Raw genomic sequence first — 288,358 nt, forward strand, 5'->3', positions numbered from 1 at the left:
GGCACTTGGGGTGAGGGGGTATTGACGCTTAAAAGCCTAAAGGGGTGGGTTCTGTGTGAGTTTTTTTTTTTTCATCTTCTCCAGCAACAACCAGGTAGTTCCTCTACAGCAAAGGTGGGAACCCCAACAACGAGACCACCCTGCACCTGCTGTGTGTGGGGGCCCAGACCACGCTGTCCCACCAGGAAGAGCAGCGCCAGGCCGACTGCCTGCGTCAAGCTGGACTGTGGGGAGTAGGAGCGGGTGGATGCCAACGCCACGGACAATAAGATGAGCACGACCCTGCCAGGGCCGGATCTAGGCATGGGCAGGGGTGGGCAGAGCCCACCCAAATGTCTGTCTTGCCCACCCAATCAGAATTTAGGCAAAGTCTGCCCCAACCAATCAAAAAATAACACCAGAAAATTGCAGTATTCTATGTTTTTATTGGCTGAAAGCAACTGCACTCCACACTCACGACTCGCCTTCAGTAACGACACGAGTGATGACATTAAACACAGCAGTATTTGCACGCAATGCAGAGACTGTTGGTGCCTGTAAGGAAGTCTGTTAGCAGCCACTGTTGTTTCACAAACTCCATCTTCCCCAATTACATTGTGACACCAGTAACTGTTAAACAAGTGACTGTTAAAAAATGTATTTGTCATTGAATTATTCATTCAAGGGATTTGTTCAAAAACACTGATTTATCCATTAACGAAACCAGTGAAGTCTTTATGAGAGAGTCATTGAATCATTCATTCAAACTGATTAAAAAAACAATAATTCAAATTAATGAAATATTCTTAAATAGACTGCAACAATTAACATTTTGTCAGAAACTCTAGTAAATTACATGTTTTGTTTAGTTGTCTATTCAGAATAATGAGAGAATCATGATCTATATATAAAAAAAAAAAAAAAATCTCAATTTATCCCCACAATTGCCCACCCAGGATATTTGCCAGCCCACCCTTCCATAGCTGTCAAGAACCGGGCCTGGGCCCTGCACTATACCAAGAAGCAGCATCATCCTGGAGGCATATGGTTTTCTCCAGGGACCCCAAGGCAGAGAACATTGAGGCCCTGGGCAGGAGAGAGGTACTGGCGCCCAGGGACGAGGGTGCGGAGGGGGGCTTGCTGAACACCCTGCTGGGCTAGTTTCTTGTTTTAGGGGTGGTAGAGGAAAGGTTTAAAGAGCCGCGGCACACACAGGATGGAGAATCTGCTGAGAACAGAGAAGAGGAAGAAGTCGATTGGCCGGCTGATCTGGTGATGAGACGTGGTGCTGTCCGTCTGTCTTGGGGTTTGACGAGCAGTTTGTTCAGCACCAGCATGATGGCAGTCAGTCTGAGGGCTCTTGTCCTTAACTGAACTGAGGGAAGAGGATCGGGAGAGAAGCTCACATCTACTGTGAGCTCGACGGATTGATTTATTCGATTACTGATTGCTAAATTAATTGATTTATTTATTGCTTTTGTAATGTTCTTGTTTTGTTTTTTTGTACATAATATTCTTACTCTTCCACTTCAAACCAAAAGTTACGTTTGTCACATAATAGTGTGTTGTCTGAACAGCCTTGCGGATTTTCACTTCTTATTTGTGTGCGTGTGTTTGTGCATCTGTGTGTCTGTGAGTGTGTGTGTCTGTGTTGGTTTCTTTATTTGTGTGTGTGACTGTGTGTCTGTGTCTCTTTTTTTGTGCCTGTGTCTTGTGTGTGTATCTACCTGTCTGCGTGTGTGCATGTCTCTGTGTCTCTGTGTGTGTCTCTGTTTCTTTGAGTCTGTGTCTGTGTGTGTCTACAGCGATATGAGGGCCTGACACCACGCAGACTGAGGAACATGCTGATCGAGGAGACGGCCGATATGCTGCAGGTGCCCCTCTTCACTGCAGAGGCCCTGCTCCGCACTCACGGTACCAGCAACTGCGCAGCACAGCAGACTGATCGCACTTACACCCACACTGGTGTGTGAGCGTCGGTCTGTGCTATCCAAGAGGGGACTTGTGTCATTGGTTACTATCCAACTGGGGACTCTGTTTGTAAAGTTTAGTTTCTCCACAGGGCATTAAGGACCCCATAAGTTGTAGCACCAATGATTACATATCATACACAAACAAACCAAAAAATATTGAATTATACATTTCATTTAGTAGTTGGCAGTAAAACTACTGACTTATAACTCCAGTTACTCTCACACAGGTGTGTGAGCATCGGTCTGTGCTATCCAAGCAGGGACTCGTGTTATTGGTTACTATCCAACTGGGGACACAGGAGTGTGAGTGTCGTTCTGCACCATATAAGTGGAGACCTGTGTCGTTCTGCACCCCCCAAATGGGGACTCTATGATGACTATTAATAGAAGAGATGATAAACCTGATAAACCTTGACAACACGAGTCAGTCTAATGGTGAGAGCTGCTGTACAGCAGGTTCCTCTAGCAGACTGGCGTATTGTACCTCCACTGCTCCATCACGGACACTAGTGTGAGAACAGCCTGCTCTGAAAGCCACAGAGAGGATACTGTGTGTTACCAGCTATTACACACACACAGCTGTTCTCTATTCAATGATGATGATTTACACAGAAATTCAATTTGACTGATTAGGTGAGGTGGGGGACAAAATAACAAGAAAAAAATGAATATTTGTTTGAATTAAACTATGTGATATATAAAAAGCAAACTAAACAACACAGTAATAAAATGGTAAAAGAAGTAGATTAGTATTAATGTAATATTATTTTTTTCGGTACCAAAAGTTAGCTAACAAATCTATTTCAGCTCTATATAAAAATATATGTAGTTGATTTCCAACATACCCCAGTGTATCACAATTTCAGTATACTGTAGTGTTTACTTTTGTATTCATTTCAAATGAATACATCACAAAACATAAGTCACTACTCATTTGAAACATTACTCAAATGTATATACCGATAGGTTGCGAATGCAACCCCGGTTATCTGAAAAAGGAAGCACTGCCCAAGGGTGAGGGGTTTCTGCACACTTCTGTAGGAACCCGATCAAAATGTCACTATCAAAGCTGCCATTGGCCCCTGCGCTCGTCACTCAGAAAAAGTCCCTTCCCACATCCTGTTCTATAAAATGTAATGTCAGCGCAGGTTCGTCCTCTTTTGCCAGGAGCCAGGACTCCTGCGTGACCTAGCAACCCTTGGGCAGTGCTTCCTTTTTCAGATAACGGGGGTTGCATTCGCTACCCATTGTTATCTTTCAAGTCGGAAGCACTGCCCAAGGGGGAGGGGTTACTGTCTCCTGTAAAACGGACACACGATGGGTGTACGGACAGGGCGTGTAACTCGCTCACGCGTTTTGCAGAGGTGATTGCCAGCAAAAATGCAGTCTTAAGTGACACCAGCTTCAGCTCAGCTGAGTTCAGTGGCTCAAATGGGGCTTGGGAAAGTGCGTCCAGCACTGCATCAAGACACCATGCGGGCAGTGAATGTGTTTGAGGAGGCCATAGCCATCGAGCTCCCTTTGAAAACTGCACAGCCAGGAAATGAGACCCAGGAGGCTCGCCATCAATCCGGACATGACATGCGGAGATGGCTGCCAGATACACTTTGAGCATGGACGGGGACTTGCCCTGGTCCAACAGCTCCTGTAGAAATTGCAATATGACCCCGATAGGGCAATTAATTGGGTCTTGACCACCGTCTTGGCACCAGGTGCTAAACGTCTGCCAGCGGTAGGAATACTGCAACCTCGTAGAGGAAGCTCTCGCCAAATGAATAGCGTCTGCTACCACATCTGACAGACCCCAGACAATCAGTCGTTCCCACTCAGGGGCCAGGCCCAGAGCTAGAGGAGGCCAGCTGGGGTGCCATGACTACTCAGTAGTAGACTGGCCCCAGGGGCCAATTTGTGAGGGCTCCACCACCAACGGAGTGCCTTATAGCATGCTGGAGTGACTGTGACTCGGTGTGCGTAATCGCACTCGAATCACCGCTGCAGTGTCCTCAATTGGAGGAGGCTGAGGGGGAGGGTTTGTGATGCTACCGCTAGGAGGCCCAGCAGCCTCTGGCAAGGGGACACCCTGATGCGAGCTCTCAGTCAGAAGAGAGAGAGACACACATGTATAGAGACAACTCTTTCTGGCGCCAGTGCCTAATTGAAGACATGGAGCCCCTGGTACTTGGAAAAAGTGTGCCATGTGGGGCGCCTGCCTGCCGGTTCGAAGATCAGCAGGGGGTCGGGATTGCTGCCTGGGAGCCTAGGTCAAGAGACATTGAGTTTCTGAAGGCTGCCTGCGAGGCTGGGCCGAGGGTGTAAGCAGGTAGACCCTGGCTCGCTTCATGGACTGTTCCCTCTCCTGGGGAGTGCGCGTCAGCATCTCCTCCCTGGAGGGGCCAAAAGTAAAGCCCGGCGAAATGGGCCCGTCTAGGAGACGGGTCCTGTTCATGACAGGCACTCGTCTTGCCTGTGACAGCCAGAGCTGGCGGTGTGCCGCCACAATAGCTGCCAAAGAGCGTCCAGTTGCCCTTCTGCCATGACGCATCATACTGACCAGCAGGTCAGCCGCCACCGCTATCTCTCTGATAGGGGGCGTGGCCTGTGATGCAGTGACTGGGTCTGGGGCCTCAGCCAGCTGGGCCAGGTAAAGGGCCATCAGGCTTTTGCTTGGGCTCCAGCCTCGTAGGCCCTCCAGAGCAGGGTCTACATCACGCAACATTGCCTGTCAGGACAGTCCAAGTCACATGACTCCGTGGACAGCAGGGTAAAGGAGACCAGCGCAGCGAAGGTGGAGTTCACTCAGGGGAAGTCCACCAGGCCCGCTTCAGCCGCACCCTGGGTTCTAGCTCGCACCACAGGCACGTCAGGGAGGGGGGGCATGGCTGCCGTGGGGGGAGCAGCTGCAGTGGCAGGTGCGGTCGCGGCAACTAGCGCAGCAGCGGAAGCAGGCGGATCCTCAAATTGGAAGCTGTAGGCATTCAAGGTAATCTAAGTAGATGGATTATGAACTGGTTGATGCATAGAAAACAGAGTGTGTCGATTAGAGGAGTTGCTTCTAACTGTAGTGAGGTTGTTAGTGGAGTTCCACAGGGATTAGTTCTAGGGCCTTTGGTTTTTCTAATCTATATTAATAATCTGGACTCTGGGATTGTTAACTTGTCAAATTTGCAGATGATACTAAAATAGGTGGCTCAGCAGATACAATTTTGACAGCACAGGTTATTCAAAGGGATAATATTCAGTTGTGGGCTGACACCTGGCAGATGATATTCAATGTGGACAAGTGCAAGGTATTACATGCAGATAATAAAAATGTCCACTATACACTGATCAGCCATAACATTATGACCACTTGCCTAATATTGTGTAGGTCTCCCTTTTCCCAAAACAGCTCTGACCCGTCGAGGCATGGACTCCACTAGACCTCTGAAGGTGTGCTGTGGTATCTGGCACCAAGACGTTAGCAGCAGATCCAGGCCACCTTCTTCCATTGCTCTGTGGTCCAGTTCTGATGCTCACGTGCCCATTGTAGGCGCTTTCGGCAGTGGACAGGGGTCAGCATGGACACCCTGACTGGTCTGTGGCTATGCAGCCCCATACGCAACAAACTTCGATGCACTGTGTGTTCTGACACCTTTCTATCAGAACCAGCATGAACTTTTTCAGCAATTTGAGCTACAGTAGCTCGTCTGTTGGATCGGACTACACGGGCCAGCCTTCGCTCCCCACGTGCATCAATGAGCCTTGGCTGCCCATGACCCTGTCGCCGGTTCACCGCTTTTCCTTCCTTGGACCACTTTTGATAGATACTGACCACTGCAGACCGGGAACACCCCACAAGAGCTGCAGTTTTGGAGATGCTCTGACCGTTGTCTAGCCATCACAATTTGGCCCTTGTCAAAGTCGCTCAGATCCTTACGCTTGGCCATTTTTCCTGCTTCTAACACATCAACTTTGAGGACAAAATGTTGACTTGCTGCCTAATATATCCCACCCACTGACAGGTGCCATGATAACGAGATTATCAGTGTTATTCACTTCACCTGTCAGTGGTCATTATGTTATGGCTGATCGGTGTATATGGCACCACATACACACTGTTAAGAGCAGTCTTAGTTTTTGTTTTGGATTTAGTAGACATCTTGAATCGTGTAGAGAATTGCACTCCCACAGTTCAGTTTTTATATTTACATTTTATTCTGTAGGTTAAACAGAGAAGATTTTGTTTATTTTTTAAATTAAGCCATCTCTGTCAAAAACTTCTTGACATTGTCACCCTCTGGCAGGATGTCCTTCCAGACCAATTTGGCATCTTTCCACAGGGCATCGGCTTTCTCATGGCTCTGAAGGAGGAAGTTGTATACAGACAAGTAGGTTAGGAATACAATATGTTTTATGCATCATAATTGTAATTTTCAAAAAATGCTTCTACAGACTCACCATTCCTTTGCAAAGTAAGGACACAATCTTCACCAGTAAGATGCCAGCTTTGCCCAAGGGTTTGTCGGCCACCACTGTCCAACTGCAAGAGTATGTGTAGTGTAAGCCAGCCGTTACCCTTTGTAGTACTGCTCAGTGGGCAGGGTGCCAGCCTTGAGCAGCTAGTAGAGCATCAGGCCCATGCGTTCCCGTGCAATGGTGCTGCGCTCCAATGAAGACTCGATGCCGTTCCGCACGAATACAAAGAGCAGCGGCTCAGAGTTCAGCTCCTGGACACACTGCAGGGCTTCCTGTGGGTGTGAGGACGAGAAGATGGGGATACATTCACAAAAAATGCTGCAACTGGAAGTGACATTTCTAAATTGTGCTAAGCCTTTAACCTGGCTTCACATTTGTAGTATTCATTCTATTGAAGTTACACTCATGACTTTTAGGCAGATTCATTGAACTTTCCTCAGCTCTGTTGCTGTATATTTCTGATGGAGGTTTTCAGCAGAAGCAAGATCCACAGAACATATATATATATATAAACATTAAACCTGTAACAGAAGTCTGAAGTTATGGCCTCTGAGCCCCCTGTTGTGTGCAGCAGTGGAACATCCCCTTACCTTCATGTCATTGATGTGGAGATACTCCTCAATGATGGCCTTTGACTTCTTGTCCATGCCATCCTCGCTCAGGGTGGCTTTAGCAGTGGCAGGAGGAGGGGTGGACACTGCCTCCCGTGTCACTATGAACACACAACATCCTTCATTCACACAAACTCAACAGCTCCACTGAAACAGGTTTGTCGGGTCTCACTTAGAATCAATGCGTTATTGTTGCAGTTTTGCCTTGCAATACCTTTACATTTGCTCCCATCTCCGTCCCTCCGCAAGTAGCAGTCTCCAAGACCTTGTCTCTATCACTGCGTACCCGTGTACCACTCTGAAAACTATCCATCCCCCACTCTCTACCTCTTCGCTTCTTAAGACTCTCAGCCACTGCATAGCCCCTCTCCATACCCATATCCTCTCTCCAGTCTGTCAGCCAGCACATACCTGTCTCTTTGCTCCCAGCTTTCTCCCGACTGCCCTGGTCTCTGTCATCAGTCATGCTGGCGACTCTGGGCAGGGGGCCTGCTGGGCAGTGGCCCCTCTTGTGGCCATGGTCCTCCGTCTCCTTGCTATAGCCCCTCTTGGTGACGGGGGCCTGTTCTGGTCACTCCTGACCAGGCCTCTCTTATCCCCAGATTTTCTCCTCTCAAAACAATTGCACTGGCCACATTCTTGGCGCTCCAGACATTCGAAGCGGTAACGACGGTAACAAGCATGTAGGTCAGACTGCTTGCCTATTGACAACCTAAATGAGCAATATCTGTAAAGAGGTGGTCTCTGTTCTGGAACGTTTGTAGAATTCTTTGGACACAGTGAGTCAGTGAGTGAAGCATAGGTCAAGCTCAGCTCAGTCCACATTATAAATGTGAATTAATCTATGGTGGACAAGTAGGGTAAGAATTCCACAGCAGAAACTTGACCCTGGGCTGACAATGGGGATGAAAATACACCCCAGCTTTTAGACCAGGACCCAGCTGCCTCCGCTGCCCCCCTGCGGGATCTCACCTCTGCGGGACTCTCCGTGCATCACTGTCAACGGAGGAAGGCGTGGCGGAGGACGACTGCCGCAGGACGGAGCATCTGTTCACTTTCTGAAAAAGTGGGAATTTGTTTTTTCGGGTTTGTTTTGCTTTCAAAAACACACTAAACCAGGGTCACATGGGATCGGTGGATTTCTGCAGGTCTGTGAACTACAGAAAATCTGCGCTTCTTTTGATGTTGACATAACATCCTCCACCTTAGCAACTAGTGTGAATGGTCACATGACATTTCCGGTTACAAGCGCTGAGGTCGACAACACCTGAAATTAGCTGACTATTCGACTCTTTGGTGCTCGCCCTAGTAACAATATCTGCATCAATCTTCACTGTGCATTCTTTATTTTCCTTCTGTACTCTGTGCTGAGAGCTGACCTTCTCTGGACTGGAATTTCTGGTCTCCAGGTTTGAGAGCCTCGGGGTCAATGTTCTCGGCATCCAGCTTCTTCTTAGTCTCCTCGGTTGCGGGGTGCTGGAGCGCCTCGCTTTCACAAGAAGGGGTAGCCTTCACCTGCTCCCGAGAGAGGGGGCAAGAGCAGGAAATTAACAGATGAACTGTACTCCAGTTTGGGGTCATTAATCGAGACGTCCTGAGAGGCTTCTGACACCCACATGACAGCACCGAACCCTGACCAGATGCTTTGCTGTTTTGACAGACATCCAGTAAAACTCACTTAAATAACCATTAACATTACCAGCAGTAGGTCATGAGTCATTAAGGTATTGTTTACCTTAAATGAAGCCACCCACAGCCTTGAGACAAGGGCAATGGAGAACACTGGATTCCCAGCCTATGGGGTACATATTAAGGACGCCCCTCCTTGCACAATTCAACCATCGTCTTGCACAAATCACAGTTCCAAATACTGAGGGGTGAAATGGGCATGTGTGAAAAAAACGTACTCTCTTCTGGATGGTAGGATATGTCTTGTTAATGGCCTCAATGCCCTCTGCTGTGATATCAAACAGCTGGTCCAGCTGCAAGGAAACAAAATCTATTTTGTATTCACCCATCTACATAAAGTCAGCTGAACTGAAGAAAACACTAAAAGCAGTTGACAGGTAAAGAGCTAGACATACATAAACAAAAACAGACAGCAAACTTTTCTAGCCAATATGAATATAAACAGATATTAAAATAAATTGTACTTTTGCAATTTTCACATCTTTGCTGTTATATGAAATCATTTATATACACTCAAACACACAGAAATGGACGACGTCAGCACAGATCAACCCAGGTCACTATCAAAACTTAAAGGCACATTTGTTTCGTTTGCACCAGTCGTTAATTCTGATGTTAATTTTAGTTTTATAGACATTCCTTGTATGAATGTTTGGAATTTGAAAAGAATATTAAGTTAGCAATCTCAGCGATCTCAGGATTTCCAATCTCCTGGCCTGCAGGATATTAATCTAAGAAAAGAAATTAAAGGATATTTTCTCAGTGGGTTTCCAGTACGATTTATTTACTAGCAGATGCTCTTTCCAACAAAATATACATATTTCACAACAGATATTACCATGAGAACAAACAATACAAAGTATAATTCCTAATGGAAGTCAATGTAATTGCTTCATTTTGACAGAAAACATTACAAAATGTCTAAAAGGTCAGCAGGAAGACACTTGAACCGGACTACTGCAAAGCAGCACACTGACTTGTTATGGGCAGTGAGTAAAGAATCATAAATCAGATAATGGCAGGTGTTTAATTTTTAAAACTTGTATTTGAAGCTTCTACCACAAAATGCATTTTGCATGGCAATTGACAGGGCACAGTGTTGGCTATGGGAGTACTCTACTCTACAGATAGCTCTCATATTCTCATAGGATTTGCTATTTTGCCAGAAGAAAATTGAACCACAGTATAACAGGAGTGCTAGTTCAATAAAACTGCACATTTCAAGCAAACACCAGAGCCCAGAAAAAGAGAATGTTCAAAGACGTAAACATATTTTAGGCTTAGGCTTTAGGAGACAATACTTCCAATGAAAAGAACAGATTGGGTTTGGTTTGCATGAGGAATATGTTGTCTATGTCAGCTGCATCCCAGCTCCCAGGCACTGGGGCTCACCTGATAGCCATAACAAAGTGCAGCTCGTCTGAGCCCCTTCTCGGCCTTGTAGCGATGAGCGCCTTGTTTGGTGAGGCCTGGGCGGGCTCCTGCAGTGCCGCCTTCTTGACACTTAATTGCTCATAGGTGTCCTTGGTGATTTTTAACTGAAATAGGTCCCTGTGAAACAGCACAGAGGTGGACATGTCATGAGGCAGACGGACACAGTCATTTGGTTATACACTCACCTAAAGGATTATTAGGAACACCATACTAATACTGTGTTTGACCCCCTTTCGCCTTCAGAACTGCCTTAATTCTACGTGGCATTGATTCAACAAGGTGCTGAAAGCATTCTTTAGAAATGTTGGCCCATATTGATAGGATAGCATCTTGCAGTTGATGGAGATTTGTGGGATGCACATCCAGGGCACGAAGCTCCCGTTCCACCACATCCCAAAGATGCTCTATTGGGTTGAGATCTGGTGACTGTGGGGGCCAGTTTAGTACAGTGAACTCATTGTCATGTTCAAGAAACCAATTTGAAATGATTCGACCTTTGTGACATGGTGCATTATCCTGCTGGAAGTAGCCATCAGAGGATGGGTACATGGTGGTCATAAAGGGATGGACATGGTCAGAAACAATGCTCAGGTAGGCCGTGGCATTTAAACAATGCCCAATTGGCACTAAGGGGCCTAAAGTGTGCCAAGAAAACATCCCCCACACCATTACACCACCACCACCAGCCTGCACAGTGGTAACAAGGCATGATGGATCCATGTTCTCATTCTGTTTACGCCAAATTCTGACTCTACCATCTGAATGTCTCAACAGAAATCGAGACTCATCAGACCAGGCAACATTTTTCCAGTCTTCAACTGTCCAATTTTGGTGAGCTTGTGCAAATTGTAGCCTCTTTTTCCTATTTGTAGTGGAGATGAGTGGTACCCGGTGGGGTCTTCTGCTGTTGTAGCCCATCCGCCTCAAGGTTGTACGTGTTGTGGCTTCACAAATGCTTTGCTGCATACCTCGGTTGTAACGAGTGGTTATTTCAGTCAAAGTTGCTCTTCTATCAGCTTGAATCAGTCGGCCCATTCTCCTCTGACCTCTAGCATCAACAAGGCATTTTCGCCCACAGGACTGCCGCATACTGGATGTTTTTCCCTTTTCACACCATTCTTTGTAAACCCTAGAAATGGTTGTGCGTGAAAATCCCAGTAACTGAGCAGATTGTGAAATACTCAGACCGGCCCGTCTGGCACCAACAACCATGCCACGCTCAAAATTGCTTAAATCACCTTTCTTTCCCATTCAGACATTCAGTTTGGAGTTCAGGAGATTGTCTTGACCAGGACCACACCCCTAAATGCATTGAAGCAACTGCCATGTGATTGGTTGGTTAGATAATTGCATTAATGAGAAATTGAACAGGTGTTCCTAATAATCCTTTAGGTGAGTGTATATTGCAAATAGAAATATGAATTGTTGTTGTTTTTAGTCTCTGTGTGGGAGTATTGTGAAGTGGATCTACACACTCATCACACTATTGTTATGCCCATGTTTACAAAAATAAAAATAAACACATCAGTGAAATTATTAACAACAAAGAAAGTTTAAAGATCATAAATATAAACAAACTTACACTTTGAAGAATGTCTCCAGCTGTGCCTTGAGACATTCTTCCAGCTCCACAATTGCTTTCATTGTATTGAATAGTAATACACTTAGCTATTCACTCTTGGGAAATAATTTGGTCACAAGACACAAATTGCGTGTTTGGCTCCTTCTCACACTTCACACTATTCCATAAAATAAACTATATACAAAGCGAACTGATTCGCGTCACGGCAACTGTTACGTATGCAAAAGTCTAGTGATGTCATAAGAACCAGATAGCCAAAGAAACAAAATGGCGTCGTGTCAACTGTTAGCATTGCACCGATTTTGATTTTATCGGTTTGGAAATGTGAACCGATTTAGAGAACAGTGCCCAGGTCACACTTATACCGGTGTTGAAACGCATTCAGTGCCCCTGGGATTCATCACTCACCATGCAAACCCTGCTATTTATCTGCCACCGGGAGCGAGTTCAGTGCTTAAATACAGCACCAGCAACAACACATTCAGACATTGTTTCTTGAGATGTATTAGGACAGTCTTACTATATCGTGCTTGTCAAACTGTATAAACATACGTAGTTAACGTTGCATTCATCCGCACAGAAGTTATTTTCTCTTACTGTAAAATATCTATATTTTGTGTAGGTCGCCCTGGGTAAGGGTGTCTGCTAAGAAAATGAATTAAAAAGAGAAAGAAAACGAAACGCAACGGATTCATGTAGGTCATTCAATCTTGTATGGGTGCGTGTATTTTTCACAGACGGCAAACCCATTGAGACAAGCTCGTTTATATCAATGTATTATTACTATACAATACCACGTGTAAATGAATCCAGACATTTTATAATGAATCTACATAAATGCAGTACAATCTTCTAAATGTCCAATGACTTCATTAACTCATCAATTCATAAATTAATTCATCAATTCATGAATCAATTCATTATTATAATATTATAATTATATATTTTTTTAATAATTACATAAGTAATAATAACTTCTCCACTGTGTGGAATCGGACCCACTACACCAGCACACACAGTGAAAACCTCCTGACACAGACAACTGTCCTAATTAGGTGTAGTCCATATGACTGAATTATTGGAATTCATTTCAAATAAATGTATAAATTGAGAAAACAATGTGTGTATGGGGTTACAGCACTATATTGCATATGCTTTTTGCACATTAACTTAGGCGACTTTAAAGCACTTACGACGGTCGAAACGGAATGATTGTCAGCACAACTCGTCCCTCCCCGCAGCCGCGCAGCTCCGCCCACAATCACAGCGTCATCGCTCAGCCCGCCCCCTGCGTGCGATTGGTGCCTCCAGAAGGACAAAACCCGCCCCCTCGGGTGATTGACAAGCATTTAAAAAGTTCGTTTGCCAAATGAAATTGACAGATCACTTGGCAAACAGCGTAATAAATTAATGAATTGATGAATTAATGTATTAATTAATGTATGTATTAAAGATTTAATTTTGACCTTTATAATGCTCCATACTCGGGTGTGCACTGCATTTAGCAACGGGGCGCGTTTTTTTAAAGCCACTGGAAAATGTGGCCCCCCTGGCCACGAAGCCCGAGCTCAACAATGTGCCGACTTTCACTGCCGCCGTATTAAAAAATTGAATTGTTTTTATGTAAATGTAAAATACTAAATACAATAAAATAGTATTTCACTGCCGCCGTGTCTCTCTCACCGGCTACTCAACCACTTTTCTTTCATATTTATTGGATGAACAAATAATTCAATTTAATTAAAGGCATCGCAACAGAAACTCAGCCCTTCTTTTCAATGCTTCATGGACATTTGATCTGCATGGTTTATCACACACAACCAACATAGCAAACACTGAGCAACACAACCTGCCACTCAGTAGCAGCGCTACCCTACAGTGGCCCTGAAGTGCAAAACACAAAAGCAAAAAGAAACACGCAATTGCAAAAAGAAGCACGCAATTGCAAGAAGAAAAACACAAAAACAAAAAGAAAAACGCAATTGCAAATTGCAAATTGGTCTGATTGACTACTTGCCTTTAGAAGGGGGACGTACATCACACAACCTGTTTTGTTTGACATCACAGTTTTTTACAATCACTTTGGCACTAATTTCAGAACCTTGATGTAATTTTTCAAAACTCTAGACACAAAACTCACAACCGATGATCAAAATGTACATTTTTCAAAACTCTAACACTTTTTCCAATTGCTTGGATACAATACACATAAATACACATAGTAACAGGTAACAGTTTCAGAGTTGTTACCATTGTTACTGTGAATGTTGTTCCTGTTGTTATCGTTATGACACTGTTGTTGTGGGTATTATGACCGTTATTATTTTTATGCATTCATTATGACCCACCTGACAGACACTTGCTTTATCTGCTGTTTTGTGTTGTTGTCACCCCATCAGGCAGAGAAGAAGCACATGATCCTTCAGGAACATGATCGCTTTAAGAAGCACTACAAACGCTACATGACCCACAAGCACACCTACGAGGTGAGCGAGATGTGGCTCCAGAGGGGCCCCTGCTTCCCTGCTTAAAATACCCCCTACCCCCATGCACAATGTAACAGGACAGCAGCTGCAGTCAATGTGACTCAGGTTTCTCCTGTCACCCCCCTCTCCGCAGCTGGAGCAGCGATTTCTGAAAACCGCCAAAAAGAAGGTGGAGCAGCTGAGCTGGGCGCTGAGCGGACGTGAATGAGACTCGTGAACCCCCACTGTACTTTGCCTAGTGACAGAGCTTGTGAATTCACACTGGATGCGGACATGCTTGAACTGTGTTCTGTGTCCACAGGGGAGGACGGCCCCCCCAACACCACCTTCATCAAAGATGCCACGCAGGAGCTCCTCAGGAGCATCCTCATCTGCTCTAGTTTGGAGTCCCAGGAGTGGGCTGGGCTGAGCTCTGAGGTTGTCTCTCATTGATCAGCCACTGGATATGCTACAGCGCAGAGATGGATTGCCTGGTTATGTGGCGGACGGTTGACTGGCATGATTGAGAAATACAGCCCTTGCACAAAGACAGGCTGGTGAGTCATGGACTTCTATAGCCTCTTACTGGAGCTACAATACACATCAATCTGAGAGACATCTGGCAGAACAGGCACAAACTAGGCATTAAACAACACAAGGCCTCAATTGGCAAAGAACTGGTTGACATTTCCACTGCGAGAATCAAATGCTATGGATTTGATCATATTGCTGAGCGTGTACAATGTATAATCGCGCCTATTGATCCATAAGCCAAGCACAATTCTGATCTTCATAATTTTTTTTGTTCTTTTAAAGCATCACATTTAATGGTCTTCTACAGTTGGCTGAAAAATGAAAAATGGCAGAAGGGTCAATATCACTAAAGTGTTATTTTTCTGTCCTCAATATGAATCATTCTCAATGTTATGTAAAATATGCTCTAGTTCAAATTTCAAATGGATCCTTATGTGTGTTTCCCTTCCTAGTAATAGACGCATAATGACAGATTTCCAAGTAAATTTGGAGGAAGGCAATTTTGCAAAGTGCTGCTCAATCAACTTCAACAAGAATAATTAGGAATACAATTATACATTTGTCAAAATAGTTTCTAATTTCATTAAATGTTATCTTATGTACAGTTTTTTAATGGTAAATTCTGATTTTTTTTTATAAGACATCCTTATCCTTATGTACATCCTCAAAGTCACTGTCCACCCTGTTACATTGTGGTTACGGGCACTTTAAGAAAATATCACTTTTCTGCAATTAAATCACAAATGGGAAATTATGTCCTTGGAGGGAAAACAACTGTGGTAAACCTGGTATCTAGATTTCATACTGTAATGAGCACTGCTTTTCTGGCTCTCGTTGTTTCACCACGCTGTGCAGAAATAACGAAGGAGGCGCAGGACGCAAACAAACAAGAACTTTATTTGTGAACAGGCTTTTCAGGCTGGAAAAGGACTTTGCTGACTGAATGATTCACTCAAACTCTACTATACTCCCTAGTCTCAATCTCCTTCTCCCACTGCTCCGTGGAAACCGAGGCATCCCTATTTATTAGTTTGTACCCCGTGACTGGCTCCCAAAATCATGGCACAGGACCACTGACCCCCGGAAGTAACTAAACACCACCGTTACATAAGCATAACAGGAACATACCCCCTGAACACATACATACATACCCCACATGACTCCCCCCACCCCCTCCAGTCCCAGATCACAACAAATATGATTACATTTTCATCATTATATGTTGGTGATTTGATGTGGGAAAGCATAATGTTAACCCTGTTATGCAAAAATACAAAAGATGATAATTTAATTTCATAATTTCAAAACATAATTGGTCAAGCAATGCAAAATTCCTTTTCAAGTGGCAGCCATTCTCCTAGCTTCATTGCGAACACTGGGAGCATAGTTGCTTATTTTAGCTCAAAAAGTCCACCTTGTTAACCAAGTACACATAATAGGGTGGACATGCACTCAACAGGGACAAATGGATATCTTACAGTAATATGACCAAAAATGAATATTTAGGGCTCTGTACTCTGGAGCAGAGAGCTGTGGGTTCAATCCCAGGTGGGGGCACTGCTGTTGTACCCTTGAGCAAGGTACTTTAAAGGTAAATGCCCAGCTATATAAATGGGTAAATGTAAAAATAAAATGTGATATCTTGTAACAATTGTAAGTCATCCTGAATAAGAGTGTCTGCTAAGAAATCTAATAATAATAATAATCTTTCTCCAGTTACTCCTTTCTCATTCACCCATAGTAGCCAAGTCAGCTATGACATCAAACAGCACAGACATTCTCTGTATCTCCCTCCCTCTCTCTCACCTGATTGGCAGGACAGCAATGACATCACAGTGACCAGCATTGATATGCTCAGTCAGTCAGTCAGTAAGTCAGGCTGGCTGGCAGGCTGGTTTGCAGGCTGGGAGGCAGGTATCTGATTTTTAACCCAAGAATTCAAGAGGGTTTGCAGCAACACCCCTCCTCAGAAACAGATGAGTAACAATATAAACTGAATGGAAATGTACTCTGTTAATGATGGGTAAAATAAGAGAAAATAAATCCTGTATATCAAGAATATAATTCTATATTTCCTTCTGTCTCCACTTATTTGTCACCCATAGTAGCCAAGTCAGCTATGACATCACAGAGCACATGCATTCTCTGTCTCTCCATCCTTCTCTATACCTCCCCTGATTGGCAGAACAGCGATGACATCACAGTGACCAGCATTGATATGCTCAGTCAGTCAGGCTGGCTGGCAGGCAGGGAGGCATGTCTGTCCTGCATTTTTCCACACAAGAATTAAAGAGGGTTCGCAGCAACACCCCTCCTTAGAATTAGACGAGTAACAATATAAACTGAATGGAAATGTACACTGTTAATGATGGCAATGAGTACATATATACTGTACATGCATATGTACATACAAACATACATACATACAAACATACATTCAAAAACAAAAAATGAAATCCGTATATCGGTAAAATAATTTCATATTTCCTTCTGTGTCTCCACATACTCCTCTCTGTCATAAATCAATATTGGCCATGTCAGCTATGACATCACAGAGCACAGGCATTCTCTGTCTCTCCCTCCTTTTCTCTCACTCCCTCGCCTGATTCGCAGAACAGCAATCACATTACAGTGACCAGCAATACTATGCTCAGTCAATCAGTCAGAAAATCAGGCTGGCTGGCAGGCAGGGAGGCAAGTCTGTCCTGCATTTTTCAACACAAGAATGAAAGAGGGTTCGCAGCAACACTCCTCCTCAGAATTAGACGAGTAACAACAAACTGAATGGAAATGTACTCTGTTAATAATGGGAATGAATACATATATACATCAATACATACATACATACATACATACATACATACATACATACATACATACATGTTTACACAGAGAAAAATAAATTCTGAATATCAGTAATATAATTCTTTATTTCCATCTCTCTCTGCAATCAATCCTCACTCTCATTCACCCAATGTAGCTGAGTCAGCTATGACATCACAGAGCACAGGCATTCTCTGTATCTCCCTCCCTCTCTCTCACCTAATTGGCAGATCAGCTATGACATCACAGTGATCAGCATTGATATGCTCATTCAGTCAGTCAGTCAGGCTGGCTGGCAGGCAGGGAGGCAGGTCTGTGCTGCATTCTTCAACCCAAGAATTCAAGAGGGTTCGCAGCAACACCCCTCCTCAGAAACAGATGAGTAACATTATAAACTGAATGGAAATGTACTCTGTTAATGATGGGTAAAATAAGAGAAAATAAATCCTGTATATCAACAATATAATTCTATATTTCCTTCTGTGTCTCCACTTATTTGTCACCCATAGTAGCCAAGTCAGCTATGACATCACAGAGCACATGCATTCTCTGTCTCTCCATCCTTCTCTATACCTCCCCTGATTGGCAGAACAGCGATGACATCACAGTGACCAGCATTGATATGCTCAGTCAGTCAGTCAGTCAGGCTGGCTGGCTGGCTGGCAGGCAGGTCTGTGTTGCATTTTTCAACCCAAGAATTAAAGAGGCTTCGCACCAACACCCCTCCTCAGAAATAGACAAGTAACAATATAAACTGAATGGAAATGTACTCTGTTAATGATGGGAATGAATACCTATATACATCAATACATACATACATACAAACATATATTCAAAAAGAGAAAATGAATCCCGTATATCAGTAATATCATTTTATATTTCCCTCTGTGTCTCCACTTACTCCTCTCTCTCATTAACCCATAGTAGCCAAGTCAGCTATGACATCAGAGAGCACAGGCATTCTCTGTCTCTCCCTCCTTCTCTATCTCTCCCCTGATTGGCAGATCAGCGATGACATCACAGTTACCATTGTGAGAAACTGTAACACGAGGAGCAACAGTCAACAGCTGCGAGATGCAAGGCTTAAACAAGGGCATATCGGCTTTTTGAGGCGCAGAGCCAGAGCGTTAAAACGTAGTGTGTGGCACGTGGCAACTGAGTGAAATAAGGCTGAAGCAGCTGTATTGCAGCTTCTGGAGGCAGCGGATATAGCTTCCATACAGAGCACAATACAGGCTATATGAACCTGTTCTCATTTTATTTGTTGTCTTAAATACACTACATAAAAAAAACACAAATAAATACACAAATATATAAATAAAGGCTCCTTCAAGACATCACGTGTTTAAAATGTAGCCTATCCATTTTCCTCTCTGTGGGATCAAATGAAGCGACAAAATGCAGTACTGTATACGGAAATGAGAGAATAAGGCTAAAGCAAGTGAATAGTGGCTTTTGGAAGAGTGGAGCCCATGGGCTAAAGCATGCCATTTGCACACCTGGAAGCTGTGAAACATAAGGCTTAAACAAGGGTAAATCGGCTTCTGGAGACGCTGAGCTGGCGGGCTAAAGCATGCCGTGTGCGGCACCTGGAAGCTGCAAGATGTAAGGCTGAAGCAAGCGAATGCCAGCTTCTGGGGGGCCGGGAATGCATAGGATAAAGCAGCGCTTTCATTTTCTTCTACTAGGCGCTTCGATGCATGTAGAATTGCGAGGATTGGGTGGAGAATTTGAGCTAAACCTAACATTTAAAGGCTGCTTCATGAACTGGCCCCCAAATTAATTTGTGCAATATATTACAGATTCATTATCACTGCCATCGGTATTAACTTTCTCATACTGTCCCTATATAACTGATTCTTCTACATGAAGGCTTCTGAATCATGGTGATGGACTCCCTTTATGGGGAAAAGTTGCTTGTTCTGCCTCCAAGCACATCCTCTGCAAACTGTTAAAGTAGAGTTTTATAATCATAAAGTAGTACAAGTTATGTGGATAGTTTATTTATATTACATCAAGAAAGTGGCTGTATCTGAATAGTAATTGAAAAAAATGATTGACAGGGGAGTCACCAAATTTTCCAGTGGCTTTGAAAATGGTGACCCCTTACATATTGCAAGCAAATACACACCAGAATCACAGAAGTGGTTGTGTATGCAGGTTGGAGGAGGACACACTAGCAATCAAAGTTTGGGCATTTTTGGAGAACTCCTGCCTGATTTACAGGGGCGTCACCAAAGTTTCCAGTGGCTGTAAAAAACTGTGCCCCTTGGAAAAAATGGTAACCACTTCCCTAGTGACAGTAAATACACAATGGAGTCACAAAAGTGGTTGAGTGTGCATTCAGGTGGCAAATAATTGACCATTATAATCTCCTTTAAAGTTAAAAGTTTCTGTTATTGCTTCACCTGTGTGTGTGATCATTGTGAAAAGCTGTCAGAAATTAAATTACTGCATACGTTTACAAGTGGTATTACTTGTGTAGTAATAAAAAATGAATATAAATGAGTGTCTCAATGCGTTTGTTGTGGGCTGTGAAAATAACATGTACATCGTACAAGACATAATTTAATTACCTACATGAATCCATTGCCTTATGTTCTCTCTTTTAATTAGCATACAACAACAACAAAACTAAAATGTATGTTGACAAAATATATATATATATATATATCTGTTGGGAGCTGCAGGTTACCGACCCTGGTCCAGCACAAAATAAAGTCCGTGCCGCGACTGCAGCCGAAGAAAGAAATGGGGAGCCAGGGCAGTGAAGAAGACATACACTATAGTGTATGCATCTCAGTATATAATGTATGCATTTCAGTATGTAGTGTATGCGCATCTCAGTATGTAGTGCAGGGATGGTGAATCTTTTTTGAATGGAGTGCCCAAAGTCTGGTTTGTATACTTTGCTAAGTGCCAAAGGGTGCCAATAATAAATTAGGGATATAAAAGTTCATACAGAGGATGAACAGCATTTTTATTAACCAAAATATATGTACATTTCTTGTTGTAATGAAGTTATTAAGCAATACAGAAAAATCTAAAAACTATGGACATATAGAACCATCCCACCCACCCACCTGAATCCACTGCCAACCTCCCCCCACCTTGAACCCAGCCCCTTATCCCTCTGTAGTCTGGAGAGCAAGTGCAGCTCCAGTCTGCTGCAGAGTATGAAGCTGAATGAAGCGAGGCACATATTCTTCCCCAAAAATCTTATAAATATGCAGGTTCCATTTCTGCTCACAGATTATTGTCAATTTACAAATATAAAAAGCAAAAGTAATAGCACTTCACTACCTCGATCGTTTTTGGAACATGTCCCTTTTTATTTTGGACAATGAGAATCTTTAATCCTCATTCAAATGAAATGCATACATTTTAAATGTATATAGTGGAACACCATGCCAAAGCATGTCACAACATTAAAGAATTAAAGTACATCATACAATCCATACATCATTTCAATGTTTGCAGTATTGATACAGTGCAGTACAATTTATGAATCACATTTCGTCACGCATTCAGTTTGAGGATTATAATGCTAAAGCAGATTTAAACAAAGTCCCACAGATTCCCTCATTGCCCTGCTGTTACACACAAGCAGTAACCATTCCATACTGTTTTGTGTTTTGTTTGCACTTGCACTCAATCATTACCAATGTGCCTTGTTTTTCTTTTCAACGTATATTTACTTAATATCTACTGCTTTTACATTTTGTAAAATAACTAAAACTGGAAGATTAATATACATTGTGTGGCACTTATGTTTTAAGACAAAAACAATGCAGTTATATCTACAGTGAATATGAATGTGCACAAATGTACTCTACAAATCAAAGGCATCATTTATTTATTTTTGAGAATTTAGCTTTCTCTTGCCAACTGTGTTATGTTTTTCAACATTTCAACATGGCCATTTCTCCTTTTGATACAGCAGATGCGCTAAACAACATGCTTTCCCCCCTCGTGTCCCACAAACACATCCATAGCGGACACAATGAATCAACAGCACAGACTCACCGTTTGTCCTCTTCCTCCTGCTCCCACAGCGCCGCACCGCAGCATCAACCCTCATCATAACACTAACATCTCGTCCGGATCTGCGCAGCTCCACCAATGGGAGAGGAGGAGTCTGCAGTTCTGCGCATATCTGCGAAAATCTGTGCACAGGACCCCGAAAACATGAATATTCAGAGAACAACGTGAGGGCTGCTCAATGACAATCCGTTGTGTTTTTTAGTCCCGTTTTGTAGTGTTATGACTCTTAAGCTTATTGTGCAGAAACATAGACTAAGTAACCATGAATACATACATGAAAATATATAGAGAATTCATAATTCATGGCCGGTTTATTGTTATTCTTCTTGTATTGTTTTGAGAGTTTTGCTGCCTTATATACGTGTTTTGGGTTATTACTGTGAATTAGCTCCGTGGTGTCTTACGACTTGAATGAATAGGGTACACAGCAGTCCATGTTGTCAGCCAGCCAGGCAATCATACAGACTGACAACGCAACAGAAGAAAATGCCCATTCATAATGAGTGCGTGAGAATGCTGCCAATTAACGGCTGAGGCAGCTGATTGGCTGGGTGATGGAGGATCGCTGATTGGCTGGGTGAATGGAGCACCGTTGTTTGCAAAGACCTTTCCATAATCAGAATAAGTACATCAGTATATAAACCTACTAGAGGTAGCAAGCCCTTATTGACTTTCTGGCAGTTTGCTGTTCATAATGTTGTGGAGTGAAGGAAAGCAAGTGTGGGTTTTGCTGGCAACATGGGTCTTCTGTGGGTTGTTAAATGCTCAGCTAGAGAGTGAAGATCTGTTTGAAACTGAGGATGACTTGCATGGCAGAGTGAAGAGAATCCCAGGACCTGATGACGATGGGTTACTCTGGGATGAATACACTCCTCTGGATCTTCACCGATCTCATGGAGATGATGTTAAAATTGATAATTTTCCTCCACAGTCAGGTGTAGATGGTGATGAAAGTAACATGGCTTGGCATGACTTGGCACACGACCATGAGGAAGCATGGGAGTCTCTACAAGATCCTGTAGCAGTGTCTAACTGGGGTAACATGGTGAACAGAAATGTTGCCCCTAATGCCTTCTACATCAATGAGGATGCTGATCTTGATCCTGATGGTTCTAATCCTATAAAAGTGGCTAATGTTCTTAGTCAAGCTGATGGTTACTGGGGTAAAGACTCTGACCTTCGAGTGGGTCTAAAGGATGTGATTCAAAATGGTGATTTGGAGGGGGCTGACTCTGAGGATGTAGGTTCAGATTGGCTTGATCCGTCCACTTTACCAAGAGATGGTGTGGCGAGCATTCTGCTGCTCAGGGAGACTGAGGCTGTTGCTCCTCATGTTGCAGTTTCTCACCATGGTAAGCTCTCCAGTAAAGGCACTTCCAGGTGAAGCAAAGAAAATATAATGTGAAATGGGGCTTCAATGGAGGAGGCCAGGTATTGTTAGAGGGGTATTGATTCAATGTGCCCAAAATTTAAGAACCACATTTACATGTGGGGTTATGATGTCTGAAAATGGCCAATGCATATAATTGGCTATGGGAATGCATGTATAACCGTTCTCCTGTACCACAAGCCATCCACTTTTGTAGAATTTAAATGTATGGCTGAACTTTTGAAGGGCCATAACATGTTATGGGCCAGTACTGTTCAATTGTATTGCATCTATATACATTATGTAAAACCCTGTATTGCAAATGTATTGATGTTTGTCATGATCTGGGTGTTCAGAATTGTGAAGGCCCAGTCATGCCCTGGGCTTTCGGCATAACACCCCAAAGGTATAGCTTTTAAATAGTGCAAACTTGCAGTTCAAAGTACGTGTGATCGTGTCAACTAATGTATATAAACTGACCGTTGGTTAACATTTGCCATGTATGGTAGCTGACATTTAGTAGATGTAACATGATTATAGGCCAATGGTGCCTGGAATGACAGATGGCATTATAAAGTGGACCAAATAAGATCTGCAGTGTTCTGTCCCCCAGATAATGAGATGAATGATGCCTCCTTGGAGGATGAGGAGGCTGGCTCTGACCTGCATTTAAATGAGCAAGGTAGGATTGGCAGAGTTCTTGTTCTCCTGGACTGCTTAGGCATTTGCCCCCTGTCTGTACCTCTACCCTGGCTTTGCTGTGACTAACCCTGCTCATGATGTAGGGAAGCCCTTGTCCTACAACAGGACCTAGTTTGTAGTATTGGTGCGGATGTCTTTGTGGGTCTAGAATCAGATGTGACAGCCCTAGCACTTTTTGCAGATATGCCCTTATGCAGTGCATTGGTTTAACTAACTCATTGAAGCCCATCTTATTCAGTGCTGATGGCCTAGTGATGATAGTACTATGGAAGGTGGACTGGTTAGTGGGACATGGTGATACATTTTTTTGATAACCCACTTTTTATTGTATAGAGAACTCGCAAATGCAACCGTGGAGAAAAATTGAATTATTTCTTGTATGGAGAACCTTAAAGGAATGCAGTAGAACAGTCCCCTTGCAGTATTTAATAGAATTAATTTTCAAATACTTGAGTAGAGACTATACTTCATGACATTGGACCAAATAATGAAAGTATGAGCCCCCAGCTTTCCTTGCCACCAGGATTAGTAGTTTGGCTGCTAATCTGCTGCTTGGCTACAATATGAAGCAATAAGTGTAGTGCAGCTTCTGTATGTAAACTGGAACCTTGTTGGATTATACATGGCTTTTGTAGTGGAGCATCTTCTCTGCCTTTCTTCAAGGGCTAAGCTTAGGCATGGTTAAGTTAAACCACATGGTGTGGGATTAATGGACAAAGTGCTGAACTCCATGTCTCAGGTGATGAGGCCAATGCTGGTGTCCTCCCAGATGCTGAAGGTTCAGACTCTGAGCCTGAGGGAGAGAACATGACTCAAGTTCCAGAGCCAAGTGTTGCTTGTGGGAATGGCAGCATGTTGATCCAGTTCTCCTTGCAGCGTTACACTCGGATCTTCCTGCAGAAAGGTGACATTCAGTGACTGAGATCAAATGTAACTTGATTGAACCAGGTCTGCATAATTATTACTTTAAATGCTTGGGAGGGGAGATGCTGCTTACTAGTGTTGCATGTTACTTGGTGTAGGCTAAGGAGCCTTTAAGCTTCTTCCTGTCCTAGTGTAATTCCATTGTGTACCCCATTGCAGCTGGAAGGAGACTACTCCCAGTTCTGAAGCTCCCCAGGTCTTGTAAGCACACAGTGAGGCGAAGCAACAGCAGCCTGGTGCTGATTGCATCCTTCGAGGGCTGTTATGTATGGAATTTGGTAAGTCCCACTGCTTTCTGAATGCTGGAATGTTGCAACATTTCAACTAAACTACTTGGACTTGGACCCCCTTTCCCTGACGGTTCTGCTTTCCAATGATACCTGCTTTCCCCCTGATGTTCTCATGGACTCCAATGGGCATGCATGACCCTAAGGCCATGCGATGCCTTGTGAGATTGGTTGCTGGTCACCCTTTAAGTCTTACCATGATAACACTTGACCCTGTTGGCTTCTAATCCTTGAACAGCAGAAAGACAATGAACTCCATGAAGCGCTGACCCTCCAATACTATGACCGGGTCCTGAAGAGGCCATTTGTGGTCACAGTGTCATGCCCAGTGACCACCACTCCAACGGCAGTCCCTCCCAAAGGCCTGTCCATCTCCTGCAGTGATGTGTGCATGACTGTGCAGCTACCTGCTGGTCCCCTATCGGCTGTGAAAATCTTGGGTGAGAGCTGGGTTTGTACTTCAGCAGTGGGAGGATTACCAACCCTATCAACTTTGTATGCATGCAGTTCACCATGAGTCCATCTACTAAAGCTTGAGTTGAAGGGTGAATAACCCTGAGCAAAATGATGTCTCTTTAGACTTGGTCAAATTCAAAATGCTCATTAGTTCACTCATTTGAGCAGGTGTTCTAAATTCCTTCCGTCTCTATAGACTCCTCCAAAACCTTGGTCCCTGTACTCCAGACCCCCAAGTTCTGTGGCTATGCCTTGGTGAAGAAGGATGGCAAGAACATGCTTACCATCCCATACACTGCCTGTGATGTAAAGCTTGTGGTAAGCACTGCATTTAAGTGCAACTTGGCACTTGACCTGCCTTGGGTCTTGACTTGACTAGCACCAAGAAAATTGGTGCGTCAGGTTTAGGGTGTGACTTCAGTGGTGCATGATCTCGATGTCTTTGCTTCTAGGAATACTTATCGAAGGTTTACACTTTAATACCAGAAATGCTATTGAGTTTTCAAATTGGATCCAAATCGGATCCAAAATGAGTTTGATCTACCTTCCTCAATGGATTTTAAAGGCTGCCTCCTGCTTATACCCACATCCTTGGCTTTAATGTAGCTCCCTACTCTCCTTGCAGGAGAAGAGGTACATTATCCAGGTGGTTTATGTGACTAGTGGGGGAGAACGAGCAGAGATCCAGGTATCATGCCCTTATAAACGACTTGTGCCAAAGCAAGGTAAGTCCTTATCACTGATCCAAAAGGATAATTAATGCAAGGATCTGGATGGGGGGGGGCTTGTACCTCTTGGCACTGATTCCTTCAGAAATGTTTGCTTAATTGGATGCTCTCTGTACTCTGCAGGATGCCAGATCCCCAAGAGACAGCAGGTATCTTGTGGTCCCAAGAGAATAGGCTCCAAAGCCTGCCGTGCCAAGGGTTGCTGTGTAGACTTGGACACTGCCCACTGCTACTATCCTCTGGAAGGTAGGTTTGTCATGCCATTTTAGCTTTCTTGCTAAAATTACTTTATCAAGCCATTTGATTGACCTCGTAGTTCAGGGGTTTTGGCTGGATAAAACTAAAAGAATTGGTCCGAGCAGGCAGATTGCAAAGTGCAACTGGTTCAGATTTTATCATTTTGAGTGACGTGTACATTCTACATGCCACTGATGGTATAAATGAGTACCACAATATTGATGTGGTTGATGTAGCAATTGACCTAAAGTGCATGGGTGAAATCTAGAAGTGTTGGTATAATCTGATTATATAAAACTATGCAAATGGAAAGGTGTAGTTGTGTCTAGGCTAAAACAAACTTGTCCACTATTACATGGACTGAACTGGAAATGGGTTTACAGTAACTAATCGTCAACTGCAGAGTAATTACAATTTTAAAATGTGAAACCCATCAAATGAATGGCCTTGGCAGGTCTACAGCTAAGCTGCGAGCAAGGCTGACCTTTTGGAAGGTAAAGGCCTGGCTAAATGGAATTCATTAGTGTTGCCGGCAAGCTACTTTGACCCATTTGACCGTTGGAATGTCTGTAATTCAGTAGATATGCATTTAAAAATCATGGTCTTCTCTGCACTTCCCCTCTCCCAGAATGCACTGCTGACAGGCACTTTGTCTTTGTGGTCCATCGTACCATCACTGTGAACCCTGCCTCCTTGGTGATTGCTGGCAACAAGTCCTGCACCCCAGTCATCTGCACCGCAGACTTCGCAGTCTTCAAGTTCCCTGTGACTGGCTGTGGAACCCATGCATTTGTGAGTAATGCTACTGGGGTCTTCTGTGGTTTAAAATATTCAACTTTAATCTGAGCTAGCTTGTTTGAATGCAGTGTAATCTCTGGAATGTTTTAGCCAGTTGAAACGAGTCCAAATTGATCATGTAATTGAAGTTAAACTAAAATGCCAAATGCCCTAGAAGCAATTAAAATGGCAGGGGCTGGATAAGAGGCTGTTGTACTCCACGTAGGTCTAGCAAGGAGCTATTCAATAAAATGCTTGTCATCCATTTGAGGATTTGTGTTGCTGGCAATTACCTTGTGTTCTTAGGTGGTTGGGGAGACTACCATCTACCTGGCTGAAGTAATTGCCTTGGCCAGACTCAATAGCCTGAACTATGGAGTCATTACTAGGGACAGTCCCTTCAGGTAAGAATACTGGGTATGCCATCTGTCTCTTCCTTGTGGACAAGCAGGTGTGCTCTACATGCCATGAATCCAAAGCCTAATGTCCCTGTACTAACTGAGGCAGACCTCCCTGTTGAGCTCTACAGTAGCCTTGTGTGAAAGCCCTCTTGTACAGCTGCAGCCTTTTCTGTATGCAGGCTACTGGTGGAGTGTCGCTATGCAGAGGGGAACTTGGCCAGCACTGGATACCTGGTGAAAAACCCTTCCCTTCCCAATGCAATTCTGTCCCATGGAGTGTTTGGGGTGCGACTCAGGATTGCCACGGGTGAGCATGAGCTTCTTAATACTAGATGGCAAGGATACCAAGTTAACTTGGTACGGATAACCCCTTTTCTTGGTTGTACATTGTTCCTCCTTGTCAAAGCTTTTTTCAAACTGCTGTCTTCCCCAGATGACACCTACAGCCGGTTTTACCCTCAGTACCACCGGCCCCTGCGGCTCTTGCTGGGCAGGCCTGTCTTCTTGGAGGTGCAGCTGCTGAATGTCCCTGACCCCAGCCTGGTGCTGCTGGTGCACTACTGTGTTGCCTACCCCCGCTCTGCACAGGCTGTCTGGGTGTTGGTCTATGAAGGGTGAGTTCTAGAACAGGGATTGACCCTAGAACTGTTAATGCATTCCTGTAATGACTAAATTGGATGTAGCTTCCCTAGTGGTACCAAGATCTTTCACAGAAGAGGGGCTTGCATGCTCTAACCAGGACACACAGCATGCATGACTGCTACAGCAGTTCTTTGGATGGCAACCTAACCATGCTATCAATGCTTCAATGGCCTTTTATTGCACATCTGAAGCATTGCTCTTTGTAACCAATAAATTATTGAATTTTCTTTTTTCCCCCCAGCTGCCCCAACCCTCTGGACTATGGTCACACCTCCACCCTGCATGTCAACCACAAGCAGCAACTGCCCAAACACCACCGTCGCTTTGAGATCCGCACCTTCCAGTTCATGGACCATGTGACTCACCGCTACCTCAATGAGGAGGTGAGGGGCCATGTGTGCTGACTTGCTTCCTACACAGTCCTCACACATTAAACCTCAGTATTCTTGCAACATAAATGGAAGGCTGCTGGTCAGGTTTGTGCAGGAGAACCCAAATCGAACCGGTTTAAAGGGTCACCCTTCAAGCCGCACTGGATTTCTCTACTCTTTGAATAGTCATTGCACCCAAGCCTGAAATAGTCCTTGGCTGTTAAGGATTTGACTCTACTTCATTGCCTTGGGTAATTGATGGAAAGGTACCATATCAAGCTAATTAGATTTGGGGTTCACAAAACCTATGCTTGGCCACTGCAGTTGTAGGTTGTAAATGAGCACGGACTCTTGATAGACTGAGGACTTGTATTGCAGAATGTATTTATGGGATGTTTGCAACTCCTGGATGAATGGAGTGTCCAAACTGAATAAGTAAGACTTCTGCCCCTCTGTAGATCTACTTCATGTGCTCCACGGAAGTCTGCTCCCCATCAGCCAAGAAGTGTGTGGAAGGATGCTTTGATGGGCGCAGTAAGTGATGGACCTGTGCAAAGGACTGCACTTCCCTTTATTCTAGTGAACATGGTTAAAGGCTTGGTGTATTGAGGTTATTGGTTTTTGGAGTCTGGAAGAGATCCACTTCAAATCGTGCAACTGGTGTGCTTACCAATTCCACCGGGACTTGATCCCAGCTTGGTATTGAGGGGGAACATCCTTTTTAATGCAAGAATTGCCAGCTGAGGTGGGTGGATTCCCTTACCAGGAATTGTGCCCAAGATGTCCCTCCTGTATTCCAGAGCTCCCAGTAGTTGAGGACCCCAATGTTGACAAGCGCTGTACAAGGAAGCCTTGCCCAGGAAAGGCCAAGAGATCTGCAGGACTCCCAGCACTGTGACTCCAGTAAGTATGCACTGGAGCACTCCTGCAAATTTAGGGCAGACCATGCGTCAATGCAAACCAGCATTGCATCCTTCCCCTTTCTCTGCACAGTGGGTTTCAATCCTGTTGCCAAATGCACCTGGATTTGAGGGCAGATGGTGAACAGGTTTTGCTTGGATTTCTGCAATAGCCTGTTCTAGCATGTGTTCTCCCCTCAGGGCTGCAGTGGAACCTATTGCTGTCCTGGTCTTGGCATGACCTCCAGCTTCCTGATGACCAGCAATGCAACTGGATGTGATTTGCTGTAAAGCATTTTTTTTTTTTTTTTAATAAATGGTAAATCTGACTTTGAATTTGAGTGAGTTTGAATTGCAGTTTCCATAATTGTGCAATGTGCTTGTTAATCAAATAGACCTGGAATCTCCAATGCCTGTGCTGGAAAGTAAAAGCCTTTCTGGTTGAAAAGGACAATTTCAAAGTTAGCCTTCTGAACTGGGGACATTGAATTGGCAGAGGTTTGTGCACTGATGCTGAAGTCTAATTTGCCTGATGGCCAAATATTACAAGAGCTTGTCATGTGTTTCCTGTAACAAATTTACTATATAAAATGTAAGCCTACCTTTTGGCAGATGTAATCTTGCCATTCCTTTAATAACATACATTTAATGTAATTGTTTTAGGGACATCCCCAGAGGAAGTACGTCTTGGTCTGAGGAAGTCATGGGGTTAAAGGGGAACTTGTTACAGTTCCTAACAGGATTGTGTGTGTGTGTGTGTGTGTGTGTGTGTGTGTGTGTGTGTGGCTCCCTTCTATCATTTTAGTAACTTGAAAGGTTCACCATCTGAACCATGTCTGCTATACATACTCCAAACTGCTTAGTTAAAAAAAAGTGCCTGTAAGGAGATGGTACTGTTTATCCCTTGATCTAATATTTAACTGTCCTCTTAGTGTCTGTGATTGAATTAACAAATTTCCATTTTTTTTTTCTATATCATAACCACATGGAGGACTCTGGAAACCCTGTACCACTCCAGCAATATAAGATCAATGTGGATAGTAAAGATCTAGCCACCAGCCTGAGTTTCTCTAAAGGGCTGAATGATTGATTCTGATTGTGTTGAACATTACAAGGTCAATCTGGATGGTTGGTACTCCTTTCATCCTCTAATGCTGTGACAATTTATGTAGATTATGCCCACAGAGGTCTTGTTCCTAATATGAAGTAATTGGGGAGGGGGAGGGAAGAAATGTGCACTTCTGAAGATAATGCTGTCATTTAAAATGTCTTTCAAAGATGTCTGATGAAAGGGAGTGGCAGAATACAGGTGAAATTGTTTTAAGACAAGACAACCTGCTGGTTTCAGAGAAACTGTCCCTTTTTGTATCTCATGATTTAAATTTGAGCATGATGCAAGTTGTGATTCAGGTTTTTTTTTTTTTTTTTGGAGTTTGAAGTGCAAAGTGTGTAGTCCTGATGTTTTCTTGCAAATCCATTATTTCCATTGACCAGTTAAATCATGTTATTTGCCATATGCTTTGACAATACAATTACCACATTCTTTATCAAAACATTACCAGTGTGAAATGCACTTCAGTTTTCAATAAGTTCAGGTGCTGAATGAAACCTGTCATACATTCAAAAGATTATATGATGGAAATGGCATTAATGGATTTGATTATAATTGTGTCCTAGGTTGGGAAGCTGTGAATGACAAATTGAATAGTATTTTGTTGGCTTCTGTAATGTTGAAGTGATCATGTTTAGCCCAATAAGCTCCCATATGTCTTTAATTTCTAGTGATGCTTATGCATCTTTGCAAGGTGAGCACAGTGATTCTGGTTAGCTCACAAGGTTTAAAGATGTGCAGTTGCACAATGGCACTTCTGTGGGCTCTGCAAGTCTCCACTGTGGGTGCTGGTGGTGTGAAATGGACCATTGAAGTTCCCAATCCTTTTTTGTTGAAACATTTACTAGGCTTGACCAATGCAAAGTAAATTAACTTAAGTTTGGCACCTGTAGGTGTGTAAACACTCGAATCCAGATTAAACATTTAGCATAAAATTGACAATTGATCTTTAATTCAGGAAATCTGATTAGTCATGATTGGGTTTGCTAAGTATTGCCTCTTATTTTACCATGCAATCAAGGAGTAGTGGCCATAATATGAATTTAATCTAGCAAGAGGAAGCCTATAACATGCAATTACCTAGTTCTTTATTCTGCAGAAAAATCTGAGATTTGACATGTCAACCAATGTGAAATGATACTCAAAACAATTTAGTGTAGTCTGTGCATGTCTTTTCATAGGACAGAAGTGATTTTTTTTTTTTCTCCCCCCTTTGGTTGGGGTTGTAATGTTCCCTAGCCTTTTCTATTGATTGTTTTTCTTATAAATATTTATTTTTAGTTTTGACATATTTGCAACAACAGCAAAGGGAACCATATATTTCTGATGTGTAGTGTCCATGGTGGGGCTGCCAAGATACTGTGATCTGGAAATAGTTGGGGCCTCAGTAAATAGACAGGTACAGGGAGATATATGGTGAAATAAGTGCAGGTTTATTTACAGGGCCAAACAAAACCCTAACTCCTTATTGAGTCTGACTACAGTGAAAACAGGCCCTGCTCTAACCATACAGATAATCAAAAAGACAGAAACGGACAATACACCAACCAAGTCCAAATCACAATCCAAAAGCGTAGTCGAAAGTTCATTAGCCAGTTTGTTCTCTCCACAACAAAGGTTTCCAACTTCCTGCTTTTAGGCAGGAAGCTGGCAAATCAGAAGCATCATTTGTGTTAGGTGCTTCCTTGGCATGAATTCGCCTTCCAGGGCTTCTGTGAGGTGTAGTGTTGGCCTGGCACTATATTACATGAATATTGTGTGTGTGTGAGAGAAAATATGGTGAAAAATATCAGAATAAGAGGAACTAAAGGTCTAGAAGAAGCACAAATCAGTACCAGGGCTGCTGGTCCAGCATTCATCCTCCCTGCTCTTGGAGTCTGTCAGAGAGGGGTCAGCAGCGGAGAAGAGACACTCTCTTTCTTCTCCTCTTAGTGTTTTGTGTTCAAGAACTTCAAACAATAAACAAAATAAATCAATATATTGCATATTTCTATGATCTGTTATGCTTATAGTGTTTTTTGTTGGGATCATGTAGATCATGTGAAAGCATATGATATGATATACTTAGATTGTCAAAAAGGTTTTGATAAGGTTCCACACCAAAGACTGATCCTCAAATTGGAAGCTGTAGGTATTCAGGGTAATGTAAGTCGATAGATTATGAACTGGTTGATGTCTAGGAAACAGAGGGTGTCGATTAGAGGAGTCGCTTCTAACTGGAGTGAGGTTGTTAGTGGAGTTCCACAGGGATCAGTACTAGGGCCTTTGCTTTGTCTAATCTATATTAATGATCTGGACTCTGGGATAGTTAGCAAACTTGTCAAATTTGCCGATGATACTAAAATAGGTGGCTCAGCAGATACAATCTCGGCAGCACAGGCTATTCAAAAGGGACTTTGAATATTCAGTTGTGGGCCGACACCTGGCAGATGAAATTCAATATGGGCAAGTGCAAGGTATTACATGCAGGTAACACAAATATCCACTATAATTACACTATGGGAGGAATAGAATTAGATGAAGTAACACATGAGAAAGACCTAGGAGTCTATGTGGACTCCTCACTTTCTCCATCCAAACAATGTGGGGAAGCAATAAAAAAGGCTAACAGAATGTTAGGGTATATTGTCAATAGTGTAGAATTGAGAACAAGATATCGCTGCTCTAGAGGCAGTTCAGAGGAAAGCAATCAGACTTATTCCAGGTCTGAAGGGAATGTCCTACTCAGAGAGACTGAGGGACTGAACCTTTTCACACTGGAACAGAGGAGACTACACGGGGACTTGATCGAAGTCTTCAAAATCATGAAGGGCATCGACCACATTAAACCAGAGGAGCTTTTCCAGATCAGCAGGGACACAAATGGAAATTGGGCTACAAGGCATTCAAAACAATCTGGAACAAACTCCCCAGCAATGTAGTAGATGCTGAAAATTTGGGAACATTTAAAAATAGACTGGATAGGATCCTTGGATCACTTAGTTATTAATGGACACCAAACGAGCATGATGGGTCAAATGGCCTCCTCTCGTTTGTAAACTTTCTTATGTTCTAATTCTTTCTCTGTCTTTAAAATGGTTGATTTTTGTAAACAATACAACATACACCAATCAGCCATAACATTATGACCACTGACAGGTGAAGTGAATAACACTGATAATCTCGTTATCATGGCACCTGTCAGTGGGTGGGATATATTAGGCAGCAAGTGAACATTTTGTCCTCAAAGTTGATGTGCTAGAAGCAGGAAAAATGGGCAAACGTAAGGATCTGAGCGACTTTGACAAGGGCCAAATTGTGATGGCTAGATGACTGGGTCAGAGCATCTCCAAAACTGCAGCTCTTGTGGGGTGTTCCCGGTCTGCAGTGGTCAGTATCTATCAAAAGTGGTCCAAGGAAGGAAAAGCGGTGAACCGGCGACAGGGTCATGGGCGGCCAAGGCTCATTGATGCACGTGGGGAGCGAAGGCTGGCCCGTGTAGTCCGATCCAACAGACGAGCTACTGTAGCTCAAATTGCTGAAAAAGTGAATTCTGGTTCTGATAGAAAGGTGTCAGAACACACAGTGCATCGCAGTTTGTTGCGTATGGGGCTGCGTAGCCGCAGACCAGTCAGGGTGCCCTGATGGCATTGGCCTCTTTCAGCAGGATAATGCACCCTGCCACAAAGCAAAAATGGTTCAGGAATGGTTTGAGGAACACAACAACAAGTTCAAGGTGTTGACATGGCCTCCAAATTCCCCAGATCTCAATCCAATTGAGCACCTGTGGGATGTGCTGGACAAACAAGTCCAATCCATGGAGGCCCCACCTCGCAACTTACAGGACTTAAAGGATCTGCTGCTAACGTCTTGGTGCCAGATACCACAGCACACCTTCAGAGGTCTAGTGGCGTCCATGCCTCGATGGGTCGGAGCTGTTTTGGCAGCAAAAGGGGGACCTACACAATTTTAGGCAGGTGGTCATAATGTTATGGCTGATCGGTGTACAATGGCAACTTAAGTGAAGTAACTGAATCGCAGACTACTAGCTAACATAAGTAATGTAGCATCTCTCCAGTGTTACATCCAGTAGGCCAAGCGACCGCCTTTATCGTCTCAGCACCAGAACGCTGAACTACCAGCCATCGCCACGGTCCAGTCAAAATTGGGCTTGCGAAACTATTCAACAATACAACACTCTGAACCAGACGCTAACAAAACATGATCATGTAATTATCAATGATAGTGCAGCAGTGCATCCTGTGAGAGCGACACTTCTAGAGGACTAGTGCTTGACAGATATTGGGAAAATCTGATCTGCAGCTGCTTTTTCAGTTAACCCCAACTAGAGAGATGTATCCCATTCCTACGTATCAAGCCATCTCAGTGACATATCCTTCAGATGATATTCATTAATGAAACGCACACATCCAATGAAAAGCTGAGGTATAAACTAACGCTTTCACTTACAGAGTGATGCACACCTCAAGACAGCATGTGTCCAGAGATGAGTGACAAAACCAAGCCAGTGAGAAATGGAAATGAGGTGCCAAGCTTTACTAAGGGACTTTGGCCCAGACTAGCAAAAGGGAAATTATGGAAAATCTTTTCATAGCCAGGGGGTAAAGCAAAGATCCTTCATACTTGTACAAAAAGGGAGTCATTCAGGTTTTACATTAGACAGCAAATAAAATTACACTCCATTTAACATGCAGTGCTTTCTGCAACACAAATCCTTCAGTACTGTCACCACAGCACATCCACTTAATATGCTAAAAGACTCATTTATGAATGAGACTATTCTCAGCAGGTTTATGTCTTGTTAGGATCTTTACATAAATGCTATTCATAGATGTCCAGTATTTCAACAGCTAAATCACTTTTCCTTTAACTTCTAATTCATTCTTCAATGTGAAGGTAACATCATATACTTAAAACTGAGTTTCGCCAAGCGGAAATGTATATCTGTCTCAAACATATGCTTATTTCTGATTTATAGCAAATGTGGTGGTGTTAGTGACTGTGATTGAGAAGATATGGTGTAGTTTAATAGAAATTAAACCATCTTAAATACTGGTGCCTGGTCACTGCCCTGCTAGAACCAGAGCAAGGAATAACAGGGTCACAGTTAAAGCTTGAAAAGACAAATGACAGATTTGTTCATTCATATAACTGAATAACAGCATGTAGGGGAACCCAGCAGTACATTTCTTAGAACCCCACTACTTTAATCAAATATTATGTCTGCAGAAGAGAGGTGTCCACAGATCTGTAGGAGAAACCATTTGTTCCATTGATCAAAAAAACACAGAAACGGGCTGCATCAAATTAATTGGCCAGATCCATTACATGCACCTAACTTTGACATCTGATACTCTAGTTATGATCGTGCAACAGGAGCACTACTGGCCAGTGTGTCTCATCTCTGAGGCAGTGACCGTGGTTTGTATGGCAGGTGGGGGGTGTCTACAGAGTCTGTCAACACAACTGAGATATTCTGTAGTAAAGACACCAACTGATCCTTCCACATGGTTGGATCCAGAGGAATGCCGTAGAAAGAAGGTGTATTGAAAGTTTGTTGTGTTGTTGTTTTAAAGTGCAGACTTAAAAATATACTTAGAGCACCTGGGAGCAATATCGAGAGAAGCATAATACACTGTGGTCTTAGTGCTGCAGGACGGGTTGGGTGGGTTATAAACAGTAAGATGTACAGAATCCCCTAAGGCATTATGGGAAGCAACATTTTGAACTTTTGTTCTTCATGGCTACAATATCCTTGCTATTGCTATTGAAAATCAGATAGTTATAAAAACAAGGGAGATCTATTGAATATAAAGCCAAAACTAAGTTTTTGGTTTGTTTATTTTTGCATGATATGGAAGTCTTTGACATAAATGTCATCAATCAAAGCACCATTTTTTCTATTTCTCAAATATTATTTTGTATACTAATGATGTTCCCATAATTTGAAGACAAATGTAATGAACTGCATGCCAATGACTGTATTCTAGCACCTGTGACACGGTAAAGCAGCTCCCTCTGGTGAGGAAACTGCAGATATCAACTGATGCTGGTGCAGAAGCACTTCAGAGAGAATGATGCCTGTCACACATCATACGTTATCAGAAAAGCAGCTCACTGGTATATGCAGGGTCCAAACACGGTCCCCAAGTTCTGCACTGACATCTTATTGGTCTCGCTGTGAGACGCCACTCGGAGCCGGAAGTGGACTAGGTGCCGGAGCAGACGCTGATGCTCTGCAGGAGGACTGTCCAGCTCAGTCTTCAGGCAACTGTTCAGATCATCCTCATCTTTACATCCTAGAAATGTATCAAAGTGAAGAACATAGAACACTGTTTAACTGCCAATGGCTGTAGATATTTAAAAAGGCTTTGTGTAAAAAATACAAACACAGCACAAATGTGAAAGTTGCCATTGTTTGTTTCCATATAGATTCATGAAACACATGACACTCAATACCTGAGTGGTCGGGATGAGAACCTTAGGAAGATCTCTCAGGAAAAGCTTCAGCACTGAAGATACGACAGGGACGTCCTCCTCTGTCTCCAGGTCCACTGTCAAGCCTGGCATTCAGGAGCTTCACTTTGGTGATTGATCCACCTACACTGAACAGGTCTTCCTCCTGCGGGCCTGGGGAACACAGACAGACCTGGTTATCCAGAATGCACAAAGATCCAAAGGGCTGCACTCTAGGCAGATATGTTTTGTGCAGTAAAACAACCAGTGCACATATAACAACTTTTTAAACAAATCTATTTTAGTCTAAAACAGCACAAATATGCATTTTGCCCATTGTGAACGTACATATAGGATCTTGCCTTGAACACACATACCATGCCGGCATTGTATTGATAACTAGTGGGATGCCATCTGGTGAGAGTTGTTTGAACACCGGCTCAGCTCTGATCCTCAGAAAAATCACCTCCATTGTTCTTCACTGAGGCTGTGAGAGGAGTCCCCCTTTTTCTTCAACAGTTCACAGACTCCTTCTTGAAAAGGGGAATCTATTGATTTTTACTTCCCCAACATATTTCAGTTCGCAGTCATGACTCTACAGGTTCTGTATCGGTCCATCATCAGCTGAAAGACATGTCCAGTCACTGTGCTCTCTGACCGGGAAACCAGTGGAAAATAAATATCACTATCACAATTATATACTATCTTCATACTTCATTCAAATGATCTCAATGCATCTACAAACAGCTACGTGATTGAAATAAAATATTGAAATTATTGTTCATTGTTATTAATCACATGCGTAACACCACCAGCATCTCACCCGTCACATGTATTGAATGGTTTAGTCTACAGGTTATCAACGAAAATTAACTACCGAGAGGCTGCAGAGACCACAAGTGACACTTAAAATTACTGATGCCCCCTTTTAGAGGGAAAGTAGACACAATTAGCACCATGTTATTCATTACAACAGGGATTCCCAAAACCGGTCCTGACCTATCCCCTGTCCTGCTGGGTTTTGGTCCAACCAAGCTCTTAATTACTTAATTGAACCACATATTGCAGTTAGTTCAATTAATTATTCAATTAAGAGCTCAGCTGCAACAAAAACGAGCAGGACATAGGGTACTCCAGGACAGGTTTGAAAACCACTGCATCACACAAAGCTATACAATATAAAATATTTTCTTTTAGTTAAACGAGTGTACTGTACAAACATTATGGTAGGGAATGTGTAATCAACAATTTAACTGCCCAGGTAGTTGAAAATGAGATTATAGGAGGTTTAAAATGATGCACTAACTTTAATGTGAGACAGGTTTTACAGCTGATAAGCTCAACTATGTTGATTACTAAAAATATTGTACCCACAGATCATGTCAGAGTCTGAAAAGAAGTGTTCAATTCCTCCAGTTATCATTTAATTAGACCAGTGCTTTTCAAACCGGTCCTGGAGTACCCCCTGCCCTGCTGTTTTTTGTGCTGAGGTCTTAATTGCTTAATTGAATCCTTAATTGACCTAACAAAGCAATATACCATTCAATTAAGTAATTAAGACCTAGGTTGGAACAAAAAACTCCAGGACCGGTTTGAAAACCCCTGAATTAGACCAATTATAGAGCCAGGAGCTGAGCTGGAACAAAAACCAGAAGCCCTCCAGTACTATGTACTGTGGAACAAATGAAAAACCAGTTAAAGCTCAACTTGCTAGACTAAAATTTCCAGTTAAAAATGCAATTTGATAGTGTGTGTGGAAAAAACAAAACTATGTCAATTTAATCGTATTATGTATAAGGCTAAAATCAGAAAAATTGAATACATTAGCAGAATAGTATATAGAATATATAGAATAGTAAAGGCCCCTTTACTCATTGAGCAATAATGCGGTTTAATTCGTTTACATATCAACATAAATATATACAAATATACATACCCATTTTCCAATTTAAAAAAGGAAATTAAGCAAATTACATTTAAAAAACTACAGAAAAATAACAAATAAATGCTTTGCCATTTTTAACCAGCTGAATTTTAAAAAAAAATCAACAAAACGTAACAGGTGGTGCAGCCCTACAAAAGTAATAAACATAAGGATCTTACTCCACAATAGAATCTGCACCATTTTTCCCCAACAACTTTTTCTGATTTCTTAGGGTCAGACCAACACGCACAGGATCACACATTGTCTTGGTGCTTCAGACACAATGCAGTGGCATGGTGCTTGGTGAGAAAAAGCATCTTATGACCAGCCAAGGCATAACTGGTCCAGTCCAGTTTGACAGAGCACATAATCAATACATGGGTTTCTTGGCTCCCTCTCTTGCCAGTCGGTCAGCTTCCTCATTCCCTGTATATCCAGCATGGCCTGGAATGTGCATCTGATGACAACATAAAAAAGTAAGGCTGTGGTATTCTGATACTGCACTTCAAACTCTGACTTGGAAGGGAAACATTATGCAAAGTGTTTTGGACCATAAGGATGTTCTACAATGATCAAATGCAATCAGAACAATAATGATATATATGTATTGTATACCAGATATACCATTTACAATAAGTACTTTTTAAAATAATTACTGTTTTAACTGAATGGCAATATTTCTATTGTGCATTTAGATCAAATGGGTGATTCCAGTGCTTGGGGACTGCAATATCTGTTAGCTTTAACCCTCAGTTTCTTCATTGAAAATTCTGTACTTTTACCATTCACATTGTAACAAATACAGCTATTATATTCTGTAGGATTCAACATACTAAAAACTGTGTGAACACCAATCTTAACCATTAACACATTTCCTTTCTCGAGAGAAAAGTCACCTACGCACAGAAACTACATTGTTATTAGGCACAGTCTGGTCATTTTACAGAGCTGTTGGTGGTTAGATTTTCATTGCAAGCAGAATTCAAAAAGCGTCCTTACCCACACTATCTCCATGCCTTCGATCATTGTTTCTAGCTTTTGAAAATCCTCCTTGTTAACAACTTGGCCACCGGATTTAAGCTTCCATCCCTTAGCCTTCCAGTTCTTCACCCACTTTGTAATGCCTTAGCAAAGGAGTAACAAATTAGAACATACCCAATTATACCTTATAATTGAGAGAGGTTTGGAATTATTTAATATACCTCCCTTTCACTCGTGTTTAATTGACCTAGTTCTAACTGACACTGAGCAAAAACTACAAACATAAATACAATGTACACATTTACCATGTTAGTATGCACTTTCATTCCCCCTAGTGTTGGAAACCCCCTCCCCTCCCTTATCATATGTACATACTTGTCAAATAACATACTTAAATTAGTAAATACAATTATGCAGAAAATAGAGAGATGTGAAACCACAGGCTAAATGATACTGACAGCCCATACAGGAATGATCAGCTCAGTTAGAAATCCACAGGTGATTCAATAGCACATACCATTAATTGTAAACATGCTGTCTGTGTAGATCACAATTTTCTGGATTTTCATGTCTTTGGCCTGTTCCAGGGCTTTACAGGCAGCCTAGATCAATTAAAATGTATATATAAGAAATATCAAACAGACTGGAATTAATGCTAACTTATTTATCAAATGGAGTTAATGGCCATAGTAAACTCCTGAATTCTTAAACAGCAACAATATATAAATGATCTTATCCAAAATTATTTGGTTGTCGTGGTTATTGCTTTTGATATTTTTTTTTCCTATCAGCTTTAAGTTCTTCAGTACACAATATGGAGTTTAAAGTTTGGGAGGAGAACAACCCCTAGTCTGGCATCTACCTTGCTCCAAGTACAACCAATCAGATACTCCCTCACATACACACATAATTATAAATACCACGTAACAAGCTTCCTTTACTCTGTATCAGTAGCTCACTAAAAAGAGCGAGTCTACGAGTCTCTGGACTCTACTGGAGGGATGAACACCATTCTTCCAAAAGATATTCCCTCATTTGGGGTTTTGATGATGGTGGTGGAGAGCGCTGTCTAATACATTGGTCCAGAATCTCCCATAGGTGTTCAATTGGGTTGAGATCTGGTGACTGCGAAGGCCATAGCATATGATTTACATCATCCTGGAAGAGACCTCTCCCATCAAGATAGAAATGTTTCACCATAGGATAAAGGTGATCACTCAGAATAATTATGTAATGATTTGCAGTGACCCTTCCCTCTAAGGGCACAAGTGGACCCAAACCATGCCAGGAAAATGCCCCCCACAGCATAACCCTCACTGTAGGGGTCCAGCAGTCAGGCCTGTACCGTTCTCTTGGTGTCGTCACACATGCACTCGCCCCCTTGTCCAGAATATGGTGAAGGATGACTCATCTGACCACATCTCTGTAGACCAGTGCCTATGTTTTTCGACTTTTTACCGAGTCTTTCCCATAGATCTAAATGCAGATGTAACTTTAGTCACTGTTCCTATTGAAACACTAGCCAGTTGAGCGTCTTTGTGACTGAAGCTCCTGCCGTTCGTGCCAAAATAATGCCCCTCTTTCAAAGTCACATAGATCCTTTCTTCTTGCCATCTTGGTCCAAAATCAAGGTCAACTGGTCCTGCTCAGCATTTGTATACATGCCACAGAGCAAGACAGGATGTTAATTGCTTAATTGTATCATGCAGTACACCTGTTTGTAGGCATCTGCATTCGTTATGTTCCTCCACATATTTATTCAGGTTTTTTCTTTAATTTGTCACCCCAAATAGGTGACGTATAGACGGGTGGAATACCCAAAGCCTCTGTGAAAAATCCACCCAGCCTCTCCACTTCTAATTATAATAAAATAATGTACATTTCTTAAACACAAGGCACAGCACTCAGAAAAAAGCAGATAAGACAAACAAATAATCATTGGAGATATTACTTGCCCATATTTCTGCTCTCTGGTTTGTCTGCCTCCCATGCAAACGGTCACCTACATTCCTGTATGAGAGAAAAGAAAATACACTAAATTAAAAGTTCAGTTTAAAATACAGTTGCTGTAAATACACGGGTAGATAATGGCAGCAGGTGTGATTTTCACATTAGCAGAGTGCTACATGCTGAGATTAACTGATTTTCTTTTGTAAATCTACAGTTCACAAATCTACTAAAACTATCAACTCTGTATCAAACAGTTTGCATATTTTTTTCACTGTAAGGAATATAGCTTATATTCATTTTATTTTTATTATTAAAATCAATATATGCCAGTGTGTTAAATGATAATATTACAGGTGCCCGAGAATAAATGCTCCACGAACATTGGATGCTGCGGTCCCCAGTAAACGCCAATCCCAGCCCGAGCTCCTGACTGTCCATTGTTCGAACAGCAGCCATCAGTATAGACCACCACAGCATCACCTGGATATGAAGAAAACCAAAATGGTGATGCTTGAGAGCAGGGGGCATCGATGTCCATTCTTTAGCAGGCATGCCGTCAGCTTTCCTAACAACCCACTCAAAAGTTAGAAATTATAGTATGTCAGTATCCAAAATAAATCAAATGTAATTATGCCATGCTGTACTTAGACAACAATAAAGTACTTTGAAAGTAAAAATTGTATGGTAAAAACTTAGAATCCGTACGAATGAAGTATTTCTAATGATATAATGTTAGATATGATTAGTCAACTAAATGGCATTTCTTTACCCATGTATGTTAGACCTTCTTTGACATCTGTGGCTGGATAAGCACGCTGTAATTCCTCCTCTGCATGTTTGAAGCGTTTTGAAGAAGCAGTCTCTTCTTCCTCGCACAGCCTCTTAATGGCACTGGTCTTCGCTAAGGCCGTTCCGACTGCAGTGCTGGTGTCTGCTGCTACACCGCTAGTGCATGCTGCAAAACAAAACAAACATTAGACAAATAAACAACAACAACAACAACAACAATGATGATTGTATCACCTAACAACAATTCACTGACCACCATAAACACACAACTCCCAAAATTAGTAGTGAAATTCAGATAACAGATCTGCAGATTTTCGGGTTTTATACCTGTTACTGAGGCTGTAGCTACCTCTTCGGTTTTGCTGCTGACAAAGGCCAAAGCCTCCTCCTCTGATGCAAACTTCTTAAAAACGGCAGAGGGGAATTTGTCAACTTGGCTCTTGCATTCATTCCTGCATATTAAAAAAACACAACATTTTTAAAAATATATACATCACCACCAGCATCAACCCATATCGATCCACTGCTTGATGAAGGCCTCTCTGTTTCCACTTGCTTCAAAATATGTACAGCTTCTGTTTTCCATGTCACACCTGCAAAATTTTGCATTTCATCTACATTTGAAACACACATGATCTTGAGATTATACCTGCACACACATACATGTCTGTTTAGGCCTATGTAGTGAAGCTGCTCTCTGCTCTGACAAAGCACTGAAAAGGTACAAAACACCAGCAATGCACAGCCCAGGTTTCCAGGACTATGGATCATGGAAATAAAACAATGCCAAATCAAAGAACAAACATTATAGAAAGTTGGAAATGCCCCTATAAAACTATTTATTTTCCAGTGAGTCTTATGCACTAACATTGTACGATTATAGTATAGCACTATAGCTACAAAAAGTAGCTCATATAAATGTATCGGACTTTGTGGACCTACCAGGAATTATAAACACCGGGTTTCTTTCCTTGTCTGACAGCGTAGAAAAACTTTCCTTTAACCATCTCTCCAGTCCAAAGGCACAGCGCTCTGCGTGAAATATTGTAAATCCCTGTCAATTTTAACATCACCTACACTTTCTCACAAAGATAACTAGTTTATATAACTGTGCATCATGTGTTTATCTAATGACACTTAAAAAACACTTCAAATTAGGATCTAAACATCAATATAAAATGTGGACACTGACAGTGACAGTGACTGCAATCACGACTTCCTGTGAACTCAGACGCTCCTCCGGGTCACAGCGCCGCCCCTCGCCATCGCACGCTTTAATGTGTGAAGCAGCGGCTGCGCGGAGAGGCGCCTCCTGCCGGTGGGAGGACAGCAGGACAGGAGACACCGGACACGTGTTCAGCAGATGGAGCCGCATCCGGCCTGGAGCTACAGCTCGCTCCCCTGTGGGGCGGTTACACTCGGCTCCTGGGGGCTTCACTGTTCACCGATGTCCAACTGATAGGGAATCGTGCACATATACGTAATGGCCTGTGATTGTGTCTGAAAGGGGCTTTGATCCAGTGCAAACGAGCATAAGTAGCAGCAGAAATGCATTAACCATCGTTTATTTGAAAGTAGAAAATATCATGGTTATTATATCAAACATAAATAAGCTGATGTATCCATATCATTCTGTCGTGTCTTCGATCGACAAGTACAGCAACCGAACAGAGTCGTATCTGACTGAACCTTCACGCCATGGACGCGCTGAAGAGCCATGAGCCCCGGATGTGCTTAACAGGAAGTGCACAGCGACCCCCCGCTCCCATGATCCTTCACTCCGACGCGCTTTTACCCGCTTCTCGCGAGACTTCGGTCTCTTCCTAGGCCGTCATTGACTCAGGTTGGTTGTGACATTTATTCCAGAGATGTTATTTTGAGCGAAAAAGATCCGAAATATGGCTTAAATCGTCTACTTCAGTTCTGTTTTCAACAAAATAGTAAGGGATGCGTTAGATTTACACATGTGTGGCAATGGATGGCTCTTGGTGGGTGTTAAATAAAGAGAGTTATGGTTTGTCTGCAGGGAAGTATCTGGATGAAGGATACTGGGTAGCTGGAGCCTCAGGCCCATGTGCAAGTGTGTGAGCTGTGTAGCGGCGGTGCTTTCTTCTGTACTCCGACATTGTGGCTCTGGACTCATGTATTGCCATTTTAACATAAAACGGTTTTGCTTAATTTGGTATTTGTCTTTAACTCATTGTTAGTTGGCTGCAGCCTGTTACAATGAGCCGGTAGAGAGAGAGAGCTGATGTGCATTTTATATCATTCTGTATTTGGCTACGGAGTTGTTATAGTTTTATATAAACGTACACACACATACGTAATTTCCAACGAGGCATTTTAGCATACTTATTAAATTGTTTAATGTTTTTTTATATATATATATATATATATATAATATATATATATATATATATATATATATATATATATATATATATATATATATATATATATATATATATATATATATATATATATATATATATATATATATATATATATATATATATATATAATATACTAATGTACTCTTCTCTTTACAGAGATAGGCCATGTTCAGTACCAGCGCGAAAATCGTGAAGCCCAATGGCGAGAAGCCGGACGAGTTTGAGTCCGGCATTTCCCAGGTATGAAGGGGCTTCATCTTGTCGCCGTTTTATTTACACGTGTAAATTGATATTTCTGTTGAACACATTTGTCTGTTTTACATCTGTGGCGCTCAACTCAGGGCCTGGAGGACACCTACCCTGCTGCTCTCGATAACTTAATTTAACGCTTAATTGAAGTAATCACATTTGACTCTTTAAAGTGTGAATGATTAAAATGTGGTTCCTTATAACATGCTACACTTAAAACCCTAATGTTTAAAATCTAAAAGGCTCTGATTTAGGACATTACTTCAATTAAGTCCTTGAGCTCGTTTGGGACATGCCAGCAGGCAGGGGCTCCTCCAGGGTTGGGATCCACTGGTTTCACAGCTTTAATGCATCCTGTCATGCAGGAGTTGTGATGGTTTTAACTCTTGATGTGCTGTATTGCAGGCTCTTCTGGAGTTGGAGATGAACTCTGACTTGAAGGCTCAGCTGAGGGAGCTCAATATCACTGCTGCTAAGGTATGTGGTCTGATGCAGAACAGCCACTTCATATGCCATGCAAGTTTAGTTTGGGGGTTTACTTTTGTGCAGTTGATGTCTACCCCTTATTTGGAGGCAGTAAGGTCTGGTAAGCTGATATAATTGTAAAGCACCTCTAGAATGCAAGAACACATTAAGATGGGATGTTTAAAAAGCTGATGACCCTGCCAGGTTGATGATGTGGTATGGCAGTGGGGTAACCATATTTGTGTATCAATGTCAATAGGATTCATAGTCATAATGAAGATGTTGCAGTAAATCTGAATCCCAACGTGGATATCCTGTGAGGTTGCTCTCACGTGGCTCTGTCCGTGTGGCGTATGGGAGCGTAGCACTGCGGTGCTGTGACGTACAGTCCCGTTCCACGACGTTGGAGAGCAAGCGTGTCCCCGGCCTTTGGGCTGGTGTGGACAGCGTCCTGTATATTCCTACATCTTCCCATAGTCTTTAGACCATTACTGGGGAGGTAAACCATGCAGTGCACACTTCTAAAACAGCAAAAGTAGCTTGAAGTGTTCCTTCCACATGTGTATTCAAATCTAGCATTGTGATTGTCTAGAGTGTCTTTCAAGTTCAAAGATCTGTGTGAAAGGAGTGCTCTTTTTTCTTCCTTTTTAATAGTCTTGGATTAATTTCTGTTTGCGGTTCAGGAAATTGAAGTTGGTGGTGGCAGAAAAGCAATCATCATCTTCGTGCCTGTGCCCCAGCTGAAATCCTTCCAGAAGATCCAGGTGCGGCTTGTTCGGGAGCTGGAGAAGAAGTTCAGTGGCAAACATGTGGTCTTCATTGCGCAGGTATCACCAGCTGGTTCTGTTAATTGCACACAACGTTGGCTCTGCTCACCTGCAGGCCCAGCTGTGTCTCTGGGTTTTTATAGGACCTGTAAAACTGATTTTTACCTTCATCCTTGATGGATTGCATGGCACAAACATTTTTCCTTTGAATTAATACTAGTTTTATGGTTCTAAGAAAAGTCATGGTCAAGAACCCAACGTGGATATCCTGTGAGGTTGCTCTCATGTGGCTCTGTCCGTGTGGCGTATGGGAGCGTAGCACTGCGGTGCTGTGACGTACAGTCCCGTTCCACGACGTTGGAGAGCAAGCGTGTCCCCGGCCTTCAGGCTGGTGTGGACCGCGTCCTGTATATTCCTACATCTTCCCAGAGTCCTTGGGCAGTTACTGGGGAGGTAAACCATGCAGTGCACAACTTCCATGTATTCAGCCCATAGCATGGTCTAAAACCATGACGTTTTGAACAAACCATTGATATTTAGTTTTGTGTGGCTGTATTAATGTAGATTTACATCCCCGGTGGTAGTTATACTAAGCAGTGTATTTGCAGGAATGATTTATGCCTGCCAAAATAGTTCTGTAGGTTTTAGTTCTTGTAAACTGTCTAAAAGTCAGTTGGTTTTTTTTTTTAACAGAGGAGAATTCTGCCTAAACCAACAAGGAAAAGCCGCACCAAGAACAAGCAGAAGCGTCCCAGAAGGTATGTTCATAAAGACTGATTACAGCTGATACCTGTGCTGTATTTTAAGGTATTTATAATAGCTCCTTTTCAGGAATGCGAATGTACAGCTTTTGTGTGCAAATATTTTCTAATGTAAATATCCATCTTGGACGCAGAATGTTCACAGTGAAACACAAATGTAAAACTTACGAAGAACCCAACGTGGATATCCTGTGAGGTTGCTCTCACGTGGCTCTGTCCGTGTGGCGTATGGGAGCGTAGCACTGCGGTGCTGTGACGTACAGTCCCGTTCCACGACGTTGGAGAGCAAGCGTGTCCCCGGCCTTTGGGCTGGTGTGGACCGCGTCCTGTATATTCCTACATCTTCCCAGAGTCCTTGGGCAGTTACTGGGGAGGTAAACCATGCAGTGCACATATTTTGTTCTTAGATGGGTAAAAACAATTTACCATTTTAAAACCAGTTTATTTGTGGTGAATTTTTTTTTTTTAATTGGAGGTTTAGTAACTTCCAAGTTCCTTTCAAAGAGATTGCTCTTTAACTGCATCTTGTTTGTAGTGAAGTCTACACTTGCACTAAACAGCATTGTCATTCTCAGCCAATCTGAAATGTAGCCTATTATCTGTACATCAATCAAGTGTTCAGTGCAGTACATTTCAGGATTGAAGAGCAGTAATTATTTGAAATGCAGCTTCATTGGTTGCTTTGTTTCAGCCGCACACTGACCGCTGTGCACGATGCCATCCTTGAAGACCTGGTCTTCCCAAGTGAGATTGTTGGCAAGAGGATCCGTGTGAAACTGGACAGCAGTCGGCTCATCAAGGTGCACCTAGACAAGGCCCAGCAAAACAATGTTGAACACAAAGTAAGTTCATTTCGGGGAGCTTTTTAACATTAGACCTGTAATCCCCCACCTCCTCCCAACGTGGATATCCTGTGAGGTTGCTCTCGCGTGGCTCTGTCCGTGTGGCGTATGGGAGCGTAGCACTGCGGTGCTGTGACGTACAGTCCCGTTCCACGACGTTGGAGAGCAACCGTGTCCCCGGCCTTCGGGCTGGTGTGGACCGCGTCCTGTATATTCCTACATCTTCCCAGAGTCCTTGGGCAGTTACTGGGGAGGTAAACCATGCAGTGCACATTTAGACTTGTCAGGTGTTGTGAAGTTTATGCGTTAACTAATGGACTAAACCATGTAGGTCTAGCATGGGAAATTTCATTTCTCACAAGGCATCCTGATATTTTGTACATATTTTTTGTTCATTGGTGAACTTCTATGCAGAACTGTTATAGTTTTAACTTGGAGGCTGAGGGGGCAATTGGTAAAATCAGATTGCTAAATATTTACTAAGATAAGTTATGACTTGTAATTGACAGAAATGTATCTTTTGAATTTCTCATTTTAGGTTGAGACCTTCTCTGGTGTCTACAAGAAGCTCACTGGCAAAGATGTTGTATTTGAGTTCCCAGAATTCCAACTGTAAAATGACTAAATAAATTTGTTTACCGTCATTTTATTTTTCAAGAGTGGTATTTTGAATGTCTGTTTCTATATTGTATCTTAAAGTAAATTTGAATGAAATCTTTGGTTGTAAGCATGGTTAGGTTTTAAACTACTCCTGTAGCTTTACATGCCTCCCTTACAATTGAATGACTAAGTATACAGTAGCATAGGTGATCTGTATCAAAGAAACCTTTGAAACAACCATTCCTTCTCATTTATAAACTCAAGAACCCAACGTGGATATCCTGTGAGGTTGCTCTCACGTGGCTCTGTCCGTGTGGCGTATGGGAGCGTAGCACTGCGGTGCTGTGACGTACAGTCCCGTTCCACGACGTTGGAGAGCAAGCGTGTCCCCGGCCTTTGGGCTGGTGTGGACAGCGTCCTGTATATTCCTACATCTTCCCAGAGTCTTTAGACCATTACTGGGGAGGTAAACCATGCAGTGCACATTCATGATTTGTTTTTAAATTGCATTCCATTTCCCATCATTAAGATGAGCAGTTACTGACCTAACCAAAGTTTGTATGAAATTAAACTTTTTAACACTCCTTTTAAGAAGCCTGAAAATTAGTTCTGCGTCATATGTTATGATGATGTTTGTTAGCGTTTGATTTGAGATGTTCTGAACATTTCCGGTCTATGTGAAGAATTGAAGATGAGAGTTCCAGTGGAAAAACCCAAGACTAATACTTTAGATGCTTATGCCCATGTAAACTGGTACCATTAGAGTACAGGTAGTTGCAACAACGATGGTTCTTTTAAAGCTGAAGATGTATGCCTATATTGATGACTGACCTTTAGGGATGGTAAGGTGGTAAATAGTGGTTTCTCCATGGGCACCATACAATATGCAGTCTATTACCATTCTATAGTCTTTATAATGTACTGATTTCAATTGCATGATGGCCATAACGTATATTCTGGTTACTTGACACTCATTTGGGCATTGTTTTTTAACAACTTTCACTAATGTATAATCTCATTTGTATGTCTTATCTGAAGAAACCATGCATTTCCCCCTTAATCTTTATAGATTGTTTTATAAAAAAATCCTGCCATGCCATTGATTGTTGATCAGTATTTGGGAGTAAAAAGAATGAATCCAGCCAAAGCACCATTTTTTTTTTTTTTTTACTATAAAGAATATTCTAAAAATCACTCAAGTAAAACTTGATTTTAAATTTCTTTTGAAGCCAGAAATGGGTTTTTCAATTAAGGTAGGTAGTGGTTTTCTTGCATCTTTTGATGGTTTTACATCACGTTAGAAGCCGCCGCCCCCCCCCCCCCCACACTTTTTTTTTTTTTTTTTGAATCTGTGTAGGTTTACTTCCTTCCTGGATTTTTAAATGGTCCTGTCACAAGCTCCTTGTAGACTGAATTATTAAAAACTCCATTAAATGCCCATATTATATGCGTGAGGTCATGTTTAACGGGTAAATTTCCTTGTATTTAATTGAATAAAGTGTTTTACTTGAAAATGCAGAAAGTGGTATATTGTAATTTTTTCTAAATATTTTTTTTTCTTTCTGTGATGCAGAGAACTGGTGACTTAACAGATTTTATTAGTGAAAGATCAGTAACTGGTTATTTAGTTTTATCCATTGCACATTTCAAACTGATTCAATGCGAATTGGGGATCCTGAGTAATTGTGTACACGTACATAGATATATTTTTTAAAGTGAGTTAGTGAGCTTTTTATATGCATGTAACATAAAGATCTATACACATGCAATTTGTGTAGAAAAACATTTATCACAAACTGGTACCTGCCACATAAAAACCTTGGTACCTTTGTCACCGTAGTATCTTCAGACTAAATAGTTTTTGAGTCTCACCTCATGAAAATGCTAAGGTGTCAAAACATGAAATCATGCATTTGAGTAAAGATGAGTTCATGCAATGTTTTCAAATTTCTTAAGCTTCCTAATGTAAGGCTTAATGTTTTTGTTTGAACTTTACTGGTTCAGAATTAGTGCTTTCCCTCTAGTGGGCATTTATTGTATTTATGCTATAGAAAGTAAACCTGGATTATAATGGATGTTTCAGACTTCAGTTCTAAATTGTATGTGGCAAATTTAACTTCAGTTGAGTTATTTTCACAAATTAGTTCTCAAGCTAATTTTCCTACCAAGTTTTATTATAGACACTTAAATCTATCGTGTAGTTACTAGTTTAATGCTTACTTGTGTCTTGAGTAAATAGATAATTTAATTGATTTAATTGATAACCAGTTGTGAGTATGTTGGGTTATGTAATGTATATAAGAGAGATTAATAATACTGCAAAATAAAATGTAAGCTGCCAGTGGTGGAGTGTTTAAGGAAGAAGGCAAGACCAGAATGATGACTAAATGATTCAAGCACCAGGTTAACTTTTTTTTTTCCCACAATGTGCTTTTGAGATCTTTGTAATATTTAAAAATTGCTTTGAAACAAGTATATTCATTCTAATGATTAATTCCAGCATTAAACAATCTGCAAATCCAGAATAACAGTCCAAGAATAACAAAAACTAATTGAAAGCATTTTTAATATTCAACAATTTGGGGCATGGGTTGCAAGGAAGTTTGTATACTGTATACATTTTCATTCAATTATTTGTCTCTTAACTCTATGCCTAATGAATAGAAGTCTGCTATAAATAATAGCACACGTTCCCACGCAATTATCTCTGACCAGCACAGCTGCCATTTCTCATTCAGGGAATTGTTTACTGATAATGTTTCTGACTGGCCTCTTAGCTTGGTGGGCCGTTGAAGAAAACTTAATCCCCCGGACAAAGGAATAGTTGTCAGGTTTCTGTAAACACAGCTATGAAGTTCATTTGTGTATTGCTTCAGGATCCAAAGGGTACTCCTTGCTGTTGTGTTGTACTAAAGCATTCTGACGGTAAGTGACACTTATTTCTGTGTCTCATTAATTATTTGAAGTTATTAATGTAAACAAATGCATGGTACTGCTTTGAATTTACTAACAGCATAGGACTATCAGTTAAGTTTCTTAAGCCTTCAGTGATCTGCAGATGGGTGAGAGATTTCCACCACAAATTTGTTTTAAGGGTAATTTGCAATCTGATTATGTAATACTTTTATGTGGTCATGTTTAAAAATAGCTTTATTTTATTAGCATATTTTTTATAGCTGTTAGGTGGTATGAAAGAAATACGTTTATGGAGGCTACATTTGGACTTATTTAGTCTTTATTGTGGATAAAATTGAAGACTTCTCTGAAAGTTAAAGTTAATAATTAGGTATAATTCCTGATGAATGTAGTAAGTACAGTAGAACTTTTGTGTAGTTTTCTTTAAAACCAGCTGATGATATATATAATTAAAATTTAATATTTTTGGAACAGTGTGCATTGCATATAATTCATTTTCTACTTCAGTTCCACAAGTTGTAGCACTAGCTGTTAATGAAGCTAAATGAGAGAGCTGTCTGAAATATTTTCTATAGGACCCGTAGTTCTAATTCAATTGTGATGACATCCCCATACAAATCTATTAGCACTAGCACTTGCCAATGTGTACATTTATATCATTAGATTAATGGGCATTGGAGATGTGATTTTATGTCAGTCAGTTTTGGTAATAAATAGTGGGGCAAGGTGTACATTTATTTATAATTGGTGTCTTTTGTAAAGGACGGGGTGCATAGGTTTTGGACAGCCAGTCCACAGAATGCAATTAACTGTTCAGTCAGCAGCAATCTATACAGTTTGTGTAGGTGGAATCAGTTTAATACATACAGTTTTATTGTTTAAAATAACTGGATCATATAATAGTATTAATTCAAATTAATGATGTGAATAGTTTTGACTCAAACCATATGTATAGAAAGAAAGCCGTTTCAAACCTACTAGTTTCTGTCTTATTCCTTTTTCTCAATAAGGGAAAACATACTGGTATACTAGTATGTAAAAAGTTAAAATTACTTCAGTTCCTCGAGGAATGGATGCAGTGTGCCAAATCAGCATTGACTAAATGATGCTTTTCATTGATTCATTGCTATCATTTATCTTGCAATGCATTGTGCAGCTGTTTGGGTACCTTATCCATCACCTCGAGGTCACCGTTGAAGCTGACAGTAACAACAATATATCATTGCTTGCCTTCATGCAGAAAGAGTGGAACTGTCTAAAACTGTTAAGACATTACCCCAAATTCCTGTAATATGTGTATTTTGGAATATATTCTTTACATCTAGTCCTTACAAAATATGAGGCTACTTCTTTGAGCAAATGTATTGATTATACATTGACATATTGTGTACTCTGCAGTAAACAGTGCCATAATGTTGCGAAGATACTAGCTAATGGAAAGACAAAAATAAATTTAAAAAATACCTGGTACCTTTCTATTTGGGGAAAGCCAGTGCAGTTCTTTTCTGTTTAGGGTTACATGTAATACATACAAATATTTTTCTATATAAAAAATATTACTCAAAAAGCAGATTCATAATGGGCAGTCTGATTCAATAGGAAATTGCTTAGGGATTCCTGAGACTTGATTAAGTGTTGCTGAGAAAGCTGTTACACTACCTGAACATGTTGGTTCTTTAACACAGGAGTCAGTGGCCTCTAAGCCTTCATGATGAGAGGAGATCTGCTGTTACTTGACGGCCTCATTAGCGTGCTGTGTCTTGCTCTGCTGAGCTCTGCTCATTCTCAACACATCGCCGACGAGCCCTGCTCCGTGCAGATCCTCGTGCCAGGCCTCAAAGGTATCGATGAAATCCAGCCTGCATTCTAATACAAGTGTAAGCCATGGGATCACTACTTGTGAATGCCAAGGAAACAGATCAAGTGTCGATGATGGGAAGATCTAGTCCAGACCATTGCTTGGCATGTTTTCTTGTAAGCCAGGGATGTCCAGCCTGTGTCTGTGTAAGATAGTTTGTGTACCAACTAAGCTCTCAATTATATAGGCTTAAGAGAACCTGTATTTGAAGCTTTTGCTTGACTTTTTACACTGTACACTGTAAAATTACTGTCGAAAATCTGCAACTGAAGACCTTAGAAGTGAAAAATGCATTTTGCTTTTTATAATGTATTTTGTAATCCCATGATTAATTGAACTATGTACAATGTATTTTCTTATAACTGAAACAAAAGTGACGTACTTATAAACATGATACAAATACAACATACATGCACCATTTCAAAACATTGCTTCCATTCTTTATAAACTGTATAATGTATAGTGTGGATTGAAGTGCTTCCTCACAGCCCAGTCCTGACATTTAATTGTCTTTAATAAATTAAAAGTACACAAATTCATAGTCAATTGTAAGGTGTTTTTGTGTATAGAAAAAAATGGTTTATACACAGACTCTTATAGCTATACTGACTGTATTGAACTTATCCTTTTGTTTTCAATCTGGGAAATTGCTCTATGCTTAACCAAAATAAAATGTATCGACTGATGGCTTGATACATCGCTTCATTCTAAACTCAGACGCTCCCATCTTTTACAGGAGACGCAGGAGAAAAGGGGGAGAAGGGAGCGCCAGGGAGGCCGGGAAGAGCAGGACCTCCTGGAGATATTGGTACTTTTGCAAAAAATATTCTTGTGTGTTATGTTACCGATTAGAACTGAATGCATCTGTGCAGATACAGGAATATTGCCTCTGTAAATCATGTCCAGAGTAAAAAGCAATACCGGATTATTCACTTCACAAGCAATGGTGGTGAGAGCAATGTTGCACACAGTTCTGAGTCATGATATTAAAAGAATACATAAACAATTATTCACTCCTTGTCCTGTGGAGCTGTGCGGTCTTCCCATCATTTAATTAAATCAATGATGTCATTAACTTTAATAGGAGAGGGCATCAGTTGTGGTTTAAACCAGAAATAAAGGTTTGAAACTTGCTTATTTTCCCCCACCCCCCGTTTGAACTGCTTATCTGACATAGAAACAAACAAACAAAGTGATTGAATGTCTGACCTTAGGCCAGCGCATTATGGGATGCTCACTTGTTAGGAGTTCCAGAAGTATGGAGTGTTTACTCCAAGATAGCCGGGTCACACAGCAGAGAGGAAACCAGAGGGACCTTGAGAAACTATTAATGAAGTGTATGGCTTGTGTTTATAACACTGGTGGAACAATAGACATGTGTTGAACTCAATGATAGCCTTCTGTGGGAGACGCAGAATGAGATAATTTGATGGTCCGGCACTTCTGACCAACCCTATGTCAATTAGAAGCACATAAGTTAAGTTAAGTACCTTTCCGTCTATGTGAATTATTTTTCCCTTTGCAGCTCAGTTTTGTCTTGTTTGACTTGGACCCTATTTAATTGCTTCACGTGCAATATACAGTACTGTGCAAAAGTTTTAGGCAGGTGTGAAAAATGCTGTAAAGTAATGCTTTCAAAATAGACATGTTAATAGATTATATTTATCAATTAACTAAATGCAAAGTGAACAGAAGAAAAATCTAAATCAAATCAATATTTGGTGTGACCAGGGATTTTGTAGGCATATAGTCAGGTGTATGATTAAACAATTATACCAAACAGGTGCTAATGATCATCAATTCAATATGTAGGTTGAAACACAATCATGAACTGAAACAGAAACAGCTGTGTAGGAGGAATAAAACTGGGTGAGGACCAGCCAGACTCAGCTAACAAGGTGAGGCTGCTGAAGACAGTTTACTGTCAAAAGTCAAACGCCATGGCAAGACTGAGCACAGCAACAACACACAAGGTAGTTATACTGCATCAGCAAGGTCTCTCCCAGGCAGACTTTTCAAGGCAGACAGGGGTTTCCATATGTGCTGTCCAAGCTCCTTTGAAGAAGCACAAAGAAACGGGCAACGTTGAGGACCGTAGACGTAGTGGTCGGCCAAGGAAACTTACTGCAGCAGATGAAAGACACATCATGCTGACTTCCCTGATGTCCAGCAGTGCCATGAGCTCAGAATGGGCAGAAAACAGTGGGACCCTGGTACACCCATCTACTGTCCGGAGAAGTCTGGTCTGAATTGGCCTTCATGGAAGACTTGCGGCCAAAAAGCCATACCTCCGACGTGGAAACAAGGCCAAGCGACTCAACTATGCATGAAAACGCAGGAACTGGGGTGCAGAACAATGGCAGCAGGTGCTCTGAACTGATGAGTCAAAATGTGAAATATTTGTCTGAAGCAGAAGGCAGTTTGTTCGCTGAAGGGCTGCAGAGTGGTACACAAATGAGTGTCTGCAGGCAACAGTGAAGCATGGTGGAGGTTCCTTGCAAGTTTGGGGCTGCATTTCTGCAAATGGAGTTGGGGATTTGGTCAGAATTAATGTTCTCCTCATTGCTGAGAAGTGCAGGCAGATACTTATCCATCATGCAATACCATCAGGGAGGCATCTGATTGGCCCCAAATTTATTCTGCAGCATGACAACCACCCCAAACATACAGCGACATTCATTAAGAACTATCTTCAGCGTAAAGAAGAACAAGGAGTCCTGGAAGTGATGGTGGGATTACATGAAGAGAGAGAAGCAACTGAGGCTGCCTAAATCCACAGAAGAACTGTGGTTAGTTGTCCAAGATGTTTGTTCCAACCTACCTGCTGAGTTCCTTCAAAAACTGTGTGCAAGTGTACCTAGAAGAATTGATGCTGTTTTGAAGGCAAAGGGTGGTCACACCAAATATGGATTTGATGTAGATTTTTCTTCTGTTTGCATTCTCACTTTGCATTTAGTTAATTGATAAATATAATCTATTAACATGTCTATTTTTGAAAGCATTCTTACTTTACAGCATTTTTTCACACCTGCCTACACAGTACTATAGTATACTATATATATATATATATATATATATATATATATATATATATATATATATATATATATATATATATATATATATATATATATATATATATATATATATATATATATATATAATGTGTGTATTTGCCCATTTTTTTATTTATATTTCTCTAGGAAATGTATTTTGTACCACTCAATTGTACAGACTCTTTCTATGAGAGAAGTTATATGCAAAAGCTATTTGCAAAGTTAGATTTGTAGCAGGAATTTAATTAATATAAATATGACATTACATTATTTGTCATTTAGCAGACGCTCTTATCCAGGGTGACTTACATTTGTACCCATTTATACAGCTGGGCATTTTACTGGAGCAATCTAAGTGAAGTACCTTGCTCAAGGGTACAACAGCACTGCCCCACCCAGGACCCCTACCAGTTATGAGTCCAGAGCCCTAACCACTACTCCACAGTGCTGCCTAAAATAAATAACTGATGTTCTCAATCAATAATACTTAAATGTAAAATTATCTGTACAGCATTTGTGGTATAGTGTGTTTTGCCATGTTGTCATCAGGACCCAGGTTGAATAGCTGCCCATGACTCAGAACAGCAGCCTCTTAAATAAATAAGTAGTCCATACTTAATACTGCCAACACCTTAAAGTTCTCCAATTCCTCTGCAATCCAGAGGGCCTGGGGATAGCATTATACTGGCATCTAGTGGAGAAGAATACAAATATCACTTTCACTACACAACATGGCAAACAATTCTATTAGTCACCTGTTGTAAAATCTATTTATTTAATTTCAAAGCAATTTATAGTAATATTAATAGTATACACATTGAATTAGAGGTCTTATATTTCTTTGTACATTTTGTTACTACAGGAAATCCTGGGCTTAAGGGACAGAAAGGTCTAATGGGACGTCATGGGAAAGTGGGCCCCATTGGTTTGAAAGGTAAAGTAAAAGAAAGAAATAGATACTGATTTATAATAATAATATAATAACTAACAAAAGTCTAACCTAACAAAAGTGTTATTCCTAAATCTCAGGTAATTGGCATGTGTGTCTTCAGCAATGTAATCATATTGCAATGTGCTGTTCCTGTTTCATTCACCAGGTGATAAAGGAGATATGGGACATGCTGGACCACAAGGACCTAATGGAGACCCAGGTATTGTATTTGTGTCTAATACTTTTTCTCATTTACTTGTATCTTGCTTGTGTATTTTCATCAGAAGATGTGCAGTTGCTTATTTAACCTGTCACCTATACACAGTTGAAACAGCTTTCTGCCCTGAAAGAGATGAAGACTCAGAGTTCTGTATTTTATTATATTGTTATTGTGTTATGAAGTGTTATCTGAAGATTTTGCTAGTAGGTGAAAGAACGGTTTGGGGTAAATAGTTTATTTTTGTCAGTGTTTTACCCTGTTAACCCTACTGATTTTAATTTTGAATATGCAAACAGGCCTACCCTGTGAATGTGCTCCACTCAGGAAGATGATTGGTGAAATGGATATCCTTGTTTCCCATTTAACAAATGAATTAAAATTCATAAAAAATGGTAAGTTGCTAAGACTACTGGTACCTATGTAACTACTTTTTTGCAGTAACATTGTTGACTGTAGGTAACAATACTGGCCTGTGTTTATCATTTAAAACTAATGAAAAGCTATCTTCGTAAGAATATTTTCCCCCAAGCAAGCGTGCTATTTAGATATAAAGATATTCCTTTCAAAAGTCTAAGGAAATGAGAGAGAACTCATTTTCGACAAATTATTTAAAAAAAATATTGATATCATGTGAGGTAATGAGAATATGAATGATTGCCTGAGTTTATGGAACTGCAGCACAGGCTGTTAAATTAAATAGAGATGCATGTGTAACTCAGATTGGGTTCAATTAGCTAAGTGTGATGCCCTTACATTAAGCTGACTGCACATCTCTGAGGTTTGTGATGTTTGTGTGTTTTAGAATGACAGGTTCCAGGAAATCCATTTCATCACATTCAAAATGTCCAAAATCTAACTTGTGGGAAATATTTTGACCGTTTTTATTTTATTTTTGCTGGATACATCTTGACTTACTTGTGTGAATCAATTATTCAGATTTAAAGTAGACCTTGTCATCTTAATCTGGTGAGATAAGGAAATAAGCAACTCCAAAACCCAGAATAGAACATGCAGGAACAGTAGGAGTTGAGTGCTTCCCACTATTCCTAGAAATTAACCCGGATAAAATTATCCAAACATCTTTAACATCATTTATTTATTTTATTTTCTTAAAATGTGCAAAAAAACGGACATACAAAAGTAAAGTGTGATTATAGAAATACAAGTGCTCACTTTCCAGCACTGCCCTCCCCCGCAGCTGTTGCTGGCGTGAAGGAGATGGACAGCAAAATCTACCTGTTGGTCAAGGAGGAGAAGCGCTACTTGGATGCAGAGGTCTACTGCCAAGGGAGAGGAGGACACTTGGCCATGCCCAAGGATGAGGCTGCCAATGGGGTCATTGCCTCCTACATCAGCCAGGCTGGCCTCAACAGGGTGTTTATTGGCATTAATGACCTGGATAGGGAGGGCCACTTTGCCTATGTGGATAGATCCCCCATGACCACCTTCAACAAATGGCGAGGAGGGGAGCCCAACAACGCATATGAAGAAGAGGATTGTGCTGAGATGGTGGCCTCAGGTGGCTGGAATGACGTGGCCTGCCACATCACAATGTATTTCGTTTGTGAATTTGACAAGGACAGCGTATAGACAGAGTAAGGGGTGATTGCCCTCATTTAGAGGACTTCTGCTACCATTCTTTCTGACTCGGACCAGAGGACAGTTTGGGCCACTATATTGCGAAGGACACTAAAACAAGAGAAAAAAGTGCATTCTTATTGGAACTCCATGTGTTTGCGATTTATCATTAGAGAATCTGTGTATCACTGATAAACACTCATTATTATATTATATTTTGTGACATAATTAAAATCATTTGAGTACTTTATTAAAAGGAAACATGATTTGAGAGGTAATTTTTAGTTTAGTTTTGTGTTTTATTGAAAGAGACCAAATGACATTCACTCTCAGAATAATTATGGGTCTATAGTTATGTCTTGCTGCAAATATTCACTCATTGGTGCAGATGTGCAGAGGTTTACACTTCAATATGTGCACTAGTGCATTAAACACTTTCACGAGCAACAGCACACTGCAGTTTGTATTAAGGAAGAAGTATGTTATAATCCCAGATTTAGTTCATTTTCTTACATGTACATGATAATGTGAACCGAATTTAACTTATTTATATGCTATTGCAATCAATGGCATAGATTTAGCTAGGCACGTAGAGACATGTCCCTACCAATGTCAAGGGAACGTTGAATTGTCCCTACCAATAATTGTGATATTTTTTGTATTATTATTTTATTACTTTTTATGTATAAGTTTATTTAAACAGTGGGGGCGGGGGCCGATATTAAAATGCATGCCAGTGGGGCGTGTGTCCTTGGGGGCTCGCTATTGTATTGTTTCACAGCTGCGTCATGATGTGTGTGTGTGTGTGTACGTGCGAGCATGTTTTGTATGGAGGGGAATCCGTGCCAAAATTCAAATATAAATATATATATAACAGGAAATAAATAAATAAAAAAATAAAATACAAAATAAATAAATACAGTTAAAGGGGAAATCTCTCTCTCTCTCTCTCTCTCTCTCTCTCTCTCTCTCTATATATATATATATATATATATATAATCGTATTTTAGTTTTATTTATTTCCCATTTAATGAATGTATTATTTTATTTATTTCGTTATGTATATCGTATTTTATGTATTCTTTTTATTTATTTATATATCAAATAAATAAACTCAACACCTAACATCTGGACACCGCGCTCGCAGCGCTGCTCTTCACTACTGCGCCACCGGAGGCGGTATGTATAATGTGTAATCTGCTTTACATACCCTGTGCACACAAACAAGTGTCCTGATTAAATGCAAAGGTTCAGTCACATACAAGTAGTCTCAGATAGAGTCATAAAATAAGATCATAACACTGGTGGTCTATGGCTCTATAATGTGAATGCACTGTGCAGAGCGCATGACGGGCGCCAGATCCACGTCCTGACCCGCCTGCGACAATACAAGGATGAAAAGGAAATTTAAAAAAAGGAAATAACCAAATCAATAACGAAATAAATAAATAACGGAATAGATCAATAAATATAACTACAGTTAAAAAGGAAATAAATCTATATGTGTATATATATATAAATATATTTATATATATATATATATATATATATATATATATATATATATATATATATATATATATATATATATACATACACTCACCTAAAGGATTATTAGGAACACCATACTAATACTGTGTTTGACCCCCTTTCACCTTCAGAACTGCCTTAATTCTACGTGGCATTGATTCAACAAGGTGCTGAAAGCATTATTTAGAAATGTTGGCCCATATTGATAGGATAGCATTTTGCAGTTGATGGAGATTTGTGGGATGCACATCCAGGGCACGAAGCTCCCGTTCCACCACATCCCAAAGATGCTCTATTGGGTTGAGATCTGGTGACTGTGGGGGCCAGTTTAGTACAGTGAACTCATTGTCATGTTCAAGAAACCAATTTGAAATGATTCAACCTTTGTGACATGGTGCATTATCCTGCTGGAAGTAGCCATCAGAGGATGGGTACATGGTGGTCATAAAGGGACGGACATGGTCAGAAACAATGCTCAGGTAGGCCGTGGCATTTAAACGATGCCCAATTGGCACTAAGGGGCCTAAAGTGTGCCAAGAAAACATCCCCCACACCATTACACCACCACCACCAGCCTGCACAGTGGTAACAAGGCATGATGGATCCATGTTCTCATTCTGTTTACGCCAAATTCTGACTCTACCATCTGAATGTCTCAACAGAAATCGAGACTCATCAGACCAGGCAACATTTTTCCAGTCTTCAACTGTCCAATTTTGGTGAGCTTGTGCAAATTGTAGCCTCTTTTTCCTATTTGTAGTGGAGATGAGTGGTACCCGGTGGGGTCTTCTGCTGTTGTAGCCCATCCGCCTCAAGGTTGTACGTGTTGTGGCTTCACAAATGCTTTGCTGCATACCACGGTTGTAACGAGTGGTTATTTCAGTCAAAGTTGCTCTTCTATCAGCTTGAATCAGTCGGCCCATTCTCCTCTGACCTCTAGCATCAACAAGGCATTTTCGCTCACAGGACTGCCGCATACTGGATGTTTTTCCCTTTTCACACCATTCTTTGTAAACCCTAGAAATGGTTGTGCGTGAAAATCCCAGTAACTGAGCAGATTGTGAAATACTCAGACCGGCCCGTCTGGCACCAACAACCATGCCACACTCAAAATTGCTTAAATCACCTTTCTTTCCCATTCAGACATTCAGTTTGGAGTTCAGGAGATTGTCTTGACCAGGACCACACCCCTAAATGCATTGAAGCAACTGCCATGTGATTGGTTGGTTAGATAATTGCATTAATGAGAACTTGAACAGGTGTTCCTAATAATCCTTTAGGTGAGTGTATATATATATATATATATATATATATATATATATATATACTTCGTATTTTATTTATTTATTTCCTATTTTATTTATGCATTATTTTATTTATTTACTATTTGATGTATTAATTTCCTATTATTTTTATTCATCTGTATTTTAATTTTGGCACAGATTACCCTCCATTGTTTTGATGTATGCCGTGAATTCACTGTCACAATTCGAGAACTCCGCAGCTCCTGCAGTACCGTATACACATGCGCAGTTCTGTCTGCGCGCGCGACACACGTTTGCAATTGTTTTTTCTCACGCACATCAAAATCACGACCCCGCTAGCACCCATGACTACACCCCCCAAAATATTGCGTCACCACCATTGTTCAAACCAAACCTATGCCCTTGATTGCAATACTGATTGATTGATTGATACACCAGAAAAATAAAAATGTTTGTTTCTGGGAAGTACATCTAACACATTAAATCATGTTAACATATATTTAAAGAAATTGAGAGTGTACTGCACATGTGCAAACTGTGCATGTCAGTTTTGGCAAGTTATTTTGTTTAAATGCATACATGAGGGAGATTCTGAATAAGTTGATTTGTGTTTGTCGTGATTTAAAAAATGGGTTATCCCATTTATGCTATGCAAGAACATTTTCAGATAATCATATTCTAAAAAAGCACTTGATCTTATAAACATAAACTCATAGATTATTACCCAATTCTATCATATATGCAACTTTAAACTTTTTAACTTTAAAACTAAAATCGAAAACTTATCAAATAATAGCGGATGTCAAACTCTGGCATGCATGCTCTTTACACTATAGCAACACGTCAGGATCAATCCACGAGTTTAGGAATTTCGCTAGTACCCCTTTAAGGTTGAAGACACTTTCATCACCGTACATGACCTCTCTGACACCGTTTGCTTGACAGTGAACTTTACTCTTCATATTCACAAGATTAGCTGCAGTGATCACAGACTGGAGATACAGTCCTGTGGAAGGGAACAGGTAACAGTATCTTTATTTTTGTCCATTTATATACTGCATGTAAACAAATATAATTGTTTTTGGAATTTGCTAAAACGTGTATAAATGGGATATTCTGTAAGAGTCAAAAGTTATATCATTTCCAATGGATTTTTAAATTAAATCACTTTTGACTCAAATGTTAGTTTAAATAATAGATATAAAAAACCTAAGCTTTTTAATTATTGATTTAAGTTATTGGTTTAATTAAAAGCAATGTAAAGTTTTGCTTCTTACAAAATCTGTAACCATAACTGATTTCTAAAGTTAAAATCCAATCAGTTCTGTTAGTTTAACTGTTATGCTTATATAGGAATAATATCAATTGATATATATATATTTACATATTTTCTTATGTTTGTACTACATATCCAATCTGGAATAATAAGTACAAATACACAAACAAACATGTTTTCTAAATGTTGAAACAAAAACCTGTTAATTGATCAACTATTTCATTTTATTTTGCATATGAGGAACTTTTCAGCTCTTGTGTTTGAAAGAGACTGACTCTTGAATTTCTCAACCACTGGGGCATATCCAGTACCTGCAGATATTTGGTGGTTAGGTGGGAAAGCTGGTGAGGGGCCACTTGGTGTTGTTGCCAGAAAGCTTAATATTGAAGCATTAAAGACAAGAAATGTATCTTTTAACAAAAAACAAACTGTATGTCCTTCATTGGTTTGTTTGATTTGTCATATTGTGGCGCTCTACTGTTAATGATCAACTCATACAAAAAAAACTCTCCTTGTGTAACATCACGCTTAGGGAGGATAGCAGAGCAACCTCCTGTCTCTCCCTATGCACAGTAGAAGTGTGACAGTGCAAGCTGAATTCTCAAGTTAACATTTTATTTTAGCTTTCAATCTGTCTATTCTTTTTTTCTCACTTTTTCCAAAATCACAATTCAGTAGGCAGAATGGCAACTCGGACCCCTGCAAACAAAGCCACTGATCAGCCGCAGTTTCTACATTTAAATAATCTAGCTTGTGAGGCAGCGGGAGGAAAGGTAAGAGAAAATATGTTGAACTTAAAAATGTGCACTACTGTAATGGAAGGTTTATAATGTATTCAATTATTTTTCCAATAAACAATTGTCACTGTTGTTTAACCCAACATTTGTAACATTTACCAGTATTGTGTTTTAGCTAAAGCAGGTATGATGTTTTTATCATAATTTTTTCTACTTTATTAAATATCAAAGTGTGCCTTGTTGGCATGGCAGAGTTCCAATTTAGTTAAGTAGATAAGTAAAATACATGTATAAAACTGATGTAATGGATTAATGTAAAAGTGTAATATTACCAGTGCCTCTATATGATCATATATTATTAAGATTATTAAGCTTTGTTTTTCAGGTTCTTTTTGCTACAGATGAATGGTTTGCATCTGCACAAAACCTTTTAAAGGTAAAAAATACAGAGGTATATGGCTAATTTTGCCAGAGAAGGCCAAGAAAGTGTGCTTTCTGTTGTGTTGAAAGTAACAGCAGGAGTTTAATTGTTTAATTTGAGAACTGTATGTACATCTGAAGCTTAAGTCTCCACAGATATCTATGTTTTGATTATTTCTCTCTTACTTCACTCCTACCATGCACCAAGTACACCAAGTGCTTTCTTCATTGCAATCTACTGTTTGGTTTAGTTATTATGTTTGTTTTTTGCAGTGTCTTTTGCATAGTTATGAATGGTTGTTTTTCATTCAATACAGAGAGAGCCAGTGGAGTTTAAAGTGGATGCTTTCACACAGTTTGGTAAATTGATGGATGGCTGGGAGACAAGGAGAAAGAGAATTCCTGGTACTAAGAACGCTACTGAAACAGGCTTGAAAACTATACAAGAGGCATAACTGTTTTTTGCAATGCTCAGATGAGCTTCTTATTGGTCTATTTAATTATTTTAATTTCCTCCTCAAGATTGTTGTAAAATAATTGTATTAGCAGTCTTTACAGAGGGACACAACTAACAGGATTACAAACACTGTTATAATTAAAAGTAAATGTAAGTAGAAATATACAATAATATACTGCATGCAAATAAAGATAAATATGATGTAGATAAATAAATTATATGATTCTATGATTAATTTAGTGTGACAAATGCCTTAATATCAATGTAGTCTCCCAATGTCTTGACTCTATTAAATCAACTGGAAACTACAGTTTCCAGACTGAATCAGTGATCAACAAACCCTGGAAAAATATCCTTGATATATACTTGATTATTCACCAAATACTTTTGTTTCAAATGGACTGGTCTTGATGAATTCAACTACAACTGTATGCAACCTATGTCAGCAAACAGTGTAGAGTTCCTTTGATTCTTATTACAGCTTTTTAGTCCCTATCCTGTGAAATGCTTCAACTTTTACTGAGGCCAGCAGGTTTGATTGATGGTTTCCTTGCAGCCATGTCATCCACTAATTGCTCGAATCTAATTCTTCTAATAGATTTTGCATAGGTTTTTTAGGGCCCATGATAGCAATAGCCAACTGAGACTTTTAAACTGTATTTCTGACTTACCTGTGTGCATCTGCTAATCAGGTCAGGTCCCACTGTTTTCTTGTGCCAAGACTATTGCACTTTATATCAATATCATATTCGATCTTCTTAGCTAAGGTATATAGAGGTAATCTGTTTACATAACATGAAGATGTAATATTGATTGATCATTCCCTAGTTATTTGAGAAGTCTGTGCTATAGCACCAGTTGTATGTGTTTGTAGATTGCTTTAATACATGGTAGTTTGATTCCCCTGTGATGTTTTCTTTGTCACGTAGGTCACGACTGGTGCATAGTTCAACTGGGTGTCCCTGGAATCGTTCAGGGATTTGATATCGACACATCCTATTTTACAGGAAACTATGCCCCATCTGTCTCCATTCAGGCAGCTTCTTTGAATCAAGGTAGGGGCATAAGCCAGCCTCACTTTGTCTAGAAGCCCTGGAAGAGTTAACATAAAAAATATTCCTATTTAGTTTATTTCAATCCCCCATTAATAAAAACATCTGTATAAAATAAAACAAAACTAGTCAAAATTAAACTCCATTAGAAATGTGCCAAATATCTACATTTACATATGCCAGCAGAGGCCTGTTCTCTTTCTGACCACTGCCATCTTGTTTGTCTGACTAGATGAGATTCCAGCTTTCAAACCTCAAGGGGATCGGACAGGAACAGCTGCTTCAGAAGAAGAGTTTAAAGCTGCTGCAAAGGTAAATCAAATTAATTTCACAATGTGTTTGATTATTTATGTTTTACCTGAGGGAGATAATACCTATTGAAATACAGCAAAACCTTTCATGTATACAGTGAAATAACAGACTGGGATTTAACATAAAACATTGGTTTCCATTCCACCCGAGAGCATTAAAAACTAAAGGATTAAACTAATATATAATCATACAATAAAAAAAGCTTAACAGTTTCGAATTCATACCAGAAATGTGAAAGTCCAATAGGTATTCAAGATTATTGTAGTCTGTCACATCTTATAAAAATAATACGGCATGATTTATTCATATATATTTTTTGTAAATTGTCACCTGGCAGTTGGGAAGTTATTATTTTGATAATTTTGATACAATAAAGAAATCATTTCCCCCCTGGACCATAGTGTACTTTATTCTAAATATACAGAATTATTCACACTCTTCAATTAAAACAATGTTATTCAATTCATTATTCAGCTAAATAAATATTGTTCTTTAAACCACTCTCATTGATCAATTTCATTGCATCAGAGTTTGTTAAACACTGACTGTGCAGTGATACTTTGAAGTAAACTTTAGACTACCACTTCAAATAAATCAATGCAGTTCCGGTCCAGAGTTTACTCACACTGATGTAATAATTATTTTATTGGTTTTATTATTGTGCTCTCATAATATAGTTCATATTACATACATAATACATGATATAGTAATTGACAGCAAGTAAACAGGAAATTATTGCACAGTAACAAGTGTAGGTCTTGAGCACACAAAAGCTTTAAAACATCTGTATAATATCATCAAGGTTCTTTTTCTGAAATATTACTTATCAGAATAAGTTGGAAAATCCGCAATCGTCTGTGTCCTTATCCTTTTATAGCTACACTCTGAATGCTGGGAGGAGCTGGTTCCAGTTTCACAGCTGAAGCCTGGCTATGTTGACACTTGTCATAATTACTTTTCTGTAAACACCCAACAGAGGTTCACTCATATTAGACTCAACATGTATCCAGGTAATGCTACAACATTTCGTTTAGTGGTCATAGTATTAATTAATTAATTAATTAATTAATTAATTAAGTTGAAGCATGTTTTCTATAGAATAGCTCCAATCGGAATCCAGACTAAGAATAAAGGGCGTATAAACCAATTTAATTAATTTGATTTGGCTGAAAAGACCAGGGTCCGGATTAAATCAAAACTTTGACCCACTCGCTAATAGCAAACTACAAACCTGTACATCATTAGAAGAAAGTGGCATCTCACTAAACATTTAGCTGCAACTAAGTACAGTACTGCAGTTTTAGATTAGCGGGTGGGTCAAAGTTTTGATTTAATCCCGGCCCAGTTTTGAGCTGAGTGAAGTGTAAGGTTAATATTTGAATGAGGAAGAGATTTGTTTTTCTTCAAACCCAATACTAGAAAACTGAACCAGAAACACCAACAATATATTTATTTTTTATCAAAAGCATCCTTTGTAATAACCAGTTTCAGGGATAATAAAAGTTGAGTAAGCCTTTTTGTTTACTTTGTAAAATTAATGGCTCAATCATATTTCATGTGTTATATAATTGTGTTTATTGTTTTAGATGGAGGAATTGCACGCCTAAAAGTATATGGCATTGGACAGAGAGATTGGTCTGTAGTATCCTATAATGATCACGTGGACTTGGTAGCACTGACAAATGGAGGAGTGTGTGTGGGATACAGTGATGCTCATTTTGGTCACCCACGCAATATGATAGGTATGCCATTATTACAATATCATTTGCTTCTTAATCATAATACTATGCATGTTAATCAACTTAATGTTTACTATATGGTGTAATAGTATAGGTTTTTATTTACCTGTACCTCTTACTCCTCAACTGGTGCTTAAATCTCTGGCCAAGTACAATTCCACATCTGGGTACATAAGGGAGCTGATTTCCTGCTGTCAGTATAAGACTTTCTGAGAAGCAACATTTTTCTTGCAATGAATTCATAATTCATGATTCTCAGACTACTCAGAACAGTGTTCCTAGAGAAAAATATTAAAAGCCTTTCCAGGACACATTTTAAATTGTAGTCTTTATTTATTGTCTAAATCATCCCCTCTTTCTCCTGCTCACACTTCCTTGAGGAATCTTTTGACATAATAATTATTGTTATATATAATAAATAAAATACATTTGTTAACTTTAGGATTAGGAAGGGCTATAAATATGGGTGATGGCTGGGAGACTGCCAGACGACTTGACCGGCCAGCAATTTTAAAGGTATAAAGTCTTCTCTTTATGTTATTCTGCATACAATATTCAGACAGGTTTTTCACATTTTACCTTTATTTGTTTTACAATGAAAATGCAAATTTCAATATCTTCATGGCACAAAATGACTGTGGATCTGTGGGTATTCTATCTTTCCAAAGCAGAGGATGTTTTTACCAGTTTCAGTCTTCTTACTGCGTTTGCTTGTTTCATATCATATGTATTTTGTGTGATTTCAGTTTCTTCTTAGATGGTTATTGCCCCTAAGGTAAGTATCTGCAATAGTACTCTTACCTCTTTTACATATTCATTGGAGTCTCTGAATCAGATTTTTTCTTCTTCTCTGGATTTATCTTGTGGCACAATAAATTAGTGCTTTTTCTTAAAAAAAAATACATAATTATTCTTTTTATGTCTTGTTCACTATTCCAGGTGGATCATAAAGGTATACTACAAGTGCCGGGCAGCGAATGGGCTGTTTTTAAACTGGGCCACCCTGGTGTGATAAGACATATTGAGATTGATACCAACCACTTTAAAGGTAAAGCAACCAAAAACAAATCAAGAAAACAATACTTACATCACATTAAACAAACAAGCTAAGATTATACAAAAACGGAACACAACTAAATATCCTAATTTGCTGATCCAGATGTATTTGGTCATTGTATTATAGTTGTATGCTCGTGCATAATGGCACACTGCCAATGTGCCAAATCAGACTTCTCAGTGTACTCTCCTTTAAGCTAGGGATGCTGGCTTCCACATATTCTAGTAACCTGTGGCTTTCTCATGCACTGACACAATGTGGTATTTCCACTAATAACATCAAACTACAGGCAGAGCATGGTTTTCCTGCACTGAGAAGTCTGATTGTGGACATTGTTCAGTGTGCCATTATGCAACTGTTTTGGAGAATACAGCAATTACACTATGAACAAATACAAATGAAACCGCATGAAGGGATATTTTGTGCATGTGTGTGTGAACATTTATCCTTTAACATGACGACACTGGCATTTGGGTAGCTGTCTATTTTACTACTCGCATGAAATGTAGCATTCAATTGTCAGCTGAACTGCAACAGTCTGATGGTTGTAGCACTATCCATAAGATAGTTGCATGTGGGTCCATATCTTATAAATATAAAACCTTACCTACTGTAGCACTTAAGCATCTATCTTACAAATCACAACTGTAATTGTTTTAAAATTGATTTTTTGTTTTTCTGTGTCATAAACATTCATTATTTCTCAATGTCATTTTACTTTTTCAATGACATTTATGCATTTGTGATATCATAAAAAAGGGCATTAGGTCATTTTAATATCCCCAGCTTATTACTTTTACTATCACATAACCCATAATTGAATTTTATATAAATTCCCAAGTTCACATCCATATTTTTCTCACAGACCCTCAGTCACTGGTGTTGCTTTTAAGTCTGACACTGAATACCATGAAAAAAATGAAGCTCTTATACATCTAAAGGCAACATTAAATTCTTACACATTCACAATACATAAGTGTTTTTTCACATGACAAGTTCAATTTCTTAATTCTATAAATCTAATTCACATTGTCATGTGTCACCAGTCTCCATTCTACCAATATGCAGACTCGCCGTCAGGGGGGGTCAATGGGTACAGATGACCCCGGGCCCAAGGCCCAGGGGGGCCCATGCAAAGGTCTATGGTTGACCCTTAAATGGGATCAAGTACAACAATTTACTTACTGACTTTTAACACTGAAAATAGAATTGTGAAAATGGTGCGGTCGCAGCACTTGTCCAGTCAGATGTGCAGAACACGCTGTGCACCGAGCGGCTCCTGTGAAGCGGGACTGACCAGCGAGTCAAAATGCCTCAGGTTTTTTTTAAGTCGGAATTTTAAGTCATAGCAATTAGTAACCAGTTCTACTGTTTGACTGAACAATAAAACAGAAGAGTCTTCCTACTTTTTCAGAATAGCGGAACAAAGCCACGCCCCCCACGGTAATACCGATCACCATTCTTCAACGGTATTTCGATACCAAAAATCTGTCACCGTCACAGCTCTATACACTGATACATTTGTATCAAATCAAAATAGTTAAAATGTATAAAACCTTCTGGATAGTGAGCCACATGCTGAAGTAAGAACAACTAGTATGACACTGAAGGCAATGTGACAGAAATGGACTTTTCTTTCTTGTAGGCAAAATAATCAATCACCTGAATAAGGCTGAATCCACACAGACCCTGTGGGACACCAGATAGAGTTGCCTGTCCACAGACCTGCATTGGACATTTCTCTGTCTGTAACAATAAAATATGTAATTGATTGTCCCTTATGAAGAAACATTCAGGTTATGTTACATGGCTTTATACTGGGTTTCCCATTATCTCTAGTCAATACATACCCTCTGAAAGATGTCATACCATCTCTTCTGGCTGGGAGCAGCTCTGTTTCTTGCATCAGCAGGGCAAGCCCCTGTCCTGACAAATCGCCATAGGCGGGACATCCACTCCCCGTCCCCCATGGCCTTGTGTGGTTTGTTTGGACATAATCTAAAGCCAACAGGATGGACATATCAGACTTCCACTCAACAAACCCAGTTAAATAAATCAATAATATCAGCTTGAGTGATTTCACTCATTTTCACACAGTGAAAAAGCAGTGGCCAGTAGTGGGCCCATAACAAGAGACAACAATAGTGTTAGCTAATAGAAAAGCATCTGTCATTACTGCCGTCAGCCATAGTGTAAAGTGGCCAAATGATAAGCTGCCCAGTCTTTGGCAAAATGGGCACTGGCTGTGGTTTCTGTTCCAACAGAGATCTTGATTGCTTAATTGAACCTTAATTGAAGTAATAATTTCTTAATCAGAGCATTTTCATTATTTTAAACAGTAGGGGGTTTAAGTTAAGTATAGAATTGTATGAATAACTTATTAAAGAAGCAACTATTTTTTACACAATTTGAAAAGTACAATCTAAGCCGGTTGTTAATTCAATGGAGTAAGGGAGGGTCCGGTTGAACAGAAAGCAGCAGGTCAGGGCCTAACCGATGAACGGCTGCCCTATGCTCAAACCTGCAGCTCACCAGGCAGCTGCGAATAGATCCAACACGATTCATATTAAAGATGCGACTCGGGTCCGAGACCGGCAGCAGCCAATGAGAGTCCAGCACATCCACGAAAACAAGTTACATTATTTTGAGTATCTGATTTGGACTATTAAGTATTAATTCAGATACCTCAAATAACAATAGTTGTTTTGGGGCATCATGATGCAAAAGACCTAAATTTGGTGAAATCCTGCCTGTTGTTACATGCGAGCAGCCCACCATTTTAAATATTGGTTGGGATTTAAAAAATCACGTTAGCGGGAGTCTAGTGATAATTTGGCCAGAGGGATGGTGGGATGGCTCGCTCACAGAGAGCTGGAGGAGCGGGTGTCGAGTGGACGTGCATTGTCAGCCGAAAGGGATGCAGGTGGTGGTTCGAGCCAAAAGCAAAGGCCCGGGACAGTGCGAGCAGGACTTATACAGCGCAGTGCAATGACGGTCGCTGCTTCAGATCGTCCTGCAAATAAAATCACTTTGGTCTGGATATCAAGTCACACATTGCCGGGCCAGATCATCACCCTGATGCTCTCCAGCTGAGCTACTCCGGCAACGGTGCATTAATGCGGAAGAGCTATTAACTGTGCACTGTTTCTGCTGTCACTCATCTCATGCAATGGTGTGTTTATCTGAGCGCTGTGACGCGCTGTACCAGGAACTACATGTTTCTAAATCTCATCTTGTGTGGGGTTTCATTGTTTCTGTAGACGATTACACTAAACGCTGAAGTATATCTGTCAGCCAATAAGTGCACTGGACACCGCCCACTGGCTGTGATTGACAGAGCGGGTTTGTATGACGTAATTCACTGGTAAAATGATCGAACGCAGAAATACACCGTGTTCGTGCAAAAATGAATTTTCTACACTTGTGGTTTTTATTTTACACTACAGGAATAAATAACTAAACAAATGTTGAAATTCGAGGGTTCGAACACCGGCAGTGTGTTACTTGATATCCAAACCAAAGTGTTTTTATTTGCAGGACGATCTGAAGCAGCGACCATCATTGCACTGCGCTGTATCGCACTGCTCGCACTGTCCCGGGCCTTTGCTTTTGGCTCGAACCACCACCTGCGTCCCTTTCGGCTGACAATGCACGTCTCTCTGTGAGCGAGCCATCCCGCCATCCCTCTGGCCAAATTAAAGCTAGACTCCCGCTCAGCAAAGGCAAACATCTGGAACTCAAAAAAGGGAAAGTAAACGAAAGACGCAGACAGGCAATGGCCACATTTCTTGCCAAGCATGAAGCACCAGGTATGACATGCGAAGGTGAACGTGGTGAAAGTGAGAAGCTGGTAGACTAGCAAATAAACCTTCAGCTCGCTGGCATAACCTTTAAGTAACGTTAGCACGGTCACTTCACTAGATAAGAAACAAACACTGCTTCACTGCCCTTATCAGTAGGGATGGGTACCTAAACCCGGGATTAAACAGGCCCGCTGCTAAATTATTACAGACTGCAGTATTGATGAGCTCCGACATTGCTGTTCTTTTGAATGTGTTGGTGTCATTGATAATCGCGCAGCCGCAGTCTCTCTGCTCTGTGTCGGGCTGAGCTGCACACACACTGTGGCGACCAGAGCCCAACAAACCAAATGTGAGACAAAGAGTATGTTTGTGTGGACAATGTGCGACACATTACCAATGCTGAGAAGTAGTCTAAAATTTTGTTATGTCGTCTATCTAACTTAAAAAATAAACATCTCAATTGTATTGACATTTTAGATCTGTTTCCAGTGAGATATTATTCAGTTTATATAGTGACTTTGCTGTTGTAAACATTACTGTTGCTGCTCTAGAAATAACATTCTTTTAAACAATAATATATATTTTTTAAAAGCAATTATTTAGTAATTGATATAAAAATGAACCGATAAGGAGTATCATTAAGAGTAATAGTATTGATAAAATCCCTACTTATAAGGCAATTATATTGGAACCTGCTGGTATTACTAAAGCTTGCAATTAGCAAATTGTTAGGCCTAAAATCAGCAAGAAAATAATCAGACTAATCCTATGATATCACCCTCTCACTGGACTTGCCATCCTCTCCATTGAGAGAAAACTGGTCCAAAGACTGGACTTCAAGGACATTATCAAAGAAAAGCCAGGCGACTTGCATTTTGGACCTAAGCAGTGAGTGAGTAACACAAGGATGGGTGGGTGGTGATGGTGGTGGACGGTGCTGGAGTGGGTGTGGATGAGGGCAGTGCCGCGGGAAGTAGGGGTTGCTGGTTTATATTTGGCCAAAAATAAAAAAATAAAATAAAAATCATTAAGAGTAAGACAATGTTCTTTATTAGAATATCCAGGTTGGCAGTGAGCACCACGGACAGCATACAAGCACTCCACATAGTCAAAGTGTGTTGCACCCCCCCACCGTGGATGAGGGGGCCCAATTTGAAAAATATTGTCCCCCTGTCCATAAATCCTGATGGCGGCCCTGCCAATATGTATTGATTATTTCTGTGTACTTACTAACATTTAGTGTACATGCTCATGTAGGGAACTTTCCAGACTCCTGTAAAATTGAGGGATGCACCTTGGCACCAGAAGAAGAGAATGAATACATTAGCGTGAAATGGAAAGCAGAGTGGAAGATTCTTCTGCCACCTCAGAAGGTACGATATCCTAAGGATTTCAGAAAACAAGTAACTCTACATAATTAGTAGAACATTTGGTATGTCTTATACACAAGACACAATTCCTCCTCCTCATCATTATCATCATCACAGGCCTAGTGATATTTTCCATAAATTCAGTTTAAATTAGAATATAAAACCTGATGAAAAGCAAAACATATGAGTCTTATAATACATTGGCAAATCCTGGCTGCTAAATTGAGATGCAATTGAAGTGATGAGTTGCAGAGGTTGTTCTGCTGAAGACAGATTACATATTGTGAGTTTCCAAAAATGAAGCTCTTTTTTGACAAAACAAGGAGGAAAGCTAGTGGTTCATGTGCATGAACATGGTTAAATAAACCTCTTACTTATATTTAATGATTTTTTTTTAAATGGTGAGATGCTAACAATCAACTGTAAATAGATTAAGGGCAGAGCTTATATATACATATATATATATATATACATACATGTCGTTTTAATAGTTCCCTGTAGGCTTTGAAAGGAGATGATCATTGGTAGAAAAAAAAACACAAAAATGCTATGCAATCATTATTTATAAAGAGTAAGCAATCTCCCTTCTGTGACTCTCCATTGATATCTGAGTTCTGTGTTCAGTTCCAGCCAAGGTTAAAACTAAAATCACATATGTCACTTTAGCAAAGTCTCCACTGAATTGTTCGAATTCATTTCCATGCTATTTATCTTTTACATCGCCCATCATTAGTTACGTAGTGCATTGTGTTTGGGTGCCAAAATAAAAACATATTTTAGCATTAGTTTCATATAATACCCAGATTAGCCTTGACATGTGTTTGAGGTTTTCCACAATCTTAACACTCCAAAGTAGTTTGTTATTATTAACAATATCACCATTTTTTCTTTTACAGCTCAAACCCCATCACAGACACTTCTTCTCTGCTACCTCAATAGAGCTGACTGAAATTGTCACTCACGTGCGTCTCATTATTGCTCCTGATGGTGGAATAAGCAGGATGCGCCTGTGGGGATTCCCAAGGGCTCTGTCTTCATAAAGCACACGATTTAAGCACCCATTCCTCTTACAAGAAACAAACAGCTAATAAAGGTCATGCTGATTTTCAAACAATTCAATTGATTGAGTCAAGACATTCAGAGTAAACATGGTTAGGCTATATCACCCATGTTCGAAAATATTCCACCTGTGCCTTCAGAGAGTGGAGCTAAAATGAGATGCTTCAAAGCATTGGTACTCTTATTGACTTAAGTGTATTTTTATACACAGGCCTCTTGCTTACGGTAAATATTTGTTAGAAATGTGATTATGTGTACATGTGTTTTAAATTATTGAAATTGTTGAAACATGAATGCAAACATGGTGTTTTCTGAAACTAATGCTTGCTTCTGAAGGTCAGTGGTACATACAAATCCAAGAATTGTGCAGTACATGGACGAAGTATTGAAAATAGTTGAAAACACTTGAAATATGACATTACTGTGTATGCTAGCAATGTATTATTACTATAATTACTATGTGGCAAAGTTCATATAAGCTGACACTGAAGCGCATATCTCTGCTTCCATCTGAAATGCCTATATGTATCCTAATTCATAGTTAAAAAAGAGACCAAACTGATGTTTATGAACTCAAACCATAGGATATCAGAGAGGGATGCCAATCTGGAGGTCAATGCTCAGTATGACAGGATGAAACTGGAGATACCAGTTGGAACACACAGCCTCGCATTCTCTTAAATAAGGCACAATATGAAGGTGACCAAAAAGGTATCAATAATTAATACATCAATAAATTATGCATTCCATAGAGCAGAAATTATACTACGAGAAACAATCGACAGCCTTTGTGATCACCAATTCTCCTGTTACTTTAGAAGAGCGGTAAACAAATAACGTACGGCTATTTTGCAGTCGGTGTGAAGAGTAGATGCAAGACCGTTATCAGTTTACATCTCGGTATTGGTTATACACAGCAGCGTGCATCACTCACAGCACCTGCACTGACTGACTGACAGGTTGCTTTTTTGAAGCCTCATTCAACCTGGCTGACTATAACGTGCATGACCAGCAGTGACACAGACATGCAGTGCACGGTTTGTTTGATAACGTTTCCATACAAAGGGCTGCTGTTTTACCTGTTCTAAGTACTTCAGCATGGATTCCATGGACTTAATTAGTTCATTGATGAAACAGACTGGTTCTTTCTGCAGTGGGCTGCCCTGAAGAAATTTTGAACAATGCCAGCGCTAGACTTCCCTGGAACAAACAACAGCCGGACAAGAAACACCACAACTCTCTGATCAACAACTTACGGACACCCGATCAGAAGATGCTACACACCCCATCTTAACCAGATACCTCAGGGTTTCAATTTCCCCAAAGCTAATTTGATCACTTTTGACACTCGACCCAAGATGTCAGGCGGAATTTAACCCACACTGTTGGTACGGCTGTTCAAAACAAGATGTCAGGCGTCACAGGTAGGGCGTCCGTCCCTCAGCCTCCACCGACCAAAACGGTCGTGATGTACCGCAACGGGGACGCTTTTTTCCCCGGGAGGAAGTTTGTGATCAACCAGCGACAGATGTCGACTTTTGACACATTTCTGAGCTCGGTGACCCAGCGAGTGGAGGCCCCCTTTGGCGCCGTGCGGAGCGTGTACACGCCGCGGGATGGGCACAGGGTGCGGGCCCTGGAGCAGCTGCGGCATGGCGAGGGATACGTGGCGGCAGGGGCGGAGCGCTTCAAGAAGCTGGAGTGAGTGGAGAGCTGTGCAGTGAACATGTGCTGCAAGACTGTGTAGTGCATGTGATGCCAAGTCCTAGCACTGCAGTCCCTATTATTTTATCTGGATTTATTTATGCAGTAAACAAAAAGCATCAACTTGTTCTGCTATTATTATTATTATTATTATTATTATTATTATTATTATTATTATTATTATTATTATTATCATCATTATTTTTAGGCTATTATTGGGATCCATTCAATAGCTTATTTATGCCTAGGCGATTATCTGCTGTGTAATGTCTGTCCCTTTGCCATTTCTACACCTTCACTCTTTCATTTATGTCACAGTTTACTTTTCAATACTTCAATAAGATTCTTATTATTTATCTTCATTCACTATTTCTGTTCAGTTCAAAGTGACTTTTGCTTAATAACAGAAGAACAGCATTGCTTTAGAAATCTGAGAAACAATAGTAGCCTAAACCACATTCAATTACAGTTAGTTGATCAATATGCCCTCAGCCTTGTGTCTAAAATGAATCCCATTCTCCATCCTAAACTACAGTCTACATGTCATTACACTCCTTTGATCTTCTCTGCAGCTATCTGTTGTGAATTGTTAAGCAGCCCTCTAAATTAACTCCCCTCAAAGACAATATATTTTATTGTGGGCATGGGAATACATTTGTGAGTCTTCATTGCATTGTTACGTAGTAATGAACACAGAATAGAATGAAAGAAAGTGTTGATGTTGAAATGGTCAGGGGTTGCCACTGTGGTAATAGTGACATTGCTGTGTGGGAGCACGTTCATAAGCAAACATGCACACACGGCCAGAGTTTTCTTAATTTTGATAATTTGTTCTTTATGGACAGCAGATGAATAAACACTGTCCATTCAACACTGTTAGGCCTGTGTGTTTGTCCACTTTGTCCATCTTATCTGTCAACCAAATCTTGCTTCATTTTATTTTAGTTACCTTCAGATAACAGCCAAGAAACCCCAACCAAAGAAGAATGAGCAGGTAAGAGGTTAAAACCACCACAGATTAACTACCTCAATCTGGTTTAAATGCTAGTTCCATGCAATTAATGCATATAATATATTTTACTAAACAGCCTCTGAAATCATACATACATCATACACTAAACAGAGCATCTTCACCATATTTGGGGGTGGCCAATAATATTTAATTTTTCAAAAACTATAATCAATTAAAATGATTCAGACAAATGCAAACTGGAATGGAAAGTATGCTATTGCAAAACATCAAGTACAATGTCATAATGAAAATGGAGATTAGGCTATATTAATTAGCCTCCCCTTTCACTGCATCACAGACATCATGTTTAGCCTACTAGCTTATTAGCTCACCTGAGTAATACTGGAGTGCAGTGCCATTTATTTTGCAACAATGGCCTGCAATTGAGATACAGGTGTCTTATTGTTAAGAAAGTGACAGAAAAACAGTAAACATAATAAGTGCAGGAAGTCTCCCTCATCCCATCTCCATTCCCATCTCAGTCCATGATGAAAATGCATCAATCTTTTGTAATGCATTTAAGCCCCATGTTTTTTTCATATACTGCAATGACAAATGTGTTACATGAATTAGGAATTGTAGCATTTTGGCATTTTGGAGGATTTTAAAGCAATTGAGCAATTGGTGAAAGAGAGAATACATGTCTATGCTATGCAGAATCATATTAAGATAGTATGCTTCATATAGTAGCCTATTAGTGTTACTGTTAATATGCTGCTGCTGCTGCTGCTGCAGGAAGTTGACCTACTCATTATCAGATTATTCCTAAACCACAAAAGTTAAAAATTAACTTGAACTCTTAAACCAATAGCTTGTTCATGCACAATGGAACATTTATTTCACCTAAAAAGGATTTTGTTTTTGTATGTGAGAGGTTTCTTTGAAGTTGTTTTATTTGTTTTCTTCCTTCACAGATTACTTTACATGAAAGTTTATAATGAATAGCACTGAATATTAGTTTAGATTAAATAATACACCTTTACTCAATTTACTTTTTCTGCAGTGCATGTTCCAATCTAATGATGTCTTGAAGTGGCCTCTTATTTGTTTCTGCTTCTGTGTTTTATTTTTCCTATCTTTTTGAGGGTAAAGCACCATAATCACCTCAGCTGTAAGATACCTTTTATACAGTAAAGAATTATTGGATGTTAACTCTTGTATATCAGTAGGATGGAGCAAGGCTCTCTGAGTCTCTCCTTGATGTTGGATGCTCCGAAGAAAATAAAGATATAATGAACAGCATTTCATAAGAAAAATAGTATTAACACTAAGCTTTGTGTAACCAAAAGAACAAGCAAGATTCAGGAACTTATACAGAACAATGGATCCTATACAAGTCATCTGTGAAGTCTTAGAAAGATGCTTTGAATATGAGTTTTCCCTGTGCCTGGACTTGAGATAAACAAATAATACAAGCAGAGGTTATTTTAGCCACTTGTGATTTTAAGATTTTAAGATGTTACTCACCTTTGCTAAAATACCTGAAGACATGCAGATTCAAATTCAGGAACTCTTGTATGCAAGTAAGACAACTGGACTCATAATCAACTTAATTAAGACCCACAGCTTTGTTCAGCAGCCTTGGAAATACAAAGAAGATTGAAGTAGAGCAAAAGAAACTCAAAGAAATTAGTTTGTTAGCCTTGGCTCTATTGCAGATGGAGAGTTTCTTGAAAGAGTAGTATGGAGTAGGTTTGGAAGAAACAGTAATTGCATAGTATTGAAAGGTAAACTGTCATAATTTAAAGAGTGAAGGTGTTAAAATGGCAAAGGGACAGACATTGCAGGAAGAGCATTTCTGAGATGGACTGAAGAAGCAATGAAATGGATCCCAAGAGTTGAAAAACAACCAAGAAGTTGTTCACAAAGAAAATTGTCCTGGTCACTAAATGCATAAATGATACCGAAACTGGAAACATCACAAACAATAATGAAAAGATATATTCATGGAATAAGAAGAACAGACATAACTGAAAGGGTGAAAATGATAATGTAGCCATGGGCTGGACACATTGTATGAACAGATCAAAGATGGACAATCTCAAACATAATGGCAGTCACATTTGCTTAAAATTTGCTATAGAAGTGTCTGACTCTGAATATGTGTGTGAATGTAATGGATATTCATGAAATCAATACTTTACTACAGAAGCAGGTGACAAGTGTATTTTAATTATAATCTTAACATTTATTGTCCAACAGCTCCACCATCAGTTGATGAGTGGAATTATGTTTATTTTGTAAGATAAGGTAAACGAACTCAGCTATGTTTCATACGTGTTTTTCCATGAATGTGCACGTAAGAAAATAGTTTCTACAGTGAAAATGCATATTATATATATATATATATATATATATATATATTTAAAAAAGTATGGCAGATAAAGGCTCTAGTGATAAAAAACAATACACATGGTTATTATGACAGAAAGACACAATTTCAAAAATGTACTGTGAACTGATACTGTGATTTTGTGATAAACAAATAGTTGGCAGGGTTACCCATGGAGTTCATATTGAACATTGATAGACTATTATTATTATTTGTGCATCAGAAAAAGTAGTTTTGTCACAATACATTTATGAAATGTTATACTTATTTTATTATAACCCTGTATACACCGATCAGCCATAACATTATGACCACTGACAGGTGAAGTGAATAACACTGATAATCTCGTTATCATGGCACCTGTCAGTGGGTGGGATATATTAGGCAGCAAGTGAACATTTTGTCCTCAAAGTTGATGTGTTAGAAGCAGGAAAAATGGCCAAGCGTAAGGATCTGAGCGACTTTGGCAAGGGCCAAATTGTGATGGCTGACGACTGTGTCAGAGCATCTCCAAAACTGCAGCTCTTGTGGTGTGTTCCCGGTCTGCAGTGGTCAGTACCAATCAAAAGTGCTCCAAGGAAGGAAAAGCGGTGAACCGGCGACAGGGTCATGGGCGGCAAAGGCTCATTGATGCACGTGGGGAGCGAAGGCTGGGCCGTGTGGTCCGATCCAACACACGAGCTACTGTAGCTCAAATTGCTGAAAAAGTGAATGCTGGTTCTGATAGAAAGGTGTCAGAATACACAGTGCATCGCAGTTTGTTGCGTATGGGGCTGCGTAGCCGCAGACCAGTCAGGGTGCCCATGCTGACCCCTGTCCACTGCCGAAAGCACCTACAATGGGCACGTGAGCATCAGAACTGGACCACGGAGCAATGGAGGAAGGTGGCCTCGTCTGATGAATCATGAGTTCAAGGTGTTGACTTGGCCTCCAAATTCGCCAGATCTAAATCCAATCGAGCATCTGTGGGATGTGCTGGACAAACAAGTCCAATCCATGGAGGCCCCACCTCGCAACTTACAGGACTTAAAGGATCTGCTGCTAACGTCTAGGTGCCAGATACCACAGCACACCTTCAGAGGTGTAGTGGAGTCCATGCCTCGACGGGTCAGGGCTGTTTTGGGACCTACACAATATTAGGCAGGTGGTCATAATGTTATGGCTGATCGGTGTATGCAGCACATTTATGCACACATAACATATATTTCAATATTAATGTTTTAAGTACCATCATATAACACAGGAAGAAATAATCAGTGTAAACTATTCATTTACATTAAAAATATATTATTTTTTCTTAAAGGAGAATGCAAATATCTAGCCACCATTGATGTAGGTGTCTGCCAAATGTATAAATAATAATAATATTTTTCCATTCCTTCTTATTTATTGCTGACTATATATGCCTATATTTATATTGATTCTAAACATATTTTTCAGTCTTGTATCAGCCTCACCCAATAATATTACAGAGGGGTCTGGCTGTGACTCTTGTGGTAAATATATATCAATGGTTTTCCAACACTGAATTAATTTCATATTAGGTTTTGTATGTTTTCAAAGCAACAGCTTTGTTTAAAGCTTAAATCTACATGATGCCAAAAGTGTAAAAAGGCAAATACTAATATGAGGAATAAGAGCGGGTCTTATTTTTAAATATGTATTATTTTCCTTTTGACCTCAGATACGACCCGTGATTCACAGCAGAATAATTGTCCCAGCAAGATGGAAAAACGTTCTACATGAGATATGCAATATAAAGTCAGTATGGATTTTAAATCTCCCTCAATTAAATGTATATCATAAGGTAGTAAAAAGTACACTCACCTAAAGGATTATTAGGAACACCATACTAATACTGTGTTTGACCCCCTTTCGCCTTCAGAACTGCCTTAATTCTACGTGGCATTGATTCAACAAGGTGCTGAAAGCATTCTTTAGAAATGTTGGCCCATATTGATAGGATAGCATCTTGCAGTTGATGGAGATTTGTGGGATGCACATCCAGGGCACAAAGCTCCCGTTCCACCACATCCCAAAGATGCTCTATTGGGTTGAGATCTGGTGACTGTGGGGGCCAGTTTAGTACAGTGAACTCATTGTCATGTTCAAGAAACCAATTTGAAATGATTCGACCTTTGTGACATGGTGCATTATCCTGCTGGAAGTAGCCATCAGAGGATGGGTACATGGTGGTCATAAAGGGATGGACATGGTCAGAAACAATGCTCAGGTAGGCCGTGGCATTTAAACGATGCCCAATTGGCACTAAGGGGCCTAAAGTGTGCCAAGAAAACATCCCCCACACCATTACACCACCACCACCAGCCTGCACAGTGGTAACAAGGCATGATGGATCCATTTTCTCATTCTGTTTACGCCAAATTCTGACTCTACCATCTGAATGTCTCAACAGAAATCGAGACTCATCAGACCAGGCAACATTTTTCCAGTCTTCAACTGTCCAATTTTGGTGAGCTTGTGCAAATTGTAGCCTCTTTTTCCTATTTGTAGTGGAGATGAGTGGTACCCGGTGGGGTCTTCTGCTGTTGTAGCCCATCCGCCTCAAGGTTGTACGTGTTGTGGCTTCACAAATGCTTTGCTGCATACCTCGGTTGTAACGAGTGGTTATTTCAGTCAAAGTTGCTCTTCTATCAGCTTGAATCAGTCGGCCCATTCTCCTCTGACCTCTAGCATCAACAAGGCATTTTCGCCCACAGGACTGCCGCACACTGGATGTTTTTCCCTTTTCACACCATTCTTTGTAAACCCTAGAAATGGTTGTGCGTGAAAATCCCAGTAACTGAGCAGATTGTGAAATACTCAGACCGGCCCGTCTGGCACCAACAACCATGCCACGCTCAAAATTGCTTAAATCACCTTTCTTTCCCATTCAGACATTCAGTTTGGAGTTCAGGAGATTGTCTTGACCAGGACCACACCCCTAAATGCATTGAAGCAACTGCCATGTGATTGGTTGGTTAGATAATTGCATTAATGAGAAATTGAACAGGTGTTCCTAATAATCCTTTAGGTGAGTGTATTTTATGAGTATATACAGTGAGGGAAAAAAGTATTTGATCCCCTGCTGATTTTGTACGTTTGCCCACTGACAAAGAAATGATCAGTCTATAATTTAAATGGTAGGTGTATTTTAACAGTGAGAGACAGAATAACTACAAAAAAATCCAGAAAAACGCATTTCAAAAAAGGTATACATTGATTTGCATGTTAATGAGGGAAATAAGTATTTGATCCCCTATCAATCAGCAAGATTTCTGGCTCCCAGGTGTCTTTTATACAGGTAATGAGCTGAGATTAGGAGCACTCTCTTAAAGGGAGTGCTCCTAATCTCAGCTCGTTACCTGTATAAAAGACACCTGTCCACAGAAGCAATCAATCAATCAGATTCCAAACTCTCCACCATGGCCAAGACCAAAGAGCTGTCCAAGGATGTCAGGGACAAGATTGTAGACCTACACAAGGCTGGAATGGGCTACAAGACCATCGCCAAGCAGCTTGGTGAGAAGGTGACAACAGTTGGTGTGATTATTCGCAAATGGAAGAAACACAAAATAACTGTCAGTCTCCCTTGGTCTGGGGCTCCATGCAAGATCTCACCTCGTGGAGTTTCAATGATCATGAGAACGGTGAGGAATCAGCCCAGAACTACACGGGAGGATCTTGTTAATGGTCTCAAGGGAGCTGGGACCATAGTCACCAAGAAAACAATTGGTAACACACTACGCCGTGAAGGACTGAAATCCTGCAGCGTCCGCAAGGTCCCCCTGCTCAAGAAAGCACATGTACAGGCCCGTCTGAAGTTTGCCAATGAACATCTGAATGATTCAGAGGAGAACTGGGTGAAAGTGTGGTCAGATGAGACTAAAATCGAGCTCTTTGGCATCAACTCAACTCGCCGTGTTTGGAGGAGGAGGAATGACCCCAAGAACCCAAGAAGGTTCGAGTTGCCAAACGTCAGCCTCGAAACCTTAATGACTTGGAGAGGATCTGCAAAGAGGAGTGGGACAAAATCCCTCCTGAGATGTGTGCAAACCTGGTGGCCAACTACAAGAAACGTCTGACCTCTGTGATTGCCAACAAGGGTTTTGCCACCAAGTACTAAGTCGAAGGGGTCAAATACTTATTTCCCCCATTAACATGCAAATCAATTTATAACTTTTTTGAAATGCGTTTTTCTGGATTTTTTTGTTGTTATTCTGTCTCTCACTGTTAAAATACACCTACCATTAAAATTATAGACTGATCATTTCTTTGTCAGTGGGCAAACGTACAAAATCAGCAGGGGATCAAATACTTTTTTCCCTCACTGTATGCTGTGTACTGAATTTGAAACATCTGTTTCAGCAATTATTAAATATACATTTGTAAGAAAAGGGGCTTAAGCTGAGCATCACATGTTGTTATATTTTGTAGTGTTTTTACAAATGGAGATATCTTGGTTCCTCCAGCTCGGATACTAATACCAAAATATACTCTAAGAAACTGGGATCGTGTGCTGGCCATGATAACAGAGAAGGTACACCTTCGCACAGGGGCAGTACACAGGTAAGGGCCACTTGCCGATGTTTTTAATCTTCACTTATACATTTGCGCTGATAATCTTTCATGAAGGAAAGTGAAAATCAAGGGAAATAATGGCAGTATATTTATTAAAAATAAATAAGATGGCATCCCAAATATTTTTTCCAACCATTATAGAGTAATGGACCAAATACTACTAAAATAACAAAACAAATCTACCATGTTTATTGGGTGCCCAATTTAGAAATGTATGTGCTTTAATTGGGAGACTAATTTCAGATTTTACATGTATGTTAGAATGCTAGAATCTATTAGATTAGATACACCAATACATGATGATAATAATAATAATAATAATAATAATAATAATAATAATAATAATAATAATACAAAAGTCTGGTCTGCAGTCCTTTATGCAGAATACTGCTTAATTTGGCTTTAACATTTTTCAGTGTTTTAACTACATAGAGTAGGAGTAGAGTGGCAGCTGTGTTACCAGGATTTTTATTTGCAAAAGTAGTAGCCTCATCACAAAACATGTAAAAGATAAACAAACTGTATAGTCACTTTATTTTCTTTCCCTAGACTATGCACATTAGATGGGACCTCATTACTTGGTTCAATTGAGTTGGAAAATAACCAGTACTATGTTGCTGTGGGAGCTGAGAAATTTAAAGTCTTGCCATATTTTCAATGGGTGCCCTATAAAGGATCAATGAATGACACGGGTCATGGGTAAGAGACAGTTTGTGGGTTTTAAATTGTTTATGTGGACAGTGTGAATAATACAGTACTAAAATTAATTGTTTGTGCAAAACCTAAATAGAGGATTTTGATTTCATACACTGCTTTACATTGTTGACTGGAATGACTGGAGTTTGAGATTTTATTTACCTACAAGGTGGATATACTTTGATTTTAATTTATAAACATTTAAGTAAAGATATGTTGTGTGTTGCAGGTTTCACAGTGACTATCTACCTCCAATAGGAAAAGGCAGGCATACAAAAGACATGGTAGGTGCTCTTATTTGATAAATAATCAACTGGAATTTAAAACTGGGGTTGGGGAAATAACAAACCTAAATGAAAGTGACATTGTTTTTCTTTATCATTATTTAGAAATGCATTGTTTCGTCACTGTTGACAGCAAAGATACTGATATAATCATTTATATATCAAATCGCATTCAAATTCTTTCAAGATTAATATGACATATAATTTATCAACAGGGGACCATTTTGGTAGCATTTTGTGGGATGTTGTAAACTTATTTTTTTGAAAGATTGAAGGTACAGTGTGATATGACAAGCAGGCTTCATTTTCAAAAGTTACAAATCAGGATCCTTACATTTATTTTGCTATAAATTACTATACATTTTGTTGATATTCAAATGTATTGCACTTAAGTGTATTTTTAGGTACAAAGAGATTATATAGCATATTTCAATTTCAAGTGCTATGAAAATGTGAAATAACTTTCTCATAAACTAATCCCTAATCTGTGATGGTCACAAAAGCATATGTTCTAAGTATCTTGTTATAACATATATTTAAATATCTACCAAATTAAAGCATTGTTCGTAAAGAATGATTATTCAAGCATTCTGTATGGTACTGACAATAAAACGTATAAACTGTTGAAATACAATAATTTCTCAAGGCAAAAAATGAAGGAAGTGCTGCTTGCTGATTTTAGACAAGAGCTACTTGGATTGGGGGTAGTGGAGCTGGGGTATGTTTTTTGGTTGCTACAACAATGCCTGTAGTAGGTCTAACTGTTTCCACTGTGCACTTAAACTAATACTAATTTCAAACAGATTCTGAGTGAGAACAAAATAAAATGTACCCTGGCCTGATAACTCACGTTCACAGACTTTTCCCACGTTCACCACCAGATGTTGCAGTCTTTCCAGTTGTGGTTTCTTTTCCATGGCTCCCTGTTCACCTTATTATTGGATAATCTATCCCTGCCTTATTACCTGGTAACTCACCTGCCTCTCGGTTTCCTGACTCATTATTCCCTGTTCCCTGTATTTAGACCCCTTTGTTCCCTCAGTTCAGTGCGAAGTCTTGTTTGCTTTTCAGTAACATTTCTGAGCGTTTCTTCATATATTGACCTTTGTTTGTTCCCTGGATTCATGACTCTTGCATCTCCCATGTCATTCCTCTTTGCCTGTTCCTGACTTGTCTGTTTTCACGACCACGCCTTCTGGATTTCCCCTATTGCTCTGTTTGCCAGTTCTCGACCCTTTGCTGGTTTCCGACCTGTCTTTTTGTTTTCATTTTTGCCCCGCACTTGGTTCCTATGCCCTTGGCTCCGAAGGGCTTCTAGTAGTGTTACAATAACACATCTTAGAGGATGCATGCGAAATAATATACATTCTCCCAGGCCTTAAATAATGCAAGTGGCAAGCTTAGTGTAAAAATGCAGGAAAATATTTTATGATTTTACCTCAAAACGAAAAAGGCCAGTGTTATTTGGCTTTATATTAATTTGTGTATGCCAAACCACCAGATGTACCACATTACTTTCTAAGGAACTAGATCTGAACAGCAATGACTTGTCATGGTACTATTGTTAACTGTAAAGAGAATAATAATACAATACTCTCAAACCCCATATCATGGGTATATCACCTGATGAGGTGACAACAAACTGTTAAAATGGTATACATCAGTTCAGGTAAGCAGTGTGGTAGGATAGATAACCCTGTGGACATCAATTATTTCCATACAGGCAGCATTTTTCTTGCAGATTTCATACTATGACTATACAATATGTCTTTCCACTGAGAGTTTTTTTTATTTTTTATTATTATTATTATTATTATTATTATTATTATTATTATTATTATTATTATTATTTTCTTTTTTTAAATATATATTCATGCCAATATAGGAAGCACACAGTACAGAGGGGCAATTAACATTTCCAGTAATTTCAGTTGTTGCCCACCAATCAGAGTTAGGCATCCCTATCATCAATCATTGCCTTACAGAAGCACTGTGTTACCTTGTCTTCCACTTTGATAAGTATCCCTATGTGCCACTTGATCAAGTATGGTGTGTCCTATAAAGTGAAAAAAATCACTTGGAGGTGGTGCAAAAAATAAAAACATAAAAATAGGCTTCATTTTCTAGGTGGGACCATTTCTATTGTGATTAATTAGATTCTGTGTATGCTGGTGTACATCATTATAGGATCAAATTGTTTCATTGTCTTTCAAGGATTATGCGAGTGGAAGTCAAATTAAATATGTATTTTCCCCCACTCATAATGCAAATATAGCTGTGTTGAAATAAGAGGGGGTCAAAGTAAAATATCACACATCTGTTTAGATCTGTGCAATAATTACACATGCTTAGCCTGTATGGAAATTCGTCATCTGAAAGTTCCTGTTGCTTCCTGGTGTTTCTCACATTCATTAATCAATCTTCCAAAAGTCCCTGTGAATGGTGAGAGTTCAAAAAGGGAATTGATGGTGCTTTCACAAGGGGACCAGTTAACTAATCCTAAACATACTGTGGAAATGAGTTATGCATTTTGATGATTCTTCATGAATATGAATAAGTATGATATATAGAAGTTAATGTAATTTAAATGATGATAATGTAAAATTAATTGTTTAATACCAGCATATGAAATTATTTTTCTGGTGCATCCATACATTATGTTGATGTCATACATTAGTCTGAATACTAGTTGCCTTTCATGTAGTACAATATTAAACATAGTTTGATAAATTGCAAATATTGCACTCTTGATCAATTGGAAAAAAATCAATTTGACTGTATGATTTAATGCATATTAAGTCAAGCTTTGTTGTCACAGCTTATATAAGCCTAGATTTATCCTTTGAGGCCTCTTATTTAAGACCCTAATTACAATTTTGGACTCTCTATGTGATAGGCAAAAGCTCACCGCTCTGAAATGATTGACGATAATAATAATAATACGATAATGATCGTCTCGAAAAAGGCATCAAAGGCTCTGAAAGTTGTCTCTGTTGTCTCTATATATATATACACTCACCTAAAGGATTATTAGGAACAGCTGTTCAATTTCTCATTAATGCAATTATCTAATCAACCAATCACATGGCAGTTGCTTCAATGCATTTAGGGGTGTGGTCCTGGTCAAGACAATCTCCTGAACTCCAAACTGAATGTCCGAATGGGAAAGAAAGGTGATTTAAGCAATTTTGAGCGTGGCATGGTTGTTGGTGCCAGACGGGCCGGTCTGAGTATTTCACAATCTGCTCAGTTACTGGGATTTTCACGCACAACCATTTCTAGGGTTTACAAAGAATGGTGTGAAAAGGGAAAAACATCCAGTATGCGGCAGTCCTGTGGGCGAAAATGCCTTGTTGATGCTAGAGGTCAGAGGAGAATGGGCCGACTGATTCAAGCTGATAGAAGAGCAACTTTGGCTGAAATAACCACTCGTTACAACCGAGGTATGCAGCAAAGCATTTGTGAAGCCACAACACGTACAACCTTGAGGCGGATGGGCTACAACAGCAGAAGACCCCACCGGGTACCATTCATCTCCACTACAAATAGGAAAAAGAGGCTACAATTTGCACAAGCTCACCAAAATTGGACAGTTGAAGACTGGAAAAATGTTGCCTGGTCTGATGAGTCTCGATTTCTGTTGAGACATTCAGATGGTAGAGTCAGAATTTGGCGTAAACAGAATGAGAACATGGATCCATCATGCCTTGTTACCACTGTGCAGGCTGGTGGTGGTGGTGTAATGGTGTGGGGGATGTTTTCTTGGCACACTTTAGGCCCCTTAGTGCCAATTGGGCATCGTTTAAATGCCACGGCCTACCTGAGCATTGTTTCTGACCATGTCCATCCCTTTATGACCACCATGTACCCATCCTCTGATGGCTACTTCCAGCAGGATAATGCACCATGTCACAAAGGTCGAATCATTTCAAATTGGTTTCTTGAACATGACAATGAGTTCACTGTACTAAACTGGCCGCCACAGTCACCAGATCTCAACCCAACAGAGCATCTTTGGGATGTGGTGGAACGGGAGCTTCGTGCCCTGGATGTGCATCCCACAAATCTCCATCAACTGCAAGATGCTATCCTATCAATATGGGCCAACATTTCTAAAGAATGCTTTCAGCACCTTGTTGAATCAATGCCACGTAGAATTAAGGCAGTTCTGAAGGCGAAAGGGGGTCAAACACAGTATTAGTATGGTGTTCCTAATAATCCTTTAGGTGAGTGTATATATATATATATATATATATATAAGTGTTACCTGACTTGGATCACTGAATACACATGTTCAGAATAAATATTCAGCTCCAGTTTGTCTTCCCAGTATTCACCTGAGGGGGGAGACAGTGACTCTACTATCTTACCCTCTCCTCTTCAGGTAATCTAGTATTGTTCATTCACTATGATGAGTTTGTTGAGAAATTTTGTATATGCAGTGCTGTCTATCTCTTCTTTGCATGATCATTCAATAAAGTTTGAGCATGCCTTTTTTTCTGGGTTGATTTCAGTTTATACCAATTCTAGAGAACATGAAAATCCATAAAATTCGTTGTCAAGATCAATTTGTTTCTGTCTAGTAGTTCATAGTAATACTCTGATTTCAAATGCCTATATATACATATAAGAATATATTGAATATTATAATTGAAATAATATAAAACATTAGTCTTGTTTCCACTGAAACTGAGGACTAGATCCTCAAAAATGATCTCAGTTTATTTACTTGAGCCCCAGAACCACTTTGAGGACTCAATACTTAGAAATCAGTCACCACAATAATACATATGAGGTTATTTTGAGTGTGAGGTATTTTAAAACACATGTGTATCTTCAAGGTTTGTGTAATGATAAGAAAGATGTTTTGTAACATATTGACACTAGATGTCCCACGACCTTTGTTCTAACGATCCCTTGGCCCTCTGGCTGCATGTGAATGGAAATTATAGCCGTGAGTGGCAAATCTGTAACCTGAATCCTGAGATAAATGATGATCAATACAAAGCTTACACTCTACTTCCCCACTTTCTCTGTATCCCTTGCTCAGCTTAATACTGTGACCGTCCACTGTTTTCATCTGTGGTCCATCATCTGCAAATGGACAAAGATGTTCTGTCCCCACAGAAATACAGAGATAATCAGAGCATTTCAACACTAGATTCAGTGGTCATGCTATCTCCTTGCAAAAGATCAGTTACAATACAATCAGGGGACTTTACTGTTTAAGGATGTTGAAGAATTTACAGTTTCAACTCTCATGTTCAACTTACCATATTCAAACAAAGTCTGTCTGCTGGGGTAGACCTGCAGCATTTCAGGGTAACGCTGATAATCGGAGCAGTGCAAGCATTTGACATCACTGGGATCGTGTAACATGCTAGTCCAATTTTCTGCTCTCTTTGAATTTCCCTAGTGTTTTTTTAGCTTCGTTTTTCAGGAGACTCCATCCCACCACTAGTCCAATCCCAGTAAGTTGCGAGAACATTTCTTGATGTTAAAGTTAGTAGAAATCAGAGTCCTGGAGCCAGATTAAATCAAAACTTTGACCCACCTGCTAATAGAAAACTACATAACTTTTTTATATTATATAAACAAATATATATAATGCCACTCTAATCATAAATGTAACTGCTATGATGTACAGGTTTGTAGTTTGCTATTAGCGGGTGGGTCAAAGTTTTGATTTAATCCAGCCCCTACTCTCATATTGCAGTTTCCAATAAGTGTTCATAGCAATAAAATGTAGGTGAATAGGTTGCATATAATTCCCCAACACAGGTTTGTAAATCAACCACGGATATATATCTTCTCTGACTTTTGGTTTAAGAAGTTCTCAAATGGGATATTTGTGTGCAGTTTTTGTGAAAAGATTATTTCTTCCCAAATAACAGGGTTAAAAAAAAGAAAAGACTATTACATGACACCACCAATTAACCCCCCCCCCCCCCACACACACACACAGATACTTTAATTGTATTATATTGTATTATTATTATTATATTAATATACATTTTTAATTATTAGCCAAGAGTGGGCGAACATTTGTCCGTGACTGTTGAAATGCACAACATATGTGGGAATGGGCTCTTTAGGAAACTGAGGCTTTTGTTTTGGTCTTATTCTTGGCTATAAAATGGCCAGGTGTACCTAAGGCTTAAAGGAGATTAGGCAAAAATAACCAAATGTATATTTTGCTACTTAGATCAGAATCTGGATTGTCTAGTGACCTCTCCTGCAAGCTTGGCAGATGAACAAACCCTGGGGGTGTTATCCCTCGGTTTGAATTGCTGATGTGTGAAAGTTGTGAAGCGCTTTTTGAAAGTAAAAGAGAAATTCAAAACGCTCTGACTTTATATAGTTTTGTTTGCACTTGTTTGTTTTGGTTTGTAACATTCCCTTATTCCCATGAATCTGTTACTAGGCTAACAAACATTTTTATCTAGAGTCTCTTCCTGTGGACGATACAGAGATTAGATAACTTCCCTTTAGCCAGCGCCTCGTCTTGACTCAACTGGAGGCATTACAGCCGAAAAGCATTATGTCTGGTTTTCTCTCTCTCTAAGGAAGAATTTGCTTACCTTACTATCTAGATGTGTTGCTCCTGTGAAGCATTTGGCAGATAAAGAAAATAAAAAAAAACCTGCAGAAGTTCAGATCTGTACCTGTCTAAGCAGCACTGCATCTTCTTCCATAGTCGTGTTTTTTTTTTTTCTTCCCTCAAAACCTTTTCATCAATAACAGTATGCTGTCTGCCTCCGAATAAGTTATTCCCTGGAACACTTTTTCCCTTTAAGCTTGTTTGGATTTTCACTTTTTTGATCTCGCTTGATAAATAAGACGGATACAGTTAGAAATTCATGGCTGCCCTCTTTCATCAATAAATGATTAGTTTGCTGTGCTCTCTCGTGATTGATAGGCTGTGCATGGGGTGTATTGGAACCAGATGAATTCAATACTCTGAGAGTCAGAGGGGAGCTACAAAGCATATCAGTTCATGAAATATTGAGGGCAATGTAAAAAAAAGTGTGAAGTATGTTATGGTATGTTTTTTAAAGGGAAAAAAACAGAACAGGTGTACCTTTGATAAACCATTTGCTTAAAAAAATGCAAACCAAAAAGGCCTAATTATGTGTGTAATAAAATTTCAAATTATCTTGTTTTCTGTAGTCTGTATATCACAAAAGAGCCTCAGTTGAGGAGGAATATGAACTCACGGCTAATGGGCTACTAAAGAACCACACTGACTCCTTCTATGCTAAACCAGAGAAAGCAAAACAACATAAGCACAAACTCCCTAATTTGCTTTCAGCAGGGGGTAAGTGAAATATATTTTTTTACATGCATGTTTTCTACTTCTCTTATCCTTGGCTCTTTTTTAAGAAGTGATACCTGAAGAATAATGTGAGGACCACCAGACCTTTCTGAAGGTGTTGTACTAAGATAAATGCAAGTCTTTCAATTCACACACCGTTCTCATTATGAGAATTTTGTAGCCGACGGGAGGACATTTCTTATTTGTGGAAGCTGGGAAGAGTAAATAAGATCAAAATAAATTCACTCTACAACGAGATCTTTCATATGGTGAGAACATGACCTCCTCAGCAATGTATTGGGTGTCACAAAACCTCCCAAGTCAAACTGTAGTGTGTGCGGTCAAGTTATTTAAAATTTAACGACAGGGTCGGAATCGAACAATAGCATTTCAGTTCTTTCTTGTGTCATCTTTTGTCATTAACCTGGTTGCTAAAGTGTTCCACCCAGGAATTAAGTCACGCTTAGGACACTTGATAATCCCACCTGGCAAAGCTGCCTCCTAATGGTTAAAAGCAAAACCCGTGCTTCCTTTTCTAGTGTATAGTGGAAACCGTTATTGACATGATACAATGCTTTCAGAGCGGGGGCAGGTTTTTTAGTCATCTCATCAGCAGAAAGAGCATACTCTTGTTCTTTTGCAAGATATAGATTATTATGACTTATTATTATGTCTAATTACTAAATTTGCTTGTCTTTTGTCCAACTGCCAATGAATGATGACCTCCATTGGTTAGCACGTTATTGAATGTGGGAAATCCAAGGAATCTGTTTTATGATGTGGTTACCTGGAATACCACCTTAATTAATGTTTACAGTATAGTGCAGCTACATAATTAGAGTAAAATCCTATCCCTGAGAGAAGGTTTAGCCTATGACACCTAAAATCAACAGCAACAACAAAAAACTCATTGCCAGAAGAAAGAAGACATGTCTGTACTACAGCAAGTGAAAGGGACTTTTGACTAGTCTTACTTGTAATGGCATATCTAAATTTAGAAATGTTCACAAGGTATGAGATATTTGAAAAGTTATTAGTCCTGTCATAGGCTTCTTCTGAAAAGCATTCCTCTACCAAAAAGGGATGATGCGTGATTCAGTACTGGCTAGACTGACAATTACATTTCTTTGCTGTGTGTCTGTAAATAAATTGATTAATAGGGGGCATTGATTACTGTAAAAGAAGCGAAAAACAAATCAAACGAGAGCACGGCAGGAGTGGATGACTTTGAGCCTGAGAGGTAATTGTAATTTATAACTTTTCTCAGAGGGAAGTGTATTCAAAGCTAAAGACAAAAGGAAGGAAACTCAAGGAGCCACTGAAGTACAAGAAGACAGGCTTATGAAGGTGGACTTGCCTATTGATCAGGTAGGGATTATTCCTCTGTCAGAAAACAACCACAAAGAACAACAGCAAAATGTTAGACCTTGAGCCTCCATGGTTATTTTAGTATTGAATGTTTTTTCGTCAAAGTTTGATAAGATACCAGAAGAAATTAACCAGATGTAAAACAATTAAAATGTTGGCATCATTCTTTTCAATCCAACTCACAAATCACTGGTCTTTTAAAGTCTAATAACCAGTTTCCATTTTAAGGGTATTTGGAAATAAGCCACACACACATAAATATACAGTGCATCCGGAAAGTATTCACAGCGCTTCACTTTTTCCACATTTTGTTATGTTACAGCCTTATTCCAAAATTGATTAAATTCATTATTTTCCTCAAAATTCTACAAACAATACCCCATAATGACAACGTGAAAGAAGTTTGTTTGCGAATCTTTGCAAATGTATTAAAAATAAAAAACAAAAAAAGCACATGTACATAAGCATTCACAGCCTTTGCCATGACACTCAAAATTGAGCTCAGGTGCATCCTGTTTCCACTGATCATCCTTGAGATGTTTCTACAGAATTGAGGAAAATAATTAATTTAATCAATTTTGGAATAAGGCTGTAACATAACAATGTGGAAAAAGTGAAGCGCTGTGAATACTTTCCGGATGCACTGTATTGAAGAGTAAATATACAAGAATACCAAAAATGTGATGCATTGGATAAAACCAGAAAATACCAATAAAACTTCAACTATGAAAGCCTCAGCTGTGTTAAAGAATGTCTTTCTCAAAGCACAGTCAGATCAGTATGTATCATAAAGGAAGGCAATCGCATTTATAGTATAAGCCGTTTGATGTATTATATGAGTTACTTTAACACATTGATGTTAATGCTTGTGGGAAAAGCTGCTATGTTTAATACTTAAATTATTCAACTGGCCATCTCTAGCCCTGCATGATGCATTAGTAACCTGACCTCCCCAACATTTGAAGGCTTGGTAACAGTGGTAACTTAGATCAATTAAGTAATGTATTGATTTAATTAAGTAATTGTGAGCTTACATCGAATTAAAACCAGAAGAGTGGCTGTCTATTTAGGAGTGAGTATCCCTGGTGTGAATTATACTCCTGTGTAAGGAATTGTAAGGTTATCTTAGTACCTTTCCTACATGTAGGTCAAAGCAAGGGTTGTGGAAGAAGAACAAGTTGAAAGTGACTTGCAACCACACACCTCTCAGGAAAAAGAGTATAAACTGAGGAACCAAATTAGGCCTGTTAAGGAATTTCAGACAAGTGACAATAATTCCAGCATCCCAAGCTCCCCAATGACCCTTTCACCTCGGAATATGTATGCTGAAGAGCAGCCAAATCAAGGGGAGCAGTTAAGTGAAAACCACAAAAAGGTTAGTGCACCAACAACAAGACAAGAAATAACACATTGCCCTGCTCTCTGGCACTTTTATGCATTCATTTAAGTTTCACACACAGGTTACAACCGTCTCTGAAGAGCAGCATGGAAAGAGACAAGGAAAGAATGGTCTGGAAAGAACAAGTTCTCTGAGCTCTTTAAGACATCAGAGTAGGGGGAATCCTAGCCCACTGACAGCCACTGAAAAACAGATGCCAGGGGATGTGAAAGAGGTGGGTAGACTACCCCATGAAAAAGTAATGTACTTCCCATTCTTCCAACTTAAAGTTTTAGTTCATGTTTTTAAGAATCATTGTTTACCAGTCTCTGCATTCTTAAAAGTATACAGCAATAACAATTAAGAGACCACTTAACATTGATTTCTGAACTTGGAGTGGTCTCTTAATTTTTCCCAGAGCTGTATATTCCTGAAGTTCTACATATGATATTTCAGGTTCACTTTGTTTAAAGTGGTATAAAGCAGGCCCGTCATCACGGGGGGTCAAAGGGTACAGATGAACCTGGGCCCAAGGCCCAGGGGGGCCCATGCAAAGGTCTATGGTTGACCCTTAAATGGGATCAAGTACAACAATTTACTTACTGACTTTTATCACTGAAAATAGAATGTATTTACATGATAAATAAATGTATCATTATCATTAAAACACATTTGAACTTGTCATGTGATACCCCATCCCCCCGCTGTCATTGTGAAAATGGTGCGGTCGCAGCACTTGTCCAGTCAGATGTGCGGAACACGCTGTGCACCGAGCGGCTCCTGTGAAGCGGAAATATTAAGCTTAAAATGCACGCACACACACACACAAAACAATGCCATTTTCTTGTTGCTCATTGTAAAATGATCGTGACCTTAGGCCTTTGACCAGTCTTTGCTATAGTAATAGTGACCTACTGCACATGTTGTTCATTCCATAGAAAACGATTAGAACTGTGAATCACATGTACCTTTCTGTGAACGGGAGAACACATTTTCTCCCCACTTCTCCTACACTTACTGTCTCAAGTTTACAAAATTATAATTAGTTTCCAAATAGATTGAGACAAATTGGTAGAAACATTTTACAGTTGATTCAGGGTTCTGGTTATTTTAATTGTTCTTGTCTACTATTATTTTCACACATATTGCAATGCATTGTTGTTGTTTTTGTTGTTGCTCTTCGTCATCTTATTGTTTGTTAGACTTATTACAAGAAATAGAATATCAGAATAAATTGAGACACTAAGTGGCATAAATAGTACAGAGCTATCAAGTGTAATTTCATTGTGAATTGAGTAATTTGCATAATGATATTGTGTCGGACTTAATCAATCAACAGTTAGCAATTAAGCTCTTCTCTTAGAAAAGTGAAATATTCCATTACACCAAAATGATTATTTCAGACAAAGGCAATTAAAAAAATGGAAGTGTTTTACTGTGGCAGTGATGATGATACTGCTGTAGTATGCTCTTTTGGAATAAAGACACTCTTATTGAAATAATTATTGACTTTGGAGGGCAGTTATTACCTTGTTAAAGGCCACATCAATACCATTATCCCTTAATTAACACATTTACTCAGATCAGAACAGCAGTGCTGAATCAGAAGTACAATAGATCCAGTGAGTGGCCAGACTATAATGGAAAAGATTGAATTATTTTCTTCAAGTCAGGACTCAGTTGATTAGTGAAATCATTAGCCCTGTGTGGCAAAGCAAGATCTATTTACAACTTTCAAAAGAGTAGCATTGGAGGGAAGGGTGTCATTTAATTTTGAGAGCCATACATGTTTCTTTGATATGGGGTATGGTATGATTTTTAGTTTGCTGGTATTCTCTTCTGTTTGAGAAACTCCCACTTGCTTTGAAACATTTGAAGGTGAATTTGTCCTGAGAAGGTTTAGCAGACTACAAGCTTTCAGAAATGAGCAAGAACTAGGCTAATTATTTTGAAAGGGAAAGCAATTAGGATCCATTGTTTTTCCCAGGTGCAGGTGATATGTCTGTTATAAACGTTATGGAGATGCAACTTAGAATAACAGGTGCATTGTGTACAATTTAAAATCAAATCCAGTGTTATTTTAAGCTTTACTAAACACCAGCGGATGTTGTATTTAAAAATCCTTAAGTTACTATTCAGATGACAATGTATTAGACAATGGATGTAGTTTCTGTATGTTCTGTTTGCCTTTTTATTAACCATACTGCATAATATTCTTACGCTGATTATCAGCACAGCCCACTTTATTTTTATTGAGGCAATTCTGTTTATGAAAACGTTTCACCAAAAATGTGATAAATGTATTACCAAATTAGTATTTTGAGATTTCTGTATTTGTGCATTCTCCTTGCTGTATCGTGTGATTTAACTGCAGAAAAACTTTGTAGAATAAATGCACAGGCATTCCTGTTTGGTGTAGTTGTCCAAGGTGTAGCTGCAGTATAGCCTAGCTCCACATACACCTCCTAACACTTAACGTCTGTGACATCCTTCATTCATATATATTCTGGCGAAGACAGAACATCATTTGTTACATTACACTGTCAAATAATGTTGAATAACTTATGTAAAAATTAGTATAGAATTGGGAAGTATGGAATAAATGCCATCAGAATCGTGACTATTGGTCTGGAAGACTGTATTTCATCTTCTGCATTGCTGCCCTGTTCTTGGACTTTCTACTGCAGTTGCTCATTATTGTCTTAACATTAAATATAGCAATTACTTCCTTACACATACTATTACATTTAGTTTAGGGATCTTGAATGAAAGAGGAAACAAATATGTGTTTCAAATCCAAGGGTATGTGTATGAGCCTGTATAATTTTCTGTTTATCACAACCTTTTGTTTTAATTTACTGTTATTGAATGATGTATCAGTCAGTCAGCTAAGCGTTTCTTCTTAATTAATATTGTTAGATATGTCAATACAACTAGGGATGCTTGATCAATTGTCTTCCTCTTCCACAGACTTTTGTGATAAAAATCAAATACGTATTGATTTGCTCCATTGATCTCCCTGTTCTTTGCCAGTGCAATTTATTTTCATTCATCTTTGCCTGTTTTCTGGATACTATTTCCCAGCTTATGTTAGCTGTTTCAAAGCTTTCTTCACATTCAAGGTCAACGTTAATCAACCTCAGACACTGTCACTGACTCAGCTTCGATGGCAAGAAATATTCCCTTTGGGATTTAGGGTGACAGTATTATAGCATTAGATTACTGTTCATTAGACAATGTATAGTCATTAATTAGACTTGTGAAATATTCTGTAATGGTTTACGAGCCCTTTCAACAAAACAGTTAGTAAAAGGCACAAATGTATTTATTTTTTCTTCCATCTACAGGAAGAGGGAGTAGGTTATACGCCTGGACATCACTACACACTCTTACATTAAAAATAAAAAATAAAATCTATGAAACATACCTATCCAAATGTTGTTTTTTGTTCTCAGATATGTTTAAGATCAGAAAATCAGTTTTGAAGCACTTGTTCCAATACCTTAAAAATGGGAATGATTTAGATGAAGCAGTGCTATAACTTGTTTCCCCCAGCATAAGTGACTGGCCTGAAACCCCAAGTGAATATGTTGTAACCAGAAAGCCTCAGGTATTGTAATTCTTTCAATTTCTTGGCTCTTGTAATAGTGGGATTTCTGGTGTTTAGAGAAGCTGAGTGTAAAACACCTGCTGGACATTTACAGTGGTTGGTTAAAATTTTTATAAAGGCTAGTTATACTCACTTGGTCATATAAATGCCCTTTTACACTGGGCACGTCTAAAATGTTTTTGGATACTGTCCAATTGCTTTCATCCTGAATGCGTTCAACTCATCAGAACGCAAGAAACAGTAAACCTGTTAATGATGAAGAACTCAAGATATTGAAAACTAAATCAAGACATTTAAATCGTACACATCAAATTTCATTCAAAATAATCTCTATTTTTGTATTATTATTCGCACACTGTTCTGGGATGTTCAGATGTAGTAAATACAATTATTGAAGAGCTTGTGCCTTTTCTCATAGAAAACAAGCAAACAAGCCAAAAAATTTACAAAGAGTGGGAAGGCAATAAAGAAAGTCAATCCCTGGAAGTATATGCTACAAATACAGTTTCTGGAGCAGCATTTTGAAATGAAGAGGTATAGGAAAACCTGTTAGGTTTTAATATATATTTATTGATGTGATATTGTATTTTTTATTAGTTTGTCATAAAATTCACCTCTGCAATTAGAAATTCATCAACAGCTAAGTAGTTCATATTGATGATTGATGTCCTTGCCCAAACGTCAGACATGTTTGTTTATGCCCAAAGGGAATGAAAACATTGAACATAGTATATTATTGACGAGTAGGAAGTATCGTATTGTAAAAATAAGAATGTAAGCTGGACTTGATGCCTTGATGTGATATGTCCAGTGCGAGAGGACGCAATTGAAAAACACCTCTGTGGTTACAATTTGGTGACGCACCACACACATCTGGCTGGAGGTAAACATTCAAGTTGGGCAGGAAGGCCATTCAGTCATTACTCTGCAGGATTCAGTAACTGTCTTTGCAGTGAAGAGAGATGTAACATACATTATTGCTTTTTTTTTTTTTTTCTAAAGTTTCACATCTTAAAATGTTCCAAACAATAATATTAGTTGAATTAATAATAATATCAGTTTATATTAACTTAAGCTTAAGAATTAAAAACCCTACAAACATTTGGAAAAACATTGATTCTGTTTGTTTCTGTTTTAAATGAGCATTTATGTTAACATACCATTCATCCAAATTAGCATCATTACTAACTGTATACATACAGGGCTTTATCATTATCACTCATACCTGAATTATCCAGTCTGTTTATTTGTTTAAGCACATGTTTTCTTCTTGTCTACTGTACTGTTTAACATGTTTGATACAGTAAACTAGCTAAATGCCTTAAACTCCTGTGAAAGTCAAGAAACACTCAGACACTACTGGGACGCTATCAATAAACCGGACCTACGCCAGGAGATAATAAATATGCATGCCTGCTTACTGTCTCTAGTTTTTTCAACAGTACTCCCTCCTTTCATTTTCATCTTCACAGAGCCACTTTGGTCACCTGTGATGCCAAGACATTGGGGGCTGTCTTGTACCAGCTGGACTGGAGAAGGTGATAATTTTTGCTTCCCATACTTTGAACGCCATGGGGATACTCTGTGGGAAAGAGAAAGCATCACATTGTCTGAACCCTGGGATCTTACAGCACCGGGGACTTGCCATCCTGGGCAGTGGGACAAACTGAAGCTATTTTCCAGGGTCAAATATGTGCCGTCTTGCTGGGATTATTATGTAGCATAGTGGTGTCCACCTTGCATGTATGGTTGCTGGATATAGCACACAAGGGTGACATGGAAATCATGAAGCTGAAGCAACTATTCAATTATTGATCAAGGACTGTACAGCCATCTTGGTAAGTGGCAAAGCTGGTTAGCCTGTCCCACCATCATTGAAGCTGGTCACCTGACTGCCCCGAGTGTTAGGGGCACCCACAAGTAGATGTTTGCGGGGAAATTCATGATATTCCCAACTATCTGCGCCTCATGGTGGTAGTTTATGACCAATAAAAAATGGAGGTCATTCATGTGGACTAAACCAACCACCATTTAGCCCATAATCTACATCCTGGATACACTGTGATTGCACACTAGGGGTGTTGCCCTGGGACATCACCCCAGATAATGGCCTGCAGTTAATTCAGTAGAGTTCTGCTTCTACTTCCGCGACCATTGGATGCGTCATACTTGTATGGCAGTGTACTACTTGCAAGCCAATTGGTTGTTGATTGGTGCAACCAAACCCTTAAGAGTGCAGTTCGAGCGCACAGTAATTTGGTTCCAAAAAGCTTTCATGTCCTTTCAGCCCCATGTTGGGTCACAGTAGCATGCAGACAATGTTGCCACTGACAACCCAGTTGATTTCTCTGTCTGCCCCACCGGCACCCATTGCTGTCTTTGTCGTACTTGATAATACTAGAACATACCTAGCTTCGAAAAGTTAATTTCTGTTATTAAGTATTTACCCTGATGATCTAAGTGTAATTTTGACTTTGCAGTTGCTGTTATTTTATATATTTTTTTTAGTTTTTTTCCCCTTGCTGTGTTACAGTATGCTTGAAATTGTGTGTTTTGTTGTGTTTCTTGACAATGTGTTATATATACAGTAAAGAGTCCAAGATTCAAGATTCAAGATTCTTTATTCTTTATACCAAGGCTGGTGGTATTTGGGTTCGGTAAACAAATACATAAGTGCTAAACAAATAAATCAAACATCACAACATAACTCACCAACATTAACCCACAACCAATATACATTTCCAATGAAATATTTTAATTCTGAGAGTTTCATATTCTAACTGCTGTAGGAAAGAAACTGTTTTTAAAAGGAGTGGATTTGATGCTGATTGATCTGTAATGTCTGCCGGAGAGGGGAGGAGATGAAAAAGGTGGTGGGCTGGATGGGAGGAATCAGAAATTAGTTTTCTTGCCTGTTTTGAGGTGAAAGGTGTGGTATGTGTATGTATATGCTCTATAAGAAACCAGCTCTACAGATGTGTCAGTCTGTAGAATATAATATAATCGTGTTCACAAACACATGACAGGCAATTTGAATGCAGTTGTATTTTGTCTAAATTGATAGAATTACAAACAACATTTTGAAATATATTACTGTCATTCATAAGTTATGCATATGATCCAAACCATAATGGTTATGACACCTTGCTCTACTGAGGGGTTCTTGGCATCTTTTCCTAACTTCTCAGACATTCAAAGGGCTATCCTTCCATTTATTCCCCTGACCGAGAAAGTCTAGGAAACTTAAATAGAAGTTTAAATGTAAAAAAATATTATTATTAAATTAAGCAATAAACAGCAATGTCATAGCATCAAAACCTTTTTGTGTATATATGTGTGTAGATCTGTAGTAAAATGGGATACTTTTAAGTACTTTAACATCACATTATTATTGTTTTGTGTGTACGAAAAGGGACATTTCAGTTCAGTGCTTTTAGTTTATGCAATTTACAAAGACTTTTGTGTTTATTCAAGATTCTGTTCATGCTGCACATTTTCTGTGCACTTTCCCATGATGAGATACATCAGTGAGTGTGTGTGAAGGGAAAGGGAGAAGAAGAGGTGGAAGAGGTGAGCAGGGCTGTGTGAATATGGGTATCATCATGTGTGTGTTTCTTGCAGACACAAAGAAGGATAGGAGCAGATACTTTATTGACAAAATCTTAGAAATTGTAATATTATTATTATTATTTATTTATTAGCAGACGCCCTTGTCCAGGGTGACTTACAAAATATCAGAGCAAAACTAAGTGAAGTAATACAGTGCAGTGCAGTTCAGGCATTTACAAATTTATAATTTACACAAGTGTATAGGAGATACAGTAAGCAATATATAAGGTCTTACATATTAGATTGAAAAAGTTGACAAGTGCAGACAAGATGTTAAGTCAAAGTTAAGAATTAAGAATTAAGGGAAAGGGAGCATAGGGGAAATCAACATAAACTATACAAGTGCTAGTAATGCAAAGGCAAGAGTATGACAAAATGTTGTATAAGTACAATCTTACAGGAGAATGAAAGACTAAAGTACAGTCTGTACAGTCTGAAAAGAAAGAAAAGTCTTGAGTAAACACCTTTAGATGTTGCGAATCAGATATTTCAATACTGTGTGCTGTACTTCACCCCCCCCCCCATGCTTCTTTGTTTGAAAAATAAAATAAAAATCACTTTTCAGGTATATCAGGGACATCTGCACTTGAAGTAATTAGATGACTACATAAGAAACTGATTTATGTTTCAGGAAACAAAAGAGCAGGAGATGTACTCAAAGCTACTTGGAATACAGTTACGGATGTCTGACTTTTTCAAGGGTAGGTTTATCAAACCATGGCGGCATTACAGCCAAATCCAAAAAATGTAATTGAACATCATACATTAATAAAGAGGGCTCTTATGTTCTCAGTGTTACCAATTTCCTTTATGTTTCACGGAATCCACGTATACAGTAAAAACAGCTGTGAAAGCTTCCTCACATTATAAATACCATCTGTCCAGGAGATTTAACTTTAATCTCGGAAATCTTGTTTTAATATTGAATGCACCTGCACGGCAAGTTGTGTCCACTACAAGACATTCTGTTATTTTCCCTGTCCAATTTAATTAGGTTTTTTAGATTTGCCCCTCAGCATCAACAGACCTGGTGTGTTTTACAAAGCATAATACAATTACAGACCACCCCCACATAACTCCTTAATATGAATCTTAAAAGCTAGATAATGAATCCTGGAATGTTGGTATTAGTAATATAGTGTCTTCTCATTACTTATAAGTAAAATATGAAATATCTCTGATTGGGATGTATGACTCCACAACACAGCATGATATTAATTGGCTATCCCAGAGTATTATAGAGCATTTTCTGTCAGGTTTTCAGTATTACATTACCAAACCTCTGGTCTTGTTCCTGTCAAAATGATCTCACCTATACTGAGTGCTCTGATATTAACTCTTTGTGCTGTTCTTTATAGCAGGCATCTTGTTTTTTCTGTTTTTCTTTTCAATCTATTCTGCTTCTGAACCTGTTTAACTAGCAAACAGTGTTACATTCACTCTCTTTTATGTTGGAATTCATTCACATGCTTTTGTATTGCAATATGTTACATTTATCTAGTTGTATGTAGTCTGGCCACTCTCTGTCATGTAAATATCATATGTGGAGGTGTCTTCACAAATTTAAAAGAGTAAATTGAAAAATGAATGAGAAATTTTTCGAAGCAAGCAAGTGAAAACATTTTGGGGTGGCCTTCATCCAACAGTGGATCAATATAGGCTGATGGTGATGATATACATATATTCTGGTTCTATAGATTATGTACCAGTAATAATTGTATTTTATTTTATAATCAGCCTAATGGTTTACTTGGGTGGTCTTTGAACATTTTCAGTCATTTTTAAAGTCCAAAAATATTGATCTTGCCCTTGCCAAAACAATTAGCACACAGCTAGCTAGGCTGGACTGTTGTCAGCTGGGTGTAATTTAATTGGCTGAATTATTGACATGAGAATGTGTTTGAATGCTGTGCTCTCATTGGCTGTTCAATCAGCAGCTCAACCTGGTGCAGGGGAATAACTACAGTCTTATTTAAGTCTAGGTAGAGGTCATTTCCAGGTTTGGTTTCTGGGGGAACCCTATTCCACTATTAAAAATCTGTTCTGTCAGTCTAAAATTATTTATTTGTTTGTGCAATAGTTAACTGGTAAAGATTAAGTTGTTTTTAAACTGACTGTGGTAAAATTACATAAATGTAAATTACTTTCCCACTTAATAAAAGTTTGAGAACTAGGTATTAAAATGTTTGGTATCTGTTATTTTACCTTTTATGTGTGGTTATGGTAGATGCACTTCTTTTCATACACTGATTATAGTTTAGAAACTTATCTATTAGAGACATAAGCCACTGATGAGCATTTAATTTACAGAAATCTGTGCGCCTCTCAAACAAATTAAAACCAGTGACTGTTCAAGGGTTAAACCAAATGTCTAAAAACTATTCTCTGCTAGAAATATCAAACCTCTTTACAGGACCGGTTTGAAAACCGCTGTGCTAGATGGATGTCTCAGACCTGCATTCAAGTAACAAATGAAATATAGGATTTCAAATATTCTCGCAGGGTTAGCAAGGGAAATGTGACTTACATGTGGTATAAGCAATTTCCATTAGTAGGATACAAATTGGATACATCTAGGTTGTAAACTTACCCTGTTACTTTACATTCCAGAAGTCAGAATTCTCCTCTGTGATCTGGCAGTCCTGGTGGTAATATACATCTGTGGATTATTACAGAGCTTTATGGAAATCAACATGTGAATAGTTATGATAAACTTATGCTCTACTTTTATATGGTCAACATGTATTTTAGTGTTGTAAATGCATTTCAAAAGCTGTTTTCTGTCATTCTCTATGAAGTTGTAGGGATATGGAAGAATCCCATTGGAGAGCAGTCCTGGTTATATATACGTTTGCGATACAGCTCAAGCAAACCATTAGAGTCTGAGCTCGCAGATTAAAATATGCTTCATCTGTTCCCTGTAGTACACTGAACATCCTCGGTGGCACAAAAACATTACACTGTAATATCTTTAATATGCAGTGGTGATGAAAAGGCCTTGAGCTTGTGTTAACTACAGATCTGTTATTTTATTTATTTTATTTATTTATTTATTGTATATGTTTTATTTTTGATTGTGCTTAATGTTTCTGTTGAAGGGAAAGCTTGCTGAAGAGGTGCATTTGTTGGCTTTTAGCCCTTCTATGAAGATTATGCCTGAGGAAAGAAAATGCTTGTCTTTAGGCCTAATGGGTTTTTCAGCAGGGATTAATTCACATGTCAGTCTATATTTGTTGAAAGAAAATGTCTAAAGAACACACAACAGTAAAAACTGTTACTTTTTACTTTTATAATTGAACTATGAGATTCAGACCCCTTTGTCTTCATCTTCGTGGCTCTGTTACATACTACTTATATATATATTTACTATTAATACATGGAAATCCTTCACAGAATGATATGGTTTTAAATAAACATTTTATGGAAGTGTCTCTTGAAGATCACACATTATTGGCAATTGGGTTCAAATTTATTGTGTTCCTTTCCTGGGAGGCTAGCAACTGTCTCACTATCGTTGAGCTTCTTTGAGATTTTCTTTGACCTTTTCCCTGGGATCGTTAGACTCTTCTTTGACTGTCCTTATGAGGAATGATACAAACTGGTTTGCTTTTGTGCATGCTCCCCTTTAATCCTCACTGGCAATCAAGAAGACACCTCCTAGCTTCTGTAAACTTCCAAAGGTTTCCTTTCAAATCCATTGCGGTGGTGTACAGAGCCAAAATGATGACAATTGTGGCACTGTCCAAATATTTATGGACCTAACTGTATGTCATTATTATGACAGATGCTGACAGATGTTATTGATATGTTTAATACTCATAGTATTATTTTTAATATTTTGTTCGATTGTACTTTATCAATATATTTGGAGCCAAATATGTTTTTATAAATAATTGCTTTCATGGATAAACCCTTGCCTACATGAAGGCTGTAGTTGCCAGCTTTATTAAACTTGTACTTTTGGAGCTCCTTTGAAATTTTATGCAGGAGATCAGAAAGGTATTTTTGGGGTGGCTGTAGTCTTTGAATACTTGTATAAACACAAACAGTCATTCATAATTTATGGAGATCTGTTAAGGTCTGTTAAGTACAGTGAGCTATTGAGAAACCAATTTGACAGATAAGGCCTATTCAGTTATGGTTTATTGTCTCACTTCCATATTTTACTGCTTCCAGTGATTTTCCTTGTCATAGGTAAATGAACTGCAGCATTGAGCTAATGCCGGCAATTACTCCACATTTTTTGAATGGTCAAGTTTGAATTTCACCTGCGTAAATCAAAGGCACAGAAAAAGCTGTTTTAACTGTTCTCATGCATGTTATTGAATGCACGCTTGTCATATGGATACAATATTACAATGCACCTCAGTCTCTCCTATTTCACTTCACATACGTGCTTCATATTTTATTATTTAAAATGTTTTTATTATTATTATTATTATTATTATTATTATTATTATTTAATTTATTTTCCACTGTAGGTGGCAAATTAACTAAAGATGTTTCCAAAATTCTTAGTCTTATACTCTGGTTCACAACATACTTTACTCATTGCAATGCTAATAACCACTAAACGTCTGAGAGCTCATAAAACATTACTGACGTTGTACTCTCTAAACCGAAATTTTAGAAAGCAATAATTAAAAAAATAACACATGTTCAGTTGACTGCCTTAATGGGAATTTCCCAGCTTGTTGTTTTGTCAGGGAATATTTGTTAGTTATTTTTACCTTGAAGGGAACACATTCTTCTTTTCTTAAAGAACACACTAATCCACAGATAACCTTTTTAAATATCATCTTCACATAAAAATCAGAATTTCAAGCATTCATTGTTTTACAATTATAAGCATGATTAATCAAATAAAGCATGGAATAACCAGTAGGATCTATTAGTGACTGCACCTGCTATTTTGCTTTTGTTGTTATTAATTAATGGCTTTTTATATTTTATTTTTAAGACTGCATTTAGAAAGAATTCATAAGTGGGGATAAATCTTGATTAATTCAACACTAGATTAATAAAATTGCTTTCTCTATGTCAGATAAAACCAAAAAATGACCCAGTTTTTGATTGAAAAATCAGTTTGCCAGAGGTGAGTCTTCATTGTGCTATTTGGACTGTGATTTATTTGTACTGTTGACTGCGAACTGGAGAATCTGTTCTTCTTTGCATCTGAGGCAGTGTAAGGGATTTTGGATTTTACTGTAGATTTTTAAACAATTTCTAAGGAAATCTGACTATATTTATATATAATGAATTTAGCCATAAATTGCCACCTAGGAGATTTGCACACATACCAGTATTTCATTTGACATTACAAATAAATAGGAATTACATTTCATATTCTGTCTTAAATGTATCCTCCTGGACTAGTAATTTCTGCACTAGTCATTTCAACAGTGTTAGGATTAAACGGCCACAAATGTATCGTTACGTTACTTCATACCTCTTTAAAGGACTTCCACAATAAATAATTTCTTGAAAAAATCAAATAGTTTCAAGGACCTTTTCTTCAGAAACATCTGCTGTGTTTTATGGAGTAGGAGCAGACTTTTCGATGGTGTTGTCTTAGCTTTAGTGGTGTCGGCTGATGCTGTGTTCTGCATGAATGGCCAGACATACGTTGGTTTTGATTGCCAGTTTACTCTGTTCACAGACAAGCTTTGAACCTCACCTCTCGAGATTGGTTGAGTCCTATGTTTCTTCTTTGGCTACAGAGTTGCTTATTTCTTTCAGACACCATCAAGGCCCCCAAGACTTTTACAATGCCAAGATGACCATAATGTGTAATGCATTGCATTTCACTGCTGGTAGAGCATCTTTGCTGTATTTTAATTTAATGCGATTTTACTTTTCATGTTGACAGAATCAATGGTCAACCTGTTTTATAAGGTAGGCTATGCCTTTGATGCATTTTATGTAGTTTTTTACAGACATTGGGATGTCATTTTTTTTTCTTCTGTTTCCTATTTCTCAAATTGAAAGAATACGCCTGACCCTATGTCTGAAGAGACTATGGGAAATGCACGTCTGTCTCAGTCATGATCTCTCAAGCACAAAATGAAACTGTTTTAAATTAAATAAAAATGTCTACATCCTGACAGTTCCTTTGTGGATTTACAGCTTTTTTTATTTCAGAAATATATTGCATAATTATGTATTCTTATGAATATTGCATGACCTCTTTTACACATTGTATGGTAAGTTGGCTAATTGTAGGGTTTAATAATTAAGCAGCAAAGGTCCAGTGCGAGTTTCACTGTAGCACGCTTGATTAATTCTTTTTGTAAATTTCTGATGAATTATTTTTGGGTTTCTGCCTAATCAGCAAGCGCACTGTGACACTTAATTGCACATGCAAGAAACTTACTGTCCCAGGAGATGAATTACCTTGCTGATTAAAATGGGAAGAATCAACTAATAATATAATTATATCAGAATGGATAGAGGAAAAAAAATATCTCAGCAACAGCTTAAACAACACCCGGGTTTGTGGAAAAAAAGGTAAAGTGTAGAATTTGAAGTGTAGGAGTTGTCCTTTATTCTCTCTGCTATTGTCAAGGGAGCTGAGTGTAATTATTTGTTCATCATTTTCTAATGAAAGAAATAGTGAAATACTATACTTTTTGATGGAGAGAAAGACAGTTACATAGTGGAACTCCTCACCCTTACATGGAGATAGAAAGCATTTTCAAAACAATTTTAAGTCAAGAAAGCAATAGTTCTTGCTTCATACGAACTCTCGAATTCAGAGGTGGCCAACCCTGGTCCTGGAGAGCCACAGGGTCTACAGGTTTTGTTTTATCTAGATCGATAACTGTTTAATTGAGCCAATTGTGGCTTAATTTGGCAAAATGTTCCTGTGTTAAAGGTATCCAGTAAATAGGTGACCTGTAAAATCTGCAGGATTATGGGTCTCCAGGAACAGGGTTGGCCACCTTTGCTCTAACTGGTCAGAAATTTGCCATTTTAGGAGGAAGGTCGGAAAAAAAAGGAAACAATGCACCCATAACTACATGCAAATGTATGATAATAAGATGGACAAATCCATAGCAGTTATTGCAAAATGGATAAGGAAGAGATGAGTTATTAATTAAAGTCCCAAATGCAAATGTTTGCACAGCCATACAATCTCCATCATTAGTACTATCTTGCTTAAGCAAATTATATACTGTACTGTAAATAAATGTTACATTCAGCAAATAAGTGTTTGTAATGCATGTAAAATGACAGATGGGATGGTAGGTATGATCACCTTGTCACATCAAGAAATGGCATCATTTAAAATAAATAAAATATTCCAGAATTTGTTTTTCAACTGCATCATCAAGTTTTGTAATTTTGTATGACAAGGTAGCAAATTATGAGGCTTATTTATTTAGTGCAAAAGTGTTAGGGACCTGGGGTACCCTGAACCGAGTGACGTAGAAAATGTCTGCATTTCCTGAATTTATTTATGCATGTATTTATTGATTTAACATTCTGTTCACATCCAGTGATCATCATTTAATAAGTCTTATTTTAATTATGATTTTCTTTTTTTTTTCATGCGATCACATAAGCACATAATCTTGAAGGCTTTGTCAATTGTAAAATATAGAGGCTTCCCAGAGCTAAACTTTATTGCTCACAGCTTGGATCAGGCTGAGCTGACAGACAAAACGCCTACCTTATCTTCACAGAAATATAAATCCCACACTACACCCAATCCTCAAGTGGCAGAACTGTGAAGCCACTGTGTTTGTGATGAAAAATGAACACTTCAAACCCTGTCTGTCTTTCTACATGCATTCGTATATATAAGACTACTCAGATATGTACCGCCTAAGAAAGTATGACAGAGATCAGCCATGACCATTGCATTCCCTAGTGAAATTGTAGCTGACTGTTTTCTCATGTTCAACAAAACAGGGTTGTTACAGTAATACACTGGAAGAATTGAATGACATATGTGTGACCAGAAAACATTCAGTGGCTGTGTTTATTTCAAAATATAATGTTAAGTGGTCATTTCAAAACCAGTTTCTTACACATAAATACAATATCATATAATATGGAGACATTTGGGAAGGTTTGACAATTGATCAAATAATTCAAGTTGTACTCTGGCAGAAATGTAATGTTAAATCAAATCAGTACTACAAAGTCAGGTAAGTTCAGATGGCTGGACTTCATGGAACATTAAGATTACATTATATTTAAAAAAAGCAAATTTCACATTTCAAACATTTCACATAAGCCCATACAGTGAGGGAAAAAAAGTATTTGATCCCCTTCTGATTTTGTACATTTGCCCACTGACAAAGAAATGATCAGTCTATAATTTTAATGGTAGGTGTATTTTAACAGTGAGAAACAGAATAACAACAAAAAAATCCAGAAAAACGCATTTCAAAAAAGTTATACATTGATTTGCATGGTAATGAGGGAAATAAGTATTTGATCCCCTATCAATCAGCAAGATTTCTGGCTCCCAGGTGTCTTTTATACAGGTAACGAGCTGAGATTAGGAGCACTCTCTTAAAGGGAGTGCTCCTAATCTCAGCTCGTTACCTGTTTAAAAGACACCTGTCCACAGAAGCAATCAATCAATCAGATTCCAAACTCTCCACCATGGCCAAGACCAAAGAGCTGTCCAAGGATGTCAGGGACAAGATTGTAGACCTACACAAGGCTGGAATGGGCTACAAGACCATCGCCAAGCAGCTTGGAGAGAAGGTGACAACAGTTGGTGCGATTATTCGCAAATGGAAGAAACACAAAATAACTGTCCGTCTCCCTCGGTCTGGGGCTCCATGCAAGATCTCACCTCGTGGAGTTTCAATGATCATGAGAACGGTGAGGAATCAGCCCAGAACTACACAGGAGGATCTTGTTAATGATCTCAAGGCAGCTGGGACCATAGTCACCAAGAAAACAATTGGTAACACACTATGCTGTGAAGGACTGAAATCCTGCAGCGCCCGCAAGGTCCCCCTGCTCAAGAAAGCACATGTACAGGCCCGTCTGAGGTTTGCCAATGAACATCTGAATGATTCAGAGAAGTGGGTGAAAGTGTTGTGGTCAGATGAGACCAAAATCGAGCTCTTTGGCATCAACTCAACTCGCCGTGTTTGGAGGAGGAGGAATGACCCCAAGAACACCATCCCCACCATCAAACATGGAGGTGGAAACATTATGCTTTTGGGGTGTTTTTCTGCTAAGGGGACAGGACAACTGCACCGCATCAAAGGGACGATGGACGGGGCCATGTACCATCAAATCTTGGGTGAGAACCTCCTTCCCTCAGCCAGGGCATTGAAAATGGGTCGTGGATGGGTATTCCAGCATGACAATGAGCCAAAACACACAGCCAAGGCAACAAAGGAGTGGCTCAAGAAGAAGCACATTAAGGTCCTGGAGTGGCCTAGCCAGTCTCCAGACCTTAATCCCATAGAAAATCTGTGGAGGGAGCTGAAGGTTCGAGTTGCCAAACTTCAGCCTCGAAACCTTAATGACTTGGAGAGGATCTGCAAAGAGGAGTGGGACAAAATCCCTCCTGAGATGTGCAAACCTGGTGGCCAACTACAAGAAACGTCTGACCTCTGTGATTGCCAACAAGGGTTTTGCCACCAAGTACTAAGTCGAAGGGGTCAAATACTTATTTCCCTCATTCACATGCAAATCAATGTATAACTTTTTTGAAATGCATTTTTCTGGATTTTTTTGTTGTTATTCTGTGTTGTTGTGATCATTTCTTTGTCAGTGGGCAAACATACAAAATCAGCAGGGGATCAAATACTTTTTTCCCTCACTGTATATAATATTACACATTTGAATATGGCCTGTGTCCATTTTGCTTTGTTTGTTGATTATTCTTTTATTTGTACTTATTTGTTGTGTATAGATGTGGACAAGACTTGTGTCAGTTGATATTCTATTTCTCAAGAATGTATTGATATAATAGTTGTAAGAATATATATACTTCACAAAAACTGACTTAAAATCAATACACACACAGACACGCACTCACACACACACACACACACACACACACACACACACACATGCACAGGCACAGGCACAAGAAGAGATAAGCCCCCTACTTACTATAGTGTCGGATTGAAAATAAACAGCAATAATAAACAGGCTTGCAATGATACAGCCCTTAATTTTATAAATGGAGATCACAGAGTGGCAATGGTGTGTGGCAAATCCCAATAAAACCAATAACGATTTCCCCCCCCCCCCTTCCTCACCAACTCCCCACACAGCTGGATCATTGCAGACAGCAAATTCCACCAACGTTGAAGTCGAAGCATCCACGCTTATAAACTGTAATGAAAATAATCACTGAAGCTGACTATGAATATGCATGTACATGTCATGACAGACTATGCTGATGCTGCATTGCATCATTAGCTCAAACCTGCAATTTCCATAGGAAATGGAAATGTTCATGGACATTATTCAATTAAATTATGCAAATGTAGGGCCACCTTTTTTTTTTCCTCCTCATTAACTACAGAGAAAACGTAATGAATATATATGTCCATTGGAAGTATATAATGAGTAATAGGTTTACCAAGCAGTGCAGTATCTACAGCATAGAGTCTTTATTTTCCTAATGTAAATTAAGATGCATTTTTGGTCTTTTTAAATGCAATTGACAGTTGAGTGAAAGAACACATGAATCACAGACCCTCTAGTTAGTGTTTATGACTGCTGGTCAAGGGTTTTTTCTTCCCCATATTCTGATCTCGGAGAGTGAAAATTGTAGGCAAAGTACACGTTTCTCTTACACGTTTCTTGAAATTCACTAGTTCAAAACTCAATGGAATAATTATTCTTAATCATTATTGCTGAGAGGCTATTTAAAGGGGCAAAGGTTTCATTAATTCTTCTGTGTGTACACATTTAAATTAAATACCAATAACATGGGGGGAAAAAGTGCCATAAATGCATTTCAGACAAACTGTAATTGCATATAATAGGATTCCATTTAAATTTTCAGGCAAAAAAAATTGATACATATTGCATTTATGTTGTGTACCTAAAATATTTTCCCCGCAATTAAAAGTTAATGGTAAAGACCAGTAGTTACAAGGTGCTCTTAGGGGCAACGATCCATTGTATTGTTGTTTTTTAAGCTGTCTTGACCTCATTAGCAAGTGCAGACTTGCAGTTATTTCCGTTCAATGAAATTGACTTAAAATTGTATTAATTTGAATGCTAGGCTATCTAAGCTGACCCCCACAATAAGGGTAGGCGTTCAGGGATTTTCTGACTTCCTCAACTCCATACAATCAAATCACTACATTGGTTCCTTGGGGGGTTATTAAAATGCTGTGTCCCGCTGAAACAAAAGTGCCTAATGAAAACAACTGTAAAAACAGACAAACAAAATCAAACAAATACATTGTGTATATTAAATGTATTTGTTTTACTTACGTCTGCTGTATAAAAGTATTATTTAATGTATTTTTAAAATGTGCAATCTCCTTCCATTTCAGATATTTTACTGTGTTTATTACCAATGCACAGAGCAATGCAAGGAGCAAGGTCATTGTGTACATTGGTCATTTGTCTTCATTTTGCTTCATCTCAATACAGGAGGTTTAAATTAAGATTGTAGTATGTGTGTTGTCTCTCTCTCTCTCTCTCTCTCTGTTCGCCATGGCACTAATGCTTTGGTAATCACAAGCAAATTAAATCAACTAAATGTACAGTCTGACTTGTGTTACACCAGGTCAAGGTGGTAAACTTCAGCTTAATTTGAGGAAGGAAAAAAAAAGTTTATTGAATAGATATCCCTCTTACATTGTCTGGAATATCCTTCAGATAAAAGTACCTCTTTCATTAAAGAATGTAAGGGAAGCCTTGGACGTGCGTAAGAGGAAGATAATTGAGTTTGTGAAAATGCAGGTGTAGCTTGATCCCATAGAAAAGAATAAACAAATGTATGTTTCCTATAATTGAATAAGCCTTTTCCTCATCAAATATTCTATGATACACTGGTTGCAGTTCTGGGTTATGAACCATGTAAACTTGCTGTCTGCTGAATTTCTTTTAACACATTGTGGGTTACACATTTCTGTACTAGTGACACTATTATTCTGTTTTCAATGGATAAAAAGGCCAAATTATATTCTCCCTTTAATGGATCGAAGAGCACAGATTAAAGCACATCTTCTTTTATACTGGTTGAAAGGTTTAGTGGGCTGCATTTTCTGGAATATCCCATTTTAGTTTGGCTATACAATATATAATTCAATCCCCTACATTTTTCATATGCCTCTTGTCGTGTTCTCCCCACTAACTTAATTCCTTCCCAAAAAGAAGCCTGTTCCTTTTAACCTGTAGCACAGTCGACCATTAAAGCTGATTGAGAGATTCTCATATGTCACTTTCAATTGTTTATCATAGTCATTATCTGCTACTTTCATCCCAATTGCATTTTGAAGATGGATCTAAAAGAGCCTTAAAGCTACAGGCCAGAAATGTATCCATCTCCAGACACAAAGAGCAGGAATAGATTCAGGCAGTGTAGTTATGCAGTTGGTTAATATATAGATGGCTGCAGAACACAGTCCACTGAAAATGCGGCAGAAAAAACGACTTTGCCATGTCCAGGCAGCCTGTCACTTTAATGGAGAACTCCCCACTATCTTTATCTCTACCCTACATATCTACTTACTAACTCTGAGCTCCATCTTCTGGTTGACAACCCACACATGGATTAAGTGGAAATCATGCACATACAATTCACAATTCATTGGTAAATGGGGAAAAATATATTGCATTTAGTTTGCAGCAATATATATCTCAAGCCTGAAATTGAACACACATTTTACACTTTATTAGTACATGTATTAATACATATACTTTCAATGTATTTATTTAGTTAGACATGACTCAGTAAGCAGTAAGGTCAGACATATTTGTGCAGGAGAAAAAAAAATATTTGTCAGCATGAGCATAGATATAAGAATTCAGAAGTGTTGATCAATGTCCACAAACCTTTAACTGGACATCGAAAACATATGAGTGATGTCTGCAAAAGACTTGAATAAGGTGGACTTTTACAACCTGTCCACACTTAAAAATGTAGCCTTATTATTCTGAGAATTCAAAGCTTGACTAAAATGGTGACTCATTATACTGAATGCAACTTTGAAACATCTGACATCATCTGATGATCAAATGCTCAAATAAAGTATTCTGGTGCCCAATGTGAACTGTTGCATAATGTGGATAAACCTCACAACTGGCAACAAAGAGCTATTAACACTATTATAATTCACAACAAACTGTCTCGTTCTCTGCTCGGTCTTGTTGAGGTGATAGGCTGGGGTTGCATTTTTGAAGACATATTTCAGATGGGCTTTCCTCAAATGGCTTTCTAGAGAGATTAAAAAGAGCTGACATCATTCAGCGCTGCTAGAAATGGTTCATTCCATGCCTTCCACACACCATAATGGCCTATCCGTATACTAAAAGCCCCAATTGACTGATAAGAAATGACTCAGAGTATGTCTATATCACTTAGGTTATGCACTGGTGATATTACACTGAGGAAATGTACTAAAAATAAAAACAAATGGAAAAAAAAAAGATTATGTCACCCTCTGTGTGATGTGGAGTACAAGCAGAGACTGGAGGCTGGGAAAAGGGAGTTTCCTTAGGGAGAATGTGGTAAATTAAGGCTTTTTTCCACTCTCAGAGTCTACCACATGCATTGTTTATTAGATGTTGTTATCTCCAAGAGAAAACACAGGTTTATATAGTTGGTGCTTCACACATATATTTAAACATGAAGATTAAAATTTCCTTTGAGGTTTTATGTTCAACAGAGTTTCTCTCCTGAGAATCTCTATTTATTTAAGGTCCCAAAAGTTATTCAATACTGTCACCAATCAACAATGATACTGATACTGATACTAATACTAATACTAATAGTAATATTTATGATAGTTCCAGGAGTTACAGTACATCGAAACTTCATTGTAAGAGGTAAATTCTATTATTTTAATCTCAGTAATTTTCATCACACTCCCTGAACCATGCTTTAATCTCTTAAAATTAATTATTCTAGACCTTTCGTCAGCTTCTGCTCTTCGCCTATGTTCTATGCCTTACTTTTCACACACACAACTCCTCTTGTTGGCAATGGCAATCTCTCTGTTCAAATTCAGATTTTGTTCTTCGTGACGGCTCTCCATGACACTGTTCTCCCTCCTGTTTCCAGTCCCCGTGATTCCTTCTCACCCATTGCAATATCAGTTTCTACTTGTCAATTGTATTTACCTTCCCCTCGGTCTTCTCCATGCCTGCTCCTTATCCACCATTGACCAGTGGAGGAACAACACCATCTATGTTTGAACATAAGAACTTTGTTGTCTCTGCCCCCAAACTTGTCACATCAACTCAAATAATAATATCTCATTTTTGTCCACTTTTGTTTTTGTCTTTTTAACTCTGGACCAGAATTGATAATGCGGCACCCCCTTTAAAGAATAAAGGTTATATTATTCTTGTTATTTGTAACAGAGAAATGTAAGATATTTTTTTGGGATGCAGAAATCGCTTGTAATATGCAAATAATATAATATTTTTGGTTTATAAAGCACTTAAAAAATACAGTACATTATTCTTCTTATTATTATTTATTTCTTAGCAGATGCCCTTATCCAGGGCCACTTACAAAATATCAGTGCAATACAAAGTGCTAAACGGTGCAGTTCAAGGCATTACAACATTACAAATTCCAATTTACATAATACAGTGCAATTCAATGCATAATAAATTTTACAAATTCCAATTTAAACAAGTGTATACAATATTATTATTATTATTTTTATTTCTTGGCAGACGCCCTTATCCAGGGCGACTTACAACATAGTGCAAAACAAAGTGCAAAAATACAGTTAAGTACAAGGCATCAATCATTACAAATTCAATTGAACTAAAACAGTAATTCAAAATACATTTTACAAATTCCAATTTACAATTTACACAAGTACAGTAAGTGAGGTCCTACATCCTGGACGGTAAAAGCTAAGTGCTGTCAAGATGTAGGGTCACAGTCAAGGGCTACGGGAAAGGGAACAAGGAGGAAAACAATCAAAAGCACAAGGAGCATAATAAAACTGTGAAGTGCTATCTAGGCGGGGATAAAAGGACTAATATTACAAGTACTGTCTGAAAAGATGTGTCTTGAGTAAGCGCCAGGACGAGGTCAAGGACTCTGCTGTTTTGACTTCGGTGGGCAGGTCGTTCCACTATTTAGGGGCCATGGATGAGAAAGAGCGGCTCTGGAGGAAGGAGAGTGGAGAGGAGGCAGAGTTAGTCTTCTGGCACTGGAGCGCAGTGGTCTGGAGGGGATGTATGGAGAGACGAGTGACTGACGGTAGCTTGGTGCAGTTTGGTCGAGACAGCGGTAGGTGAGGGTCAAAGTCTTGAACTGAATGCGTGCCGGTATCGGGAGCCAGTGGAGGGAGCGGAGTAGTGGAGTACCGTTTGCAAATCGTGGCAGAGAGACACCAGACGAGCCACAGAGTTCTGGATGAGCTGGAGCGGCGGGTAGTAGTTGCAGGCAGGCTGGCCAGGAGGGAGTTGCAGTAGTCCAGGCGGGAGAGGACCAGTGACTGGACGAGCAGCTGAGTCGAGTAGTCGGTGAGGAAGGGACGGATTCGGCGTATGTTGCTCAGGAAGACTCTGCAGGTGCGTGTCAGCGTGGTGATGTGCTGGGTGCAGGAGAGCAAAGGATCGAGGGTGACTCCTAGATTTTTAGCGGAAGAAGAAGGAGAGAGTGTGGTGGATTCCAAGGGGATCGAGATGGGGAGGTCAGCAGAAGGTGAGGAAGAGTGGGGGAAAAACAGGAGATCCGATTTGGAGAGGTTGAGCTTGAGGTGGTGCGAGTGCATCCAGGCGGAAATAGCAGACAAGCAGGAAGAGATGCGAGAGGGGATGAGAGGGTCGGAAGAGGGAAAAGACAGGAAGATCTGGGCATCATCAGCGTAGAAGTGGTAGGAGAAACCATGGTATGCGATGAGGGGGCCCAGGGAGCGAGTGTAGAGAGAGAACAGGAGCGGGCACAGGACGGAGCCTTGGGGTACGCCTGTGAGGAGAGGTTGGGGGGTGGATGAGGAGCCTCGCCATGTCACTTGGTAGGACCGGTTACTGAGGTAGGAGGAAAACCAGGTGAGAGCAGTCCCAGAGATTCCAAGGCCAGCGAGGCAGGAGAGGAAGATGGAGTGATCAATGGTGTCAAATGCTGCGGAGAGGTCAAGGAGGATGTAAGAGAATTTGATATGTTTGGTTTTTCAGTCAATCTAAATAAATAGTTGAACTGAAAACTCATAGGTCAGTTGGTTTCTCTTTTAAGATTCTTTTTAGAGGGAAGATGTGGTCAAGTCACAGATGTGCAATAATCATTTATTTTGACAAAAATAGGAAACTAATATCATTCAATTATATTACTGAAAATAAGTAATATTAAGCTTCTGCTGGATTACAGAAAGAAACAGACACCTTAGTTCAGTCTGGTCATGTAGGCAGCGGTGTGTGTCTCTCTCTCTCCAGCCCTCTCTTGTTGTGTCTCGTTGAAGGATGAAGAAGTTAAGAGAGCTAAAATTCTCTTTGCTTTCCCTTTTATAAGGTTTCCTTCCAACCAATAGCATTTTGCCACCACCATGACTTGGGTGCCTTATGCTAAAGTAATTTAGAAGTGGGGGTCATTTCGAATTTGGCTAGGAGCCAATAAGAGGACAGGTCCCTTTTGGTCTTCTGGACATACAGATAAGGTTACCAGGGGCTACCAGAGGCTACCAGATAAAAGGGAGGAAGTCTGTTTCCTCTACCAAACCAGATGGTATAGAATTTCCCATAGAAAAATATATTCTAACAAATAATATCTTACAAGGATGAGGACTGAGGAGAGGGAGGCTGCCCGAGCACAGCTGAGGGAGTCAGTGACTGCCAGGAGAGCCGTCTCAGTGGAGTGAGCTGTGAGGATGCCGGATTGCAGAGGATCAAGGAGTGAGTGTTGGGACAGAAAGTCAGAGAGCTGATGGTAGACCGCCCGCTCGAGAGTCTTTGAGAGGAAGGGGAGTAGGGAGACAGGGCGGTAGTTCTGAGGAGAGGTGGCATCAAGGGTTGGTTTCTTGAGGAGTGGGATGACAGCAGCTTGTTTAAATGCAGAGAGGAAACAGCCAGAGAGGAGTGAGGAGTTGAGGAGGGAGGAGATGAAGGGGAGTAAATCAGGAGCGAGTAGGAAGAGGGTCCAGGGCACACATTGTAGGTTTGTGACCTAGGAGGAGAGAAGAAAGTCCAAGAGAGGTGAGAATGAAGAAAAGGAAGCTTGATCGGTGGGAGACTTGGGCGGGATGGGAGAGGAGGGGGGGACTGTTGAAGAGCTTGTAGATGTCTGTGATCTTGGAGGAGAAGAAGGAGGCAAAATCATCAGCAGTGAGAGATGAGGGAGGAGGAGGGGGGGTGAAGAGGGAGGAGAAAGTGGAGTAGAGTTTGCATGGGTTGACAGTGGATTCAAAGAGTGATTGGAAGTAAGACTTCTTGGCTGAGGTGAGTGAGGAGGAGAATGTAGACAGTAGAGAGCGGTAGAGTTCAAGAGCAGCTGGGAGTTTGGACCTTTTCCACTTCTGTTCAGTGGCATGCAGTAGCTTCTATTCAATGATTCACCCAGGAACAGCTGTGAAACTTATTTTCTTAAATCAAACAATTACCCCATCCATCCATCCATCTATTTTCAAAAACCTCTTTATCCAAGTACAGGGTCATGGTGAGCTGTAGCCTGGAGGACACAGGGCACAAGGCAGGGTACACCTTGGATAGGACATCAATCCATCACAGAATAAAACAATTAGCCAAATAATTAAACACTCGATGTGAATCTATAGTTGTGTTTATAAAGACTACAATTGCATTGCAAAGGCTTTGAGGGCTGTACAAAAAGTGGATTTGAAAGACTGCTGACCTTTATATCACATTAATAAGGAATACCTTTGAAAATGGAAGAAATGGTTACTGCATGTGGGTGCCTTGCCAAGCATGTCTAAGTATTGAATTTAAACGATTTTAGGTTTAGACTAGGGATAAGTGCAAAATTAGCAAAACCACAACAGAATGTCAATAATCCAATCTAATTTGTTTGAAGGGTAGAACTAATGCAAATTCTCTGCTAAGAAAATCTGCAAAGTGATGCCAAATTGATAAATACTAAGAGTTTTGCTGTGCATAATGTAAAGATGAACTGCAAAGAAAAATAAGATAGATATTTATAAATTACTATATCATTACTTTCTTTCTACAAAATGTAGCTTAAAATAGGTGAATGTATCAGGAATGAACAAACATTGGACTCTAACAATCTTGTGAAATGTAATATTTCATATTGAAATCATCTGGACAAATAAAACACTAAATAGATAATCAGCTGGTATTTGTTTACAGAATGATTGAGCTTACACACTTCAGAATCCTATGCTTCTAGAATAGTTGGTAATTTTCCACAGGCATGCTCTGAAGTTTACATGGTGTAGTTTAACAATCAGCAGGATTTAAGGCCCTTAAGGGGTTAAACTCCAGAGAGAATCCCACACATTTGCATCCCGGCTTAACTACTTATCTGTCTGGGTGGTCATAACAATGCTTCTGCATTGTGAACTCTGAACTCAAACAGGTGTCAAAATACAGCAACCATACAGACTCGGCTACCAGAGGGAAACCCAAACACACACGAGCCGATTCACAGACACCATTCTGACCCTGCCTGGCTCTTGTAACACTGTCAAAGGAACCTTTTCTAAATACCATCTCTGAAATGCTATTGAGAAGAGCCTTGTAATTCCTAAGGCTCTTTTCTATGCAGGCATTCATTTTTGGTATCTTGAATAGCTAGTTCTTTGGCAAGATGACACAAGGAATACTGGACCATTCCTCCTGCAGGGCAGTGTCCAGTGCATTGAGAGCAGCTGGGCAGCTATGTGGTTGCTTACTGATTTGCAATTCTAGTTAATTCCAGAGGTTTTCTTCTTTATTGAGGTCAGATGACTGAGCAGTCCATGAAGAGTTTCAAACACTGTTCTCATATGATTTCAGCGGTATACTCTCTGCTTTGTGACACAATGTGCACATGCAGACTCTCACCATAGCAAGGGAGTGTAATTATTTATTAATATTCTTTTAAACAATCTTTGCCATACAATAGTATATCATGTACAGTACAGTACAATAATCCCAGTTAGCCACACCAAATAGTTATTAATTGAGTTATTTTGAAAATAACATCAACCTTGTCAAAAATTTATATTTTTTTATCTGCACTGTATTGTATCATCATATAGAATTTCCTGCCAACCAATTCAACAACACACAGAAAGGCTATTAACCTGTTCAGATGTCCATCATGCACAGTCTGAGTGGTTTGACTAGTTTGCCAACCACATAGTTCAAGACTAAACCCTCCAACACTTTTCCTGGAATTTCAGAAGACAGCCTTCTGCCCACAACGCAAAGGTGAAATGTTAGAAGTACAGTTTAGGGATTTATGCCTAATTGTCCAAAGTGCTGAAGGGGTTAAACCAGTTTCACTCGTGGCTAGTTAAGCTTTTTGTTGTAGACAGACTGCAATCGGGCAGCTGGCCACACATTAAAGCCCAGCTTTAAAAAAGGAGAGAGGGAGAGAGGAAGATTGTGAGATGCAATCTAACAGCAGCAGCAACCAGTCGTGCGGAAGGAGCCAAGTAGGCCTCTTTGGTAATACCCAGGAAGTGATACTGAGTCCAGGAGGAGATGGCACCATTAAAGCTTACACTACCTTTGCTGTGAAAGTAAGGAAGTTAAGAAGCCCATGCTGTTTGCCAGTGGGGATTGGTGGAGACCACACCCATCATTCAAAATGAAGTGATATAGTTTTTAAAAGCACTGATGAACAACAGTAATTCCTCTTAACTGTTAAACAAACAAACACATAAAAAGGCCATAGCAGTTTTCACAAAATGTGGTCTGGAGATCACTCGGGTGACATTTTGGTGATTTTAATCAAGAAGGTTTTGAAAATAGAAAAGACAGTAGCCCTTCTGTCTGTCGTTTTCAAGATTTATCTCGGTGATGAATAAAACCTATTATCTAATTATCAAACTGTCATTCTAGAATTACATTGCTGAGATTAAAATTAAATTCCTGATGCACACAAATTACTGGTCCTTTTTTTAATTATTCGGATATGAAACACTAATAAGTTAGAAGAACATGAGTAATACAGAGAGTAATTAGCAGATGAACTATGCATAGTTTATCACACTGGAGAGATTTAATCGTCCTGTGTTGTGAATTCTCCCGAAGCATGTTTGAATTAAAACAGTTGTGATTTTGGTTCTGACAAACAAGTCCAACCTGAGGTGTGGGTGTAAATAGAAAATCCTCTAATTTTGTCAAGTGAATATTTGTTGTTGTTTTTTTCAGCAAAATCTTTCATGGATACAAATGATTACAGCTCTTACTTTGAAGCGATACATCATTTTAAGTATTACAGTTATAACTCTTCTCAGAAAACTCTTTTATATTTATTATTATTATTATTATTATTATTATTATTATTATTATTATTATTATTATTATTATTTATTATTATTATTATTTCTTGGCAGACGCCCTGATCCGGGGCGACTTACGACATAAGTGCAAACAAAGTGCAAAAATACAGTTAAGTACAAGGCATCAATCAATCAATTTAAACACATACATACATACATACGTACATATGTACATACCATTCTTTTAAGTTCCTCTTTTAATGTCCTTGTATATAACAGAGTTGCTAAAGAAAAAGGTTTGATTCTTATGTTGGGAAGGAGTCCTACTGTACTTAAATGTATACTAAAATCAGAACAGTGGAGAATTCAGAAGGAAACACATTTTTACACCTTTGATATCTTCTCAACCTGATGCAGTGGTTTAGATCTTCCTTATGTCAAGCCTATGTAGTCTGCCTTCCCTGTGGACTCATCCCTATGGAAGCATCGAGTGTGCTGTGATTTTTCATACTTATGTTTGCTGTATTTTCAGAGAGTAACATCAGCTTAGTTTAGTTGAATGAAGGTATTAACTCCACTTGATAACTGCTAAGACTCAGATTGTATGTCTTGCTAATGATCTCCCTTTAGATTGAAACCGGGGTAATTTAATTTTGCTTGTAGGATGTGTTTTTGGCTTCAATGGATTAGCAAAAGCATCAAATAGCTCCATAAATCATGTTTGCTCTTGAGCATGGAAAAAAATATATATACATAATTGTATATTGTTATTGGAGTTAAATGCAAGACTCGGAAACAAGCGGAGAGTCTTATGAAATCAGCGAAGAGCATATACAAATTTAGTAAATGTATTAACAGAACCAGTTTTCCCTGGCTCTGTGTTCACTTTCCATTAAATTCCTTTTCCCAGTTGAATTAACATGGGCTGCATATTTTTTTTTCATAAAAAAATAAATCTTATTCTGTACTAGTCTCCACAGGTGAATGTTTGTTATTGATTAAAAACACAGTCCTCTGCCTCAGTCCATTGCTTACAGGCAACCAGAAATCTTTTAGTGTTATTCTGGTCTTCTTTTATAAAAAATGTATGAATATCTAATAGTCTTTTTAAAGTCACAATCAAGGTCAGCAGCGTAAATGTAGTTAGATACATTTGGATTCTTGATTAAAATAAATATATTTATTCACACCTTTCTCCTCCTTCACTGCTAACAGATTTGTGCTCATATTTTGGAAAATTATAATGAAGTTACCAGCACTGTGGATAAACCTGACTTCATGTCCCATGACTGATGAGTCAGCATCACTCACTGCTTCCAATATTGACCACAAAATTCACCCGAATAAATGGGTCTTGAAACGTGCTCGTTTCCTTTATTAAAAGATATTTAAAAAAAATCCTAAAAGAGATCACTTGCTCAAATCAAAATGGCCCATCATTCTCCTTAATTTGCAAGGTTTATTTTTAGTTTTTCCGCCCTCTGCTCTACAAGTTCTTGACATAGATGGAGTGACCCTCTCCCATTTGGGGTTAGCATGTTATATATATTACATAGCATATATATTGCATATATATTGTAATTTCCTGAAGTTGTAGTGCTGGACCCAGTTCTTCTCTGTGTCCATTCTTTTGGCTGCAAATCCAATTCTCAGAAGTTTTTGACCCAAACATTCACATTATGCATATTAGGGCTTCCCAAATAAAACTTTATGGATAGAAAGCATAAGGATGAAAATGTGAAAAATAATTACAACACTATACAAATCATCACAGTCAAGACAGCTGAAGACCTTGGTACAATGTAGGTGATATCCCTTAAAATAATATATTTTCATTTCCTGTATTATAAGGACATTTATATTTTTACCCAGACACTGTGACTCTAGTCTGAGCTTGAAATTAAAATTACTCATGCAGACCCTTCTATAAATGGGGGTACTCCACTCCCTTGTAACAAATCATTTACAGAATACACTATGTCGGGCTACTTCTGTGGTCCAGATTTCTATGTCTAAGAATGTGTTGCTTTTGGCCCCCAAAGAATCACTGACATTTATAAACCAGTAGATCGCTGTGCAAATTTAGTGTATTTGTGGAATATTTAAAAGTGTCTTCATAGTGCAAACATCATACATGTTGTATTATGACAAACACCCCTTGCCCTCTGTGAGATAGGGGAAAAAAAAACCTCCTGATTCCCAGATGTTACACTTTCATGAATTCCTCCCAGGGAAAATGTTTCAAATAAATCACTCCGCCATCCTCTCGAACGCCTTCAGCAGTTCACATAGTGTAGTCCCCTGACAGAGCGTTCAGCTAAACATACACTGTGTATTACTGTGGCTCCTGCATTTATTTGTTTCTTGTGAAAGCAGCATAAATATATACAAGTCCTTGTGAACATTTTGTCAACCGAGCATAAAAAAAAATGACAAGAACATTATTTCATGAAATAATCAATAACACCCAACAGGGATTGCAGCACTATGACTTGAAAAATGAAATTATTTTCAGTGCATTATTTCTAGTCCTAACCTCTCCCCTTCAGTCACCCTTCCACATCTCAATTATCCTCCCTAATTAAGAAAAAAGCATGAATGAAGATTATTTTGTATTGAAAACATTTAGTTATATTGAATTTAACTAAGAAATGTTTATTTATTTATTGTATTTAATAGCACACCATCACTGGCACTTTTTTCTGTACAATATCCTACATAATCTGCAGTAAAGTGATTCAATTAAAATATATTGAATTAAACACCAATGGTAATAACACACACATTGCGTCAAGGGGAATAGGGCTACTGCAAGTACTGACTAAATCTCAATCAGGACCCAGAATAAATTGAATTGATTGAGAATTATTACACTCATAAAACAAGTCTTTTTTTTCCATATGGGTATATATACACTCACCTAAAGGATTATTAGGAACACCTGTTCAATTTCTCATTAATGCAATTATCTAACCAACCAATCACATGGCAGTTGCTTCAATGCATTTAGGGGTGTGGTCCTGGTCAAGACAATCTCCTGAACTCCAAACTGAATGTCCGAATGGGAAAGAAAGGTGATTTAAGCAATTTTGAGCGTGGCATGGTTGTTGGTGCCAGACGGGCCGGTCTGAGTATTTCACAATCTGCTCAGTTACTGGGATTTTCACGCACAACCATTTCTAGGGTTTACAAAGAATGGTGTGAAAAGGGAAAAACATCCAGTATGCGGCAGTCCTGTGGGCGAAAATGCCTTGTTGATGCTAGAGGTCAGAGGAGAATGGGCCGACTGATTCAAGCTGATAGAAGAGCAACTTTGACTGAAATAACCACTCGTTACAACCGAGGTATGCAGCAAAGCATTTGTGAAGACACAACACGTACAACCTTGAGGCGGATGGGCTACAACAGCAGAAGACCCCACCGGGTACCACTCATCTCCACTACAAATAGGAAAAAGAGGCTACAATTTGCACAAGCTCACCAAAATTGGACAGTTGAAGACTGGAAAAATGTTGCCTGGTCTGATGAGTCTCGATTTCTGTTGAGACATTCAGATGGTAGAGTCAGAATTTGGCGTAAACAGAATGAGAACATGGATCCATCATGCCTTGTTACCACTGTGCAGGCTGGTGGTGGTGGTGTAATGGTGTGGGGGATGTTTTCTTGGCACACTTTAGGCCCCTTAGTGCCAACTGGCCATCGTTTAAATGCCACTGCCTACCTGAGCATTGTTTCTGACCATGTCCATCCCTTTATGACCACCATGTACCCATCCTCTGATGGCTACTTCCAGCAGGATAATGCACCATGTCACAAAGGTCGAATCATTTCAAATTGGTTTCTTGAACATGACAATGAGTTCACTGTACTAAACTGGCCCCCACAGTCACCAGATCTCAACCCAATAGAGCATCTTTGGGATGTGGTGGAACGGGAGCTTCGTGCCCTGGATGTGCATCCCACAAATCTCCATCAACTGCAAGATGCTATCCTATCAATATGGGCCAACATTTCTAAAGAATGCTTTCAGCACCTTGTTGAATCAATGCCACGTAGAATTAAGGCAGTTCTGAAGGCGAAAGGGGGTCAAACACAGTATTAGTATGGTGTTCCTAATAATCCTTTAGGTGAGTGTATATATATATATATATATATATATACAATAAATAAATAAAATACTCATAGTACAATTCTATTTTCGAAAAACTTAACTAATAACTTGATGAAAAAAATATCTTGAATAAGCAAATAAGGGATGCTAAGTAAATCAGAGTACATTACATTACTGTTACAAGCCGCACGATTGGACCAATCTGTGAAGTGGAGGATTAATAAAACCCACTTCTTATCACTCTAATGTTTTGCCTATATGATGTCATTATGTGTAAGCCTCATTACCAGCACCTGACATGGAATTCTCCCACTTATTGACTCCTTGATTAGTCAACCTGTCAAATGGAATAGTGATATAAGAAAATCCAACATATGATGGCAGTCTGACACTTGAAGATTAAGCTGTTTTATGGTGGACGTATGCTGGAATGTTCACTGTATATTAATAATGTTTCATGCCTGATCAGTTCAATTTTCTTCATAAAATTAAATAATGTGGAACTCAAAATGAATACTAAGCATATTTGTTTTCTAAAAGCTGAAGAAATTTCAAATAGGTTTCTAATGTTTCTAAACTTATTTCAGTTGTATCACACAAAATAATAAATGTCTCCTAATAATAATAATAATAATAATAATAATAATAATAATAATAATAATAATAATAATATATTGCCTTCTTACAATCTGGAGGGCATTCACTTCATCCAGCACTAAAATGCTGAACTGAGACAGCTAAAAATATTAAATGGTGTCAGTGTCACTGCCTTACAAGTTCTAGAAAGCTGCTTTTCTATTTTTGTAAACACACTTAGGTGATAACAAAATTAACACAGGATTCCATTTTATATTCCATCTCCATCTTTGGTGTAGGGTGCTGAAAAACTCTTTAATCATATCTTGATCTTTTTATGCATATGCTTGGTCTTCGGTCATGTCGTTTTATGCTTTTGACCAAAAAGAAAAATGTATTATTATCTTACGGAATTCAGCCACAGTATTGTTCTGTCATCCTTGAGATCCACTCCACTGTTCGTGACACAAAGGGCGCAGTTGTAACCGAATGAAGCTCTAGGTAAAAAGGCAATTTGACCTGTTGTTATTTTCTGGCAACGCCATTGGTCCGTTTCTTGTTTTAATGACAGTTTTCTGCAGCTTTGGAATACAAAAATGAGAAATGGAGGTTTTACAAGTTATATCCATCATTTTTATGCTTGTCGTGACATCACCCCTGTCACAGCCAATTTCTCTTTGACAGCCACTGCTGGAGATCATTGATATCTGCATTAGGGACCTTTGTTAAAGGTCTCATCTAAATGCATTGAAGAGAAAAAAATCCCTTACTCTTCTTTCCACTTCCTGCTGTCGATGCAGCAGGGGTTTCTTCAGATATTAAACCCAGCTGGGAATGGGAGCAATCAGGTTAGTATCTGTCGAGGAGCCCCAGAGCTCTGTGAAAGACAATAGGAACAGGGAAAGGTAGGTAATGGAGTGTTCTCCATTACTTACCTTGAGATCTCTGAGAACAATATTGATATGGAGACAATGGAATCTGAAGTCAGATAGAAGACACCAGCACTTTAAAGTATGGCATTTTAAAGACCAAGTGGCAAATTTGTGAGATACAAACCTCTTTGTGTCCATATGTGTGGCTATTGTTATTTAAGCACTGTAGTTTCATGTTTAACATCCCACCAACTTTTTCTCTCTCTCTCTCCTTTTTCTATGATGATTTCTCCCACACACTATATTTTCATACCATTAAATCCCTATGACTTAATGGATATGTTTATGAAGGTGTTAAAATTTGAGGGATTTGGATCATAAGAATCAATCAAAGCACATTTTGATTTCTAGATTATTTTTTTCTGGATGGTTGAAAAGACAGAGCATAGGAGTACACTAATCCACCCACACTAAAAATAGTCATAGCTGAAGAAATCATGGAACCCGACTGAGATGGACTTCAGCCATTCACTTTGAAACCAACAAAAATGAAAGTGTATGACTATAAGACAGCTGTAGCAACATGTGAGTGCTGTGTTTTGCTATTGTAGACATCCCAAACAAAACAGTAAATGCAAGTTCAAAACTGGTCAGACAAAGATTGACTAATGGTGGTGCTTACTAGGTCCCTAGGCCTATTTATACAGTGAGGGAAAAAAGTATTTGATCCCCTGCTGATTTTGTACGTTTGCCCACTGACAAAGAAATGATCAGTCTATAATTTTAATGGTAGGTGTATTTTAACAGTGAGAGACAGAATAACAACAAAAAAATCCAGAAAAACGCATTTCAAAAAAGTTATATATTGATTTGCATGTTAATTAGGGAAATAAGTATTTCATCCCCTATCAATCAGCAAGATTTCTGGCTCCCAGGTGTCTTTCATACAGGTAACGAGCTGAGATTAGGAGCACTCTCTTAAAGGGAGTGCTCCTAATCTCAGCTCGTTACCTGTTTAAAAGACACCTGTCCACAGAAGCAATCAATCAATCAGATTCCAAACTCTCCACCATGGCCAAGACCAAAGAGCTGTCCAAGGATGTCAGGGACAAGATTGTAGACCTACACAAGGCTGGAATGGGCTACAAGACCGTCGCCAAGCAGCTTGGAGAGAAGGTGACAACAGTTGGTGCGATTATTCGCAAATGGAAGAAACACAAAATAACTGTCAGTCTCCCTCGGTCTGGGGCTCCATGCAAGATCTCACCTCGTGGAGTTTCAATGATCATGAGAACGGTGAGGAATCAGCCCAGAACTACACGGGAGGATCTTGTTAATGATCTCAAGGCAGCTGGGACCATAGTCACCAAGAAAACAATTGGTAACACACTACGCCGTGAAGGACTGAAATCCTGCAGCGCCCGCAAGGTCCCCCTGCTCAAAAAAGCACATGTACAGGCCCGTCTGAAGTTTGCCAACATCTGAATCATTCAGAGGAGAAGTGGGTGAAAGTGTTGTGGTCAGATGAGACCAAAATCGAGCTCTTTGGTATCATCTCAACTTGCTGTGTTTGGAGGAGGAGGAATGACCCCAAGAACACCATCCCCACTGTCAAACATGGAGTTGGAAACATTATGGTTTGGGGGTGTTTTTCTGCTAAGGGGACAGGACAACTGCACCGCATCAAAGGGACGATGGACGGAGCCATGTACCGTCAAATCTTGGGTGAGAACCTCCTTCCCTCAGCCAGGGCATTGAAAATGGGTCGTGGATGGATATTCCAGCATGACAATGACCCAAAACACACAGCCAAGGCAACAAAGGAGTGGCTCAAGAAGAAGCACATTAAGGTCCTGGAGTGGCCTAGCCAGTCTCCAGACCTTAATCCCATAGAAAATCTGTGGAGGGAGCTGAAGGTTCGAGTTGCCAAATGTCAGCCTCGAAACCTTAATGACTTGGAGAGGATCTGCAAAGAGGAGTGGGACAAAATCCCTCCTGAGATGTGCAAACCTGGTGGCCAACTACAAGAAACGTCTGACCTCTGTGATTGCTAACAAGGGTTTTGCCACCAAGTACTAAGTCGAAGGGGTCAAATACTTATTTCCCTCATTAACATGCAAATCAATTCATAACTTTTTTGAAATGCGTTTTTTTCTGGATTTGTTTGTTGTTATTCTGTCTCTCACGTTTAAAATACACCTACCGTTAAAATTATAGACTGATCATTTCTTTGTCAGTGGGCAAATGTACAAAATCAACAGGGGATGAAATACTTTTTTCCCTCACTGTAAGCCTTCGGTTTTATAACACACTTTAAATGGCACTGTTACAAACCTGTATATGCTGTATATGTATAAAGGTAGTATTTGTGATTGTGGTAAATTATGCTATCTGCCAGTCTTCCCCGCTAGTAGTGTTATTCATTTATAGCACAAATGTTGCTTGAACTGAAGGTAAGCTCCAGACATATACAGGCATACAGACATCAAGTCCCATGTCCAACTCTTAGTACTTCAGGACTGACATACACAAATGCTTAATAAATACTCAATAGCCAAAAATATCATAAAATACATTCTGACTAGTAAAGTTAACTTTGCACTGACTCACAAAAGCTTGCCATATTATCAATTTCTCTGTCTCTGTCATTTCTGCAGGTTTCTATGCATGTTTAGGACACAATTTCAGACAGAAACGGAATACTTCATAACTAATGAGATGCCCACTTTCACACAGAAGCCACTTCACAAGATCCACTGTCTGTCTTCTCTGAAACAAGCATTTCACAGTGGGGGGAAGACACTGAATAACCAAAGTGCTGTTGAATCATAGAAGATAGCAGAAGAGGTTTATTCATGGTTCTGTTAATAGGACCTGAGTTCTAAGTTAAAATATTGCACCATCTGATAATGCAGCTTCTTATTCGATGGAAGGGAAACAAAAGCAAAAGCAACTAAAGAAGCTTTCTTCACAAATTCTTCACAAACTTACAAAGGTATCTCAGCATATAAGCTGCACACACAAGGACATCTAGTGTGCTTGTCCAAAAAGTTGGTATATGGTAAAAATGTCAAGTTTGTATTTATAAGAGTAGATCTGTTTTATTTATTGTGTATTTCATTTAAATTTTCTGTGATTTTGCAGAAATTAAAAGACACTGCACTTAGAGACTTAAAACATATAAACAGTAAACTTATATTTAAGTTACTTATTATACTACGTACCTTTAATAAAAACATTCTGATTATTTGTCCAAATAGGATACAATTACATTAAAATGCTTACTGAAAACATAGGCCTGCTTCTTTCGTAAGAGTGTTTATTTTGTCTTTCTTTTGGCAGCTACGCTCTAAAAGTCGGTTTCCTTGCTGCCAGTTCAGATTGTATTGAGTAATACCATTTCACCTCTGTCTGTGTCACTTGAATTGTCACAGTTTCCCGGCGAAGGGTAAAAGTCTCCTACTGGATGTTTACAACAAAGGGCAGAGTGTGCCTATCTGTGATTTCTTGTCATAAATCATGTTCACAACAGAGAAATATTGCCACAGGCTTGCGCTTGCAAGGTACTGAGGGACGAGTGTGAATTTCCTCCTCCTTCCTGAGTCAAATCAAAAATAAGCATTTCCTTTTAAAATGTTTTAAATACAATAATGGGGGGAATTGTTTCATAAGTATAATGTCAGTCCAATATGTTCTTTATTTGCTGGTAAAGCTGTGCCACTGGGGGGGATATGTAGGTTTAACAGGGACCTTTTACTGCCACTACACCCTTTTCAACATACTTATATTGAACAAATATTTTTGGAACTTGGTAGATCAGTGAAAACGCTGAAAACCATTAAAACCATGGTCAAAATTCCCATTTTACAGCAAGATTGAGATAAATTGTAAAGGTTAATCCCGGCAAAAACATTAAATAAGGTAATTAGCTGAATACATTAATATATGCATTTCAAACTATAAAAGTCCCATGGTACGCTATTTCTGTGAATAGTCTGTGCATTTCGGTAGTAGGTGGAAAGCTCTATGAAAGCTGCTTTCATAACTCATAAAGGGAAAAGTAGGGTGTTTATACATACCAGTACCCCCCGTTTTGGTATCTGAATTACATTGCATTCACTATAGGCAAGCAAGGGCAAAGCTTACAGCAGTTTTCAGCTCATTATTATTTCTCATAAAATACAAAGGCCTGCAACACCACAGCTTTTGACAGCATGACGGATGATTTTGCCATCATGAATGTCAAGAGAAATAGTCTTCTCCAGCTTATCTCTGTATTTCTTATGCTACGTGAAACATAATTTTAAAAATGATGAATTCTGAAACTGTAACGCACATTTCTTGACCATAAAGAGGGTTACAATTCCCAGTAAATGGAACTGTAATCAAACAACACTAATCTATAGCTGCAATAGGTTTAGCTTTAGTTAATGTTGTTGTTATCATCATTTTCTTTTTTACGTTCACTTTGAATACTCACATTAGTATATAATTTCCTTGCTAAGATGTAGGTGAAAGGTAAGTCAGGGTTAAAGGTCATTGGTTCATTAAGAAATTTGCTATACCTTCTGCTTACATTTCAATTTTCTTCCGCCGCTATTAGTCTCTGTTCAACCTTATGGTACCCTGACTGTAGTACTTCATCAATATGACAATGCATTGCTGTGAAAGTAAAGTTCCCTGCCTTTCAGTTAACTGTTTTTCAGTTCTTCACAAATTGGGCTTCTCTGCTAAATTAGCTTTTTTGATGTGTGAATACTTAAAATCCAAAGCAAATCTGCGGAAGGTTTAATGACATTAAAGTGAATATATTCAGAGTATGTAACAAAAGGAAATAACTGAAGGGTAGTGTGGTTTTAGACAAAGCTAATATTGTAGTACTGTTGCATTGATTCTACAATGTCAAATCAAGCTGGAGGCAAACTGCATTACAAAAATGTTAACAGAACTTAAAGCCATGATCAAGTACGAGTCCTTCCATTCATTATTAATCTTAATTAAAAACATTAACATCTGCAAAGGGAATAATACATCTGGAAAAAACGCTGCCCTGCTTGTAATAAAATGTTAATAATGCAAAATCTTGTCAATCTGAAACTGTTTTATGAGTCTGATAAAGAATTTCTAATGTATATCACATCATCCAGTTATATCAAATCCTATTAAGATAATGTATATTGTAGCTGGCATCTCATTAAAAAAAAGATTTTTCTACAAAACATCATCAAGGTCTAGGATACCAGAGTAATTTTTTAATCAAGTTCATATAAAGTATCACATAAAATATTCGTATAATTTCGGAGCCTGAACTATGTGCGTTAGGACTTAAAATAAGCACAATGAGTTCATGCATATCTGCCTCTATTGCTGGAATACTTGATCAAAGAGAATGCTTCTAAGAGCACAAGTCTTTGGAGAAAAATGTGGGGATTTACTTATTCCCTTCTATCCCTTGTATGCAAGACTCCCAATGGATGCTGAGATAATGAGGGCTGAGCCAAGTTTTAGCAATAGCTATTAGCCTACCAATTGCATATTTATGAAATCTTTATGAAGCATTTACTGATGAATTTCATCAGAAACATTTAAGGAGAGACCTGACATTGTTCTTAATAGATTGTCATATTAAACCCCACTAGATGGCGATATGCACAGAGACTTGGTCCATTGCTGTTGCCGTTTTCCTACCTAGACAGGAACGGATGCACCTATTTATCTATAGAATTAGTCAACCGAATGAGACGTGTCAGGAGCAATCTTTTGACTGTGAAAATAATTAAATAAATGTGTATGAAGCAAGTAAAATTCTGAAATGATTAGAAATGTTTGGATGTGCCAAACCTATTCTGGCCCTTTTAGTTATTTTTGCCAGGCAGAGTGTGAAAGGCCAGACAATACAGATTTTGAAAATAGCCATATTATGTATTACGCAAAACTGATGCACATGTGAACTTCAAAGCCCTGGTCTAAGTAGCCTTGAAACCAACACAGCAGATACAGTCTTGTAAGTTTTATAGATACTTTCATAGATAGCCAGATAGTCAATGATCTAAAAAAACATATCCCTTTTGTGTGTATGAAGGACAAGGGCTGAATTTTGTATGTGTTTATGTGTAATTGTGAATAATAATAATAACAAATCATGTAATAAATGCATTAAAAAATTAAAAGAAAAGGAAAAATCAACATTCTGCTGATGAGAATTGGTTAAGGTTAAGGTGTCCTCAACAATGTGTACCTGGTAATCTCTTGTTTTTTCTGATATAAGAAATGCTCCACTGCTGAGCTGAGTCTCGTATATGATTCTTTCATGAGGAATCTAGACGCAGGCCTTTGGAAACTATGGGACCATTGAGCACATAATCAATACCTGTCATCTTGAACTTACCCTTGCAAGAACCAGTCATTTCTATGCAGGGCTATCATCCATCTCTATATACAGCTATTTGAATTTGTATTAAACACTTAATGTAAGGACCTTCTTTTCCATCAAAGGACTTAAAGGATTCCTTACAGGACCTTCGGAACATATATTTATGAGACGTGAGCGGAGTAAAGTTTTCTGAGAAACATACTGTGTGCTCCTTTCTGCAACAGGGCAAACTATAAATACATAATTCAGATGTATATCTTTAACCATATAGATGAAATCCCACTTACTGTACTTTCTGGCCTGTCATCTCCCATCCCAGCATGCAACTGTGATTTGCAAACTTCCAGGAGTGCGCTGGAGTTTTTGTCTGTTTTGTCAAGCGCTCATCTCTTTCAAAGTAGCCATACATATTTGGGGGATAGAATTTGCTTTGTACCTTATAGAGAAACATCTTTTGCAGCTCCCCTCCTTTGAGTAACACTTAATTTGAAACACATTGCTAGTTTACTGCCATTGACGTTATAAAACAAAGGGACTTGGACCCCTCAGAACAACACTGTAGCTCTGAGGTTAGCACAGTAAGAGTCCAAGCAAGTCCCTTAAGCTGATCAAGCTGAATGAGAGAAAGATTGGATGCACCATGAGATATCAAGTTAGACCTTAAACTGCCAGTTTCCCTTGTATCAAGCCTGGCACTATCAAAGCCATTCTTCCCGAAGCTGGGAATACAGTTCACAACAGCTTCCATTTTCAGTGTGTTTATTAGCATCATGGCATAGTCCTCATTTACTCTTGTGTATAATAAACTGTACTGTAAATGAAGTCTTCCGATACACATAACTGTCATTTTTCATTGGAGAATAAAGCAGTGTGTGAAAAAAACCTGGTGCAGGTCACCCATCCTGACATTTCACTGCTACCTTTGCTTTCATTTAAATGGCTGTCGAAAGCAATAACAGGTAATGTGGTGTCCATTGAAACTCTACCTCAGTACAGTCATTGCGTTAGGGTTGCTTGCGCTCATTCAGCCTGAATTTCCAGTATTGTAGTCTTATCTAATCTTTAATTGAATTGTTGTTTAATTGCTGCTGTCCCTTTAGGGTCTCTCTGTGGGGTATGGTTGCAGAGATTTCTTTCCTTTTTTTTCCCCCTTGTCAGTGTATACATAGCCCTAGGATATATATTTTTTTTAAATGGCCTCTGCCTAGAAAGTATTAGCATTATTTCATGTCACCTCTGGGTCTTGTAAATCTGTGGATAATGTCAAGGGCAAGTGCATATGCATATGTGTCATGACATCACCATCGTGCTGTGCAGACAAAGAACTTCAGCTATAGCAGAAAACTTTACGCACTTCAGTTCCCCCTCCCCACATCCCTTGAGAACTGTATCTATATATAAAATCGTAAGGCACTGCAAATCATCCATTTACACACAGCTTGAGGAAGGGAATTTACCTAATATGTACCATTCCTATGACAAATATATTACACATGTAGCTGAATTCTCCAGCCACTAAAAGCAGTGCGTTGTAAAGGAGCGCTGGGGAATCGCTTGGATTTAACTCTTCAGCTTCATCAATCAAAATAAATATGGCGTGATCATTACCATCCACTTTGTAAGGAGCTGCTGGAAATGCACACCGTGCTTTTCTCTTGGTATCCAATCATCTGGAAACCAGGATCATGTGGAAAACTAGTAGACTCGCTCATTGCATAGCCAACGCAGGAAAGGATCATTTAAGTCGAGCAAAAGTATTTATACACAGTATTTCTTACACAAGGTTCATTACAAATTGGATGGGGGGAAAAAAAGACACTTCAATTATGTAATAGAGCAGGATATTAGAGACTTTTAGACCTGCAAATGAGACAAACCTTATGATGTCTGTCATAATGGTGATCACAGGAGAATTCTACCTTTGAGTCTGAGGGGATTTGCTCATATCCCTGAATTGAAAGACAAGGCCCAATTGTCACTGGGAAGTTAGTATATGGAGTGCAGGAAGACAGGTGACTGTGTGAGAGAAGCTGACAGTTTTTTTCCACTGCAGGGTTTTGTGGTGTACTACCTAAAGCACATCTGCAATCCATATTGCAAGAAATATATAAATAGCTCCTTGAAGTAAGAGCTTTTTCACAGTTTTTTTCTTGCATTCCTACAGGAACACAGCTCAATATTTACAAATGCTACTATTGCCCCAGAAACTATACATACTGTATTTGTAATCCTATATATCTTTCTTTAATAATCTGCATATGGGAATTAATGTTTTTCTGCACAGTTTTTTCTGTTTGTCATGTTGGAGACTGTCCAGTTCCTCTTTTACTGTCCGTATATTGACAATATGCTGATCTGGAAAAACACCATTGTTTAATAATGTTATGTGAATTGTCGATGGAGATTCAACAACACATTGTAAACATATCACTTGCAGTTTGTTTTTGTCCATTATTTTATAATAGTTTAGCCAAACACTTGTCCTACTCTTATAAAATGTGTATAACATTACAATATTTAGAATTTATTTTCAACAAGATTTATTGTTTCACTTTAGGCTCAATTCACAAAATGAAAATTGTGTAGTATGTCTAACTTAGTTATGACATATACCCGTATATATTTCAAGCAGAATAATTAGACATCTGTGTTTGACTGATTTGAGGGCTGTTAACTTTAGACTCCTTAGACGATATATTGGGTATGTTTTAGTCGTTTGGATTGTGTAGCAAATGAACAAAGCCTTAATGCAATTGGCTACATGCTGTTTTTGACATTAATAAAGATGGAATATGTATAGGAAATTAAGCTCTTGGTTTCCTGTTGTAATGAGATCATATCAATCACTCCAGTGTTTACTCCACTTTGTGTTAAAATGTAAAAATCAGAGCTGGAAACATCAAAGGAGCGACATGCTATTTTTCTTTTACGTCTGTGTCACTGTTCAAAACAGCTGGGAAGAAAAAAGAAATCAATTCAAAAGTTGTCTGTGTTAAAAGCTGACATTGAACTGAGGCATGTTCTAGTGAACAGAGAAGGGCTGGCCTAAATGGCATTTGAGCCATCAGGACATAAATCTGGCTACAGTTTTATGATCAGCTCCACATGTTTCTTTCACACTGCTTTATGACTTATTTTATTTTATGATTGATCGAAATGTGATGTGCTGACTAAAGCTAAACTGGGAAACCCATAATAAATGTACTGCAATATTAAATATTGACCACAAGGGGGAACAATTTGATCAATGGAGGATTATTTTTTTATGAATGTGGGTGTGCATTAACCAAATTAGTCACTTTGGGGGGAAATAAATTAGATGTCATAAAATATTATCATTGATTTGTGTTGTTTTAAGAATCTTAAGAGTCTATACAAACTACAATACAAAAAAGAAAGCACTCTGAAATTTCACCTTGAAGAATTTATATTGATAATAGGGCTCCATTTGGTATTAAAGGGTCTCATTACATTAGACTACAATCAAGACAAGGTATTCATGTTTCTCAAGAAATGTTCAGGCAATGTGTTTAGAAATAGAATATATAATGATGGTTTTGCTCTGGTTATTTGTATTTCTAACTATGTAACTTATTTTGCTTACATGACATTCAGAGGATTGGACATTCAATTCTTCTTTCAGTTGGTATTTATACTACTACTACTACTACTACTACTACTACTACTACTACTACTACTACTACTAATAATAATAATTTAAAAATACACACATATATAATAGGTTTTACATAAAGTTTCCCAAAAGGAAACATAGTATAAAATAAATAAATATATCTATCTTTCATGGAGGTATCATGGGGGAAAGAGAAACTGTAGCTTGAAGCAAATGGAAACATCTTGGGGAGGCCTTCATCCAGCAGTGGATCAATATAGGCTGATGATGATGATATATATAGAAGCAGAACCCAAGGACACGGCCCAAGAGCCAAACCAAAGAGGTAGCCTTTAGCTACCTAGTCTGACACTTGTATTTGTCTATAGCACTCTGAATATATTCTCTCTCTCTCTCCCTCTCTCTCTCTCTCTCTCTCTCTCTCTCTCTCTCTCTCTCTCTCTATATATATATATATATATATATATATATATATATATATATATATATATAATTATACTACTTTCAGGATCCATCAAGCCTTTTAGTCAATATGGTCTCTTATTCAGAAAAACAACAACTGTAACATACTACTTGGATTTAGGGATGAACAGATAAGTGAGTTGGTAACTCCCTGAAAGATACAAAGTCCAAAATGAGTTTTCTATATGTTCAATACCCATTGATCTCTAAGATTACTCTATCCCCAGCCCATAATGAGTTATTTGTACCATGAGAATGGCAAAAGAAAATAAGAATATTTTGCTGGTGAAAGACAGATTGTGAAACGGGCCCAGATGGCTGCTACCTTTTATGTAAGCTACAGATTAATGAAATATGATATGAAAGGTGTGAGGTGGTCTTTGGGGAGCACTCTGCGAATTAGCAGAATGATGTCTCATCCTTGGTTCAGAAGTATTTCAATCCCTTGTGTCCCTGTGCTGTGTGATGTTACATGAATAATGCATGCTGTCTGGACCTCAGCGTTACAGGTAGCATTCTGTTTATACCAGACAATGTACATCCCACCCATAAAGACCTACCATAATCAATAGCTCTGCCTTAAAAAGCCATCTTTTCTCTTGACTTTTTGTTGCATGTGGTGTGCGTATGGCTATATGCCTGAAATATGATATTCTTCTACCTTCAGTCTCTTTTTAATAAGCTCACTAACATTACACAGAATAAAATGATAAGGCCTGCCAAAACTGAAAAAGACAGGAAGAAACACGATGACCTTATGTGACAAGTTTTTCAAGGACTCATTGTTGGACAAGTGCTGGAGCCACCGCTGGGCTTGTCAACAACAAAATGTTTTCTGATATACTGTCATTTCATGTTTTATACCACTTTATATTATTTAACAATATTTGTTTGCTGTTTTATCTATTAAACTGTATCAAGCAAAATACATTATACTACTGTTGTGGTTATAACTGCAGAAATGTAATGAATGTTCAGTGATGAAGGAATAATAATCAGATTTTATTTTTTATTTTTTTTATGTTATCATAAAATGTGACCTTTCAGATTGGGAAAGGACATTCCTGGAGAATTTATGCAACTGATGAGTGCATTCTCCTAGAAGAGATTCTCAAGAAGGGAAATTAAGGTATTCCATGCTATTCTAACAAGAGTTTCTGCTGTTTGCCATTTGCAATTCAGAGAATCCACTCAAATAGATGTCTTGAAGGCTTAATTTACAGTCTGCTTTCTTTTGGAATTCCCACAAATATTCAGTTATTACTTTTAGTTTTAGTTAAATGTGTTCACCTTTATTTCTCTCTGTTTTAAAACAGATTTCCGATTGCCCGATTTCAATATATCGAGTACTCTGTGATACTGGTTTGTGAATGGATTTGTAATGTCACAACTTGGAATCAGTGGAACACTTGATTTGAATTCTATATTCCGGTGGAGAACTAATTCTCCCACAAATTTAGAAAATGCAGGAAAGTGGAATATTAACATGAGGAATGAAACCTACATGTACCCACATATAAAAAGTATAAAGCTTTTTTAATGTCCCTTTAGAGGTGCAGTAAAAGGTTTTAACTAACTGCCTGTCACAATATTAAGGAAGTGTAGGTGGACACATATTTACTGATTGAGAAGACTAATTGAAGAGACATGAGCTTGTATTTTAATCATTTATATAATCAGTTAAAGTTAGGTGCCTTTAGTTGTGGTTGTGTCTGCCATCACAAGCCCTTCATTATTTAAAATATATATACATTTACACAATTACAGAAATTAATGAAGTTTTACCATTGAAGAGAATGGGTGTAGTAAAAGTGAAATATACACGATTCATTCCAGGAATTAAAAACACTTTAATTAATAATTACAGTTTCCAGCACTAGGCAGACTATGAACACAGTGCATATAACAACGTTTACAGGATTTATTCAGTTGCAGCTAAAGTGCAATGTGTATTCCAAATACATACATTATTTTATTTGGCTTTTTTAAAGTTTCCAATCTTGAGCTGGGAAATAAGGAGCAAACAGTTCCACTACTACAAGGGGAGTCTGTCTAGTATTCATTCATTCACTTTTGCATCAATGAGGTACCCCTCAGCTTCTTATCTTCTGTAGGTTTCAATCTCACAATCCTTCCAGTGAGACTTTCCACTGCTTGGATAGTGGTTGATACTATAGAGCAAGGGTTCCCAAGGTGCGGCCCATGGGCCACATGTGGCCCTCTAGGATGTTTGGTGTGGTCCCCGAAAGCCAACCTTCAACCACCCCTTTTCTGAAACTTTAGTATATTTTTACACTTCATGGCAATTTTCTGTTACAAATTGCACATGTAATTTGTGGGCAAATAATAAAACAACAATTAAACTTAATAAATGTTCCATAACAGAAATGTATAAGAAATAAAACCGGTGGATACATTTTCTTGTGCGGCTCCCCCACCCCATGCAACCTTGGGAAATTGGCCCTCCATCGCCAGACATTGGGAACCCCTGCTATAGTGGTTTCCTGCTGTTCAGTTTGGCTGAGACCTCCCTCAAGTGGTTATTTACCATAAGCACCCAATTCCAAATGCACAAACAAATATTTTCCATCATCTTACAGTTTTGTAAATTCACATGCCTGACTAGTTTGCAGTCAGAGTTTGCAGTTAAGTTTCTTTAAAACAGGAAATCATAGTAAATCTGAAAGTAGAATACAAGTATCTTTATGACCTTTGTATTTCAGGGTTTCTGACCTACAACCTATTAAATAAATAGGGGTTTTAACCTTTGACTGGCTAAATCACCTGACCCTGTCTTTAATGGCACCTGATGATATTATAGTACTTTACTGGGACCAATGATGAAACATCAAGGTTTAATACAGTAAATTATTGCACTGCCTAATGGGGGAAGGTTTCAATCATTGTCTTCTCTTAGCATATTAACCTCAATTTGGTGCAATTATTTTCCTAGTGTCATGTGACTATTGGACTATTTCCCCAGATGGTTCTAAAATCAGATTTTGAATGACTGTCACAGTAGAGATTTGTTAAATGGGTATTAAACCTAAAGGTAACCTAACGGGCACAAAGACTCCCCCCGCCCCCCCTCAAAAAAACAACAACGACAGCATGAATTCCATGTGAAAAGGTCTCACTCACAGCAAGTCAGAACAAAACGACAGAACAACTGCAGTGACGGACAAAATGAAGTAAATCAAAGTGGAAAATAAATGAACAACTGCACAACCAAGACATATTAGTTGGGAAATGGCAATAAAAAAAAGTCTATGAGACTGTGTACAAAGTCAATGAAATCTGCAGTGTTCACAAAGAGCTCAAGGCCTCCTTCCTTAGCAGTCCATCAGTGAGGCCAGACCTGGACTGCCATGTCCCCAATGCTTAAGAATGTGGTATAGGAAGGACCAGGTGAGTGGAAGGATGTTTCTGAGTGCCTTTGCTTTCATGCTCTCAACCTGCAGAATATATGTGTGTGTGTGTTGTGTGTGTGTGTGTGTATATATATATATATATATATATATATATATATATATATATATATACACTTATAAATGATACTGTTTCAAAATTCTGTACCAGATGAAAGTGTCCTTTGAAGAATATCATAAAAAAACATATGCTTAAGTGTTTCTTTGATTGCATTACATGCCTTTTGATGCACAGTGAAGATAAAGAACATTAGAACATAAGGTTTCATACAAAAAGCATGTTTGTACAAATTGAAAAAGTAATCCCCTCAGATATATTCATATAAATATAGTTCAGATGAAGAACATGGAAATACTGAACTCAATAAGTGATTGGGGACAGGCAGAATTAGGTTGTGTTCAAATGATTACAGGTTGCTGTCCAACAATGATTCTGACTCTTTATGGGATTATTCATTAGTCAGTGATAATAAACTGAAATTACAAAAACACACCGCAACAATCCCATTGATCCCTAGTGCCAATTGATATCTTTGTTGCCCATAACATTCAAGCATTAATAAGGCAATGGCAGATTCACAAATCGCTTGAATTTGTGGAATGAAGTTCCCAAAATTATTATCATCCCTCCGGCTCAATCCCTTGCAATTAAAACCAAGTTCATTAAATGCTGAAATTTGGCAGAATTCTCCTAACAAAAATGTTGGGTAGAGCCATGCATTACAATCATATTAAGAGTAATTTTGTGTTTAATGTAAAATATATATATGTAGGTTTGTTGGGTTTATGCATAACAAACATTTTAATGATTGTCATTTTTAAGAGTAGGTGGCTGTAACGTTTCCATCCCTGTAATGCATTTTGATATGTGCAAACATGTGCACACCCTTCCCTCAGGCTCCTGCTTTTGCTGGTGGGAGTGATATCTGTAACTTTTTTTAATGTGACAAATCTCATGCATTGCCGTTTTGGAAACTTGAGAGCTGTGGTACAGTTGCCTGTACACAAAGTGTGTAGCTAATTTAGTAGCATGTGGGTAAGATGATGGGAAAAACATGCAAACTATGCACAGACAGACCCCCGAATGGGAGATGCCGTTTGTATCATACATAATTTCGTGCACAAAAGCGCTTCATGGACGAAATGAAAACCGTCTTTCATTATTTCGTCCACGAAATGAATTATATATATTATTCATTTCATGGCACAACATGTGTATTGCATGCAAGTGCAAGTGCTTTCCTGCACGATATTATGTATGACACAAACGGCACCCCATACTGTCAAAGTTTTCTCCTGCACTTGCCCAGTTCGCCTCCATGTCACCTGAGTTCTAAGACCATGTCAATGAACATTCCTCACACCCCGTGCAATCTGCACATTCCATAAAACCTAGTGCACTCTCTCATCTCATCCCTCTGCTCTCATTCGCCCGGCACCAAGTGCCTTCTATCTCCTGCCTTGCATATAAACCCCCTGGTCACATTTCTACTTTGCTAAGCCTTGTGTTCAGTTCCATTGCAATTCTACACCGATCAGCCATAACATTATGGCCACCTGCCTAATATTTTGTAGGTCCCCCTTTTGCCGCCAAAACAGCCCTGACCCGTCGAGGCATGGACTCCACTAGACCTCTGAAGGTGTGCTGTGGTATCTGGCACCAATACGTTAGCAGCAGATCCTTTAAGAACTGTAAGTTGCGAGGTGGGGCCTCCATGGATCAGACTTGTTTGTCCAGCACATCCCACAGATGCTCGATTGGATTTAGATCTGGGGAATTTGGAGGCCAAGTCAACACCTTGAACTCATGATTCATCAGACCAGGCCACCTTCTTCCATTGCTCCATGGTCCAGTTCTGATGCTCACGTGCCCATTGTAGGTCCTTTCGGCAGTGGACAGGGGTCAGCATGGGCACCCTGACTGGTCTGCGGCTACACAGCCCCATACGCAACAAACTGCGATGCACTGTGTGTTCTGACACCTTTCTATCAGAACCAGAATGAACTTTTTCAGCAATTTGAGCTACAGTAGCTCGTGTGTTGGATCGGACCACACAGGCCAGCCTTCGCTCCCCACGTGCATCAATGAGCCTTGGCCGCCCATGACCCTGTCGTCGGTTCACCGCTTTTCCTTCCTTGGACCACTTTTGATAGGTACTGACAACTGCAGACTGGGAACACCCCACAAGAGCTGCAGTTCTGTAGATGCTCTGACCCAGTTGTCTAGCCATCACAATTTGGTCCTTGTCAAAGTCGCTCAGATCCTTACGCTTGGCCATTTTTCCTGCTTCTAACACATCAACTTTGAGGACAAAATGTTCACTTGCTGCCTAATATTTCCCACCCACTGACAGGTGCCATGATAATGAGATTATCAGTGTTATTCACTTCACCTGTCAGTGGTCATAATGTTATAGCTGATCGGTGTATGTGTTCCCTTATACTCTCTTGATTACCTATCTTCGACCTCTAACTGTACCCTGACCACCATTTCCCACATTCTCCCTACCAGCCTGTTCACGTAATCGTTGACCTACTGCTTACCTTTTCGACCTTGTCTTTCGGACTATCCCGGACATTATTGTTTGCCGGCAATTGACCCGTTTTTAGCCCTAGGTTCACAATGTGAATGTAGCTAATCCATTCTGATTGGATAACAATGTCTCTATGGTTCAGTGTCATCAATATTGTCATCATTGTAAGTCTACAGGGAGAAGCAGGGGCGAAATTGAACCCGTTTGCATTGCAATTGCAATCTTAGGTTTCACATGTATTTTTCTAAACATCTTGTTAAGCCTGATTTATGCTTCTGTGTCTGTGTCTCTGCGTACATGTGCGGGCGTCGTACACAGACGTTCGCATAGGCGTCTGCCAACATAATTGCACGTAATGCTGACGCATACATAGGGGGCAGTGTCGCATTTACAACATCACAATCCACAGAAAACAAAACAATGTTTTTTCAATGGTGTACCTAGGGTTGTATGGATGTAAATCAACACATACTGTTAATTACATGTTACAGAAACTACACACACACACATACACACAAACAAATTGCCATATTGCATCCTGTATGTGCAGATCTATATTTTCTTGCTATAGTTGGCTAGAGACTTAACACTAGAACCGCCATATATAGCCACTTTTTCAATTCAAAAGTAAATCTCTCCATGTATGTGAATTTCTCAAGCATATCTGTTCTTATATTACTATAATATTTGAATGAAATACATATACAGTGTTTCAGCTGTAAACTCCTCAAACTTAATAAGCTATAAATACTTACTTCTCCAACCGCCAACCCAGTTTATGCAGTAGGCTATAGGCTACTGAATATAATATAGCCCACAATCTGGGCTTTGTAATACAATTAGTAATTGTGAAAGATTTATAATCAAGCTGATTGGTGAAACACAAGATTTTCTACACATCACATATTAATTATTATCATAATGTATTGTATTAGATTTGCACCTGATATAGCTTGTCTGCCTGTCCTCTGATCGGTTCAGCACGTTTCTAACTTTCCTTTGGAATTCAATCTTGATCATGTTGCAAACCCAGGTCCCTGGATCAATGCCTTGATCAGTCACCTGTTTGATCATGAATGCTAATCATTTTGTATTAGGTATAGGGCTGGCGACAGGTTGACAAAATGTGAATTATGTTCACGAAATGTAAATTATATGCACATCATTTTTTTGACATTCAAAAATATTTACAAGTGATTGCAAACTCAGCTATTTATTTATTTGTGTTGGAAATATTATCTGTAGACCTAAATCTGAAAATGAAAATCCTAATTATGGTAACTTAACTTAAAGACACAACAACAACAAACAACAACAAATAATTGTGACAAAAACTGTATTGGCTTTCAAAATCAATAAACAAAATCACCAATTTTCTGAAGGGGAGCTTTTGAAGGCATGTATACCCAACGGTGCTAGTATGCTGTATCCTGAATAAAAAAATACATTTTGTCATGAAGATCTAGCCTATTTCTCACAATATCAAGGTGATTAATGAAGACATGGATTCTGATTTGGACAGGAAAGTGCAGTGTTTAGCAGCATCCTTATTAGCACTTATTAGCACTAACTTCAAGAAAGTAGCATAGCTTTTGATTTTAATCAGAAGAATGCACAGCACATTTGAAATCACTGAAGACTTTTTATGAAATATCGAAAGGCACAGCAAAATGAAAGCATATATCTAAAGGGCAATATTCTTGATTTTCTGAAACTCCCCTGGAGTAAACTTGCAAATGTGCAAAAAATGGGAGGCTGAATTTAACTGAGAAAAACATGATGAACATCTGGCTTACAGTTATGCATAGTAGATGTATTGACTAACTGTTGGTCTTGTCCTGTAAAATATAATTCATCCCATTGGATCATTTAGGGCCCATTCTTGATCTGTCTGGAACAAAATATCTCAAGCAGAATTAAAACCCACATAATAAATAGAGATTTAATTTAAACTCTATGTCAGTGTTTGCAGAGTATGATATTAACATGATTACAAGCTGTTTGATATACACAAAAGCCACAGTAGTAGACTACCAGACACTGCTTAAGCAGATGGAAAGAGCCTTTTAGAGGGAGACACATATAATGAACCTAAAGTTAAAAGTAAAAGCTCTTCTTATTTAAAAAAATACTGTTCATAATGTTTTTAAACTGTTTGCCACTTTCAGAGACCAAACATAGCTTAATTTTCAGCAACAGGTCGCTCTGAATGGAATTGTAGTATTACTTTGATTTGCAATTATTTAATTTGAGATAACATATATGCTAGTATAAAAGCTGTAGGGCTGTTACATGCTTAGTGAATAATTGGTCCATCATATAAAAAGGAATATTGAAAAGAGTCAATATTTAAATGGTTTACTTCTAGTGTAAGATGATAATTTAGATAAGATCAATATACAATTATGGTATTGCTTTACCTTTTGTTTAAATAATGGTCTTAACCTACAATTCAGATTCCATCTTAAAATGTTTTCTTAATTTGAGTATATTCAAGTATAAACACATATTGAATACATATATTTTAAAAAACATAACAAATACATTTTTTGTGTATAATAGACTGCTCTGCCAGAGCTAATATCGTGCTTCAGGTCAGCTGGGGTTTAATTGCATATTTCAAATATTCATGGGGGCATCAGATAGATAAATGAAGTTATAAGCACACTATAAAATTTACAAGAGATCAGATGTCAGGAACTACTTTGGTCAAATTTACTGTATGTATTAAAAATGTAATGTCAATTAATATATTAAGCACATTAAAAATAATCTAATGTCATTTGCAATTTATCCGTAGAGAAATTGATTATTTTAGATTAGTCTGGTAATTCTTGCACTTCATGGCTCCATAGATTAATCATATGATATTTTAATAAAACGTTTTATTTCTACAGTGCATCCGGAAAGTATTCACAGCGCTTCACTTTTTCCACATTTTGTTATGTTACAGCCTTATTCCAAAATTGATTAAATTCGTTATTTTCCTCAAAATTCCCCATAATGATAATGTGAAAGAAGTTTGTTTGAAATCTTTGTTTGAAATCCTGAAGGACTCTCAGACCATAAGAAACAAAGATTTAACTCTTTGGCCTGAATGGCAAGCGTCATGTCTGGAGGAAATCAGGCACCGCTCATCACCTGGCCAATACCACCCCTACATTGAAGCATGGTGGTGGCAGCATCAGGATCCCAGGATCGAGGGAAAGATGAATACAGCAATGTACAGCGACATCCTTGATGAAAACCTGCTCCAGAGCGCTCTGGACCTCAGACTGGGGCGAAGGTTCATCTTCCAACAGGACAACGACCCTAAGCACACAGCCAAGATAACAAAGGAGTGGCTACAGGACAACTCTGTGAATGTCCTTGAGTGGCCCAGCCAGAGCCCAGACTTGAACCCGATTGAACATCTCTGGAGAGATCTGAAAATGGCTGTGCACCGACGCTCCCCATCCAACCTGATGGAGCTTGAGAGGTCCTGCAAAGAAGAATGGGAGAAACTGCCCAAAAATAGGTGTGCCAAGCTTGTAGCATCATACTCAAAAAGACTTGAGGCTGTAATTGGTGCCAAAGGTGCTTCAACAAAGTATTGAGCAAAGGCTGTGAATACTTATGTGCTTTTTTTGTTTTTTATTTTTAATACATTTGCAAAGATTTCAAACAAACTTCTTTCACGTTGTCATTATGGGGTATTGTTTGTAGAATTTTGAGGAAAATAATGAATTTAATCAATTTTGGAATAAGGCTGTAACATAACAAAATGTGGAAAAAGTGAAGCGCTGTCAATACTTTCCGGATGTACTGCATAAGAAATAGACTTATAATCCTTGAAGGTTCTCAAAACGTGGTCGTCTGTTATCTCCAAATATTGCTGAGTTTACATGTGGTTTTATTATACACAAAACAATGATCACGTCTGGTAGAAAAACTCAGGCGAATCTGGTCTTGGACAACAATAACAACAAAAACAAAGGATGGGGGAAATCTCAGAAATATGTGAAAATTAGGAAAATCATGGACAATTCACCCATATTTATTCTTGTAAACTTGTATATATAATTATGTGTGGACAGTTACTGCAGTGGGCTCCAAGATGGGCAACCATGAATTTCTTCATGTATTTCTGTTGCATTACTATTTGTGCATGCAAACCACACTTTGCACTATTTTCTTGCGACTGCCTCATGATAATGGTATGCATGGCTAAATGCATTTTTAACTTTTAATGAGTGTTCGGTATGTCATTGCCTAATAAGAATAGTTTAATGCACAATATTTATCATACTAAATAAATTACAGACTAACTAGCTGTGTATTCTTAGTCACATAAACATGAAAGAGTAACATTTTAAGAAACAGTTTTCTGATAAAAATTTTGCAATACATTAGTGTTCTGGAAAAATCATGTCATGTATTCTTACTCAGTGAAACATAGGTGAGAGTTAGGTCGATGTTTGGCATATTTCTACAACCACAGACTTTCTTTTCTCAGTGTTTTTGTCTCTAAAGGCCAACATAAGGATGGTTTGGCTTGAAATATATTTTAAGACATTGCCCTATTTTATTTATATAATGCAGGCACTTACCTTTTCCTATAAGAAAAGGTACCATTAAATTGTAATTGTATAGCACAAGTTGGCCAAAAGAACTGCAGCATTAAAACAACAGCTTGCATAGCTGTGAAATGAGTAGCAAAGCATCTGTAACTATAAAATCAGTGCTCAGAAGGAGAGATTATCTCACTCTTTAAGAATGCACTTGGCACTCATATTTTATTATGTTTAGGTAGATGTAAATGACACAGCTGAACACTAATGATTTACCAGCAATACCTGGGCTCCACATTTCTTCTTCATCCATACATTGATTCAAAAGCCTTGGAGTTTTTAAACAATTTATCAGACATGTATTTGATACAAAAGCTATTTTGTTACCTCTTCCAAAGCATATCTTCCAAGCAATGTCCAACTACGTACTTGGGTATAGTAAGTAATTGGGTATATTGTAACAATTGAAAGTGGCCCAGGATAAAGTTGAAATATAATAACAATAAGGAGATATACAGTTAGGTCCATAAATATTTGGACAGTGACATGATTGTCATCATTTTGGTTCTGTACGCCACCACAATGGATTGGAAAGGAAACATTTGTATATGTGGTCCCCACAATTTTAGTGGCTCAAAAGTATTTGGACAAACTAACACCATTAATTACATTGTGAGTTCAATACTTGGTTGCAAATCCTTTGCAGGCAATGACTGCCTGAAGTCTGGAACCCATAGACATCACCAGATGCTGGGTTTCTTCCCTGGTGATGCTCTGCCAGGCCTGCACTGCAGCTGTCTTTAGTTCCTGCTTGTTCTTGATGTGTTTTGCCTTCAGTTTTGCCTTAGAAATCAAAACAAACCAATCAGAGAGATAGCAATTAGGTGTGGCCAAATCAACTATTTGGTACATTCTTAAAAAGACAGAACACACTGGTGAGCTCAGGAACACCAAAAGGCCCGGAAGACACGGAAAACAACTGTGGTGGATGACAGAAGAATTATTTCCCTGGTGAAGAAAAACCCCTTCACAACAGCTGGCCAGTTCAAGAACACCCTCCAGGAGGTAGGCGTATCTGTGTCAAAGTCAATACTCAAGAGAAGACTTCACCAGAGTAAATACAGAGGGTTTATCACAAGATGGAAACAGGAAACAGGAAGACCAGATTAGAGTTCTGGAACAGCATCCTATGGATAAATGAGACAAAGATCAACTTGTACCAGAATGATGGGAAGAGAAGAGTATGGAGAAGGGAAGGAACTGCTCATGATCCGAAGCAGACCACCTCATATGTGAAGCATGTTATGGCATGGGCATGTATGGCTGTCAAGGGAACTGGTTCCCTTGTGTTTATTGATGCTGTTACTGCTGACAAAAGCAGCAGGATGAAGTCTGAAGTGTTTAGGGCTATATTATCTGCTCAGAATCAGCCAAATGCTTCAAAACTCATTGGATGGCACTTCACAGTGCAGATGGACAATGACCCAAAGCGTACTGCGAAAGAACCCAAGACTTTTTTAAGGCGAAGAAGTGGAATGTTCTGCAATGGCCAAGTCAATCACCAGCATCTGGTGATGTCTATGGGTTCCAGACTTCAGGCAGTCATTGACTGCAAAGGATGTGCAACCAAGTATTGAAACTCATAATTTAATTAATGATTATGTTAGTTTGTCCAAATAGTTTTGAGCCCCTAAAATTGGGGGGACCACATATAAATTGTGTGTAATTCCAACACCATCCACCCAATTTGGATGTAACTGCCCTCAAATTCAAGCATATATTGATTGTTTCCTTTCAAATCCATTGTTGAGGTGTACAGAGCCAAAATGATGTCAATTTTGACTTTGTCCTAATATTTATGGACCTAACTGTATTTTCATTTCATTTAATGTATGTAGGTCTAAAAAAGGCAGATGGCACAATAACAGAAAAGGAGACTTTAATGTGCCTGTTTTTTGCATTATGATTCAGTCTCACCCAGCACACATATATCTATAGGGAATTGGCTAAAACAATTTGGTACATCCATTAATGTACTGGCTTCGTACATTTTTACATTTGGAAGTGGCTATGATAGGATGCTATTTGCAAAAATGAGACAGGACTCATGCTGGTTTGCCATATGTATACATGAATATGTATGTGGGACTGTCACATGGACTTGCAAGAAATATCAAAGGAACAATAGGTCAGGTTTTTGGAAAGTTTAGCTTACATCTAGGTAAAACTTGATGAAATTTCATTTTGGATGCAAATATGTGAGTGTGTGTGTGAGTGTGTATGTTTCTGTGTTTATATTGTGCAAATGCGGGTTTGCCAGAAACCTTCTGTGTAATCTCTTGCATCAGTCTTTTGGTTTTTGTACAAAATATGTACCATTTACCATTTATACAATTAGCCAAACAAACTATTTATCCATTCAAACATCATTTAGTTATTTCATAAGGACATGCATATCAAAAACATATCTGTCAGGATTGTATTTACCATAATGTCTAAATTATTTAGTATTTCTAAAACAAACACATTCTATTACACATATCTAGTAGCTAAGGCTCAGAATATGTTCACGCCTTGAATGCAGGTATTCACATGCAGTAATGGCATTGCCCATTCATCACAGATGCAAAAGCAGATATTTTTGCTCATATTAAAGTATGGTGATTCAATTTGTTCCCTGTCTATAACATGTCAGGCTATCTATGAAATTGCATTGAATAAAAAACAAAGTGTAGATTTGAAATAGCATATTTACAGCTTTCTCGGGCTCATGCAGTTTGAACAATAGGCTGAAACCTGAACTTCCTGCCATCCACTGTTATAAAGTAAATATGGTGTGAAATATGGGCTTCAGTCTATTATACATATGACGCGGAAATACTAAACTTTTTGCAAGCAGCAGGTAAATCCCCTGCTGTTGTTTGCCCACTATAAGAAACTGCCAGAGAAGCAAATAACTCTCCTTGGGTTCCTAAAAAAGGTTCTAAATTGGACACATTTTCAGTATTGCTTAAGGAATCACGTGACTCACAAACCCATATATTACTCAACTGCTGAGAGATTCATTGCAGTTGGGCCCCATACATCAAAGAAATGTCAATTCAGGTTATTTACTTCAAACACAGTCCATTTTGTGAGAATATGTGTTGTTCTGCTTTTCATAAAAAATATGGCACAAGTAGTTAGTTGTCCACACTTGAATAAAGTTCTGAAATTCAGTTTTGATACACTGTATCATTTTTGCAATCATATGCAGTGCTCTCTTCTTTTAAGTGCATACACGCATACATACACACAAACACACACACACACATATATATATATACAGCTTTCAATTCACATGCACAGGCATACCCTTTTTAAATCCCTTACTTAAAAACATCAAGATCAGATAAATAAAAAAGGTTCACAAGAAAAGTTGATCAACTTTAATGCCTGCATTCTCTGGTTTCTGTGAGAATGGGTACATGCCTGCAATTTGCCGGCATTCAAACCAGTGTGAAATGGGGTTGTAAATATTTAATTAATAAATGAATTAGTCAATTCATAAAATTAGTAGTGTATAAGAATTATTGGAATTCATTTAAAATAAATGTATAAATTGAGAACAAAAAATGGTGTATATGTTGGTAGGGTGGTAACAGCACTCACGAGAGTAGATATCAAAACTAGTCATCCCTCCCCACCACCACAGCCAGCTCTGTTACACAATTACCGCACCATCGATCAAACTCGCCCTCCTGCGTGTGATTGGCTCAGAACTGGTGCCTCGTGAAGGTCAAAACCCGCCCCCTTGGGTGATTGACAAGCTTTAAAAAGAAGTTTGTTTGCCAAATGAAAATGAAAGATCAATTGGCAAAATAAATTGAAGGATAACTTGACAAACAGCGCTTAATTAAATTAATTAATTTACAAATTAATTTACAAAGAACTGACTAATTTATTAATTAAAGATTTAATTTTGACCCTTATAATGCTCCATACTACATCTGCCTTTAATCATGTATTTTAGTCTAAGACCAAAATGCTCTCAACATATTTTGGATGCAGAACTATTATTGTTATTTTGTTTTATTTATAGTGAGTGATTTTTTTGTAAAGCTTTGTTTAATTTGTTTAGGTACACAGTGATGATTATTTTTATTTTATTTTGTAAATTAATTAATTAGATAATTTTATGCAATTTACTTTAAATGTTACTGCTGCTTTGGTTTGTGGCTTGGATCCATGTGCTTTAATACTCATATTGAATATTTTGTCTGATTTCGACAGGGTTCAGAGCCAATTTTAAAACATCAGCTGCCCAGAAAACACACAGATAGCTTGGGATTTTGAAATGCTGTTATGTGACCATGATATTAGTGTATTCAACATTTTTAAACAAAACAAAACAAAACACCAAATACACAATGTCCAGGGATCTTTTGGAATTTAAATGTAAGTAAGCTAAATCAGGGTAAAACGCTGAGCTATCCTCAGCTAGTTATCTATTTATTTTAGGGACATTGAGCATTATGCCCAATAAAAAACATCTGACCCCAGGCAAGTTTCAGACTTGAGATGTGAAATCTTGCCTGGGTAAATTTGCCTCTTAAATTTTTCATGATATCCTCTCTGCGGGATGCCACTTCCATAATGAAAGAGTTTGAAACCTAATAAACATAACTACCTTGGCCCAGCCATCAAAAACCTATTTGTTTCATTCAAAGCGCTTTTCTCTGTAATGCTGGGTAATAATGCTGAATAGAGTTTAGGGGCCATCAATTGTAAAATTATCATTTTTTCCCCCCTCTCTCACCACAGAACATTATATTAAACACTTAATTATTCATTGCTAATGCCTGTCATGGTGAAATATTGCCCAGTGCCAATCTGAATGCATCAAGCCTTTCTTTTCTTTGCTGAGGTTAATGGCTGAGCCCTTACTTTCATTAGCTTTACTAAATGTGGAACACCATATATGTCAAAGTTCCTTAAGTGAGTAAAAACCAAAAGCACGTCACAGCCTTTTGGGTCCTCAGCTGAGGTCAGTGAGGTGTTCCCATTTGTAGACATGTTCTATAGGCACGCTAGTAAAATCTGCATCTCAAATATCATAAGTGCAGGTAGTTCTCCATTTCAGGAAACAGCACTTTTAGCAGTAGATGTATCTGAGGACACTTATGAAACATATCAGTCATCCCAAACATATGAACAATTTCAAGCATGTACAGTGCATCCGGAAAGTATTCACAGCGCTGCACTTTTTCCACATTTTGTTATGTTACAGCCTTATTCCAAAATGGATTAAATTAATTATTTTCCTCAAAATTCTACAAACAATACCACATAATGACAACGTGAAAGAAGTTTGTTTGAAATCTTTGCAAATGTATTAAAAATTAAAAAAGCACTTGTACATAAGTATTCACAGCCTATTCTCAATACTTTGTTGAAGCACCTTTGGCACCAATTACAGCCTCAAGTCTTTTTGAGTATGATGCTACAAGCTTGGCACACCTATTTTTGGGCAGTTTCTCCCATTCTTCTTTGCAGGACCTCTCAAGCTCCATCAGGTTGGATGGGGGCGTCGGTGCACAGCCATTTTCAGATCTCTCCAGAGATGTTCAATCGGGTTCAAGTCTGGGCTCTGGCTGGGCCACTCAAGGACATTCACAGAGTTGTCCTGTAGCCACTCCTTTGTTATCTTGGCTGTGTGCTTAGGGTCGTTGTCCTGTTGGAAGATGAACCTTCGCCCCAGTCTGAGGTCCAGAGCGCTCTGGAGCAGATTTTCATCAAGGATGTCTCTGTACATTGCTGCATTCATCTTTCCCTCGATCCTGACTAGTCTCCCAGTTCCTGCCGCTGAAAAACATCCCCACAGCATGATGCTGCCACCACCATGCTTCACTGTAGGGATGGTATTGGCCAGGTGATGAGTGGTGCCTGGTTTCCTCCAGACATGACGCTTGCCATTCAGGACAAAGAGTTCAATCTTTGTTTCTCATGGTCCGAGAGTCCTTCAGGTGCCTTTTGGCAAACTCCAGGTGGGCTGTCATGTGCCTTTTACTGAGGAGTGGCTTCCGTCTGGCCACTCTACCATACAGGCCTGAATGGTGGAGTGCTGCAGAGATGATTGTTCTTCTGGAAGGTTCTCCTCTCTCCACAGAGACACGCTGGAGCTCTGTCAGAGTGACCATCGGGTTCTTGGTCACCTCCCTGACTAAGGCCCTTCTCCCCCAATCACTCAGTTTGGCCAGGCGGCCAGCTCTAGGAAGAGTCCTGGTGGTTCCAAACTTCTTCCATTTACAGATGGAGGCCACTGTGCTCATTGGGACCTTCAATGCTGCAGACATTTTTCTGTACCCTTCCCCAGATCTGTGTCTTGATACAGTCCTGTCTCGGAGGTCTACAGACAATTCCTTGGACTTCATGGCTTGGTTTGTGCTCTGACATGCACTGTTAACTGTGGGACCTTATATAGACAGGTGTGTGCCTTTCCAAATCACGTCCAATCAACTGAATTTACCACAGGTGGACTCCAATCAAGTTGTAGAAACATCTCAAGGATGATCAGTGGAAACAGGATGCACCTGAGCTCAATTTTGAGTGTCATGACAAAGGCTGTGAATACTTATGTACATGTGCTTTTTTTGTTTTTTATTTTTTTTTAATTTGCAAAGATTTCAAACAAACTTCTTTCACGTTGTCATTATGGGGTATTGTTTGTAGAATTGTGAGGAAAATAATGAATTTAATCCATTTTGGAATAAGGCTGTAACATAACAAAATGTGGAAAAAGTGAAGCGCTGTGAATACTTTCCGGATGCACTGTAAATAGTATTGAGCACTAGATTCTAGTGATGAGGATGGCTCAGGTCTGATAGAAAGATATATTACAGAGCTGCACATCAAAATACATTACAAAGCCATATGTATTGTAAAGATTGTGTATTTACATAGTAGGTACTCAGTAACTACATCTGTATCACGTGCATTTAAGAGAAATCTTGCTTACAAACATAGTTACAATTAGTTACATAAACATAAACAGTTAATCATTTTTACACATTACATACATTGTAATAATGCATTCTTACACTGTTCTTATGAGTAACTACATGTAATTGCCTGCTATGTAAATACAGTAACTGTGAGACTTATTGTAAAGTTTTACCTATATTCCATGTTAACAAATATTACATTTTGATTTTGTGTGTCTTGCTATGAATACATTTACTTTACTGCTGGTTAACAGTATGTTAATGTGATGATGATCACAATAATAATAATTATTATTATATATGAATTTAAGTATGAAAATACAGTAACTGTTGATACCTAATAAACATCATGGAAGCATAGAAGTCAAGGTAGTCCCAGCTGTCTGACAGTACGTAGGCTACTTTATGTATACTTTCTAAAAGTATTTTTCTCTCTCCCTCAAGAGAGTGATAGAGACATGGGCAGCACTCAGCCAAATATTTGTTTCTTGGGGTTTCACTTAAGATGTGGGCACCCATTACAGTCGTATCATTATTTGAATTTATTACCAACATGAGATAACATGACATGAAAAGTGCTATTGAGTTCATGTGGCATTTTCACATTTTAAAATCCTGAAATAGTCTGAATACATCTGCCGAATGTGAAAAAGTAGAAGAAAACAACTACATTCACAAATATAAGGACAATACATACCTCAGTTGCGATGTTTAAAGGTTTGTGGCAGGGTTGGTAAATTATCTTAAATGACTCTTGATGATGAAATGCCAGACCTTCAATTCACAGAACGCTTTCTGAAACTTGGTGTTCATTAGCTGACAGTGTCTGATCTGATTAGAGACAGTGAGATGGCATGGCTCCATTTAACAACCGTACGAAGGGATTCGTCTTTGTTTATGCATTAAAAGTGTAACAGCTCTGTTTGTCATGTGGTTTGTCAACATGATCCAGTGCAGTTATCCAAATTGTGGATATGAGCATGTCCTTGGAATGACAATATTCTTTTCTGTCATGACTGCATTTATCCTGAAAATCTAACGTTTTGAGGTTTGTTGTAAGTCAGGAGAGGAATTCATTAGAAGCCATCAGACGTAAGATGAAACCTTTTAATAAAATCTGTGTAAATAAATAACATGCTTTTGTTTATAGCTGAAGAAAAAAACATTGTTTTTTGGACAACTATTATGGGAGGTTTCTGTGACTTAGTACAAATAGGAATATTAATTTACCTTACAATGAAAGGCCAATGCACATCTTTTCAGCAAATCAGTTGTATAAATGTTATGAATGTGATATGTATAATGGATACTTGTCATTCCTGTGTTGAGCCCAGAAACTTATAACCTGACATTACTATAGGTAATATATATATATATACACTCACCTAAAGGATTATTAGGAACACCATACTAATACTGTGTTTGACCCCCTTTCGCCTTCAGAACTGCCTTAATTCTACGTGGCATTGATTCAACAAGGTGCTGAAAGCATTCTTTAGAAATGTTGGCCCATATTGATAGGATAGCATCTTGCAGTTGATGGAGATTAGTGGGATGCACATCCAAGGCACGAAGCTCATGTTCCACCACATCCCAAAGATGCTCTATTGGGTTGAGATCTGGTGACTGTGGGGGCCAGTTTAGTACAGTGAACTCATTGTCATGTTCAAGAAACCAATTTGAAATGATTCGACCTTTGTGACATGGTGCATTATCCTGCTGGAAGTAGCCATCAGAGGATGGGTACATGGTGGTCATAAAGGGATGGACATGGTCAGAAACAATGCTCAGGTAGGCCGTGGCATTTAAACGATGCCCAATTGGCACTAAAGTGTGCCAAGAAAACATCCCCCACACTATTACACCACCACCACCAGCCTGCACAGTGGTAACAAGGCATGATGGATCCATGTTCTCATTCTGTTTACACCAAATTCTGACTCTACCATCTGAATGTCTCAACAGAAATCGAGACTCATCAGACCAGGCAACATTTTTCCAGTCTTCAACTGTCCAATTTTGGTGAGCTTGTGCAAATTGTAGCCTCTTTTTCCTATTTGTAGTGGAGATTAATGGTACCCGGTGGGGTCTTCTGCTGTTGTAGCCCATCCGCCTCAAGGTTGTACGTGTTGTGGCTTCACAAATGCTTTGCTGCATACCTCGGTTGTAACGAGTGGTTATTTCAGTCAAAGTTGCTCTTCTATCAGCTTGAATCAGTCGGCCCATTCTCCTCTGACCTCTAGCATCAACAAGGCATTTTCGCCCACAGGACTGCCGCATACTGGATGTTTTTCCCTTTTCACACCATTCTTTGTAAACCCTAGAAATGGTTGTGCGTGAAAATCCCAGTAACTGAGCAGATTGTGAAATACTCAGACCGGCCCGTCTGGCACCAACAACCATGCCACGCTCAAAATTGCTTAAATCACCTTTCTTTCCCATTCAGACATTCAGTTTGGAGTTCAGGAGATTGTCTTGACCAGGACCACACCCCTAAATGCATTGAAGCAACTGCCATGTGATTGGTTGGTTAGATAATTGCATTAATGAGAAATTGAACAGGTGTTCCTAATAATCCTTTAGGTGAGTGTATATACAAATATTATAATAATTTTTAAATGTTCATATGCTACTTCCTTATCCTTACTAGCACAGAAAACATAATCACATATTATATTATGCTACAATAGTCTGGCTTTAAATCACCTTGCCTATGATACCTTACAAGAACTTTAATGGGTACATTTTCCATTAACAATATTGACATTGCTCTCTCTGTTATATTTAATTCAGCAATACATCTCAGCTCACTTAAGTCTATTTTCTCAGGCCATGTCAATATATTTGCTATCACAGCCTATTTAAATAATCGTTTTAACATGAGTAGATGAATGTGCCACAGACAATTTTCAGAAGCAGACAGAAAGAAACCATTAAATCATATATATATATATATAACCATTTATAAAAGATTATGAGATTATTCTGTTTGTGGTTTGCAAATAATTTCCTTTGATCCAGGGTAATATTAAACCATCATTCATGGAACATATATATATATATATATATATTCCAAATCACCATCACCATCACCATCACCACCATCCACTGCTGGATGAAGGTCTTCCTTGCTTCAATCTACATCTTATCTTTTCCATGTCATGCCTGCAAATTGTATTTAATCTTCCCATCTTTTATGTGGTCTTGGTATCTATTCAATACCTTCCTTTGTCCATCTTTGATCTGTTCTTCTTACAATGTGTGCAACCCATTGCCATTTTCACATAGGAAAACCTAGTCTAATTAGTCAATACTTTGACTAATAGAAATATATAAACCTATACATTATAGCAGATATATGGTTAGAAGAAAAAAGCATTTGATGGAAAATAAAGCTTTCACTGCATACAGATTTGTAGTTTTCTATTAGCAGGTGGGTCACATTTTTGATTTCATCCCAGGCAAAATATAAAAACACTATTCAGATAATTCACTTTATGCTTCTCTAGTTCTATGTACCAAACCAAATACCCAGAATGTATTGCATGCTTGAAAGGAGTGTTAAAATAATGCATACATTTAAAGCATGAACAATGTTTCCTAAAAAACAAAACAGAAATACAGATTCATTGATTTTCTTACACCTACAGAATGAAGGGAGCTTTGAGGAATTCAAACAATCCTTCAGCTTTAGGATGCCATCGATTTCTGTTTTATGTCACTGCCATTCGTTAGACTTTCATCCTTCCTGAACTGTCATGCCTAATTGTCTGTCTCACAGTCAGGTTCCTTAGATTGGCATAATTTGTTCAGGGGTGCTCAGAGTCTTTATTCTTCAGGATCCCACTGTGTTTTGGGTATCGCATTCAAGAAATGTTCCCCACTGGGCTTGGCAAACATCCTTCCCAAACATCAAATTGAAAAGGAATCTGTAAGGTGATGCACCTTTCTGAGCTCTGGTTCCACTTAAAGTCTCTGTTTTAACACACTTGAAGTCCAAGATATTGGTCATGAAAACTCCAAACAACAGCTTTTACCAAAATATCAAAATACAACAAATATACTCTCTCTATTTCTTTAATCAGAGGTGGGACTCTTTCTTTAAATATAACAAGGTGAAAATAACTTGTTACTTGTATAATTGTCTACCCCTAATAATTGCACTTAAATTAATGCACAGCAACTTAATGTAATACATAAAAACGAAGAGCAAAATGCCAAATATATTTGAGGAAGTGATACTCCTAGATATTCAGTTAGATGCATGTGCTGCCACCGACTGAATATTATTATTATATTTCTTAGCAGACGCCCTTATCCAGGGCGACTCACAAATGTCACAATATATCACATTCCTTTTACATACAATTACCAGTTTAACAATTTATGAGTTAATAAGTATCCATCAGGATGATATTTGAATAAAAGCTACATTTACATAAACATGTTACATATGAATACAGTTATATAATATATTTTGTGTTGTCTTTCATTTTATTTATACATATAAATGCATACAGAGACAGAAATGCATGGCTGAATATATACACATTCAAAGTGTACTGAAATGGCATTGACTGTTTCCATCTGCAGAGATAATTATCTTAGAACTATTGCAAAAGTTATAAATAAACAAAATAGATGTCCTGAATGATAATTTGGAAGGCAAGCAGTAACCAAGTGTAATATTGTTTTATATAGAACACAAAGAAGGCTTTTGATAATAAATTGAAAGTGTGGTCAAAGTGTGACTTCATGGAGTTAGCTCCTTCTCAAAATGAAACCAGGCCCGTTTCCATATGCATGTGTATGAGATGCCAGTGTACAGGAAACAGATCTACAGTATAACATACAGATGCCTGGAACTGCAAATGAACAACAACACAAACACAACAACAACAACAACCAAAAAATCATACAGTCGACTCCAACATGATGTGATGTACTTAACCGGAGAATGCATTAATCCCAAACAAATGAATAAAATATAAAACAAAGACAATACAATCTATGCGCACATGTACATTTGTATATGACTCGTCTAAATCAGATTCATCACCAGTACAGTGCACAGTGGGTTTCAGCTATTAGTTGCGACAAAAGCTTAAAATTGTAAATCAATAGCAGTAGGCGCTTTTGCTTATGGTACCAGAAGCACAAAAATAGACAGAAATCAGTAGGAACATATTTTATTGCAGGTAAATTGAGCAACAACTTAACAAATCAACCCGGGATATAGTACAGAATAATGTACTGTTTCAAAGGAAATGCCACTTCTCAGCAACACTCAAGAAAATACAGGCTTCCACAAATACCTGAGACGACTTCACAGTCTTTTCTCTAAATTGTTTTAATTTCACTCTTTGTCATATCTATAGCCATATGTCCTCAAATGTACTGATGAATTGTGCTTGCTCACATCTTCATAGAAAAAAGGTATAGGTTAATGAGTTATAGTGAAAACAGTTCAAACTATTCTAAGATAATGGTTAATTAAAAACAAAGTGTGTAGCTGGTAAACTTTCTAAAGATTTGTAATTGATTGAAGTATAACCTTTACTGTAGTGGACAGCACTTTGCAATTATGAGGTGTAAAATGCATTGTGAAATTGTGAATGGGACCACATAACTTCATGCACTAATCCGAATTATGCAAAAACAATGTGCATTTTAGAGGAGCATGCTTCCATTAAAAACAATGCATTTTAAAACAGTACCAGCTGTTTACTTTGCAATACAATGGAAAATGCAATTATCCAATATGCAATAATAAGGAGTCGACTGTGCTATAATATACATAATATAATGAGATGCTGAGGAAACCACACATCCACAGCGCAGCAAATGAGCTGTTTATTTTGCCGTAGCATTAGTGCTTGCGTCTTGAAATATTTAAAGCCTACCTTTCACATACACCAGAAGGTCCCATTACACAATGTGACAGTTTCTCATATCTATTATCATACTGACATCCCTAACCACAATTTCTATAATAAAATACACTTCTATAAGTAATTGTTTATTTCATGTGGCATTGTCAAGTTTGTTTACAGCTTCATTGTGTAGTAATACATGGGTCATCAGATGTCCACTAACAAGGAGTCAGGAGTAATTTACTGTGATCAGATCTACTATGAATGTATGCATTTAGGAAATTCTTGTGCTACAAGAAGGTGACTAGTATATCAAAAGTGTGTCATAGTGTCTTGTACGTACAATATAGTTTTCTTGTATGTGCATGATATTATCTCATACACAGGTGAAACGTCCACGTACAGTGAGGGAAAAAAATATTTGATCCCCTGCTGGTTTTGTATGTTTGCCCACTGACAAAGAAATGATCAGTCTATAATTTTAATGGTAGGTGTATTTTAACAGTGAGAGACAGAATAACAACAAAAAAATCCAGAAAAACGCATTTCAAAAAAGTTATAAATTGATTTGCATGTTAATGAGGGAAATAAGTATTTGATCCCCTATCAATCAGCAAGATTTCTGGCTCCCAGGTGTCTTTTATACAGGTAATGAGCTGAGATTAGGAGCACTCTCTTAAAGGGAGTGCTCCTAATCTCAGCTCGTTACCTGTATAAAAGACACCTGTCCACAGAAGCAATCAATCAATCAGATTCCAAACTCTCCACCATGGCCAAGACCAAAGAGCTGTCCAAGGATGTCAGGGACAAGATTGTAGACCTACACAAGGCTGGAATGGGCTACAAGACCATCGCCAAGCAGCTTGGTGAGAAGGTGACAACAGTTGGTGCGATTATTCGCAAATGGAAGAAACACAAAATAACTGTCAGTCTCCCTCGGTCTGGGGCTCCATGCAAGATCTCACCTCGTGGAGTTTCAATGATCATGAGACGGTGAGGAATCAGCCCAGAACTACACGGGAGGCTCTTGTTAATGATCTCAAGGCAGCTGGGACCATAGTCACCAAGAAAACAATTGGTAACACACTACGCCGTGAAGGACTGAAATCCTGCAGCGCCCGCAAGGTCCCCCTGCTCAAGAAAGCACATGTACAGGCCCGTCTGAAGTTTGCCAATGAACATCTGAATGATTCAGAGGAGAACTGGGTGAAAGTGTTGTGGTCAGATGAGACCAAAATCGAGCTCTTTGGCATCAACTCAACTCGCCGTGTTTGGAGGAGGAGGAATGACCCCAAGAACACCATCCCCACCGTCAAACATGGAGGTGGAAACATTATGCTTTGGGGGTGTTTTTCTGCTAAGGGGACAGGACAACTGCACCGCATCAAAGGGACGATTGACGGGGCCATGTACCATCAAATCTTGGGTGAGAACCTCCTTCCCTCAGCCAGGGCATTGAAAATGGGTCGTGGATGGGTATTCCAGCATGACAATGACCCAAAACACACAGCCAAGGCAACAAAGGAGTGGCTCAAGAAGAAGCACATTAAGGTCCTGGAGTGGCCTAGCCAGTCTCCAGACCTTAATCCCATAGAAAATCTGTGGAGGGAGCTGAAGGTTCGAGTTACCAAACGTCAGCCTCAAAACCTTAATGATTTGGAGAGGATCTGCAAAGAGGAGTGGGACAAAATCCCTCCTGAGATGTGTGCAAACCTGGTGGCCAACTATAAGAAACGTCTGACCTCTGTGATCGTTTTTCTGGATTTTCTTTGTTGTTATTCGGTCTCTCACTGTTAAAATACACCTACCATTAAAATTATACACTGATAATTTCTTTGTCAGTGGGCAATCATCAGGGGATCAAATACTTTTTTCCCCCACTGTATGTACTGTATAGATTTATTTTTATTTTTCTGTGATTCAGGGCTTCAGTAGAACTGTCTACATTTAAAAGCTTATTTTTCATATATCTAAACAAAGTATTTTTTTTTTTTGGTTCTATAGTAAACTGCCACCACCAGTTTGTCTGAAGGCAGTAATTTGGATTTACTTTCATGTGCAGTGGGGTCAGAGACAATAGGTTGGGTTCCCTTGCAGAATGTTGCTAGTGGCAAATTATAATGGTTGTTGGCTAATGAGGGAGAGATTAGACAGATGTCAGAGGAGACAGAGGAGATCTCCATTTTCACAAAATCAGACTGACATCTGAGTTTGTCTTAATTGGTCAAGACACATCACCTGTGTCTAAGTGATCGTGAGGGGCAGGGGCCTTAAGCTACATTTTTCATTAAGGTGGACAAAAAGAAAAAATATTAAGAAAGGCTTACTTGACTCTAATCCAATTAGATGGCCATTAGATGCCTAAGACAAACTTTCCTTTTCTGAACAGAAGACTAGATTGTGAATCCTGTAACCCTGGGTCATGACTTCTCATTACAAAGACTGAAGGGGTCTTTAAAAGGCAATGCTTGTTAATGTGCATTTAGCTTTGTTTACGTATCTCTAGCAGAATTAGAAAGCATATCTTAATGGTGATACCTATGTCATGTACAACACATTGATTAAATGTTACTACTCCTGAAGTAAAAATCTAAGTTATTTTTTGGTTGTTTGTTTAATTTAGTTTTTCTGGAATTATTAATTTTTTCCCACTTAAAGGTAGTCTGTTTTTTATTAATAGAGGAGATTGGATTGTTAGACAGTGAAATAAATAGGAGGTAAATAAAGTGAAGGTACACATTTTCTGAATAATTACAGTAATAGAGGAAATCTATCTATCTATCTATCTATCTATCTATCTATCTATCTATATTTATATTTATTATTATTGTTTAAAATGTTTCATAATTGTGTAGGTAAATTCCTCATTATTAACTTAAAGAAGGAACCCCTTTATGGAATGGGATATTATTAATCTTTGCTGACATGAAGTCAAATCTGAACTTCAATGTGTCCAATTCGATGTCAGTTTCAATTATTCAGAGTGTAGGGAGGATGTTTCAAAATAGCCTCTTGTTAATTAACATAAACAGGGCAAACAGCGTGCATTTTATTAACTACCATTTTAAAGTCTCACACCACTTTGCAGAGATGCCTTTGGGCCAAGCATTTTGCAATTTAATATTTGTTTCTAATTAACTTTCATTAACACCCTTTAAATAACTTAGGAAAATCTCTACTTGAAAACTGAGTCCAGGGTACAGCATTATACAGAAGTACTTCAGGGAGTCCTAACTTTGATTTCTTAAGCAATGAACCTCTCGTAACACAGCCAAACTATATTATGCTAATTACATTGCATACTGGGAAACTATACATATTTATGAGTGCCATCCAAGAGATTATAAGGTGAAACATATGATGTTGCAAATTCCACAAAATCTATGTACTCAAAGCAGTGGTGCTGTAGATTTTGTTGTAAGATTCCTGACTAATGTGTACTGAGATTATGACTGCGGTTGTGCAAATGTTTCAATGATTAGATATTTCAATCCAGCTGATTAAGTAATGGTTCTAATTATTGCACAGCATTATATGTAGCTTTGGAGTCAGTTTAATTTTGTCTTATTGCTTTGCACAGTAGGATATTGCCTGCATTCTGTAGGAATCTGTCTGGATTGTTTTGTCAGGAACCAGAATCTAGTAAACTCAACATTGCTTCAGTAGTGTTCAGTTACTTGGGATGCATGACATAGTGATATGATGCCAGTTACACGCATTGGACAACATTATTAGAAACCTGTTGTGGTCTTTGTGTTTCGTAAACACGTCTGTGTACAAAAGACGGTCAGATGTTCATATGTGGCCCTGACCACATGAACAAATTCATCCTAACCTTCTGTTTAGGCCTTTGCTAGTGAAGAAATCGTGTGTTGAACGTGCCACTGAAATGGACTCTCTGATATGCCAAGTTAAATCCTGGAAACATCATAATATACACACTCCACAATGCAAAGTTTCTACCTCATTGCGATGGAATGTATGCAGGGTTGGTTTTAAAGGAATTTAGCATCTTCCCAGGCAACCACTGTCACCAGATTAGTAGGGTGGTGTTGAAACATGCCCTACTAAAGCACTAAGATACTAAGATATACTAAGATCATGATGTGTTATTTATGAGCTATCATTTGCCCATGTGGTAATACAACACAAAATTAAAGAGATTTTACCTTTTTTTTTGTCTAGACAGTGTAAGACAACATACATTTTATGCTGTCTATTCTTTATGATTATTAGTGACTGTTTATTGATGGTTCTGTATTGATCCATTAAGTACACGCTGAAATCTTGAACTATCTTCATAGGCATTGCCTCATGTGAGTTTCGGATGTATACAGTGGGGGAAAAAAGTATTTGATCCCCTGCTGATTTTGTACGTTTGCCCACTGACAAAGAAATGATCAGTCTATAATTTTAATGGTAGGTGTATTTTAACAGTGAGAGACAGAATAACAACAACAAAATCCAGAAAAACGCATTTCAAAAAAGTTATAAATTGATTTGCATGTTAATGAGGGAAATAAGTATTTGACCCCTTCGACTTAGTACTTGGTGGCAAAACCCTTGTTGGCAATCACAGAGGTCAGACGTTTCTTGTAGTTGGCCACCAGGTTTGCACACATCTCAGGAGGGATTTTGTCCCACTCCTCTTTGCAGATCCTCTCCAAGTCATTAAGGTTTCGAGGCTGACATTTGGCAACTCGAACCTTCAGCTCCCTCCACAGATTTTCTATGGGATTAAGGTCTGGAGACTGGCTAGGCCACTCCAGGACCTTAATGTGCTTCTTCTTGAGCCACTCCTTTGTTGCCTTGGCTGTGTGTTTTGGGTCATTATCATGCTGGAATACCCATCCACGACACATTTTCAATGCCCTGGCTGAGGGAAAGAGGTTCTCACCCAAGATTTGACGGTACATGGCCCCGTCCATCGTCCCTTTGATGCGGTGCAGTTGTCCTGTCCCCTTAGCAGAAAAACACCCCCAAAGCATAATGTTTCCACCTCCATGTTTGACGGTGGGGATGGTGTTCTTGGGGTCATTCCTCCTCCTCCAAACACGGCGAGTTGAGTTGATGCCAAAGAGCTCGATTTTGGTCTCATCTGACCACAACACTTTCACCCAGTTCTCCTCTGAATCATTCAGATGTTCATTGGCAAACTTCAGACGGGCCTGTACATGTGCTTTCTTGAGCAGGGAGACCTTGCGGGCGCTGCAGGATTTCAGTCCTTCACAGCGTAGTGTGTTACCAATTGTTTTCTTGGTGACTATGGTCCCAGCTGCCTTGAGATCATTAACAAGAGCCTCCCGTGTAGTTCTGGGCTGATTCCTCACCGTTCTCATGATCATTGAAACTCCACGAGGTGAGATCTTGCATGGAGCCCCAGACCGAGGGAGACTGACAGTTATTTTGTGTTTCATCCATTTGCGAATAATCGCACCAACTGTTGTCACCTTCTCACCAAGCTGCTTGGCGATGGTCTTGTAGCCCATTCCAGCCTTGTGTAGGTCTACAGTCTTGTCCCTGACATCCTTGGACAGCTCTTTGGTCTTGGCCATGGTGGAGAGTTTGGAATCTGATTGATTGATTGATTCTGTGGACAGGTGTCTTTTATACAGGTAACGAGCTGAGATTAGGAGCACTCCCTTTAAGAGAGTGCTCCTAATCTCAGCTCGTTACCTGTATAAAAGACACCTGGGATCCAGAAATCTTGCTGATTGATAGGGGATCAAATACTTATTTCCCTCATTAACATGCAAATCAGTGTATAACTTTTTTGAAATGCGTTTTTTTTTATTTTTTTGCTGTTATTCTGTCTCTCATTGTTAAAATTCACCTACCATTAAAATTATAGACTGATCATTTCTTTGTCAGTGGGCAAACGTACAAAACCAGCAGGGGATCAAATACTTTTTCCCTCACTGTACATATAGATATAGATATAGGCATACAAACATTTTGAGCAAGTAACTGATTCCATTTAACTTTTCCTTGACTTGGGCCAACTTGAAATACATTCACTTTTATTCATAACAGGAAGGTGTGATCGCAAGTCATATTAGATTGATAAATAATATGTTCTTATTTCAAAACAAGCATTTTAGCCATTCAGTTGATTAAAAACATTTTGCATAGTTTATTTCTTCACTGTTGTTTCTGGACCATACTTGGCCCCATTGTGTTGCTCTATAAGAAACCTGAAGTAGCCTTTGCAATGCCTTGTCCAGTTTCACAATGCGTGGTTTTTCCCTAAGACAAGCTCAAACACGAAATAATTTCCTGAGTTTTTGTGACTCTTTGAGGAAGCTCATTTTAGGATATCGGGCACATGACTTGCTTGCCCTACAGGGAAGTCTATGATGGGAGCTGACGGGTAATTAGTTCTATCTGCCAGGTACATGGAAGCTTACATTGATCTCTAAGTGAGGCCATGAATGGAGACAGTTAGGAAAATTGGGAAGTGTTTTCGGTGCCCTAAGGGAATAATCACTTAAATAGAAAATAATTAAAGAAATCACCCCTAAAGCACCGAACATGTAACCTACTATGTTTGTTTTCTAGTGTTGTGAGACATGCTTCATCATTTTCAAATGCGCCTTATATAAAATTAAACAACATGGACTATTATTTGAAAATTAAATTAAAAAAAGAAAGGGAAAAAAACATTAAGCACTCTTTTGATAATTATATCATGTAATAATCATCTAAATTAGCATAGCATTTTATGTGATATCTGTAAGCATTTCCTTCACCTTCTGATACTCCTACGAGTCTTTATAATTATTATAAGCACTGTTTTAAAACCTTTGGTCTATTTTAAAACCCATCTCCACATCCATTCATAGTTTGGTTCTTAGTGGTGATGAATCAAGGAAAACAGATCAGCATTTATTAATGTTTTATATGCTACATTCAGCTTTCTATACCATGTATTAAAAGAACACATGATCTACATATACTGTATCAAAAAAACTATTTCTGATGGTTCCAAGCACATTTATTGCACAATTAAATTAGCAAATTAGTTATAAATTCATAACTAACAATCACAGTCAGATATGCATTAGTATATATGGAAATACATTATGTGTTAGGAAATCTGGACAGTATATTTGATTTCTTTAAAGGGTAATTACATTCATTTGCAGAGGCTTTTGTACAAAGGACACTGGACTAGCTATTGCTAAACGACAGAATTACCAAATGAGGGTCTGGCAATCTCTGAAAATGAATTTCTCCTAGGCCTAGATGAGATGCATAATTTTGTTAGTTGGTTTGTATTTAACAATGCAATTCTTTATTTGTATTCAGAGAAACTACTGTATTGATTTTCCGTATGTAAAATGGTAAAATTATGTTTAAGGCAGGTTTTGCTAGCCCACTCCCCTCCAAGAATGTTCCGTAATGTTTCCACCCTCTATGGCTTGTCTTCTGTTTATGTGGAGATGACTGTGTCCTCCTGATATACACCTCTTTCAGCACACAGAATAATGATGAAGGCGGGGGTCTGATGATGTGATGAAGAGGCAGCTGCGAGGATGGGCATATTGCATATTTATTATCTTGCAATTAGGTTAAGTTTTTGGAATTACATATATATTGACTATATTGCATATATGTCCATCTTCAGAGGTATATACATATAAATTAAATATATTTAATTGTACAATATTTTATTATAACTGGATCTTAAAACGACACAAGGAAGTGGCATGTCAGATATGATATTTACTTTTATGGAGCAATAAGAGCTTTAAAGATACTGAGTGTGAAAAGGGAGTTCAATAATTTAACCTCTATGTCACTTTGTATGTGGTTTATACATTTTGTAAGTAGAATACACAAATATATTTTTTATTTTTTTTAATACAAACGGTGGTGACATTGATTTCCCTATCTACACACTCGCACTGGGTTATTGGCTTGATGGAATTTACTCAATCTGGTGACTTTTTGAGGCACCAATGCCTTTTCGATTCAACCTGACATTTGCACAAGATGCTGCACATTAAATCAAGCATGCATGATGGGCTGAAAAATTCATCTTTACCAGCTGAGCATGCTGTTGACTGCGTACAATGAAAACCCTGACTTAGTTAATATGACAGGGAATAGGAGAACATTCATGTCAGCCTACAGTAGACAGATTTAAATGCTTTCAGGCCTTACAGTACTCATTTTCTCCTGCAAGATCCCACTGGCACAGTAGGCAGCCTTTATCACTGCATACAATTGCACATCGCTGGGGAACAATGAGCTCGGATGAAACTCACAATGGAGCTTGGCACTTCTAAATGTTTTTGTTTGTTGATGGATTTTATATCCTATGCAAGGCAGTGGGGCTGACAGAATTTAAATTGTACTGTGAAGGCAAGGAGATTATAATAGAGATTTTAATGCTAACTTAAAGTAATTATCTTACATAATAAATATGCAAATTAACTTAACAGACATACCTGGCTTAGTTACCACCCTTAGGCATGATTCAAATGACAATGTGCTTTTTATATCAAATGCTGCTCATTTTGTGTCTATTTAATTGTGAAGTCATTAGTGGTAGTGTTTATTAAACAGCTGAATGGCCATTGTTCATTAAAATATATTTATCATATATTTACATAGTTTGTACAACAGTATTATCCAATAGTAGCCTCAGAAACCCTCTTCAATCATCTGGAAGCTTAAAATATTATTGCAAATAAAGGTGTGAATAGTTATAATAATAATAATAATAATAATAATAATAATAATAATAATAATAATATACAGGGTACCCCTGTTAATTTTATAGTAGAGACTCAGTAACTACATCTGTAGTTACTCATAAAAACTATGGGTGTTAGATTCTGTTTAATTTAGTAAATGTTTAAACCTTTTAGTATAAACATTTATACGTTATCCCCCTCCTCCCACACACACATTTATGTATATAAAATGTGAGAAGCACAATGTAGAAAGTGAAGCAACATTAAATTAAAAATAATAGCATTAATTGCACAATTACAGAAACATTATGCTGTTGATTTAAATATTGCTAAAACCTTAATCTGACCCCCCCCATGATGCCTGGAAAGTGCCCATGCCCTTTAAAAAATGTTCTACACCCCCCCCACCTTTAAAAAAAATAAAGACGATGTAACATATAGAAACAGATAAGCAATATTTTAAACGACTGACATACAGAAATGTTATACTTTTGCTGTTGATTTAAAATGTTGCTAAAATATTATTAACTGCTAACCTCTCAAATGTATTATACATAAACTAAAGGAGTAAGTTCCCAATAAAACAAAGTATTCGGGGTAACATTTATCTCATTTCTGGTGTACTTGTGTGTACTTGTCTGATGAAAAACAACAAAAAAGCAGTCTTAAGCAGTCTCCTCAGTCTCCCACGTTCTCCGAGAGATCTTGACCTAATTGTAGTAACAGACTTGTATGCAAAATGATTCAGCATCGTGATGGTTCCTGTAACAAAAGCCATTTTGTTGTCCCTTTTTGTCAAAACTTGGACAGCACGTTGCTTGTTTCCTGCTGCCAAAATTGATATGGCAAAGCATGATTAAATGCATGCAGATTTTAATAGGTGAAAATCCACGGGATGGAGAACAACACCTTCTCATGCCTTTTTTCTTGTACAAATCCCAGAATGCCCATTATTGCAAAGTGTTACCAATAAGTGTAATAATAATATTAATAATAACAATAATGATGTCCCAGCATTTTCTATGTTCTATGTATTTTCATTTATTTATATATTTTGTGAAAAAAAAACGTTTAAGGAAAATTAAGCAGTAATTAATTTGTAATCGTTTAAATGGGAAACTATTGTATTTTGCCAGAGGGTAGTGTAGTGATCTCGAGCCTTGCTAAGAGGCCTGTGCCTTTTAGTGATGCAGTAAGATCACTGCACTGTGGCACGGGAGAACAGGGTTCAAGTTCAAGTGTTGCTACACCCAAACTTTTACATTGGTGTCAGAGTGGGATTAAGCATAACTCATGTCGGTGTCCAGGCAGTGAGTGCTGAGAGCCTCCCTATGGCCCAATGATGGTGGAGCTGCGTGAGGATGTGCTGTAATGACAGGGAGTGCTGAGAAAAGCCACTGTGTGCCGGTGAAGGCAGAGCACGAGGGTGTGCCGTAATAACAGAGTAGTACTAGTGTAGTGTGCCAGAGGGTAGTGAAGTGATCTCGAGCCTCACTAAGAGGCCTGGGCCTTTCAGTGATGTTGTAAAGTGCTGCACTGTGGCGCAGGAGAACAGGGTTTGAGTCCCCCGCCGTGGCCACTACCCCTGAAATGTTACACTATTAACTTCCCTAATAAGAACAGTGTAATTATGCATTATTACAAAGTACTTAATGTGTAAACATGATTAACAGTATATGTAAGTATGCAATTGTAATTACGTTTGTAACTAAGTTTTATTTTTAAATGCACGTGTTCACATATAAAACTGTAATAATACATAATTACACTGTACTTATGAGTAACTACAGATGTACTTACTGATTACCTACTATGTAAATACACTGTAAAGGGGAGACTTATTGTAAAGTGTTACCAAAATGGGTATGTGACAGAGGCTGTGTTTTACTGGTACCGGCACCATAACAATTCAGTGGGAATAAGGTCCTGCAACTGAAGAGATCACATTTCCAACACCTTCATGAGTTTTCTTTCTTTTCCTCATTCCTCCCCTCTTTCCCACCTCCCAAACTCAAATTACAAACATACATCTGGTGTTGAATTTCTATAGAATACAAGCAAGACGCCTGTGCCAAACAAAAAGCCACCATCCACGAGTAGGTTTGTAATTGGTAATTGGATTGGTGGATTCAACATTTCTAGGGTTTTAGTCTGGTTGTGTGTTTAGGGTCATTTACTCACATACTCACTTTATTCTAGATCATGTAAAATGTTTACAGGTCTATATTTATTTTACTTTATTGTATCTATTATTTTATTTTGCTGTACATTTGTTGTATGTTTACCAGTCTGTAAAGTGCTCTGTGGCTACCCTGCGAAGGGCGCTATACAAATAAAAATTGATTGATTGATTGAAAAACAAGTCATTTTTTGCCTTCCAGAGGTTGATACTTTTCACATATAATTCAAATGTCAGTTCATGAGGTTTATTATTTAAAACAAATTAATAATTGTATGAATCTTATGAAGTCCTGGTTTACATCATATGTACTTTAAATCCTTCGGTGAAAATACATTTATTTGCAGCAGTACTTTGTCCTGCATAGTGTATTATTTGCATTTCATTATGTAGGTTTAGTTCCTGCTGCATCTTGATCAGTTTAATAGCTAGTAAGTCAATGTGAACGTGATAATGGAAGCAAAATCGTGAACTCAATATCTGACACAATTTTTTATATCCAGTTTTAATTCATCTCAGATCTAATTACAGTGTGATGTGCACCTGGCACTCTTGCAGTGAAACGTGCCAATGATGTTTAATGTTTTGGCAGAGATTTCAAAGCAGATTTTTTTTTAATGTTATTTGGCATCAAGTGTAGTATGGCGGAAGCATAAATGAGATTAGAGTTCTTGTAACATATTCCTGGAGAAAGAATATATTGACGATGTACAAAAAAACTTCAGCTCCATCATCTTTAAATCCCTTTTGAAATTATAATCACAGAGAATCCAGAATGACACCATGGAGAGCAACGCAGATCTCAAACCACTTCAAATCCATTTAGCATCATGTACCAACTTGAATTCATCCCATTGAAATCCAGTTCTTTAAACATAATTCCAAACAGTATTCTAATTCTTTGTGAACTGATCAGATTTTTCTGACACAAAAGGTTTTAGATCTATAACACATATCTTACAATAAAAGTTGTATGCCTTGTGATAAGTCCCAGCCCCTTCAGAATCAATTTCCCAGTTTATGATGACACCTTCAAGTAATTCAGCTTTTCATATTGATTAAAGTCAACTGCAGCAAATGGGATGAGACCTGACAGGCACACCTTTCAACTGCCAGAATTTTAACAAACAGTAATTAGGCTCAGATGTTGTTAGTCAGCAAACCAGGTGTTCAATGTATTACAACAGTGCTTGCCTTGTTATTGATTGCAAAAGAAACACAGACAAAAAAGGAACAAAGTGTTTGACTCCTGTACAAACCATGAAGATAAAGGAAAAATCAGTGTTCTAATGGTAACCATTACATTCAAGACAAATACAGTTGTATGGAGTTGTATTTTCCAATACATTTTCATATTAACACTGATTAATAATAATAAGTTTTGTTTCCAAGCCAACATCCTTTCATGAACAACAATGCCAATTATATTCACAATTATATTCATAACTGGCCGAGCTAAAGTGAACGTCAGAAAACAATGTTGTGCAAATGTAGCCAAAACATTCTTACAAGTTGATGAATTACTGAAAAGTATAAACCCACATTATAAAGTAGAATATATCTGAGAGAATCTGTGTGATATACTTTGATCTAGCCTAATATTAAATAACCCTATAATCATTTTTGATTGGACCAGCTGTTGACCTATATCCTACAAAACAAGGGAGAAGTACAGTTCTCATGCTGTTTTTGTTGAAAACTCACAGAAATATACATCAATATAACAGAATATTACAAACAGAGGTTCATTGACAGAAGTCTCAGGGCCTGAATTTCTAAATGGTTCAAGAAAAGGAGATACCTTTTCAACAGTCAGTGCCCTATTTACTTAACTAATGATGAAAATCTGAGCTGCTGAGGCCTTTTTTGTTGATTTAATTATTTAGTAACCTGTAATTTACATTCTACAGTAACTAGTAGTAGTTGTAGTAATAATAATGTCATAATAATAATTAATCATTTATGCAGACAATCTGCCCACAAAATGAAAATAAAAATACATTAATGAAAATGAAAAGACTACACTAGTCAAGCATGAAACCAGCAGGCACCAAGACTAGTTACTCTTCAAAACAAACAAACAAACAAACAAACAAACAAAACAAAGTAATTTAAAGCTCCTGTTTTTTTCAGTTTCAGTCACTATCCAAGGATTCAGAGATGAGTCCTCCATACTGAAAATTTGTCAATATGTTAATTAAGATAATGGCCTTGTGCATTGGGGAACACTGTGTAGACTCTTCAAGCTGACACAAAATGAATATGAATTGAAATGAATGATAATAAAATGAAAGCTAGCAGACAGGATATGCAGTGCTCAAGGCCCCTTCCCCCCAAGACATAGCCTGCCTCAAGGTGAAGGAAGGGGGAGGTGTGCACAAAGAAAAGCATCATATTTCTCAGATCACAAGCACGTTTTGTTTAAATATTAGTTCTACCACACAGTCACTGTACAAGAATATTTTATTGTAACTCTCTTACAGTTTGTTGTACCATCTTGTCAAATTAATTTGCCTTGTATAAACGTATTTGCTGAATTAAAAATCAACAAATAAACAAACACAAATACATAAATAAATAATATTGAGCTATAGTGATACTGTTTGCTTTCTTCTAGTGCTGAAATGAGAACAGTTTATCTAATGTGACCCTCAACCCCATAAATATAATCTAGACAGGGGACAAATTAAAGGAAAACCTGAATAAATGAGTGGAGGAACATATCGAATGCAGATGCCTCCAAATAGGTGTACTGCATGATACAATTAAGCAATTGACATCCTATCATGCTCTGTGGCGTGTATACAAATGCTGAGCAGGCTGACCTTGATTTTGGATCAAGATGACTTCTGTACTTTCAAAGATTTGTGATTTTGGCACTTTAATGAAGTGTGTCCTTTAACTGTATCAATGAAAATTCTAATGTTTCCAAAAATATATTTTGACTATACATACCATTAATAATGTTCATTGGAATATGATATTGGTGAATCAGAGTGGGATGCTATTCCCTCTTAGAACAGGGATGTCAGACTCCAGTCCTGGAGGGCCGCAGTGTCTGCTGGGTTTTGCTCCAGCCCAGCTCTTGGCTCCTTAATTGGTCTAATTAAACAATTAACTTAATTCATTTAACACTTCTCTCCAGAATCTGAAATGTTCTGTGGGTTCAATGTTTTGAGTAATCAACAAATTGTAAGGTATCGGCTATAAAAATACAATATGTAAGTTTTAGATAAGCCTGCCTGAGTAAAATGGTATTTGGACAGTATGTACATTGTGTACATTATTTAATTGCTTTTGAATCCCAATTTTTTGACATACCAAGATGTCAATGGATTTATGACAAATGTGTATTATATGCTTTTGCTGAAACCCTAGATCAGACTATTGCTACCATTCTAGGGTTGAGGCACTCCACAGAAGTGACCAAGGGTGCTTCCAAGTCAGTCATTCATCAATAGGTATTTGAGGGTCCAATCCTTGCCGCTCGAATGTAACCAATGATGTACTTTCACAGCCAGCTTCTTGAATGAAGTAGAAACCATGATTCTGTGAACCACATAACCTTCTCCCACTGATCCATGTAAGACGAGTTTTTCTGTTTGTCGACAGGCAAAGGCTGTCTATAGAGGGATATGAGTATAGAAGCATAAATTACAGAACAAAAGTGTTGATCATTTGTTGGACAATTGCCTCTAGCCTGTCGATGGCACTGTGGGCTATGATTTCCATCCACCAGTTATACCTTCTGCACCAGCGAGATGTTTTCATCAGAAACCCCATTGTTGGCCATTATTTGAGCAGGTGATTACTCATGCTTGATGCGGCCTATCAATTAGGTCTTTCTGGAAATCTGAAACATATAAAGATTTTGCCCTTTGATGACTGTGTGCCATTCCACTGGTGTTCAACCATCTTCTGAGTGAGAAAGTATGGAATCATGGAACTACTACTTCAGGAATTCTAAGATTCGTTCAGTGACAGGATTTCTAATTCTTGCATTTAAAAATTAACTTATAAAAGAATATTAAGGAGTATTTTTTTATATAAGTACAATTATGATGGTTCTTGTTTTTTAAATAATTAAAGTGAGGAATTTTATATAATGTTTATACATAAAACATATACCTACATTCATTTCTAAATGTTGAATACTGTTATTATAGAGAGGTGAGGAGAGTAAAAATGTGGTGCATTAGCTATGTATATGGACTAAAGATATAGGTATGCTATAATAAAGAACCCTACAATATTCTTCGTATTTGAACACAGAAGGAAATCGTTAAACTTCTGTCAAAAAAATCTTCTAACAACCTGGTTTAACAATGAATACCTAAGAATCATGACAGGAATATTTAATTTATAACTGAATTTCTAGCTGGCTATTGCAAAATGTGATGTTGCCAGGTGGTAATTAGCGAGAATAACATAAGGATTTAACTACCCATAATAACACCAGTAACCCACAGGGGCTCACACACATATACCTCCTTATGTCTGTGCAACTGAAAGCAGCTTTCACACACACAAAGAATCCTTCTTTGCATGTCCAAAAGGGGTTAAATATAGCTAATCTTTACCCTGATGGGAAGCGAAAGTGATTTATCATTGGACTTGACAATACGTAGGTCGTTTATTTTCAGTTCCGCCCATTTTAATAAGTTTAATTGCTAGGCCTGATTGTAATCTTTTTCACACAGCTAGACAATTTGACACGCTGCTGTAATTGTCTAGCATGCATATAAAGTTTTGGAAAATGTTCTCTGGATGTTTTCCAGCAAAATTACCTCATTTACTGTATCGACATTATTGACCTTTTGGAAGGAGTAAAAGGATTCTTGTGACTTCAGCCAGTAAACATGTGAAAGAATCAATAGCACCCAGTCAGAGTTCACTGTGCTTTCCACTAAGGTTGATTGCAGAATGAACTCTATTAAAAGTTTCCAAACTAGAAAAGTCAAACATTATTTAGTTCTAACTCAGGGGACTATAAGCTGCAAAACACTATGGTTCTTTGACAGTAATGTTATTGGTCCCTGTCATCTGTTGTGACAATAAACCTAATCTAATAAAACAAAAGGATCCATGTTTTGACTTATGTGTGTGTGTCGGGGATGAGGTAGTGACCAATTACCTTCAAATGTTTCTCATTATCATATCCCCACTTATTAGCCAGTTCAGCTGCACATATTTCTGACATTCTTTCTCACAGCTTTGATAGTGTATAGTGTATTCGCAGTGTATTCTTCTTTAACTCTAATCATCTCCCAGAGACGTTATTCTCCTATCAAGCTCAAGACATATTGAAATGGAGTCAATATAACACTGAAACACTTTATTTGTCAGGAATTTCAAATAACTGAATATGATTCGATCATAAATGTGCATTCCAGAGAACAATTGTAAGTGAGTGGAAAAGGAAATATATGCCTGTCATTTCAAAATCTATCACAACTTGCTTTGTATGAACATATCAAAAGTGTCATAAAATGTGACCAGATGTAATATTTTTTGTTCATGTCAATAACGATGATTACTACTACTACTAATTATTATTATAATGATAATATTAATGTGATTTATTATTATTACTACTAGTACTATCAGTAGTATATTTTCCTAAAGGTCTGTGTAATTAGAATGTTTTGAATCTGCCTTAAAGGGCCTTAAAATGATACAGATTTCCTGACTCTAAGAAAACTTTTCTCACAGGAAAAAAAAAAGGATTAAAGGAGGTGTTTAAAGATTAAAACAAGTCCACAGTGATGTACTGAAAGAGTGGCAAAGAGGACAATGAAGAAAGAGAATGCAGATTGTAGGCACAATCCCCAGAGCAAGCAGCTTATTGAAGATCTATAAGATCAACAAAGTCTGTGTTCCCAGACTAAGACTTCAAGGACTAATGCTAATAAACTGCTTCATCTAACACAACCTTAGCTACAGTGCTATTTGTCATGCACAACTTTCATTATAGTGAAATAATTATTCATTACTTTGTTTTTACTTTTACATTACTTTGCATTTGTAGTTATAAACAAAACAAAAATACTATGTACAATATCTGTTTTTGTTATTAACACTTATTACAACACATTCCTTACCATATTCATCCTAATAGATGCACAATGTGTGAAGACAAGACCCTTTGCATGCGTGTCTATTACAAAGTACGAAACCCAAAATCTATGTATATTTCGACATTTGAACCTTATGACAATTTGTCCGTTCTTGGAAACCTTCTGAGTTTTACCGATCATGAAAAGACGGCACATGCGCATTCATCCATACAATATAGCCATACCCTCAAATACCTATTGTTATACCATACAATCTATCTATGGCAACCACATTTTAGTTTATTTGTTGCGTACGAGGATAACAAGTTTACAAAACAACCTGGGAACCAGAAATCGGCAAACAGGTGCTATTTTATGTTAAATATGTTAGTGTTAGAGTGCATTTTCTGTGCTGATATATGTATTTCATGCATGGATAGTCCTGATGCAGTGAGTAACATATACAAGTATCTCTGTACTTTAAATACAAGTTTAAGTAAAACTTATTTTAGCAAATAAATTGTGTTTATTCATTCATTCAATCCAGTCCTGTTTACATTACATGAGCAACAATAACCTTGGGTCATGCACCCAAAAAATAGAAGATCACAAAGAAAAATTAAAACCAAATTGGATTAGGATGAATACAGTATTTATATGTCCTCTCATTCTCTCAACAAATTATATCCATCCATCCATCCATTTTCGAAACCGCTTATCTTGGAGAGGGTCGCGGCAAAGCCAGAGCCGATCCTGGCAGGCATTGGGCGCAAGGCAGGAATACACCCAGGACCGGACGCCAGTCCAACATATTATATTTAACATTAATAGATAATATATGTCGAGTCTAGAGACTCCAGGGGTGTCAACTGAGGTGAGGATCCAATTGCGATATCCGAAGGACAGTACAGGTAGGAAGAGTAGAAAGGCGTGGTCAGGGTCACAATCAGAGGGTTAATCAATCTGTTGAACATGGCAGACAGGCAATCCAGGAAAAAGAAACAAAGGTCGGGTTTAGGTTGAAACACAGGTATCAGGCAGAGGGTAGATCAGAATGCTCAGGATTGTTGCTTGGGATGCAAAACAAAACTTCGCAATGATGAGTGGGACAAAGGAGTTTAAATACCAGGGCTCATGAGCAGGGGAGCAGGAGACAAGACAGGTGAGATAATTAAATAAATTAGACTAGGATGATTATTCGATGATTGAAAGCGATGATCAGAGAACAGAGACTGCAGTAAGCGTAGTGCGAGCGACCTCTGGTGGTGAACTTGGGAGTGGTTGATCAGTGAATGTTACAATATACACTCACCTAAAGGATTATTAGGAACACCATACTAATACTGTGTTTGACCCCCTTTCACCTTCAGAACTGCCTTAATTCTACGTGGCATTGATTCAACAAGGTGCTGAAAGCATTCTTTAGAAATGTTGGCCCATATTGATAGGATAGCATCTTGCAGTTGATGGAGATTTGTGGGATGCACATCCAGGGCACGAAGCTCCCGTTCCACCACATCCCAAAGATGCTCTATTGGGTTGAGATCTGGTGACTGTGGGGGCCAGTTTAGTACAGTGAACTCATTGTCATGTTCAAGAAACCAATTTGAAATGATTCGACCTTTGTGACATGGTGCATTATCCTGCTGGAAGTAGCCATCAGAGGATGGGTACATGGTGGTCATAAAGGGATGGACATGGTCAGAAACAATGCTCAGGTAGGCCGTGGCATTTAAACGATGCACTAAGGGGCCTAAAGTGTGCCAAGAAAACATCCCCCACACCATTACACCACCACCACCAGCCTGCACAGTGGTAACAAGGCATGATGGATCCATGTTCTCATTCTGTTTATGCCAAATTCTGACTCTACCATCTGAATGTCTCAACAGAAATCGAGACTCATCAGACCAGGCAACATTTTTCCAGTCTTCAACTGTCCAATTTTGGTGAGCTTGTGCAAATTGTAGCCTCTTTTTCCTATTTGTAGTGGAGATGAGTGGTACCCGGTGGGGTCTTCTGCTGTTGTAGCCCATCCGCCTCAAGGTTGTACGTGTTGTGGCATCACAAATGCTTTGCTGCATACCTTGGTTGTAACGAGTGGTTATTTCAGTCAAAGTTGCTCTTCTATCAGCTTGAATCTGTTGGCCCATTCTCCTCTGACCTCTAGCATCAACAAGGCATTTTCGCCCACAGGACTGCCGCATACTGGATGTTTTTCCCTTTTCACACCATTCTTTGTAAACCCTAGAAATGGTTGTGCGTGAAAATCCCAGTAACTGAGCAGATTGTGAAATACTCAGACCGGCCCGTTTGGCACCAACAACCATGCCACGCTCAAAATTGCTTAAATCACCTTTCTTTCCCATTCAGACATTCAGTTTGGAGTTCAGGAGATTGTCTTGACCAGGACCACACCCCTAAATGCATTGAAGCAACTGCCATGTGATTGGTTGATTAGATAATTGCATTAATGAGAAATTGAATAGGTGTTCCTAATAATCCTTTAGGTGAGTGTACAACTGGTTTCAAGCAAAATAAAAATTATATTTCCATAGCCTCGTACTACTTTGTCAGTCTAGTTATTTTGTTTGGTTTTGTAGATACATATTACATGTTTTGTTAAGAAAAGAAAAGCAAAGTAACTATAATAAAAAGATTCAATAAATTGTACAGTGAAGCACAATACATTACAACATACAGCTAATATAACATACATGTTGCGATAATATAGCAGGCATGAATATCAGGAAGTAGTTAAATGCACAAATTAATGTACAAATGAAACAAAAGTGCTGAAGATCTGATCCATATCAGAGAAAATGAGAAAGATACAATGTACTGGTTTTAACTGTTTACAGGAAGACAGTTGCATCCTAGGGGTCTACAGGTGTGGTCTGAAAGAAAGCTCATCTATGAATTTTCAGAAGTTACCTATGAACCAAATATAGATATATGTTTATTGTACTTACAAGCTGAAGACATTTCAAAAGGTTTTCTAACTTCAAAGCTTATTTCAAGTGCATCACACAAAATAAGTAATGCCTCCTGTATATACTACTAATACTAACAACTACTAATACTAATAATAACGTAAATATTATTATTTTTACTAAAGGAGCATGGGGGGGTTATAGAGTATTAACATTGTGAAGGCCTCCACAAGATGCCTGCAAAGTTTATTAATTCATCTTTTATGTGGTCATCTTCTAGGTCTTTTTTCATCTCTTGAGATCCATACAATAGCTTCCTTTCTTCATCTTTGATCTGTTTTTCTTGCAATGTGTCCAGCCCATTGCCATTTTATTATTTTCACTTTCAATTACGTTACATATTTTCGTTTGTTCTCGGATCCATTTCTTTATCCGTCTCTTCCAAGCATAAGTGACCATAAATGAGCACTGATATTATGAATTGATCAAATACTTTTCTATTCAGGCAAATAGGTAGATTTCCTTTCAACAGCCTGCTGTTTCTTCCAAATGCACTCCATCCCATTTTTACTCTTCTTTAGATTTTTCTCCTAATATCTCCATCTGCAATGATTTGCTGTCCAAGGAAAACATAGCTTTTGACTTCTTTGAGTATCCCTTGATCTATTTAAATGTAATTAGGTTGAACAAGGCTGCTAAGCATGACTTTTGTTGTACTCAGGTTCATTTTAAGTCCAGTTTTCTTGCTTGCATCTGAGAATTCTTGAAATTGAAGCTGCAGGTTTCCAGGTGTTTTTGCTAATATGATGATGTCATCTTCGAATTATAAGTTGTTTTTCTTACCAGTCCAAAGTCTTGAACACTTCTTCAAGAGCCATGAAGAGTTATGGAGAGATTGTGTCTCCTTGACCCAATGCTAATCAATAGTAGTCCAAGAGCAGTGCCAATGGAGGGCTGTAAAACTAGCCTTTAGTGGGTTCTCCAGCTATAAATATTTATGTCTCCATATTAATAAAGTAAAATAAACAAAATCCCGAAGCCTTTTTAACAATAGAAAGTTGTGATTAGAAAACAAAACCTTAAATGAATTATACATACCAGTGTGAATAGCTGTTAACTACTGATTGTTTGGCAACTTCAAAACACAGACTAGGCTCATCACTCATCTCCTCATCTCACTTTTCGTCTATTTACTAAGATAAAGCTATAATGGAGCTCTTTGTGCTATTGACGTGCACTCAGCCATGCAGACCAAGTCAACAGAAAATCTTTTTTTATCAAGAGTTAGCTTCAATTAGGCAAGTTACAGTCTTTTAATGAATGTCCTTCCTGACCTTCAGCCTGCGTTGTTTTTTAAATGATTTAACTGTGTCTGATGGTAAGGGGTGGGGGGTTGGGCGTGGGATGGGATGCGTGTGACAAGTTTTGTTTGGGGGCTGATAAATGGCTGAAATCCAGGGAGATAAAGATGGGGCACTGCAGATAATTTATTTACTTGTTAGAGCAGTTTAGCCATAGCAAGGATGTCCACATAATTCCTTAGATTCAGCCACTTTTCTCTTCCGTTGTAGGAACTAATTTCTTCCCAGATTGCACAACAGCCTTGTGCATGAGCCTAGACAGACAGCTTTATGTGAATGAGAGGGTAATGTTCCCTCTCAAGCACAATAATTGGATCAAATGAAAACAACAGCAACCTCTTATATACTCTATATATCAACATATTCTTTGGAAATAAACACATATGACCAAAGACCTAACAGTTTTCCAAGGCAATTGTCTTGTAAAATAATCTAAACAATTCTCTTTTACACTTTTTCAAACAATTTGGGCCATATTTCTAGTTTGAAACAATTCTTGGCCCAAACAATGTATCAATGTCTTACATATGATGCACAGTACTGGTGAAGTGGGATCAGGTGTTTCTGTCTCCTTTTATTAACTTTAAAAAATGATTTATTTTTATTTTTAAACAGCAAAGTCAATTAGCATGACTTATATTTAGTACCTACGATTTAGGTCCTGAAGGTGAGATCCTAGCATACTGGTTAATGATGGTATGATAATGGTTTGTGCTAGAAAAATAAACAACTAGCATATAAATAAAAGAAATGAGGCCACATTCAAAATCCTTTGTAAATGACAGCAACCTGTGTTGAAAATAGGTCAGCCAAAACAGAATGCTGTTGTGTTTGCTTCTTAAGTGAAGTCTGCTCCATGAATAAAACTGCTTCACAACTAGATGGTAATTCTGCTCTCCTGATTGAGACAAAAACATTGAAAATGATGCTTGCTTAAACACATCATTTAATCCAGTTCAGTCTATGCAATATAAAGTATTTTTCAAACCTACTAATTAATATATTATACCGTGGCAATTGCCCAAAAACTGTGAATAATTTTTCGAATGTAGATTAATATTAATATAAATCAGCACACGCTTAAGACACTGTCGTTGTTATCCTGTATTTTTTTTTTTTCGTATCTAGTGTTACATTTGTTTTATTATAAAATAATACAGCAATTATGGCTGCATATACCGGAAAACAAAGTAATTATACATTACCGGTACTATTAATGTCTTTCGGATCTATTATATAATTTAAAAGTAATACAATTGTATTTATTATATTCATAAAGCAATTTATTTATTAACTTAAAATATACTTTCTTCTTATTTTTCTCCTTCTTCTCTTCATTTACTTCTCTGATAACCAGTGCTGAGGTTTAGTGGGTTTTAGAAGCTTATTCTATAAGCTCACAGAGCCTCTATCTATTAAACTATGGAATAGTGACATTGAGCAGCTGTGTGAAAGAGAGATTTCAGCCACTTATTGACTTTATGTATAGATTCACCACAGAAGCTTTTCTCCTGGGCAATATATGATACAGTACTGCTCCAAAGTGATAGGGTCATTTTGCAGGAGTGTTCATTGAAATACTCTTCATTAAGCTAGTTTAAAGAATGTCAGTGATTAGACAGTAAAGCAGACGGTTAGTCTTGTAGTCTGTGCTCAAAGCATCATGTTGTTTCTGCATTAAAAAGAACATTAATGACAATACATACTTTTCAAAATGTCCTACTCAGCTCTTTTCTGGGTTTCAGGTTATTTGACAAAACAAAATTTTCAAATATTTCCTTCTGTTGCATGCATGGTCCTTCTGACCTGTGGAAAATTACTTGTAAGCTTATTTCCAGACTGGCTCAGATAAACCCTGCAGGATATGCCTCAACTTGTAATTTTAATTCTTCTGGGCTCGGTGCATACATAATGATGTCATCAGTGAATTATAGGTGATTTAAGTAGGTTCCATATCCTCAGACCCTTTTTATGCTCAGTCAAGTGTCTTAAAAACATATTTCATTGTGCCAGTAAAGAGCTTGAGGGATATTGTATCCCTTAGGAAGATATATGCTTGAAATAACGAGAAGAGGCGGATATCGAAATGAGTGGGTTAAAGCTCAAACAAGTGGATGTGACATCATTGAGAAAGTACAATGGCAGTGTGTATCATCAACATAACAAGGAAATACTGAAGTGGATGCCATGGGACACAAAAACCTTCTGGTTACATGAAATTATGAACTTTGTAGGAGGAAATTGGATGAAGAAATTCAAAGACTACTATTCAAAGCTAGCAGGCAAGTCCTGACATGTTTTTACTTCAATGCCAGGAGTAGATGTTGTTAGACCTTGAAGCCACAGTTCTGGCATGTGACTATGATGTTCTAGGACTGACAGAAACATGGCTTACAGAAAATGATGGGGATGAATACAAGTTGAAAGGATACACACAGTTCAGGAGAGATGGACATGGCGCCCCTGCTTGTAAATAGAAAATAAATTACAAACAATTACCAAATAGCCTAACTAAATACAAACCAAACTCCTCACCTACAATGTTCTCACAGTGAACATGGGATTGTGTATCCAACACCTGGCAATGTTTGGGAAATTTCCTTTCTTATGTGTTACAGGCAGAACAACACAAAATTAAGTGGTTGATGTATAGGAGACAGAGGGTGTTGATACAAGGAGTTGCTTCTAACTGGAGTGAGGTTGTTAGTGGAGTTCCACAGGGATCAGTATTAGGGCCTTTGCTTTTTCTAATCTATATTAATAACCTGGACTCAAACTTGTCAAATTTGTCAAATTTGCAGATTATACTAAAATAGGTGGCTCAGCAGCACAGGCTATTCAAAGGGACTATAAAGGGACTAAAAGGGATAATATTCAGTTGTGGACCAACACCTGGCAGATTAAATTCAATGTGGACAAGTGCAAGGTAATACATGCAGGTAACAAAAATGTCCACTATAATTACACTATGGGAGGAATAGAACTAGATGAAGTAACACATGAGAAAGACCTAGGAGTCTACGTGGACTCCTCACTTTCTCCATCCAAACAATGTGGGGAAGCAATAAAAAAGGCAAACATAATGTTGGGGTATATTGTCAAAAGTGTAGAATTGAGAACAAGGGCAGTAATGTTCAGACTGTACAATGCACTAGTTAGAGCTCATCTGGATACTGTGGACAGTTCTGGGCTCCACACTTCAAGAAAGATATCGCTGCTCTAAAGGCAGTTCAGAGGAGAGCAACCAGACTTATTCCAGGTCTGAAGGGAGTGTCCTACTGAGAGAGACTGGGATTTCTTTTGTTTACTGGGATTTCTCCTTTGCCCCCTCCCTTTTGCTCAAACCTCAGACCTCACCACATCATACCCATACTTGTTACCTCTTGAACTATGGTGTATGAGGGATCTGAATCTTTTCACCCTGGAACAGAGAAGAGTATGTGGAGACTTCTATATATGTACACACACCCACACCCACACACACACACAATCTAAAACAAAAGTATGTCATATAGGGGGTCCCAACTGCAACTCCACAGATATCAACAATACAAACTTAACAAACAACACATCGGAACCATACAGAGGTTCTGCAAAGGACAGACAGATGACCACCAAGCTGTGAAAAACTAGGATTTCCATAATTACCAATTCTTTATTTATTTCATCTTATACTGTATAGCTTAAGGCTGCCAATTTGTGTTTCTCCTTCATAGTAAACATAATTGCACTTTCGCAATTTGCTATGCTATTTAGTGGCTGATTTTGTCACACCAACAATTTAGGAGTTAATTTGATTAAAGCAAAAATATCCAACTATACCTCTCGTATGTATTAAACAAGTGGAAAACAAAACACCATTCTCTTTAATATATGGAAATAGATTGCCAAAACACACTAATTCTAATTGATCGTGGACATGTTCATAAATCTGTTACACTTTCAATAAACAGACTCATTATTCAGTGTGTCAGAGCAAATTAATGAAGATAAAATTTCACCTTTTGCATACACTGTGCAATAATAGTGTTTGCTCCTTTGGTATGGATTGATAGTACCTTGCTCCGTTGTTCTGTGACATGCGTGCAGAATAGCATAATACCAGCTGATAATACCAAAGAGATTGTACTGAATTTTCAGAGTGTTTTGCTAAAACAGATAATTACCATATTTTTCTTTCCAAACATTTCTACATTTACACTTGAAATATTCCCATTTAAACACAAAATAAAATACAGTATGGAAAATCGAAACAATCAGCATAGTCTTTCCTAAATCTATTCAAATTAATTAATGTTTGGGAATAAGTCTTGTAATATTGTTAATTGTAGTACATTGAAAACAATTAAAGGTGACATTTAAACTGTAATACCATTATGAAAACTATTACACCTAAAGTAAATTAATATTTTTTTTTATTTTGGGGGATTTCAGAACACTCTCAGTTGTACAACACTGAACATTTGAAAAGAAACTTGCTGAAGGACTGCAGTAGTGAATTCGTGAAACAGTGGTAGTTAATACCTGGGTATAGAAAACAAAATATTAATATGACATTTGATACCTACTATTTAAACTTGGGATACACAGTAATTGTCTGGTACATCTAACCTACAGAGATAATTGGCAAATTGTGACCTATCTGAAGGATAAGACAAGCTTAATCCTTTGAACAAACAAGACCATGTCATAAGCTTGCCAATCATGATGATCCTATGAAGCGATGTGATGACAAAGTATTATAAATAATTGGATACATTTTCTTTATTAAGTTATATAAGAGACACCTTTATCCGAGGCAACGTACATGGTTTAACAAACACTTTGTTCTACATACACATTTTGATCTGTATGATGCTCTTGTCTGAACTGCGTTAAGGAAAAAATAACATTTCTAATGACTACCAAAAGCTCTGCCTCATAGTGTGAAGTAGGCTTTATGCACAGGAGACACATCAAACGTTGGCATAACTTTATGACATATTTAAATGTCATGATTTGCCTATATGAGGTGAGTTCAGGTCTTGTGTGTTTAGAACCGACATGCTGAGCCAAACATGTTGGCTCGCTTACCAATTCCTCTCATAAAACTAATCACAGCTACTGTATGTGTGCTAGGGCTGCCATGAATCAACCCATAAAAAACGACTATGACAGTGCTATAAACTTTATTTCCGACCCTTGTGGCCGAGCAGGTACAAAATAACGAAAAATGCTTGCTAACGAGCTACCGACACGATGTTATGGCAGAGGGTGGGATGGGGGTGGGGGATTAGTGAGGTAATTTGTAGACATCTGGTTCTTTCAGTTTCCTCCACAGATACTGAAACAGCACCTTCCTATCACTGATTGATGCTTCCAATCCTGTGTTGAGTCACAAGGTCAGTCTGTCTGCAAGGGCCGTAATTATTGTGCTGTGACTTCCTGCCCAGTGCCCTTCATTTTCGTTTTCAAAGGGAAAATCCTTCCTATTCAAATAACTAGGCAGCACGTGTTTTAGGAAGCAGTGAATCATGTTTTCCTCTTTCCCTAGGGCAACAAGGCAACTAAGTTCAGTTTCTCTGTTGGTCTTCCTCTGGAAAACATGAAACGATAGGGGTCACCCCTATGTATAACAGCAGGATAATTAGGATTATTCCACTACAAATCCAGAGCTACATTACACAAGAATGTATAGTTCAGCAAATATACAGTTTTGTTTATGAGGCAGGTGTGGCACTATGAATCAACAGTCCTTTTAATGACTACATTGTCCCAGTGATAAAAAAGCATCAGAGGGATATGTGAATAAGTCCCTTTGTATTCATACTCAGTACGCACTTGATCATTTTGATTCAATGGTATGCCATATTCCTCCAAAATCCTTTTCAGTTTAACACTCAAAACACATCGCATCCTACTGAGAACACAATGTTTTAGAGTCTGCAGAACAAGGTCTTAACGTACATTATTACATGCAAAGCTGTTGTAGATACAGGAGGGGGGGTGGGGGGTGTTCTCCTCCTGTCATACAGGTCAAAATCCTATCAGCTGAAATTCATATCAGATGCAAGTTGTGAATAGTTATTAGACCAGAGCGACTGAAGAGAGAATTACAATAATCCAGGTGGGAGGGAAGTAAGGCATGAACAATTCTCTCAGAGTCAGCAACAGGGAAGTGGGGTCAAACCCTTCCACTGTTGCTTCAATAATGAAAGAAGGATTTGAAGCTGTATTTGAGGAGCTTTCCAACCGTGGCAGATTCAGCTGCAGTGTATCCAGTTAAACCGAAAAAAAGAAAAGAAAGAAGAAGAAATGATCGATCTTTTTACCTGAAAATCATGAAATGCTTTGAGGTGTATTTTTCCTGCCATCACAATTTTCACAGCACACAAGGATTAGCAGTAAATAAAGAAGAGAGAAGCTAGAGAGGGGCAATATGTAGGACCCTACATTGTGCATGACTGAAATATACTGTAAGTTATGCAAAATGAAGGCTCCTAACAAAAAGGTATCAATTTCAACTACTGCACATGTTTTTACGTAAATGGTAATATGGGGATAACTGGGACCAAATACCCTTTAATTTCTTATTATATTGGGCATCCAAGAATGCTGAAATCAATACATTATCAATATATGAAGAGAAGGTGGGGCTTTAGTTTAATATGTCTTCAAAAATAAAATACTTTATATTTTGCTGAGTAATATCCTGTGAATGTTCAGTTTAAGCAGTGCCATTTATTTATTTATTATAATTATGATTGTACACTATTTAATTGGTAATACTTTTAATTAAGTCTCCCAGTTACAGTGTATTTACATAGTAAATACTCAGTAACTACATCTGTAGTTACTCATAAGAACAGTGTAATTGTGCATTATTACAATGTACTTAATGTATGTAAATGTTCGCATGAGTAAGTACAGATGTAGTTAGTGAGTACCTACTATGTAAATTCACTGGGAGAATTATTATAAAGTGTTACCAATACATGCTTTTATTATTACTTATTAAAGTACACATATTTCATTAGAACCTCACCTGCATCAGATTTTATTCACAGATATTTCAGTTCTGTATTCTTTCATTCTGTCTGGCTGTCTGGCAAAACAGCAGGAAAAATAAAGACCTACAGAGACAAAGGTGATCTCAAATCATTTAGGAAATGCCACAGGTTTTGGCTTATAAATAAGAATCTATGATTTAATCATGGATGTAGCAAATAAAACATATAACTGAAATGAATCCAACTATATAGAAACATTTGGAAATTGTACAAGAGAATTTGAACTGAGACTTGACCTTACTGTTTGCACTCAAACGCAAAAATGTATTGTTCTCATCATGGTTGTCTTGGGGATTTGTAACTGGATTTGAAGACATCCATATTTTAACAGGGAGCAGATGAATAAACTTGGCAGACAGATGCTCAATATCAACTTGTTGTACATGTTAACTTGGCCACAAAATATATTCCAAGTTCCCCAAGTATTTTCAGTTTAATTTTGCAGGTCATGTTTTAATAATAATAATAATAATAATAATAATAATAATAATAATAATAATAATAATAATAATAATAATAATAATAAACAATTTCTCTGCTCTAAAAAGAAAACCTAAATATGTGTAGGCAGAATATATGGTCTTCCACATGGTTTCCACAATGCTAGGATGAAAATCAATTAAACAAGCTTAACGAAATCAACAAAATGAATGGTAACTAACACTGGGTTGTAGTATACAAGTGCCTGTATTTCCTGACTTTCCATTTTTTTTTTTTTTATTAATTTGGGAAAACCCTTACATTTAGGGCTAGACTAAGGGTCGGATTCAATCAAAACTTCAACCCACCCTTTAAAGCAAACAATAGAGACATGTACATCATAGTGGTTACATTTATGAGTAGAAGAAAGAAAGAAAGATAGGTTTCATTTTGGTTGGGCAAATTGGAAGTTGGAAATTACGAATGAGAGATAAATCTCAATATACATTGATATGTCAGGTACTGCATTTACTTTCATAAACTTGTTCACTGTCCAGTTACCAGAAATCCATGTTGAATTCAAATTTGCACGATTAAAAGGGGCTAATTTAATGCATCAATGTGTGTATTTGTTGTTGTTGTTTTGGCAAACATTTAGTTTTTATAGTCTATACCAATTTAGAGCAACTTAAAAGTCCAAATAGATATTGCACAGAAGTCACAGGGCTAACCAAATAGTGAAGATGGCAGTCAATACAGTAGAAAAAATATGCTCAGTGACTAAAAAAGGATGCACATTTTAAAATAGATATCTCAAGCTGAAATGCTTAAGACAATATGGACAATGAGGGACAACAGGGAAATGGTGGCAGTGGACTGTACCCATCCACTAATGTGCGTTGATTTGTTTCACCTCAGTTTTACTCTCACACAACTCTCATGATAAAAAATAAATAAGTCAGGATTGGCCATAGACTCAGAAAGCAAAAGAGTAAACTGAGATGTAAGTGAGCATTACATTGTATCCTTTACACGAGTATACAAAATACATAAATACACTGCCATGAAAGTGATAACTATGGACTGAGGCATGACATCTTATGCAAAATCAAATGGCCAATGTCGATTATGTCCTTACTAAAAAAAAAAATCATATTTGTTGTCTTAAAATTAATTTGTCATGTTATGTGCAATATTTCTGACCTTCAGTTGGTAGGTTCCTGCTGCAAAATGCTACTGCACAATGACTGTCCCATACAGCATGAAACTAACCTGTGCTTCAGAGGAACAATTTTATTTTCCTTGTCTCATCAGTCTTTCTGTTATCTTGCCTCTAGACAGACTCTATATAAAAAAGCTATAACACTGGTCTTATCTCTGTTATGTGTGGATACAAATTATCATTTTAACTCTAAACTGTTTTTAATTATCATTGTTTTTGTCAGTAATTTTCTGTGCATTAAATGTAAAGTGATTCACATATAAAATATATACATTTGAATTAACATGGACATGGCTACAATATGTTGTGGTTACATAGAAGCCTTTCACGGACCATAAAGAACAAAAAAAGTACCTTAATAATTATAGGCAAAACATGTTGTGAATATAAGACAAATATTTTATTGATGTAATGTGTGAAATCAGAGACCATGTTTGCCTATAAAGATTATTTTACCATAGCCTATTCCTTTCCACTACTACATATTGCCATGGGTGTATGATTTAAATGATAATTGGGGAAATAAACGTAATAATAATAATAATAATAATAATAATAATAATAATAATAATAATAATAATAATAGAAAAAAATAAAAACAGTTCCAGATAAGCTGAACAATTACAAAAATAGAAGCTTTGGTATATTTGGTGTAATAATAGTTAGTGACATTTACCTTTTACTATGACAACGAAATTCTGGTGTTTGTCAGAAAAGTTTAGGTACACCTCATTTATCCAGAATGGCTGGTTGCAGCTTCATTTCAGATGACCTCTTTTTAGACAGTGTCTTTCAGTCATTATCTCAGTCAGTGTAAAGGATGGCACTAAGATATATAATTGCTTTGACAGTTGCCCTAAAAAAAGCACTCCATGTCTGTAAATATGACATAAGATGTTATTACATAGAAGATCTGTTGTGGTAAAAAAAAAAAAAAAATCGATAGAATTCTATCACTAAGGTATTAAACAAATCAGCCATAACTTTGAAAGTTTTCTGAGAGTGGGTGGCTTATTGACTTAGTTGGGCTTCTCAGGTAACCTCATGTGTTCCTTGTCAAATGAAATAGCTACGATAGTATTTGGAACTGTGGAAACAAAATTAAATTAAAGTTATGGATAAAACTTGTTCTTATAGGGACAAAAGCAGAAGAGTATAAGAACACATTAGTGCTTATGAAGGGCGTCACATTTTATATCTATTTTAAAAGTCTCCTGTAATGGACACATATTTTCATACCCTTTGAATGCTTTCTGTGACTCCTTCAAGGCTCTTTATATAATTGTTTCAAGTTTTATCTTTCTTTTGGGAGATTTTTGTTTAATCCTCAACTAGTTTTTTCAGCTGCTTTATTGTCTTTGGTTGCCCAAGTCATATCTTTCATTGCATACTCCCTCAACATCTTGATCAGGTTAATATCCAGGAATGGGAGTTTTAAATTCATTTCCAAAATGCATTCATTTGGCAATGCACTAAAGGTCATGGAAAATGGAAAACTGGAGTTTAATGTTCTGGCCAAAGAAAAAGGTCTGCTTCAGAATATCCTTAATCACAGCATTCAAAAGATCTTCTATAACACAAAGTTGAACTAGCCCCAAGTCTGTATTGATCTAGACTCATGCTTCATTTACTGACTAAATTGATCTCTTTGAACTGGTCTTCCTTTTCACATGCCATATTTATAGATATATCTGTTTTGGTTGTATAAGACCACAATATATATGAGAAAGACACGGCCTGCTATGTGATTGCCTTTGTGCACTGCTCCACCATGTGTGGCACTGTGACAAGTACCACACGTTCAATAACAACATTTTTTTAATGATGCCTAGCACTGGAACAATTGTCAAGCTTACAACACCAAGTGGAGCATTTTCATGAGTGTTTTAATTCTACTTAAATGGCCCTGTATCTGTTTGCATTTGTATGGTCTCGATTTATTTCACATGTGAGACACGCACCAGGAAATTCATGGTGGACAGGTGACCTGTTTGAATATATCTGTTAGAGGCAGTGTTGATGCAATACAGAAGTAACACATACATAGTTTGTTTAATAGTGTGTTCTATTGCTCTTGCCCAACTTTGCAGATATCACTGGCGGGGTATATCATTAATAGTGCATAATGTTTAAATGTAATGACCAGACATGGAAACTCCATCAAAGACACCATGGCCAGTGGACATCATTGTGTTAGATATAAGGTAATGTTTCTGAATAGCATAAACCAGAAGATGACAGTGATCATCCGACACTGCATCAAAACCTGATGTTCAAATGTTAATAAATTAAAAAAATATATTAAACTTTCTTTAAAATGTAGGATTGAATAGTTTTAAATGGTAGAATATTTGTAATAGTGGCTTATTCAGGCCAATGGTTCTCTTTTCCCTTTAAATATTAATACCAGCCTCCGAATTAAGAGATTAGGTTTAATCGAGATGTGACATCTCTTCCTAGCATGCCTGATGCATGACTGAATCTTGAACTCTGAACGCATGATTTCTTTTTCAAATTCTCCACCCTGGAAATGGACACTCATCATCCACAGGTGACTTAGAACATGTCATCTTATTAATGGAAATGCTCTTTTCTAACATCTGGGTGTAGCAACTCCATTATGCTTTACTATGTTCCATCTAGCTTTCGTTGCCTTTCATCACAGAAGCCATGAATGGCAGTATGTCAATATTGGCTACGTGGATGTCTATGTTATTTGGTCACATAGAATAAACAGGTGCTCACATAAACGAGTGGTATAGGCCATCAAAGGTTTGCCTTGCTACTACATGTGGACCGATCCTATCAATGATCCCATGTGATAAATAACTTGTTAATCTGTGTAAACAGTTTGAAATCGAGGAATGCCAGTAACACCTTTGCTCAATGTATTAATGTTGCTGTTATATCTTTCCGTCCATTCGCATTATTGCTTATGCCCTGTTATTAGCTGTGATGATGGGCCATATTTTGTGAGTATAAATGTATAGCACACATTATTTTTGGTCTTGGCTATTGACAAGCTGATTCAGTGCATACTTTTTTTTTAATATGTATTGCACTGGATACTTTATAAATTGGCTTTCAGCTACAATACTTGACCTAAGTGCCCCACAGTTTGCTAGATCCTCAGTAGATTGTAAGAGCTGCTGACTACAAACCCACCAGGTACCTATATGTCGTCATTTATGTGTTCTTTTGGGACTTAATTATAGGAAAAGTCATAAGGTTTAGTCATTTGTCAATTAGTAATAATGACCTTCACAGTCTAGGTGCTACTGGGTTGCAATAAAACCCAGTTCTTGAGGTCTTGGATGAGAAATGTGGAGGCATACATACATTACACATCCATACACATTTCCAGTTTGAAACAATGTAAACGATTCTTAACATAAACTGTGTGTCAGACCAGATACAAATCCAATTACTCTAACTTTAAACATTAGCCAGATGCCCACTACAATCAAAATATAACTGTTTCAATGGAATACAGGCACAGTTTTCATAATGGTCTGGTGTAGGCCAGTTTAAATTTGGACTGGATTTGATATGGCCTGTGACAAAGACAGTAGCACATACATACATGTATTAAATTGCTGTCCTTATTAAATAAAATAAAATAATGAAGTCTATGATAATGATATTAGACAGAAGCATATTAGTCTGGTGTATTGACTATAGCACATGCGTCTGATCAGCACATAACATTATTGATCAATACCTAACCAAATAATTGATGTTCTGTCACCACCAGTGTCACCTCAGGTCAGGGGGAAAATTAAGGAAATCATTATATTTGATTATTTAAATTCCTCAACTTTTCTGCATGTGAAAATCAGGCATGATTGAGAAGCTGATAAACCATAATAATAATAATAATAATAATAATAATAATAATAATAATAATAACAATAATAATAATAATAATAATAACAGAGCTTCAAATAACACCATATGATTGCTTTATCATGACATATAATGTATATAATGTTATATATGAATAGATTATTATTATCATCATCATCATCATTATAATAATACTAATAATTATTATTGTTATTGTTATACACTCACCTAAAGGATTATTAGGAACACCTGTTCAATTTCTCATTAATGCAATTATCTAACCAACCAATCACATGGCAGTTGCTTCAATGCATTTAGGGGTGTGGTCCTGGTCAAGACAATCTCCTGAACTCCAAACTGAATGTCTGAATGGGAAAGAAAGGTGATTTAAGCAATTTTGAGCGTGGCATGGTTGTTGGTGCCAGTCGGGCCGGTCTGAGTATTTCACAATCTGCTCAGTTACTGGGATTTTCACGCACAACCATTTCTAGGGTTTACAAAGAATGGTGTGAAAAGGGAAAAACATCCAGTATGCGGCAGTCCTGTGGGCGAAAATGCCTTGTTGATGCTAGAGGTCAGAGGAGAATGGGCCGACTGATTCAAGCTGATAGAATAGCAACTTTGACTGAAATAACCACTCGTTACAACCGAGGTATGCAGCAAAGCATTTGTGAAGCCACAACACGTACAACCTTGAGGCGGATGGGCTACAACAGCAGAAGACCCCACCGGGTACCACCCATCTCCACTACAAATAGGAAAAAGAGGCTACAGTTTGCACAAGCTCACCAAAATTGGACAGTTGAAGACTGGAAAAATGTTGCCTGGTCTGATGAGTCTCGATTTCTGTTGAGACATTCAGATGGTAGAGTCAGAATTTGGCGTAAACAGAATGAGAACATGGATCCATCATGCCTTGTTACCACTGTGCAGGCTGGTGGTGGTGGTGTAATGGTGTGGGGGATGTTTTCTTGGCACACTTTAGGCCCCTTAGTGCCAATTGGGCATCGTTTAAATGCCACGGCCTAACTGAGCATTGTTTCTGACCATGTCCATCTCTTTATGACCACCATGTACCCATCCTCTGATGGCTACTTCCAGCAGGATAATGCACCATGTCACAAAGGTCGAATCATTTCAAATTGGTTTCTTGAACATGACAATGAGTTCACTGTACTAAACTGGCCCCCACAGTCACCAGATCTCAACCCAATAGAGCATCTTTGGGATGTGGTGGAACGGGAGCTTCGTGCCCTGCATGTGCATCCCACAAATCTCCATCAACTGCAAGATGCTATCCTATCAATATGGGCCAACATTTCTAAAGAATGCTTTCAGCACCTTGTTGAATCAATGCCACGTAGAATTAAGGCAGTTCTGAAGGCGAAAGGGGGTCAAACACAGTATTAGTATGGTGTTCCTAATAATCCTTTAGGTGAGTGTATATATAATAAACTATGGAAATGAATGTACCTTTACAGAAAATAGAGAAATGGATACTTTTCAATTAACTGATATGTAGCACATAAATCACTTTAAACCTTAAGGGGGTCTGTGTGATTGTTATGCAGTATCTTCTGACCTGTGTCTCAACCATAAAATGACTATTGATATATTTCACCACTGACACGATTCTCAGATATCAGTATTATTACTGTGTTGATCCATGAAATGTCCTTGTTTGTTTATGTATTAATATATGTTTTCTTGGGGCAATATAGGGCCTGGTGTGTTATTGTCAAAGCTATGTACCATAACAATCTCTCAGATAAACTGAGTAGCAGATAGATGCTGCTGGAGAATCTGACCTAAATTGATGGGAATCAGTGGAAAAAAAAGACATCTGTTAGTTGTGTACAATTATGCTAAAAGGTATTTTCTAGCTATTGGGTATATTCAATATTCTCATCTGCTTTAGACTTAGAAAAGTGAGTTTGTGTCAAGCCTCTCGAGACTGAACCCACTGCTATTAAATTGTTGTCAATTGTAATAATCAACGATTCTGAGATGTCAGTGACATATGTTCATATTAACTGCGGAGAAATGAATGGATCCCATTCATTCCCTATCACATCATTGGATTTCTGACACAAAGGAACAATTTAGTAATCAGGTAAAGGGCACTACATGAATTTCAAATGACATTTCATCCACTTATGCATTATTTATTTATTTTGAGGTCATCTCTTACATTACAAAATGCATCTCAGAGGGCTGTGTGCATTGGAGAAATGTATATTGCATTGCAAAAAATCTTTTCAAACACATTTTTTATTAATCAATCCAATCTCTAGCTCTTCAGTTTTATCAACAAAATGTTGTACATGCAAAAAACTACGAACCAAAACCAAATAACAATGTAACCCCTGTAAAGCAGCTTGCATTTCTGAATACAATTAATGTTGCAAATGTATACACTGTCATTCACAAACAATCATGTCCAAGAAGTAAAAGCATACAACAATTACTGCATGAAAACAACTGTTTTAATATAGATTTCAGGAAATATTGGTATTACATACAAGAACATTACATACAGGCAGGAATACATTTGATATGTTTTCTACATAAATGGATCAAAATGTGAAAACATGTATGATGTTAAATGTTGCATATAAATATATCAGTGGAATATCTGTCAAAAGAAATGACATATACTTCTAAACAGATGTTCAGATTTATACATAACATGTGAATAAACAGTATAAAGCTAATCCACTTTTTGGACAACTGCTGGAGATTAATAGAAGCTTTTGTAAATCTTCTTGATGGTCCTTGTGTTTAAAAGAACACTGCATAAAGAAAAACAATTTGCCACCATAAGTAAAGTTAGAGAATTCAAGTTTTAAAAAGGTTTAAAATAAATAATTAGAAAATGACCTTAGTGTGCATCATAAAGAGATTCTATACTAGTGGTAAGGTTAGTCCCCTACCAGAAAATTGTTTAATGAGGTCAAACCCAAGCAACTGGCTAAATCATCTCTGAGACTATGATATTGCACATCAACTACATAATATATATATATATATATATTTCTTATATGTTTAGAAATTGAAATATACAAATAAAATAAGCTTATAGCAACCCAAATAAAGTTTTTAGATACCCAAAATAACAATGAAAAATAGACTGTAAAATGGATCTCATAAACACATTTTTATCCAGGCTACTTAAGTCCTGATTATCTTGAAATATTGTATTTTATCATGGAACCAATAAGACTGTATGCGCTTTATGTTCCTAACGTTACCTATTTTAAATAATGGTATGGCATATAGGCTGAGGCAGATCCATATGGTGTCATAACTAATAACTCAGTGTAGTGATTCATCATTTATAACTCACTTCAGTGAAGCACTTACAGTCTTCGAATGAATTGGAATATTTAAGTAAACAGATCTACGCTCATGGCATTTAAATAAATAATATCAGACCCCAAGAGTCCTCACTTCAAAAGGAGTGCTATCCAACGTACAAGTTCTGTGCACTCGATACCAGCATGAGTGTTTTATTTTTTATGCCTTTAACGTCCATTAACAATGTTTTGAACCTACTTCACGCACTAGAATTTACAGTTATTCAAAGTGTTTTAGATGGACTGCTTGTATTTTCCTGAGGAGGTAAACCAAATGCCTCTGCTTGACACTCAAATGTTTCAACTTATTTTGGAGTGTGGAAAGACTAAGCCTTTTCAAGAAGGATATGTGTTTCTCATGGTAACTTCATGGTTTTAGCCCCCTGATGCAGCATATAAAAGAAAACAATATGTTCTTAATAAAGTAGCTCAGTCTCCACTATAATTCTTCCTCATCTTCTTCTTATCTTGGTTCAAACTATTCTGCCACAATAACACATTCCTAAACTCTTTTCTTATTTACAATCTTGTTAGTTCTTGTCTTTTCAGGCAAATAGTATGACAATTGTGAGGCGTTACAAACAAAACGTCACTCATACTTGTGAGAGCCCTTGTTTAACACTTTAACAGTTTCTCTCACAAATGTCACACCAATATGAGTGGAAGAGTCTCATATTGTTTGGTCTCTCGTCGCCTGCTGTTTTCTTCTTCTCACAGCATGTTCAGTTCTGAAATATGAATCATGTATATTAATATACAAACCGACAACTCCGTAAGTCACACTATAAATGGCCCGATTTCTCTGCAGTGACACTTACAAGAGTTACTGTAACTGTAGTTCCATTGGGTACTATAAAAGCTTCATTTAAAATGCTCATCTCAAAAATCTTACCCTTCTCTCTCCTACTAAGCTGTTTGTGGTGGTTTTTTTTTTTGTACTAGCCTTTCATCTTTCTCAGCTGGACCACAAAGTTAACTTCACTGACAAGACGTGATAGAAGAAAAATAAAAGCTCAGTTGTGTAACCTTTGCCTGGGTTGTGGAGAGTATATGTATTTTTAACAAAAGAAGATAATGCATGGTATAGAAATATATCATTCTATAGACATTATTATACTTTTTTTTCCCTTTAGTGGCAAGACACCTTGTATTTCCTGATTTTGCCTTTATGGTGTACTATAAAGCCACTTGCATTGCATTCTCTATTCATTATAAACCCTGGCTGTTCCCAACCTATGGTGCCTATGAGGCCCTAGAGTGAGCAATAACTGCTGAAGTTAACTCCACAAAATGGGTCACAACACAACTCCAGCTTCCACCAACATCTGGTAAAACTCAATCAAGGTGGTAAAACTCCTATGTGAGTTTCCAAATGAAAGCCACTGACAAGATCTTTGGTAAGTTTAGGAACATCTTTAAATAATCTTACACATGATGAAGTGTGATTGATATGGATTGAAGAATATTTGACATAAGTCAAAACATTAATAAAACATGTTTTACTTTTATTCACATGCAACCTCATAACATGTTTTATTCTTTTCGGTGTATATTTCAGTGTAAGTGATGCAGAGGTGATCTTTGGGTGTCTATCAGAATCACACAATCATCTTTAGATGCTTAGAGACTGGGACCTGGGTCTTTGACTGACATACTTAACAATGATCAAAACATTTACTGAGCCACAGGAGCTGCATATATCAGCCCCATGTATCATGTTTTAAATGGAAATTTGCACCCTATGTATTATGTTGTAAATGAGAAAACTAAATCCAGCAGAGTAGCAAATAACAAAATGTACACATAGCAGATGAATAAACACTACTGCAAAAGACTTCAGCAAGCAATGCTATGCCTTCTGCTGGCAATTACGATTTTAAATTTAGTTAAGCAAAAAAAAAAAAAAATGAATACGCAAAGAAACAAGCAAATGCATCTTATGTTATTTTAAAATATAAATGGCATTCAGTGGCGTGTTGTCTTCACTTTACTTGTCATATTACTTTTTTTTTTTTTGTATCTTCTCCCAAAGGGTGATCAAGACTATGTTTTGAAATGTTAATGGCAAGTGGCAGTGAAAGCCCTAAATTAGGGAGTACAATTCAGCCCTTCATTTTTATTGAGGCCCTGCTCATGTTCAGATTGAGAGTGCCCCTTCCCCCTCCACTCTTTTGTGTGCGTAGTAATAGGCACAGATGTTCATTCTGCCTCACACAGAGCCACTTTCCCCTAATCACCACCTCATATGCGCGCGGATTGCACCTGCCCGGCCTTTTTCTCAACTGAATTAAGGGTTGCCTGATGGCCTTCAAAATTTCAACCACTTTTCAGACCCTAATTTCTTAAACATTGGAGAAGGATGGCGGGGGGGGGTATTTATAATTTTTTAGGGAGGGCAGAAGGAGGAGTGATTGGCTGCAAAGAAGCAGCTACACAAGCCTTCACTTAGAAATCCTTTCTCAAGCAGGGAACCCAGGGGTCAGTTTTACCACACAAAAAGAAAATAATTCTAGCCCTTAGCAGACTGCTAGCTCACAAAGTTATCTTATCTGGCTTCTATCTCATCTTTTTACATAATGTTTCTAGATGGAAAGTGAGTTTTTTAATCTAAATCCACTCAGCTATTTAAATAGTGGAAAGATATTTCTCTCCTTTTATTTCCTGCACTGTTATTTTATCTGGATTTCACAGGTTACCCCTAAGAAGTGCTTCTGTGAAACTTTTAAACATTGGGTTGATGCAGTTCTTCAGACTGTTTTTTTTTTTTTTTTTTGAGATGCGAATAATCTTGTTTTTTAGACAAGGTGATTCAGCCAGTGCAGTGAGGGTTTGAGGCTGTTCAGTGCTACATTTAAAAATCCAGATGTTACAATATTGCAGTGTACTGAGTGAGACAAGGGCTGGGATTAAATCAAAACTAGTAGTAAATGTAACTGCTATGAAGCACAAATATAGAGTTTGCTATGAGCGGGTGGGTCAAAATTTCAATTTCAATTAAAGAGAGTCTCATTCGGATTGTTGTATCTGCTCAATGTAATGTTTTCCTGTTACACTTATTAAGTTAAATGAGTGCATATACTTCCTTTAAAGCAGATATAAAGGGTATCATTATTTTAACAGTAATAAACACAGAAATATGCCTCACTGTCTGCAGTTATGATAATTCACATAGTTAAACTATTTCGTATTAATGACATTTAGAATTAATGTTAACTAAATACCCAACTGACCAGGCAGTTCGTTGTGTTGAAGCTTTGACACAGGCAGCACATGTTGAGTGGTACATACAGTATTTATCATATTGGGTATTAACCTCAGTTTGTGCAACTGACACAGGAATCTGAATCACCAATCAGGAGCTTAGGGTAAAAGAAAGCAAATGCTTAAAGTACAGCTACAGATACAATAAATAAATTATAACGAGTAAGACAATAATTTCAAAAATAGCCCTATATCTGAATGGCATAGAACCCACAGAAAAGGATATGACACAGCAGAAATGTATAACAAATAATTTGGAATATGAAGCCCTGTTAACTGTGGGAGGCAAGCATTTCCACATAACTAAATAATAATAATATCACAATATAAATCAGGATAGAAAATGTCATGGTGTATTCATAAATAGGAAATCATGTTTTTAACTTTCAATCACATTTTGTTGTTTTAAATTCTCTGACCTTAAATGTAATAACAAGGTAATGGGCTGATTGAATGTACTGTACATACATATTGACATGTAATGGGTTTGCTTAATTCACACAGTAAAGAACAGCTGCATGGTGATCATAACAATCTAAGATAATAAAATGTTTCATGCTGATATATGTGCAAGATATAATAATGATGGGGTCTATTCATGCCAAACATTTTAACTCATCATATACATATTTAATTAAGTCCCAGTATTTATCTCAGTTAAAAATGAGAAAGATGGTCATAATAGCAAGGTTAGTATCTGTGGGTTGTGTTGTGCAACAATGACATGTGCTTTTAATTAAATCCTAGAGAAAAGGAACCATATGTGTATTTTCATTTTGACAAAGTTTAAGGTCTTCAGATAGGGTCACCAGTTTCCATTAAGCATCCCACAGTTTGTGTTTAATTATGTCATGTTTAATAGCATTCAATAATAGAACTTGTGGGATGGAAATAGAACGTAAAAAGATGTAACATGTAAAAAAAAGCACACGTACAGTTCATCATTTGAAGGATTTCTTCTGATTTCTTTAAATATCTGATTCATGGAAGAAACTGTTTAGAGGTGCAAAACAAAGTGAACATACTTTATTACTCTCATAATGTGTAATTGTGCCTATTCACATGAATTAACTTTTCTCACTTGTAAAAATGGTGTGAATGCAGTTTCTGCTTGTAAATTAAAGCATAAAAGCAATGACCTTGTCATTATGCAGTTGTAATGCAGAAAGCACATGTAAATTAAACCAACTGTATCAGCAATACAAATCTTAGCTATACTTGAGTTACACAACAGGGTTAATAGGGATCAGCTGAATTATTACAAAACCAGTAATAATAATGTTGCAATATATCCAGCAGCCTCTGATTGTTTTAACAATGTCCTATTAAATGCATTAATAAATTAATCCGGTGAGCTGTGATACATGAGATTAGACCAAAGCACGGCTTATAAATAACTATGCAAGAAACAACTGTGGACAACCTACCTCAAAATGCATTCAAATGTATGAGGTTTAAAAATATAAAAGCCTTCCTATGAAGGATAAATAATATATATATGATCTTGTAATAAAACTACATTTCCACTGTTAAAAAATAAAGCATGAGTAAAATATACTATGATAATCTTTGTTTCAAAACTTTTTTGTGTGAAGAGAATTAACAGGTGTTAAATAAACACAACTTGGATCAAATTGCATCATGCGTGCCAAGAAATTCAGCAGTAAGTTTAATTGGAGGTTAAGGGATAAGGTTACTTTACAGTTCAAGAAAGGTTTAAGATTAGGTTAAGCTTAAATGCTTAGTAGCAAACTAACAGTAATATCCTACAGTAGGATTACGCCTTTTCTATTAGCACATTAATAAAACAGCCAGTCAACCTTTCATGATATTGTGTACCGATAACACAGCTTGCAAATGTTTAGTAACTTTTGCAAAATGTGATTCTCAAAGGCACATTTCTTTCTATGAAACAGCAGATTTTCTTGGAAGTCAAATTCAATGAGACCTATAACATCTTTCAGGGCCCAGAGGGAAAGTGACCCAATACAGTAGAAACTGGGTATAAATCAATTAAACAATATGCTGAATTGCAGCATCTGTGCAGTCCTAAGGATTAAAAATGATTAGCCGCAAAGCAGCATAGAAAGTAATAAAGCCATGATGTAACTGAATACAATGACTGTTTCATTCTCATTCCTTTTTTTTTCTTTTTTTTCTTCTCCACATTGTTTGGTTCACTCCAAAGATCAGGGTCATCAGAAAACCAAAACTATCTTGTAGGAGATTAAGAGCATCCTCAAAACCATTGTTGGATTTGTGAACACTGACCTAATGACAGCTTGACTGATGTATTTTGACATTTTTATGGTTCTGCAGGGGCTGTTTTATGGCACCTCTCGATGAGTACTCTGTGCTGTAAATTGAATGAAATGCTGGCCTTGGTCTCACTCAGTTAAGTATGGTAAACATGGTGAAGTGTGCTGTCCTGGGGGGGGTTAGAGGAGGTGGTGTATTTGAACACTGCCAACGACCCACTGAACCCTAGTATGTGCTTTTGTACTTGGCGTATCACCTACACATTCTCTCACAGTAGGTTCAGCCCTAACCATGTAATTTTACAGACTACAGAAATCTTTGCAATGTGCCTATACACCTGAAATGGTTGGTGTGAGCTGGTACAAAGCTTTAGTCTCCAAATTGATTAAATACATCAATCAGTAAAGGGCTGAAGTAAATTACTGTTTTTAAGGTTAGAAAGAGCTCCAGTTGACATTGGCTTATAGATTTGTAACTGAGGACAAAACTAACTGCTCTTGATTCCCATATACATTGGCTACTGCCTCACTCCACAGATTGGGTAATTTACTTATGCTTGAAGGTGGGACTAAACACAGTGACAGTCCAGAGAACCTTAGATAGCTTACAATTATTTTAAAGAAAAAAACTAGCTGTCTGGTGAATGTTTTGTGGTGAGTTAGGTCTGAGCAAATTAGAATGATGTTGTCTATGCAGATATAGTTAGACTCCAGCCTAAGTTTAATAAAGTCAAAGATGTGATTGCTTTGATTAACCTCCATGGTCAAATTGTGCCCCCCCGTCGGTTGTGTATATAGTACCTTGAAAAAGTACGAAGGCTGGCCCGTGTGGTCCGATCCAACACACGAGCTACTGTAGCTGGACCACGGAGCAATGGAAGAAGGTGGCCTGGACTGATGAATCACGAGTTTAAGGTGTTGACTTGACCTCCAAATTCCCCAGATCTCAATCCAATCGAGCATCTGTGGGATGTGCTGGACAGACAAGTCGGATCCATGGAGGCCCCACCTCGCAACTTACAGGACTTAAAAATCTGCTGCTAATGTCTTGGTGCCAGATACCACAGCACACCTTCAGAGGTCTAGTGGAGTCCATGCCTCGACGGGTCAGGGCTGTTTTGGCGTCAAAAGGGGGACCTACACAATATTAGGCAGGTGGTCAAAATGTTATGGCTGATCGGTGTGTATACACACACTTTGGATTGGATATGTTGGATTATAAGCCTGTGTAATGAAATCTTAAAAACAACACATTTATTTATTTATTTTCAAGAATATGTGGTTTCATTGTGAGTATTATGAGTTATAGGAACATTATTATTTATACTGTACCAAAACTGATGTATATGCATATTCCATTTCAAGTTGGAAGACAACCATTACCGAATGGGAAGAGCGTTCTGACTTGCCAATCATGTGAAAACTTGTACCAAAGCTGTCCAATAGGGGCCCTGCCAGGAGGAGGAGTCCCGCCCCCATGCCTGTGAAGTGTCTCCTCCTCACAGTAGCAACCTGCCATTTCTTATTTCACTGCCATGTATCATGCTTTGCAGGAGAGTTGGATTATTGCCTGAGACAAATCTTTTGATTAACTCTCGTTCGAGCTCTCGTTCCTCTCTATGGAGGTAAGTTTTGTGCAGTAGTATTTCAGAGCTGGCTTTGGCTCCTCTACAGAGATCTTTTGTGTAAATGACCTGTTTGTACCATCTTTTCAGATATTCTTGAGTGTGTGTTGGAGCTCAGCGGCTGCTGTTCTGCATGAATCCTCGACGCTGGACGCATTGATATCGACGTCAAACCTTATCAACATTAACATCTTCTCCCAGGAATTAAACCCCAGAATGAGGCAAAAAGGGGCCTTCCACGCAATGTGAAGCAAAGCTCTCTTCAGATGATGGGCATAAAAGAACCCCTCCCCAAGCCTCCTCCAGGGTGTCAGCAGGCTACCGTGGAAGCAGAGGGTCAGCACACTCATCTGCAAGTTCTGCCAGAGGACGACCCCCACCAGGACGGGTGTCTCCACAGCCAAAGCAAGGATGCCCTTCTGGCGCATCTTCTTCTTCTAGCTCGGGGGGCTTCCCAGATAGAGAGCAATTGGCTTCACCCTCCCTCTCTATGCAGGTGCTACCCGGAGAGTCTCTCCCCAAGTCTCACATTCCCCACGGTGTGCCTCCCCTCACTACTTCTCCCCCAGACGCACTCCCCCACAGTCTACACCACTACGCCGGTCTCCACCTAGGAGGAGACGGGAGACTCCACCCCCTTGGCCGAGGGAGGATGAGTTCAAACACTGCTGTGTTAAATAGGAGAGATGGCAGTAGCTATGGCCACCCATCGCCAAATGAGACACCATCTGCACATCTGCACAGGAATTGACACAGGGCTGATGGAAGGCCCCTTCCATCACCATGCCCCCCACCACTGCCCTTACAGGAGTTGACGCTCTCCTAAAAGTTGGTCTCGGCCTACATGACCGACCTCCTGTGCGAAGCAGGAAAAAGCGATAAGGAGATCACTGGCAGCTATGGTAGTAGCTAGATGCAATCTGTGTCTGACACAGGCTAAGTTGCTCAACTTGGAGAAGTCCATCCTCCTCAACGCACCAATTACGCCTGGTCAAATTTTCGGGGCCACTGTTGACCTGAGCATAGAACACTCAGCCAAGGTGAAGGAGGCGGCATCAAAGTACGTCGACCTTCAACAGCTGAGAAGACAGCCCCAGTCGCACCACTGGCCCTACCCACAGCGGATACAGTGGGTGAGACACAAAAAACCGCCACAACCACAGGCCGGCAACGTGCAGCCAAGTTACTGGCGCAGAGGCCAAATGCAGGGGTAAAAATTTACTTTTCAGCTGGAAGCCTAAGGGGAGAGGCGAACCCCGCAACCCCACTGCTAAACCGCAAGGAGAATGTCCCTGAAAGAAACGAAAGACAATGAGCCACGGATACACCCTCCATTTCCACTCTGGCCCTCTCCCCCTCAGGAGAGTGCTGACCCCTACTGTCGGATGCCCAGTAAAGGCAAGAACTCTGGCTCAGGAGATTGCAGTAATGCGAGAAATACGAGCTGTATGACTGGTGGACCGAGAGGGGTTCTATTCACGGTACTTCCTAGTGCCAAAGAAGGCTGGAGGCTTAAGACTCAATCTCGATCCGAGGGGTCTCAATATGTTTCTGAAGAATAGAAACTTCTGCATGTTGACTGCGCAGCGTATCCTCCAGTCAGTCTGACTGGGCAACTGGTTCACGTCGATAGACCTCCTACTTCCATGTCCCCATCCTCCCAGCGCATAGCATCTATGCTTCGCCTTCCAGGACCAAGCCAGAACCTGGCCTTCCTAACTAAAGTTGTGTCGGCGTTTCACACCAATCAACTCTCATCCTTGAGCCATTCCACCCCCCTCCGCAGACTCCAGTCAGGGCCTTGAGGTGTTATATGGAGAGGACTGCTCGCTTTACAGCTCCGACCAACTTTTGTCTGCTATGGGTCTACCACCAGAGGGCAGGCAGTTACAAAACAATGACTGGCTCACTGGGTGGTGGATGCTATCCGTCTCTCATCTATGAAAATTCAAAGGTTCCCATGCCAGAGCACATCTTGGCACACTCCACAAGGGGACAGGCCACGTCGAGGGCTCTTTGTCATGGTGCTTCACTGGAGGACCTGTGAAACACTGTGACATGCTCCGGTCGTCAAACTTTCACAAAGTTCTATTGCCTTAATGTTGCAGACTGGGTGCACCCTACACTGGGCACTCAAGTACTGTAGGCTGCCTACCGTCAGGCACCGTGAAGCTCTGCTGTGCTTGCCATGGATGAGAATTAGCTTAAATCAGGTGTCCGTTCGCAATAGCTCTGATATAGCCTTCCCATTCGGTAATGGTTGTCTTTCGACTTGAAAGGGAATGTTAGGTTATTATCATAACCCTGGTTCCATGAAAAAGAAAGACAACCATTACCCTTCAGGGGTCGCTTGGTCAGACAATCTTCATGATGAAGAAATGGCAGGTTGCTACTGTGAGGAGGAGACACTTCACAGACACAGGGGCGGGACTCCTCCTCCCAGCAGGGCCCCTATTGGACAGCTTTGGTACAAGTTTTCACATGATTTGCAAGTCAGAAGGCTCTTCCCATTCGGTAATGATTGTCTTTCTTTTTCAGGGAACCAGGGTTATGATAATAACCTAACGTTTTGTTAGCAGATTATACTGCCACCACATGACGGCATGTGCCTCACCAGCAGAGACAGTAACTTTCTTAGTTTTGACATCCTAAAGTTTCTACCCCAAAGTAGATCTGGAACAGGGAGTCTGATAGTGCATGACAGGATATGTTACCATCATCCAGAATCTTTCATTTACATTATTTTATTCAAAGGATGTGTTATGAACAAGCCTAATTCAACTATAGTAGAGCTGTGTTTCTGACATCATCAAAATCTGCACATCTTCCAGCATCATGTGAAATGTGGCTGCCGTGTGTTTATAATATACAAAGCCTCAAAACACCAAATGCCTGAACTAGCAAGTCCTGTCACCAATTACAAACAAACTGACACCTGGTTTACATATTTGGCATGAACTGAAACCGTACATGCACTATCAATGTATCTGTTTGTCCAGAAGTGGAAAAATATACTCCACACATTCATGCTGCTAAATTGCTTTTATTGCCAGGAATGCATGGGGCTGATTTCTGAAAACCACAGACTTCACTTTTTCCAAACTGCGTACCAGTACCATGTTAATTACAAGCAAATAACTGTGTATTTTTAAATTTCTTTGTGTAGTTTTATGATTCTGATAACCATGGTAAATAAGTTATATGTGTAAATAAAGAAAGACATTATTGCCAATGTTTAGAAACAATATTTTTTCTTAGTTAAAAAAGACAGTTACAGAAATGATAAAATTAAAGTAATGACTTTGTGGCGCTAACAATTAATGTTAATGTTAATGTAGCTGATTAATGAAGTGTTGTGCTATTTTGAGCACAGTGCTCTTTAAAACATTAATTTCCATGCTAAATTAATATAGATGGCCCTATCTGCTCTCCCCCAATAATTGATAAATGTTGATAATTTCATGAAAAGTACTATTCAGTACTGTTCTATTCTTTCATCCTGTATCCATCACTGAATTAAAAATACATTAAAATCAATACACTTCCTGTTTTCTCAAGTCTCAGCCCTGTGTCATTTCTGTCAATTGCAGAACTAAAGCCTTAATAACATCTATTGATCTTTTTCTTCAAATATTCTCCTTTATCATCACAATACTGGATGGCATGTTTGTATCTGTTCTTATCATTCCAGTTATGTAATGCAAAGATGTGAGCAACAACAAAAGTGTGAACCCTTTTGATAATCTGTCTTGTTGTCCACCTAGCACTGTTCTATAACAGGGGTAAATATGTATTTAAATGTGAATGTGAGTTTTAACCTTACATTTTAAAATAAATTACACAATCCTGCAACAGATACCATTTTATCAAATGAGGAAGTTTCGGATTGTGTGTGTTAGCAAACATTTGCACAATTTATCAGTGGCCTATGATCAGAATCAGTGGCCTATGATCGAGTGAACAGGAGGAAACATGGGTGGCTTAAAAACTCTGACAAAAGTAAATTCTTCTGGGTCAGGGTTAAGGCATAAAGTATGGCATGTTTATGTTTGTACTGTGCCTGATATTTGGAAAAACAGAGTGCTTAAGACACCACTTTTGACAGGCCTTTGGTTTTCACGAGCAATAAATTAATCTTGAGCTATCTAGAGGTATCGCTAACGTTGCACTTTCTGACCCCGGTGAGAGGGATTGTGAAAAACGATGTTTGCAATAATAACTTTGATGACAATTTGTTTACATATACTTAAGCGTGGTAATTAATCACAGACGAAACATAACATCTGCGGCATAGCAGTTAATTACAACAACATCAAGAACAGGATATAACTACCTTTGAGAGTTTTATATTACAAATGACACATGGTGACATTTTGTATTGTGTCAAAATCTGTTTTTATTATTTGATTGAAAGTTTTTCAAAGATGGGAATCTATATAAACCGAGTTCAGGCAGTGAGAAGTTCAGCTCTTCTTAGCCATTTCTGAGTACTGATATTTTCTTTTTTCTCAATTATTAAAAGAACAAAAACCAGAACACACTACAGCCCTTCAGGAACTGAGTTTGAGATCTCTGCTCTATGGAAAAAAAACACTACAGAACAAAATACAATGTTGTTACAGAAAAAGCATTATGCTACAGTCCACTCCCTGCTGAGCATGTTGTATTCTCTCATTCAGTGGTATGGAACTCAACCTGCTAGTATTCAAACTAAAGTTGAAGAACCAGGAAAAAAGTGTGTTTATGGTGCTGTCAATACCTGGAACATCTGCACAAATGCGTGTGGCCCCATCATTCTTCCAGACTTGGAATGGCGGGTGATGACCAATGACTTTTTGCTTACTCATCTCCTGAACCTCTCACTTGGCTTGCTCCATGTTGACCATTGATAATCTCTGTCCCGGTTGTTGCATGACCTGGGCCTCCCCTGTGTTCATGTGATGTTCAGTTACACTAGTCTTTCCCAAGCTGATGGCCCCTTAAGCTAATATGGGCTGGAACTACACTAGCAGCATCAACACCTCGTAAGCACTCAATTTATGATTTTTGTGATTATTAAGTGACATTAGATTGTGTAATTATTGATTTGTGTTAAATATTACCAACCTATTGCATGACCATTATATAAACTCAGGCTGTTCATGTTTTTGTCCTTGAATTAAATCAGTTTTGCAATGTATTAAATATTGTACATTATACATGTCATTGTTGCATTGCTATATTTTGTAAGATGAATGAAATACCAGAATGTGACTTTGACCACTCATATACACTGCCTATTATAAACAAAATATATTATACAGTGAGGAAAAAAAGTATTTGATCCCCTGCTGATTTTGTAAGTTTGCCCACTGACAAAGAAATTATCAGTCTATCATTTTAATGGTAGGTGTATTTTAACAGTGAGAGACAGAATAACAACAAAAAAATCCAGAAAAACGCATTTCAAAAATGTTATACACTGATTTGCATGTTAATGAGGGAAATAAGTATTTGATCCCCTATCAATCAGCAAGATTTCTGGCTCCCAGGTGTCTTTTATACAGGTAACGAGCTGAGATTAGGAGCACTCTCTTAAAGGGGGTGCTCCTAATCTCAGCTCGCTACCTGTATAAAAGACACCTGTCCACAGAAGCAATCAATCAATCAGATTCCAAACTCTCCAACATGGCCAAGACCAAAGAGCTGTCCAAGGATGTCAGGGACAAGATTGTAGAACTACACAAGGCTGGAATGGGCTACAAGACCATCGCCAAACAGCTTGGTGAGAAGGTGACAACAGTTGGTCCGATTATTTGCAAATGGAAGAAACACAAAATAACTGTCAGTCTCCCTCGGTCTGGGGCTCCATGCAAGATCTCACCTCGTGGAGTTTCAATGATCATGAGAACGGTGAGGAATCAGCCCAGAACTACACGGGAGGATCTTGTTCGAGTTGCCAAACATCAGCCTCGAAACCTTAATGACTTGGAGAGGATCTGCAAAGAGGAGTTGGACAAAATCCCTCCTGAGATGTGTGCAAACCTGGTGGCCAACTACAAGAATCGTCTGACCTCTGTGATTGCCAACAAGGGTTTTGCCACCAAGTACTAAGTTGAAGGGGTCAAATACTTATTTCCCTCATTAACATGCAAATCAATTGATAACTTTTTTGAAATGCATTTTTCTGGATTTTTTTGTTGTTATTCTGTCTCTCACTGTTAAAATACACCTACCATTAATATCAGCAGGGAATCAAATACTTTTTTCCCTCACTATACAACCTTGAAACATGGGAAATGGTAACTGTGGCATGTGATGCACTTGAGATTCATGAAAAACAGCAGAAAACATTACATTAACAATTTCACACATAAAAACAGATATGTTTAAAACTACATTGACGTTGAAATAAACAATGCTGGCTTTACATGAAAAAATACGAGTATCTGTGGAGTGTACTGGGAATTCATACAGATGGTGAAATGTATATAAGACTCAATATTAAAATGAAGAAAATGAAGCAGGAATGAAGTTTGCCAAACAGGAAATAGGTTTATACAGTTGAGTGTTTCTGCCCTAATACTCTCTCTCTCTCTCTCTCTCTCTCTCTCTCTCTCTCTCTCTCTCTCTCTCTCTCTCTCTCTCTCTCTGTCTCTATCTATCTATACGTATTTACATATATATATATATATAAGCAACACAAATGTGTCCTCTAACATATGTAATCTCACTGATATATTTACATTTTAATAGCATTTTTTAAAACATGTTTGTAGAGACAAATAAACATTAAAATAGATAGATCATGAATGCATAGCTATTTCGCAGTAACTCTTGTATACGTTCACTCCTTCTAAATGTAACTGTCCATGTATAAAATTCCTTAGGCAAAGAACAGACTCCACCACAAATGTCTCCAGGTTACCTTTTTCAAGGCTCATTTGTTTCCCTGTATTGAAAAAAGATACGCTTACGCAGAATTCCACTTTATCTCTTTGACCTAGTGATCTTTTGAAAGTCACTATTGTTTTTATTAGATAGCCTCTTGTCTTATTCACTTTGTCTACAGAAGTTTCCCACACTGAGCTCACCAGTGAAATATCTGGCTTATCTCTGCTTGTAGAGAAGGGAGTTTGTACCTACAGTGAAACAGAAATCCTATTGGTAGCTGCCTGGTTCCAGCCAATACTCCCAAGTGACTCATAGCTAGACCCAGTTGTAACTTGAACTTTCAAAATGCTGGTTCAAAGTGCAGTTCAGTCCTTTTGCCAACAGATGTCAATCTAGTAAACTTAGCTGTATGATTTAGTTTATTAAGCTGTCATTGAAAATTAGTTCAAAGAATCATTTTTGAGTACATGTATTAAATACAGATTAATGTATGTATAACCTGAAGCAAAATGTGGTCTTTAGGGTTGAGAATAAAATAAAACATGCACAGCTGCAAATAAAGTTATGAATATACAGAATATGTCAAAATCAAAATCTAATATTTACCTGTACCAATATTTGTGTGTACTCAGATGAGTTATTCTTGGTAACTGTGGCATATTTCAGATATACCCATAAGATTTAACCACAGCACAAACACATAACTTAGTTTGGCCAATTCAGGTTTAATCCTTTTCATCAGAAAAGAGTTGGATTTGTTGGATTTTCAGATCACTGTCATGCTGAAATGTGAAATTATGCAAAGTACCGTTAGTATATCTTGCTTTGGGACTATTCTGGGAATGTATGGAATTTGTGTTAGACAGGAATATTAAATACCTCCAGCTTTTTGCAGTGATTTGTATTTAACTTTCTTCACATCAAAGGGTCCCAGACCATGAGAAGGTTTAGCAGACCAATCTTTTGAAACTTGTTAGCAGTTATGATTATTGATTCAAAGTTGGTCTCTCCTTTTCTTTTTTCAATTTTAACTTTGGTCCTAGACATCATTTGATCAGACATTTCATTATCATGGTTCTACTGCTTACTTTTCTGGATCCCCTCCAAATCCCACCTCCTTCAACTTTCAATTGAATACATTTTTATATTATTTAAATATCCCCATGACACGATGCTGCCACTACCATGCTTCACAGCAGGGATGGTGTTCTTTGAGTGATGTGCGGTGTTGGGTTAACGCCAAACATAATGCTTTGTGTGTAGGCCAAAAAGTTCAATTTTAATTTTGTCAGACCACAAAACGTTTTGATACATGGCTACAGAAGCTCCTGAGTGATTCTTTGCAAACTTCAAATGGGATTCGAGGTAGGCTTTCTTGAGTACCATTGGGCTCAGATTTGTCGAGTGCTTGGGATATTATTGTCACCTGCACACTTTGACTAGTCTTGGCCATAAAATCCTGTAGCTCTTGCAAAGTTTCCATTGGCCCCTTGGCAGCCAATCTGATCTGTCTCCTTGTTGCTTGGTCAACCAGTTTGGAGGGCTGGCCTGATTTAGGCAGGGTCTTGGTGGTACCACACATCTTCCACTTCTTAATAATCATCTTCACAATGCTCCAAGGGATATTCAAGACCTTTTCAAAGCTATTTTGCTTGTCCGTATATATATATATATATATATATATATATAATGTATTAACAATTTTAAACCTTTTTTAGTTACAAAGCTTTTATTCCATTCATAGTAGCTCTCTCTTTTAGTCAGTCTTAAATAAAACGAAATAATAGCAAACCCAAACACAGAAATGTTCTAACAGCTTGAGGCAGCTTAAATGAGTGACAGCTGTACAATGCAATAGGGCACTCTCCTGCCGTGCCTGTTTAACCTATAAATAATCTCTTACTGTTTCTGCTTAAACTACAAGATGACAAGTGCAAAGCAGGTCCAAAACACTGTATAAGAATGACTGTGGTATATTATGTTTGAACGCAAGGAAGATATTAAATTGAAAGTATCTGTAGATAATTTCAAAATCTTGTTTTATTTATTTTTATTCACTCAGTTTTATCATTGGCAAAAACTAATTTTCAATTATGTAATGAACATTCCACTCAGGATAGTATAAGAACACTTCATTAAAAAGAGCATTACTTACACAGTGTTTTTGCATTGATTAAAGATATCACAACCTTCGCTTCAGTTAAAGTTTTGGAATCGGATATGCTGACGTACTTTTCCCTCAGTCTCTTTTTATTTTAAGAGACATATAGCTCATGCCATTGTGATGCTTACAAATGATCTATTACCTCAGTTCATAAATAGTGTATTACCTGGTAACAAGTCTACATCAACTCTAGCATTCTGCTTTAAATCAGGGTCTGCATTTAAGTCTATTTCATGAACTGAAAATAATTCTGAAATTAATCCAATGCCTTAGTATTTATTAACAATTTCCTGTAAAATATATATATATATATAATCTGAAAACAAAACAAAAACAATATTGCTTTAAAATTATCTGTTGAATTTCTGTGTTACTTCTTTTTCTGAATAGTCACTGGAGTTCAACAGGTATAAAACATTTTTTGGATTTATTTCAATTTTCATCTAATGGTCCCTTTTCCTCAAAATCCTGGGGGTAACATAGCCAGCAAAATACATTACATTTTACAAGAAATACTGTCAGCACAACAAGTACAATTTTACCTAAAACTGACTAAATAATTGCCCTGAAATTAATCAGATCGTATGTCTTCACTTGTCATTTTAGGTCTGAAGCTTTCAGCACTAGTCTGCTTCTGGCTGTTTGGCTGAGCCTAGTTTCATACAATTTAAATTGGTTTCAGTTTACATTACTGTTAAAATAGCTAAAAATGTTTAGAATAAAAATGCAAATTTTCTTTTTTTAACTGTTAAATGGCACTCTGTTTTCTGCATTATTTTCAATCTTATCAAGTGGATAACAATGTCCTAAAAAAGGACAATATGATTTGACATATTAAGTCAAATTACATACAAAAATAAAACAACACATAATTTGGTGTTCTCTGTAAAACACCCAATGTAAATTAATTAAGTAATACATTATTAAGTAATTAGTTAATGGGACTTGAAGTGTGACAAGCTGATATGATTTTCCACATCCTAATTATGCTAAGTCTCCTCTTTTGTTGCGTAATACCTACTAAGGACCATATATCGTATATGATAAAATGAAGATGGAAAACACCTACTATATCAACCAGATATATGTTTGAGGTTAATAAGGCCTTTGAAGGAATCTGTTGTGAAATTCATCAGACTGAAGACTTGGGGCTAAATTAATGCAGCCACAGTTTCCCAAGATCTTTCCCATACTGTCCATATGGGCAGGCCGTAGCAATATTGGCTCTTGAGTGTTGGGGAAGCTGCACATCTGGTAAGGACAACCTGCTCCTGAGCAACACTGGAGCCTAGAGGATAACAGATCACAGAATGACTGCACAAATGCCTCACAGTCACTGGCACCAGAAAGCTGTTCTCAGTAACCTTGAAAGTAAAGAGGAAATCTCCTGATTTCAGGGGATTACATGTAAAGCTTTAAACTTCAAGGATTTGCTTTTTTTTTTTTTTTTCTGGTTTAGGCTTTTTTGTATAAAGAGACACCTTGAACAGCTGGAAATAAAATATCAGCAATTGTACATGGGCAAGCTGTCAATTTTTCTTAGCCTACTCTCTAAAGATTCCTGTTAAGGCATTGATATGCTCCCGAAAAAGCACTGTGAATGTAATTTATTGAAGGTATGATAAGTATAACATTTATAAAAGGCCACTCCGTACTTTCTTAAATAACTCTTTCATATTAGAATATTTAAAATGTGAGTTTAAATATATATCCTATTTAAAGGGAAATATTGTTTAAAGATTAATACATTTCACTACATTTAGAAGTGAATACTTTTTAATTTAATCTACCTTCCTTTCTTTCTAGTTCAGAAACATCCAATCACTCTTTATTAGTTCAGGCATGTGTTATTGAAACAGTTATGATTCCTTTCTAGTCTTGCAACAGACAACTTTGTAAGAAAAGTGACTCAATTTGCATATTTCTTACTCAGTTTACTGTCTACACTGGTAAATCAGAATCAGCTGGGCTGTAGCACCTGCACTCAGTGGACAATAATAAAAAAGTGTGAAATACAATAAGTACAGTGTAGCTTGTTGGTATTGCATCTTGTTACTTTAGTCTAATTCCTGCAAAGAAACCTAGACATAGGTTTGAATCCACTGCCAAGGCACTGTTGACTGAACCTACCTACTACCTGCCCCAATGCATACTGGTATGAAAAATGGGTCTGAGAATGGTTCTTTCCTTCTCTTAGCTTTTCAAATAAATCACTGCAAATTCAGTCCTAATCAAAACTGGCCTCACCACTTTTGTCCCTTTTAATACAGTCTTTAAGGTAGAGCAGCAGTAAAATGATTTTCATATTTTATGATGACACTATGCAGGCAATTACTTAAATGTGTTTCTAACACTTTGTTGAGCCTCAAGTAATTAAGTGAAGTATATGATTTTACACACCGTTATGTGTGTCTGTGTATCCAAGTTATTTACATTACACACTGCAGGGAGTGCAATCATGCTGTATTCAACATCCTTTTTGAGCTAGTTTAAAATACAAATCACTGCAAATAGCTGGAGGTACTTTAAACAAATTCCACTGCTGTCTAAAACAAATTCCATACATTTCCAGAATAGTCCCTAAGTAATGTAATCTCCTGTGTTTTGTTTTGCTTTTTTATTTACTAACTAAACCCAGTTATCTTACCTTTTCCAAATGAGTTAAAAGTTAATTTTCATTTGAGATTTTTACCTTTACATGTAGCATACCCATATCCATTAACATTGATACTGGGACTGATATGTGCTTTTCTTCTGCTGTATTTCCATTTCATAGAAGCTTTTCAATCTGGAAGAAGCTCTGGTATCACAGCCTTGGGGAATAGCTTGAAAAAACAGAGGGATAATAGATGCTGATTTGCTAGTGAATTGTTGACTCTTTTTTGTTTTCATCTGCCTGTCCAATGAGCAGTGATCTGAAACAGGACAGACTGACAGCCCCAGCTAAAGTCATACACCTGAGTACACATCCGTTCATTCTCCCTCAGTACAGAAGGAGCCTGATTTGGACAAATAGTCACAAACACAGACATGTTGCAAAGTTTTTCTTCATCTCTGGTATTCCACTGCATACATTTCTGATCTGTGGAATGGATGACGAAGCTTGAGTGGTGTGTGTCTCATGCTGTACTGCACAGGCGTGGATCCCATCCAATTCATACAGTTCAGAGAAGCCACTCATAACACTTACGCTTCCAATGCAGATTCTCTCGTTGCAAGTTGAGAGGAAACTTTACAGTATTAGCATTAGTTTATCCATTAATCACATGGGATTAGATCATTATGTTTATTCATGTATTTATTGTACAATCTTTTACTGACTGTTTAATTAAACTCTTGGAAAGTCGTGTGTAAATAGAATTTAAGGAGATAGACCATACCTTGCTCCATAAATGATTGTCTTTAATCACTTAAACGTCTAATATCTCTGATATGTATAGCTGTCTCATGTGTGGCAATCCTCATTATATGAGTTTTCAACTGATAAAGTTTATGGACATCTATTCAGACTGTTTTTGTAATTTAGCAGTTCATTCTCCCGAACTATTCAGCACTCCTGTAATTTTGCACTTTATATAACTATGCTTCATTATGCTCCTGCTTACTTATACATTGTTAGACCTCCTGTTGTTACCTCTTGAACTATGATGTACGAGGGAACTGAATCCTTTCACCCTGGAACAGAGGAGACTACGTGGGGACTTGATTCAAGTCTTCAAAATCATGAAAGGCATCGACCACATCAAACCAGAGGAGCTTTTCCAGATCAGCAGGGACACACGCACCCGGGGACACAAATGGAAATTGGGCTTCAAGGCATTCAAGACAGAAAACAGGAGACACGTCTTCACACAGAGAGTCGTCACAATCTGAACAAACTCCCCAGCGATGTGGTTGAAGCTGAAAATTTGGGAACATTTAAAAATAGACTGGATAGGATCCTTGGATCACTTAGTTATTAATGGACACCAAACGAGCACGATGGGTCGAATGGCCTCCTCTCATTTGTAAACTTTCTTATGTTCTTATGTATGTTTTGTATTTGATATTAACTGTATACAGGGGTGGATCTTAAGGATTTTTGGCACTAGCCAGCCGGGCTAGTAGCCCAAAATTTCCACTAGCCTGGCTGAAATGTTACTAGCCCTGTTTGTAACTCTATTTACATTGTTACAAATAGGGCTAGTAGTCTAAACAAATGTTTTCTATATATTTTTAGTTTCCTAAACATTCCCAGTATTCCCAGTAAGTTAGTCTGTGAGTAGCAGTATTTGAATCAATGACACAACAATATAACTACTATAAATATAGTAGCTGACATCACTGGATGAGCTTTTGTGTTTTGTACCGTCATATTCTATAAAAGATTGGCCTATTTCTCATGGAATTTGATGCTCTGCAGTTAATAATTAGTAGAACCAAGCTCGAATATACCCTTTTTGCTGGAGCTATGTGCTTGACAGGCTGAACACCACATACCACTCTCCCGTTTAAACTGAAGCCAGTCCTCCCTCCACTTTCTCCACTGCTCTCCACTGGAAACATCTCTCTCAATTTTTTTCATACTCAGCTGTGACACCGCTTTTGTGTTTCTTTGGTGAGGGTAACGGAAATTAGGGGAATAACAATGCATTTTCAGGATTGTTCTCACTTAATTTAATTGTAGTTTTATTCACTCTGTAAGTAACGTACTGGTAATTAGGGCTACTCTAAAACGATTGCCATGGAAACATGCTTCGTGGCTAGAGAGTCGACTAGCCAGCTGTCATTCAACTAGCGTAATGAACCCCGCCTCTCGGACTAGTGGTCTTGAAATTAGACTCCCCCGAAATGTAAACTACTCGACTGTGGCTTAATTTCCAGCCCTGACTGTGTATATAATCTACATTTATCTTCTGCACTTTTGTATTACTCATGTAACCTATAAGTCGCCCTGGACAAGGGCATCTGCCAATCAATCAATCAATCAATCAATCAATCAATCAATCAATCAATCAGTCAATCAATACATTAAACGCCCTTGGCTGGTGAAGCTGTTGGTACAATTGTGTTGTTATGGCAAATAATTTCTCTGAGAAACTCACTGACATAAAATGGTTTGTTTTAACTACCAGTTCTCCTTAGGCACCCAGACTGAGGATAGCCTTTCTGGTATTATACGTTTTGTGTTCATTCAAACAGTTGATCTACAGTTTCAAGACGATTTTTGGAGATCTTTCTGTTGAAGAATTATATTGAATTCTTCCATTTCACTTTACCTTGCAGCTACACACAATTATACATTTTCAGTGGATGGGAATGAATGTGGGTTGAGCAGGGTTTTGATAACATTCATTACTGGGACATGTCTTCAATGAAGTAAAAGAAGCATGCATTTTATTAGCAGTAGTTTGCATTATTTTACTGCTCCAAAATGTTGAAAGTTAGACATAAACAGAGTGTAATATATATTTGTAAATCTTTTCTATTAAACATTATTCCTCCTGTATTAACTGGTGTTCAGTTGCACTGTTAGAAAAATAGTTTGACAAAGTAAAAGTAGTTAATGTAAGACTTCTCCTTCCACCTCCTTGCTGAAATGTACTGCTAAGTACGCATACAAGAGATGAGGTATGCAAACATGGAAATTCTTCTCTGCATTCGAAAGTGGCAGTCCAGTAGATTAGGAGAGTGATACAGTGAACACACAGATAAAGTGGAGTTTCACTGTAGCAGCCCTGTCATTGCACCTGAAACCTTGGACGTGTTTCAAGCTTGTGTAAGATTAAAGGGAAATAAGTCTGGCCTCCATCACTGTCACCATTCACTTTAATTTGTACTCACAAAGTGTAAAAAAGAATCGGATGTGCACCACTGAATATGTCTTGTGGGCAACACTCACTTCTTTCTTGGGCCTTTAAGTGGCGTGTGCAATCCATGGTCAAGAAGGGAAAATACTATTCATTTCCAGCCCTTGAAAATCACAGCATGCAGCAGAAATATGCAGCTTCAAAGTGCAGGACATAAAAGTGCATGTTGAAGCACCTATCAATACCGGAATCGTTGAGGAATCAGATCAATGTGCAAGACATGTCGTGATTTATTAAAGGCTATACCTTTGAACTAACCAGAAGAGCTACCTGTAAATTTAGTGAATCAATGGTTGCTACAAAGAAACCATATACATCAGTTTGAATCAGGCATCAAAGGGAGACTGTGCTATAACATGACCCCTGAAAATCAAAAGAGATCATTTTGATGTCTGGCCCACTGTCTGTAAACAGTCTATGTATACATTTTACAGGGCCACCGTGAGATCTGGCGCACTTTGAATTATTCCAGGGTAATTTAGAATGAACAAACAAGCTTCTGAATTTAGCTCTATCCTTACACTGGGCTACATTTAATGATGCTTTTCAAATTCTATTATTCATGAATGTAATATTTTCATTAGCAGATGCTGCCTTGCTAATACTTTGCTTTCAATGAATGCTCAGAGCTCACATATGGATTATGAGTAAATAAATAATAGACAACAGTTATTTTAAACTTTAAAAAGGTTGTATTTCTAAAAGTCTGTATTTTAAGATTTGAAAATTACTAAACTATTCTTAATAATTCTGTCTCCTTTGTGGATAAAGCCTAAAGTTTACCTTGTGTTATGAAGGAGAATATTATATGTGGTCCTGTTTTTTCTTTTGACAGCTTGAATGTTATGTATAAAATTGTCTTCAATGTCTGCTGCTACAAAGAGCTAAGAATGAACCCTTACCAGTTTGGACTTATTCGCATAAATTAAAGAAGGTACATAATGGAAATGCAAAGAGATAGCTATGAAAGACATATCTAAAATTTGAAAGTCGGTTTTGGGTGACTAAAGTTGTGATATTTAAGAAGGATATGAGATTATATTCATCAAATCCTTCTCACTACTTTCTCCAAAATGCTATAAGAAAATTAGAGATGGAGTTGACTCACTCCCGAATCAGTAATAGAGGACAGCAGTATTGATGATCTGTGTAAAAACGATCCCCCTATTTCCCTCTACAATACCGAAAGTCATGTATCTATGACCATCCTTGTACTTACACAGGGAGTGCATGTTAATTTCAATAATTCATCTTCCTTTCCAAACAACTTGGAAGAAGTACATTATTACCATGGGTTCAAAGCAAAGTAAATGGATATAGCTCCATCTGATAAAAAAGAAAACTGAACCTTAAGGCAAAGAAGGTGGGATCTATCAATGAACCATTACTTGGCTTTGCAATACCTCAATAGTAATGGGTAAGGTCAAGCTTAAGAATCATTGAGGCTTGCTCTCCAGCAAATCGAAACCCAAAAGGAGATTTCAGTTGGTTCAGAAGGGTGGGATAATGAATAAAAAATGTATATATATCAGAAGGAAAATATATCCTTTTTAACTTCAGTCATTTTTTGTCAACTGGGTTTGTACTTCAATGGGCTGGATTGCATGAGGACTAATCTTTCTTCTATCACCCAATGTCATTTACACTGATGAACCTGACCGTTGACCTCAAAGGTCAGTCCTAGACATTGAATCTTTGAGTCTTCTCAGCGTGGGAGTAAGGCTGCCTTGCTGGAAAAAAATAAACTTTGTTCATTTTTGAAAGGTAGAATTTAAGGTACCCAAAGACCCTATCCCCATAATACTAATCACTAATATCACTTTTAATGCACACTGAGTCATGAAAAACTGATTCAATATTACGGTCACAAGTCCATACACTTAGATAAAACAGCCTACAATCGGATTCAGGAAAATGTATCCCTTTTCATGGCCTTCAATACATATTTAGCTAGAAGAAAATTGACTTTTAAACTCTGCTATCAAGCTTATTCTAACACATTTCACTAAGGTTTTGTCTGATGATTGGTGAGTCCAGTGGATCAATTTTATAACCTGTCCTTTCTGTTGAAGTTTAAACATTATTTCATGTGTCAAAACTTTTTTCCATCCATTTCTCTTTTGAACAATTTCTATGTTTTAGTGCCTGCTCTAGGCAGAATTATTTTTGTATCATGTTCTCAATTGAACAAAGCTTTCCAGCAGTAAATCTCTCCTACTGCAGCAGCTCTTAAAAGACATAGCTTTACTGGTTTCTGTGTTATGGTTAGATATGATATAGATTTGAAATCTGCAGCAGGTTAAGGGTCAGTAAATAAAGAATTGGCCTATGGATTTTAAAATGCCCTTTTGTTGTTCCCCTCTTCCTACTTAAGATGCTTTTGTTTGCATAGCCACATTTACTGAACTTTTTATATTATGCAATTAGTACTTGGAAATTATAGTTCAACAGAATATTAATGTGTCAAATTGGAAATCATATTAACCACAACCATATGTCTAAATTAAACTCATCATTACATACGAATGAGTAATATATATGTGCTGTATGTGTGTGTGTAATATATTATATATTAAATTGACAATGACACTTTGATGTATTCAATAATTTGTGCAAACCACAGCACATAATCCAAATGATTCACGATTTGAAATTGTCAGGTGATTGTATGTGTTTTGACTTAAATGTAAATAATGTAAATAATATTTAAATAACGTAAATAATGAGACATTTGTAGTGCTTTTCTTCAGTTCCAAGTCACAAACAAAACGGTAAAATGTGATGGTTTGTCACGTGATGACAGCTTTCAATATCAGGACTGCAGGATTTGTGTCCATGTGTTTTAGACAGTCAACCATTTGTTCATGAAAAACCCATATAAAGATGTATAAGATACAGATATGATATTCAATTCAGTACTTCTCATTTGTAATCTTCATGAAATTATTGACCTTTCATTCTCTAATGATACTTCACTCTCGATGATTGTATGACAGGGACTTTAAATATTAAACATCCAAATTCAAAATTAATAATAAATAACATAAGATCTATTTTTCTTTCTGATTATGTAAATGACATATATGTGATGATAAGAGTAAATGCAGTTGCAGATTAATTTTACCTTACCTGATAGAGGATGGCAAAAACATGTAATATAATTTAGTGCTCAACATGGTTTACTTCTCTGTACCGCAACTAAGTGCTTTGAGGTAATGTAATTTGATTCAATCAAACTACAGGGGAAGTGATTCACTGAACTATTTATACTCATTAAATAAATAATACCAACAAATCTTTCTTTTTAGAAAATATTAATTGACATAATATAATAAAACATATTGGGAAAGGTAATATTTAAAACCAGAATATTTTGAATAATTACATCTGAGACCCAAACTAAGGATCAACATATCACCAAAGGTTAGCAAGGAATGCTCTGTATTCTAATTTCATACAGAATGATTTTGGATTGGCAATTTTCATTTTCATACATGTTTATTTGTTCTGCTTTTGTGGCAGAATCAATAATGATTATTGCTTCCATATACTTTGCTTATATCACCTAGTTTACAATGCAAATGCAGGTAGATGGGGAATGTCGCAGTGTAAGCCACAGACATACGAAGGCCTTTTCTTGTCGTGTGAAATATGCATGGACTTATGCTATTCAATGCAGGGACAGGTCATTTGACACCTTATAAACAAATATATTAATTTGAGGAGCTGACAGTTTGACTGAGAAATGTACTGACTGGGTCTGACCCTGCCAATGTACTGCTTTTAGATGGTTCAGGGCTGCAGGGCTACATTGACACAACTCACTCTTGTTGCTTATCAGTAATCATCCCATTCATTAAATCTGGGGAAAAGAAAGAAATATGTCCCATTTTATATGATTGCTTGAAAGAAGGCAAACAAAGGTCATGTCAACATGCCATTCATCAGCTCACGGTTAATGGCAGCTGAAAACAGGACATATGAAGAAATAAACATGTATGGTGGTAATCAATAAGAAGTACAAGGAGGTGCAGGGGGGAAGCGGACAGAAGATTAGTTAATATTACCTGAATGACAAGGCATCATTCTTTATTACATTACAAACAATATCACAGTTTGTGCTTTGAACTTGTAATGAATGATATGGCGATAAAGAGATATTGTTTATCAATACAATAAAACACATCACGGCTTTAGAATCAAGTAATTCGGCAATTCGATCAGTTGCTTTTCTTCTGCTTTTTCACTGTCATCAGCATGTCAGTCATTTTATAGCAAAGTATTTCATTGAATGACAATGAAGAAATCATTCATGAAGATAACAAAACATTGATGTCAAGAAGACAGTACAAGGGTCACTCTGCAATGCACATTGGGTCAGGTATAAACTTGTATGCAGTTGTATGCATCATTATGCAGTTTGATACTTTAATAGGCATTACCAATAAGAATATAACATCAATGACCATAACAAACAGTGACAGGTTTGTGGAAACAATACTATATATTGGTCACATTGGCCCTGTACACCCACACAGATTGCTTTATTTTTGACTGGTGTAGAAGTGCAATATAGAATATATATATAGAATATAGAATATATATATATATATATATATATATATATATATATGTATATATATATATATATATATATATATATATGTATGTATATATATATATATATATATATATATACACTCACCTAAAGGATTATTAGGAACACCTGTTCAATTTCTCATTAATGCAATTATCTAACCAACCAATCACATGGCAGTTGCTTCAATGCATTTAGGGGTGTGGTCCTGGTCAAGACAATCTCCTGAACTCCAAACTGAATGTCTGAATGGGAAAGAAAGGTGATTTAAGCAATTTTGAGCGTGGCATGGTTGTTGGTGCCAGACGTGCCGGTCTGAGTATTTCACAATCTGCTCAGTTACTGGGATTTTCACGCACAACCATTTCTAGGGTTTACAAAGAATGGTGTGAAAAGGGAAAAACATCCAGTATGCGGCAGTCCTGTGGGCGAAAATGCCTTGTTGATGCTAGAGGTCAGAGGAGAATGGGCCGACTGATTCAAGCTGATAGAAGAGCAACTTTGACTGAAATAACCACTCGTTACAACCGAGGTATGCAGCAAAGCATTTGTGAAGCCACAACACGTACAACCTTGAGGCGGATGGGCTACAACAGCAGAAGACCCCACCGGGTACCACTCATCTCCACTACAAATAGGAAAAAGAGGCTACAAATTGCACAAGCTCACCAAAATTGGACAGTTGAAGACTGGAAAAATGTTGCCTGGTCTGATGAGTCTCGATTTCTGTTGAGACATTCAGATGGTCAGAGTCAGAATTTGGCGTAAACAGAATGAGAACATGGATCCATCATGCCTTGTTACCACTGTGCAGGCTGGTGGTGGTGGTGTAATGGTGTGGGGGATGTTTTCTTGGCACACTTTAGGCCCCTTAGTGCCAATTGGGCATCATTTAAATGCCACAGCCTACCTGAGCATTGTTTCTGACCATGTCCATCCCTTTATGACCACCATGTACCCATCCTCTGATGGCTACTTCCAGCAGGATAATGCACCATGTCACAAAGGTCGAATCATTTCAAATTGGTTTCTTGAACATGACAATGAGTTCACTGTACTAAACTGGCCCCCACAGTCACCAGATCTCAACCCAATAGAGCATCTTTGGGATGTGGTGGAACGGGAGCTTCGTGCCCTGGATGTGCATCCCACAAATCTCCATCAACTGCAAGATGCTATCCTATCAATATGGGCCAACATTTCTAAAGAATGCTTTCAGCACCTTGTTGAATCAATGCCATGTAGAATTAAGGCAGTTCTGAAGGCGAAAGGGGGTCAAACACAGTATTAGTATGGTGTTCCTAATAATCCTTTAGGTGAGTGTATATATATATATATATATATATATATATATATATATATATATATATCTACACACACACATAACTTGCTGGCAAAATTATATCCTCGTCCTTGGGAAAGCTCTGCCTGTGATGGTGAAAGCAAAGTGACAGCAACTCCTAATACAATGAATGTTCATAAAGACACATAGTTCCAAATGGATGTATAGTATATTTATTAATTACTTTTTTGAGTTTATCATTATTTCCATGGTAGGCAAAATAGGCTTATGCATTTCGAACTGTGGTCTTCTTCAGACCTGTCAATGAGACAGCAAGGTGTGTACCTTTTAACATCAAAATTGATTTGATGATCTTTTGACACATGGTATTCAATCTCCAGGTTGATTAATGTAATTCATTATTACTCATAATAATTATTAATAATAATGTCAATATGGGATCCATTACCAAGGTTAAAAGCTAACTATTAAAATATTATTACTTAAGATTATTAAAAGGTTTAAAATAGTGTTACAATACCATGCATAATAAAATGCAAAAGCAGTGAGGTCAAAATGGGAAGAGTTATTTATTCGGAGAGGGATCCAGTGCAGGTCGGGCAGTTGCCATGCTCCAAGCTCCTCGGTGGCACTTTACTGTCCCCCACCACACCACCCTTCCATAGCTGTTGCCTCTGTCAGGGGGATTAGGTGCCACCCTCAGCAGTCTCTGCACTCCCACCAGTTCCCTATCTCACTTGGCACGTTTTCTCTCTGGACTAGACTGACTCACTCTCGACTCTCCGCTCTAACTATATTATATACCTACAGCCTGCACTGCTCAACCTTAATTAAAACCAATCATAGTACCATAGTGTTGGACCCACAGAGCGCTGAAGAGATGATTGTCAAAACATCCATCAATTTTCAACAACAAGTACTTGGTCACCGTGAGCTGGAGCCTAACCCAGCAGACAATAGGTGCAAAGCAGGGTAGAAATGCCAGTCCATAGCAGGGCAACACAAACACATCACTTGTCTTTAGTATGTGAGAGCACGGGGGAGAACATGTAATCTCCATACAGTTCGGGATCGCAGTGAGACAGCAGCACAAACCACTTCATCACTGTGCTGCCCTTCAGTCTAATTATAATCACTATATTATTATTATTATTATTATTATTATTATTATTATTATTATTATTATTATTATTATTATTATTATATTATTTTGTTTTCTTGTATATTGTCCCTGCCTTCATGAACAGCTTGTGGACAAATTGTGCTATTACAGATACAATTTACTACTAGTCTCTTAGAACAACTCAAATGTAGTTCTCAGTTTTGCTCATGGATGGATGCCACAGTGCCGTACGTCTGAGGCTCTGGTAAGGCTCCAGCTAAGAAGTTGTCCAACTAGTTTTGCAAATTCCAAAACCCCTTTTAGCTCTGGGGGCTTCGGGTCAAGAGAACACCCAATGGGCTTTTCTTTTCTTTTTTTTTTAAGAAAGAGTAACAAACTGCACCTTTGTTAAATGGGGCCTCACTCACACTGTTGCTGGAGGGATTGGACTGGGTTCAGACTACTGAGCCCTCCATCTGTCTTTAAATGGAGTCTGTTTTATTTCACCCCTTGACCTCAGTTCCACAGAGAACCATACAGGAAGATCAAAAAAGATATGTGATACATCAAGTAACTTCTGAAACTTCAGCCCTACAAGAGAACCATAAACTACACTAAATGCGAGCAATATTGTGTTTCTTGCCACCGCAGGTTTTGATGTCACTACATATTTGTTATGGGAATATCGAGTGACTAAATCAATAGCTTTTGTTTGTTTGTAAATTGTTAGTTTCTCTTTGACTCATTTGTGTGGGGGCATTCATACTGGACAACATTTGAACAGATTTGATTTGAACAGATTCACTACACAAAACACAAAATATGACAAAAGCAGTAAGCAATCCATGAATGCTACAACTTGTTGGGGGGTGGGGGGGTGAAACAGAACACACAAAAAACAATAAAAATTAGCAAGTTGTTTCTGCCTGGAAATATTTTATGAGCTTCTTATGTGAAGAACCATTTGAGCAGTTAATTCAGATTATGGATAGGGTTGTTTCTTGTTTACAGCCCAAAACAGGCATATTACATTTCCCCATAATCCTCCCCTTAATAAGAGTCTACAAAAGGGACAGATTAGGTTATTATCTGAATTAAATAGGTTCCAAAGTCAGGAAAATTAGGGGTAAGTACTCAGTGATTTATGGAGATAGATATAATAGCATTAGGGCTAGGCAGGCGGAGGAAATGAGTCATGGGTACAACTGATGTCTGTCATCTTCTTATCTTTGAAATGATTTATGCTACTTAACCCATGTAAGGAAGTTACCTGGGAAATCTTTCAAAGGGTCTGTGGATATACTAAAAGAGTGACTGTTTGACTGATGCTCATACCTACAGGGGACATTTCTCTGAATAGATGGCAATAGGCATTTTGGTAATTAGGTAACCCTTCTGAGTGTTAGATGTTGATTAGAGACCCATAGAGAACTCTTTGTCTCCAGTTGAAGTTATTGACATGTTTTTTGTATTTTTGATTACACAGAAATGGTCAGCTGATGTAAAAAATGAGGCCAACTGATCAAATAAAATACAGGAAAATCAGACTCCTTTGCCTGCCTTTTGTGTATCCTGTTTACAACATATGTCACATGTTTCTGAGAAGGAAAGGCATTTTAAAACAGGAAACCTCGTGATGTTGTGTTTATATATAGCCATATCAAAATACATTTAAACCAGTGTATTTCTGGTATGATAAGAGATTGTCTGAAATTTTGTTCTGTTTAGCAGTTTGGCCTGCTTATCAAAAATCTGACCATCCAGAAAAACAACACAAAAAAAGCATCCAGTCAGTGTGGAAAAATTAGGTTTGGTAGGATTACTTAATCAATTATAAAATATGGCCACTTAGGCTGAATGTTCTAGTTCTCTGCTGTTCTACAAAGATCTTTAATATTCAATAAAATGGTAGTGAGCATTTTCAGTGTATTCAACAACTTTCTGTTCACTGATGTAATTATGTCCAAAGAGTTCTTAGTAAACACAAATAACTAACTGAATACGGACATAGTAAGAATAAGAGGACCGGTGTGGTCATCCATGTTTTAAACAGGATGCCAAATGTCAGGTACAAAATGACTGTAAGTGACTTTAATTTATGCCATTTGATCTGACATTGCCACGACTGTCAAAAATGATTGACCCATGTGGCAGCTTTCTGGAGGACTGTGTCATTTTCCTGCCACATTTCATTGCCATTGGGAAATAGGATGGATTATTTCTTTTTGAAGGATCTTTTCTTTTAAAATAACCTTGAATCTATCTGTGATCATAATAGATTATATATTATTAGAGAATATTATGTTATTATGTTAGTTTCATCCATAATAGGTTAATCCAGACCCTTCCCCAAGTTCACCACTAGAGGTCACCCTTTCCACAGTTTGTTCAATTGTTCCCTCCAGCCCTTAACTTACCCTTAATTTAAGCCCCTAACTAATTAATCAGCACTTGTTCCCAACTCCCCTGGTCCATTGCCCTATTATATAAACCCCTTTGTTCTCCCAAATCACTGCGTAGTCTTGTTTGCTGCCTAGTGACAGTCTAAGCATAACCCATCATTGATTTGTCTTTCCTGGCTTCCTACCTGTTTTTGTCCCATTGTTTTATGAGTCTTGTCCTTCCTATTCAATCCAGTTTGCTTGATTCCTCAACCTAACGCCTGTTTACTGACCATGTCTCCTGCCTAGCCTCCTTTGTGCTAGTGTCACGGATGCTGTTAATGAGGTCTTTAATCCCTATTATATTTATTTTTCACTTTCACTTTATCCAAAACAGTTGTGTGCATTTTGTTTTGGTAATTATATTGCCTTTATTTTGTGTTTCGATTTATCCTTCACATTATTGTTTAATTTCTTATTCACTATTATTATGATTGTTTGCACGTGTGCCATTTTATACAGTGGGGGAAAAAAATATTTGATCCCCTGCTGATTTTGTACGTTTGCCCACTGACAAAGAAATGATCAGTCTATAATTTTAATGGTAGGTGTATTTTAACAGTGAGAGACAGAATAACAACAAAAAAATCCAGAAAAATGCATTTGAAAAAAGTTATAAATTGATTTGCATGTTAATGAGGGAAATAAGTATTTGACCCCTTCGACTTAGTACTTGGTGGCAAAACCCTTGTTGGCAATCACAGAGGTCAGACGTTTCTTGTAGTTGGCCACCAGGTTTGCACACATCTCAGGAGGGATTTTGTCCACTCCTCTTTGCAGATCCTCTCCAAGTCATTAAGGTTTCGAGGCTGACATTTGGCAACTCGAACCTTCAGCTCCCTCCACAGATTTTCTATGGGATTAAGGTCTGGAGACTGGCTAGGCCACTCCAGGACCTTAATGTGCTTCTTCTTGAGCCACTCCTTTGTTGCCTTGGCTGTGTGTTTTGGGTCATTGTCATGCTGGAATACCCATCCACGACCCATTTTCAATGCCCTGGCTGAGGGAAGGAGGTTCTCACCCAAGATTTGACGGTACATGGCCCCTGGGCTGATTCCTCACCATTCTCATGATCATTGAAACTCCACGAGGTGAGATCTTGCATGGAGCCCCAGACCGAGGGAGACGGACAGTTAATTTGTGTTTCTTCCATTTGCGAATAATCGCACCAACTGTTGTCTCCTTCTCACCAAGCTGCTTGGCGATGGTCTTGTAGCCCATTCCAGCCTTGTGTAGGTCTACAATCTTGTCCCTGACATCCTTAGACAGCTCTTTGGTCTTGGCAATGGTGGAGAGTTTGGAATCTGATTGATTGATTGATTGATTGATTGACTCCCTTTAAGAGAGTGCTCCTAATCTCAGCTCGTTACCTGTATAAAAGACACCTGGGAGCCAGAAATCTTGCTGATTGATAGGGGATACTTATTTCCCTCATTAACATGCAAATCAATGTATAACTTTTTTGAAATGCGTTTTTCTGGATTTTTTTGTTTTTATTCTGTCTCTCACTGTTAAAATACACCTACCATTATAATTATAGACTGATCATTTCTTTGTCAGTGGGCAAACGTACAAAATCAGCAGGGAATCAAATACTTTTTTCCCTCACTGTAATTAGTTTCCTTTGAGAGAATCACCACCGCACAACTCCCCTGGGTCCACCTGCATCCCATCACCATGCGGCCTCACTAATCACCCTGCCCTGGGAGAGGATGAATAAAGGAGAATAAAGGCATTTATTCCAGCTTACACTGTTTGGTTACAAGCAAATGTGTTTCTCCCCAAACAAAGCATTATTATAGTGATTGGATCGTCATTGTATATCTGTGTTTCCTTTGCCTATGGAAAAATATTGAGATTCTTATTAGTAATTATTAGAACAGTGTGGTGTATAGCTATTTTTATTGAATATTTTTACTAACATTTTTTTTTTTATTATGTTAGGGTTTTAGCTTCTTTTTATACCCTTTTAATCAAAGGTGATTTTAGTTTTATTGATTGTTAATTTGCACACTGTTTTATGATTGCAGACTTTATACCCTGCTTTCATTTTGGTTTATTGAAATAAATACAACTTGCTTACCTGGGTCTATTGTGTGTTCTGGGGTCCTGGTCCAAACTTGTGTGCGGGGTGTGGTTGGTGGCACGAGTTCCCTCCCTCGTTAAGGAGAGGGTGGCATGGGCGATAGTGTTCCAGCTAAATTGGCCACCTTTAGCTGTGACACTAGTTGCCGGCTTCTGACCTTCTGTTCTGAGCATCCCTTGCATCTCTGCACTGGGGTCCTTACAATTGCAACTTTCAATGCCAGTCACAGTGACAATGGAGTCATTATGGTCAGCTTAATTCTGGCACATATTGTACCAGGTCATCAAAGTATAGCGAAAGGTTATTTACAGAGACATTCCAATCAAATTAAACATCAAAAGAGGATGACTTCGTCTTTATTGTCATTGATCCCACAGAAAACCAAGACAAGGCAAATTAATTGTATGCCATTTATATTCATATGCATGTTTCTCATCTAGGACATGACATCATCTTCCATTCAAGAAATATGCCGTATTTAATCCTACTTTAAAATGCTTATGCTTTTAGTTTCAGTGACTGGGTTTCCATTGATTTTGCTGTTATGGTTCTGTCTGGGTCCTTGTTAGCAAAAATGATGGCGCTTTGTACAGAGTTAAATCTAGTTTTGCCTTATAGAAAAATTAATTGCTGGAACTTAAGGATTTTTGGCATTACCCAGCAGGCCCAACACAAATCTTACTAGCCCAAATTATTTTCACCACATTGTGACAAAAGCTATGTAAAGTAAACATGCAGAACACCACATAACATTCCCATCATATTGTAGCCAGTCCTCCCTTTCTTTTTGCTAAGATGCAAGGAAATTCCTGGTCCCTTTTTTGGATCACAATGAAGTTGGTATCACCCACCACGTGAGTCAACATTTTGCTCCATGATACTAATACTAATAATAGTATAACAATACTGGATACTGCCAGGATACCACCAGCAGAACAGTAATAAAACAAACTGATTTCCTGCTAATTTTGAAATACTTTTACTCATTAATATGTTGCACCATATTCCATTAAAACAATTAATCATAACATGGTTTATTGTTTTGTTTTTCAAGAAATAGTCAACATGACTATATTTGTTTAGGTTGTAAAATAAATATCTTTCATATGCTGATAACACATCAATCAAGACAGCAAAATGCACAATTTGCAATGAAGTGGACTGACAAGTGCAAAATAAAAGTAAGCAAATTCACAAATAAAAATGAGGGTTCTATCTCTATACATTCTCCATTTGAAAGCTACCCTGAAAAAGGGAAATCATTCCACCAAATATTAGTCCATGAGTGAGTGCTTTTCAGTTAATTGGTGGTTATCATGTAGAGTGAATGCGTGGGGATAGGTGTGCTGCCGGCAGGGGGTTGTCATGCATAATGGGGATGTATATATTGTGGCTTGGGCGGGGTTGCCTCAAACGATGCCCTTACGGTGTGGAGCTGCCTTGGTGCGTGAGTTCCTTTAACCCTGCTTTTCCAAATGTAGCTGGGTTATTGTATTACATATGTATATGTTATTTTCTTTTCTTTTCTCCTTATCTTGGTGAACTTCTTCAAAACTTTAATCGTATCTTGTCAGAAATCTTTTTGTGTAATAAAAAAGTTGTAAATGGGTTCCTAGTTGGATTGTTGTAGCTGGGGCTTTAATTCATGTTACACATGTTGGGAGCACATGTTAGAATACTCAATTTTACCTCCGAAGCATTGTGGATGCAGATATGGGTAAGACGTGTTTTTCAGCTCTCCTCCTTAGTTTTCACTTACAGTGAGGGAAAAAAGTATTTGATCCCCTGCTGATTTTGTACGTTTGCCCACTGACAAAGAAATGATCAGTCTATAATATACTTTGTTTAGATATATGAAAAATAAGCTTTTAAATGTAGACAGTTCTACTGAAGCCCTGAATCACAGAAAAATAAAAATAAATCTATACAGTACATACAGTGGGGGAAAAAAGTATTTGATCCCCTGATGATTGCCCACTGACAAAGAAATTATCAGTGTATAATTTTAATGGTAGGTGTATTTTAACAGTGAGAGACCGAATAACAACAAAGAAAATCCAGAAAAACGATCACAGAGGTCAGACGTTTCTTGTAGTTGGCCACCAGGTTTGCACACATCTCAGGAGGGATTTTGTCCCACTCCTCTTTGCAGATCCTCTCCAAATCATTAAGGTTTTGAGGCTGACGTTTGGTAACTCGAACCTTCAGCTCCCTCCACAGATTTTCTATGGGATTATGGTCTGGAGACTGGCTAGGCCACTCCAGGACCTTAATGTGCTTCTTCTTGAGCCACTCCTTTGTTGCCTTGGCTGTGTGTTTTGGGTCATTGTCATGCTGGAATACCCATCCACGACCCATTTTCAATGCCCTGGCTGAGGGAAGGAGGTTCTCACCCAAGATTTGACGGTACATGGCCCCGTCCATCGTCCCTTTGATGCGGTGCAGTTGTGCTGTCCCCTTAGCAGAAAAACACCCCCAAAGCATAATGTTTCCACCTCCATGTTTGACGGTGGGGATGGTGTTCTTGGGGTCATTCCTCCTCCTCCAAACACGGCGAGTTGAGTTGATGCCAAAGAGCTTGATTTTGGTCTCATCTGACCACTGAATCTGAATTATTCAGATGTTCATTGGCAAACTTCAGACGGGCCTGTACATGTGCTTTCTTGAGCAGGGGGACCTTGCGGGCGCTGCAGGATTTCAGTCCTTCACGGTGTAGTGTGTTACCAATTGTTTTCTTGGTGACTATGGTCCCAGCTGCCTTGAGATCATTAACAAGATCCTCCCGTGTAGTTCTGGGCTGATTCCTCACCGTTCTCATGATCATTGAAACTCCACGAGGTGTGATCTTGCATGGAGCCCCAGACCGAGGGAGACGGACAGTTAATTTGTGTTTCTTCCATTTGCGAATAATCGCACCAACTGTTGTCACCTTCTCACCAAGCTGCTTGGCAATGGTCTTGTAGCCCATTCCAGCCTTGTGTAGGTCTACAATCTTGTCCTTGACATCCTTGGACAGCTCTTTGGTCTTGGCCATGGTGGAGAGTTTGGAATCTGATTGATTGATTGATTCTGTGGACAGGTGTCTTTTATACAGGTAACGAGCTGAGATTAGGAGCACTCCCTTTAAGAGAGTGCTCCTAATCTCAGCTCGTTACCTGTATAAAAGACACCTGGGAGCCAGAAATCTTGCTGATTGATAGGGGATCAAATACTTATTTCCCTCATTAACATGCAAATCAATTTATAACTTTTTTGAAATGCGTTTTTCTGGATTTTGTTGTTGTTATTCTGTCTCTCACTGTTAAAATACACCTACCATTAAAATTATAGACTGCTCATTTCTTTGTCAGTGGGCAAACGTACAAAATAAGCAGGGGATCAAATACTTTTTTCCCTCACTGTACATATCAATAAAATAATTTATTTTGGTTGTTTCTGTATACATATGCATTGATTTAATTGTTGAAACATTGTAGAGGTATGCATGATGCTGTTGCACAGAGCTGAACAGTGTAAATTGTTATTTTATTATTTTAATGGTATAATCGCCATATCATGTTCTTTTTGCATTCTGTAGGGAGTGGGAGAAAATGTGCAAATTGTGCCAATGCTGCCCCATGCTATTTTATTTTCCTTTATGCAGAATAAACAGCAGTGCCCCATATTCCTGTGTTCAGTGTGGCTGATTCCTCACTTTATAAGAAGCGTACATCACTACGAGTTCAAGTCTGCTACACAAACACACCTGCTTGTTTGTTGTTACAAGAGAGTGAGTCCTCTTTTCTCCTGCAAACATTACACTATATATGTTTAAATACTGTACACAATTACTGTACTAGGGCTTACAGTACTGTAAAATGCTGTATTAAATACTTTTTTTGTAAAATGTTTATAAAAAATGCCTGGAAATAAAATAAAACCCTTGAATTGATTGTGAACATCTTGTAGAAGTAAATTTTTATAAATACCCTCACAATAACACCACCCATGCTATATCAACAGTTTTGCAGTTCTTACCAGGTGGTAGATGAGGGCAAATTTTTTAACACAAAGGACTAAACCAAGGCAAACTTTGACCCACCTACGAATTGCAAATTATGGTTTTCCATTTTCATGTTTTGATTAATAAATTCTATAACTTCTAACAATAAATTCATCCATAATAGGTTACAGATTTATACTTTGCCATTTGCGCAAAATAAAATATAAAACAATATTTAACAACAATAATGTCTAAACCAAGGATATATACACTACCGTTCAAAAGTTTGGGGTCACTTAGAAATGTCCTTGTTTTCCATGAAAACATACATGATATTTTTGATTAGGTAATATAGCAAAATGAATAGGAAATATAGTCATTGACAAGGTTAGAAATAATGATTTTTAACTGAAATAATAATTGTGTCCTTCAAACTTTGCTTTTGTCAAAGAATCCTCCATTTGCAGCAATTACAGCCCTGCAGACCTTTGGCATTCTAGTTGTCAATTTGTTGAGGTAATCTGAAGAGATTTCACCCCATGCTTCCTGAAGCACCTTCTACAAGTTGGATTGATGGGCACTTCTTACATACCATATGGTCAAGCTGCTCCCATAACAGCTCAATAGGGTTGAGATCCTGCTGGCCACTCCATTATAGACAGAATAGCAGCTGACTGCTTCTTCCCTAAATAGTTCTTGCATAGTTTGGAGCTGTGGTAGTAGGAAATTGGCCCCAATCAAGCACCGTCCACAGGGTATGGCATGGCTTTGCAAAATGCATTGATAGCCTTCCTTCTTCAAGATCCCTTTTACCCTGTACAAATATCCACCACCAGCAAAGCACCCCCAGACCATCACATTGCTTCCACCATGCTTGACAGATGGCATCAAGCACTCCTCCAGCATCTTTTCATTTGGTCTGCGTCTCATGAATGTTCTTCTTTGTGATCCGAACACCTCAAACTTAGATTTGTCTGTACATGACACTTTTTTCCAATCTTCCTCTGTCCAGTGTCTGTGTTCTTTTGCCCATCTTAATCTTTTATTTTTATTGGCCAGTCTGAGATATGTCTTTTCTTTGCAACTCTGCCTAGAAGGCCAGCAACCCGGAGTCGCCTCTTCACTGTTGACGTTGAGACTGGTACCTTGCTGGTACTATTTAATGAAGCCGCCAGTTGAGGACCTGTGAGGCGTCTGTTTCTCAAACTAGACACTCTAATGTATTTGTCCTTTTGCTCAGTTGTGCACCGGGGCCTCCCACTCCTCTTTCTATTCTGGTTAGAGCCAGTTTCTTGGCAATTTCTTGCATGGAATTGCCTTAATTTCAGAACAAGAATAGACTGACGAGTTTCAGAAGAAAGTTCTTTGTTTCTGGCCATTTTGAGCCTGTAATCGAACCTGCAATTGCTGATGCTCCAGATACTCAATTAGTCTAAAGAAGGCCAGTTGTATTGCTTCTTTACATGTACGTACATATATTTACATGGGTATTTTATACTAGGGTTGGCAGTGCTCCGGGTTTGCTGGCTCCGGCTCCGGAGTGGCTCCATAGACTCAGCTCCAGCTCCAGGCTGGCTCCGGAGCTGATGGAGGCCTGCTCCAGCTCCAGGCCGGCTCCAGCAGCCCCAGCTCTGGCTCTGGAGCAGCTCCGGTGCAGCTCCAAACTGCTGCTCCAACTCTGGCTGCTTTTAACCATCTCCGGCTCCGGAGCCACAAAAAACAGTGCAAACTAGAATGCGAAAGTTATAAATAATGATTCCTTTTTTACTTATTTTATGTAAATAACAAATAAATAACAAAACCAAAATATGAATAACAAACATCTGTTTAACCATTCAAACATGAAAAAGTAGAAACTTGTAAAGATGTCTGTGGCAATTAGGGTTGCCATCCGGCCAGTATTTTAGCGGACTGTCCGGCATTTGTACACTACATGGTCAACGGTATGTGGACACCCCTTCTAATTAGTGTATTTGGCATGTGGGAGACTCTGAGACCAAGTACAGGAAGATTCTATGGTCAGATGAGACCAAAATAGAGCTTTCTGGCCTCAATGCTAAGCTCTACACCACACATCATCCTGAGATCACCATCCCTACCGTGAAGCATGGTGGTGGCAACATTATGTAAAATGGATGCAGCAAAGTACAGAGAAATCCTGTAAAAAACCTACTGAACTCTGCAAGAGACCTGGGACTCGGGAGAAGATTAATCTTCCAGCAGGGCAATGACCCCAAACATATAGCCAAAGCTACACTGGAGTGCCTTAAAAATAAAAAGGTCAATGTCCTGGAGTGGCCCAGTCAAAGCTCGGACCTCAATCCAATTGAGAATATGTGGAAAGAGTTGAACATTGCTGTTCATCAAAGCCCCCATCCAACTTGATGGAGCTTGAGCAATTTTGCAAAGACGAATGGTCAAACATTGCTGTGTCCAGAGGTGCAAAGCTGGTAGAGACTTATACACATAGACTCATGGCTGTAATTGCTGTCTAAGGGGTGATTACTTATGCATTCAATAATTTTCTGTTTTGTATTTGTAATTAATTTAGAAGAAAATGCAGATCATATTTTTCACTTTGACATTATGGACATTTTCGGTGTTGATTACATGTTGACTGATTAAATCCATTCTGATTTCATGTTGTAACACAATGACATGTGGAAAAGACCAAGAGGGGTGAATACTTTTGAGAGCCACTAAAATCAAGCCACACAGCAATCTCCTTAGACAAGCATTGGCAGTAGAATAAACTTTACTGAGAGCTCAATGACTTTCAACATGGCACCATCATAGGATGCCCTGCTAGAGCTGCCCTGGTGAGCTGTAAGTGCTGTTATTGTTAAGAGGAAACATCTGGAGCAACAACAGCTCAGCCGCAAAGTGGTCGGCCACACAAGCTCACAGAATGGGACTGTTGAGTGCTGAAGTACGTAGTGCATAAATCGTTGGTTGCAACAATCACTTCCGAGTGCCAAACTGCCTCTGAAAGCAACGTCAGCAGAAGAACTGTTTGTCAGGACTCGGACCCGTCTATTATTTTAAATCTGGACCTGGACCCAGCTGGGACACACAGACCCGATTGAACCTGATCCCACATCTAATTGCTATTAACACGTTAATTTACAAGTTGTGTAAATAAAACTTTGTGTTTTACCTAATGTAACGTTAGTAGCTTCTCTCCTCTACCTGACCGTGACTCATACAATCCATCCTCCTTGCCAGGAAAGTTGGTAAAAAACATCCATGTTGCTCCTCTTGCTGATTGAAAGCGCATATAATCCACTCGTTATTTCAGTTCAAAAGCCCACTTGCTTTCACGGTGGCTGACGAGAAACGCGACTTTGCAGCTTTGCAGTTTTTTTGTATCTCGCATAATATGACAACTTCCTCTGTTTGCCCTTTTGAACTATAATAACGATGCTCGTTCAGTGCCACGGCCGCTGATGTTAGCAATACTAATTTGCTTGTCCTCTGTGCTCTAAGACGCGTCTGCCATAGATTTTAGATTTACAAAGCAAATGAACTCCAACCACGTTATCTCAAAATTCGCACCGATGCCAATAATGCACTTCGGTTTACATCATCTGTGAAACACCAATATGGCGGAATAAGTCCCGCCTTCTTAATAAAAGAGCCAATCGTCAATTGGTAAAGTCATCGTGTAACTCGGGTAATACACACAATGTTAAACAGACCTGGGACCCGAAGTACAAGAATGGGACCCAGGTCGGACCCGGCTGACCGTTTAAAATATGGACCCGAACCCGTACGGGTCCCGGGTCCTCGGGTTCGGGTGGACCTTTGAAGACCTCTACCGAGCAGTTGCACAAGCCTAAGATCTTCATGTACAATGCCAAGCATCGGCTGTAGTGATGTTAAGCTAGCCATCATTTGACCTGGGAGCAGTGGAAATGCGATCTCTGGAGTGATGAATCACACTTCACCATCTGGCAGTCCGACAGAGGAATCTGGGTTTGGTGGATGCCAGCAGAAGGCTACCTGCATGAATGCATAGACCAACTGTAAAGATTGGAGGATGTTTTGCCCCTTAGTCCCACTGAAGGGACATCTTAATGCTACAGCCTACAATGACATTCTAGATGATTTTGCACTTCCAAATTTGTGGCAACAGTTTGGGGAAGGCCCTTTCCTGTTTCAGCATGACAACCCGTGCACAAAGTGAGGTCCATACAGAAATAGTTTGTCGAGATTGGTGTATAAGAACTTGACTGGCCTGCACAGAGCCCTGACCTCAACCCCATCCCATGAATTGGAACACTGACTGTGAGACATCAGTGCCCGACCTCACTAATGCTCTTGTGGATGAAATCCCCTCAACAATGTTCCAACATCTAGTGGAAAGCCTTCCCAGAAGAGTGGAGGCTATTATTGCATCAAAGGGGGGACCAAGTCCATTTTAATGCCCATGATTTTGGAATGAGATGTTTGACGAGCAGGTGTCCACATACTTTTGGCCATGTTGTGTATGAACTTTGACCCCCTGTCCAGTATTTTTGGAAGATATCCGGTTATTTTAAGTACTGTAATCTATTGAATATGTTGTTAAATGTTTTATCAGTCTACAATTTGCCCTCAAACCCCCACCCCATTGTCGTCTAATTGCCAGCACCCCCTTCTAGGTTAAAATTTCACAAACCTTCCCCACCAGGTGTCCAGTATTTTCGTATCTCAAAAGTTGCAAACAAGGTACAGGGGGCATGACTCCAGCATGTGACTTTAACTCCCTGGCAACCAACTTTTGGACAAACTAGTCAGGACATTTCAAATAACAGACGGCTATAAAATGAGGTTAATTTAGGTAGATAATAATTTAATAAAATAAAAATAATTTGGAAATACTTTACAGTTAAAATGGACTTTACTTCTTTTGCAAGTGGTTTATGAGAGATGCTCTGAGATTATAGAATCACTTCTAGAAAGTGAGAGGTGTGAGAAAGTGAAGGTGTCATATAATTACAATTAATAAAAAATAATGTATTATGTACTAATAGCTGGAGTGAGACCTGATCTTATTTTATAACCCCCAACACACAACAATACCTATGAAGTTACATATTTTGTTAATTTAAGAAACCTGGACTTAATATATGGGTGAGTTTAATGAAGGGGAGAAAGAGTGGAGCAGCTCCATGACCTCAGCTCCGGCTCCAGCAATGCCAGCTCCAGCTCCACTCCGGCTCCGGAGCACAACTAACAAAAACTGTCCAGCTCCGCTCCGGCTCCGGGTCCTGGAGCTGACTCCGGGCTCCAGAGCCGGTGCACGGCCAACCCTATTTTATACTTGGCTCCATGCCCTGTTTCTCTCAACATCTTACATTTGTTTGGTTTGATGTTTTATTTGGGACATGTTCTATTTTCAGATTTTCCATTTCCGCATTTTGAGTAATACATTGTATTTCCATCTAAAATATGTAAAGGCCTCAACATTATTGACCCTACCCTCCTCATATAAAGCTCTGAAAAATACCTTATCTCGCTCTTTTACTGAAATATTGGTATTTTTTTTCCTGCACTTGCTCACATTGTTGCCATGTTGAATGTGTTGAATTATCTCATATTTTGTAATTTCTTTGAGTCAAGTTGAGACCATGCAAACGAAACAAACAAACTAACAAAAAAACACCCGTAGCTAAACAGGCCTCTACCCAGTCAGTACTTGGATGAGAGACCTACAGGGACATGCACCTGCTACATTCTTATTCCTGACTTGTGGCAGGTCTGGCATCAATACATGTTTCATGGCAAGGGGAAAGAGAAAGTCAGCTATTCAACCTGATAAATAGATGAGCTAGGCTGGGGCACTTGCAGGGGCCTGTCCTTGCCAGTAACAGCCCATGCACAGGTGTCAGGGGTCTGCGGCAATGTCGGCAGCCCACCCACCCACAGAGTCTAACCCATGTATTAGTCAAGAGGGCACTGGAAACCCTGAGGTGCAATAAAAGTGAAGGTTGTTTTCTGGGCTTTTGTATGTAGTAGCCTGGTTCAAAAGTGTTCAAAGGAGTGTTAATTGTAATAATTGAGTTCATTTTGTAAAAACAATACTTATATTTTTAGAGAAAATGTGCAAAGTGATGCATTATAATTGTTTTGGCAATTGCACAATATTACTTCCAGGACGCATGCCTAGAACTCAGTTCCCACAATTGTTTTCTTTCTTTCTTTCTTTCTTTCTTTCTTTCTTTCTTTCTTTCTTTCTTTCTTTCTTTCTTTCTTTCTTTCTTTCTTTCTTTCTTTATTTATTTTGTAATATAGATCTGTTTGGTTAAATAAAGAAATCAAAGAAAACATTTTTGCACCCATCATGTTTTTATAATGCATGCAATAGCATTTTTATTATTGTGGTTCATATCATGGTCCATGGTTCACAGATTAAGCTTTCAAATAGCATCCCGATGCTATTAAAGTAATGTAAAGTATCATAGCTGTTTTAGAATTTTCTGGGACAATGAAAGATGAAATTGCATATTATTATATAATAATAATTGTGACTGACTCATTTTTTTTTAGATTTGCTTGTAATGTACCTGCTCACAATGTGTGTTGTCTTTGTGTTTATTTCATTATTTTAATTTATGTTATTAATATGGTTCTCTTCCTTTCATCCTGATATCCTTGCTTTTAGTATTATGCTGTCAATGTAGACAATCATGTGATGATGAACACAGTTGTCATAATCCATACAATGTATCATCATAATGACAGAACAGAATATACTACCATTATAATGACATATCATAATTGCAACCAGTGTCACAAATTTGCATACCCAGGGTGACTGTCAGAAAATACACTTCTCAAAAGATGTGCATAATACAGTAAATTACAATAAATCCAAAATACATTGTAGCCTACAACAATGTACAGTAGGCTATATATAATGCAGACTAAAAACAAGTACAAAATACAATGCAGAGTTAAATCAATTGTTTGTGCAGTGAGTAGATCATGCATAATTATCAATATTACATCTAGCATTTATAATTATAATGTATTAATAATTAACTGGAGATAAACAACAACTTTATTCTATTAATCATGACAGATAAATAAAACAATGTGTCTTTATTTAGAGTTATTGCAGTGCAACGGGACTGCATTTCCCAAAAGTGGTAATGTGTTTCCATTTAGAGGATACTTTAAAATCCTCTCCCATCTCAAAGGGTCCTGGTGAACACGGAGCCACACGGTCACACTACCTCTGAAAGTAGTTGCTGCTTACAAGACAAAGCCTGTGCCTGTTTAAAGTGTTGAAACGTCACATCCTGAAACACTGAAGAGCTCTTCTTTGGGGTATTTACAGTAGCCGTGATTGTGATCAAATTATACGTTTACGATTTCAAAGTGACTAAAATCATAGAATGGAACAGAAAAATCGCAGGTACTATGCTTTTATTAACACATGAGTAGGCATAAGACATTCCATTCTGAGTTTATGTGAATTCAAAACTAATTTGTGGTCACCGTTTAAATGCGACATTAACACATATGATGTTCACCAGTTTACTATGCATGGATTCTAATTTCATAAGGAAACATCCCACCACGTAATTAACGGAGATGTGGTTAATGTGATGGCGTGGCTTAAAGAAGCTAGTTAACTGTTAACTGTTAAGGTTCCCTTGTTGCTAAATTGAAAGCCAGGTGCATTATGATTATGTATTGATGTGAACAATTTTTAAGAGAATAATGTATTGTTTAAGTTGTATTAAGCTCCTAAGGGAGTGAGCTCACATTAAACGATATGTACACAATTAACCCTGTCATAATTACTCCCTTTCTGTGTCTGCATTCCAAGACCCATCTTCCATAGAAAGAAGTCCCTCTTTGGATAGATTAACATTGGTGCATGCTGACAGAGGCTCTGTGTATTAAAACTGCACTTCCTTCAGAGACCACAAGCTGTGTCCACATGTTGGTTAAAATCACAGCCTCCACTAAAATCAGACTAGAATCACGACTCTGCTGTGGATAACACATGCAAGTGATAAACTTGGAAACTTCCACTCTTTGTGAAAGAAAAGCTGTTCTGTACCGAACAGTTAATAGCTTGCAGAGATACAATACATAACATAGTTCCTTACCAATTTTGTTATTTACCTTTCAGAAGAATTCTTTACAATGTGGATTTTTTTAAAAATTAAACCATAAAATGGATTAAACACAGTGAGAGTAATTAAGCATTTTGAAAGTGCCATACTTGGTGTATAATTACATGTCTAAGCATACCATTATCGGTAGCGCTTGCAAGTGCTGGTATAATTGCATGGTTTTATGCTTTACTGAAGGTGAAGATTCAAAAAGCTGTAAAATCTTTAGAGTTTTCAATGATATAGAACATGGGTCAAATTGTGAAGAGAGCATCTGCTGGCACTGACAGAATAACTGCAGACAGCTTTACTCAGAAAAATAACAGTTCCTCAAATAATGCTCAGAAACCCCATGTCTTTAAAAAAAAAAAAAAAAAAAAAAACATCACTACAGATAAGGCCTGAGGATGAAAATGAATCAATTTCCATTGCTGCCCATAAAATCTAAATAGATGATCCTTAGGTAATTGGTAAGTTAGTGATGTATATTATTTGTGTAAAAATGACTGTAGTAAACATCTGGATTGAATGCATGAAATATTATTACCAAGTTAATCAGCTTTTCCAGAAAAGTGGTACTTATTTAAATAAATTATGTATAATATGTCCAAAACATATACAATAAGATTTAGTGTAAGAGTTTCAGCCATATACACAACTGCCTCAATATGTACACTTTATTCTTTATTTTTCAACTTAATAGAGATCAGAGTTATGCTTCTTGTTCTTACTGACCTTTATAAATTCAGCTGCTTTAATCTTCCTTTATCTGCATAGATAAGATAATATTGTCTGCGTTACAAAGTGCCACATTCATGACAAGTTGCTATATCATCAGAGTTCAGGAGTTGAAAAATCCCTTAAGGGTTCTTGCTAGTCTGAGAAAAGAACATTTGGAAACTGTGGAGCAATGCTGCTGGATTTAGAGTGATATTAAATTGCTTCTTTCCTCTTCCCTCTTGTATTTATCACTTTTAGACTGTTTGGTTTGTTGAAAATGCATTCTTGCTATTTCATTATTATAGTATAATGGAGTGCTGTATGGCAGAATTTTAAATGCTCGAAATGTTTAAGACACCGTAGTTTCTGCTGCCCTTTACATAGGCTGCAGTCCTCATTAAGTAAAGCACATGAACAGAAAGATCCTTCACAGTTTAAAATAAAATGGTAAACCTTTATCTTCCATTGTGCAATCTCCTTTTGAAAGAGAAACAGTGATGAATGGCTTGCAGCAATACATTAAGCAACTGCTATTCACTTGGTATTGAGTAATTTTCCTTTTTATACTTTACGTTTAATTTCTACCCAGCCATTAAAAATAAATGTATAAATAAATAAAGAATGTAATGGGTTTCTGACGACAAGGCTTTAACAATGATGAATCAGTCAGTACTTGTAACTGGTTAAACCTTAAAGTGTTTTGATTGTCCTCTAAATATTGGTCTTAGAGTAAATGTTTTCAAGGCAACATTAACCAAAGGTGAAAAACACTTCAACACATAGTGGACTGTCTCCACTCTTCTCTTATGTTACTTAGGAATCCATTATGCTTTCCAGTAAACTTTTGAGTTGACAAAGCTTTCCTTTGAAACACACACAACATGATTCTTAATGATTTGACTTCCTTTATACTTTCACATTTTTTATATTTTTTTTTAAATATGGGGGTATGATTAAATGCATTGTTGGATGAAGGCCGCCCCAAGATGTTTCCACTTGCTTCGATCTATAGCTTCTCTTTTCCATTTCACACCTGCAAAGTTTATGATTTCATCTTCCCATCTTTTATGTGGTCGTTTATAGTTCTTATCTCTTGGGATCCATTTGATAGTTTTCTTTGTTCTATCTTTGATCTGTTCTTCTTACAATGTGTCCGACACATTTTAACGTTTTCAGTCTTCCAGCGATGGCACACATTTATGTTTTTTCTCGGATGTATTAATTTATTTTTTCTTATCATATTATCTCTTCTTGTTCACTTCACCATGATATATATACTGTACATAGCTCTATGCATTGTATGTATAGGATGTAAAACAGACAGCTACAGTAACAAAAAACAGTGACAGTCAATTTATTATTTAATTTATTGCTTGCATTTAAGTATACCTATTCAGAGGTCAAAATGAAAACTCCTTGTCTGTTCTTCATTTTCATTTTCATTTTTTTTTTAATTTCCCTTTGCTGGATTGCTTTTAAAAAATATTTTCCAAAATAATGATTGCCTTGAAGCAGCCTTCCCTTGCTTATCAGTTAAAAAGGGAAAGCCACTGGGAGCCTATGAAAATTTAACGTTGGCTGTTGTTAACACCACACATGAGGGGGTGCCTCTCATTGTGTTTTGCCTGTGTCATACAGTCCTTGACCTTGGAAGCAGTAACCAAGCTTCAGCACACAGTCAAGGGTATGGGGGTTGGGAATAGGGTTTGGGTGCTCAATAATCCACACCAGGCTTTTAAACAGGGGTCGCAAGGTTAGTGTTAAAGCTGCAGAGTATTTATGAGTGACCTTCAGAAAAAGAGAAAAAAACAAAACATGTGGCCTCTGTGAATTGAATAGCTGAGTAGGGCAAGGCCTCAGACCTGTTTCTCCAAGATAACAGCTCTGAATAAAAATGCATCCATCACAGTACACAGTACTATTTTGTGCATATACCTCTGTTGACTGTTAGTTGACTGTGTTAGTAGCACAGAATGGACTCATCAACACGCTACTGCTTATTCAAAAACGGTGCAGATCCTAGATGAGATATCAGTCTTACAATCTCTAGAATGTGGTCATGAGGAACCTCGTTATCAAAATAGAGATTTGTAGTTTCAAACAAACTCTTCTTCAGTCTTTGTAACAGCAGACACTGTGTGCTGCAGTGTGGTCACCAGTTGTGAAAGTGCAGTTTCAAATAAATAATAGTTGTATTAGATTTGTTGATTATAATGTTTATGGTGTATCTTATAAAAGCAAAAGAAAATCTTTACACTAATGTAAAGTAAAGTTATATTTTTTCACTTTTTGCATTAATCAATAGAAAAATATACCATACTTTTATTATAAAAAGAGACGTTTTAAAAATACAGTTAAAAATATAATCTAGAAAATGACCCAAAGAACATGCCCAGCAAAGCAGAATTAATAGCAACTGGTATGTCAAAATAACACCTTCAAGCTGAAGGCCAAATACTATTTTAAAAACCTAGCTGATACTGCAAATAATTTTGCGAATCAACAGACCAATGAAGGAAAAAAGTCCTGAGTCAAAAACTAATTTATAACTCTAAATAATTATATATTCACAAAGTCAGCCAATGTAAAAATAAATACATAAATAAATAGCTGGGATTGTATGTTTGGTTGCTGAATCTTAATGTATGTCTTCCCCCCGAAAAAAAAAAAAAAGATATACTGCAGCAATGGTACCTTGACAACTGACAAAAACAACAAATAATCAAAATATAATTTTGAAAACCTAGATTAAAAATTATATACAAGATGTCTAGAACCTTGGTGAGTCTCTTCTAATTGCAGAATGCCCCCCCCTATTGTTGTTGTTGTTGTTGTTGTTGTAAATTATAACTTGATATCACTCAGTTTGACCCCTCTTTTTTAATTACAAAATACAATACTTTTCTATACAGACATCATACAGAGACAGTTAAGTACAAATAATATATTTAAGGCAGTACTTTAATGTAAGATATTGAACATATTCCACACCTTAACTCTCAAAACCTTAAATAGGCTACTTGTTCTGTCGGCCTACCAACATAGTCAGTATTAATTCTATGCAAAATGTAAACATATTAAACAGTATATTTTACTGATATTTCACGATTTCACTGTGAAACTCTTACAGCTGTTTGCCTGCTTGCATAACATTTCCAAACTTCAGTATTACTTCCTTCTGTTTGTTTTTCTTATTCTGCTTAGTCCCACCTTTAATACATCAATTACACAATCAGTTAATAGAGGTTTTGGAAACCAACACTTCATAGGACAGAACTGCTCTGGGGGTAGAATGTATATGTTACCTCTGACTGGTTACTTGCCTTTAGGAGGTGCGACCTTAGTTTTGAAAGGTTTGTATTATTTTTAAGAAAAAAAATATATAACGAATTTATGCAAGAAGGCGATCAAAGATCTTCATGGTGAAATATCATTACAATATACCATTTAATGAAGCGAAATGGCACTGTGGGACTGCATGTCTGTTTGTCTGTGTGTTGGGGTGGTAGTTCATGTTATTGTTCTTATTACTGTCAATTAGCGGGAAATACTGAGTTCTGGGTTCAAGGGTTAACCCTGCTTGGTAACAAGCCAGTCACACGGGGCGAGGGCATATATAGGGGTGCCCTACTTCCCACTGGGCAGAAGTAGTACAGAAGTGATAGTGAGAAGTGTTGCTGCATTAAGAAGCTGTTGCTCTGAAAAATAAAGCCTGTTGCAGGAAAACCCGACACCCTCCAATTATTTTTTGATGGTGAACCTGTGTGGCATAAATCAGATATCGCTGCAATATTTACATTTTGCATACAATTAACACTGGCACTGTTGGTAGGCCTACAGAACAAATATTTTCATGCCCTTATAGCATATCATGCAATACCTGCCCACATATTTCAGTATACATTCTTGCCCATTCTTGGCTGTTCTATTTCATTGTTGTGGTGCTGTATGGGATTACGTTCTGGATCCTGAGCAAGCCATGAAGTGTTTTCAATACTTTTCACCTCAAACTGTTGTGTTACTCTCTTAGATGTGTGACACATTGCGTTATTTTTCTGGTCACATAAAACTCCATAGATCGATGGGAAATTGTCTAAAATATCTAAATTTAACAAGTGGTCATGGTGCCCTACACAATAAAATATATTCATGTATTACACGATATATAGTATCGTGATGTACAATAAACTATATTATTGGGAGAGAAAGGCTTTTCCCATTACATTTGGAAATATAATTCAGATTGAGAATTGTATATTCTGTTTGTTTTTCATCACTTTAAAACAGAAAACAATCAATTTGAAATTTGAAAATAATAATAATAATAATTTTCTCTTAATAAAAAACTGTGAAGAATTCACAGGTGAGTGTTTCTTTGAGCCACTGCACAGCAAGTCTTTTTCCTGTTTTCCTTGGCCTTGATGGTTTCCCCGAAAAAATATTCTGATTATTTAAATGAGCGCAGAGGAACATACTTGCAGTAATGTGTTTTGCCGTTCCTCTGCATTCTCCCTGCGGCTTTCATTTTCACCAGTCTTCTACATTCATCCTGTCCATTTTAAAGACAGCTGCTCCTTATGTGCTTTAAAAGAGAATAATGTATACATTATTCATATCATGCCACTAAAGGTGGTCATTAAACTTTACATGGCAAATAAAGAAGACAGGCATATATTAAATGTGTTTCTCTGGTCACAAAAGTCATTGTGTATCGAAAGAGAATAAATTGCTGGAGTATAGGCTGAGAATTGTTTTGGTGGGACCCACAGTTTTCTTTGTGAGATTTTCAGTACTTTCATCCTGATGCTCGTGACAAATATTTGAAGATGTAAAGCATGTGTACAAAAATTAACAGTGGATAGAAATAAAATTAATTAACATGTAAGTATTATATTTTTTTCTCCTGACTTTGCTGATCATCCTAAACATGTCACAATACTTTATACCCCTGGACTGAATCAATACAATAATGATGCTATGCAATATGAAACACTCGAGGATAAGGATTTCTCATTGGGCAGACTGAATTCTGTTGGATTACAATAACAAAAATGCAGCTCAGCTTGTAATAATCTCTCATTAACTGGTTCTAAGCATAATGTATGCGACTGGACATTCACCTGCATATTCCTTAATTAGCAGAGTATTGTTCCTTGATTCTCTTGGCTAGTTCATCCCAAACAGACTTAATGGCATTAAGCCTCTCTACAAGTTTGCACATTGCCAATGGCACATTCTCATCCACACCTCCGTTATGCTTTCTGGTGCAGTTTAAAGAAATTATGTTTGTCCTTCAAATTTGAATAGCTTAAGCAGCATAAATCATTGTCTTAATTAGACCTAAGAAAATGATTTAAATGGTTCAGTAAATAAATAGAAGCAGAAAGTGCTCTGGCCCCCAGAAGACCAGATCTGAAGAACGAGGCCCAGACCGAATTAAAACTTTGACCCACACCCCATTACTAAATTACAAATGATAATATACAATAGTAGTTTTTTGTTTGGCAGAGGATTTTTTCTTCTACCTAAAGCAAACCCACCTTACACAATGTGTTTTTTGCAGTTGGTGAGTAGGTGGAAGTTTTGATTTCTTCCGGGCCTTCATCTATATTCACATCTTATGTAGTGTAAGTTCATTGTAGTAAGCTCTTTTAAAAGGCAGTGTTCAATCTGTATTTTTAAAATTGTAAACAATTTGGGGGAGTTGCTTCAGTCCACTATTATGTTTAACCTCAACTGAAAGAATTGACTGAAAACAAAAATTCAATTCAGAAAAGGTTTAAAAATATACAAAATAACAATAATACAAGGCCAAATTAAGTAACCATTTCATTTATGCAAGAATTTGATTAATATAGAGATCCTAGAGATCTAGACAGTCATACTAAATTATATAAATTGAATTATTCTTTAAGATATATTTCTAAAATGTTATGTATATGTATTTAAATATAACACATATATTTACAGACAGATAAACATGAAGAAACAGCACAGAGTGGAATGCCTCCAGTACTTTAAGGGGTTAAATAATCACATGCAGACCCCATGTTGATTTGAGGTTTAATACTTTGTTTTGGTAGAGCATATTTTATTTGACATTATTATTCTCTCTCTTTTTTTTTTAAATGTGCTTAAATGATGTAGAGACAATATATCTTCCAAATGGGGAGTTTAATGTGACGATAACAACAACAACAACAACACAAAACAACTTTTGAAACAGCATGCAGCAGTAATCAAAAGCAAAATCAGCAGCCTTCCCATAAAATGAATTACACTGAGCAACATCACTGATGCTGTGTTGAAAAACAAATGGTCTGGGTCAGGATTGCTTTAGAAAAGCTACATAAATAACATGCAGGAAGGCTAGTGGGGAAATATCCAGGACAGTTATTATTGGCAAGGTGTACTCCCCAGATGCCAATGTGTGAATCATTTACTTTTTTCACTGTTATACAAAACAAATTATGTTTGAGGTGAGTGGGGAAACCCAGATAAACACAACCTGACCTTGCAAACAAAATTGCAAAAGGTGTTGGTAGTTTTCTGGTTCAGACCGCTTCAAATATTAAAACTGAAACACGATTCTCTTATCTTATTAAGTTTATGCAGCATTTGTTTGATGTATTGTGTTCTGGAGCTCTCTTTTAATGATTAATAAATGAAGTAATAGCAATGCATTTTAAATTCCCACTAAAACAACTTTCTCCTTTTGGAAAATACTGAAAATGTATGTGTAGGTGCTTGATACAAATAAAAATATGAATAGATACAAAAATATGTTTTAACTTGAGAAAGAGAGAGAAAGTTATTGGGGGCTGGGTTCATATGTACTGCTCAGCTCTACTTCATTCGTGTGTCATCCAAGGAGCAGGAAAGGAGTTTAGGCAGGGAAAGAGGCAAATTTTCATTGATATGACTGGCAGCGTTTTATCTATTAATCGTTAGAACTAGAGCTTCAAAATATGATAAAGCACACTAAACATACATGATCTTAGAACTAGCAATGAAATAAAGCAGTGCTGGTCAACCTTGGCCCTGGAGAACCACATTGTCTTTTATCCAAACCATTAACTATTTAATTGATTCAATTATCAGGCTAAATTGCCATGTGTTATGCAGTGATTGATGATTTAAAGTGATGCATAAGATTGGCAGGAATGTGGCTCTCCAGGAACAGGGTTGGCCAGCACTGAAATGGACAGTTTTTTGTTACTAATTAGTTTTTCAAGAAATACTGTTCAGTTGACCTTTAAGGACATATCAGGTTTAGCCAAACAAATATTGTGGCAAACCAGGCTCATAATGCAACTTGGTTTGTGTTTTTCCTCAGTCCGTCTTTCTGAAACACCAGCCATCAAGTCCTTTGTACTTCAGAGTTCAGATCTTTGGAAGAGCCGCCTCTTCATTATCTGTTGCTAGATGTCCCTCTTTCAGTTTCTCACTACTAACTGTGTGACAGGACAGAATAATACAAATACACATGGCTACAGTCTTCCTTTTTTCAACTGGATTTCAATAAGATTCTTCATGTGAACATATAATTCCAACTGCCAATGTGTGTGTTTGTGTGTGTATAAAGTTGTAGTTGGTATATATATTATAACTGTAGTGAAGAAGACTGCACACTCGGAATACACTCACCTAAAGGATGATTAGGAACACCTGTTCAATTTCTCATTAATGCAACTATCTAACCAAACAATCACATGGCAGTTGCTTCAATGCATTTAGGGGTGTGGTCCTGGTCAAGACAATCTCCTGAACTCCAAACTGAATGTCTGAATGGGAAAGAAAGGTGATTTAAGCAATTTTGAGCGTGGCATGGTTGTTGGTGCCAGACGGGCCGGTCTGAGTATTTCACAATCTGCTCAGTTACTGGGATTTTCACGCACAACCATTTCTAGGGTTTACAAAGAATGGTGTGAAAAGGGAAAAACATCCAGTATGCGGCAGTCCTGTGGGCGAAAATGCCTTGTTGATGCTAGAGGTCAGAGGAGAATGGGCCGACTGATTCAAGCTGATAGAAGAGCAACTTTGACTGAAATAACCACTCGTTACAACCGAGGTATGCAGCAAAGCATTTGTGAAGCCACAACATGTACAACCTTGAGGCGGATGGGCTACAACAGCAGAAGACCCCACCGGGTACCACTCATCTCCACTACAAATAGGAAAAAGAGGCTACAATTTGCACAAGCTCACCAAAATTGGACAGTTCAAGACTGGAAAAATGTTGCCTGGTCTGATGAGTCTCAATTTCTGTTGAGATATTCAGATGGTAGAGTCAGAATTTGGCGTAAACAGAATGAGAACATGGATCCATCATGCCTTGTTACCACTGTGCAGGCTGGTGGTGGTGGTGTAATGGTGTGGGGGATGTTTTCTTGGCACACTTTAGGCCCCTTAGTGCCAATTGGGCATCGTTTAAATGCCACGGCCTACCTGAGCATTGTTTCTGACCATGTCCATCCCTTTATGACCACCAAGTACCCATCCTCTGATGGCTACTTCCAGCAGGATAATGCACCATGTCACAAAGGTCGAATCATTTCAAATTGGTTTCTTGAACATGACAATGAGTTCACTGTACTAAACTGGCCCCCACAGTCACCAGATCTCAACCCAATAGAGCATCTTTGGGATGTGGTGGAACGGGAGCTTCGTGCCCTGGATGTGCATCCCACAAATCTCCATCAACTGCAAGATGCTATCCTATCAATATGGGTCAACATTTCTAAAGAATGCTTTCAGCACCTTGTTGAATCAATGCCACGTAGAATTAAGGCAGTTCTGAAGGCAAAAGGGGGTCAAACACAGTATTAGTATGGTGTTCATAATAATGCTTTAGGTGAGTGTATATACACACACACACTGAGTTGAATTTAAGCTATTTATTAAAGCTCTTCAAATCAATGCTAAACCATACATATGCACTTAAAGTTGAAGAACAAACACCAGGCCGAGTACAGACTTGCAGACGTAGAGGAGAGAGTTAAGGGGCAACACATAGGCATGCACGGGAAAGGAAGACAGAATATACCCTCGGTTGAACACTTACCCCCCATCCCCTACAACAACACATCCCCTACAATAATACTGTACAGTACAGATTATTATGGTACCCTTGACCTGCTGAAAGTAGGCAACTGAGATGAGCTACAGTTTTACCACAGTATTTGTTTGTGTATCATAAGCAGATTAAATGAAATAACAGCAAACTATTTAGCAGAAAAACAATAGAAAATGTTCTGTAATTACTGCATAGTACATACCGGCTCCATCAGTATGTCTCCTACTTTACCCTGAGGTCTTTGCAACCTATAAATATATAATTGTGCGACCGCTGATTTTTGTTTTCATCAGCTGTCAGAAGTGACCTAAATTCTAAGTTCCAGTTTGACTCTAATTCAGAAGACAGATATTAATCAGGACTTACATAAGAAGTTGTCCTATTTTCAGTATAGATGCTTCTTACACTGGAAGTAGCTACTTATGTACATTGAAAAAATATGTTTTTAGATCTATAAATTAACCTTGACTTTTTATTATTGAAGCAGACCAGTTATTTTATGTCAAACCAGATAATCCACACACACACACACACACACACACACACACACAGGAACCCCATGCTTTAAGAATTGCTTTTTAGAAATTTAGACCATCAGTTAATAGAGTTTTCATATAGCCTATGCATTTTCTCCTTTTGGCCTCCTCTGTTATGTAAACACACACACACCTTTTCTTTTTAAACAATTATATCATTTAATTGCAGAAGATCATCGTTTCTATTAAAACTGCTAAAACCATTAAGATCAGTTAATCTTAATGTGTGGATGGCTTTTATGACCATGGGACATATTCAATGGGGCAATGTGAATAGGTCTCTCCTGCTAAATTCTCTCTTGGTGGTATATTTTTTGAATTGTTTTGTGATATTTAGGTTGTGTTGGGGATTGTAAGAACATTCTGTTATATATTTTTTGTGCTTGAATATTCAGCCCCTCCACTATGCGAACTGAACTCTCCCCTTTATCCAACCCCAGTGCTTTCAGAAGGCTTTTACACACAGGGCAGTATGAAAGCTAGAGACTGCTTTTCTCCATCTGAGTGACAGAGATTGCAGGTAGTTATTATACTTCCATAGCACTCTGAATAGACAGTAAAATACTCTTTCCCTTGCTCCATCAAAAGAGGTGTGATTTACATTTGTGCTGCAGAATATCAATAAGCGCTTGTTCCAGTGTGCTGCAGTGGTGCTTTAAATGTTATAAATACAAAAGTGGTTTCTGAGAGATAATATGTGCTATTTTCACTAGCAGAGATGTACATGCTAAAATACAAAAAAGGTAAGAAAGGTAAGATTTTTTGGATTTAGAGGTATATGTAAAAATTATAGTAGACATACTGATATAGGTGAGGTTAAATATTGGTAAAATACATTAAAAACATTTTTATATTGCACTTTCCTGTTTATTAGATCAAAGGGGTAAAACATACTAGAAGATACGATTCAAATAAATAAAATAATAATAATAATAATAATAATAATAATAATAATAATAATAATAATAATAAATGTTCTTGGTTTTCACCATCAATAATGAGACATCCAACACATTTAGGTACAGGTCTTGATATGTTTGTTTATATAGCATATGTTTCTATAGTCAATATGAAAATAATGTGTCTATATGAGGAGGCAAATGGGACAATATAAAGTGTGTAATAGAATATGAATGCAAACAAAGTGAGTATATCAATACAGTGGGAATATTATGATAATACTAGTACATATATGGCTATTTCAGACTGTGTTACCCCCAGCACACCTCGCCTCCTTTTCTACAATCGCTTAAGACATGTCTTTCCCCCGTTTTCATATTTTTTTGCATAAACAGTGCCTGCAGTCAGAAAGCACTCTGATCAAAGGGACAAATCTATCCAGGAGCAATCAGGTTGCTGAGCTAGCCTGGCTTCTGACAACTTCTTGCTCTTTGATCAGAAACATATCATCTCCAGCAGGCATTTTTCCTTTGTCTTGGCCAGGAAATGAGAGAAATGATAGCTCCCTTTTGGTTCTTTTTCTTCGCTGCTCCTCTTGTCAGATGAGATGAAAGGTAGCCCAATTACAAGTGAAAATACCCCCCTATCACAGCGCATTCATACATTATCATTGCCGTCCAAGTAAAGTTTATATAAATAATGCCGCTATGGAAATAGTGACCATCACACTTTATTCTCCAATGTAAATCAATTGTCATAAAGAGCAATGCTGTGCTTTCTGTAAAGAATTATAAAGCATCACTGAAATCACCCATAATTGGAAATCTTCCCAGCTCAGGCTTGGTTGAGTTAATATACTTAAAGGATTTTGTTTTTCCAAACATTGTTTCAGAATTTTCTCATTTTTGTAATCACAAATTGCTCTGTTTCATTTTTCCTCCCCTTTTCCTCCACTTCGCACTGAAAGGCACAATTTTGGACATCTGATGGGCTAGATGCCTGGGTTATCGTGTGTGTCCCTTTGAAGAATTCAAAAGTCTTCATTTCTCTTCCAATCCACATTGAACAGCCATTCACCATCCCTGTACAATCTCTTACTGTATCACATATTGCCGGCCCTAATCACATTTGATTCCTCACCTTATTTTATTTTATTAGTAAGGGTGTATGTTGTCACTTACCGTATCCTATCACCTGATGCGACCCTGCGGCTGATCATCATATGATACAGTATCGCTCAGAAAGAACAAGCAGGTGGTAACCAAACCACCAGCCCCCATTCTATTGCTTGTGGAAGTTACGCTGAATGTATTGAGAAAACTGAAATCTTTACAATCTGACTGTATGAAAAGGATAGACCCCTAAAGCAGAGGCAAGGGGTGGATGCAAACATGACCACATCTGTTTTTTTTTTTCATTCAGACAACACATTCTTTTTTCTCTGTACTTTTTCTTCTCAGTCACTGCTAGATACACTGTGAGGATACAGCAACACAGCTTACCCATAAATATAAAATAATTACCACACTAAGGATCTGCCTATCTCACTACTTATCAGTATGACTCACATATTCTTCTGTATTTTGTACCATGGCTCTCAAAAGTATTCACCCCCCTCTGACTTTTCCACATGTCATTGTGTTACAACATGAAATCAAAATGGATTTAATCATGAGTTCTTGCCACTGATCAACACAGAAAATGTCCATAATGTCAAAGTGAAAAATTGTTCTAAATTAATTACAAATACTAAACAGAAAATAATTGAATGCATAAGTAATCACCCCCTTCAGTCAACTTTTGGTAGAGGCACCTTTGGCAGCAATTACAGCAATGAGTCTGTTTGCATATTTTGCCATGAGGACAGCTCACAGTTGTGCCATATTCTCTCCATGTCTTATTAATGGACTTTACTATGCGCTGAGGGATATTCAATGCCTTGGAAATGTTCTTATATCCTACCCCTGTATAGTGCTTTTGAAGAACCTTATTTCCGGATTTGCATTGAATGTTCCTTCATCTTCATGATGTAGTTTTTGTTAGGAATTGTACTAACCAACTGTGGGACCTCCCAGAGACAGGTGTATTTAACCTGAAATCATGTGACACACCTAGAGGTGGACTCTATTCAACTAATTATATGACTTCAAAAACAATTGGTTTCACCACAGCTCAATCAGGCTTGTCATAGCAAAGGGGTGATTACGAAATGTGGAAAAGTCCAAGGGGGATGAATACTTTTGAGAGCCACTGTATCTCTATCTTTCCTCCATATTCCAATATTAGTGCAATTTATTTTAATAATACAATGTTGCCGAATACATTTTTAAAAGATGTTTTAAAAGATTACACAATTTTACAAGAAATAAACAACAAACAACCTTTAAACAAAATGTTTATTTTTAGGTTTTATTAGGTATTATTGTTTCTTTGATGCATATATTCAGTGGTAAAGTGTATCTTAATGTATAGCTCATAGAAAACTGGTAAGACAAAACCATAGTCTATTGAACATTTCTTTATTTTTGCTGCTGATCGGCTTAAGCTGCACAGAATTGCATTCCCCCATATCTATCTATCCATCTATAGATAGATATATAGATATATATTACGACTACTCTTCAACAGAAATTACTGAGAAAATTACCACCTGCCCACTGACATACCAGTCCATATTTTTGAGATGGTCTTACTACTTTATGATCATCCACCTTGTCTTTTTGCCTTTCATCGTTTTTTTGGGAGCAATTACATACTTGTCAAGTGTCACCATGTTTGACAGACAGGGTTATGTCAAGCAGTCAGCCATTTAGATAGTTATTGCTGAATAAAAATAGCATTGTTTAGAACAGTAGAAGTTAAGGCGTGGAAGAGTGAGCAGGTTTAGGTTAAGTGGCAACTGGAAATCAGACAGATATATGCAGGAACTTGGTCTGGTTCTGATTCTTCACAAAAGTAGATTGGCAGCAGTGTTCCTGTCCATGATGTAAGCTAAGCTTTGCCGTGAACATGGGCTGTTTCTCCTCCTTTTATATTTCTTTATTAAAAAAAGAAAATCTTTGCCCTGGGTGATAGCTTTCATATGCATCAAGTTGATCTGACCTGTCTTTATGTCATAAAGTGTACTATGTGAAGAATCACACAGAATGCCAACTATGATTTAAAGCAGGTCAGTGTTTCTCGCAACTGTTTCAATACATTGATCTTGCAGATGTCATCTACAGTCTAGCTGCTTTTTAAAGTATAATTAACAGACCAGCAGAAGTCTTTTAGAAGTGTAATTAAAAATATGTGACAAAATTGGCATGCTAAAGGAGCATGAAATTAAGAAAATAATAACAATGATTATTATCATTATCATTATTATTATTGCCAAGATGTGTTTCACATTCCTGATCTTGACATTTAATTATGTACAATTGTGCAAATTTCTACCTTCTGCAGCACAGTTTTCACAATTTTAAAAATAGGCTTCGCTGTTCACTCAAACTGTTCAGTAGTTCTATGGGAATATTCAGGATTTAAAAACAACCCTGGGAAAACAAAACTCTTAAGTAGCAGTTCCTGTAAGACCTTGGCTTTCAAATTGGGACTTTCAATTTATCAAAATGTTCTATGTAAAACAATATATATATATATATATATATATATATATATATATATATGTTTGTTTTTTTTCTACAGCTTTCTTACCACCATAAATCTCTTTCAAGTTTTTCTAGCTTTTAACCCATACTGGCGACAAACATGTAAAAATAAAATTCGACAAATGGGTCTTGGCATTTCCCCAGGGTGTATGTAAAGCAGTGGTTAACATGATAGTATAATTGTGTTCCTCTGAAATTGATAAATAGAGCTAATGTGCCATAGGTATTAATAAACAGTGTCTCAGACTTCCAGAAGACCTTAACCATGCACTTTCCACTGCATAGACAATGACCATCAAAGGATTATCTAAAACTATCCATGGGTATACAGGGCCATGATTGGTTGTTGGGAAAACCATATATTGGGGGAGTAATTATGTCAGACAGACATTTCTACTGGACTGATGTTTCTCAGTGAGGACTGCGTAACAAAAAGGTCAAATAAGGAAAGGCTTTTCCATAGAAATATGCAGGGTGCTCTGTAGCTTACTGTGTTAAGAGGTAATGCTTCCGTGAAACCACTCATCTCTGGAATAAAAACAAAGACATGCTTTGCATTGCCTGATCCGGAGTATACAGTATTAGTAGTTAATGTGCTCCGTTATAATATTTATTATACAACACAACTAAAAGTTGTAAATCTAAATCAAAAGGCTAAATGCTCTAGTTTATAACTGTATATACAGTGGAAATTAGTTTATTTTTCAAGGAGGATCTGTTTATACATTTTCTATTGCAATATATGGATTGTAAAGTTAAGGTACACCAAAGCTGACAGAGAGAGAGAGAGAGGTATACTGATAGATACATAGACAGGGAAACTGAGAAAGGTGAAGAACATTTAATGTAACACCCCATAAAAAGCTGATTTCTGGAATGATGATGTTTGCAAATGAGTAATAAAGAAATAAAACCACTATGATATCAAATATAATTGAATTCAGAGAGACAGGGCAAAGTAAATTACTTTAGATGATACAGATGATTAAATGACTTTAGCCACTGCTTGGCTAGTGAATCGTTTTGCAAGGACACCACTTAACTAAAGGTTTGCTTCCCAGAATGGCATTGAAATGCTGTATCCTCACTATGGCACTGATGGTAGTTAACTGCTTTGAATCCACAGCATAGCATAGTTTAATCAGTATAAAAAAACAGTTACCTTATTCATGTATGTTTTTTCTTTACTTGTCTGACTTACAGGCAACACAATAGAATCATAAACAACTTCAAGCCTGTTCCAAGTTGTTCATACTAGTTCTTTAAATTCTGAAGACATTTATGCAACCAAATTATTTAATTAGCCATCGTAATTAGCCGAACACAGTTTCCCCCCATCAATCCACATTAAGGTCAAGCCCAGACAATTAACAGGGAATTCATCCTGTCAAATACCCCTTCAGAAACATTTACAACATAAAGAGACCAATAGAAGCAGACCACCCAAGAGCATAGAGTGAAAGTATTAGCATGATATAACTGCTACACAAAGTTCCTGCATAGAGACTTTGTTTTGTTTCATCTGACTTGCACCTCTTTCCAAATGACCTAACAGCACACAGTCAAAGGAATATTTAAAAAATAACCGCATAGAATAACAAGCCAGAACATACAGAGAATAACAATATTATATTTTATTCTGGGTTGGCTGAGAAAAAAAAAAAGTCTATTCCTCTGCAATTCCTTGCACATATACCTCAGAAAATGTAAATAATTTATTTTCAGTAATTACCCACAATGTTGTCCACCTTATACTACTAGTTTTTTAATGGCATTGCCTGGGGGTTGTACTCCTCCTTCTTTACTCACTGTACCGCTTCCAGGCAACACCGTAATACCACTCTTGAAAAAATTAATACCCATAGACCTTTCGTTAATAATAAAAAATATACTTTCATACAAATAGCACAGTTAATTTATTTTCACTCCCAGTTCTGGTGTCACCAGCCATGCCTAATTGTTAACTGTCCAAACTGTTATCAAATATCAGGTTCCTATATTTCAGTTTGGGTAAACTGGGCAACATGCCAGTATTAAAGGAACAAGAAAGCAGTTTGCTCGCAGTGGACCATTTGGAGGTTTATCTACAGTGTTTTTCCCTTTGGGGGACATTGGTTACTATTCAGGACTTCTGTATGACAAATTTACTAAAAAGGTCTGTATATCTGTTTTAGTATTGAAGCAAATATAATCTCAGTAGAAAAAAGCCACCTGCTGGAAAATAATACATTGGCATTGCTGAAAAACACCTTCACATTAAACTGGAGATCCGAGATTATGTAAATCAAGGGTCCACTGCCCATTGGAGATTTAATGACAAACAGTTATGTGATTTGGAATTGTTTCCCAAAAATGCAATGCTTCGGTATTTCACATGTCAGCTTTTAAAAAGTAAAGCCCTGTTGAAGTTAACATAGCAGGCCACTTACTAAGATGTGTGATATATACAGAGGTTGGACAAATTAAAAGGAAAACGTGAATAAATGAGTGGAGGAACATAACAAATGCAAATGCCTCCAAAGAGGTGTACTGCATGATACAATTAAGCAATTAACATCATTTAACATGTGGCATGTATACAAATGTTGAGCTTGCCCAGTTGAGCTTGATGTTGCATCAAGATAGAAGAGGAAAGGATAAAGTGACTTTGAAAGAGGGGTCATTATTTGTGCACCCATGGCAGAGGCTTCAGTCACACAGATGCTCAACTGGCTCGTGTTCTGGACAAGTGGGCGAGTGCATGTGTGGCGACACCAAGAGAACAGTACAGGCCTGACTGCTTGACCCCTACAGTGAGGGTGTCCGGAGACTCTGTTATGCTGATGGGTGCATTTTACTGTCATGGTTTGAGTCCACTTAGAGGGAAGGGTCACTGCAAATCATGACAAAGTTATTCTGAGTGATCACCTTTATCCTGTGGTGACACATTTCTATCCTCATGGGAGTGGTCTCTTCCAGGATGACATCCACAGGGCACGAGGGCTCATTGAATGGTGTGATGAGTATGAAAATGATGTAACTCATATGCTATGGCCTTCACAGTTACCAGATCTCAACCCAATTGAACACCTATGGGAGATTCTGGACTGACGTGTTAGATAGCGCTCTCCACCACCATCATCAAAACCCCAAATGAGGGAATATCTTTTGGAAGAATGGTGTTCATCCCTCCAGTAGAGTCCAGAGACTCGTACAATCTGTGCCAAGAGCATTGAAGCTGTTCTGGCGGCTCTTGGTGGCCCAACACCTCACTGAGACACTTTATGTTGGTTTTTCCTTTAATTTGTATATGTCATATTTTAATTTAAACAGAAAGTTTAAAATAAGTCAAATCATTAAGAATCATGTTGTGTGTGTTTCAAAAGAAAGCTTTGCCAACTTAAGAGTTTACTGGAATGCAAAAAGGATTGCTGAGTAACACATATATTTGCTTTCTTAACTCAAAATGTAAATATGAATGAAGTGTCAGCAAGTGCCATGTTGTCAATGTAGGATCTTCCAGGTTACTGTGTGAATACATATAATGGTCAATACAGCTGCAGCATGGAGGAATGAAAGCTGAATGAAGAGATACTCTCTCCATCACTGCCCACTATGCATGTTGTTTCTGCTTTTATAAAAACTGTGTTTTTATGCAACTTGTATAGTTCTAACTGATCATAACCATGTAATGACCTAAACACAAAGTACATGGTTTATAACATAATAGCTATAATCACATTTAGAAAGTATTCACAAAGGTTTGATTACACAGTGTATTTTGAATAACATTTTGAAAGGGCATCCATCTTGACTTGTTTAGACATCCTCAAAGATTTGTGAGCATATGTATTTATTTATACTCAATACAGGATTAACTCTATAGAGCATTAAACATGGTGTATGGTAATGTGTCTTTTTTATTCCTGTTCTTTCCTCATATATTATTGAAATGAGCCCATGAATCCTTAACCCAGACTTGGTTTGTTATATGTGTCATTCAATTTTTTGGCAATGAGAATACATAGTAAAAAGGTTTTTACATTTGTTTATCATTTTGCTTTTGCCTATTTCACCCCAAAAAGTGGATGCTGTAAATAGTCTTAGGCCTGTACTGTCTTTAAAGAAGTACAGCATGTGCAATGGAAGTTGAAGAACAGCATTCTGACATTGAGCATTTCAAATCTCATAGCAGGTGCTTATTCAGTGCAAAAAGCATTCAAGTAAGTACGAAAGAAGAAATCTGGGTCATTTTACAGTGAAGGTCCATCAGTCTGTGACATTTCTGGTGTTCATGTAATGTCAAAAACATTGTGAAGTATTAATGAAGAAAATATCCCTTGGGGGATTTTGTTCGTCAGAAGTAATTACACACGTCCAATCTGAAAACCTATTACTTAATGCTGGAGATCTTTTCGGGAAGTAAAGAAAACACCACATATGTGAACTGTTTAATGAGGACATCAAATACTTTCCTAAGGACAACAAATTCAGATCTGTTTTAGACAACTAAAGTAAAACAAGCATAATTTTAAAGAAAAGGAGACATGGCCATTCATACTGTAAAATAAGAGAGACACATCAGTAGGCATACTACTGACTCATACATGGACTTAAATAGATAATTTATTTTCTGAGGATGCCTAAAGTAAATCAGGGGGGATTTTAAAAAATCACAAAACGGGCCATGGCTCTTTATTCTAAATTAATCGCACAGCTTCGTTATAGGGCAATAGAAAATGTCAATACCCTCTCTGCCATGTTTCTCTCATGGGTGTCTTTCATCCCTTGCTTTATTTAAGGCCTTTGTCCCCTGCAGTTTTTTGTTTTTTCCAGATGTAGAAAGAAATAAATCTCAGTCAATTCAATGATGATATACAGAGTAGACTAGGCAATTTTAACCCCTTATTTGTGGTACGGATTTAGGTTACCTTGGGAAAGTAATGGAGGTGGATTTCATGATTTTCTTCTGTCTCTCACTGGGATTTAGATAAAATGACAGATTACTTATGGGGCTTTAAATGCAAATTGGGGTCCATATTAAACTCCTTCTGTAAACCCTAGTCTTGTAATTTGCCTCGCAGATTAGGGTCTACATGGGATGGGATTTTGGTTACAGGCTGCCCATGCATTTAGTAAGCTCAAGGCCAGGGGCCTCTTCAGTTAGATTGAGGAATCATGAATGAACTACCACAGGTCAGTAGTTTCTGATAAGAGATAAGTAGCAGGTGTTCATATTTATATGTGTGTGTATAGTTTGTGTACAGGAAGCCTTAATCAGATGGAGGGAGAGAACAACAAGTAATCATTACAGTGCATAACTGTTTGTGTATTTTAAAGCAATGCACCACACACAAAATGCATATAATTATAAATGTTTATTTTCAATATAACTTTTAAAAGGGTTTATCCAGATGGACATAGAATTTATAGTGCTTAATCTGGGCATACACCAGTACATGTCAGTACATTAACCAAAACATCTGGAATTCACTGGCAGTGTGGCATTGTGCAGATATTTTGGAGTATACCATTGCTATATTGTTATATATGTCATAGTTTGTAGTAGGGAGAGTATTGTAAAATGCTTACAAACATTTTACATTGTGTTGTCTTTAAACTTTCAGCAAACTGTACTGCAATCTGCTGTGCTCAGTATTTTGTAAATTTAAAGAATATACTTTGATACCTGTAATTGAGTGTGTCTGGTCCAATTATGGCAGACATAAATCAAGATAAAGCATCCTTTCCCAATGAGTGTCATCTAACTTGCATCTCAGGATCATTGGAGATCAAACATGAAAGTCTAAGACTGACAAGGTGCATTACAGAAGAGCACTCAGAGAATGTCTTAAATCATGCATGAATTTATGACAATACTAGCTGTGGAATTGGTGCTTTCAATCTGTAGGACTGACAGAAAATACTTCCTGTGAACTGTATATTATTGATTCATATTGTTTGTATGCTTATTCAACCGATGTTCACACAACTTGGTGTGATTGTTATTTATCTGAAGATATGTATGTATGTATGTATGTATGTATGTATGTATGTATGTATGTAGCCTATTTAGAACATTTAAAACACATTTTGACTATAAGCTGATATGTTTTCTTTTTATTTCTTCCCATTTTGACCTACAATTTATCCTGAGGCATCTTTTAACACAGTGAATGAAATGAAAACTGGTCTGACACACCTGACGAAAAACTTGTCACTTGTCTAGCTTGTCCGGGAAAAATTATGCTGCGTGGTTGGCAGGTCCAAACTCAGATGCCAAACTCAAAACCTTCATTGGTTTACACAAACCAGTTCACGTCCAGCAGAGAAAGATGCTGGAGACGTAATGGTTCAAGAAAGCAAATGAGCTCCAACAGTTTGTTGGCAGACGCGATAGCAGTAGCCTGAAAATCTTTTCAGTTCCTGTCAGCTGTAAGTGAGTACTCTGGTCCTGAAGGCACTACTTCAGAAACTTGTATACGCTTATAACTTTGCTTTGTTTGTACACACAGAAAGTGACTCGCAGGAAATGACTGATAACCTTTCTGCAGCTGCAGCTGCATTTGGCCTATCAATCAATCTTGGTGAAACAGAGGTACCGCACCAAAGGCTGCCAAATGACATGAGCGTGGATACTGATGCCAACATATCATTAAAGTAAGTAAGTGCCTTCCTTTGTCCAACGTGTTTCTAGGCAGTATTCTGTCAAATGATACACACTCGGAAAAGAAGATTGATAACTGGATTTGTGAAGCTAGCAGCAATTTTGGCTTAAACGAAAGAGTTTGGAATAGTCTCAAATTAGTCAACTAATAACACAGTCTACAAAACTGTCACTATCCAACAGCAAGACTTGGATGCCTTATATGTGACATGTAAAAAGATAATTCCATATGTGACACTAAAAAGTTTTTTCTGTTGCGTAAGATGCCATTACCAACTTTAAGATCTTGAGATGAGGCCACCAGTCTTGTAGCTTATCTCCTGAAGGGAAGAGTCACATCCCGTAAATTAATGTGAAGCAACTTATGCTTTATAGGAACCTGATGGAAGATAAATCTCTGTAAGTGGTCAAAGGAAGTTCTACAAGGACCGCAATGACTGGAAGTTGGAGTTCAACAGTACACACTAGAACCAAATCATATGAATATATCAGTATTGAACTGCAGCTGAAAGGAAGGAGGAAAGCAAGGACATTTTCCCATACACAGCAAACAGCTATTTTCATCAACCGCATCCACATGCACTGTGAGCAGTGCACTCATACACAACATCACAAATTCTCTGGATAGTCATTGTCGATTTCAGTGCAACAACCAGGGATTGTCATCTGTCCCTTACACAGGTAATGTGATTGTATGTAATTAATCATTTTTCTTTTTTTTTCAGTAGGCCTACCACAATTCTATATGCCATAATCAAACATAATTAAAAAAGCAATTTTTGTTTCAACTAAGTGTTGTTCAATCAGATTAATACAATATATTCCAAAATCAATATTGAAATAATTTGGTCAAGGAAGAACAATGTCTGCTTCTTAATATTTCAAATGCAATTTTTTAGTCACCGTGTTCTGAATCACTGGTGATCTTTCTTGTTTGGTGGTATTGATTTAACATCATGACTGTTTGTGTACAAATTACTACTCAATCTACCTCTTAATTCATATAATTAATTTGGGGTTTAAATCCATTTCAAACATTAAGGAATTCTTTATTCTTACAATTGAAGAAGTGGTATGATATTTACAATATTGTTGTATGGTTGCATACATTTAGATTAAACTAACTTACTACTACTGCAACTGCTGCTGCTGCTAATAATAATAATAATAATAATAATAATAATAATAATAATAATAATAATAATAATAATAATAATAATAATAATCTTCATCATTGATTAATAAAAAGTAGTATAAGAGAAAATGTTATGGTGTTCCATATTGAATATAGCAGACATATATTATCTTATTATCTTATTATTAAATTGACATGTTTTTATATTTAAGATTTTAAAGATATGTTAGTCTGTATTCTAAGTATTGTGTTAAAAATATATGGAATAAGTCAAATAAATATATGTATTAAAGACTAAATATAGATTAAATAGAAAGGAGATGATTGTAGTATGTAAATAATACAATTTTTAAAATATATACCATCGTCCCATATGGGATAGATATTGGTATAGTGAAGGTTCATTGTAGCAAATCATTAATGTCGACTGGCATGATAGCGCAGTGGTTAGTGTTGTGGCCTCATAGCTCCTCAGCCCCAGGTTTGATTCTAGCCTTGGGTGTCTGTCAGTGTGGTCAGTGTTCTCCCTGTGTCCATGTGGGTTTTCTCTGGGTGCTCTGGTTTCCTTCCACATCCCAAAGAAATGCTACTAATGTTGAGTGGCTACTCCATATTGCCCTGTAGTCATGTGAGTGTTGTGCCCTGTGCCAGCTGGGTTAGGCTTCAGCACACTGTGACCCTGTACAGGATGAAGTGGTTATTGATAATGAAGGAATTGTTTCCATGTTGGCTTATAATAAACATAAACCTTCAAGATAATTATTACAATACATGATATATAGCTAATGTTGAAGTGTTTATGTATTACTTGTTACAATAGAGAAAAAGAAACATATGTGAGGCTGCACTACATCAATGTGCAAAATATTATATTATTGTATCCATTATTCCAATTTAAGCATTTTTTCAGCACAGTACATATTCAAACTAGTTGCAAACAATTGTTGTGGTTTAGCTATTGATATTGTTTGCGTGCTTGCTTTATATTATTAACAAATTCCAGAATTATTTGTATTATTATTATTTTACTTTTAATTGATGGAGAAATTGAATAAATATGCTTCCAGGACACAGTTAGCTTTATAATTGCCTCTTGTGAACAATGACATACAACCTTTAAGATTTTAATTGAACTGGGAGAGTGAATGTTGATTACAATGTGAATTTGCAGGCCTAGGTGAAAGAGCTTATTGTACTTATTGCGGATGTACAATTTTACTCTCCCCCTCTGTGCATTGTGAAAACATACTACTTTATTATATTTAGAAATAAATTGTATCATAATTGAGGACCTGTAAGATGAAGGTGAAGTTGCTGCCTAACGAACAAACAAAACTAGTGATGCCCACAAATGTGATGTATGAAAACAATGTACAAATGTTTGGAAAAATGACATCTGTCTACTTCAAGTAATGGTTGGAAAATAACATTAAAGACTTAAAATCAATTCTTACATGCTCTCAGGCTTTGCTATGTGACCAGGTTGATAAAATTAGGCAACATACATTTCGATCCGTCTGAACATCCCAGACCATTATCGGAAGAAATTGGACACAGCTGGCTCAACAAGTGAAGAAGCTATTAACAACTGATCTGCAGACAACTGCAATCTGTATAGCAGTCTAAGCCCTTCTATGTATACAGATTGGTATGTTTTGCTACAGTTAAGGTTGAATTATTTTGACAGTTCAGTTTGAGCTATCGTGTGATCTATAGGTCTGCTTGGTATTTGATATGTAACATATTCCATTGTGGGTGCCTGCTCTTTATATTGATAAAGTTGTTTCTTTGTTGTCAGCTGAAGGCAAAGGCAAAATTATAACCACACTCAGGTTAAAATTGCACTTAAGTTATGCACTTCTGTACTATTACTACAAACAACAAACAACAACAACAATAGCAATTAGTCTGACACTTCGCATAAAGCAACATAACTGTCCAGGTCCATGTTGCACCCACACTACAAAAGTTTAATTGGGAAAGGATGTTTAATCTTGATTTATGTCTGCAATACCAGCAAGAACAGATAGTCTGTTGTATATGGGCCCAACTATGTACCCCGGTTGTATAAACTATGCACAGTATTTGCATATAAGGTAAGGGGTCACACAACAATGCTGAGATGGCTGTGCTAGGATTTGGCATTTTGTAAGAGAATGTAAACACCATGAGGCAATTATTTATCATTATGATTGACATGAGGCATTTCTTAAGTGTATTTGACAACTGCATAATACCACGACCACGTCAATAAATGTCATGTTGTGGCCCTTGCTCACTGTCATGGTAGCTGGAAAGAATTAGCAATGGACAATATCAGCTGATATTTTAGGATGGTATGAGGAGTTCATCCAAGGTGGTGAGGTTATAGACAAATGTGCAGGGAGGAACGACTCTGGAGGCTTCTTTGCTGCGGTAAATTTCCTCCAGTCCTTAAAGACTATGACCCTCCTTCCATTAGATCCAAACACTGACTAACAAAGAGAACATTTTATTGAAATAGAGGGAATGCTTCAAAAAGTTGCTTAACTAGGCATGCCGAATTGATCCATCTGTGCTGAACACAGGTGGAGCCTATTGAAGACCTAGGAACGGCAGCCCCACTTAAAGGCGTTCAGAAAGCGTCTGTCTAGAGGCGTATTGCTTGACTTCATGATTTGTTGTGCAACATCTGTGAGAAAAGTAGGGTAAGACGGGTTTCTAGAGATGGTCAAATCACCCAGCACATGATTTGCAGCACATCACCTGCAGTAATTATAGAGGTATAATGTTTCTGTGTAACAGGGAGCCCTTGCTCTCAATGGTGGGTATGAGAAGAGCTAAAGGGGCTATACCTCCTTGTATGTAATTCCATTAACAAGAACAGCAGCTTTTTGCAAAGACTAGCATAGCAGGTAAGATCATGCATATCACTTACAGCTTTAATCACAATATGGAGGTAGTATTCTCTATCACCTTCCTATCACATCACTGCTGGGTTCTGTATAGAAATTATACCATAATAAGCTTAGAGGCTCTAAAGCTGTCTTTTCCTTTCAAGAATGGTTCTGAAAATGTCCATGCCTGACACTGGAAGCCAAGGTGACTAAATACAGGGCCTTCATTCTACTATATTTCCTATATGGTTATGAGTGCTAGTCATCCATGCATCCCAGAAACCCTCATTCCCAAGAGCAAATTACAAAACATGCAAATTTGTCTCTCAATCGCCAATTTCAAAGGTGGGAAGGAGTCAATAAAATACTGTACTTCCACATTTTGAAACCCAATAAACTACACATGACCCAATGCAGCTTGGGAGGATGAATGCTCAGAATATTGAGAAGGGACAGAAAATAAAAGAATGCCCTCCAGTGTTAACAAGATGTGTGATTTCTTTTCAAGAGTGAAGAGACTAAAATGTCAATGGGCCACAAATCACGAAGGATATACCGGACATCAGTTCAAATTTCCAATAGGTGTCTGCCAGGCCAGTTTAATGTTCTTTCCTAACTGTTCGATTGAGTTGTTTGACTTCATTGTCCTCTGCTATACTGAAGGGTAGAGGTGTCGTAGGAAATGTATGTACTCTTCAGAGGTTACAGTAGATGTGAATATATTTTGTACTCAGCACGCTGGGTTGTATTGAACAGTTGTTTTGGACACTTCTGCAAATAACTTAAGCTAGGAGATTTATGATTAATCTTGAAATATTGCTAATTAAAGATAATCCAATGCCTATAGCAAAATGTTTAATTAAAAAAATAAAAATAATCTGGTTTCTGGTCCCAATAAATATTTATTTAATCTGTTGAAACTCTATATGAAGAAAACAATGGTGCAAAATAAAATGGAGCAGACTCAATGTGTTGTTTCTTAGATTACCAAGCGTGCATGTGTCTTTGGAGGCTCTATCTTGAAATATACATCTTTCCCCTGTTAAAGATAAGATATCATGTTTGTTTATGCAGCGAATTCTTCCTTGACGGCCAGCCTCCACAGACAAAAGATGAAACACTCAAGACCTCATAATGGCAAGCCGTCATAATACAAAATAAGCCCTTACATGCAACTTAACAGAAGCACCACAATTAGGTGTTAGCTTCGAGGACCACACAGAGATTCACCTGAGCATGAGGTCTTTGTGATTTCAGGTAGTTAATAACTTATATGTCTGCCGGCCAAATAAAATATGAGGACGATTTGTCTTTTTGATTTCCGCAGCTAGATTAGGTCCATAGGCATATAGTGAATTTGATGGAGTTATTTTTTATTCTTCCTGAATGTGGGTTGTTTGACTAAGCATTTCGTCAGTACATGCCCTGGCTCGCACTTCTAGGGTTCCCTTTGATCCTGTGTAAATAATAGGGAGTGAGATCACCATGTATACACTGAAACCTGAACTAGGTGGCGTTGCAGACTTCCTGCACATTGTTCTCTCACCTCAGTGTAGATTCTAAACACAGCAGTGACAAAAACAAAAGCCCCCCCGAGGGCACTCTCATTAGGTAGGATGTTGTGCCAGGAGCACCGCACAATAGTCTTCTTATTACAGGTGTGAAGGCTCAATTACTGATAACCCCTTTAGCTCTTTCAAGAAAAAGTGTCAGTCTCATGTATAGGATACCATATCAGACGTGCTGAAAGTGGTTGTCTTGGGCAATCTGCCCAAAAAATATTGATACTGGCTTTATTTATTTATTTATTTATTTATGTTGTGCACTGGCGGGTTGCATAACTTAATCTCTGACACAGGCAGCTAGGCATTACAGCAGCTGGGCAAGTGATATCCTCACTACAATTTCAAGCAAACATACACACTTAGACATTGAAAAAGAAAGTGAGTTTTTTTCATCAATGTAATCAAAAGCCTTTATGAACACAAGCATGCCAATATAGCAAACCTATATTTAAAACACATATATTGTTCTTCTCAGGGAATCAAACGCTTACTTATAAATCCCTTCTGTGCTCAATATAGGAAACATATACAAGTTTTCAATATAAGATGGGAAGGATATAACTAAAATCATGTTGAAATAAATACATTACGACTTCAAAAGCAGTTCTGGAGCTGTGTCAACAGCACATTTGCGTGTTGCCCCAGCTGTCTAATGTAAAGCTTTTTGGGGATTTTCAGCCTTGGCAGTTCTTTGCCATATCAGTTCCTATTAACATGACATCATCTTCAAAACATCTTTTAACATGTGTACTTATGAAGCACTAAAGAATGCGAATGATTAGCATTGTGTTTAACCCATTGGGCTGTCAGTGTGCTCTTTACTGATTTGAACCTCCATGCTTTGGTATTTGACCAGGAAACAATAATGCTTTAGTATAGAACAGGGGTCTTCTACCTTTTTAACATGAAAGCTACTTTGAAAAAATGAAAGATTTCACGAGAAACTTTTTATTTTCTTCTATTGTATTTATCATCAGGGGCTTGGCACTGCTTGCACAGATTGAAAGGCACATTTATCACACATCTAATATTAGCTCTGCTAATGCTAGTAATCCACCTCCTCCTCTTCTCAAGTTCAGACTGCGCACAACGTGCATATTGACATTGAGGTTTGCAATATTGCTGGAAATTAATTGATATATGTTGTCCGTCTATATTTATTTGCTTTGTTGTATACTTCTTCCTGGATAGAAAAGCAGATGATAAGCTTTTCCATCAATCCACATGTCTTCCTATCATTTTTCATTGGTTAATATAATTTTTAACGCAAGTGAAATCGGATTGAATCAAACTCGTTTAGATTCCAAAATTGAGGCATCACTGTCATACGACAATGACGGGCTCAGTGTGCAAGGTGGGATACGGAATGCACACTAGTTTTTTTCTCTTTTCACGCACATCCAAATCAGATGCAGATCCAGTGTGCAAAGGGCTAAATGCATGTACTTCCAAAATTGTTTGGCAAGCCGCTCAGAGGGCCTGCGAGCTACTGGTAGCTCCAATCAACCTGTTGGAGACCCCTGGTACAAAGCTACAAGGTAACTTATTTCAGGGTTACAATGTTTTTTACAGTATAAGGACAGACAAATGGTAAGTGTTATGACAACTGTGTGATATCAAAAATATTAAATTAATATTATTTCTGTAGAATTAAGTTGCTTCTGTGTACTAGGGCAAACCAAATTATCATTTAGAGATATCTCAAAATGCATTTCAAGATATCTTCAGACCATTTAGAGATATCTAAATAAGGTGTTTTTTTTAAGATATCTCTAAATGATTTGCATTTCGAGATATCTTCAAATGACTGTGATAGTAACATTGTCTAGAGGTATTCTTTTAATCTGAAAAGTTTTGTAGTGATTTGTTAATTTTCTTGGATCCTGTTTCATCACAAATTCTATGGTCTGAAATATTAGAATACAGGTTTTCATGGGCATGAAAACACTAACTTTCTCAAGCAGTGGCTATATATGGGATCACATCAATGTGATTAATATGCACTCACTACTCTGTTCCTAAAATGTGGAATTTCTTTTTTTAATATCAAACTCCTGCGGTGGTACTTAAATAAGTTACTTTATGTATGCTCTATTTAATGTGCTGAAACATCATGACCATTTCAAAGTGTAATTTACAATCCCTTATACTAATTTGTCTCTGGAAAAGCAAGACCTGGATGAAAATAAATCAGCTTGTACAGATTAGATTTACATTGACTGATGCTGACACTCATCAATATATAATACATCTTGTAATTGATTGAACCAGATTTGTCTAGAAATTGTTTACAAAAGATTGTGTAGCATAGTTTGTTTTGTGATCAACAAACAAACTGATGTTTAGCTTACTTCTTAAACAGCTGTAAAACATCAGACCCTAACTGTAGCAACCTTTTTATACAACATTTAATCCCATATAATCATAACAATTTTTTTAACGTAGATAGGATTTACATAAACTATATAAATCTCTTAAAGTTGTCATAATGTAGACCATAATTTAGAAGGGAATCAAGCAAACAAACATAGGGCCCTGAAACAAATTACAACATTGACCTGCCTTCCAAACGCAATTTACAGAAATACACATTTTTTCTTTTTTTTTACTTCTACCTAATGCAAAACTGTTTTTAATATTGAATATTGCTGAAAAAAATCTATATGGCAAAGCAACAAGAAACAAAACATCTGTCTTCTACTTCATCAGCAGATTAAAAATTGCTTGCTTAATTAGATTGCCTACACTCCCTTATGTTTATTGCATTACATAGGTAGGCATACTGTATTTCAAGGCACAAACTGATCTCCATAAAGTATTCCTATTTATTCATGAATGAGACCCATGATAAATATATGCCCTTATCCCTTTCCCCACCAGAGATCCTGACCCTCCATTGCAATTTAAGGTAGGAGTGCCTTCGTAAGTCCAAGGGACACTATATGCAAGTGTCAGCAGAGTCCTACAGTATAACCTCTTCCAGGATATTGGAATAATGTCTGTTATTTGAAAAATAGCAACCTGACTGAAATTATTTCCTCATGTGTTGCCCAACAATCATAAAATCTTCACAGAACACTAAGGTTGTCTTGCGAGGCTTAATTTAATATGAGACAGATGAAGAGAAACAATTCATTGAACTACAATCCAAGAACACGAATCCTTTTTTGAACTGTAACAGTGGAGAGGGGGTAACCGAGTGAATTAATGTGTAGAAGATTTATTTGTTTGGTGTAATAAGGACTGTAAAACAGTAAGAGCTCTGTCGGGCCATCCAGTCCCCTGCCCCTGGGGTACAATCAAACATTGCCAGTAAATCAATAGCCCGGGAAGAGGTTTTTATAACCGGAGTTTAACACCAGACTCTAAGTGCTCCAGGTGGCAGGGTCATTTGTTCATTATACTGACTTATCACAATAAACAACTGCAGTCTCATTGGGCTATACTGGTGTGCTTAACAAAAAACAAAAGTAGAAAAAAAAGAAAGAAAAGCTCATACGGGTCAGTGAAGCTTAATAAGATATGGCTAGAGTAAAAAAAAAAAAACACACACAAAAACACACAGGAGGGCCTACAGATTAAATATCGCAATTACCAAACTAAGCCCCAAGACATGGGCTGTGACAGAAAGACACAGTTTGTTCGAGAGTGTTTGCCTTGAGCTGACCTAATATGAGCAGATATTTAGCTTCTACCCTTCGTTTGTTAAAGGTAATTATAATTATGCATCCAGTGAGTCGCACCTCTTTTATTTAGATTTTTTTTAATGAAAAATCTCATCCAGTGACCCGAGCTGTGTATCAGAAGCTAAGGTTACAGAACAAGAAAAGGCCGTCCCACACGCAGAGCTGCCATGCTGAGTAGCAATGTGGGCCACCTGGTTCAGTTGTTTTTTTCCTGGAGACTTCCTGCATGTGATGCTTATTGATTAGACCAGACCAAACGAAAAAAAAAAAAGTAAAAAGAAAATGCCCTCTTGGAGTGGAGACCTGTGTGTATGTGTGTACATATATTAAGTTGACACTCTGGGAGAGAGCAGAAGGTAGAGGGCTAATTGCCTTGGAAGTCACAATTTGACATAGAACAATCGTAAGTGCACTAACCCAAAGCAGGTTATAGGTGTAATGTCCACTGTAAATGTATAAAATGCAGACTAACAATGTGCGTGAGAGTAAGTGGCTTTACTCAGGCTTATGATAAAAAGTATGATAAAAAAAAGCTTATTTAATTTATGATGGAGACATTTAGTAATTGTTTTATATATATATATATATATATTATTATTATTATTATTCCCCCTCCTCTTCATGTACTGTACACCATGTTAGACTAATGTTTAGTCTTTATTAATCTTTAAGTCAAAATCAGATTAATTTACTCAACAAAGCTTGCTCAATAATGTATTTAATAAGGTATTTTGTTACTTTAAAATTCAGTACTGTCCCCACTGTCCACTTGTCCCCTTAGAGGGAAGGGTCACTTCAAATCATGACAAAGTTATTCTGAGTGATCACCTTTATCCTATGGTGACACATTTCTATCCTGTGGGAGTGTCTCTTCCAGGATGACAACGCCCCATCCACAGGGCACGAGGGCTCACTGAATGGTGTGATGAGTATGAAAATGATGTGACTCATATGCTATGGCCTTCACAGTCACCAGATCTCAACCCAATTGAACACCTATGGGAGATTCTGGACCGACGTGTTAGACAGCGCTCTCCACCATCATCATCAAAACACCAGATGAGGGAATATCTTTTGGAAGAATGGAGTTCCATCCCTCCAGTAGAGTCCAGAGACTCGTACAATCTGTGCCAAGAGCATTGAAGTTGTTCTGGCGGCTCGTGGTGCCCAACACCTTACTGAGACACTTTATGTAATTTTTTCCTTTAATTTGTCACCCGTCTGTACATACAGTTATATAAAAATTACTTAAAATATGATATTCTTAAAGGTAACATAAGGTTTTGTAAATATCTTATGTATTTAACAGGGTATAGAAAATATTTAAGTGGACACATCTCACTGTGAGTCACAAAGAATCCTAGATACAAACATTATTTTTGGTTTTTCTATGTTTGTGTCTTACACTGAGAATTGCATTAGTCTTCCCCCAAAGTTACATCGTAAGTGTTTCCGAGACTGACATCGAGACAGAGGCTGGTTTCAGAAAATCAATTTTGACCAAGATAAAAATATATATTTATACTTTATATAAATGTACCAAAAATATGAAATCTGACAAACAAATGAAACTTTAAACTTAAACAGAAGCATTTCCACTTTTCAAATTTAAATACATTAATAAACACAGTCTCACATTCTTTCACGTAAATCGTTTGGAATTGAAACCATTTCCCCATAATTGTGTTACAATAAACGCTGTGGATGAACACTGGGAATGACAGCCATGCATTCACAATGGTATTGGTGGAATTCTGCAGATCTGGGCAGAACTGCAAAAATCTGTGCAACAAGATCACAACCTTATCAGCAGTAGCGAAAACAATATGTGCCTGTTCAGTGCAATGTTGTAGAACAACATAAAATAAGATGTCGTAAGTCAGGGGATGACTGTGCTCAAAACATTTCTCCATGTATTTTTTTTAAGTGTCTTTCAGATACAAACAGCTGCACTATACATGATTACCTTTACAAATGCATACCTAATATGACTGTATTGTGCATTATTACCTACATATTTGGTAGCCCAGATTTGTGTTATTAATTACTGGTTGAATCACTTAAGAAAATATTATATTTTTCTGTTTTTATTTTCTGTCTGTTTAAGATCAGTTCTATTGCTATTGAAAAACAAACACACTTTCTTTCATAGAGACACACATTTGTTTGGGAATTACACTCTATGACATTCGTTTTGTTATTAGAAGTATCTATGACAATGAGAATGACATTTTTCTTCACATAAGGACAGGAAAAGACTAAATTCCGTGTTGAATCCTTGCTGGAATTTCAAAGGTCACACAAAAATGAATTAATTTCTATTGATATGTAAGAACAATCTGTGGAAACATGTATCACTCATTACATTTGGAATAATAATTTAGAATAAGTTTCATTTTCTACAATTTGAGAATACTGAAATCAAGTTATTTGGTCTTAGGTTGATCTATGTAAGATGACACCTGTGCAGTTTAAGATGAGATATGCTAAGCATGTGGGTGCAATGTTATGTTATTTAAAAGTCTTTTTCTATTTTATTGTATTTATTCATTTGAAATAAGTGTATTCTGTTGTTTAGTGTAATACAGGTAGTGTATAACCTTCAACTGCCTCTCCATGCAAATGGAGTCTTCGGAACCCAACACTACATATACACAGGCCTTTTGTCAAGTCTATTTAATGTTGGTGACATACAGTATAAGGTGCATTATTAAGCGTTAAGTGGTACAATGACCCTAGCCAAACATCTAAGGCACATTGGAAGCAGGTGCAGATCTGGCAGAATGGTGGGTCCTGTACGGCTCTACGACCGTGGTCTGGATCTAGGCAGAATGCACAGGAGGCGTGTCTGTCCTCTGACAGAGTTTTCATGAGGGGTGCTAGAAGGCTATGTCCAAATATTATGCTGGTAGACAGTGGAGAGGTCTCAGGTTTTCAAGGCATGTTTTTGGCAAAAAGCAGAGTACAGAGCCCTAGGAGGATGAAAAAGATCCGACTATAGGTGTAGCCATGGCCTATAGTCGATGTTCACGCCGTCAGAGGAGCCCCTCTAGATGGATTTAGTGCCACTGCTTCTTGTTATAGCAAGCTGTGGAAGAAAACCCTGTCGGGAACAGTCACAGCAAACTCCAACCGATATCTATATAATATTTATATTTATATATACATATACTAATAATAACTGACAAGGATAGTTAAAGTGAACCAGCTATACACCGTGAAGTCCAGTGGTGTACAAGTTATTTTACTTGCTAGCTCGACTAACACCAGTCATGATCAATACTGTAATATTTATTAATAACACAAAATAAATTACAGGTAAGGCAATCTTTTACGTTTTTGTTTTTTTAATAGACTTTTTTGCTCACGAAATGAAGAGGATCTCTTCAATGAACGGAGAGTTTCTTCGGTTGTGCCGCTATAGCGGTACGGGATCAGGAAACAAAGCACATCAACTAACTAAAATAGTAAATGGAGAAACCGGGCAAGCCTAGCAACAGTGGTGTTACGAGTAGGGTTAGGGTCAGGATTGCAGTCCCCTTAGAGTCAGAACAGCTATGCAAAAGAGAGAAAAGAGCAGTTTAATAGCTGAAGCACAGCTAGTGAAGACGTCATTATCGCCGGTGAACTCATTGCCAGCAACCGTGAACCTGCAGCTCGTCGATGTGAGTCAACTGAGGACACAGCTGCAGCAAATGAGCTGCTCACCGGTGAGTGTCAGTGCCAGCTGTGCAGTGACAGACAGTGTCCAGTCACAGCAGGAAGGGCTGCTTGTGTGACATGTACAGCGGCCAATAGGTAGCTTAGCTTTGTAATTCAAAATGCATTCACTGAGGTCCTATTGTAACGGCATAGGCCCCTCCCACCTCTGGGTAGTATTCTCGACTTGAAAGAAAACTGATTCATTACCAGAATTGCTGATCACCGACTTCACAGATCACAAACATGTGCTGCTGCCTTAATATCAACTTAAAAATCCAAACTTGAATTTGAAAGAGATGTGCTGAAACATTCAGTTTTTCTCATATGGGCTTTGGAACTCCAGTCCTCAAAGGTGCCTGGATCATCTATTATTTTCCTTTAACTGAGCTGTGTGTTTAACATTGCATTGAAATTAAATGAATGCAGTAAATTGTCAGAAAGAGTAATCTCTTCCTTATCAGGTTTCTAAATAGCTGAAAGAGACTTGAGGTTGCACCATGGCATCTGCATCTACTGAGATAGAATTGCTTACAACAGGACTTTCAATAGCTTAAACTGGGGGTGCATTTATTATAGAGTTTAATGACTTGTTTGTGATGTGCCATCAATATTTGCTTATTATTCATGATGTAGCATGTCTGACAATTATATACAATTGTCCAAAGCAATGGAAATGACAAGTGGCATGTTACATGTTAAGTCTTCTCCTTGTTCTATTCTGTATGGTGGCTTTCTTTAGAATAAATATTATGGGTAGACAGATATGTAATTATTTGCAGATTTGATTAAGTAAAAAATATACCAAAATTGAGGTGATGACTGTTGGCTGAAAAACCAAAGGTTGTCAACACAGAAACACTGCTAAGTTAACCATCACAGTAAATAACCAAAGTGTTTGTCTGATAAGAGGTATGCACTTAGATGTAGACTGCATGTAAGTGTGTCTGTGCCATACAAGACTGGTTTGACCTAAGCAACAAAGGAATGACAGACAATTTACACTGTGATTAAAGGATGACATTATTTGTTTATTATTGTATGTTGAATTGTGTATCACATAGAGAAAAGAAAAACACACAATAACAGCAAAAGGTATAACATATCATCTTAATGATACAAAAGCATGACAGGTCCAGTCATCTTAAAATACACTTTAAAATAAAATAATACTTTTTTCCTCTCACTGATGTCAAAATATGTTTTTCAAAATAATGTTAATTAATTATTCCCTTCACAATCCTGACCTTAAAACATAAGTCTTGCCACAGAGCTTTCCCACAACGCAAGAATACAATTTTGTAAATAAATACATCCGCAGTCTAATGGCAAGTATAAAACGGTTGATTAAATACTGAATGCTAGCTTTTGAAAATGTATGGAAAAATGACTACATGGATAATTGGACCATTATGAAATTTATTAGTGCTGTGCAATCAATCAGATCACAGTTCCTAACAAAGCAATTACATGTTGTAATTGTATGCAATTACGCATAATAATGATGTCTAAGAATCCTATTTGCAATCAGCTGTTGTTGTCTGTTTATATTTGTGGTGCATATTTTGCTTTCTTAATAACAGTACAACTCTGTGACCATGCAATTTTAATAAAGTATGATGTGTGTAACATTTGTTACCAGAAAGAAAAAAACACACACACACACCAAAAACTTTTACTATTCATTAAAATTAATTAAGCCTTTATATAATCAAGGTCAAAAAAGAGCAATGCATCACACAATGAAACCACTTTAATGAGGCTGGACTTTTTGAACTAAAGTCTTTATTTTGCCTTGATTACACTAGTTGTAAGAATGTCTCCCTTTGGAACATGCATAAATAATGCTACAATTTCCAACAAGCCTAATCAATTAAAACTTGGAGTACTCTAACCTCTGCAAGTGAAGCCAACAACTGTCATGCACTCATTTAAGAAGAAGAAAAAACAAGGCCAGAGGACCACAGACCCTGCATTCAAGTTCCCCTTAATTAGCCAAACTATCCTTTGTTTTCATCTGAGTAAAAGACAAGAGTGAAGTGAAAGTAAATGCACAGCTTCTCACTACAGTAATAGTTTGATCCAAGCCTCCCACTTTGAGTGGATTGAACCAAAGTGGGGGACCTAATTATGTATTGATTTATTTGATTTATTTTGACCCAAGCGTGATGCTCATGGCTCACATTTACAATCTCGCATATGCTAGACATTCATTAAAGTTTTTATTTGAATTCGTTTGGTCTATCCTGTTTTCCAAACCATGTGCGTAATTCATGGTTATTTCGGTGTATTGGTAATAATTGCTGAATTGGTCCACCTGTGAGTCAGTAGGTCATGCTAAATCAAGTGCTAGTCAGCACTCATTATCAATCAAGATTTATATTGTTTGAGTTCTTTCACTTTGTTCAATGCAGATTGTGTACTGTTGTTACCTACACCTATTTACACCTATCTATTTATTTGCTTTTGTTCCAATACACAATGCAAGAAATTAAATATGCTTTTAATATCCAATATTATCATTCAGTGTGATGGGGTCTAGTCACACAGTACATTTAGGATAATAATAATCATAATCATAATCATAATCGACACCTCTATTAAAAACAATGTTCTGCATATTTGGGTCCTTTTATGAGCATTGACGAATTTAAAGGGCCACAAGTATTTTTCTGCAATATAATGTTCAAATGTATGGTACCTCTGCACAATCAGACCCCGAGTCTGTTGGAAACATATTTTTTCCATTCTAAGTTTTGTCAAACCTAAGAACACGCACTGGACAAACCATAGAATCAACCCCGTGGAGACACTTAAAAATGCCACTCAAGTTTCACTGTTTGATAATATTAGCACAGGAATGCCATGCACTAATGCACTCATTGACACTAAATCTAAATCATTTTTGTTTTGTTTTTACAGATAACCAAAAAAAAGACAAACAAACAAAAACTGTCTTATGAAAGAGTAGCATTTCATATTGATTTTCCAATATCAATATGCCAATCATTAAAATAATGTATGTATTTATTTGTGTAAGTCTATATCTGACAACTAGATGCACTCGTTTTGGCAACTTCACAGATTTCTGGATCATATGAGGTCATGGAATGTACAGTTGAGATGGCCAATTCTTTTTTTTTTTTGGGGGGGGGGGAGTTTCCGTTGTTCCAGCTTGTAGTTAGTTTCTCTTTTGCTCAAAAAATACTTTGGTGAACTGTTTAAGAGTTAATGATTAAAGGTGTGTTAACTTAAAATTCTTTCATATTTATTTTTAACTAATGATGACCTTGAATACGGACTTTGATGTCCAAATACATTGTGGAATCTAAACAAAAAATATTAGATTTTTCTAGCCAAAGAAAATGTTGAGCTGTGATTTTAACTTGAACACTTCCTGAGTGGGTAATATTTTGCGTTCACCTAAAAATTGGGCTGAAACAGACATGTCTTACCAAAACATCTTATTGTGCATGAATGAGTGTGTGTGTTGAGAGCACCTTATATATTTATTCTTCGAGAAATATTATAATCACTCAGGATCTTCTAGAGACCCTAGATCACATTCACATCTGCAAATGGATCAAGTACTGAAAATAATGTATTGAGTTGTTTGTAATGATAATACTGAAACTGTGAAGGGCACCCAAAAAATGAAAGGATGTTTCTTTCAAGCAGAGAAAATTAAAAATGAAGGGTATTATGCAAACAATTACAGACTGGGAATCGCTGTGATCATAACAAAACAAGCAAAGACAAAACATGGTCTATATTTTCATGGCATCAAGAGATGTTTCTAAAAATTAGCAGTAATTATCTTGTGATTTAAGATACAAGATCTCTCAGGATTTCAATAGTATAAGCAATTATCTTGTGATCATGAGATAATGAAAGATTAATTTTAAAATCCTCTTGTGATCAGAAGATAATGATTGGTAATACTGAGATCCTGAGTTCATGATCATATCTTTGGATCATGACATAACAGAGACGTTTTATAAATACTTGGTCATGATACTGTAATTACATTAAATGTGCACTCTTGTACATTATTTTGAAAAATCTCTTAAAAAAAAATACTAATAGACAATATGACTGATATACAATACATGCACTCCAATTTATGTAACTAATGTTGAGTTTCTCATGTGGGTTAGAAAACCTGTGTGGAATGTAAAAGGGTTTGTTTTTTTAAATAAGAAAAAAGTCTAGAAGTTCACTGTAGATATTTAATGTGAAATATAAAAGGAGCTCTGGAATATTTTTTTAACTCTGAATGTCTCCTTGTGATTTTCTTGGGACAAGAACAAATATCTGTCTGGTTCGAAATTAAGTAAATGCCTTGGCTTATGCTTTGTTTTTTGACAACATTGCATTGTGTTATAGTTAGTGACTACATGGCTCAAACAAAAACACACTGAACAAAAACAAAACATTACAAATCAGACAATGGCATAGCACATTGAACTTGACTTACAATTACAACCTTGCTTACTGGGAACAATTATATGGATAGTTTGTCAGCAGCAATAAATATTGATACTCAGCAGGCGATCAATGAAGGATATTTAATATTAAAGTGGTCATGGTCAGATCTTAGAGGTTCTGTGATTTAACTAACAGCTTGCTTCCTGAAAGTGCTAGAATGGCTTAATGATGCAATGTGACAGCCAAGCCTGAGATCAGGGTGAGACAAATGGAGGGAAATCAACACCCTGTGGGAAAAAAGTTGGAACTGTAAAGTTGCTAAACATACAGAAACGAAATGAATACGCATATTTGCACTTTACCTCTAGATGTAATCCTTATTTTGATAATCCTGAATAATAAGATGATATTCAGTTTGGGCAGCAAGAGAGTTGTTGTGACTGTTGATTAGCAAATCACAAACATACTGAGTCATTCTTTCTCTCACATATTCATAAAAGATGATGTTTATGATACACCTAATCCAGAAGAATTTGCAATGCAGGCACATAACATACAGTAGAAGTAAAATAAGTGCTAATGTAATTGGCTGTGCTACAACAAACAAATAGTTGGTTCCTGAAGGACAAAGGGAAACTGTTGTATATGTTTAATACCAATCTGGGAATATCTGAAATCCAATTGGGCTGGGAAAACATCTGTACATATACAGGTCTTACACATATTCAATTAAAGCCTTCATAATCATGAAAGGCATCGACCAGAGGAGCTTTTCTAGATCAGCAGGGACGCACGGATCCGTGGACACAAATGGAAATTGGGCTTCAAGGCATTCAAGACGGAAGACAGGAGACACTTCTTCACACAGAGAGTTGTCACAATCTGAAACAAACTCCCCAGCGATGTGGTTGAAGCTGAAAATTTGGGAAAATTTAAAAATAGACTGGATAGGATTCTTGGATCACTTAGTTATTAATGGACACCAAACAAGCACGATGGGTCGAATGGCCTCCTCTCGTTTGTAAACTTTTTCATGTTAATATAGGACAGTGTAAAACAAAAACAGTATATCTAGTAAATAAGATGGAATTTGTAACAACACACTATACTTATATCATCATCATCAGCAGCAGCAGCCTTTATCCATCCACTGCTGGATGAAGGCCTCCCCAAGATGTTTCCACTTGTACAGCATTTATTTTGCAGATCCCACCAGCAAAACTTATTTCATCCTTCCATCTTTTATGTGGTCTACTTCTAAGTTTCTTTTCATCTCTTGGGATCCATTTGATAGCTTTTTTTTCCATCTTGAACTGTCTTGGGTGTCTGGCCCATTGCCATTTTAACATTTTCACATTTTCAGTGATGACACATCATTGTGTTTGTTCTCTGATCCATTTATTTGTTTTCCTGTCTCTTCTTGTCCCTCCAAGTTCCTCCAATCTTTCCATGCTTCTTTGTGTCATTTCCTGTTTCTGTATCATTTGTGTGTTTAGAGATCAGGTTCCAGAGTCATAACTGAGCAATGTAACAGAAACACAAAGAATTAGGGATATGCAACTGGCGATGGAATAGAATGATAGTTTCTCACACCAGAAATTGAATTGGGGTCATGTCTCAAATGCAGTATGGTATCTGTTTCGGCACTACTCAAAATAATATAAACTATCTGTCTCAAGACTATTAGGGAATTGTCTAACAACTCAAATATGAAATAATTTAGGACTGTACCTGTGGCGTGCATAAACATGTTATATGAATACTAATACAAAGGATTCAACATATTAATCTCTGTGCAGTTTTCCAGAGATTTTAAAGATTTGGAAAGAGTACAGAGGTGAATCCCTTAACCACAGGGCTAAGATGTCTGATATATGAGGACAGGCTATAAGAGCTCTATAGCTAACAAATAAGACAAATAAGTGATATGATAGAGGTGGTAAAGATTGTGAGGAGAATAAACAAAGTGCCTGCCAAAAATGATTTTGTACAGATAACGGAGGCTAGAAGTGCTGCGTCAAGACTGAAGTGAGATGGAGTTTTATTGAGTTGAGGTGGTGAACTCGTGTACTAGATTACCAGAGTTACTCTGAACTTTTAAGAAAAGACCAGATGCTGCTATGAACAGCATATAGGCCTAACTGATTAAAACAAGCAAAGTTTCAGGCAAGGAATTAATTTGTACCCATTAAATCCAACTCAAGATACACTTTCAACCCTATGCATTACCTGCATGAAGCACAAATCTCCTCTGTTTGAGTAGCGATATAAGAATTTCATAATGACCACATTTCAATGGTAAAGGTGAGCTCATTTGGAATCTCTCTTGCCCTGCATTTATATTCACCTCCTCTTCCACAACCTCCAATTGTTTTTGGGCTTTTGTGTGAGGGGGAGGGGCAACCACACTACCCCCACTGTCCAAGATTTGCTGCTAGGCACATTGAAGAGTCACTCTGAGGGCAGGAGCACTTCTAAGGGAGAGGTCAAATGTCAAGGAACACAGACGTGTAATTGGCTAAGTCTTAACATCGCTAAATAGCCAGACAAATGAGTTCTTTATGATTCTGAAATACTTTAGCTTGCCTGCCTGGAGGCCTGCCTTCTTTAAAAGTACTAATTTATTTTTAACAAAAATGTACAATTGAATGTCAATCGAGACACATCCCTTTTTATGCAGACTTTGTAGAAAATGCACATTTCACCAAACACTGTAATGTAATGGATCTCTAGAAATTGCTCACAGATGTGCAAAGTTTAAAAATTGTTTGGATTAAGGATGAAGAATTATTTTCCAATTTAGCACGGAAAGGCTAAGATATTTGTCAGTAGTTACCAATTCTGTAGATGCTGATAGAAGTGTTTCTTCCTAGAGCCAAGTTTGTACAGAAACAACATCAATCTATATGATAGAAGGAAGGATTAACCAACTGACGATGTTTAAATTGAATAGTAAAATGTAATGCATGGGACATTGTCTTTCATGAAACTGTAAGTAACTAAATGTGCAGCTTGAGAACAACCTTGCATTAATATTATTATGTTATTGTTGTAATATGCATGTTACAGCATTAATGTTATTATGACTTTTATTTTTATTGTATTTTATTTTATATAAGTTGTCCAGGATTTAGTATTGTTGTTTTTTTACTCTTTTTTGGACAAATTATGTAAACGGGCACATGCAGAATATTTACACATTCTAAGAAATAATGTTGCATATGACGTAGCCTATTAAGAACATAAGAAGAAAGAACATAAGGAAGTTTACAATCGTGCTCGTTTGGTGTCCATTAATAACTAAGTGATCCAAGGATCCTATCCAGTTTATTTTTAAATGTTCCCAAATTGTCTCTTCATCCACATCGCTGGGGAGTTTGTTCCAGATTGTGACGCCTCTCTGTGTGAAGAAGTGTCTCCTGTTTCCTGTCTTGAATGCCTTGAAGCCCAATTTCCATTTGTGTCCCCGGTTGCGTGTGTCCCTGCTGGTCTGGAAAAGCTACTCTGGTTTGATGTGGTCAATGCCTTTCATGATTTTGA

At 38.0% G+C, this 288,358-nt stretch overlaps 5 protein-coding genes and 5 non-coding genes across 11 annotated transcripts; 9 read left to right on the forward strand and 1 right to left on the reverse strand.

The window, feature by feature from the left end:
- Positions 1-22,283: 22,283 nt before the first annotated feature.
- On the forward strand, positions 22,284-29,711 carry LOC136733820 (uncharacterized). The gene is made up of 16 exons (XM_066697925.1): positions 22,284-22,941; positions 23,572-23,640; positions 24,400-24,564; positions 24,744-24,862; positions 25,110-25,311; positions 25,524-25,645; positions 25,953-26,052; positions 26,179-26,301; positions 26,921-27,084; positions 27,376-27,473; positions 27,650-27,777; positions 27,904-28,084; positions 28,354-28,495; positions 28,942-29,017; positions 29,284-29,386; positions 29,584-29,711. Exons 1-15 carry the CDS (start codon positions 22,284-22,286, stop codon positions 29,379-29,381), a joined length of 2,445 nt encoding a protein of 814 aa, XP_066554022.1. The 3' UTR covers positions 29,382-29,386; positions 29,584-29,711.
- A 6,586-nt stretch (positions 29,712-36,297) lies between these two features.
- On the reverse strand, positions 36,298-44,168 carry rnaseh1 (ribonuclease H1). 2 transcript variants are annotated; one of them, XM_066715959.1, is made up of 11 exons: positions 43,786-44,168; positions 43,536-43,625; positions 42,921-43,045; positions 42,574-42,759; positions 42,185-42,284; positions 41,810-41,864; positions 40,372-40,456; positions 39,873-39,997; positions 37,327-39,330; positions 36,953-37,123; positions 36,298-36,792 (listed from the first exon to the last, which is right to left on the reverse strand). In XM_066715959.1, the coding sequence occupies exons 2-9, from the start codon at positions 43,598-43,600 to the stop codon at positions 39,244-39,246; spliced, it is 828 nt and encodes a 275-aa protein (XP_066572056.1). In that variant the 5' UTR covers positions 43,601-43,625; positions 43,786-44,168; the 3' UTR covers positions 36,298-36,792; positions 36,953-37,123; positions 37,327-39,243. The 2 variants fall into 2 exon arrangements, with proteins under 2 accessions (XP_066572056.1, XP_066571978.1); XM_066715881.1 differs by lacking the exon at positions 43,786-44,168 and having other exon boundaries at positions 43,536-43,779.
- A 140-nt stretch (positions 44,169-44,308) lies between these two features.
- On the forward strand, positions 44,309-48,714 carry rps7 (ribosomal protein S7). The gene is made up of 7 exons (XM_066716077.1): positions 44,309-44,436; positions 45,143-45,226; positions 45,641-45,712; positions 46,384-46,527; positions 47,161-47,225; positions 47,920-48,070; positions 48,609-48,714. Exons 2-7 carry the CDS (start codon positions 45,152-45,154, stop codon positions 48,684-48,686), a joined length of 585 nt encoding a protein of 194 aa, XP_066572174.1. The 5' UTR covers positions 44,309-44,436; positions 45,143-45,151; the 3' UTR covers positions 48,687-48,714.
- Positions 46,001-46,221, forward strand: LOC136760126 (small nucleolar RNA SNORA73 family). The gene has a single exon (XR_010820157.1). It is a non-coding gene; the product is annotated as a small nucleolar RNA SNORA73 family (small nucleolar RNA).
- Positions 46,722-46,942, forward strand: LOC136760137 (small nucleolar RNA SNORA73 family). Its single transcript, XR_010820159.1, has one exon. It is a non-coding gene; the product is annotated as a small nucleolar RNA SNORA73 family (small nucleolar RNA).
- LOC136760131 (small nucleolar RNA SNORA73 family) lies at positions 47,404-47,624 on the forward strand. Its single transcript, XR_010820158.1, has one exon. It is a non-coding gene; the product is annotated as a small nucleolar RNA SNORA73 family (small nucleolar RNA).
- On the forward strand, positions 48,126-48,346 carry LOC136760142 (small nucleolar RNA SNORA73 family). Its single transcript, XR_010820160.1, has one exon. It is a non-coding gene; the product is annotated as a small nucleolar RNA SNORA73 family (small nucleolar RNA).
- A 223-nt stretch (positions 48,715-48,937) lies between the features above and the next one.
- LOC136760119 (small nucleolar RNA SNORA73 family) lies at positions 48,938-49,158 on the forward strand. The gene has a single exon (XR_010820154.1). It is a non-coding gene; the product is annotated as a small nucleolar RNA SNORA73 family (small nucleolar RNA).
- A 2,316-nt stretch (positions 49,159-51,474) lies between these two features.
- Positions 51,475-75,361, forward strand: allc (allantoicase). The gene is made up of 18 exons (XM_066698064.1): positions 51,475-51,595; positions 53,272-53,427; positions 54,181-54,252; positions 57,363-57,434; positions 57,598-57,651; positions 57,948-58,043; positions 58,850-59,238; positions 63,924-64,073; positions 64,423-64,473; positions 64,775-64,862; positions 65,844-65,969; positions 66,199-66,278; positions 67,156-67,288; positions 67,865-68,020; positions 68,460-68,533; positions 68,957-69,065; positions 74,135-74,250; positions 75,144-75,361. The coding sequence occupies exons 2-18, from the start codon at positions 53,295-53,297 to the stop codon at positions 75,285-75,287; spliced, it is 2,043 nt and encodes a 680-aa protein (XP_066554161.1). The 5' UTR covers positions 51,475-51,595; positions 53,272-53,294; the 3' UTR covers positions 75,288-75,361.
- Positions 75,362-75,481: 120 nt separating this feature from the next.
- On the forward strand, positions 75,482-208,010 carry dcdc2c (doublecortin domain containing 2C). Its single transcript, XM_066698191.1, has 12 exons — positions 75,482-77,007; positions 77,956-78,004; positions 82,039-82,115; positions 84,792-84,923; positions 85,485-85,634; positions 85,861-85,915; positions 93,086-93,233; positions 94,498-94,598; positions 95,746-95,973; positions 96,059-96,211; positions 207,218-207,275; positions 207,598-208,010. Exons 1-12 carry the CDS (start codon positions 76,715-76,717, stop codon positions 208,008-208,010), a joined length of 1,857 nt encoding a protein of 618 aa, XP_066554288.1. The 5' UTR covers positions 75,482-76,714.
- Positions 208,011-288,358: the final 80,348 nt, after the last annotated feature.

The sequence above is a fragment of the Amia ocellicauda genome, chromosome 1 (assembly GCF_036373705.1).
Source record: "Amia ocellicauda isolate fAmiCal2 chromosome 1, fAmiCal2.hap1, whole genome shotgun sequence".
In the NCBI taxonomy this organism is placed as follows: Eukaryota; Metazoa; Chordata; class Actinopteri; order Amiiformes; family Amiidae; genus Amia; species Amia ocellicauda.

Bases quoted from the DNA above. Each gene is read 5' to 3' on its own strand.
- allc (XM_066698064.1), top strand. From the start codon at position 53,295: ATGATGAGAGGAGATCTGCTGTTACTTGACGGCCTCATTAGCGTGCTG. The intron at 67,289-67,864 runs GTAATGCTACAA...TTATTGTTTTAG, and splicing joins TAGACTCAACATGTATCCAG to ATGGAGGAATTGCACGCCTA. The intron at 68,534-68,956 runs GTATAAAGTCTT...TCACTATTCCAG, and splicing joins ACCGGCCAGCAATTTTAAAG to GTGGATCATAAAGGTATACT.
- dcdc2c (XM_066698191.1), top strand. From the start codon at position 76,715: ATGTCAGGCGTCACAGGTAGGGCGTCCGTCCCTCAGCCTCCACCGACC. The intron at 77,008-77,955 runs GTGAGTGGAGAG...ATTTTATTTTAG, and splicing joins GAGCGCTTCAAGAAGCTGGA to TTACCTTCAGATAACAGCCA. The intron at 84,924-85,484 runs GTAAGGGCCACT...TTCTTTCCCTAG, and splicing joins CGCACAGGGGCAGTACACAG to ACTATGCACATTAGATGGGA.
- LOC136733820 (XM_066697925.1), top strand. From the start codon at position 22,284: ATGTTGTGGAGTGAAGGAAAGCAAGTGTGGGTTTTGCTGGCAACATGG. The intron at 22,942-23,571 runs GTAAGCTCTCCA...TCTGTCCCCCAG, and splicing joins TGTTGCAGTTTCTCACCATG to ATAATGAGATGAATGATGCC. The intron at 23,641-24,399 runs GTAGGATTGGCA...TCCATGTCTCAG, and splicing joins CCTGCATTTAAATGAGCAAG to GTGATGAGGCCAATGCTGGT.
- rnaseh1 (XM_066715881.1), bottom strand. From the start codon at position 43,663: ATGTTAAAATTGACAGGGATTTACAATATTTCACGCAGAGCGCTGTGC. The intron at 42,285-42,573 runs GTAAAGAAATGC...CTTCATATCCAG, and splicing joins AGAAGGTCTAACATACATGG to GTGATGCTGTGGTGGTCTAT. The intron at 39,331-39,872 runs GTAAGGACGCTT...TGTTGTCATCAG, and splicing joins AAGGCATGGAGATAGTGTGG to ATGCACATTCCAGGCCATGC.
- rps7 (XM_066716077.1), top strand. From the start codon at position 45,152: ATGTTCAGTACCAGCGCGAAAATCGTGAAGCCCAATGGCGAGAAGCCG. The intron at 46,528-47,160 runs GTATCACCAGCT...TTTTTTTAACAG, and splicing joins ATGTGGTCTTCATTGCGCAG to AGGAGAATTCTGCCTAAACC. The intron at 47,226-47,919 runs GTATGTTCATAA...GCTTTGTTTCAG, and splicing joins AAGCAGAAGCGTCCCAGAAG to CCGCACACTGACCGCTGTGC.